Source organism: Misgurnus anguillicaudatus, chromosome 2 (assembly GCF_027580225.2).
Source record: "Misgurnus anguillicaudatus chromosome 2, ASM2758022v2, whole genome shotgun sequence".
Taxonomy (NCBI): domain Eukaryota; kingdom Metazoa; phylum Chordata; class Actinopteri; order Cypriniformes; family Cobitidae; genus Misgurnus; species Misgurnus anguillicaudatus.
The window spans coordinates 20537125-20758715 of record NC_073338.2 but is presented as its reverse complement, the minus strand read 5'-3'; the positions used below and the strand labels follow the sequence as shown (position 1 = coordinate 20758715).

At 37.3% G+C, this 221591-nt stretch overlaps 4 protein-coding genes across 4 annotated transcripts; 1 reads left to right on the top strand and 3 right to left on the bottom strand.

Annotated features, from left to right (window-relative positions):
* Positions 1–4918: 4918 nt before the first annotated feature.
* Positions 4919–31676, bottom strand: ccdc24 (coiled-coil domain containing 24). The gene is made up of 9 exons (XM_055201806.2): positions 31488–31676; positions 31165–31374; positions 27462–27631; positions 18176–18331; positions 17534–17638; positions 15963–16017; positions 8984–9035; positions 8390–8501; positions 4919–6093 (listed from the first exon to the last, which is right to left on the bottom strand). Exons 2-9 carry the CDS (start codon positions 31294–31296, stop codon positions 5526–5528), a joined length of 1350 nt encoding a protein of 449 aa, XP_055057781.2. The 5' UTR covers positions 31297–31374; positions 31488–31676; the 3' UTR covers positions 4919–5525.
* Positions 31677–31985: 309 nt separating this feature from the next.
* On the top strand, positions 31986–38131 carry LOC129442035 (von Willebrand factor C domain-containing protein 2-like). The gene is made up of 3 exons (XM_055201808.2): positions 31986–32498; positions 34382–34511; positions 37238–38131. The coding sequence occupies exons 1-3, from the start codon at positions 32169–32171 to the stop codon at positions 37417–37419; spliced, it is 642 nt and encodes a 213-aa protein (XP_055057783.2). The 5' UTR covers positions 31986–32168; the 3' UTR covers positions 37420–38131.
* A 5776-nt stretch (positions 38132–43907) lies between these two features.
* b4galt2 (UDP-Gal:betaGlcNAc beta 1,4- galactosyltransferase, polypeptide 2) lies at positions 43908–210758 on the bottom strand. The gene is made up of 7 exons (XM_055201800.2): positions 210305–210758; positions 179212–179623; positions 124439–124674; positions 84754–84941; positions 75545–75667; positions 53998–54102; positions 43908–45734 (listed from the first exon to the last, which is right to left on the bottom strand). The coding sequence occupies exons 2-7, from the start codon at positions 179540–179542 to the stop codon at positions 45566–45568; spliced, it is 1152 nt and encodes a 383-aa protein (XP_055057775.2). The 5' UTR covers positions 179543–179623; positions 210305–210758; the 3' UTR covers positions 43908–45565.
* A 2417-nt stretch (positions 210759–213175) lies between these two features.
* atp6v0b (ATPase H+ transporting V0 subunit b) lies at positions 213176–218634 on the bottom strand. Its single transcript, XM_073874262.1, has 8 exons — positions 218349–218634; positions 217641–217689; positions 217398–217475; positions 216668–216751; positions 216472–216541; positions 216272–216323; positions 215999–216189; positions 213176–214846 (listed from the first exon to the last, which is right to left on the bottom strand). The coding sequence occupies exons 1-8, from the start codon at positions 218416–218418 to the stop codon at positions 214820–214822; spliced, it is 621 nt and encodes a 206-aa protein (XP_073730363.1). The 5' UTR covers positions 218419–218634; the 3' UTR covers positions 213176–214819.
* Between the last annotated feature and the right edge of the window lie 2957 nt (positions 218635–221591).

Sequence of the window (221591 nt, the reverse complement as noted above, 5' to 3'; positions counted from 1 at the left end):
TACGGTTGTAGTGGCACAAATGCACAGAGTCGTGGGTACACTGTGAATACGTCTGAAATATTGCCTGACGCCACGAAACACGGAGTCTGGCAATGCGGCTGCTAATGTGCTATTGCGTCACTTTTATTACTTAAATCACTGTATATAGCTGGCTACGACTAAGTAGTTTATTGTAATTTCTGTCTTGGGTGTGGAAGGAGAAGAAACGAAAAATGTCTGAAGTCAGTATTCAGATGGCTGATACTTGGCACAATAGTCTACATCGGTGTTTTATGTACATTTTATTAATCTCTGCATGAAGATTTGATAAATATATATATATCAGATTTTATCCAAATATACAAAACACAAACTAAAAAAGCAGCAAAAATAGAGATGCAACAATTTAAAGAGGACATATCATGAACTTTTTCCATGTTTAAGTGCTATAATTGGGTCCCCAGTGCTCCTATTAACCAAGAAAATGTGAAAAAGATCAACCCAGTAAGTAACTTAGTTTTGGTAAACCATTCTCTACAAGCATGTGGAAAAAATAGCTCATTGAAATTTGGCTCCCCTTCTGATGTCAGAAGGGGATAATACAGCCCCTTAATCTGCACTATCCAACCCACAGCACTGCCATTTAGTGCAGAGATCCGCTCATTTGCATTTAAAAGGACACACTCAAAAACAGCACAGTTTTGCTCACACCTACAAAGTGCCAATTTTAACACTTTGTATATTTTAACAATGATCTATATGATATTTTGAGCTAAAACTTCACATGCGTACTCTGAGGACACCAAAGATTTATTTACATCTTAAAAAAGTCTTGTGAAATGTCCCCTTTAAAAGCTAACCCTGCTGCCTAACAGGAGGTATCAGACACTCAGGGGAGTACAGTATACTGTATGGTCTCAAGTATGGAGGACCACAAGAGTCATGCAAAATGTAATAAAGAACTTCAGTATTTGATGACTACCTGGACAGTGGAAATAGCAATTGATAGATTTTTTTAGGAATTCATTAATTAATCTATAACTAAATAGACACAGTTACAAAAAAAATCATTATGTAACATTTTATTAGGCAATAAAAAGTGAGATTATAAAAATAATGTAGAAATGAAATATTAATCCATTAATAGTTCAAATTAATATAACAATTTACAAAATCAACATAAAACACTCAATAAGTTCATCATTTGGAATTGCATTTACAAATTCTTAATTGAATAATGGAATTTCAATGAAAAGCTAAATAGAGAGGCTAAAACGAAAAGCAAATCGAATAGCGAAAAAAATAAGGAGAACCATCGGGAAAATGAAAACAGAAATGTTAAACGGAAATGCCCTTTTAAATGCCTGATTTAAACCTGTATTTGTAGTTCAATTTATAAATCCAGTTATTTAAATCGCTTTTTGAAATACATTTTGAAAATCCATTATTCAATTTGGAATTTGTAAATGCAATTTAAAATGATGAACTTATTGAGTGTTTTATGTTGTTTTTGTAAATTGTTATATTAATTTGAACTATTTATTAATGGATTAATATTTCATTTCTACATTATTTTTATGGTCTCACTTTTTGTTGCCTAATAAAATGTTGCATAATGTTTTTTTTTTTGTAACTTTGTCTATTTATTTATAGATTAATTAATGCATTTTTGGACAGTTCTATTGATTGCTGTTTTTATTGTCCAGGTAGTTATTAGGGGTCAAGCCCAGAATGGGCGAAGACCCCTATTGTATCTGTTAGTTTTCTTCATTTTCTTTTTCTTAACTATTATTCTTCTTCCTGTTCCATTGCGGTCTATGGCAGCCCATAGAACCATACGTAGGAAAGTTATGAAATTTGGCACACTGACAGAGGACAGTCCAAATAGTATACACAGCAATTTTGGAGTCTCTATCTCAAACCCACTAGCGCCACCAACAGTCCAAAATTGCACTTACCTTTTTGCTTATAACTTCTGATCCGTAAGTCCTAGAAACGAAATTCTTGTTTCCTCTGATTCCTTGGCTCCTATGACGTCATTTTCCATTATGAATTATTCGTAAAACCTACTTTTGCGAACTCGTCCTAGAGCTTTTGCCCGATTTCCACGAAAATTGGTATGCAGCATCTAGAGACACTCAAGGCAAAAAGTTATTAAAAGAATTTCGATAAACCAATCCGTTGTCGTATAGCGCGTCAACAAATTTTACATAGAGCGCAAAAAAAACAGATTTTAGGCTGTATCTTCTCCAAACTTAGGCCTATTGACACAAATCTTGGTACTTGAGATGCCAGTCAGGAACTGAGGGAGCATGCACAGTTTTGTTGCAGCGCCACCTAGTGGCCAGACGAATGTTTTATAGGCCTATAACTTTGGCTGTGATCATCATATTTACAAGGGACTTGTTTCCTTGGAGTTTTGAATAGTTGCCGAGTCCAACGATACCAAACATGCCAGGATTCGCCTTACGGTTAACCCTGTGCGGCAAAGTAGCGCTTAAAAAACACGCGCGAATATCTCCGCGACCGTAATTCTGATCGACTCAAAAACACCATAGGAAGAAACTAACCTTACCTTCTGAACAAAAAGTTCTATTGGCGTTAAAATTTTCATCAGAAATGGCCGAAAAATGCAAAAAACGAAAAATTACCTTTAAATTTTGTATTTTTTACACATAAATGGTTATAACTTCGCAACGAAAAGAGATTTTTTCACCAGATTTGATACGCTGATGTACGACCACAGTCTGAGGCTACACAAAAAAAAATTGCTTGCTTGCACCACTAGTTGGCGTTATAATTGAACAAAACCTGTGATATCAAGCCAGCCCTATGGTCATACAACTGTTTCTTCACTAAACTAAAGTGTATAGTCATAAAACTAGCTCAATGTAACGTAATCATGACCTGAAGTTGCATGCACAATTTTGTCACAGCGCCACCTAGTGGTTTTGAGATAGAAAATGGTAATTTTTGCCTAAAACTGCTGCAACAAACACATCTAAAACCACAAGTCATCATGGATTATTCATTTCATGGCTTGGATTATAATCACTGGTGGATGTCAATTTACTGTCTAGCAACCAATGAGAATACCTTATCAACTGTTTTTGCAAGAGCTATATCTCTTCATCAGAACAGCGTAGAGACATGGGGGTGGGCTCTTTCGACTCATTAACACCACTGTAACATTTTGTGAGCTGAGTATTACAACTGCAAGCACCACTCACATTTCCTTCAGTGTTCTAGTTGTCAATGCTCCTCAAGACGTGAGGGAGAGATTTCACTGAATAAGAACACAGCTTTTTTGCTGATTACTGTTATATTAATTTGGCTGAAATCAGGAGGTTTTGCTAGGTTTTTTAAACTGCTCATCCGGACTCAAGTTTACCTTCTTCTGTGCCCTTTTTGGCTTGACCCCGGTATCGCTGCTTGCAGCTATATTTAAATATTGAGGTTCTTTATTGCATTTTGCATGACTCTTGTGGTCCTCCATACTCAAGCTGTCACTGGGGCAGTACCATTAAAAAAGGTACCAAAATATGTACCATTTAGGAACCGTACCAATACCTTTAAGGTACTAATATGAACTCTCTGGGTGTACTTTTTGAAAGGGTTGTTCCCCAGTGACTGCTGGCGACCAATTTTTTGGACAGTGTAGGTACAGGTTCGAGTCCATGGCCATCAAAGCACAACCGTACTTGCACATCAAAAAGCTGGAGTTTTGCTGCCTGGTTTAGAGGTCAATAGACTCAATACTAACAGCACTTTGTATTTACTGGTTCACTTTAGCTGGCTACCTATACGGTAGCTAAAATGATTAATCGCTGTCAGAAATTTGAATGCACAAGATTGAAAGTTGCTCTGGGCCTCATTCGTCCTCTTTGTTTGTCTGATCTTGAACGTGGCATGAAGACCATGTGTGTGTCTAACAGTCCTGGAAGTTGATCTTTACTCGGTTCACAATCGAAATATTATGCATCGCACTGTTCCCAACTCCATTGTACAGTAATGTAAAAAGACAAAAACTCAATGTTTGTGTTTTATGTTTTTACCGGGTGGGTTGGATCAGGGGGGAGAGGGTTAAACTGCTGTAGCCGGGTTTATTTTTTAGTCCTTTTTACTTTATTTCGTATAGTCATGTAGCTAATGTTGTGTGTACAGAGTGCTCGTGTAGTGGACGTTGAACTGCTGATTCAAGTTTAGTTTGTTAGTGTCAATGTTGATGTCAAAGTTTTAATCTGTATGTAATATCCATGTTGCCATTTAACACAATCTACCTTTGTAAGAGTTTTTCTTATTATTATTTTTCTAGTACTAAACCTCTATTTTCACATCAGATGTACTTATTTTAAGATGTGTTCAATGACACTACATTTACTATACTTCCTCAAGTCAGCTGATCTTAAATTGCCAAACAAAAGCTTTGGACTAGAACTTGAAAAAACGCTTTTTACAAGCCAACAGTGTTATATATTCATCTCAGTATTATACAGAAGTGAATTTGTATTTTGCCGCAAACCCCTTTAAAAACAATGGACAATGAAATTAATTTTTGATTTTTTTGGAGAAAAAACAATAATAATACAACTGTGCCAATCTTTCTCAAATGCGCATCTTAAATTTTAAACACTGGTAATATGTAGAAACTTTTATTTAGGTATATTAACAAAGAATTAACATATGTAGTCAATGACAATAGATCAGATTTTGACTAGCTATGGGAAGGAAAGTTTGTAAGACCAAAAGACGACTTCTCTTGGCTCTCATTCTCTTTGTAGGTTTAATTTTACAATTTGTGATGACATGAACTCCTTAAATGAAATTAAAAGGGTTGTTCATTGTAAGTAAATAAGCAAAACACTGCAATTTGATAAAGCTAAAGCACACAAATAAATACCTCTATGTCCCAAATGAAAATATCCATTGAGCACAGATGTGGTTGCATAAAATCATTTATAAAATAACAGCATGACCCAGATAAAACTGTGAATGCTTTGTTGTTACCAAGTTTTCATGTACAGCACAAACTATCAAATGTGTGCATTAAAGTCGCCATGAAACAAAAGTAGCAATTGTCTTTTTTTCTGTATCACGATGAGGGGAGGTTAACATTTTTGATTAAAGATTATGAGGGCACATGAATAAAAATAATAATAATGAAGTGCACAGAGTATTTCATAAAAAAAATAATTTCAATTTCATGGCGACTTTAAGCAACATTTTTAACTTGCAAAAAAATGCAACCTTTTTGTCCCATGTCCTGTGTCCTAAACAAAGTGATGTCTTTACAATAGTGTATGTGTACTACTGTGCTCATGGCAATATAAAAGTGACGTTGTAGAAGTGTAACAAGCACAATGGAATGAGCTCAGTGCTTTTATCAAACATATCTAACCATGTCTTTTCAAATGTAGGGCCAAACTCCATTGAAATTGTCTTAGTCTTGTCAGTTGTATCTTAAACTGTTCCATTTGAAATGGTAAATAAAGTTTATTTTAAAAATCAGGTTTGGGTGTACGAGTTTGTTTTGTGAAATTTAGCATTTACGTCTCCGTGTCAGAAAGAGCTGTTGTCAATCTCATAGAGAACTGATCATGTTGAGGAACAAAAAGGTACCTGCGGCCTCTCTGTCCCCCTCTGGAAGTTCTCTGTACTGCGGGAGAAGTGGGCTGAAGGTGGTCAAGTTCGCCATCTTTACTCGCGTGCAGCTTTATGAGGGTGGATCCAGACGTCCCAACTGAGGCTGCTGGAATTAGTCTGAATGCTGAAGCCCTTGTTGAATTCCTCCTGTATCCATCATCACATTCCAAAGTGGAACTAAGGAAGGAGTTTAATTCAACATTTGAGCTCTTGTCATTTATTAGGGTTATATGGTTGTTCAGGGAAGAATTTATGGTCTCTGTGTTGTTAGGACCGGATGGGTGGTGATCTAGATGTGGGTCTAGGGTTCTGTGCGGTGAGAGTCTATCTCTCTCTTTAGGTGACACGGCTCTTCTGAGGTGGTCTGCATCTCTGGGTGGACAGGGCTTTAGTGTAAGGGGAACTGTTTTATGTTTTGATTGTTGTATCCTTTCCAAATCATTTGCGGATGATGCAAGTTTATGTGATTCCCTGTAAAAAAGAGGATTGTTTAATAATACGCTATTTTTTCCAAAAGAACTATCAACAGGTTTCCCACACCTTAGTTATCTTCAAATTCAAGAAACGTGCAAGGACTTTCCAGGTCCAATACCCTCAAATTCAAGACTAAATGTGGGGACACATTTTAAATGAGAGCAAGGTTACATCGTGTTACCTTTTAAGATACATTGTTACAGTTTCCTTTCAAGGGAACTCGCGCTGCGTCATTGTGGTGACACTTTGGGGACGCCTCCAGGGGTAAGTGCATCTAAATATCAAATTCAACCAATGGTGAGGCTTAACGACAAAGACAGGGTGACGTGGGAGCCAGGAAGTATATCGCTATCTGAAATATTGCCAAAGATGGCATTACATTACGGCTTCTCAGGGAACAACCTACAGTGGCCCTGAAGTGCAAACCACAACAACAAATTAAAAAACAACAATAAATTAAAAAAACACTACAACAAATTAAAAAACACCACAACAAATTAAAAAACACTACAGCAAATTAAAAAACACTACAACAAATGAAAAAACACTGCAACAAATTAAAAAACAACAACAAATTAGAAAAACACTACAACAAATTAAAAAACACCACAACAAATTAAAAAACACTACAGCAAATGAAAAACACTACAGCAAATAAAAAACACTACAGCAAATTAAAAAACACCACAACAAATGAAAAAACACCACAACAAATTAAAAAACACTACAGCAAATTAAAAAACACTACAACAAATGAAAAAACACCACAACAAATAAAAAAACACCACAACAAATAAAAAAACACTGCAACAAATTAAACAACAACAACAAATTAAAAAAACACTACAACAAATTAAAAAACACTACAGCAAATTAAAAAACACTACAACAAATGAAAAAACACTGCAACAAATTAAAAAACAACAACAAATTAGAAAAACACTACAACAAATTAAAAAAACACCACAACAAATTAAAAAACACTACAGCAAATTAAAAAACACTACAACAAATTAAAAAACACTGCAACAAATTAAAAAACAACAACAAATTAGAAAAACACTACAACAAATTAAAAAACACCACAACAAATTAAAAAAACACTACAGCAAATGAAAAACACTACAGCAAATAAAAAACACTACAGCAAATTAAAAAACACCACAACAAATGAAAAAACACCACAACAAATTAAAAAACACTACAGCAAATTAAAAAACACTACAACAAATGAAAAAACACCACAACAAATAAAAAAACACCACAACAAATAAAAAAACACTGCAACAAATTAAACAACAACAACAAATTAAAAAAAACACTACAACAAATTAAAAAACACCACAACTCTTCCGGTAGGTTAATGTAGTTGTGTTTTTAATTTGTTGTTGTGTTTTTTTATTTGTAGTTGTGTTTTTTATTTGTTGTAGTGTTTTTATTTTGTTGTAGTGTTTTTTAATTTGTTGTAGTGTTTTTTAACTTGCTTTTGTGTTTTTTATTTTGTTATGTTTTTTTATTTTGCTGCAGTGTTTTTTAATTTGTTGTAGTGTTTTTCAACTTGCTATTGTGTTTTTTTATTTTGTTATGGTTTTTTATTTTGTTGTAGTGTTTTTTAAATTGTAGTTGTGTTTTTAATTTGTTGTAGTGTTTTTTAACTTGCTGTTGTGTTTTTATTTTGTATTTGTTTTTATTTTGTTGTAGTGGTTTTTAATTTGCTGTAGTGGTTTTTAATTTGCTGTAGTGTTCTCCTAATTTGTTGTTGTTTTTCAACCTGTTGCGGTGTTTTTTAATTTGTTGCGGTGTTTTTTAATTTGTTGTTGTTGTTTAGTAATTTGTTGTTGTGGTTTGCACTTCAGGGCCACCGTACCACAACAGTTATATACGTAACCCGAGATGTTTTCATGTGTCAAACACAACTATGCAAAAAAGCATTTTGGTATGAATCAACTTTCACATAGATATAAGGATTTAAAACAAACAGTTTAACATGTGTGCTTTAAAAGTCTAGAATTTTTATGATATTATCCTACACTACACAGGGAATAATATGGATTTTTTTTCAGAAAACTTCTTGCATAAAATAGATTCAAGCACTTTCAATGACTGTATCTATGCATGTATATTTTCAAAAACGTCCCAGGGCCTTGAATTATTTCTCCCCAGATTCACAAACTTTTAAGGATTTCAAGGACCCCTGCATCAACGACATGTGAATTGTGAATTTTCCTAGAGCCAATATCCTCTGAAGATTTGTTATTTCAGAGATGTTCTGAGAAAAGACAGGCAATCTGACCTGTGGTGTATTTGTGGGTTTCTTATAGTCAGGTTGTTTGGGGTTTGGGAGCTGCTCATCAAAATCTGAACCTTCAGATCTCTTTGAATGATCCTCCGTTCCTCTTTGAGTTCTGAAAGCCAGCAGAGAAAACAAAGACTCACCACCAAACTTTTACAACACAAAGTGTTTCTGTTTTACATACTGTAAATAAAAAAATGTGCACATAATTTAAATAATATAGTGTCCATTGCACAGTCAATAATCTTGACAGTTAAATATAGAGAAATTAATAATTCAGTGCTAAACCACTAGATGGTGGTGATACACAATCCAAAAGCCTTTTAAATACAGTGACAAAAATATGGTTTTAATAATTGTACGTTATTGCTGTAATTTGGGAAAGGGTCCAGCCTTCCTGTGACCATTCCCAATACAAGTAAATTTGACGGACTTTGAAAAAACAAATAACAGTAAAATATAGACCTTAAAGACCTCACAATGCAAAGTCTTTATAGTGCGGTTTAAGCATCGTCTGCCAGTAGGTTTTTGTCTGAGACTTTAATTACATGCAATTGAAAGTCTTTTGTCAAGGTTAATAACAATGCAACATACCTGCTACAGTGGGATCAGGAGATACAGGTCTTCTTTCTGTCTCTATTTTCTCCTGTGAATACACATCTTATGTCATTGGTACAAAAGCAAGCAAAGGCCATTAAACTGATAACAGAGGAAGGTTTTGCAGGGCTAAAACCCTAAAACAAACACTTTTGACAACTGCTGATTAATCCTTGGCAACAGTTTAGAGGTATTTTTGACTTGCAGTCCATGCTTGGCTTATTAATGAGGTTCCTCCAAAACACATTTAAGAACATTTAAAGGGACAACACGAACCTGACCTGAATATTTAAAACTGAATTGTTTGCTGTTTCTGGCTGTCTGTTGTTAATTGTGTTTTGTCCTGGTTCTCGTATATTGCATGCAAGCTTTGAAGTTTAAAATTTCCAGATACAACTTGGAATTTTATTGCAAGCCATCGAGACCCCGAGGCAGAAATCCATACCATTATATTCTCTCTCTTTCTCTCTCACCATGAAGCTTTTGATTTCCCTGAGGATTTCTCTAAATATAATGCTGAATACATTTGCCAAAAAAAACAGCTTTTGGCACAATCTGTTCTTAGAATACAGCTCCAATAGTAATAGCAGTGGTTTTCCAACTTCCCATGAACACCATGAATCTATGGAATTTGTAAGTTATTTGCCATCGGAGGCCCGAATCTTAAAAAATATATATCATAGTGCATTTATTGTTGTTTACTCAACCCTTTAACTGTCCCCCCACAGGTGACATTTGGCACCCGTAATAATTTCTTAGTCTAAACCTACACTAATCTGGACAAAATACAGAGATTGAAGTATTAGAAATATTTCATCACCACTTTGCAAAATGAATGACATAGTTGAAGATCTAAAATGTCACTGGCCAACAGGTGGGCCCAAGGTGTTATTAAATATTTATCATTACATATCCTATAAAGCTGAAATAATCTTGACAAACTAATTATGGAAAGCTTTAAGAATGTAGTTTTCATATTTCAAGGGCATTTAATGTTAGACATTGTTTAGTGACAGTCATTTTGTTTAATGTCAATGACCCTGTAGGAATACATACACTCTAAAAAATTAGCTGTAATTATGCAGCTGGTTGCCAGTAACTTACTGTAGAAGATAAAGTCAAAAAATGTTTCATGTTCATTTAACTTTGAACAAAATGTTGCCAGTAAATAACACAAATGTAATCTACAGTAAGTTACTGGCAGCTAGTTGCCAGTAATATCCATTAATACTGTAATTCCTACAGACATTTTTTACAGTGTATAAATTATCATACATATGAAATATTATATATTTTTAATTTTACTATCTATACATCAATTTTATAAATCTATAGATCTATAGAAAATCTTGACAACCTATAAATCATTGGAAAGCTCCAAGAATGTCCTTTTCATATTTCAAAACCTTTTTGCATTAATAATAATCCAGTGACAGTAATTTATTAATTTGTGACAAGAGCATGCAGCAAACCATTGACACCTAGTGGCCTTTGTTGGTAAAACCACTAAACGTGTGACACAAACCTTATTTCTTTTGTGATTTTAACTCGAAATTTAGATCAGAACCAGTGGCGGCTCGTGACTCCTCATCCAAAGGGCACTAATTCAAAATAAGTGTTCGGAGTATCATGTCTGTGGTTCCCTTTTCCAAAATTTGTGTCCTGCGTGACGAGAGATCCTGTGTGCATCACGGGTTTTGTCAAAATAAGTGCTGCTGCATGCGTCAAAACCGTTTATGAGAAAAGAGACGCTCATGTTCACAAAAGACACTCCCTTAACAGTAAACTTTGATTACGCATGAGATTATGCGAGTATCTGGCAAAGGCGAGCGTCTCTTTTATCATAAACCCTTTGGACGCATCTGCGGCGGGCACTTGTTTTGACAAGACACGTGATGCACACGGGATCTCTCAAAGCGCAGAACACATATTTTGAAAAAAGGAACCACATACATGACTGGTAACATACATGTTGTGACAAACTTCACATCGAGCGCCCTCAAAAAAAGAAGTCACCAGCCGCCACTTATCAGAACTAGTAGAGACTTGTGGCTTTATTTTTTAGCGTTTTTCAGCGTAAACATTTTTAGGTTTCTTAAATATACAAAACTTACTTTATTAAATGTTTTTAATTAATTCTGATTAATTTAAACTGCTATACCTATGTTTTAATTTTATATTCACAACTCAAGACTTCAGTGAAAAACATTAAAGGGGCCATGGCATGAAAATATGACTTTTTCCTTGTTTAAGTGCTATGGGTCCCCAGTGCTTCTATCAACCTAGAAAATGTGAAAAAAATCAATCCAGTAACTTAATTTTGATAAACCATTCTCTACAAGCACATAAAAATAGGTCATTGAAATTTGGCTCTTCTTATGATGTCATAAGGAGCTCTTATTATAATAATACTGCCCCTTAATCTGCACTATCCAACCACAGCACTGCCATTTAGTGCAGAGAAAAGCACAATTGAGTTTTAATTGCAACAAACCACCATCATTGTGATCAGTGTTTGAATTTCATCAGCTCATTGCATTTTAAAGCACACACAAAACGGCCCATTTTTGCACACACCTACAAAGTGGCCATTTAAACATGCTATAATATATTATTTATATGGTGTTTTGAGCTAAAACTTCACATATGTGCTCTAGGGACACCAAAGATTTATTTGACATCTTAAAAAAGTCTTGTGACATGGCCCCTTTAAAGTATTTTCTTTTTGAGTGTCAGAGTTTTTAATTTGAAGGTGCATAACCTTTTAACTTCCACATTCAAAGGGGTGTGTGTGACAGTTAAAGGGTTAAATACAATATTGTGCAGCATGACTTTATAGTCATGCTAGGAGTATGAGGTCTTTATTTAGTATTATATCTCATGGGACTGAAAAGTTGGACTGGATCATGAAACCTTTATTTATTGCATCTGTATGTACACATCTTTAAAAACCAAGTCGCTGTGCAGATACAACGGAATGGAAAAAGTGACAGAATTTGCAAAACTAATAAACCACTATGACTAAAGCTCATTTCTCACGGTTTATGAAAGTATCATGTTCTCGATGTCAAAGTTGCACTAAATGATTCCACAGCACTGTTCCACTGAGACTTGAGCTCTTATAAAGCGACTCTTCTAGACCTCAAACCACATGCTTTCGCTGCAAAGCCATGGATCTCCATTAGCCCACATGTTATATTATGAACAGCAGGGGAGTACTATTATTAGACCAATCTGACTGAGATTCTGCTATATCACGTTAGACTTATGTTTACTGTCTAGCTCAGGGGTGTTGAATTACGTCACACACTCGTTTTTTTTATCAAATAAAAACAAACAGAGCTCTCGGAGGAAGGCTCCTTCAATGGTAGTATACAGGAGACTATTCATTTAAGCCCTGTGGTCTGTGGACAGTGGTAGTAACCCTAGTCAGCTGGAAAACACATACTGAAGCCACAGTTATGAGGTAGGTCACTGAGAGTAAAACAGTGAGGCCGTCTGACTTTCGTCATCTTAATCAAACACTCACTGCTGTTTCATCATAGTGGTGTAAGAAAATATTGATACACATATAAAGTCCCGAGTCATCTTACAGTAAATCTAACTTTAAAGGAATATTCAATTTTCTTAAAAGAAAAATCCAGATAATTTACTCACCACCGTGTCATCCAAAATGTTAATGTCTTTCTTTGTTCAGTCGAGAAGAAATTATGTTTTTTGAGGAAAACATTCCAGGATTTTTCTCATTTTAATGGACTTTAATAGAGCCCAACATTCAACACTCAACCCAACACCCAACAGTTCTTTTCAAAGGAGTTCCAAAGGACTACAAACGATCCCAAACGAAGCATAAGGGTCTTATCTAGCAAAACGATTGTCATTTTTGACAAGAAAAATAACAAATATGCTCTTTTAAACCACAACTTTTCTTCTAGGTCCGGTCCAGTGCGACCTAATGTAAATACGTAGTGACGTAGGAGGTCACGTGTTACATATATAAAACGCACATTTGCGGACCATTGTAAACAATAACACAAAGACATTAATTAGTATCAGTTGACATACAACAACGTCGGAACGGTCCTCTTTCAACACACTTGTAAACACTGGGGCGGAGTTTAGCGTTCGTCCTCTGTGACCTCTTGACGTCATGACGTATTGCGTGGGGTCAGCTGGCGCATCACGACCGGAGAAGTTGTGGTTTAAAAGTGTATGTTTGTTGTTTTTATTGTCAAAAATGACCATCGTTTTGCTAGATAAGACCCTTATGCCTCGTTTGGGATCGTTTATAGTCCTTTGAAACTCCGTTGAAAAAAACTGTTAAGTTTTGAGTTAAGTATTAAATGTTGGGCTCTATTAAAGTCAATTAAAATGAGAAAAATCCTGTAATGTTTTCCTCAAAAAACATAATTTCTTCTCGACTGAACAAAGACAGACATCAACATTTTGGATGACATGGTGGTGAGTAAATTATCTGGATTTTTCTTTTAAGAAAATGGAATATTCCTTTAAGAGTGACAAGTAGTACTTTCTAAGGTTTGCATATGTTGGTGTGGTCTTACAATTATATCCTATTCTATTTCCCAAAAATAAATATCCCAATATATTGCCCCGCATACAATATCGCACTGTGTATCATATCGGTAGAGTCTTGCCGAGACACGGCCTTATTTCCACAATATGGAGAACTAGATGAACAGATGGGCCTGTCAATGTGTTTACATGAAGGATTAAATTCTTGGCTAACATTCATTTTGTTACTCTAGTAAAAGATTAAATTAACTTCTTAACATCTACAATAAGCCTTCTAGACTGTATAAGTATATTATTCCCTCATCCTCATTTTGTTTTTAACTCATTTATTTAATGTTTCATTACATGATATGAAACAGGATAAACAGCACTGAATATGTACATGGATTTGAACAGGATGTCAATGGCATGTGTCCAGTTGTCTGGACAGAAAGTTTAGCATACAAATAAATGGCTTTGCCATCTGCTTGATACTGAAAGGCTTCACATCTGTAGCAAATCTCTATAATTTGGAAGAAAAGAGAAACGAAGCAAAAAGAAAAAGTTCCCCTGGCTGTCTGAGAGAAGATCAATCTTACATTGTATATTTGGCTGCATAGATGGAGAAACTTGAGTACTCCACCAACCAGCTCTATAGCTTACAGGCGAGTTTTATTATCTGAACGTGAGACACATATATGTAGGTCATAAGTTCATGAATCATGATTATCATGGAGACTTGGTTCTTGGGGAGAGTTATTTTCACATAGGTCAGCATACTACCTATCAACTAGCCAGAACACCCTACACAAAAACTTACAGCGCCCTAGCAATCACTTTCAATATTCTAACCCCAAAAAAGATGATGCTAAGAAATCTGAATGCCATCTGAAAGCCACTGTGTAGAGATTTATCAGACCACAACATAAAAATGACCATTACAGCAACTAACTAATAACTAGGGACACAATGATTAAATAAACGCCCATTGCGATTGTTTGACCTCATAGCCATGATTTCAGATCACCGCAATGATTGCACATCTCTTTAAAAAACACAAAGCGGAGCTGCAGAGCCTGTATAAACGAAACAGTATCAGATGACGCTCCTTAACTGACAGTATAACGCGGTACATTGCAAAGCAATTCAATACAGTGGAAAAAACAGCATTTAAATAAATGCTGCAAAACTTTCATAAGTAGTATGAACTGCCAGGTAAAACATACAAAACAAACAATTCCAAATTTAGGGAATTGAAGGATGTTATTCTTAAGGATCAGTAAGGAATTTATTTTTTTGCTGCCACTACAGACTACAGGTCCAGTAATAATATGACCTTAGTAGGATTGGCTACTATTTAAGGCCTGTTCTGGTGGAGTCAGATTGCATTTTTATTTTCAGTTATTTTTCAGACACTTTACTGTGTTTATTTCTTATGAAGAATTTTCAGTTTTTGAAAGACATTCATTAAATAATTACTTTTAAATATGTGTTATGTTTATTAATATTTACTGCCAAAAAACAGAATAATGCCCAAAAGCTTTTTTTTATAAGATGTCGACTTCAAAAAACGAGCGTTTAAAGACACAATAGTGGAAACAGGCAACTTTTCATAATACTACTATTAGTAGAACTGCGCCCACTAGAGGGAAACGTAATCGGCGATCCACTTTTTTCTCCTTAAAGGTTGGGTTTTACGGCTCGACAGCTTATACAAATCTATTTCTGGGTTTTTCAGGCTTGTTAGCTGTACACCTTGTCACACAGCAGCTTTAAGTCATTATTCTGTTTTTTGTTATAAGCCAGAAATGACAAGGAGGCGGCCTCTCGCAATACAAAAGTCAATGGAGACGGATGGATTGTTTTTCCCACGGTGGGTGTGGTTTTCAAATTAGCATAACTGCGCTCTGTCTCTTTGGCATGTCCCAGCACAGCAAGCATAGCATGTTAAAGGGACACTCCACTTTTTTAAAAAACATGCTCATTTTCCAGCTCCCCCAGAGTTCAACATTTGATTTTTACCGTTTTGGAATCCATTCAGCTGATCTCCGGGTCTGGCGCTACCACTTTTAGCATAGCTTAGCATAATTCATTGAATCTGATTAGACCATTAGCATCACGCTCAAAAATAACCAAATAGTTTCGATATTTTTCCTATTTAAAACTTGACTCTTCTGTAGTTAAATCGTGTACTAAGACCGACAGAAAATTAAAAGTTGTGATTTTCTAAGCAGATATGGCTAGGAGCTATAATCTCATTCTGCCGTAATAATCAAGGACTTTGCTGCCGTAACATGGCTGCAGTAGACACAATGATATTACACAGTGTCCGAAAATAGTGCCCTGCTATTGAAAGTTACTAAGGGGACTATTTTCAACTGCTGCGTAATATCATTGCGCCTCCTGCAGCCATGTTACGGTGATTATTATGCAGATGTTGCAGTCAAAACCCACAAGAACCTACCTGAAGGACCACCACATCTCTCTTCAAGGCTTCACATTCTTCAGTCAGGACTGACCTGTCAATCAAATAATAACAATCTTTTATAAAGGTTTCAACATACGGTGAGATGCAAACATTGTTCTCTAACATGAAATATGAAGACATTTAGCATTTTAGGTCACCTATCAAATAACTTGCTAATTTGCAGCACAGATTCACATGTTTACTTGTTAGTAATAAAGGTCAAATTTCACAGCTTTCATTGAAGCGAACAAGATTTCCTATTTAGAAAGTTCTAAAATCACACTGGGTAACTTGGATCATCAGTTTAGATCATCATTTATGGAGTCCATGCTGGCATGCTGAAGCTACAGGGGGATATGCAAAATACTAAAAATTGTGAACTCACTACTCATGTGGAATAAAATTGAAAATACAAATAAAAAAAACTGTAATCCCCTAAAAACTACTGCTTCATGAACACAAACTTCAGTGAGAAACTGAAAACCGAGCTACTTCTCAGTTACATAACCAGTTCCCCTCACTTTTCTATTAAAGCTAAGGAATCTTACAAATGTTGAGGTCTGCTATTCATTTGATCACAATGGGTCCTTTTGTTCTGATGGATGGAGGGATGGATCGGGCTGCACACTCGTTCCCCTCCCTCAATACCCTGCTTCCCCGCTGAGTAGGACTTACTGTCTGCATTCCTCTCAACTAGGTGGAGGCCTCCAGACACAAGGAAGGGAGGATATGGGGAAGGGAGGGTTGAGAGAGTTATTCGGATGGTGGGGGGCTGAAAGAGACGGACTAGAGAGGGAGATCTAATGGGGCGTTTACGCAACAACGTTTTTAACCATAAACTGTAAAGTTTTTATGTGGTTTCGAAAAAAGACACCTTATTGTCACCTTGCAAACTACGTAAGCGCAAATCTGTGATAACGGTGACGTCTTTTTGGCAGCTTGTCATGTTTACATGAAATTTTTCAAAAAACCTAAGAGAGAAAGTACTGTGGTGATAACATGGTAGTGCGACAACTAATTCATACTATTTTAAAACATATGGTACTAATGACATGAACATGAACATGAATGACATGAACTAAATGACATGAACATTTGAATGAGAGAACCTGAAATAAGTGATACAACCCAGGATGAATGTTTGAATAAAGTATGAGCGGTGATGGTAAGATAGCAACAGAAGATGACACAAATCTCAAAACGCATGTTTGCAGAAGAAGCATGTCTGGTCTGTATACAAATCCAGCATGAACACATGATGAGCAAACCATGGAGAATTTTTCCTGGAGGAATGTGCGCTCCACAATATTAACTTTAGCGCGGCACAACAGGATCAGGCTGCAAACGAACAATTTCGCTGGATATGAAGTCATTATGTTACGCACACTGCCTGGGGTGTAAACAAATGATTCTGATATTATCTGCTTGATAAAAAAAAGTAATTGCATTTGTTATGCGAATGGGATTAGGTCTGACATTTTACTGTGTTGTACATCATTTTGATAATATGCTTAAAGCAATCCTACAACAATTACACACATTCTGACACTCTTAATATGTGCTCTTACCTTAGATGGGATACAACTTCATCTATGTGGGTGATGTTTAACTTGTGTCTTAAAGTTTTGATCTCTTCCTCGCAGCTGGAGTAAGATGAGAGTCTGGATAAAGGCCTAGAAAAATAAATGTTTATTTCTCACTATCTGATATGGGCAGTGTTATCAATTCTAGACGTACACACATCAAAGTATGTGGGCAGTATATGGAACAAGTGGAGCCGTGAATGTATATATGTAGGATTTTTCCTGGAGAGAATGTTGCATAATACATATTTGTGACACTTCCTTTGTACATGAAATTGAAACATGTACAAATATTACATTTACATTTATGCATTTGGCGAATGCTTTTATTCAAAGCAACTAACGGTGCATTACAAGGTACATATTTTTTATCAACATGGGTTCAAACCCATGACCTTTTGCACTGCTAATGCAATGCACTACCACTGAGCTATATAGAGCAAACATCCTATACCGTTACTTGTGTCTAGAGAGCTTCATGATATAAAAGTTGTATGAAAGAATGAGAAGGAAGTGTGAAATGGAAAACATAGAATGGAGAGGAATGAGAGTGATGCTTTAAACAGGGAGGGAAAAGGCTGTCACTTCATTAATACCAAACTACAGTATATGTTTCGAGACACTGACCTGCTCCCAATCTCACTCAGGCTGGATGGGGGTCTAGAAGGTGATTTTGCAGTTTCCCAACAGCTTTTTGGACTCTCCTGTCTCTGTGTGCTACTACTGCCCAGTGCATAACTTACCACATTGGGATTGTACTGGGCCATGAACTTTTCTGCATCCCTGACACATAACACACATTAAATACAGTGAGAATAATAGACTCATGGCAACACATGCAAACATCTATAACTCCTAACCAGTTATGCATGCACCCCAGGGAGAATTAAGCAAGTTTCAGGGAGGAAAATGTAAGATTTTGATTTATGTACAGTATGAATTCACTATTAGGTCTTTCTAAAGAAGATTTCTTATAAATAACCAGAACTGACAGGCTTGAGCATTTTATTAAATAGATAAACTTGTGGAGTCTATACACTGTCAGAAAAAATGGTCATAAAATGGTCCCAAGCTGTCACTGGGGAATCGTCCTTAAAGCTCACATAACACATGCTGTTTCTGCATTTCTGATGTTAATCTGGAGTACCTATACAGTAGTGTTACATCCTTTATATCTCCGAAGAGTCTCTACTTTAATCCGATTTAAAAAAGAAAGATTAGCTTTACCAATTCCTTCCAATAACGTATGAAAAAATGAAGAAGGAGGAGTTTCTACTGAGGAGCGAGTTCGAGTCATGCAACACTATACAACACTGTTTAACTTATGTATCACTTCATGTTCATGTCATTTATATAATATGCACGTGCCTATTTCCAACATAGGACAGAAGTCTTACTTACCGCATGCAAATCATGACCCGGTTGGGACTTTTCAATGAAAAACAGCGCATCAAACACACACCCAAAACTCCGCTGCTACCCGGATAATAAACTATATCCATTGTTTCCATAATGCTGGCTTTCTTCTCCTTACATCAAAAAACACACTTCTTCTTTCGTGCCATTGTTGAGTTTTGAAATTAAACAAAGCTGTCTCGCGTGATGTGATGTTTGCAAGTTCTAGCGTCTCCCGCTGATTGACAGGTGGGCGGGCTTTTCCGTGGGAAGGGCCCATAAAAAAAGGTGATACCTATAAAAACCCCTGAAACGTCAGCTGGACCCGTAATCGAAAAAAACTTTCAGAAACTTGTACGAACCCTGGTAAAGTGCATTTGGCACAGAAATACTCTGTAACACGCCCAACTGCTTGTTTGAAACTTTGCCTACGTTTAGCATGAGAAAACAACTCTATAACTGTGTTAATAAGTCAGAATGCATGAAATACCATTGAACCACCTCTTTAATATTTCCTAATATGTACCCTTTAGGTACAGAAATGTATACATTTGGTACCAATACCTTTCAGGTACTAATATGAACCATTAAGGTACTAATATGCATTTTTTTATACCAATATGCACCTCTGAGGTACTTTTCAGGTGCAAAGGTGTACTTTTTGCCCCAGTGACAGTACGATTTTTTGAAAAAATTTCCCTGACAGTGTATGTTTTAGTTTAAAAGTGAATTATTATAACAGGTGACACTTTTTTTGATGATTCTGATGGAAATTCAATATAATACCAAAGCAGAACACTCTGGTTTGGTCGCAGTGAAATACAATTTGCACCTTCTGAGGTAGCTATGGAGGCACCTACTGTATAGTAAGACATGACTAATTTAGCAAAATGTTTTACCAAAAAAAAAAAAACTGGAGATAACAAGATTGAGCACTCCTAATACTATGAATATGTGACAATGCAACGCTCAAAATGTCTTCTCTGGCATCGGAAGTCTCGCCTTCTTAAAATAACCAATCATCAATCGTAAAAGACTGATGAACATCTGGGGGAGTGGCTCTATACAGTACACAGTCGCGTGAGGTGCTTGCCAACCTGTGCGCATGCGTAGTAGCGGAAACAACCTCGAAAAAGGTGTTTTTACGCAAATTGAGCTAATTAAAAAAGTTATTGTTGGTCAGAAATATGTTTAATTGTGATTTTAGCATATGTCTTGCATGACTGAAATAACTGCCCAAAGGCGTTGCAAACGTGGCTAGTAAGGTATTGTTTCAGAAAAGTGAAAACTTGTAACTTTGTATTAAGCACTTCTTGTATTATTGCCTACCTATGACAAATTACTATATTGTTTCCTAATCTCTGTAAATCGCTTTGAATAAAAGTGACCGCTAAATGCCTAAATGTAAATTTATGGTGCCTTTAACCTCCCCTTAAACAATACTAACATATGAAATACAAATAGGTACTCTATTAGAAAAACTTTGGTTGAATAGCCATCTAACAAAGATAAACCAAGCAGATGGTCCTTGCAAACCAAATGCCATTACTGTGATAGTAACTTATTTTTAAGACTTACATCTTCCCCCTTTCACAGGAGTCTCTCTTATTGACAGGATACAGCTGACATGTGCATTTTTTTGGGGTAAAAAAGCATGTTGAAAAGATCCAAAAGATACGATAACAACCTTGTCTGACTCAATGTGATGATTCAAACAGAGGTCTAAAATCTCTGTTGTGCCCGTATTTTTGACAAAAACAGAGGCTACATTTTAGGCACAGATCAGTACGCAGCTTAGCAGTGTTTGCAGAGACCCCACCCCTGCCAACAAAGATGGCACATCAAAAAGTAGAGAATGAAAAATCCAACAATGCATACGAGGCCCTTTCAAAACGCTCCTCCATCTGCACTGATAAATCACCTACGTATACACTGTGCATCGCACATAAGCTTCTCTTTCCAGCCTTCCTGCACCGATTGTGTTTTATCATTCTCCAGAGATTTAGGAACCTTCCTTTGGTTGGCTTTCAAAGCCATTTGCAGTTCACACAGATGAACTAAGGTTCCCTCTCAAAGGGCATTCAGTGGAGGCCTAGCATAAAGAAACAGGTGCAGCTTGACTGCATACAGCCACAACAAATCACGCAGACAAGAACTTAGACCACACAAGAGGGAGGGAAGGCATTTGACATGCTACTAACAAGATCCATTAAATCAATTCCTTTCAAAAGATCCTTTGCCCATGGTAAAGGACTCAAAACACCATTGAGTCTACGGTTTCCTGCTTGGCCAGCGTCAGGTGCCGCGAAAGCTCCAAAACTATACAATATTATAGGGAACTAATTCAGATTTACAGCACGGCACATTAATGACCATTATAAAAGAAACTATAGTCTAACAAACAAAAATAGATACAAACATCAATAGGACAACACATTATTCAAGTGTTCACTGCAATGACTGTGTGCCGTTTTTTTCTATCTGACAGAACCAATTAGTTTCAGCAATTTTATAATGGATGAAAGTGTTTCCTTTAAACTGTACCAAACACCTGCTTCCCAATAGTGTCCCATGACTTAAACGGGAGCTTTTTGTTTACCAAGATTTAAAGCTGCTATCCATAACTTTTGCCTCTCTATCGCCATCTCTGTCTGAAACATACAATTGCAGTAACAATATGATATTGCAGTTACAAACAAGTAATATATCTGCCTCATTTGTTTTGACTAAATGAAAATCTAAATGTTCAACAGAAATTACTTTGCTGAAGTCTTTCCAGTTTAGAGGAAAAAGTCATTCATCGCTTTAGATGTTGAAAAGTCCTGATGATATTAACTCTTCTTTTAGCACGAGCTATGTTACACTCCATTTGAGGCTCTCCCTTTGAGCTTTTATTGTTTCAACACCAAATGATTCCCCAGGTATAAGGGTGTAATAAATTGGCATTTACATGTTATTTCCAAATAATCTTCCCTTAAAACTTTACAGATTAAACGCCGCCATCCTGATGGCACATTTAAATTCTAAGCAACTATTGAACAAGCTACAAACTCTCAATTTCAGTATAGAACACACATAGCCGGGTCCTCCTATTTCTGTTTTACGGACGTGACATAATCACACAATAAATTTAAAAAGTTCCAGTCAGTGTTGGGAAAGTTACTTTAAAAAGTAATGCATTACAATATTAAGCTATTACCCAAAAAAGTAATTAATTGTGTTACTTAGTTACTTTTCATGTAAAAGTAATACTTAAGTTACTTTTAAGTTACTTTTGCATTATTTTTTTAATTGACTGAGGCTTGATCTCTTTCAGGCCTTGCAGGTGTTTTTTATGACTAAGAAGTTCTGCATTCAGAAATTGCATATTTCCATCACAAAAATGTCAAGCTCTGGCCTGGCATCTCCATTTCTGACCCAAACTGTTCCCACTCAGGCGCACACACATAGAGTGCGTAATATTACATGACTATGCTCAGTTTAAATGTTTTTTTTTTAAATAAATTAATTAAACTGAAAAGTAACTCATGTTACTTTTTTTTAAAAAGTAACTCAAATATTAATGTGTAGATTTAAAGAGTTTCATTGCAAAACGTGATAAATCCGTTTTTAACATTTTTGTCAAAACATGTTTATTATTATGTTATCATGTTATTATTTTGTTTTATGGTGCTACTTAGCTGTATTTTTTAAGTTATGACGGTTTAAATCAAAACAAAACAACTGCAATTGGAATGCACAACCAAAAAAACGAGATTTCTGAAAAATTAAAAAAACGGAGTTATCTCGTTTTGCAACGAAACTCTTCATTTATAAAGTAATGCGTTACTTTACTCGTTACTTCAAAAAAGTAATATTATTACATAATGCACATTACTTAGGTGCGACAGCGTAGGTTCCAAGTTGGTTTTCATTTATACTTTTGCGTCGTCATCCGCGTCGACTTGCAAACACATGCGCAGACCGCTAGTAGGCAGTATCCACGTGTGTAACCGTCAAAGAAGAAGAAGGTTGGCAAGTTAACGACTTTTGTTGCAGTTTGAGTTAAATCATTCTTCAACTTGGCTCATCTTTGTTTTCACAGTCGGAAATACCTATGACGCAGTTTTTTTCTACCTGACGGGAGGGGTTCTAGTGGACCAATCACAGCACTGTAACGCATTAAGCCCGATTTATAGTCGTGCGTAAACTCTACGCCGTAGCTACTCCGTAGGTTATCCGTAGCCTGTGCGTAGCTCTGCGTAGAACTGACACGCTGTTAAAAATTTTGCAAGGTGCACGTTAGGCTACGCAGAGCTACGCACAGGCTACGGATAACCTACGGAGTAGCTACGGCGTAGAGTTTACGCTCGACTATAAATCGGGCTTAATGCATTACCCCCAACACTGGTTCCAGTTATATTTTCTGTGAAATCCAACTTGACCAAGTAAATTATAAATCATTATTATAAGCTTACCATTGCGAAGCAAGGTAAGGTAAGGGGACAGTTCTGAGCCCTTATAGGCGAATATAATTTTACTACAATTTGATCTACAGTTTACCTGTTCACATAAGATTCATGTAAACTTTGTAAAATAATGCATACTTTGTGATGACACACTAAAAACACTAAACACTCACAAACCACGTATACAGACATTCTTTTCGGCATCTAAAAGGTTGCTGAGAGAAAACTGCCTCTCCTGCCTGACTGGTACCTGTAAATATCTTCTTTTAAGGATGGTCAAATGCCTTCCTTACTGCTATATTAGACAAGACTCCACAAAAAGCTTGTGCGGGTACAAAGAAGCCTTTTAAAAGTCAGGTCACCAGGCAACAAATTGAAATGTAAACATTAATTACTACAAATTTAAACGCAACATGACCTGTCAAACAAACCAGACACGGTCTTTACTGCTGACGTAGTTAGCTTACTATTATTCAAGCGGCTTCATTCTAACGCAACAGTCCTGCTTCTATGCCTTCTCCCAGCTTTTAAAGTAAATAATTTATCGGCAAGCATTCTTTAAAGCAGTGCTGCTTTTCAATAGCAAAACCCTGACCTATGAACTCAACCTCCAATCTGCTACAAAGAATAGTCGGGGTCTCCATTAAGGTCAGCACGTTCATTCATCAAATAAGGCAAAGACATTAAGCCATGGGATACTTAGATTTAAAAGTGATTTCTTCAAGCTGAAATATTTTACAATTATTACATGAACTTCATAATAATGTAGATGGCTTTTATTCAAGCAAATTTAACTCAACATTTATCAAGCATAACATTAAGCCATTAAAACTTATTTTAGGACGGCAAGTAAATAACTGCAATTGGGCATCTGAATTAAAAAAATAATAATATAGGGCTTTATCAATTTTTCTACTTGTAAAACAGTACATTTAAAATTCATGGATAACTACAATTATATTTTAATATTAATATATATTTTAAACATTACAAACACACAATAAATGATTTTGGTAATTACCAATACTGTTAGTTTAGGACAGCTGAGACCAATGTTGGGTAAGTTACTCAAAAAAAAAAAAGTAATTAATTACTATACAAATTACATCTTCAATCATGTAGTTAGACTACTCTCTCCAAAAAGTATTTAATTACTTATTACTAATTACTTTCTAAATCCTATTTAGTAAATGATACAAAGATAAATCGAATAAATCATATAAAATTACATAAATTATTCTGGTCACACTTTTAAACTTTTAAAGGTCCAGTATTAACTATTAACTACTTATTCCTTAATATACTCCTAAATACTGCACAGCAAAATCCCCAGAGTTAAATCAACTCTGCTGGTTGTACATATTGTCCCAATCTTACAGAGAGTTAAAAAGTAACTCTGAAGCAGAGTTAAAAGCTGCAATCTGTATCCTCTCTATCACCATCTCTGTTTGAAACCTAAAATTGCATTTTACATCTAACTTGTAGATTTTTTTTCTTAACTTAGGTTTAGATGTTGGCTGTTTCATTTAAAGTCACCATTATTGTGATCAGTGGTTGTTTTAGTAGGACTTGACTCTTAGTTGCTAATTTTTCCAACTGCTATAACTATATTTGTTTAAAACATGTTTTGTTATAGCAAAGAAAATACAACAGCACAATTCCATAGTGGTGTTTAATACATAAAGTCTAAACAACATCAGCATCTAGAAAATACAGCACCCTCATAGCAGTTAGTCATTCTGAATGATTTTGAATCACTGATACTTAAATTAGACCACTGTGTAATGTACACACACAAACATAAAGAATCAGAGTATAAATCACAATGATGGTGAAAATAAAATGAAAAGCTTCATGCTGCAATGCATGCTGGGTATCAACAAATTACAAATCTCATCCAAAACTCCCAGAATGCACTGTGGCAGGAATAAATAATGAACATTTTTACCATTTTCTTTGTCACCCTTGTTGAGATTCATACTCTGATTCTTGATGTTTGTGTGTCTACATTGTACTGCGGTTAATTTTTAAGTCCCTCAAAATCGTTCAGAATGATAAATTGCTATGAGAGTGCTGGATATATATACTACAGTCTCACATAATTAATGTAAAATGAAACTTATGATAAGTGCGTAAACACTACACCTGCACATAAGTTTTCTAGATGCTGACAATGTTTAAAATGTATGTACTAAACATTATTATAGAGTTGCAGTAGTTTTTTCTTTGCTATAACATAACATGTTTTAAACACACAAAACTACAGCAGTTGGAAAAAACTAACAACTAAGAGTCAAGTCCTACTAAAACAACCACTGAGTACAATAATGGTGAGTTTAAATGAAACAGCAAACATCTAAACCTAAGTTAAGAAAATAACTCTAGAAGTAAGATGTAAATGCAATTTTAGGTTTCAAACAGAGATGGTGATAGAGACATAAAATGACTGATTGCAGCTTTTAACTCTGCTTCAGAGTTGCTTTTAACTCTCTGTAAGATTGGGACAATATGTACAACCAGCAGAGTTGATTTAACTCTGGGGATTTTGCTGTGTGCTTACTCTATTAATACTTAGTAAAGTAATTGTTAAGTTTAAGTAATGGTAGGAATTGGGTAGGATTAAGGATGTAAAATAAGGTTTTGCAGAATTAGTACAAATAAGCAGCCAATATCTCAGTAATATTAATTCTAATAACCAACCAGTTAATAGTGAGAAATGGAAACTTCACTAGAGCGTTACCATTATTCTTATCAACCCACCAAAGTATTTAAAGTAAAAAATACATAAAACGCGCATTTTAACGTTTTTCAATATTTTACTATGTTTTTACCTGATGAATTAATACATACCTATCTTTTTTCAATGCGTGCACTTTTAATCTTTGAACAGCGCTTCTTGAATGTGTTACTCTAGCCCCATTCATTCCTATGGCTCCAAACAAAAGTTTTATTTTCTCTCATATTACAGTCTTTAAATAGGAAAAACATGAAAGTGTTTGGTGGCTTCTAAATTCATCCCTGTTTGGAGCCATAGAAAAGAATCGGGCTAGGCTAAATGCTAACACATTCACGAGGCGCTATACAAGGATTAAAAGTGCCCGCATTAAAAAAAGATAGGTATATATTAATTGGTCTAAGTTGAGGTCATAGACTGTAAAAAAGTTGGACGACACCTGTTTGCTCTCTTTTATTGGTGAAAAGTGAAGCCGCCAGTGTCCCGATACGGCGCTGACATCTTGGGTCTTGAGTCTGCGCATTAGCGATTTCGGGACCAGTCCTGTGCAGTAGTGAGCCGTGAACGCAAGGCCTCGCCCTCGCAGAATGCGCATATCACAGCTGTCAATCATGACATGACACCACCGTTTTTTAGCATTAACTAAAAACTAACTTAGTTTAAAACAAACACTTGAATTTCAGCGTGGTAAAAACTAGAGTAACCAGCTTGGGAACAAGATAATTGAAGTGTAATTAAATTGTTTAGTTGGTCTCAAGTACCATTGAATAACATGGGGAGGCGGGGTTTATGACCTATACTGGGACCAGTCACTGGGGGGCGATCGAGACTTTTTGGCTTCATTTTTCAGGGCTTTTGCGGCAAGCTTGGTTGATGTACAAACATAGTAAAATATTAAAAACAGTGGTGTTTTCCTTTAAATTTTGATGTTAAATTCACTATTGTATTATATATAATTGTTCTGCAGTCCATACACCGTATTTAGTCCAATTACATCAGTAGTAACCATAAATAAATTACTGGAAAAATAAGAGTAATCCCTCACTTTACTTTAAAAAGTAATTAAATTACAGTAACTAATTACTTAGTAACTAGTTACACCCAATACTGGCTGTGACACAAACCTTACATTGGGTGGTGGTCTAATAAATGTGTTAACCACTCTACTGTGTATCATGTTGATTTGGAGTTACAGTGGACTGTATTAAAATACCAGAAGCAACTGGGACTAAACTTAACCCTAAACTGGGCCTTAATTGTTTAAGTTGTGATGTGTGAGGTTACAATTGACACAATATTGTGTATCAGTAGAAGGTTGTACATTATTTTTCCTTACCTGCCATGCCTGGCCGCTCTCTCCCTCAGTGTAAGCAGCAGCAATTGAATCTCAGCTTTTAGCAACTCTTTAATAGCCGGGGGGTCAGCCAGAGGCAAAACTGGGGTTTCTGGCCTGCTGCCCTGCTCTGAGTCATGGATCTCCTGCCAAATCTTCTTCCACATCTGCACCTAGAACAGGTCAACAGAGGGAAACCACAGAGAAAGTTGCAGAAGGCTGATATTCAGCACAGGTTTGTGTGGAATGCACTTTTAAAATCCATGAAACAAGCATCTCTACATATAGAGGAGTGCTGCCAGTAGTTTAACATCCTATTACAAGTGTGTCAAATCTCTTTTATGTGCATGTAGGATACTGGTAATTTCATTGCTTTAATGCATTTGGCAGATGCATGCTAAACACTTGATTACTTGAGTATGAACATTTCCTTAGAATCAAACCCATGTTCTTGGCGTGACTACTGTAGTGTCATGCTTTACCAGTTCAGCTAAAGTAAATTTCAGGGTATAGGTTGAAAAAAAAATCAATGTGCTATTCTTGAAGTCCCTTGCGCATAACACCAGTCACAAAAATGAAAGCCTGTCACGGCACTGGCAGACAAAGTCTGCACCCTATTACCAATCTCCACACCTGGCCTGGGACTTTCAAGCTTACCATCGGACTCTGAAAATACACTTCAAAGCTTGTCAAAGGCAGTGCAAGACAGAGTAAAAACAGCTCCCTGAGAAAACCAATCTCGCTGCGTCTGCACGAAACCAGTTTCAAGTCTAAATAACTCTTCTAAAAATAGGCCAGCTGCCTTAGCCCTTCTCTCATTTCAACTGCAGCCTCTACAGAACCAGGTGTTTATGATGTGCACATACACCAGAGAGACTTGGCTTTGAGAACCCAGGGTTTGACATGTAGTTTAGCTAAATGCAGGTTTCTTAAACATTGATACTAAAACACTTTTTTGTTTTAGTTGACTTCTTTTTCTGAGGGGGAAATTTAAAGGCAATGGAGAGACAAGGCAAAAGAAAAGAGAAACAGGGTACAGAGTTTGCTTTGTAGCAAATGTAAAAAGTGTACAGATAAACAAAAGGACTGTTAAAGGTGCAATGTGTCAATTTTAGAAGGGTCTTTTGACAGCAATGCAGTATAATATAGATATCTATGACAAAATGCACCGTATTGTTTTTATTTGAATGAGACGTTTTTATCTACATACACCGCAGGGATCCTTACATGAAAGCCACCATTTTGCGCAATCATGTTTCTACAGTAGCCCTAAACGGAAAACTGCTCTACAGAGGGTGTTTGTCACTACGTTGTCTCAGGCTACGTTTACACGGAAACGATCTGAAAAGAAAACGCAAAAGTGGCGTTGCATTATCACTTTTTATTCCGCGTTTATACAAGCTTTTTGGGGGGTATTCCATGTAGTATGCACTCCAGGCAGCTAGGTGGCAATGTGAAGCACTGACACACAACAACACCAAGTCCACGCGCCTGCGTACAACCCTCTTCCTTGTTCTCTCAGAGCTCGTCCAAAGCCATCTGGTTTGCCTCCGATGAATATCAACAATTTGATATGGTAATCAATGCACCTTCTCTGATCAGTAGGCTAATACTAGCTGTGAATATTTCGTACAACTGCTGAAAAGACTATATATATTTATACATTTATCAGACCTGCTATGGCAACTTAAAGGTCCGACGTATGGAAAAGTCCGACATGTTTGTTGTTATTTTCCTGAACTGGTGCATTCCTGTGACGTAAACTTGTATGTGACGCGAGCCACCGTGAGCAGACTTTTGCGTTTTTACACTTTAGGCGGGAACACGACGGGACAGCGTTTTTAAGATTTCCACTCTGGAGGGTGATTTCACTTTTATGCGTTTTTAAAGCCGCTCTATGCATTTTCGGCGTTTTTGTCAAACAGCGACCTCTAGAGTCGCTGGAGAATACTTGCAACTGTCGTAATTTCCCACTCTAGTACATAATGACCAGGTAATGTTTAACAATTTCATACAAATATTAGGCTACTGCATAGTCTACTAAACTACAGATGATGGTAATAGGATAATAAGAAGTTTATTCCAAGTGTAGAGTGCATATAATAATAAAGTTTGCTGGCTTATAACGTTTTTACATGATTGCAGCTAAATCACAAGTAAACAGTCTATAGTCTATGTCTACTGTATCATTTCATTTGTGTTCTTGTAAACATTACAAAATGCCGTGAAAAAGTTAATTGTGTGCGTTGCATTATTTTATAACATTGGTCGTTATAATGTCACTATACATGATTATTGCTATTTATCATAATAGTTTGCAAATTGTGCATGTTTACACTATTTACAACCTCTAGGCGTATTTATGTCCTGATAATAATGTGAGATATTGACAACTGTTGTCATGATAATCGCATGACATACTACAAGCAAGCGCAACAACATACAACATAGACCGCAAACAAGTTTACAAATAAGAGATTGCCCATCAACAAGATCGCCAGATCAGCATCCAATCCAGTGCTGTCTTTTAGCTCACGCCAACGAGTAAAAACCTGACAGAGTGGGACTCTTGTCCGGTTCCTAATGCGGTCAGATTCTCTTCTCCTACTCTCTTCCGAACGCGCTATCTTAACTTTTAAATCGTTTAGCCTCACGTCTCAAATTCGCGCGTGCAGTTGTTGTTATAGGCTTGATCGACTTCATGCAGCGCTGCAAGAACCGACAGCCGGATGACGTCAAAGGGCCGTCTCGGATCATTCTCGTGGTACTTTGACGTCATCCGGCGGTCGGTTCTTGCAGCGCCACACGAAGTCGAACAAGCCTACCGTGTGTGACGTCGTTGCCGTAAAGCAAGTTGTGATTATCGCGAGATTTGTCAGGGGTGGTTCTCTCAAGCTTGCATTGCTGGTTTTGCTAGCGGCGTCCTCCCCGAGCTTCAACAGGAGGATGATTCGCCCTGCTTTGACTTTGTTTACCACCGAAATAACTTTGAAGCTGTTATATTAAGGTAAAATAACTGCATAGTGTGTCTTTAAGCGCCAAAAACGCTGTTGCCATGTAAACGAAAGGCACATCCGATAAAATATTTTTATGTTTTCATCCTCGAATGTGTAAACAGGGCCTTAGACAATGTTTGTCCTGTGACGGCTACCATAGCTTCTCTATGTGTTTCGAAAGGGAGGGGTGCAAAACGAAACCTCAATACTAAATGTCGCTATGATCTACACACTGCACCTTTAACTGTATATATATCATCATTTATTGAAAGAAAGAAGTGGATGCCTCACATTTTTATATGACTTTACCTAGATAGTTTCCTCCCACAAAATCAATATGCATATGGTTGTCTGTATGTAGTAAGAACATAAACAGTTGTGGAAAGTAAATCATCTTTGAAGGATTTAACAGATCTGTTTTTCAAAGGCTTTGCATAGGCTTGGTGACTGACATAACACTCTTGGGAGCAGCTGTAATTTAAAACTGGTTTAAAGTGACACTTGAAGACTTTTTAATGTGGTGCCTAAATGCAGAGCTACTTTAAACACAGACCCATCCATCACTATAAGGTTTAAAAAGATTCAATGCTGCAAACTGTTTAGTTGGAGTACTAGCTGCAATGATTTTATAAGATTTTATAAGTTTATAAATTTACTTTTAGTGATGTTGCTAGTCATGCTAGTCTGCTGGACAAATAAAGCTCATTTACCTCTGAACATAACTCGGTATACATATCAATCAGTGTATCTCCAATCGCTCCTCGGATCTCAGAAAGCTCAGAATAGGGAACATTTTCCTTCACTAAATTCCACACAGATTGTTGATGTTGGAAATCGTCCATGACGTCTCTGTTTCCAGAATGATTAAGCGCAAAAAATCATCACCGGTGTGCAGTGTGTAAATACTAGAGGAAATGTAGCTGGAAATAATAAACAAATACACATATACATCAAATTTAAACCCTGGCCTACACATTATTCCTTTACAAAAGCGTATATTGATACTGTAAAGATAACAAGTATGGAAAATTACCTGATTAGCAAACGTCAGCACTGCAACGTTATACATTTCTGGTGGTAGTATACGTAAACATTATGAAGATTTAAAATGCTATACATTTCTACATGCATACATAATAATTTTAGGAAAAAAGCACATTTCCCACAGATCGCACCTTAAGGCGCTTCCTGTAGCCTGGACGTAAACATCCCTGCTACTATGGAAACGAACTCGCGCAGTCAAATGATTGGCTGGAGGGCTCCTGATACAAAACATTATTAAGAACAGAGCCAAACAAATTATTTCATGCAGAAGTGGTGAAAGAAAATATTTAAAAGTAACATGACTACCTACTTATACTTTCAATAGGCTTTCTAAATTTTTAATGCTATGCACCACAACAATAGTATGAAGTCATTTTAAAGTCTCAACAAGCAAACAAAAGATGCAATGAAAGAGAAAGCCCCATAAAACTACAGCCTATCAATATTCTGGTATTCGGCTGTCACGTGTAAATTGAAACATAACCCAGGAGGCGTAAAACTTTCCCGTGCGCAACAGCGTCCAGAGCGCGCAGAGCTCGTGCCCATGCTGATAATGAAACGCATAAACTTCACCTCGTTAAGTTAACTCTGTTTTTTTGAAAGCAACACAATAATTAATGTTCGCTGTACATTTGGAAGTCTTGTTTTGGTTTTAAGAAGTTTGCTGGTGATGGCTGCAGAAAGTTTTCTCCACGCCTGCTTTACCCTGCTGATCTGTGGTCATTGTGCTTTGGCTTTCTCGGTCGCTGGACAACAGGACTCGACCTGTGAGGCGAACGGCAGCGTGTATTATGTAGGCGAATGGTACTTTTTAGACTCGGACCCTTGCACTCAATGTGAATGTACAGCAGAGGGGTCTGCCTGCGCGAGGACAGAGTGCACATCTCTACCGGCCGCCTGCATCCATGTCAGCCATTACCCGACAGACTGCTGCCCGAGGTGCGAGAAGATCGGCTGTGAGTACCGCGGGGAGGTCTACGAATTGGGCCAGCAGTTTCAGGTAATGTCCAACGCATGGACTTGGATAATGTGATGCATACGTATTAATAAAAAAATAAAACGTCTAATATATTCATCTGCTTTCATTTGACTAATCTGTTTATCTGCTTTTGACACTTTCATTCTGCATGCGTAAATTATATGAAACTGAAGTTTTTATCTTTGAAGGCTTTAAAACCTGACATTTTCACTTTCTGTGTAGTTTCACACCTGTGACAAATAAATGTTGGCGTGGAATGTATTAAAGGCCTACCAAAATATTTAAACTACTTGTAAGAGTAGTTACTAAGATATAGCCTATATCAATAAAAATTATGTTTATTCTTTAAATAATACATTGTTATTTTGTTTGACTGTAGTACTAGTGATAGACAAAGAGTGATAGTTTTTTTTTTCTAACTGCAAAAAACTAACTGCAGTAGTTTTAAACAAAATTCTTTTTGAACTTCATACGGTGCTGCGCAGACAGTTTGGTTGGGACATCAAGTACCGCGAGATCGAGCATTTAGCTTGTGCTTTTCAGGCGCTCTCGCGGTACCTTAAAGTCATATACGGATCTGTCTGCGCAGCAGCCATGATGTCAATCACATCTATTGCTTCAAAATTTGGTCCACAAAAATGTGAAATATTTAGCGCCATCACGTGGTTGAGGGTACAATTAACTCAGAAAAGATTCTTCAGTAGAGTTTAAGCTCATTGTGTGGAAATGTTTTCTTTGTTTTGGAGTAGTGCGGCTTTACAAAAGATTAAGTCGACCATTATACCAGTGACATGGTTGATATTATTTGCTGCAAACTTTAATTAGTAAATATTTCTAATGTGAGGTGAAGAGTAAAGTGAACCAGGTTACCACAGTAGCCATAGTTACCATGGTAACTGTGCTGTTTTTGATCTGGTAAATAGTTGAATATACATAAGGGCTTGCAAAACAATAAATTGAAACTAATCGTTTGCAGAATAAAAGTTTTTGTTTACATCATATTTGTGTGTACTGTGTATATTAATTATGTATATAAATACTCACAGATGCGAGTAAGAAATATTTACATGTGCATATACAATTATTCATATATTATTTATATTATATATAATTATAAATATATATATAAATAGATTTTTTCCCTTAATATTATACATGCATTTGTGTGTATTTATACATTATTATTATACACAGTACAAACACATGTAAACAAAAACATTTATTCTGCAAACAGTTTTGCAGCCCTAATAAACATTATTGTTTGAAAACGTACAACAAAAAGCTGTTTTTTTCTTATGAAACATATTTGTTTAATTTTAGCCAATTTTCTCTATGCACTTTAATGAACCGTCTTCATTGTGCAAGTTAAAAGGCCCTACAAAACAAGTAAGGTTGTTTTTAGGCAAAATACAGAACAAATTGGATGCTGACTAGAATAATAAAGGGTAATTAAATACTCTGTATGAGAAATTGAAGAAAAAAATATCTCGGGTGACACAGGCTTGGCAAAAAGTGCTTATGTGTGCTTCATTATCTCCCTGATTTGGTTATTATGGCTAATGGGGAATCCCTGAGGAGAAAATTGAAGCTTTCTGACAGACTCCGAGGAATACACATTGCCTGAGCTGACATCATTTTCTTCCAGTCCATTTAACCCAACTTGTACTAGTACTGAGCCACAGGTGGTAATGTTGCTAGTACTTAAACAGCAGGGTGGTGGTGAAATTTGATCGCGTTCATATTTTAGGGGGACCAACACTGTTGGATTGCCACAACACAGATGTATGCAGTATGCTTTTAAGTTTGCGTTCTGAATTTTAATGTTCACCTTTTCAAAAGAATAATGCAAGCTATTTACTTTTACATACCTATTGACAAAAACAACCCCTGTTTTGGATTTGCAGCCGTCAGAGTGTGAGCAGTGCACCTGTGACAGCGACGGTATCGCCCGTTGTTTGGTAGCAGACTGTGCCCCTCCTCCATGTGTTAACCCGGTTTATCAGAAAGGGAAATGCTGTCCAGAGTGCAAGGATGGTAAGATGTGTCTACATTTGTGCCGGCTACATTTGTGTAATGATCCTGTATATAAAATCTTCAGGTTTTTGTTAATGATGAAGAGTTTTACAGTATTCGCAGGGCCATGTGTTCATAGAGACACAGTAAGATAACACTCCTGTGAATGTAGCTTCTGCTGCTGTATTGTCCTCTATGTACACTGTAATGTATGAAGGCAATTATAGTGTTTACCAGGTTTAAAGATAAGGCAGGTATGTTGGCAGCTGAAACAACACCCATAAATCAAAGCATATACTTATCCCATGTGAAAAATGGCTAGTTCCTCAAATTATATTGCTTCTCAATTGATGGTACTGTATATTACTGTATAAGATTAAGGGTTTTCACTCTGTTTCCACTGAGAAAATACATCTTAAACTCTACACAGTCAAGTGTACACTTAAATGCTTTTTAATAATCAGTGTTGTTAAGGTTTTTCAAACCCTTAACTCTCGAGTATTAATGTTTGGCAATTAACTCATCCCATGGGCATAAATGAGACTTCAGATTGTGTGGCTTATTGAGCAGGGTTTACTCAGGAAAAAAAATATTTTAATGTACAAATAAATAAATTACATCAAGTTCATTTGTAGTACATTGTTATTTATTATTATTATTATTATTATTATTATTTTATTATTATGTTTTAAATAAAAGTGTGAAGTATACTTCTTCTTAAGTAGTATTTCATTGCACTTGAAAAAAATATGCTAAATACCAGTAATGCTTAAATAGACTTTTAGTGTATTGAAGTAATGATATCTCAAAATAGCAGTTAGATGCCCTTAATTTGATCTTAAAGGGTACAACCAACTACTACACATGATGTATTTCATGAACACTTGGATTGGCTATATAAATGTAAAAAATTAAAAACAGTATAAATGTTTTGACAAACTTTAAAAAATCTTTTAACTTAAAGGCCGCCAACTTATTTACATTACAACACATGACGTCAAATGGCTGCAGTCAAAATCCATTCAATTAACGCTACAGTGAGGTAAACATGATAAACAAGGCTTCAATCAGTAGACTGTAAAATGATGTGAAACACAAGATGAGAGCAATGAAGGCGATATGTGGTGGACACCTGCATGCCATTAGAAATACAAGAACATCAACGTCTTCTGTTCAGCCCTTTCAATATAAACCAGGGAGTGACATAAATGATGGACAATATAAAAAACATACATATAATAGATAATCAAAATTAAGAGGGTTAAGATGCTGGGAGTGGGGAATAAACATTATCACATGAAAAAATATAGTAAATACCATATTTTTACTATAGTAAACTGTAGTAATATTTCGCGACAACCATTACACGTCATCGACCCAGAACGCACTATGCGCAATACAATAGCGGCCTCCACAGATTAAAATGAGTATTACATGTTGAGATTTGAAGTAGGCCCTCCACTTTTTTTGAAAATATGCTTATTTTCTAGCTCCCCTACAGTTGAACATTTTGTTTTTGCCGTTTTGGAGTCCATTCAGCGGACCTCCGGGTCTGGTTGTACCATTTTTGGCGTGGCTTGGCATAGTCCATTGAGTCTGATTAGACCATTAGCATCGCACAAAAAATAATCGAAGAGTTTCAATATTTTTCCTTTTTAAGACTTGACTCTTCTGTAGTTACATCGTGTAAGACCGACAGAAAATTAAAAGTTGAGATTTTCTAAGCAGATATGGCTAGGTGCTATACTCTCATTCTGGCATAATAATCAAGAACTTTGCTGCTGTAACATGGCTGAAGCAGGCGTAGTGATATAACGCACTCCCCGAAAATAGTCCCTTTGGTTACTTTCAATGGCAGGGGACTATTCTTGGGCACTGCGCAATATCATTGCGCCTCCTGCAGCCATGTTACAGCAGTAAAGTCCTTGATTATTACACCAAAATGAGAGTATAGTTCCTAGACATATCTGCGTAAAAAATTGCAACTTTAATTTTCTGTCGGTCTTAGTACACAATATAACTACAGAAGAGTCAAGTTTTAAATAGGAAAAATATTGAAACTCTTTGGTTATTTTTTTAGCGTGATGCTAAATGGTCTAATCAGATTCAATGGATTATGCTAAGCTATGCTGAAAGTGGTACCGCCAGACCCAGAGATCCGCTGAATAGATTCCAAACAGTAAAAATCAAATGTTTAACTCTAGGGGAGCTGAAAAATTAGCATATTTTCAAAAAAGTGGAGTGTCCCTTAAATGTGTTTCTATAAGGGGTGTAATGATACATTGTGTGATTTTGTTTGCCATACTTCTCAATGAATTACTGTGAAATGCTGCTACGTCCAAAAGCCAGATGGCGCTCGTTTCTATAAATAGATTTTAGTAGTAGAAGGAGTATAAAATATAACGTATTAAAGTACACAATTAGTGTGTAAAAAATATCAAATTTCATAAGTATACTGTACTTAAAGTGTGTTATCGTGCACTTTTTACCTGGGTCGTACATAGGGTTCAGAATGGGCTTTTATACTTTGCCTAGGCCAGTAAGCAACACTAGACAAACACTCAAGAGTATCCGAGGAACATCAGTGCATTAGTCGAAATAACAGATCACTTTGCCCTATACTCACAAACTAATTCATCCAATAATCTGGCATAAGAAAAAAAGCATTTTATTAACAAATTTCACATATCACTTATCTCCTCTAACTATACAGTAGGCCTTATGAATAATTTAATTCTTCTCTTCAGGGCCCAACTGCTACACTGATGCCTCTCGGTCCAAGGTGATCCCAGGAGGTGAGGCGGTGTGGGTTGACTCTTGTACCAAATGTCGATGTCACGATGGGCAGGATGCGGGTTACTGGGAGGGCAACCGGCTGGCGACGTGTTCCCGTGTCCGAAACTGCCAGTCTAAAGAGGGGCTAAACTGAGGGAGGAGGTCAAATGGACAAAAGTTCGGGACATTCGTCATCCTTGTTTATCAAAGATTGCACAGGATATCATAATGAACAGAGACTAGCCTATAAGTTTAGGACGATTAACAACATTTATCTCATGTTAACTAACCAATTAACATTCCACTAATTATACAAGTAAGTATAATATTGTTTTGACTTACTAAGGGATATTCCCCAATGACACATATAGATAATATAGTTTAGGTTTGAGACACCTTTTTGGCATGGTTAAAAATAGCACAGTGAACATTATTTCTTGTTTGTATGCCTTTTAGTGGCTATTTCTAAAGCTGTGTTTGAACATGTTCACATTGTGTAATGTGTTTTGCATGCTTACTATGCTTTACTACTGCAGATCTTAGGATCATCTGCTAATCTTTCGTATTGTTGATGATTTGAAGTACCGCAAACATTCTTTTCTAAAAGCCTGGAAACCAAAGTATGTTGACACTGTATGATTTACATTACTGCCATGCAGGCATGGGAACAGCTAATGTAGCAATTCATAAACAAACCTATCGTGAATGGATGGTGTATAAATAAAGCAGGCCCATTTTAGCTTCATTACTGTTCTGACGGTTAATATTGACTGGTGCCGTAATGTTACTTTTTTTTTTTAAAGAAATGTATTTGTTGCAATGACACAGAATGTACTGTACACAATATAAATAAACTACAAACATCATTGCAGTGATCATTGCATTTTGTTTTATCATCCTATATATGGAGGGTGTTCTTGTTGCTGTTCGTTTATTGCAACATCTGTCAGAAAATAAACTTTCCTGGCTGACAACTTAGATATACAACTTTCCCTCGCAACTAAACTCAGATCCCCGAACAGTCATTTGGACTGAAATGTGTTATATTATTCAGGTGAAACCTGGAATGTCATGCCTTATAATCCACATTTATAAAAACAGCAGATTAACTACAGTCAACTTTTACTGCAAAGTATGATAAAGTGCCGCATACTAAAATGGTGAAAATTAAATACTGTAAGCTTTAAGCTACTAATTAGCGATGCATAACGATTAATCGTGATGTGTGTGTGTGTGTGTGTGTACTGTGTATAATAACTTTGTATAGATAAATGCACACACATGCATGTATATACACTCACCTGAAGGATTATTAGGAACACCTGTTCAATTTCTCATTAATGCAATTATCTAATCAACCAATCACATGCCAATTGCTTCAATGCATTTAGGGGTGTGGTCCTAGTCAAGACAATCTCCTGAACTCCAAAGTGAATGTCAGAATGGGAAAGAAAGGTGATTTAAGGAATTTTGAGCGTGGCATGGTTGTTGGTGCCAGACGAGCCGGTCTGAGTATTTCACAATCTGCTCAGTTACTGGGATTTTCACGCACAACCATTTCTAGGGTTTACAAAGATTGGTGTGAAAAGGGAAAAACATCCAGTATGTGGCAGTCCTGTGGGTGAAAATGCCTTGAGGTCTAGAGGTCAGAGGAGAATGGGCCGACTGATTCAAGCTGATAGAAGAGCAACTTTGACTGAAATAACCACTCGTTACAACCGAGTTATGCAGCAAAGCATTTGTGAAGCCACAATATGCACAACCTTGAGGCGGATGGGCTACAACAGCAGAAGGCCACTACACTCCACTACAAATAGGAAAAAGAGGCTATAATTTGCACGAGCTCACCAAAATTGGACAGTTGAAGACTGGGAAAATGTTGCCTGGTCTGATGAGTCTCGTTTTCTGTTGAGACATTCAGATGGTAAAATTAAGCATAAACAGAATGAGAACATGGATTCATCATGCCTTGTTACCACTGTGCAGGCTGGTGCTGGTGTAATGGTGTGGGGGGTGTTTTCTTGGCACACTTTAGGCCCCTTAGTGCCAATTGGGCATTATTTAAATGCCACGGCCTACCTGAGCATTGTTTTTGACCATGTTCATCCCTTTATGACCACTATGTAACCATCCTCTGATGGCTACTTCCAGCAGGATAATGCACCATGTCACAAAGCTCGAATCATTTCAAATTGGTTTCTTGAACATGACAATGACTTCACTGTACTAAAATAGCCCTCACAGTCACCAGATCTCAACGCAGTAGAGCATTTTTGGGATGTGGTGGAATGGAAGCTTTGTGCCCTGGATGTGCATCCCACAAATCTCCATCAACTGCAAGATGCTATCCTATCAATATGAGCCAACATTTCTAAAGAATGCTTTCAGCACCTTGTTAAATCAATGCCACATAGAATTAAAGCAGTTCTGAAGGCGAAAGGGGGTCAAACACAGTATTAGTATGCTGTTCCTAATAATCCTTTAGGTGAGTGTATTTACAAACTGTTTACATGTGTATATACATTTGTATATTTATGTATAATTTATATTATATATAAATATAAATACTTAATATATAAATATATTTTTTCCTTAAAATTATACATGCATGTGTGCATATTGATATACATAATTACTTTACACAGTTTACACACACATATATGATGTAAACAAAAACTTACTTATTCTGCTATAGATTAATCACGATTAATCATTATGCATCCTTACTGCTAATGCGTGTCACTGATAGTCATATATAAAGAGTTCAGATGCAAAAGCTACTAAAGTGGCCCATTAGAGACTTGAATGTACAGTCCACAATGTATTGGAATTACATACACAACATACACAAACTGCATTCATTCAACCCCACAATACAAATGAGATTCTTGTAGCATCAGATTTATTGGTTGTATACAAAAAGTATGTTTGATATGACATAATGCATTCTATATAAGATATAGCATTTTTGACATTCAATGTACAAAAAACCTCGATAGACACGGCAAGTCTTTAAAAATGTGCCCCAGGCTTGAAGACCTGAAGCTGTCAGTAGTGGTTCATTTCATTGTGTAGTGTGAAATATTTGACTACCTTTCCCCCTCTTTTAGATCAAGCACAGATGAGGTGCTTTCAGAGGAGTAACAGGACGATGGAAAAAAGGGAGGGGCAAAGACATTACATACGCAAGTTTGTTTGTTTGTGTGTGCGAGTTTTATTAAGGGTGGGAGGGTTTGCTGACCCAAGGATGAGATAAAAACAAATCAAAACACCTTTAAAATAAAGCAATTTTCATTGTGGATTCAGTGCGATTTTGCAAACCATAAAGCGAGATTTGCCGAAGCAAGCAGTAAATATTTATGTTTGTGCTTTACTAAACTGGTAATGAGAGTTGTCGTACAGCTTTCATAAATGGAACAAAGAAAGTAATAACAATGGCAGATGGAAGTAAGCATACCCTACATTTAAGAAAAAAATGTCTTGATTGTATGACCAAACTTTCAAAGCATAATTCACATCATCCAAATACATGATCTCACTAGAATCATTTCAATGGAGAGGTATAAACAAATCTGAATGGGCACACGCTATATCACATGCCGTGTGAGGCTTGACTAGTTGCATGCAACAATTTGTACCAAAATAGGCCACCGAAACAGAAATGAATGTGTTCATCTAGATCCACTCACACCATATAAATCATGGAGTGCATTTCCATTTTGCAAGCTGAGGTAAATGCAAATGATATGACATTTTTTCTCCTTCAAACTCAATATGCGCCTTGATACAAGAACTCTAAAAATAAATAATCTCATTTCACACCGACTGAAACCGAATCCTCATTTGCAAAGACATTCTGGGACGAGCTGAATGTCTTTTTAATTTGAGGATTGACTTGAAATCTCATTCGCGAGTTAAAGGCTCGACATGCGAGTCGCGGAGCTAGAAGAAAATAATATTTATGAATGTTATCAATAAATATTTCTGAAAAAACCTGACCATGTGCACAAAGAGGATTGTGCTCAAAGAATTCATCAGTGAAGAACAAGTCGAAATATGACTATACTGCATCTTTAAAGGCAAACAGAAAAAGGAAAATTAAATGGTCAAAATAATGATATTAGAAGTCAAGCATGCTATTTTGCGGCCTGATGGTGAATGTACAGTTGGCACCCTGTCTCATAATCTACTTTTTCAATCTCTGACATGACCTTAGTCAATATTTAAGATATTGAGGTTATTTTCCACATACATTATGCAAACAGTAAATCACCATAAAATGACTACTGTGTTTTTACAAACTGGGACACTGTGACTTATACCCAGGTCGCAGCACACATGAAAGAGAGGATGACGAAGCACTTAAAACCTTATGAAGAAAAGCAATGTCGGAGACGCAGCTTCTCCAGCTTGGGTCAGCAGTTAAGACAACACGACTAGTGTGCAAATACACGCACAGAAATACAACGGGTCGGTAAGGCTGAAAGTAAAAAGGAAAACATTAAGAAAATGTGTACTTAATAAGAAAAAAGGCTTTTTTGAAAGGACAGAGAGTGGCTGGGCTTTCATTAATGACTTCTGTGCTGGACTGAAAGAATCATTAATAGCACAAAACAACCATCCACACATATTTCCAGAATATGAGAGAAAGAACGGCTTTAACTCTGAACACATGCGTGCCTCTTATAAAACATCTGAAGGCATCGGCTCTGTGTTTTCAGGCATTAAACTAAAAAGAAAATATATAGGAAAGCAAGACAAATGACAAAATAGAAACTGTAGAGGAATAGTGTACCACCCAAAAAAATAAGTTCTGTCATTATTCTCACCCTTTTGTTTATCTTTCAGTGGAATACAATACAAATGAAGAGCTCACAGGCAAACTCCTCTAAATGTGTCTGACATGTTTTAATGAGCATTTTTTCTCAAGCTCTTATCTTTAGGTCCAGTAATTTCACTTTAATGGCAGTGAAACTGTTATTAGTCATTAACTGAAATGCCTTATTTTCATAAATTTCACTTTCATTAGTCATTTTATTGGTAATTAACACATGTGACTGTTCTTTTGCTGCAAATCTCTCCAAGCGCATGAAAGCTTTTTTGAAACAGTTGCAAAATCTAAAGATGCAACCGACGCTATGTCACAAGAATATTTTACGATTTGGCTAATTCGTATTATACGACCACATTCGTCGATTTTTGTTTGATTTGCCTTGACCCCTGTGACGTTGGGGTTAGGTGCGGGATTAGGGCTTGGGTTCATTATTGTTTTTTTCATAAGAATCGTACTTTTTGCACGATTAACTTTGTATGAATTCATACGAATTAGCCAATTCGTAAAATATGTACGAATTCTCGTGAGATCAGGCTGGATGCTAATAGAAACATTGCAAATAATAAATGTCAAAATGTAAAAATAAAAAAACTGAACCACACATTGTGTAACGTTCGGCGGCAACCAATCGGAAGGCGGAAACCTCCGCTTGAGAGGGTTCCAGAGAATGCATTCGAGCGTCAGAGTGTCCACTACACCTTTTCAATAGTGTCGTTAATAGGGCAGCCACAGCTTTTATTGATCTCAGTTTGATTTAAATCCCTCCTCATCTTTGTTCTCACTATCGCAAATGAAAATATCTATGACGCCGTTTTTTTACCTGACGGGAGGGGACCGATCACAGCACTTGCGGTCCGCATAGAACTGATGCGTTGTAAAAAATTTGGCAAGATGCATGTCAGCGTACGCAGAGGCTACGGATAACCTACGGCAAAGCTACAGGGTAGACCTTAAATTGGACTTTACCGTGCTTGTGTTCACTTCTCACTGGGATGGGTTTATAGGTATAATTCACCTAAAAATCCAAACAATGTCATTAATGACTCACCCTCATGTCGCTCCAAACTCACAATACCTTCGTTCATCCCCGAAAACACAGCCAAAGATGTTTTATATTTAGTCCGAAAGCCTGTTGACCCTTCATTGAAAATCTATGTACGGTATACTGTCCATGTCCAGAAAGGTAACAAAAACATCATCAAAGTAGTCCATGTGACATCAGTGGGTCAGTTAGAATGTGTTGAAGCATTGAAAATACATTTTGGTCCAAAAATTTAAAAAAATTAAGACTTTTTTCAGCATTCTCTTCTCTTCTGCGTCTCTTGTGAAGCGCATGGGCAAGACTAAAGTCACGTGACTCCAGTGAGGCGGATGACGTACGATGCAGCTTACATGTTATCTGGTGCACCCCAGCTGTTTTTTTTTGTGTGCACGGGCTTCGTTTACAGTCTGATAGAGATGCACGCTGTAAATAAAAAAAAAACAACGTTGCAAACATGTCTGAGGATAACACGTCATCCGCGTCACTGCAGTGCGCTTCACACCAGACGTGGAAGAGAAGAAATGCTGAATAAAGTTGTTATTTTTGGACCAAAATAAATGTTTTGATGCTTCACACATTTTAACTGACCCACTGATGTCACATGGACTACTTTGATGATGTTTTTATTACCTTTCTGGACATGGACAGTATACCGTGGGTGGATTTTCAATGGAGGGTCAACAGGCTCTCGGACTAAATATAAAACATCTCAAACTGTGTTCCGAAGATGAACGGAGGCCCCACAAGCCTGGGACGACATGAGAGTGAGTCACCAACGACATTACCCTCATTTTTGGGTGAACTATCCCTTTAATCCAGAGGTCACATTTGCATACTTGACAAGCTTGTCACTTTCACTTTTCAAGTTTGAATGTTGTTGTAATGGTTGTGCCGTAACCTCCCGCGCACTTAGAGGACTTTGCTGAAAAATTGACGTGGCATTTAGTGGATTCTGCCAACAAAGCAGTATTTCTAAATGGCATAAGCGAATTACAGTAGAAGCGAATTGATAACCACATAATACATGCCGAGAGCATTTGCCTAATATCTCATTTTTTATGTAGGTGGCGGTTAGCAGCTTTTGCATCTGAGCTCCTCAAATATTTCTCACTGTTTTGCATACATTGACGTTTTAAAGTAACCACTAAGGTCAAGCTTCAAGAACCAGAACAAAGGTTTAAAGCAGTCCAGTTAAAATATTTTGCTGTCCTCACACAAAGCTAGTATAACTTCAAGAGACTTGTAGACTACTTTAATGAAGCACCTTTGTCCTGTTTTGCGCTTGACTGCTGTGGTCACTATGAACTGAGTCTGATGTTTCTTTTGTATTTTACAAGCACAAGGGTTTAAGATGTCACGAGGGTGAGAAAATAATGACAGAATTTTCATTTACAAAAAATTGCAAAATATTCAAATCAAAAGCATCTCAACTGAGATCAGATAGTTCATCTTTTTAAATCACTCAGTAGAGTACTGTATGAACATCATTTAAATCTCACCTCTGTACTGTAGATTATTCTCTTATCTAAATACTAATTTGAACATTGAGAATTACAGTATGTGATCAACAACAGCATCCTTCAAGTTTTGGAATACAACCGATCTAAATATGAATGTTTGAGGCAAACATAAGTAAACAATAAAGAAATGATAGTCTGTAGTTCTTTGAGCAGGTGGCGATAGTTAAAGAGGTTCATCAGTACAGATGCTCCTCTATCTTCCAGCTAAAGTTCTTGCTATTTCTTCGCACGTTTCCATGGCAACCCGACGACTGCGCCGATCCATTCACACACAAGTTGACCGACGCAGTCATGTGCTTGTAGGGCTTTGTCCAGACCCGGGTTCTCATAAAAAACATCACCCTACATCTCAACTAGGGCTTCCTTCATGAAAATGCCTGTGTATGTTCTTGGCGCACAACATTCAGCTTACATCAAAGTCCCAAGAGAGAAACGCAACTGGAGACGATAAAAAATAAAAAGAAAATGAGATAATCCAACTTCAAGCACCGATTTGTCAACCTCACACGATCCAAGATAAAAAGAAAAGATTTGAACACTGCCGTATTTGCAGGTACAAAGACACATTCGCTTTTGAAATGTACTGTATGTTCTGACCGATTTACATAAAGTGACCAGGCTCTTCATTGTTGGTGAACCTTCACATATTACCAAATCCAGAACCGAACAATCTTTCCATTAAAGCCTTCCACAGCTTTGAGCTTGTATCCTTATGGTCTGAAATAAAACAGCCATCGGAGTACGATGATGATGTTTCTTTCTCCAGGCACCGTGCACCCAGATGACGAATCCGCATCAAGCTTCCAAGGCCCAATGTATTCCTGAGAACTAACCTGTTCAGCATACCAGTGCTGTATTCATAGGAAGTTGAGTTTGTGGGTTTGTTTGTGTGCTGCTGAACTGGTTAAAACCCGTTGGCTCTCTGTCCTTTCATTGGTCTTGGAGGGGGCTTGCCGATCTCCACAGATATGTTGGTATAAAGTGGGTATTTCTTCACGGACACCACCCTGTACATCAGCGAGCTGATCCCATCTTTCCTCATCGTGTTCTTGGTGTTCTGGATTTTAGTGAATCTGGAAGAAAGACAAACAGTACTGTCATTGTTTTACGATTCATTTAAGATAGGCCTCATGGATCTCACAGTGTTAGAAAAAACTGTCAAAATATGCACCCATGCTGTCGCAGGGCGTACCCCTTAAAAAGGTCATAATGGGTGATTTTCACGAAATTAGACTTATGAGGTATCATGAAACATTTTGATAAAAAAAGTAAATGCAAAGTAAGAGTATCAAAATAAGAAGCATACAGTTACAAACATCTCTTCATGTACTATTTTGCACATGATTTCAAATGACATCATACAAACCAATTTTGTTGTTTTTTTCCACATTTAAGGGGGAAATTTTCATTACTGCGATGTGTCCATGACTGAATTTGGGTTCTTTGAAATGAAAATATTTATAATTAAAAAATCTATAAAATAAAAAGCTTCATTGCATGTTATACTATAAACATTTGCAGTAAAGACACATGTGGTATTTGGTGATCATTGGTAAATGTAGAGACAATAATAAGCAATATAAATGTGTCTAAGAAAAATTTTGTCATCCTCCGCAACAATTTTCAATCATTGTTTAAGCCCTCAACAAACTAACATTTAAAAAAAATTGTTGGAAGGGACATAATCATAGTACCTAGACAACTTTTTAGTTCTTATTACCGAAACATGAGTTTGTAAATGCATATATTTAATGTAATGTCATATTGCGGTAATGATAATTTTTGATAATGATAATCTAAACAAATGTAAATAATTCTATAGGAAATATATTTTTTAAATCCTATAAAAATAATGGTTATAGTAAGTTCAGACCTTAATCTTATATATGCAAAAAAAAAATTGGCTTCAAGGGCTTTTAAAAAAAATCTGATGCTGGACACCTTCCAAGTCTGGATTTCGTGAGAATCACCCTAATGTGTACCATTACAGTAGGTACAGATATTTATACAGTTGGTACCAATATAGGGTACTAATATAAACTCTTTAGGGCGGTTTCCTAAAATGCATGTTTGGGCTGTCTTAACCTAAGCATTCATAAATAGGCTAAACAAATGTCTAAAAAAGACACAAATTGTACCTGCTGTGTTGATTGTATCTTAAAACGGCTTACATCATAAGAATTTCAGCTTTCCAAAGATGTGACATCTTTAGCTTTTTGTTTTTGAGTTGTTGTATTTGATAAAGTTTTCTGTCAAATAATGCAGTGTCCCTCCCACGGTACACTGGATACAAGGGGTTAACTATTTAAATGTCCCTTTAATATAATCCCTATGTCCCTATATACTCATGCCTAGTCCTGGATTAATCCGGAAATCTGCCCCTTTTTTAGGTGCAAAGCTTGGACAGCTGTGGTATATATTTTGATAATTTCCTCCGAAGAAAAAAATTAAGAGGTTCGGAGATTGAATTATCAGAGAACACAGATCACGCTGCATGCACTTGGGATAGAAGTGACGAAATGCATAAATATAAATACTTGCATGCGGTCATACCAATGTCAACCAGCAGGTGGTGAAATCACACCCATGTAGGACATTAATTCTATAAACACTGTATTTCGAAACACTCATGAGACGCAACAAAACACGTTATACTGTTAGACAAGTTAAATGAAATGAGCTGTATGCACGAGTATAACATGAGGGTTTACAGTACAGAGATGTGCGACCCCAGCCAGATGATTTTACAGCATGGCCATGACTGCAGAAGAACTTTACCATGAACAACACATCTCTGTAAAATTCTCCGAAAGTAGAAGAGTTTTAAACTTGTCCATTAAAGGCTAGCTTGATTTATGTGCTGCTATCAACTTCAATATCACTGGAGATCCCACAAAGGCTATTAAACAGACTGCAAATAATGATTTATGTTATTAACGGCTGAATGAAATTAGTGTGCGAGAGAGCTCACGCTGAACTCGACTTAATATTCATGCGGACAGCACTAACTAATCTGCAGAAGGGTGATGAATCGAATCCTGGTTTCTTCTGGAAAGTCTCATTATGGAGTATGAAGCTCTTGTACGGAGTGACCAAACAGAGGCTCTGGCATTGACAGAACTGCGGAGAGGGCAAACATTCATCAACTGTAACTCCTCATATTTTTTAAATAATGATACCAGAACCGCTTGTTTCGCATGTCCTGTATACAAGCCGTGTATCTCAAGAACAAATGAGCAAAACTTGTGTGACAGGTAAACACAAACATAAAACATAAGAAGGTGAAAGGCATTTGAAGATACCATAATCAAAATGACACAGAAAGTATCTGATACTTCCATGTTTCTTCTCCTTTTTATGCACTTTCAGAAAAAAGATACAAAAGTGGTACAGATATGTACCTTAGAGGTACCAGTATGCACCATTTAGATACACAAGTGTACTTCTTAAAAAGGTACCACCCCAGTGAGAACTTTTTTACCTATTTGAACCTGAGAGTGTAGTTGAGTTCTTGACCAACCTCAATCCAGTACATGAAAACCTATACTATTGATTAAAACTGATTTGTGTCACTTTTTCTTTATTAATATTTTAGAATAACAGCAAACGATGAAATAAACACAGATGTAACTATGGGGATTATGATGTGACTAAAGAAATGTGCATAAATCACATCTATGCAAAATGCTTGCATCTTTAGTGTAGTCACCCTTTAACAGCAATTTTATCAAGCAGTTTCCTGAGGTCTCCGAGATGCTTTTTAAACAATATTGAAGGAGTTCCCATCTATTTTGGGCTCTTACATTTTCTTCATTATTTTGGACAGTGACTTCTTTTTTCGAGGGTGCTCAATGCAAGTTCGTCACAATATGTATTTAGCCCGTCATGTGTGTGGTTCGTCATTTCAAAATATGTGTTTTGTGCGTCGAGAGATCCTGTGTGCTTCACGTGTCTTGTCAAAATAAGTGCCTGCTGCACACGCATCTAAAGGGTTTGTGATAGGAGAGATGCTCGCGGTTGCCAGATACTCACATAATCTCATGCGTAATAAGAGTTTAATGTTAAGGGAGTGTCTTGCATGTATTTTGTGAACGTGAGCTTCTCTTTTTTTATCATAAACGGTTTTGACGCGTGTGCAGCAGGCACTTATTTTGACAAAACACGTGATGCACATTCACATGATGCAACAAGCACATATTTTGAAAGCGCAAGCAACACACATGACACTCCGAACACATATTTTGAAAAGGCGCCCCTCGGATGAGCAGTCACGAGCCGCCACTGTTATTTTGTCCAAATCGCTAACTTTAATTTTTTTTTTAAATGAATGAAAATCGTGTTTTTTACACAATTATAAATACTATATATAACCCTATATTTTGATTAGCGGAGTACACTTCTAAAAACAAAAGTGCTTATAAGGTTCTTCACATACTATTTTTGGTTCCTCAAAGAACTATTTCTTATATTTCATTATGTAAAGAACCTTTAAATCACTGCAAACAACTTTTTATTCATCGAATGTTAAAGGTCCTTATGGAACCATTCTGCCAAAAAATTTTCTTCTATGGCATCATAAAGCATTAACACTGTTTATACATCTATACACGAGTCCCCTAGGTGTGAAACTCAAGCTTTTATTACATAAAATCAAGCTATCCTAGATTAATTCACTACAAGCCTCCAATTAAAGGCAATAAAATCTAGCAACGAAAGCATCATACTCTAAATGAGTTCCCATTATTCTTTATTTTGGGTAACACTTTATAATAAGATCCATGAATCACTATGAACTAATACCTAAATTAATTCTTACTTAAATATGAAGTAATGACTAATGTTGATGAGTTATCATTAAGTACAACATGACTCAGAAACTGAGAATGGTTTACAAAAACTAAGTTACTAGGTCGATCTTTTTCACATTTTCTAACTTAATAGAAGCACTGGGAACCCGATTATAGCACTTAAACATGAAAAAAGTCAGATTTTCATGATATGTCCCCTTTAATGATTATTTGCCTTAACTCATCATTAGTTCATATTTAAGTAAGAATTAATTTAGGTATAAGTTCATTATGATTTATGGACCCATATTATAAAGTGTAACATTATTTGGTTACTTAAAGGACAAGTTCGGAATTTTACACTTAAAGCCCTGTTTTCAGATTGTTTATGATGAAATAGAACGGTTTTGATTGAGCTTTTGGACGTATGATGCTGCCCCGAGAATTTTCGGGTGTTTGTTGTATGAGCCCCCACCTCTACAATCTGTATGTATAGGTGCACTGGAACAATCCTTCCTAAAATGCATTAAACTTTTGTTAACAAAGACGTGAAACTCACCGAGTGGTCAGGTGTGTTCACTGATATGCTCACACAAAAATCGCTGCAAAAGATGCTTTCCAACAGGTTTTATCGTAGTTTTTGTCCAACTCCATTGACTATTATAAGATATGCTGTGAGGCACAGTATTACTCCGCGCCGGGAACGTTGTTTGTATTCTTGCAATTGGCAAAGGCGGATTATCGCCACCAACTGGGCTGGAGTGTCTATTATTCAAGCTCTCAACAGAAGAATATACGGGTGTGAGGCGTTTGGAAAAATAGGTCCACAAGTTTACAACGAATGCTAAAACACCTTTTGGAGGGCATCTTTTGCGGCGATTTTTGTGTGAGCATATCAGTGAACACCCCTGACCACTCGGTGAGTTTCATGTCTCTGTAAACGAAAGTTTAATGCATTTTAGGAAGGATTGTTCCAGTGCACCTATACAACCATTCTAGAGGTGGGAGGTGATAGAACAAACACCCGAAAATTCTCGGGCCAGCATCATATGTCCAAATTTCAGTCAAAACTGTTCTATTTCATCATAAACAATCTGAAAACAGGGCTTTAAGTGTAAAATACCGAACTTGTCCTTTAATTATTAATCTATGAATCGCGTTTTTGTAGGTTTTACTAGCCCTGGCTGAGTAAGAAACTACTTTAAGGGTTGAGATCCATCAATCTCAGAGTGCACTTCTTGATATATTGACTGTCACTGAGTTGCAATGGCCGGTGCTACCACGAGTCTGTGGATTTTCATCATCATACATCATACAGATGGCTCACTCATTTAGCCCTGACACTTAAAAATACAACTAAAATGAAGCTTATCACTCGCCTGAGACGAAACCTCACTTGACGCCAAAGCAAAACTGTCATGGATCAGGAAAATAAGTGCATTTTTGGTAAATGTCCCACAAAAAACATCCCAGGGGTAAACATCATTGCTTAGAAGTTCCTCCTTCATAGCTCAATTGAGTTCTCAGTTGGTGTTTTTTAAAACTGTTGAACTTTGTCTTAGATGTTCATCCTATAAGATAAGTAAGTAGCACTATTCAAATAACATGGAAAGCGTAGTTCAGAATAATAAAAATGTGACCCTGCCTCTGAAAACCCAGCTTTAGTCATTTTTTAATCTTTTCTACATTAAAGGCGGGGTACATGATCTCTGAAAGCCAATGTTGACATTTGAAATCACCTAAACAAACACGCCCCTACCCCAATAGAATCTAGACCTTCTTTTGATAGACCCGCCCCACACATACACAACCCAGGCAATGATGTCGGTTAGTAGACACGCCCCTTATTGCTGATTGGCTAGAAGTGTGTATTGGTACTCGGCCCGACTCTCTGAAAGTGTTTTTCAAAAATCATGCACCCCGCCTTTAAATCATCCTAGGCAATGTAAAGAACATTCTGTGTTAATATAACCTTATATCAAATTGAAAGATTGAATTTAATGTGAAATCAATAATTGAAATCAAACTTTAAAGCTCATAATCTCATTAATCAGACTATGGGGTGGTTTCCCAGACAGGGCATATCCTAATCCCAGACTAAAATACAGGGTTTCCTGCAGCACTTTGCAGTTCGGGCGGCCCGCCTAAGCTGGGAAACGCTACCGCCTTAACTAGGTCGTCCAAAAAAAAACAAAAAAAAATTGCTGCACAAAACACCGTCAAGTGCATCTTGGAGAATAGCGCAGACGATTTATTTAAGCCTGTTATTGTATTAGTCTATAGTTCTTGCAAATTTAAAGTAAGTTAGCTGGTGATTTTGTTGTTTGAGCAACCTGCTAGCTAGGTTGCACGTGCCTGTTGATTAGATATAATTATTGAGCGCTCTTGCTCACGTTATTTATGTGCATTATTTACATGCTACAGTAGTTACACTCCTTTAAGATAATGTAATTAATAATCCGTTTTTACAATCTTCGCGCTATCTATCATCGTTCGCCAGACGTTCTACAAATCTGCTTCAGTTTGTGTTTATTAACCCTTTAGTTTCACTTCATCACGCAGCTATTTTCGTTAGAGTTATCTGTTAAAAACATTTAATTTATTAATAATCTAGTATGTGTTCATTTTCTGTAATAGTTTCTTCAAAATTAAGTTTTATTTGAGTGTTTTAAATAAAAATATTTTCATTTTCATCATGACGCGTACGCCCCTTTGATTGCCACGCCCCTGGTCACGCCCACCCACCCAACTCTGCCACCTTAACTAACAAATTTTCTGCGGGAAACCCTGAAATGTATGTTTGAGCTGCCTTAATTTAACATATCTGACATATCTTAACATATATCAGTCACATTGTTTTGCACCGAGATGTAATGTTTTTGTAAGGTTTGTTTGTAAAAACTACTTTTATGTCCTAAAGGCCTAGTCCTGGATTAATCTAAACCTTGTACAGGAAACCGCCCCCATACTTTAACCTGGATTTAACAAGAAAGGGTCACAAATATTAAAAAATGTTAATATTGAGCTCACAATGAAGTCTCTGATGTTTGCAAACTGATCAACAATACAAGCAAAAATCTACCACGCATGCAGAACTGCTCATTTTGTAAGGTTTTTGACAGAGGCGCCCTGGGTTAATTGAAAACCATGAAAAAATGTTCTAGGCTACGACAAAGTGCACATTTTCCAGTCTGATGCTCCTACCGACGTGAATCTCACCGATCGGCATCACATCATTTATTCCAGTTTGAGACAGAACACAAACAAACGACCTGTCTGTGACAACAGACCCGCTCTGCCGTGACATGTTTCAATTCATTAACTTCGGCACCGACACCTCATTCATTTCTAAACCCGAGCACCGTCCTCTCCAGCGAAGATGAGTTTTGCACGTGCGTGCGGCTCGCGGGGTGGGCTGCACACTCATTACTTCAATTGTCTGAGGCACTCGTTGGGAGAGAGAGAGAATAAAGTGGGAGAGAGACATGAGCGAATCAGAAAGACAGATCAAGGAAGAATTACATGGAGCGAAAGAGAATAAATGACTCGCTCTTATCTTTTGCACAGTGAATGAAACCCTTTACCAAAGAAAAAGACCAATCCAAACTTTTAATAGCATTCCTTTACTTCTGTCCCGCCATTTCGCTTAGAGCTCTCCCAAGATTGACAACCACCGTGAAAGAGTGAACCAACCTGCAATGGCAGGGATCGTTTTGCAATTAGTTGCTTCTCTGTAAAGGTTTTTTTTACCTGGGAACAATCTGGCTAGCCCAGCGCCAACGGCTGGGCTTATCGACTCATTGATTTAGCTTATTTTGCACCGTCTGAACTATTCATGCATGAAAGACATCCACCAGTTGGCATAAACACACAAATCCAAATAGTATGAAAGGACAAAACATTATTTCCAAATAATTCAAAGGACCAGAGTCAATTATACCACGGTTACCACAAACATTGCTCTGGTGCCTATTTTTAAAACATTTGACAAGTTAGGCGTGTGGTTTACACAAAAATAATCAACACCCACTGAACATTTCTCAGCCAATCAGAATAAAGCATTCAACAGACCTGTGGTATAATTTAAATAATTCAAAGGACTGAAGTCCTACAACAGACATTGCTCTGGTGGTTATTTTAAGACATTTGACAGGTTATGTGTAAAAAGACTATCGAAAAATAATGCATACCCATGAAAATTTCTCAACCAATCAGAATAAAGCATCCAACAGCCCTGTGGTACAGTATAAATAATATATACACTAGACCCCTGTGGTCAGATGCTGGCTAGCTATGATGCTTATTTCAACACTCAAACTAAATACACGAATGCAATCTGAGAAAGGTCTGTAAAATGTCAGAAATATCAAGCTATGCCCCAAATATTATCCTCAAACGGCACTGCTGGGCTTCAGATCAATAAGCCGAAATAATAGGATAAGTGGTACAATTTAAAACTTCCCAGCAGATTTCAGATTCTCAAGCGGAGGCAGGAAAGATTTTGGCTTCAGACTCCGCAGGGATGATGATGAAGAAGAGCGGGTCTTACCTCTGGGGGTTCGGTTCATTGTGTTTGTCTCTCTCGTGCTTGATCATTCTGTAGCGTCCGATTCTCACATCAGGCCGAGACACTTTCATCCCATTTAGTGTGATTCTGAGAGAACAAGAAAGGAACATTATGGTTAGCATGTATGAGATTTCATATCGATCGATTGATTGGGCTCATGCAGTCAAATCGGAGTCTGATGACACAGTAATGGCCATCGTTTCAGGAGCTTGGGACGTGGCTGACCTCAAACTACTTTAAACACATTTTCTTTTCTTTTAGGCTGTGTCCAAAACTTCAGTCAGTGGCTTAAAAAAACAATACTCTTGTGTTAAAGGGGCACTCCACTTTTTTTGAAAATATGCTCATTTTCCAGCTCCCCTAGAGTTAAATGTTTGATTTTTACAGTTTTGGAATCCATTCAGCTGATCTCCAGGTCTGGCAGTACCACTTTTAGCATAGCTTATCACAATCCATTGAATCTGATTAAACCATTAGCATCGCGCTAAAAATAACCAGAGTATTTAAAACTTGACTCCTATTTAAAACTTGACTCTTCTGTAGTTACATTGTGTACTAAGACCGACAGAAAATTGTGTTTTCAATGATATTATGCAGCGCCCAAAAATAGTTTCATTGGTTACTTTTAAAAGCAGGGGACTATTTTCGGCTACTGCGTAATATCATTGCGGCTCCTGCAGCCATGTTACGGCAGCAAAGTCCTTGATTATTACGCCAGAATGAGAGTGTAGTTCCTAGCCATATCTGCCTAGAAAATCACAACTTGAAATTTTCCATCGGTCTTAGTACACAATGTAACTACAGAAGAGTCAAGTTTTAAATAGGAAAAATATCAAAACTCTTTGGTTATTTTTAAGGCGCGATGCTAATGGTCTAATGATATCAGATTCAATGGATTATGCTAAGCTATGCTAAAAGTGGTAGCGCCAGACCCGGAGATCGGCTGAATGGATTCCAAAACTGTAAAAATCGAATGTTTGACTCTAGGGGAGCTGAAAAATGTGCATATTTTCAAAAGTGTCCCTTTAAGTTAGTTTATAAGGAAACATTAATTTATCGCATTAAAAAATCATTTATACAAATGCAATTTTTTAAACAGCCACATACTCTTAAAATAAAGGTGCTTTACGATGCCAAAGAAGAAAGTGGATAGTTTCATAAAGAACCTTTGACATCCGAAGAACCTTTCAGTTTCAAAAAAGCTACTCAGGGGTATTCAAACTTTATAATGCCAAGGACCACCAAACATTTTGTGTGGGACCCAGACCTAAAATATGAATCGCAATTTATATATTTTGATGTATAGTGTATATACAGTATTATTGGCTATGCTTTAGACTAATACTGAATGTATATAAATGAAGAAATACATTTTCAAATAAAATGTATTTGTACTGCAGAAACTTTGACAATAACTCTTGTTTCACAGCACCTTTACCAGGAATCCTGTATTTTAAACCCAATAAGTGAGATAAAGGGCACTGTAATAAAAATAACACACTGGAAAGATACAAAGCAAATATAAATGATTCTGAAATGTACGTAGCAAGAAATGAGAAATAAACATCTAAAAAAAAATCAAATTAAAAATATTTCTTAAACTTATTTTTTCTTTTGGCTTTTTCTAGGGACCCCCTGAAGGTCACCGGACCCCAATTTGAAAACTCCAGCTTTATTTTATTAAAAAATATGAAATAACCTTATCTTTTGCTACATTTTGTATATATTTGGTATTTTATTATTGCTAATAAGATTGTTTGGATGCATGTTAGTATCAACATCACTATCAGTGACACTCACTTATTAGCAAACAATGAACATCCAGTAGCTAAATTGAATCAAAAAGCCATTAACAAACAATAATGCCAAAAATGCCAAACGAGCAGAAAACAAGCCGCAATGAAAAAGCGAAGGGTAAAACTCAATAGCTGCGAATTCTTCTGGGAGCTTTTGTTGAAGAGAACAGCAAGGCTGGGCATCTCCACACAAACCCCTGACTGCAGAACAATCCCATTTGTTTAAATAGCTACAGCTTAGAGAAACTCACGATTGCTTGAACAATCTAACCATTCTAATATCCCTGCTTGGCTCCAGGTCCTGGCATCAGTACAAATCTAATGTTTGTCATGCGAGCATCTTGTCGCTGGAGCTTTGCGCCTCACGATGTCTTTCCGGAGGATGATGGCTTTCTTAAAGCGTTTGATTAGATGGAAATCCTTTTGGGGAGAATGAGGCCATGCATGCATGCAGCTGTGTGTACTGTACGTGTGGGGTCTTATGATTTATTTAATTCTGATCAACTTCAATCCCTCTAGCTGCATTATTTATGACAAAGGCCTTGCTCTTGTATTATTAGGTTGAAGGTAATCTCTGGGTTTTCTTGACCTAGATAAAGATACTGTGGGAGATTTCTGAGGGCGTTTGGATGAGATTATAATGAGAGAAAAAGAGGTGTAAACAATGAAAGAGGCAGTAAGAGAGAGGATTAATACCGTAAACGTCACAGACTTATCCACTAAATGTGTGACAAAGACCATAAAGAAACATTAAATATTTGGTCACTTGCAATCATTTTGTTTTAAGGGCAAATTACGAATCGATTGTAAACAAATTGTTTTTTTACACAAAAAGTTAATTAGCCTTTTCGTGATGTTACTTACAAGTTCAATTTTATTTTTATAGTAACGTTTACAATTTTGCATGTAGTAAAGCATCTTAACATAAATGCAGGGTAGTATAAGCTTAATCCAGACTAAAGGGCCGTTCAAAAAATATAGTTTTAAAAATCTTTGTATATTAAAAAGAATAGCTAGCCTGGGTTTCCCCATGCTGCCTTGCACGCAAATTTATTTGCGCTGCAAATCTAGCATGGAATCTATGGACCAATTTTTCCCCTGAAATAGGGAATCCAATCACAGAATGAGAAGGGGCAGCAAGATGATGACAACGTCTATGCGACACACCGAAGAAGTTTTGTTTATCCAACATGGCAGCAAACGTCAAGTTACTTTTCGGTGCAGCCTTAAGGGGGTCGCACAGAGGACGCGCAGCTCAGCGCCGCGTCCTTCTAAAAAACACATTGCTTGCTATGAGTATACGCACACCAGTGCGATAGGTGGCACCTGTCTGCGCCGCCCAGCTACGACTCAGGAAGTTGCTCAAATCCCTGTTGCGCCACAGAGCGCCACTCACATAGTTTAACATTAAAGGAACAGTATTTAGGTTTGTGGACAAAACTGGTATTGCAATCACAAAACTTGTGGCTAAAACTGGTACTGCAATCACACAACTGGTGGCCAAAACACAACATGACAACATAAACATCAGTTGAGGGCTGCAACTACGGAAGTAGCAATTGCCTTATTATCCCCATGGTGACGTATATCCGAATGAAACGGCTTTTGAGATTAAATAAGGCAGGGCTGGATTTGAATATGTACATCGAGATCTGATTGGATCGTTTGAAGTTGGGTCATGTTGCTAATTGCTGCGATCTTCTCCCGGGCCCCGCCCACCTGCCATACTTATGAAGTGAAGAGAGATCGTTTTGAGGAGGGGAGGAGATTTGCATTTTTGATTAAAGATTGATTATGAGCACACACGAATTTGTTAAAAATAATGAAGCTCACAGATAAGTCATTTGTTAATAATACCACAATATTAAACAAAATATATATAGTTTTTCATTTCAATTTCATTGCGACTTTAAATGACAATATCCTGGCCGGACAACTGTTGTCAGTGATATAAGCATTTGAAATGAAAATGATTTCTTAATGTCTAGTGACATATCAGCGCCATTTTATGATTCATGTATATATATATTTCTTACATACTGTTTCTTTAAATAACATCATATTTGTCCCAAATCATTAACGATTAACATTGGCTGCTAACGTATATTTAGCATTTTGAAGTAGACGCTATCTGACGAAGCTTGCGCTACTTAATGTGCACTACTTCCGGCTTACGATACCTCCGAGTTGTCCTAGACGCGACTCGGCGCGACGCTGAGCTGCGCGGCCGGTGTGCGACCCCCTTTAGATAGCGTTCTAAGTAGTTTTGAACGCAACTTTATTTAAAGCGTAACTAAACCCTAAACCAACTTTTTTTAGTTAATGATTTGTAAGAATGATGCTTTATTAGTGCTGTTCATTGATTTTAGTACGTTTTTTGACGTTTGGATATAAAGTGTTTCAATACTACAATATATGGTGTAAAAACGTCTGAGTGCTGCCCTCTTCAGGTTGAACGGTGGCTACTGCAGTTGAATTTTCCTATTGGATGTTGGGTCCAAAAAATAACTTGTGACGTAAGCAGGTTCAAGCTCACCACGCCCTTGTTACGATCTCACCACACACTTGGTACGAGCTTAGTTCGTCCCCTCTGTCTCTGTTGGGATCTGCCCATTTTTCTTGCATTTTTCAAATATTGCAGTGGCTGGAGTCAGGGTCTGACCAGGGGTTTAGTTACGCTTTAAAAAAAGAACAACTTTTGGCATTAAACAATTTCATATCCAAGAAGGATAGTAATTTATATGAATGTGTTTTTGCCGAACAAGCCGAAAAGACCCAAACTATCTTGCGTGTGTACATCGAGTCCTTTTTCAACCCCCCTCCATTTGGCAAGAGATCCATATTGTCCACAGTGTGAAATCACTAAAATGACATTTTTACAGGCATATAATTCTCATGTATATAGAATGAAATATATGGGATACATGATATTATTACAGTAAATTCAGACCGTATCACTTTTGTCATAAGATGTACCGTATAAGCAAAACTAACAAAAATAGTTTTCAGTAAATGATACTAAACACATGATATTCACCACAGTAGGCTAGTAAATAATACAATATTATTATTATTAGCTTGTTTAACTGTATGCATATTTTGTAAAATCTTATTCATACACTAGTACCAGCTGCTTTTCCTGTAGCTACTGTAACAGGACTGGAGGTTGATGCTTATCAAGATATTTTTAGCTCTTCTGCCCTAACTTGAGTTTTGGCCAGAAACAACCCAGCCTCTGATATATGAAACAATCATAAAAAGGAAGGACAACTGCGCCTGTTTTGGTACATTTCCATTTGTATGGCTCATCCTGTTCCGGGCACCTGCAGTATTTTGGCTAAACACCCACGAGTCTTATATAAGAGGATGGTTAATATATCATCTTTCCTGATGTGTTCATCATAACAAGTGTTAACACAAGTATTATGGTGTTTATTCCTTCAGCATTTTCAGTTCTTATCGGGTACGTTCGCAGCAGTGTTCCTTGAACTGTCAGACCTCTGGTGCTCGGCTCAGACAGCCGTGATTACTCCGCCAATGGCATGCATTCAGAGTGGTATGATTGGGGAAAAGCGAAACGCTGTGATGTGTAACGACCTTGACAATCCATGCAGAATATCTCAATGATTTGTGTTCGAATGGACCGCTTTGCTTTTGCACAGAAAAATGAGTTTTCTTATAGACGGGAACAAACACAAGCTACTCTAAATTAACCTCGACCTTGGAGACAAAAAACACCTCAAGGAATAAAGAAAAAGGAGAAACGAGTAAAAACACATGTATAACTAAAATAATAAATTATCACACCATAACAATAAATAACGTTGACTCTTTCTCACTCACACATAGAGAGCTTCACTATTTATTTTTCAAGAATTGTATTATTCTTTATTTTGTTAAACATATCCAGTTAGGCATTTTTTCCATAAGCCTCACATACATTTTTACCAAAAACTGAAAACGTATTCATCACGAAAACATATATTCAAGTTTATATTAAATAAGCCTCACGTTAATGACCCATATCGTAATGATATATTAACTTTCAGTGTCTCTATTAACCAACAAGTCAATGTATGATTAAGTAAAAATTGAGCTTTGAATGGTAAAGTAATAATTAATAGTGTTGACTGGAGATCGGTTTTAGTCCAGTGCACACTGTCCACGATTAGATTAAATGGGAATTTCTCTAGATCTCTCCTCCTCCCGGCAATTTATTTAATTGCATTAAACCCTTGGAATGGAGGGGAATTAAAATCATTACTACATGTTACTACTTCATGTCTTGCTGGCAGAATGAAAGAAGAGCAGGGAGAAAAGATTGAAGAGATCGAGAGAAAGATGAGATGGAGAGAAAGGAAAGGGAAAAGGGAGGAATGGTCATAAAACATGTCACGATGGCTGACCATGGAAACTTATTCTCTTACAACCCTCCATAAATACACTCCTTCTCTTTATCCGCATATTGTCTGTGTTCAGACCGGAATACAATGCTATATCCCATAATGCAATGCTTTAAACTGACCTTGCATTTCTAATGTAACAATGAAAAATGAACGCTATATTTCCTTGAAACATCCATGTTACAGTATGTAAGACATTTTTTTACCGAAAATAGGATTAAAATGCTAATAAGCCATGTTGATGGCCAAGATGGATGCCACTAACTCAACAACATGAACAACACTGCAGTTTTACAGTTTATTGTGGCATATGAAATACAGCTTTACATACTATTACTGTCATTTTTAAGTAGAAGATAGTATACATTATATACCCCACAGGCATGCTGTAAGCAGTATACTAATACAGTATAATAGCAGTACAATGTGACTAACCAGAATAATCAAGGTTTTTAGTATATTTTTTTATTGCTACGTGGCAAACAAGTTACCAGTAGGTTCAGTAGATTCTCAGAAAACAAATGAGACCCAGCATTCACGACACGCACGCTCTTGGGGCTGTGCAGTTGGGCAATTGGTTGAAAGGGGTGTGTTCAAAAAAACAGCAGTGTGGCATTCAATCACTGAGGTCATCAATTTTGTGAAGAAACAGGTGTGAATCAGGTGGCCCCTATTTAAGGATGAAGCCAACACTTGTTGAACATGCATTTGAAAGCTGAGGAAAATGGGTCGTTCAAGACATTGTTCAGAAGAACAGCGTACTTTGATTAAAAAGTTGATTGGAGAGGGGAAAATCTATAAAGAGGTGCAAAAAATGATAGGCTGTTCAGCTAAAATGATCCCCAATGCCTTAAAATGGAGAGCAAAACCAGAGAGACGTGGAAGAAAACGGAAGACAACCATCAAAATGGATAGAAGAATAACCAGAATGGCAAAGGCTCAGCCAATGATCACCTCCAGGATGATCAAAGACAGTCTGGAGTTACCTGTAAGTACTGTGACAGTTAGAAGACGTCTGTGTGAAGCTAATCTATTTTCAAGAATCCCCCGCAAAGTCCCTCTGTTAAAAAAAGGCATGTGCAGAAGAGGTTACAATTTGCCAAAGAACACATCAACTGGCCTAAAGAGAAATGGAGGAACATTTTGTGGACTGATGAGAGTAAAATTGTTCTTTTTGGGTCCAAGGGCCACAGGCAGTTTGTGAGACGACCCCCAAACTCTGAATTCAAGCCACAGTACACAGTGAAGACAGTGAAGCATGGAGGTGCAAGCATCATGATATGGGCATGTTTCTCCTACTATGGTGTTGGGCCTATTTATCGCATACCAGGGATCATGGATCAGTTTGCATATGTTAAAATACTTGAAGAGGTCATGTTGCCCTATGCTGAAGAGCATATGCCCTTGAAATGGTTGTTTCAACAAGACAATGACCCAAAACACACTAGTAAACGGGCAAAGTCTTGGTTCCAAACCAACAAAATTAATGTTATGGAGTGGCCAGCCCAATCTCCAGACCTTAATCCAATTGAGAACTTGTGGGGTGATATTAAAAATGCTGTTTCTGAAGCAAAACCAAGAAATGTGAATAAATTGTGGAATGTTGTTAAAGAATCATGGAGTGGAATAACAGCTGAGAGGTGCCACAAGTTGGTTGACTCCATGCCACACAGATGTCAAGCAGTTTTAAAAAACTGTGGTCATACAACTAAATATTAGTTTAGTGATTCACAGGATTGCTAAATCCCAGAAAAAAAAATGTTTGTACAAAATAGTTTTGAGTTTGTACAGTCAAAGGTAGACACTGCTATTTTTTTGAACACACCCCTTTCAACTAATTGCCCAATTGCGCAGCCTTGGGGGCGTGCATGTCATGAGTGCTGGGTCTTGTTTGTTTTCTGAGAATCTACTGAACCTACTGGTAACTTGTTTGCCACGTAGCAATAAAAAATATACTAAAAACCTTGATTATTCTGGTTAGTCACATTGTACTGCTATTATTTTGAACAATACTGTATGTCTCACAGTTCCCTGCTGAATTTGACTGTGTACAGTATGCATACTGCGAAAATTGTACAGTAGGAATATGCACTGTAAAAAAATTGTTGGAGCAACTTAAAAATGTAAGTTATCTGGTTGATTTAAAAAAAAAATTACAAACTGTGTCAACTAATATTTTACATTTTAACGCAACCATGTAACTTACTTAATTAACTCTAATAAGACCCTTGGGGTAAGTTTTACCCCCAAGCCACTTTTCTTTAGTTTAAAAACATGGTTCCCTTCATCTCAGTGGAATAAAATTTTGTGACTTTTCCAGATTATCTGTCAAGATTTATATAAAAAAACTGGGCTTGATTTGGCGTAAATTTTTTTACTTAAATAGTTCCTTTGGGGGGTAAAATGACCCCAATTGAAAATGAATGGTTAATGCAAAAATCCTTTTTTTTTCTTGTTTTTCTATTTGTCAAAAAAATCAATGCATCCAGAATTAATCAGAAAATTTTAAAACAGAAAAGTAGGCCGGGTACTAGAGCACAAATGCAATATAGAAAAGACATGCTCAATCACACACACACACACACACACACACACACACACACACACACACACACACACACACACACACACACACACACACACACACACACACAAACACACAGGCTCTCACACACACAAAGTCACAGTAATACTCACACACACGTTAAGACACAGACACACACATAAAGACACACATGCACGCGCACACACGTGCGCACACACACACAGAGACACACACACACTTACATTCAGTAAAATTTCTGTGGCATTTTGTAAAAACAGACATTTTAAGATGCATCAAAAAATACAAAAAAATCTACTATTTGAAATAATATTTATTTTAATGTCCTTTCTAAAGTTTATATAAACATAAATTCACAAAACATTTCACTAAAGTAGTGATGTGAGCAGCTGGCACATCCAGTGAAATGAATGGGTCTCTATGGGCCTCTGCTGGTCAAAATTATTTATTTCCTAAAATGTAATTCTTTTATGTTTTTTTCTAAACACCTGATGGCCGACTTTAACACATAACATCTAGATCAATATCTAAAACAATTTAAATCAAATTTAGAAAATAATTTATGTGAATTTTTCACAAAAATTTTATATTTTACAGGCAAGCAGGTGTAGTTGCGGAATTAAGTGGTAAACAGGTACAAAAGTACTTCATATCTCCCAAAACATAGCATTTATTTAAAGATGGGAAGTAAACAAAAATATTATTTGTATCATTAAAAATGTATATATTTTTTTTAATCACTCTTTTAATCTCTGGGGCTATTACAGGAAAATCGGGGCTCATGAGGGTTAAGTTGAACCAGCTTTTTTTACAGTTTGTGAGTATGGCCGCATTCCTCCTAAAACTGCACCAGGACAAGCTCAGCCCATGACAGTAAACATAGCAATTTTGTCTGGAAACAATGTCTGCTATGAAATAGCACCGATAGCTGTGGTCTCTTGATTTTGAAACAATCCATGCCTTTGTGGCTATGAACACAAACCAGACAAATAGGCACCTTTTATAAGCACCACAAGTCTTTCCATGAAGAGCAGTTTGTAACTATATCAACATAAAATCCGCAGTTGAACATGTCGGTCTAATGCTCTCCACTGTGTCCTTTTTCAGTTTTGTAAGAGAAATGTCCCTCCAGGGCATCAATTCTCTCAAACTACACAGATGTTGAAAATCAAAGAAAGATGGGACCAGAGGGGACAGCAAAATCTCCAAAGGCTCCTTTAACTTTGCTTTTTGTTTCAAGCCAGTCTGATGGAACATTTGCTGCGCGTGAGGCTAGGACACATTCATCTAATATCCTCACATACACTCACACACACCTCTGGGCTATTTCTATCCACAATGACTTCACTCTGTGAATGCACACAGAGATGACCTTACGTCCAGCTTGCAGCTCTACGGCAGTCAGTCGTGCTACATAATGTCTGCTCTTTCCAATAAGCAGGTTTTTACAGATGAATGAATCACACCTCAGATATTACACTTTGTTTCAGGTGAAAGACTGCTGTTTCCCTGGATAAAAATACTTTAACTATTGCTAGGAATTAACTAAGGGCTAGATCACGTCCAACGCCTATAAGCATGGAATTGATTCTCATCAACGGGCAACCTTCTAGGTCCCTATCGTGAAGCCAATACGAAAGTGACTTAGACTGCAATTCATCAACTGGCCACAGGCTCCAAAAGGGGGTCAATTCCCATAGACCCCCATGTTAAAATGCCCAACTTTACAGCAGAAATAAATGTTTACAGCCTGGTACAAAAAGTGTTTTTTGGCAGCTAATTAAAGCTAACTGTGAGGGCTGTAATTTTTTTAACTCATCCGTTTAAATTATATTAACCCTTAAAGTTCTGCATAATTAAGGGGGTGGCCACATGAGTGACGGGTGAACGGCCGCTGCTGTCACTACCGTTATGCTAAGTGGACGTGGTTTCTGCAACCAGGCACCTCAATTCCACCAACATCCCGCCTCTTTGCCTATTTTCATTATCTGCGAGTGATGCGTTGATGCCCTGCCAAGATGGCGACGGCAGACTCCAACAACTTTTGGCTTGAAAAAAATGCTCTTTACAAAGCTATGGATTACGTCACAGACACTACGTCCGTATTTTTACCGTCTATGGTCCTCATACTGAAAAACGTTATTAAAAGTTGTACTTATATCAATATTTGTATAACAAAGTCATAATTTGCTTGTATACAACTCCAAAATGTGTTGTAAAAAATGTTACATGGTTTAATGGAAAATCAATAAAAATTGTTAAACAAAAAAAACCTTACAAGGTATATTTTTTCTGGAAGTGGAAATAGAAAAAAAATCATCAATCTTCAACATTAAATACACAGTTATGCAAGTTTTTAATAACAAGAATGTGACGTAAAGCCAACAAAACGTATACAAATCTTTATAGCATATTAGCTTGAGTGGTTTCAGAATAGCTGCAGAATGACCCTGCTGGCTCTGTTGAACATTTTATACACAACAAAGGGCAAAAAGGCTAGTTTTCACCAATGGAGGCTGACCTTTGCAACTGTGTATCAGCATGGTCTCCTTGGGCACCAGATCTGCTCTATTCAGAGGAAACACTTGAAGGATTAGTCAATTTTCTTTAAAAAAATCCAGATAATTTACTCACCACCATGTTATCCAAAATGTTGTTGTCTTTCTTTGTTCAGTCGAGAAGAAATTATGTTTTTTGAGGAAAACATTCCAGGATTTTTCTCATTTTAATGGACTTTAACTCTTTCACCGCCATTGACGAGATATCTTGTCAATTAAGAGAAAACACTTCCCCGCCAATGACAAGATTTTCCGTCTTTCCGCAATACCGCTATTATCCAACTTTATCCTCCGCAACTTTTTAAACCCGGAAGTATTGCCCTATGGCAAGCAGCTGCATGTCCGTGTCTGTTTTAAAGATCGCTCTGAATGGGATCTCTATGAAAAGTCCATCACAAAAATGGAATTATCTCTGCTTTTTGCTCTTTGTGGTGTTTTTGCAGAAACCTACCCATATTCAAAAGCTGATTACAAAAGAACCACTGAAGGTAGGATGAAACGTTTTTTTTTTTTTTGAAAGCAGAGGGTCTGTTCTTTCATTTGGTATATTGTATGTTTATATATTTAAAAAAGAAAATTTTCAGGAAGGCATTAAACTTTGGTGAAAATCATGAAAAACTCTGGCGCTGGCTGGCAACTTTTTTTAAAAACGCTGGCGGTGAAAGAGTTAATTGACCCCAACACGTTTTAATGCAGTTTAAAATTGAAGTTTCAACGCCGCTACAAAGAATCTAAACGATCTCAAACATAAGGCATAAGGGTCTTATCTAGTGAAACAATTGTCATACGACTTCATGAGGCGTTGCAAGAAATGACAAGTCAAATCAGAGTAACGCGAAAGCGATTTGAAATCAACATCCTCCGCAAGATTTCTTGCGGCACTCTGATTTCATCTGCTTGTAAGTTCTTGCGGCGCTGCGTAAAGTTGAACACACTTAAAAAACTCGAAGCAGCTGAACTCGACAGAACTGCCCTGCGTATGCTTGCGCCTCGTTCATTAATTGTATATAGCAGGACGATTTATCTCTTACCTCTCAGTGTGAGAAATACAAGGTGTGGCGTGTGAACTGACTGAAATGAGCCCAGGTCATGACGGAGTCACAGGGCTTGACTCAAAACATTCGGGGCTGAAGCCCCGGCAAAATCGGCTTGCGACGCCCCTGCGCTTGCTTAACGTTACTGACCGCCATGTTCTTTGTTTTAATGTCCTTCCACTCATGCATGAATTCAATGACGCGGCAAGTTTAAGTTATTCACTATTAAATCGATCCTCTGAGTTACGGATCGATCTTTAGAAATTAATATGAAATTCCGATTCTGAATCGATTTTTTCAACACAGCCCTATAATGTACTAGCCTGGCTCCGCCCTCCTACGTGCTTCCGCTTAATTTTCATTTTGCTTCAGTACTACGTCTGGGACTGCTGTGTAGAGTTTCGTTTCCTTCTGCAAAAATCTGCAGGTCCAATCAGCGAACAGAGGGGGGTGGCTAAGAACGATGAAGTTGAGGTTGTGCGTCAGTTTGAGTTGTAGTTCAGTAATGGCAGCGGAGAAAGACGTGAGAAAATCTATTCGGTCCGTTGTTGCAAAACTGCCAAATATACAGAAGTTAAAGCCGGAGCAAGAACAATGTTTGCTAAGTTTTGTTGGTCTGATCATTCGGACTAGTTGTTTACCGGCCGGTTTCGGCGCATGATATACGTCACGACCACACGTTAGCGATCGCCTATGGCAGATCCAGAGTGACTCTGGGCAGATCCAATAGTTTTAAACTTCAACAGAGGACCCTCCTTAACGGAAGTAACGCTTTGCAATGGAGCGTGCCCAGACTCTCTGTACAAATGAAATGAATGTACGAGAGTCTGGTTGGACCAGGCTAATAATGTACTACTACAAGATCAACTACTGACCAAAACAGACACTAATACCAGCAACAAACACAAATTTAAACCCAAACTAAGGCATTGTCGCATTTGCACAAACATTTTTTAAGCCAAGCATGCAGAATACCGAGCTTGCAGAAAGTGATGTCCATTGGCACCGGGGTCCATGCTGTCAGAGCAGTAACCTTCAAAGGCATGAGAAGAGAAGAAGTTTTGCTGACAGAGGCCGGGAGTCCCTGGAGCTCAAGCAAACTGGTTTTAGTGAAGTGACAGTATGTTCTGGTAAACTTTCACCCTGCGGGCCTAAGTGGGCAACTTTCTGACTCTCTGTGTGTATCCACCAGACAGATGGGATTTTGAAGCAGAACACGCATGGCATTTACTTTTACATCTTGCATCTGAAAGACGGTTCTCAGCTGAGACTATTTTATGTCACTCTATCACCACCCTGTCTGTGAAAACAGCACACTTCAGGCTTGATCTAACATGTTCTGGGTTAATAATATACATTTATGTAATTATATTTCACCCAGTCTGTGAAAACCAATCTAAATTCATCCTACATAATGTAAAGAACATTCAGTGAAAATATAACCTTGATATATTGACTGAGTATGGCCATGCCAAATATTGAAATTAATATGAAATCAATAAGTAAAATCCAACTTTGATGCTCCTGACTTCACATACAGATCACATTTATTTATATGTGATGCTGGACCACAGTCATAAAGGTCAATATTTTTGAGATTGGAATTTGAAGGTGCAAAAAATCTAAATATCGAAAAAAATTGCCTTTAAAATTATCCAAATGAAGTCCTTAGCAACACATATTACTAATGATAAATACATGTTTGATGTATTTACGGTAGGAAATTTACAAAATATCTTCATGGAACATGATCTTTACTTAAAGGAGACATATCATAAAAATCTGACTTTTTACATGTTCAAAGGAATTCTTCACCGAATTTAAATATGATTATTAAATTGGGTCACCTATGTAGTAGAAATGTGAAGTTTTTTTTAGAAATTGGTGCCTTCTAGGCCGATAAAAGCCAGAAAATGTGTTTAAAATAATCAGTACGCCCCAGCTCGACTCTGCCCGGGCTCTGGCCATTCTTCATGACCGCTGTATTTCGGCTCGTACATGTAGCCACAAGCATCCGATTCGCACCAGATCTTTAAAATCCCATTCTGCCATATCGTCTTCAAAACTAAGATAGCTGACACTGTTTTTTGCCTGTTGTTATAAATGTTTACTGCTGAAAAGAGAGAGCCTTAGCGAAGATTCAAGATGGCTGACTCTCGTTTTGATTCATACTTTTCCGAATGGACTCGGTAGTCCAACCCCTATGGGCGGGTTGAAAACATGCGGAAATCCCTCCTACTACTGACTGTAGTCTTTGCCTCTGGCCAAAAAGTACTCCAATGACCCAAAAATCGTCATTTTGCGTCATCGGAGGACTTTTTTTCCAGAACCAAAATACAAATATCTCTCAGGGGGACATGAGAGAGGGAAACACGGTCATTCAGAAATACTGCCGGGTTTCTACTGATACAAAGCTGAATGCTAAATCGGTAAAGTATACCTTTAAGTGCTGTAATTGGGTCCCCAGTGCTTCTATCAACCTAGAAAATGTGAAAAAGATCAACCCAGTAACTTGGTTTTGGTAACTTATTCTCTGCAAGCATGTGAAGAAATAGGTCATTGAAATTTGGATCCCCTTGTGATGTCAGAAGGGGATCATACCGTTCCTTAATCTGCACTATCCAACCACAGCACTGCCATTTAGTGCAGAGATCAGCTCATTTGCATTTAAAAGGACACACCCAAAAACGGTACATTTCTGCTCACACCATTTTTGTCAATTTTAACATGTTATAATAAATTATCTATATGGTATTTTGAGCTAAAACTTCACATACAGTATGCACACTGGGGACCCCAACTATTCGTTTGACATCTTAAAAATGTCTTGTGAAATGTCCCCGTTAATATTGATAAACAATCAATAATATTGAACCATACAATGTATTGTTGGCTATTGCTATACCTATATGCGACTTTATGATTTGTGTCCCTGGTTTTGGGTCCAGGGACTCGTATAATAGTTACATTAATCTACATTGGCCCCAAAAAGTGTTTGCATACTTGCCACATCAAAAAAATATATATATTTTAATTTGTTAAAAACCAAAACACAAAACAAATTAGATTTTTTTTCTCATAACCAATTTCACTTTGTAGCTATTTTTGCTATGCATATTAGCAAAAAAAAAAAAAAAAACGGTTTTACCATCATTTTAATATGAACACAGCTCCACTAATGGTACGTTCACATGGGGCGTAAGCATTAACGCTTTCCATTCACTTTCAATGGGTGACATCATGGTTGCTGAACTGAATTTGTGGATCCGTCCGAGGCAGAAGTTGAAAATTTCTTAACTTTTCAAGCGGCAAAGTGTGCATCAGCCTTATGCAAATAACCTAGGGCAGAGTCAGCCAATTACGTTTATAGAAGACTGGAGCATGTGTTGTGGCCACTGTGATTGGCTGTTGGCCACGCTTCAGACAAGCATTCCGTCAAGCGTTAACGATTTTGCCCTGTGTGAAAGTACCGTTACAACCATGAAGTTCCCAAATATGTACAATATAAATACCTGTCATTAACCCTAACTTGCCTGTAAATACTAAATACTTAAATTGTACATTCATTGGAAGTACAGTAATGTTTCTCGTTAGTTACAGTATACCTACACTATAAGTATGTATCTGTTAATACCCAGTACTAATCTAGAGTTACATAATAGCTACCAAGTATGTACCACTGGCAAGTACAGTAATGATACCAGTTAATTACCATGTAGATACCTAAAAGTAAGTACCACACATTTGTCGGTAAGTACAATTTATTTACCATATATGTACAAGGTAAGTACACGTACTGTAAAATAAAGTGCTACCAAATGTTTTATCATAAATAACAAAAAAGTTTCTTTAAATGGCTGCCAGCACGTTAACTTTAAATAAATGCTACTTTATTTGAATTTTAATGCAACAGCATGCAAACATTTGAAATATGGATGAAGCCACTGTATAAATCACACAATACTGTCCATTAACATTTCAACAGCTTTTGTTGGGAAAGGTGCTCATTCATTCTTAACATGCAAAACAAGCATTGAGAAAATTCACAAAGATAAACAGAAAGTAAAAGTGCATGCAGGAACACATACAGTAATTAAAGCCCTCTGAAACAATCTCCCAGCTCTACTTACTTATAAGCTCCCAATAAAAATAGCTCTTCTCAGAAAATTGATCTCAGAGGAAATGTTTCTTTAAAGCATCAACGCTTTGTGAATATCCAGCTATGTAGCTTATTTTTATTTATATAACCTTTCTAATCATGTCAGAAAAAAGCAGAGGGTGAAAGCATGAAAAGATAACAGAGAGATGCGCTTTATCACGCCATCACTCTCGACTGACAGTGCACCCCAAACATCCGAAAAAGATTGACATGCGTAAACGTGTGCTGTCTCTGATTTGTATGCCCTCACTTGTGTTATCGTGTATGTGCCCTGATATATTGCAGGCTTTGCTCTCTCCCATCACCTGAGCAGGAAATAAAATGATAGCCGGGGAAAACGTGCCTATTTATTATCCTGAAAGACAGGCATCAGACAGTCGGGGTCTCGTCTCCGTGTGTGTTTCTGTCTGGACATGGTGTGCATTTTGAATTAGCATGTGCTCATCCTCATCCTAACCACTAACAGTCTACTATTACTCAACTAATAATCAAGATTTTGACATGTACTGTAAGTGCAGTGTTACTACAGTCAAAAGAATGTAAGGACCATTACAGAAAATTATATGTAGCCTATTTTTGATGCACAGAAACAGCAAGGACACTGTTCAAAGTCAAACTGAGTCAAAGTGACTGTTTCTAATAACGCATGCCTGTTAAGCCTGTCTACCACATTTCAAAACCTGTCAATCAAATTGCAAAATGGCATCATGCTGCTTTTAAACATTAAAACAGTCCATGTATCTATCTTTGCAACGCCCGCAGGCAGTTCTTTTAGTCATGCACAACTAAAGTCATATTTATCGTCATCGTTTACATTGGGGTTTTGCATATAATTAACATGCACTAATACGCACTTACACACCAAAGGAAATGTAAAATCGCGAATTGAACCATTGGTGCTCTTTAAGCTCAAATTGCACTTAAAACACTTGATTCAAGGTTGTTTTTAGCTGCTGCGCATACGAACAGGTTGCCAAGCGCCTCACACAACTCTGTCTAGAGCCCCTCCCCCAGATCATAGTCAGTCTTTATTGATTGATGATTGGTTCTTTCAAGTGAATATTGAGTGTTAATTTGTCCCCCAATGCTCAATCTTGTTATATCCTATATCTTTGCTTTAACTACTATGTACTTACAAGCATTTGATAATAAAGGATTTAATACATTGTATACCTATTGTACACCCATGTTGTTCAGAAAGGTTTTGGGTTAAGGTGCAATGTAACAACATAGTTGCATTATATACATTCTTATGTAAATGAAGAGTTTGGTTCCAAAACGCAATAAATCAATTTTGACTAAATTCGGTAAAAATGTGTTTTTATACCAAGAAAGTGACAAGATGAAAACCACTATTTTCTGTAACAAACTTTCACATAGCATCTTTAGGTTATAAAAACATAAACAATTCAAATCCATAATTTGATTTCCAAAGATTTATTATAAAAATTGATTATTTTTTCAAAATGCTACAAATCTATTAAATAATTTATCTTTGTCATGTTATGTAAGGGATAATGTAGAGGCAGCTGGTAGTTATTGGGAAATAAGCCCAGACAGTGTGATCAGGACCCGACGCGAAGCGGAAACTGGACATGAATATGAATTTGAAACATTTTATTGGCATATTTGTTTTAAATTAACATTTTTATCACAGATGCATAAAATGATCGTAACACCTTATTAAGATCCTCTGCTTCATACTTGTCTGTTTCCATTTTTTTTCTGTTTTAGCCAGTCTTTGAGAAGTTTTAATGCCCATTCTGTTTTTTTTTTTTTGGTGTTGGCTTCGTAGCTGTCATGCTCTATTTTGTCAAGTTCAGTCTCAGTAAGCTCTCTGTGTCTTGTCGTTGTTCGTTCTTCTATCCACTGTTTAAATGTTTTGTTTTTTCTGTACATGTTAAAATTAATGTCAAAATGTTCCATTCTTAATTATGGTTGTCCAGTGTTTGTCACAAGATGGTGCCAAACAGTAATCTTTATTGGTCTTTGTTGGCGCTGAGGGATTTTAAACATACAAGTAGTCCGGCTATGCGTTATTACTTTGGAGCGGTTATTATTTGAAAAGAACGAACCTGCAAATTTCTCAACTGACCAATCAGAATCAAGCATTCCAAAGAGCCGTGTAATAAATTCATTTAGTTGACTAGTGGTATACACTGATTAAAAATAATAATAATAATAATGACATTAATCAAAACACTTACTTCGTCATATTAAGAACACTGTCATTGCTGCTGTCATCCTTGGGACTTTTTTGACAGCGATCAGCTGTAAAATGTTTTGGTCCTGCTCGATTTTGGTTGACTAAAATAATGTAAAGTTTTTCATAAGATCCCTTGGGGTCAATGTGTTAGCATGACAGAAGCTTGATGCTGTCGTGTGAGAACAAGCAACAGCCAGCATTTTTCCTTCGCCGAGTGCCTCTCATGTAAATTATTTGATTTTGATGGTTTACGTTTCTTCCCCGCCACAGAAAACCACCACAGGTTTTTTAATGCCATCAAAAGCATTATTGAACTCAAAAGTATTAAAACTAGAATTCTGTGTGTTTTCAAGCCGGCGACATTATTGTTTACAATGCATGGAATGATACGCTGTGATTGGTTAAGCGGATTTATTGCATTCTGCAGAAAAGGAGGACTGGCGTTTGTCGCGGTTTGGAAAAAAGGGAGAAAAGATGACAGAATAACACGCCGGATATCAGATTTTGCATAAAATTAAGAATTTACTTTTTAATACTGATCAGATGCAATACTGATTTTGGTGGTAACTAATTTTTTTAAAATGGCAAAACACATATTATAAAATGGCAGTTCTGGTTCTATATTCTGATTGGTTGAAACGCATTCTAAGCCGTGATAAAATACCCCGGTAAACCCACGGTTCAGACCGCATTACAGAAGTATCACTGTGCCACTGTTGCTGCGTACTGATTTATGAAAATAAACACCAGTCTTTAATCATTAATTTGTCTACAATTGCACAATTAATGGTGATATCCAGATAAATGTCAATAAATATTGTTGAGTCATCAGATAAAACGCTCCCAAATTCATATTTCCGCTATCCACTGGGTGGCGATCTTACCCAACTTAAACACTGACGCATTCACTCAACACTAAAAACAACAGCGTGTAAGTTTTGATGGCTCTGAATCTGATCTCTTACAAAAGCTCTTCACAAAAATGGAATTATCTCCGCTTCTAGCTGAAAATTTGAGAGATGATAAGAGAACAAATGAAGGTGGGATGAAATGTTTTTTATTTGTTGTTTGGAAGCGGATAGTTTGTTCTTTCATTTGATATTTTATGTTTATTTAAAGAAGATAATTTTTCTGTAAGGCATTAAACTAAAACTGGGTGGCAACTTAAAAAAAAAACGCTGACGGGGAAGGAGTTAAGCATGCTTCCAGCATATTTGATCACTTCAACAGTTGCACAATATAAATGTTAATGTATAAGTTAAATTAGATGAATGTTGATTTATAAAATAAACACCACAGTCTTAAATCATATTTCCATTGTGTCTTTGCTGCATCTGTGTTGGTTGTGAACTGCGCTCTGTTGCAGCCACACTTGATTCTGAGGAACTACTTTGTTTGGCGGAAGAGTAATATTTGTACTAATATAATTACAACTTATTTGTGTTTTATTTTATGAAATAAAATCTAACGTCATGCATATGAAGTAACCGTTTTATAAAAGCAATAAGCCCCGCAAAGCAGTGGGGTTACAGTGCATTTTATAACAGCTAAGGGGGTTTTACTCCGCTTTGCGTCATTCCTAACAACGCCCCTTAGCTGTTATAAAATGCACTGGTAACCCACTGCTTCTTGGGGCTTATTACTTTAGTATAAAGTGCGATCTTGAATTATAATATAATGCATAATATTCACTTTTCTTATAAAATCTTATAAAAGAAAGAAGGGACAAAATATTCTGCAATTGAATATTTTTTTAAACAAAACAATCTGAAAAGTCTGAGATCTGAAAATTGCAATCTGTTACCAGGGGTCATGCTCACTAAATGTTGCATAACAGCAACTACGGCAAATAAATGTACACACCAAATGCATTTCATGTTTAAAGCTGAAGTGAAATATTAGTTCCACTAGCATCACCAAACATCATTACTGGTTGCTAACAGTTGAGACAATAAAATAAAAAAAATGACATATTTCCGCTTTAAAGGTGCTCTAAGCGAATTCACGCGTTTTAGGCCATAAAAATTTAGGCAATTTTTTGTTTCATACAGTAAACATCTCCTCACTATCTGCTAGCTGCCTGTCCTCTGAACACACTGTAAAAAAAAACGCGGCCTCTGTAGACACCCCAGGCTTCGCAAACTGCAACAAAAACAAAGTGATCAAACCTACCACCACGAAACATAACAAAGTGTTCCAGCCAATAAACGACAAGAAGTATTTAGGAGTGACTCGTTCAGAAAGCAGGTAAAGGAGGGGGAGGGGTTAGCAACGCTCCGATTTGTTTGAACGGCAACAAGAAGGGACATCACACAGATGCGCTTAGAGCACATTTAACAGTCCTATTTGCCAGTGCAACAATCACTTTGCAAGTTTCATTAAACATTTGACTGCTGAGAAAGTGTATTAATCTACTTTCTTAATTCCTAGGTTTCATTCTAATTTAAGAAAGAGAACACATTTAAATTAAACCTTTGAAGTCTTTTTACTTTTTAATATCCCCTCTATGCTGCCCACTTACTCCAAATTGCGCCGCTGTATTTTATTAACCACCCGAACAGCTGGTGTGTTAATTGGTGTTGGTGGGTAATATGTTCAATATGTTCCAACTCTTTTATTAAATCAGTCCATAGCATCGTGCACAGTAACAAATTACACCATATTTAAAAAAGAGCGATCGACCACATGACCTAACCACATAACAATACCTTTAATGTGACACAAAAAAACATTTTAAGTGATGAAAATGATTCTGACAGTCTGTTACAATAATCCCACGAGCCATTAGGGGATCATAAACATGTTCTTACCTGTTGTAAATATCATCATCTTCACCTCCCCAGCCCCAGTATTCATTTGGGAAGCCGTTGATTTTAAGGAATTGTTTTTTGCTAAGGCCGGACACCCCTCCAAAGTAGCCAGCATAGGGCAGCCTGCAACGGGACCAGACCTTTGTCATTCTCATTCAATTGATTGACACACCTCACCATCAAGTATCAAATTTGAGCATGAGAGCAAATGTGACCCTGTCTGAGAAATCCAGATTAAAGTCTTATGAATTTGATTTGATTAAATTTGATTTCATTCATTGATTTTACATTAATTTTAATTTGACGTATCCTTACTCAGTCATTATTAAAGATATCAAGGTTATATTTTTACTAAATTTTCTTTACGTTCCGTACGATAATCACAAAAATGACTTTAGCTGAGTTTTCCCAAGCAGGGTCACACACTATTATCAATATTTTCGGTTAAATTCCTAAATGTTTACCTCAGATGGTCAGCCATTCATTTCTGTCTGTCTTCAAATCATCTATTTTAAATGTAGGGTTAAAAGCAATGGATTTCCATTTGATTTTGTTAGTTTAAAAGCGAAGCGACCTCGCTGCAGAAACTCTCTGAACTAAGCCCTTCAGTCAGCCAACCGAAGCATTTGAATTTGACAAAATTGCATCTTGTATGAGCGAATCTCGAGAGCAATATAAGCCTCCCAGAGGGGATCCTACATTTTGAAATGATATCTGATCTTCTTTCATCTCTTTACTACTCTACTCATCGCCACCCCGCAGGCCCCTCAGTTGAGCTACACAACTCTGAGGACGCCCTGTAAAAGCTTAAGTGTGGCACAAACCAAAGAATCCAGCTTTGCTTCAAAGGGAAACTGAGCTCAGAGAGCAGGAGCGCACCATCAGATCCGAAATATCTGATGAATCATCTTCCACTGGATTAAAGCCTGATATAAATATACTTACTTCATTCAAGGCCGAAGGATGACTTTAAAGACTCTGATGGCTCACTGTACTAAGTCAGAATAAAATGGTCAAAAAATGGTCTCTAGCTGACACTGGAGCAGCACCTGCTAAAAAGGTTCTTATATGTACTGATATGTATACATTTGGCACCTTAAAGAGTCACACAGATCCAAAATCGAAACTGACCTGTATTGCAGTGTGTCATGGCTGTCCATCAATGTAAACAATGTGCAAAGTAGTTGAACCAAAAAGTGCACGATTAATAAAGTAATTGGCTTCTAAAGTAGGGAGTCGACTCTGAATCGCTGAAACGAGTCGTCATATGGATTGAATCTCCTGCCTGTCTTTATCCACGTAATACCAACACTTTGCATAATAATCTCCGCCTACAGTCTTGCCAGAGAGAAACGAAAACTGTTACCTGCCCACAGCTAGTTAGTGTGTAAACATCATATCACGCTGTGTTTTCAGTTTGTGTAGTTTTCACTACTAAATGATGAAGATATATGAAGAATCAGTGGTTAAAATTACTTTTTCAAGGAGGGATTTACTAAACGTTTGGCTATGAAGAATCAGTGGTTAAACGTACTTTTTAACAGAGGAATTTACTAGACGTTTTGTTTGGCCATGAAAGATAATTCAGTACCCACTTTATTTGGAACAACATGCGTCTCCTAACCACAACCTGTAAGTATGATTATAGCTACATACTTGCTTAAATGAGTGTAAAATGTTAATGTCTGTCGTGGTTTTTATTGCTTGGACTAATGATGAATGATGTGTGTTGATGTTGTTGCTTAAACTCTTAATATACTGTCAGAGAGTCACGTTAGCAAACGGCTAACGCATGCTGCATTTACGGTTTTGCTATGACCCGGTTAGCTTACATAAATGCTTAAATGAGTGTAAACTGTTAGTTTCTGTTGTCGTTTTTATTGCTTGGATTAATGATGAATGATGTCGTTGTTTAAACTCCTAATATACTGTCAGAGAGTCACGTTAGCAAGCGGCTAATGCATGCTGCACTTAACGGTTTTGCTATGACCCGGTTAGCTTACATAAATGCTTAAATGAGTGTAAAATGTTAGTTTCTGTCATCGTTTTTATTGCTTGGATTAATGATGAATGATGTCGTTGTTTAAACTCTTAATATACTGTCAGAGAGTCACGTTAGCAAACAGCAAACGCATGCTCACTTACGGTTTTGCTATGACCCGGTTAGCTTATATTAATGCTTAAATGAATGTAAAATGTTAGTTTCTATCGTCGTTTTTATTGCTTAGATTAATGATGAATGATGTCGTTGTTTAAACTCTTAATATACTGTCAGAGAGTCACGTTAGCAAGCGGCTAACGCATGCTGCACTTACGATTTTGCTATGACCCGGTTAGATTACATAAATGCTAAACTTAGTGTAAAATGTTAGTGTCTGTTGTCGTTTTTATTGCTTGGATTAATGATGAATGATGTGTAGTGATGTCCATAATGTCTTCTCAGTAAATCATGTTAGCACTAGGTCAGTACATGTTGGACTATTGTTGGTCTTTGCCACTGATCTGTGGTCTGTGCAGAGACTGTATCGGTTGACCAATCTGAGCAGAGTAGGCTACTGAAAGGTGGGGTTTAGGCAGACTGAGTCGTTGAACGGCTTCACACGAATCGTTTGGGGATCTCTGAGAAATGGGGTAATTTTGAATTTATATTTTGAGAAAATGTGTGTTTTTTGACCTTGCATGCATTTAAACCTGTTGTCCGGGACTTATAAATCAGTGATAGTATGCTTAAAATCTCCTCTATAATATGATGGTCCAAAAGTGTACTTTTTAAAAGGGTACCACCCCAGTGACAGCTAGGGACCAGGCTCATCATCTGTACCTCTGCCTCCATTACTGCATAACCTAAAATGCATTGCACCGAGACCATTTATACAGGTTTAAAACATGTCCATTGTATTCTATTTGAAGATACCCTCTGGGATGCTGCCTGGCAGGTGCATCATGGGTAATCGCTGGAGGTTCGCCTTGGGCACTGTGGTGTGTGTTGCCGACAAAAGCATCCACATCCGCCTACGCCAACAAATTTGCAACATAAGGGAGACATTGAAGCAAAAACCTCCACGCACGCAAATACGCGCTCGTGCAGACCGCATGTTCAAAGACAACAAGCTGAAATTAATGAGGCCATCTGCTACGGCAGCAGTCTTCACAGTAACAGTATGGCTTCACGGCACAGCCACGCTCTGAGCGCGAGCAATTCTCTAAAGGTGCTCCACTTATTAAATACTGATATGTTAAGGCCTCCTCGGACCGCGGAGTCAAACTCATAGCGTGACTCGCTCACGCAGAGAATGGGAATTATTACCCTTCCTCGCGACAGACGGCGGTCGACGCGCTACAGAAGGTCAGTAGCGTTTGTTTAGCTTAAGCAACGTACCGACTGTCTGGCGGTCCACAGAGAAATAATGAAATTCAATAACATTTCAGTACAGCACTAAGCAGGTCCTGTGATTTTGTTAGGCACAGGCCTGGGGTGTGCCGCCATCACACTGACAGAGAGCGATCTGACTTCAAATAAAATCACAGTAAAACCTTAAAAGGATTTTTAGTGTAAATATTTGTAGTAAATATCCTAGGAATGAAAATAGCTGGCAATTAATAATTAGGCCATATGCCCACCAAGGTATTTCAAGCGGCTGAAATGCCAGCTGTGGGCGCATGACAGCATTTTATCAGCTGAGACGCTTGGTTGCTATAATACTGTATAGCCATTGAAATATATGGTAAAATGATCATTTACTCACTCTCAGACCATCCAAGATGTAGGTGACAATGTTTCTTCAATAGAACAGTAAAGAAAAACTGTTCAGCTAAAATCACAGCAATTCATAAAATGAAGTCCTTGGGTATCAGTACTTTGAAAGTTCAAAAGCAGATACAACACAAAATTAATCCCAGCGGCACTTGATGACATATTGACATCTTATGAAGGAAAACTGTGCGTACAAGAAACTGGATGCTATGCTGGGTACACACCAAAAGATTTTTTACATCTTATAAGACTTTTAAAATGTGACAGACCACAAACATGAGGATAAAAAATCCTAGATTTAACCATTTTGCACTTATTGATAAAATTATCAGTCATGTGACCTTTTATGTCATTCCAGTTGCCTGCCACCAACTTGAGTACTTACCAAGTACCAGTAGGCTACTGACAAGCATTGGCTAGCTTGCTATGATTTACGGATTTCTTATCTTTACTGTCTATGATTTTTACGAATACGGGAAATGGCTACGAAAGACAACATTTCGCACCTTGACTGTCATGAAAAGAAAACTTTAAAAAATATCTTGGTTAGGGTTTGATGCCTACTCGATCCCTGATGCGTTTTTCCAGTCACGGTCCGCTGCTACCGAACTACCACTATTTTACAACATAAGAAGGCGCGACACAACATTAAACTTTACTCGAAGTATCACCTGGATCTCTACACATGAACGCGAGCATTGAGAACATTGTTTGTGTACACAGAGTTTACTTAAAAGAAAGGTTTTGTACAACTGATTTTAGCTGTTTTGGTGTCCGCTCGCCATCTTTGCCAGGCATAAAGAATCGATTTCCGAATGCGAATGAATGAATCTCATATGAGGCTCCTTTTCCAACTAGAAGGTTAATATTGTTTTTCACTTCCGACAAAACAATGAATTATCCGTGCATTTAAATGGAACTATGCTTTAGGAGCTACCCATCTTTACTCTCCTCCCTCCTTACGTCACATTCGGAGATCGATACATCTTGACTGGCAAGATGTCGGCGAGCGGACACCAAAACAGCCAAAGTTGTTGTTCAAAACCTTCTTTTTAGTAAACTTTGTATACACAAACAATGTTCTCAATGCTTGAGTTCATGTGTAGAGAAACAGGTGATAATTCGAGCAAAGTATCATGTTGCGTCGAGCCTTCTTAGTGTTGTAAAAATAGCGATTTTGATGCTCACAACATATTGAAGGCATATCTTCTAGTTCTTTTGCGACCACTTCAGGTACTTAAAATGGCGGAAGAAAAGTTTGAGATGTGAGTGACGTCAGCTGATATTCATGAATAGTGTGTGGTGTGTCATGATGTGTCAAAGACAGCACACCACACACAAACATATTTTCAACCACAGTCTTGACTTTGAACACAGGAAATCTCGCAAAATCTCACGAGACTTCAGAATAAGCATAGGGGACGATATGCAGGAAGAAATGTACATGCTTCCGTCTTCCATCATCTCGCTTTCTGATTGGATATATTTTCGTTTCACCTGATAATCTCAAGAGCGTGCGCACGTTTGTACTCGGGGTTCCCTCCACACATTAGGACTTCTGATTGTAAATATTAAACATGATCAGGTTCGGAAACTATTAACACACATCACACCAAGGGAAAATCTGATAAGATCATCCGTAGAACCATCAGGATAATCGGGACATAGCTAGGATTGTCGGAAGGAGGAAAATCGGCCCAATTATCTTTTGGTGTGTACCCAGCATAAATTGGTAATCCATAGGATCAGCAAATCGGTTTTTATTACTTATATTATCAATTCTTATGCAAACAGCTATAGACGGTTCTATTGGACTCACGTGCATTGTCGTGTTTAACTTCCAGTTTGTATTTATGTATTGGTCTGGCTAGTGGCTTAACTGATCTCTGAAACAAATACCTCGTCGAAAATAAAATGTTTTGTTTTGCTAAAGACGAGTGGAGACTGCGAGCAAGGATCACTGCTGTGCAGAAAGGTTTGGCAGGCAGGCAAGAATTTAATGATCTGAAGCTAATATTGTATACATTAATTTTACACATTAACATTAGCTCAGTGTAATTGATACGCGTTAGATATATAATATATATACGAAGGTAATTACTTTTACATAAAAAAGCTGCTCTAAAAGGACTCTGTTGTAACTGATTCTATGTGGAAGTCTACCGGAAAATGCATTTAGTCCACAAAAGCCACTTAGTTATGTCGTTGCTGCTGAAACCGTCTATATTATAAGGTAATGAGAAAATAATGCTCAATTGATAGAGCAAGGTCACGGTAAACACATAATAATTGAAATATATATTTTGAATGCACTGTAAGTTGCTTTAGATTAAAGCGTCCGCCAAAATCCATCAATATAAATGTAACCTAAAGTAAGAAGGGCGCATGAATGGGAATTCGCCCAAAGTTTCAGACCCAAGACAGTGGGCAGAAGCTATAGATTACTGGTAATTATGTTGTAAATAGTGTTCAGCTTCTTGCACAGATCAGTCGATTTGCTTTAAAAGACCTTAATATATTATCAGGAGCCATAGGGATTCATTTTGTGTTGCTTATATCTGCTTTACAGTATAAACCTTTAAAGACAGTACCTGAGCATTTTATGTTTCAGCTGAATGTCTTTACTGTTTTTAATGAAGAAACATGTCACATATGGCGCATGGCCATTGCATATTACTCTATGGTTTGTTTTGGGTCAGGTCAGCTTACTTTTGGGGGCTTTTCCACTGGGTGCAGTACGTAGTACCCGATACTTTTTTTAGTACCACCTCTGTCTGGGTTCCAAGCGACCCCAGGCTGCTACAAAAACGTGACACGAAAACACTGTAGATCACTGATTGGTCTGAGAGAATCGTCACTACCAGCGTCATAGCTATAATCTTAAAGATTAGCTTTACCTTCATGCTAGCTTGCGCTGTCGAGTAAACCTGTTGTCATCTGCGCTTTGCTGTAAGTTCCAAAACTCCCTTTTAGCGATAACATCCACAGGTTGAGAATCAGGAACACCATAACTTGCAGTTTGAGCAGTGTTGTTTTCGTCAACGATGACGATAACGAAATGATTTCGTTGACGCACCTATTTTTTACGACGGTAACGCGACGATGACTAGCTAAAAATGTCTCTAAGGTGACGAAAACATGACGAGGCGCTTTCGAATTTTCGTTGACGAGACGAGACGGAACGAAAATGATTATAAGTCTGACGTTCACAATGCATGTCATTTCTGCCTATTTTGCGTGAAATCTGTCTGTTTTTAGCTAAAAGTATCAGCAATGTTGCCCCTTCCTATCTTGTTATAATCCATCAGACAGAAAAACGGAATGCATATTGGGAGACGACGGTAAATGTGGCCACAAACTAGGTGGGAAGAATACCACCAACCTCAAGCGGCACCTGAAGGCTCATCACGCTAATATTTTTTAAAGCTAACTAACAAGTCATGCTGTTAACATATCATATACATTTAATCTTACTCGACATTCGGCTTCTGACACATTTCATGGTAAGCTTAAGGTTTTACATGTATCTACTTGTCAAACCTAAGCCCATTTCCAATACTTTTTGTGGTGTATTTAAATAAGGCAAGACACGCGTTTCTCAACTTTATAAGCGAGGTCTCAGTGTAACACACAAACTTAACATGAGGGTATATCAGGCTCAACTTTTTTCTTCATAGCTTTTTGTTATGACATGCGCAGAAGGCACACCGACTAAAACAACAACAAGCCCTCAGGGACAACCTTAATGCACATTTTAATTGTATTAAATACACCACACTTTTTAACCTAAATTCATTGGTTAAAAAATACTTTTTTTTACTAAAATTGACTTAAACTTGACTAAAACCTTTTTGCGTTTTCGTCGACTAAAACTTGACTAAAACCTTTTTGTGTTTCCGTCGACTAAAACTATAAATTTTATAAGTGACTAAAATGTAACTAAAACTAAAAGCATTTTCGTCCAAAAGACTAATGCTGCGTTTACACCAACCGCGACAGAGGCGTGAAGCGCGAGTGATTTCAATGTTAAGTCAATGTGAAGGCGCGTTGACGCGCATCAGGAGGTCCCGCGGCGCGGAAGAGGCGTTCGGCGCGGAAGGCGCGTTTCCGCCTCTTTCGCGCGTGAAGGGCGCGAATTGAGCGTTGTTCGCGGTACGCACGAATTTGCTTTTTATGCATTTTGCGGTTCACGCGAATTTGCGGCTGACGCCCGAGTTGAAAAATTTGAACTTTGACGGAATTACGCGCCGCGTTAACCAATCAGGAGCCTGCTTGCTGCTGTGGTGGCAGCCCCGCCCGGAGTCACTCATTCAACCAACGCACCGGAGCTATATGACACAAGTTTTTATTTCTATAGAGGAGACAGGAATAAAAAGAACCTCGCTTGGAAGAGTGTCAGTAAGGACTTTGGGCAACCTGGTACATTGTTATACACACTTCACTTTTGAATCACGTGACGTTTATCGACCCGCGTCGTTTATTTCCCCCCTATAAGGTTACCAAATACAAACTGGTAGTATGCAGTGCAAATACAACGACACGCCTATAAACTCCGAAATGTTACTTACCTCAATGGAAAAGCTAACCAAGCCAAAGTGAGGTGAGCTGACCTGACCCAAACTAAACCGTAGGGTACTATGCATATGGAAAAGCGCCATTACAGATGGACTGAGAATTTGAATATGTTTATTTTTGTTTAAACTAATGCCTTGAGTACTAACACATATGCCGACCACAGCTGCAGAAATATATGGCACTAAGAAATATACTTTTGATATATAGTACAGTGCCCTCCATAAGTACAGTATTGGAACAATAAAGGCAAAATTGCTCTGTTTGCTGGGGAGTCAAGACATGTCTTAACACTTAAAGGTGAGTACAGCATGTCACATTTTTTTAAATTTTTTATAATTAAATGTTAACATAATGTGACATTCTGTACTTTTGCCTCATATTTATTTTTAAAAAATTTGCAAACAGAGCAATTTTGTCTTTACTGTCCCAACACTTATGCATGGCACTATAATATAATGTAGCTGGATTTAAAGCTGCAGATGGCACAGAATAATCAGACATCTTCACAAGTAGAAAAAATCCAATGAATCATCTGAACAAACACCCCTCAAGCTTTAAGTCTATTCTTTACAAAGGAGCTGAAAAGTCAGACATGCCATCTATTGATATGTATGTAAATACCAACAAATGCAGTCCTGCATATTTGTAATAACCTCTGGCAAAACCACACTTCAACAAGGATATTAAATTCATATAAAAACATGAGCTGATTTTATTTTATTACATTTCAAGCCTCGGCTTTGAATGGGGTTTTTATTATTTGTGTATCATAAGGGAAACAGGATAATGAAAGTGAGATAAAATAATACATCCATTCATTAAATAATCCGTCATAAGATTGCTGCATGTTGCAATTGCTCATAAATATTTGATGTGTTACCTAAAGCCAAATTTGTCCATGGCAATAGCGAAATGGCGGGGCTGGTCGTAACAGTGGTAGAGGTTCCGGTCGTCCATGGGAATCAGGTCCACGTCACTGAAAATAAAGCAGTCGTATTCTGCGTCCTTCACGGCCTCTGTGTAACCAACATTAAGAAGCTTGGCCCGGTTAAAGGTGTCCTCCCCAAGCTGAAACACAACAGAGAAAAACTAACAAATCACTTGCTGGAATGACAAATAAGAATTGAGATAGAATAAAACAGAAATGAATGAAAAAAGTTGAGTGCATAAATACTGCTAAAAAACAGAATTGGGAAGTTGGAGATCCTTGACTATCTTCCAGTACCACCTTAAATCGACTAGCGAGTGGCAAATTATGTTTTAGGCTGTGACTTAACAAACCTAATGCACTTGGATTAGCATATTAAAGTACATATATATCCCATAATCCACTGTGTAAACCAACATCACAAAACATGCTTAGTTTGGTGCAATAAAACCCTGCATTTAAAGAGAATGGGATGCTATGTAGCGGCTCAACACTGTGTGGTGTTTAAACTAATAATCCGGTGTGACAATAATCCCATGTAATCCTGTAATACCTGAAATTTGTCCCAATAATCCAAAGGTGTGAACTACCGTCACAAATCCACTACCTGTTCAGCACAATTCCAGTGAATCTGCACTACAAAAGCATTACCAAAATGATTAAAATGATGCACATTACTGTACAGTAATCTTTGAAGTCTCGCATCAGCTGCAAAACCGCAGCGACAAACAGATGCACTACCGCATTGATCCCGAACAGAAGCATCTCTCAACCAAACCTTTAAGATTTAATAAGCAGTGAATTATTTTACAGTTTTTCAGGACACTGACAAAAAGTGAAGAAAACTAAATTAAGTGACTTCTCGCTTCAATCAATATTTATTCTAACTTTAATTCTCAGAGGCCCAGGAGAGAAGACGCTTCAATATAAGGGAGACAAAGAAAAACAGAAAAAGACTCGCTTTAGGAGTGGTAGATAAGACAATATCTTAAAAGAAGTCAAATTGCTTTTTTTTCTTCAGTGTGCTCATTAAACATTATTGGGCTCATTTTTACTTGCTTAATAGGATTTATTCACTGTGAGACAGCAGGCAGTTCAGAAACACGCCTGCAGATCTGGTAATCACACACATCAATAGAAATGGCAGGAACGCGCTCACGATGTAGCCTCTCTCATCCAAAAAAAAAACAGTCCACCAAAACAGTGAAAATGTGGACAGATTAGAAACAGATGGATTTGTGGAAAAGTATAATTGTTAAAAAAAAAAGAATACAGGCAGTGATTTGAAAGATTCAGTTGTGAGGTGCTTGCCTCGCTTTGCATGGTTATTTATGTAGCAGGTGTAAGATCCTCCCATCATTAGCCAACTTGCACCTGTTTGAAATCATTAACCCTTAACAGGGACAATGGCTCATCTGGGTAGAGTTAACGTGCGCACAAGTCATGTAAGAATTGGATATATCGCATTTATGAGAAGAACGTACATGAACACCATCAGAAAGTCGTAAACGCAAGTGGGAAACTCGATTATTTGAGCCTGGAGTTTATGAGTTGGAGGCGTCTTAGTGAGAAACATGGTGGAGCATAATATGCAGTCTGTACAATATATGATAACAACGATTGTAAAATAACATTAAATGTATTAGTTTACAGTGGCTTCATAAATTAATAACAAGCAAAACACATCTGATCCACATTCTTCTTTATATATTTTCGGTAAGTAAAGTTAACAAACCTTTAAGCTGTATTTTCATGTAATTCATTAAATGTGCCAAAGAATGCATTGAAATTATATATTAATTGTTATGTTATTTGATATGTACATAGAGGGTAATTTTATTAAGTGCAAAAATTATCCAGAAACCATTTTACACTCCTAGGATTTGTCCTTTGAATGGTCATGAATAATAATGTTGAACTCTGCTTTGATTGGCTCTGCTCTGAGGCTCGTGCCAGTAGCTCACATTAGTAAATATGTTGGGGGCGTATATCTCTACTGTGACATCACAGCTGGTGTTATGTTGAGATTGGCCAGTTTTCCAGCAATCTTTTGCATGCACAATGTTTTCATTAGAATGAGGAGACAAATGCATGTAGAGCATGGGTCTTCAACAGGGGGTCCGGGGCCCCTTGGGGGTCCATGGTGGTATTACTGGGGGTCCCCCAAATATTATTTGAGTTCAATAAAAAAAGTAAAATTAGACATTAATGAAAATGCATTAATAAACTAATAATACAAATTATAAAAAAAACTTGATTGAAATGAATGTTCCCATATATAATATAATACTTTACTAAAATAAATGTTCTAATATGTAGTTATTTAAAATGTAATTTTAAATGCAAATTTAAAAGTATGTTAACATGTGTCTATGTATACAAAAAATAATTTTATATATTTGTAATGTAACCATCATTATTAAAAAAATATATAAATCCAGTTTTTATTTGATACATGTATTAGGGGTCCTTGGTCCTCCTCTTCATCCAATAAGGGGTCCTTGGACTGAAAAAGGTTGAAGACCTTTGATGTAGAGAACTCTTATTATTTATCTATATCTATTAAAATACAGTTTTTTTATTCTATGGCACCTTTAAAAAAAGGTACAATGCCATAATGTGCCAATGAAACTGCTTTAAAAGCACCTGACATTGTAAACACGACTAAATGCCAGCATAAATACTTACAACCCAGGACGACTTGAATGCACAATTTTTTATGTTATTCACTACCGAAATAAATCTATGCATGGTGATGGAAGTCCATTATGTGTAATAACTGTATCGTATCTCACTGCATTGTATTGTACTATAAGGGGGCAGTTTCCCGGACAGGGAATAGACAAGTCCTAGACTATAATAAACGTAAAAGCTGTCCAAACTGAAAACAACTTGCACTGACATACTGTATCTTAAAATACATCAGTGCCCTTTGTTTTGCCTCAAGATGCACATAAGTAATGTTTTAGTGAGGCACGTTTGTTAAAAATCTTTCTTAATTAAACTATAGGCCTAGTCCTGATTTAAGATAATCCTTGTTAAAACCACCCAATAGTATAATTGTACCATATCACAAACCATTGCATAATATCGCATCACATCATATATTGATTGTGTCATATTATATACCATCTCATACTGTATCCCATATTGTACCACATCATATATCATATCAGCTATTATCTAATCACGCAATGCATCGTATATTATGCTAAATACTTTATGTTATATGTATCATATCATTTTAGACTTTAAGCATGATGTCTGCATACATTGTCATTGTAAACAAATGTGCCACAACTGATGCAATACAGATAATGGCTTTAAATGCATCTTGTCCAATCAAAAGTATATTTTAGAAACCTATATCAATGACATACTCTATAAAAAGGCCAACTTAGCCAAAAGCAAAATGCATCTTCTCTGAAAGTTATTCGTAATTGTGCCCAATGAGGCAGATGGAAATAATTCCCGTGCTCAGTAAATAAAACCGGCTTCCTCTATCCATCAGCACGACGGGTTTTTTTCTAACCCCAGACTTGCTGATGTCTGCAAGTCATCGGCCCTCGGCCAGAATCAACTTATAAGCTTATCGCTGCAATGTCGCTTGCTCAATCGTTGCCCTCTGAGAAGCAATTAGCCCTATTTTTTAATCTGATGATCGCACCGATAACTAATCACAACCCTGCGCTTGCTCCGAGTCATGATGCAGGATCCCTACAGCGACGCACTCCAGACCAAGCAGGGGAACCTGACCGGACCCCGTTGCCATGGAGACGGATTAGGACCAGGGCTCATCCTGAGAGATTGCATTGTGCACTTTCTTGTGCAGGTAAGCCTGCATTATCAACCCCCAGCAGGCTGACCATATGATCCGGCGTGCTATTGATGCCAGACCTGGGGGCTAGAGTAGAAAAGTGAACCAGATCGACCCGAGTCATAGTGCATTCAGGAGAGAGATAGAACGAGGGACAGAATGAAAAGGATAAAAAGGAAGCTTTGTTTTCACGAACATGAACAAACTAATAAAACATCCTGTAGAACAGAAACACAAGCATTGATCTGGTTGATGCTCTTATACAAAGCAGCTATAAGTGCAGGTACTTCAGTGGCCATTTTCCAGGGCAAGCAAGCTCTATGCGGGACTCAAACCAAAAACTGATTATAGGGGTGTCTATATGCACTCTTTAAAAAAGGATTTTACATGTGAAGAAAACACAGGCTGATGTACAATATCCGAAGCTGTTTAACTGCCTGCTCGTTGCTATTAAAATGTACAATTTCTAAAATAACAGCTCTCTAAAGAAAGGCTGTGTTAAGCATTACGCTCGGAGCAAATGCCTGACGTTTCACTGCTGAACAACCCCATCGGGATGGAGATCACTGCTAACGGACAGCTGGACGTTGTGCTGATACAGTAGCTTTGATTTAAAAGAGATTTCCCTCATTACTGTTCCTTACTGTCATCTGACAGCATCTGTACTATCAGCAAGGCTCAATTAAAAAGCTGCTTTTGACATGCATTTATGTTTTATAAGTTGCTGTACGCACAAGGATGAGGCAGGGATGGCGTCCAGCCAGGCAAAGTAATTTACAGTAACGACAGAGTGGCTATCAAAGCGCAGAGGAAAGGCAGCTTATAGACAGACCCCGACTATTCCTGAGAATTCAATTGAAGTTTGTCTCCATTGCATCAATAGGCTGGCATCACAAGGATTAGTATGGAAAGCAGGCAGATAAAATGAGATATAGACCTGTAGGCCCTATTGCTGTCAGATAGATTCATTAGCGTTGATCAGATCAATCTCTTCTTTTTTGGCTCGTTCTCTGTCTCTCTCTCTCTCTACCTTTTCTCCAACTTTGTTTTCTTTCAGTCTTACCCTTTCTTCCTTTTTTGTTTCTCTTCCTATCATTTGTATTTTTCTTCTTTTCCTCCATTCTTGCTTTTCTAATTTACTTCCTTTCTTTTCTAATTGTCTATTTTCCCTTTATCCTTTCTTTTCTGTTTTGCTTTCTTGTTTTCTACTTTCATATCTTCCCTCCATCCTTTATTTTCCAGTTTTCCCATCCTTCCCATTTTCTTTCCTTTGTTTTTCCTTATTTCCCTCCATCTGACTTTTCTGTTTATTTTCCTATCATTTCTATTTTTCCTTCTTGGCATACTTATTTGCTTTTCTATTTTCCTTTTGTTCTTTTCTATTTTCCTTTTCCCTTCATCCTTCCCTTTTTATTTTCCAATTTTCCCTCCAACCTTAATTTTCTAATTTTCCTTCTTTCCCTCCATACTTTCTTGATGCTTTCAGTTTGTTTTCTATTTTCCTTCTTTACAGTACCTCTATCAGTTCTTTTTTCTTTCCCTACTTTCTTTTATTTTATTTTATTCGCCTCCATCCACCTTTTTCTATTTTCATTCCTTTGTTTTATTTTCCTTCTTTCCCTCCATTCTTCCTTTTCTATTTTCCCTCCATCCTTTATTTTCCAGTTTTCCCATCCTTCCCATTTTCTTTCCTTTGTTTTCCTTATTTCCCTCCATCTGACTTTTCTGTTTATTTTCCTATCATTTCTATTTTTCCTACTTGGCATACTTAATTGCTTTTCTATTTTCCTTTTGTTCTTTTCTATTTTCCTTTTCCCTTCATCCTTCCCTTTTTATTTTCCAATTTTTCCTCCAACCTTCTTTCCCTCCATCCTTTCTTCATGGTTTCAGTTTGTTTTCTATTTTCCTTCTTTACAGTACTTCCATCTAATCTTTTTTCTTTCCTCCTTTTTTTTTATTTTATTTTCTTCGCCTCCATTCGTATTTTTCTATTTTCCTTCCCTTGTTTTATTTTCCTTCTTTCCCTCCATCCTTCCTTTTCTATTTCCCTCCATCCTTTATTTTCCAGTTTTCCCATCCTTTCTGTTTTCTTTTCTTTGTGTTCCTTCTTTCCCTCCATCTGACATTTCTGTTTCTCTTCCTATCATTTCTGTTTTTCATTCTTCCAATACATACTTGCTTTTCTATTTTCCTTTCTTTCTTTTCTATTTTCCTTCTTTCCCTCCATCATTTCTTCATGCTTTGTTTTCTATTTTCCTTCTTTACAATACCTCCATCAGTTCTTTTTTCTTTCCTCATTTTTTATTTTACATTATTTCCCTCCATCCTTCCTTTTCTATTTTTCTATTTTCCCTCCATCCTCCATTTTCTAGTTTTTCTTTTTACCCTCCATCCTTCCTTGATGATTTCGCTTTGTTTTCTATTTTCCTTCTTTACCTCCATCAGTTCTTTCTTTCTTCCTTTCTTTTACTTTTTTCCCCTCTATCCTTACTTCTATTTTTCCTTCTTGTTTTTAATTTTCCTCCATCCTTCATTTTCTAGTTTTCGTTCTTTCCTCCTTCTTGTTTGATTCCTATTTTTCTTTCTCCCTCCATCTGACCTTTTCTTTTTCTCTTCTTTTAATTTCTATTTTCCTTCTTTGCTTTTCTGTTTTCCTTCCTTGCTTTAATATTTTTTCTTCTTTTCCCCATCCTTAACTTTTCCCTTCATCCCTCATTTTTCATTTTCCCATTCATCCTTCCTTCATGCTTTTAATTTGTTTTCTATTTTCCTTCTTACCTTACCAGTCCTTTTCTTTCTTCCTTTCTTTTCCTTTGTCCTTCTTCCCTTCCATCCTTACTTTTATATTTTCTTTTCTTGTCGTCTATTTTTCTAATTCCCTCCATCCATCAATTTCAGTTTTCCATCTTTCCATCCATCCTTTCTTCATGCTTTCAATTTGTTTTCTATTTTCCTTTTTTCTTTCTTTCTTCCTTTCTTTTCACTTGTCCTTCTTCCCTTCCATCCTTACTTTTATATTTTCCTTTCGTGTTGTCTATTGTCTAATTCCCTTCATCCATCAATTTCAGTTTTCCATCTTTCCCTCCATCCGTCCTCTTCTGTTTCCCTTCCTTCCTTTCATCTTTTCCTTCATTCTTCCTTTTCTACTTTCCTTTCTTTTAATACTACATTATTTCCTCCCGTTTCATCCCTTGCTTCTTTTTCTACCTCCCGGGTAGATTCAGATAAATATTTGTTATAGATATGCACAATAGAGAGATAAAAGTGAAAACATCTACAGAGCTGTAAGAGGGTTATTGTTATTTTCCAATGAATTATCCCCATTCTATCAATGCACCACTTAAATATATATTATCACTGCCTGTCATCATCCTCAGAGAAAATGATTAAAGCAAGGTCTACTCGAATAAGCAATGCTCATGGCCACACTCATGTCTGGCTGGTTGACATTAAATCCATATGATATTCTAAGGCTCACAGGTAATTTGGAATTTCCTATTATAAACAAATCACTCGATCAATGCATGAAGCTGACTTCCCTCACCGAGTTTGGCAAGGTTAGGCATTTGCATAAACAGCATGAACCATGAATTCTGGATTGAGCCGATTGAACAGTGACGGTCGCAGTTGCCCAGAATTTGCCTGTGATCACATCCATCCAACATCTGCAAATCAAACGGCCATTTACTTTGTGCAAACTGAAATAGCTTGAATCAAAAATGACCTGGAGTGCATATAAACCAAACATGTTTATTATGAATTCATTCACTGCAACATTATTTAGCCAATTAACACAGAAGTCGATATGGACGAGTTTTGGAGATCTCAAACTTCAATTGGGTGCTATTGGTTGAGTCTTTTGGTCTTTCTTGCATTCATAATATAATACATGCAGTCAGTTAAAAAACTACATGGCTGCTGTAATTCACTGTCAAAATGAGTTCTTGAGTAATACTTGCAGGCACACAAGAACTTTCGTCTTTAAGAAACGGTCCTCTGTGTACCAAGCATAACGAGGACTTGCTAATTTCATTTTGATGTGCTGGTATCAGTCCAGTTGCTTAGGATACATGCCGTGTTTCTTTCCTTCTTTTATCGCTTATTTCGGGCAACACTTTCACCACAGGGAACTCATGCAAGAAATCGCAAAGCACAACAGGACACAATTAATCATCCTGTGCTAACAGAGGACACGCGTGTCCAGACTTATTTTCTATCCCCTCTGTGTTTTGGTGCCGTTGTGAACTGTAAAGCACATGATAAATTAGTAAGCATGACAATACTGCAAGGTGAGAACTGCCAAAAGTCTTGTTAAAGAATAAATCCACTGTGAATTCTTTAACACCCTGCCTTCATTTCTTCAAATCCTAAGTGGGAAAGTGTACAGCATACCGTTCTTGTTAGCAGGTCTTTGTAGGGAAGTGCACTTGGAAAAGGAAAATTCAGTTGGAAGCATACTCTTTATGAAAAACATTGAACATGTTTAGTCCGTAACAAGGTGTCACACTGATACTACAAAAGCAAGGCATGATGCAATGGCCATCTGACATTGTATACAACAACTGTGCAGAGAGCGCAAACAGAAACTCTGACTCGACTACACAAAATAAACTAAATACGCATCAGCAGCTCAACTTGCTGATAAGTGATTTTCATAGTTAAACCTTAAAAACACAGACAAATACCTATCTGGGGGATACATTTACACAGACTTGATTTTGTGAAGGAAGGCTCATGTTAAGTCGAGATGTGGGCGAGCATGAGTTGCATGCTAATATGACGTAATAATGTTGCTGGCCTTATTTTTGCTAATCTGCTATCGAGGCTTGTGGGAAAAAAACAGGGTCGTGCACATCAGCAGGTGATTAATATATTCTCAGCCGTCAACTGCTATTGAATTCCGATAAGTTTAAGCGTATGAAGAGCCTCCATAAATCAGGCTTGTGAAATAAATGTGTTACAGGTATAACAGTGGGAGATAGGGGGGTGTTATATCAGCGCTCAGACTTTTCTTTGACAAGCAAGCGTTCAGATGTTGGGGGAAGAGGAATTTCAAAGACGTGATTTAAGTGCACAATGTGAACCGTGAAAATGTCAAATGTATTAAATCAACTGGGCTACATTTACAGCTGAAGGCTGCCAATGGAAAAAGGTCCTTGTTGTGTGACTTCATTGCACCTTTTTCGCTTTCTGTACGGGTACAGTATGTCTCCTCAAAAAGTATTACCATTTGAAAGTCTGATATGAAAGGTGGATTGTGTAACTTTTAAAAGGAATTCTTGACAGAAATGCAATATAATATATAGGGATGTCCCGATCAGGTTTTTTTTGCCCTCGAGTCTGAGTCATTTGATGTTGAGTATCTACCGATACTGAGTCCCGATCTGATATTTCTATAATACATAAAAGAGCGAAAAAACTGTTCCTTTTTTTTTATTTGATTCAACTTTTAACATTCAACAACTCTGTGAACAAACAGAGCACTTCTGTAGCATCTTCGCTTCGCTGCATATGTTGCTGTTTCTGTGTCAAAAGGGTCTAACTCTGTGCCAGCGCATAACTATAGATATGTTAAAAATAATGAGAATATATATAGTATATACATATGTACAGGGGTTAAATTGGGATTTGTTTTGTGGGGGGGCTCTGTTGGGAGGGGGGTTCGAGGGGTAATGTTTAATCCTGATGACAGCAAAGCCACTGGTGTGTTTCAATGACATTTTGGACCTCTGATAGGATTTTATAAGTTTCAGTTTTAAAGCTGTGTCACAGGTTGACCCAACTTTAAAACCTGAACTTTAAATTATGCAAATCTGTGAGTCTGACACCCTATATGCATTTGTTGCACATGTCATTATGCACAATTGATCAAACTTTGAAGGAAGTTATAAGACTCTTTGACTAATTCTAGACATAAAATAGGCAACCCAAAAAGGCTCAATTAACAAGAAAAACAACATGATTCAGCAATATGTCTTAAAAATTAGCCATAGAGATTCCTTAAGCTGGTCAGCAGTTAGTAAAAAAAATCACTATAGTTAGGTTATAGTAAGGTATAGTTTTTAAACTATACAATAAGTTGTATACAGTACAGTTATCTAGTTTACATATTGTAATAAGATGAGTGACATGGCTATACATACTAGAGCCCGACCGATATGCGTTTTTTTGGCCGATGCCGATACAGATATTAGGGAGTAAAAAAAGACTGATAACGATATATCGGCCGATATCTTTATGTGTATATTATAGTTCAGTACACATATACTGCAGTATATTATACTACAGTACTGTACATAGAATACACAATATACTTTAACATAATATACTGTATATGAATAAATACAATGCAATGCAATGATCACTCACAAATGTGGTGATCACTCACAAATGTGGTGATCCAACACTTATATTGATGTGACAAAGATATGTACTATAGGCAAGAAGTTAACAATAAACTTTATTATCCAAAATGAGTCGGATATCAGTGCACTAAACAGTAAACTTGACTTATTATAAATAACTTTAAAACACAAAGAGAACAAAATACATAAAACTTGCATCATTTGCAGTTTTGACAAGAATAACGTTATAAAGAGAAACTTATGAAGTCATTGATTATTAGCTTTACAGTAAGTTGTGTACTTCACAAATTTGTTAGCCACTCACCGTTACGAAGACAATGCTTGACGGAGCACATACTAATGTACGCTATGTTTAATGTTGTGCACGTTTTTATAACACAAACCCAGGGTTCCGTGCAAACTTTAGACTTTTATAAAACTAAAGCGTCTTCGCTCCGCCTCTTTTATTTAGCAAGGGTGTAGAGTTGCGCGAGCTTATTGAATCAATTGCTCTGAAATTAGCCTGTTAACTAACAACACAAGCAGCAGTAATCTCATATAGTGTTATATAAGTGCACGGCTGCGCGTAGTTTAAACGTGTCATTTCTCCGTCTCGCGTCATTTCTCCCGCTTGCGTTTTAACTCGCAAGTCGACATAGAGACGGATTAAAAACACCAAATGTAAACGGGAATGCGTCTCTCTTGTCCATTTATAATCCAATCGACCAAAGCGCTTCTTAATACCAGGTGTAACAATGTTGTGAAGAAGACACTGCGTGACTGCTTCCATGCCACCTGAACTGAGAGACTGACTGAAGTGAAGGGGGTGGGGGATTGGATGGTGTCACTACAGTGAGTGACCTGGGTCACCATTAGCAACCAGTAGGGCGCACTCTGCTGGACAAACAAGTACTTACATCTTTCAAATGCATTTAATGTGTTCTGTAACAAACGTTCATATCGGCGCATATCTGCGGCTTATACGCCGATACAGATATATCTGCGACATGCTCATATCGGCCGATAAAATCGGCAAAACGATAAATCGGTCGGGCTCTAATACATACATTAATACTTTGTTTCTAGACTTCTATTAAGTTTTTTGGACGTGTGCACCATTCTTACCTCTCTCTCTATCTCTCATCTCTATGTGTAATGTCATAATCCTGCGCGAATGCGCGTTCTTGATGTTCTGAGTGAGACCCGGAGCTGTGTACCAATGTAGATTAACTGAGCACATAGTGACAAAAATGATTGACGCATTATTTAAAACCGTTTTTGTTGTGGGTACCCCGCAAAGCGAGACCTTTAGCCTATGTGCCGGGGCTTAGCCCCGGACGGCCCTTGCCCAATTTAAACCCATGTATCTGAGTCCTGATCGGAAGGGTACCGTCTGATTCCGATCGCGTCTGAAACCACGTAATCGGGCCCGATTTCCGATCACGTGATCGGATGGGGACATCCCTAATAATATACATAACTATATCATCAGTAGTGTATAAAGACCTTAGATAATGAACTGTATTGTTTTTATTACCTTAGAATGAGTCTGTTTTTATGCTACATACACAGCAAATGCAGGGCATCGCGTTACTCGGTCTAGATTACTCGCGGGATTTAACTTTGTGTCATGCAATTTTCTTTTCGCTCGAGTTGAATATTTTTAACTTGGGCGAAGATGCGTTTTAGGCGAATAATGCGTGTTTCTGCGGCAAACGCGCCACCCACATCACGTCATTCGCATCGCCACATGCGAGGACGCGTCTGATCGCGTCTTTGCATTGACTTTGTATGTAATCTACTCGTGCAAATTGTTGAACTCGCGTCTGGTGTAAACCCACAATTAGTGATGCACCGAAATGAAAATTCTTGGCCGAAACCGAAAACCGAAAAAAGGAAACCAAGGCCGAAAAACCGAAACCGAAACACCGAAATAAATTATTATGCCAATTATTAGTACAATTGCATGTATGGCTATCACTGTGTGCTAACTTTACTAGGGGTGTGTGACGGATAAAAAAAACTCACAGTTTGGATCACATTACAGTTTTTGAGGCACAGATCAGATTATTTTTTCGGATCAGCAAAAAGCAGGTGGGAAAAAATCTAATAAACAATAAAGAAATTGCAAACATTTATAAAAGAGAACAAAGTTGTACATTAATAAGTAAATTTAGCATTAGGTACAGAAATCAAATTAAATTAATCATAACACAATAAATTATAAATATTATTATTTTTTAGAGCTATTTGTCTCTTTGTCATGGGTTGTTTGATCAACATTAAGGACACAGACTTCAGTAGGTTAATCTGACTGTAATCTATACAGACATAAACAAATGTTTTTATTAGAAAAAGAATACTGTGGAGAGAATTTTGTTTAAATGTGCCCTGTCAATAACAGAGAGAATTTATGTTTGCTTGTTTTTTTTAAACGCGTCTCTATTCAAATTATTACTCTAGTGCAGCACTGATTTGGAGACATTTACAGTACATTAAGTAACATTAGGATAGGTGAAGAAAAGAAACCGATCCACCATTGCAAACACAGTTTAGAACAAACAAGAAGACAACAAAGAACAGGAATCAAACAATATGGTAACAAACATGCTCCACAGCTTTCTGTTTATGGATGAAATAAAATTAAAGAAGAAAAACGATAGTATGTGTGCAAATGCTGTCTATTTCCTTTGTATAATTGTTTGTAGTGGAGTGTCCTGTCTAAATATTTTCACGCGCATGCGATGTTGTACGCGGACTGTACGCGCACTGTCCGTGTGGTCTCAAATTTTGGGCTGCAGGACCCTCCTGATGACGAAAATGATGGCGCGCATACGCGGACGTCCCTAGTATACTTTCGGCTTTAAGGGCACTTAAACGCATGCATATACAGAGACTGATGGTGAATCCCAAACAGCGCAACAGTCGCTCCACATAAAAACGTTACGTTGTGTTTCATTGCTTTATTCGCCAAATGTACGTTAATGGATTACAGTAAAAGACACATAGCGCGACTCTCTCTAAAGTTTACACATCAAGACATTCTCAATCTTTGCAGACGCGTGCAAACAGCTGGACCCTGAGTGAAACCTGCTTGAGCACGAAGGGGAGGAGTGGGAGACGACTGATCACCGTGAGGCTGAGTGAAGCGCTAGCGCACAGATGAAAGGGGCGCGGTTGACATTCATTTTCGGTTTACATTTTCGGCTGGATTTTTTATTTCGGGACGAAACCGATAATGCCATTTTCGGCCGAAATTTTCGGCGACCGAAATTTCGGGCACCCCTACCCACAATAAGACAACAACATGTTTGTCCTGTGGTGCTATCGTAGCTTCTAATTGCGTTTCGAAACTGAGGTTGGAATTCGCAATCTCTCCCCTAGATGCTGCTAAAAGCCCATACAGTACCTTTTAATGTGTTCTCAGTTTGTCACACCATAGAAAAGGTGATATTAACCACCCAACCAAATTTAAATTATACAAAATTCAATAATTGAATGAATAAAATAAATTATTGGAAAAACGGGCAGGATTCAATGATGTGTGTCCGCTGTCTGCGCTGAAACCACGCCCACTCACAGGATAGCTCTTGTGTTTCTCTTAACTTTCAAATACCGCTACAACCTGAATAGATGTTCATGATTGTGTTAGTTATTTGCGCCCACTTAATAACTCCACAATTTAGTACTACATAGTTCACATAGTCTTTGTAATTTGTTTCAGCAATACATTTCTAACATTTATAATGCATTTAGAAACTAATCTCTGAAATGACATCACATGGACTTTAAAGGCGGAGTCCACGATGTTTGAAAAACGCTTTGGAAAAGGAGACGGGCCGACTACCAAAACACACTTATAGCCAATCAGCAATAAGGAGCGTGTCTACTAACCGACATCCTTGCCGGGTTGCGTATGTGTGGGGCGGGTCTATCAACAGAAGGTCCAGATTCTATTGGGGTAGCGGCGTGTTTGTTTAGGTGATTTCAAATATCAACATTGGCTTTCAAACATCGTGGACTCCGCCTTTAAATACAGGCAAAAACACTTTTTTTAAGTGTAAATTAAGTTAATGTTTGTAATAGAATTAATAGCAGTAGATGAATATGTGGATCATGGGTGGTGAAGGGATGCTGGAAGAACTGCCCCAGACGCGAGGCAAGTAATTTTAACTCTGATATAAAATACTGTATCAAAACTCCATAAATATAAACTATTACCAAGTTCAGGCCTGCAAGGAAAGTCTGAGAACTCCGGTATCCTTAAGTGCGAATGTCAAGACACAGAAAGTCCGCGCTCAGGACACTGTGTCCTAATCTCCATGTAGCGCCTTGAGCAATCCAGCGAACCGACTTCCTACACGAGTGAGGCAGTCGCTCAGTCTCTCCGTGGAGCTCAACTGTTTTTATAATCCCACTGACACCACCGAATCTCATTACGGACAAACAGCAGGTCAAGCTGAAACGCTCTTGGCTCAAGTTACCCGCTGACATTTGGAGAGAACATTTTCAGTGCTAACAATCCAAATCGAACATCAACAACTGATTGGTGGGGAGCCCTGCGTGCCAGCAGTAAGATTAGTCTCCGTTCTGAGTTACGGTAAACCACTCCACCAGCTCTGGATGAATGGGTTTTATCGCCTAAGTGTTAACATCGCACACAATCTGACCAGTCTCCTTTATAAGACCCACTGGTGAGTGCTGGCTTGTGTATGATCCTCTCTATAGTATGTGCCTCGCCGCCCGTCCCCAGAGACCCTCCAGATGCGTTACATTGTCTTTTATAATGTGTTTAACAGAAAGCTAGTACCTCATACACAATTGTACATCTAATAAGTGAAGTGTTTGTAGTCATAATCGTGAGCATGCTAAATGGGTTATGTTTGTATGTGTGAGAGAGAGGCATTTAAGTGTGATAAACTGCAGTATTTCCCAACATTTTTGTTTCAGGATCCGACACGGATCTGACACGGTAATGCTCGAGTACCACTTCATCTATACCAAGTCACAAATCGTAATCATTCATTATATGAAAGTGGCCATTATTACCATAAATTACTTTTAAACACAAAACAGTAGATGCTGTGCGTGAATAAAGATTGACTTGTGTAAATCCTCTTTTAATGTGACATGTTTGTCTTTCACAAACCAAAAGTTGTAATAGTTTAACAGTTTAACATCTCCTCTCCCTATCATCTTGTCTCTGCTCTTCTCTCTTTCACCCACTTGTATATAATATAATATAAAGGTATATATTTAGTCAGAATGTAGGATAAAATCCATGACCCTGTGTACTGCAAATGCATTGAACTACAGGAACACTTCAAATGAATCCCGAAGAACAGAGAGGATATGAATGAGATGTAGTCTGTTGAAATCTATTGAAGTTAGCACAGCTACAATGGCCACAGCGCTGTGCCGAATCAAAATTCTGGCGGAGTGCTCGAGCATGTTGCCCCATGAGGCTCAGCTGGAATACAACCAATTGCATTTCAAACCTCTTCACATTATCTCCCTAAACATCTGCCCCAATGCCTCCACTGTGTTCAAAACAAGGGGAACCATTTGATTAATGATTCAGAGTCACTCTCCTGAATCGTTAAACACATCTGCATCAGCAGCTTTGTTTCACAGTACGGATATCTGACCCGAATCTGCATGTAAATCACTTGATGCTCAACGAAAGACTGGGTGCTGATGCAAATGCATGTTAATATGCAAGAGTTTTAGCATTAATAAAAATGTCAATGTCATGAATATTTAAGACTCGCTGCTTACATCAGAGAAATTGGCAAGGTAATACTTATTGGCATTTAAGTAAACCGCTTCGAAATCATTAACATTTCTCATCCTTATGTGACAAGCACTAAGATGTGAACAGTATCTGGAGAAAGCTATCCGCGCTATCATTGTCATTCATGTTAATTGCAAATGCTTTTACTGATTTACTGAATTTTTTAAATTTATGGAATAACCCTAATTTTTAATCTCATGGGTCTTGCCATGCTCTCAATCTTTTACGTTGCTTTCGGGAAACTCGACTGAAATAGTCACAATACACCAAGAATTGATGATTGAAGGCACCACTGTAGTGGTCTTTTAATTTTTTCTGCGGCTGTACGAGTGCTCCTGCAACAACCAATCATTATTAGCTTGAATTTTACAGGTTTTCCCATAGCTGATTTTTAGAAGTGATCCACTTAAAACTAGATGATATTCTGCCAGAGACTGAAATCTTTCAATACGATGTAGGACCTTGGCTAATCTAACTGGGGTTAGGCCATAATTGAACTGCCTCCACACCTGACCTCAATTTCTCACTACATATAAGGTCAAGATTTAGCGGGACAACGTCTCTCTGCCTGGATTCTCAACCAAAATCTATACAATTTATAAAATGATGAAAGGACCTGGAGAGAAAAAAATCAATTATAATTTTGCATTTGCTACGTTAATCAGGGCATAGTCTGTTGCTAGTGGACTACATGGAGAAATGTAGTGGTAACAGGTACAAAAGTGGTAACTGAAAGGGTCACTTTAAAAAAAAATTCTGTCATCATTTACTCATCCTAATGTTGTTGTAAACCTGTATAAATTTGTTTTTTTTTCTGATGAAAACAAAAGAAGATAATTTGAGAAATGATGGTAAACACACAGCAGTAAGTGACCATTGACTTCCATAGTAGGAAAAAAATATTTTGGAAGTATTTTGATAAATGATGGTAAGCACACAGTTGATGGTACCCATTAAATTCCACCATATTTTTATTCCTACTATGGAAGTCTATGGTCACTATCTGCTGTGTGTTTACCATCATTTCTCAAAATATCTTCTTTTGTGTTCATCAGAAAAAAGAAATTCATACAGGTTTAGAACAACATGAGAATGAGAAAATGATGACAGAATTTTCATTTTAAAGTGAACTATCCCTTGAATGGTACTCCATGTGCTTTATGATTTATGACTATGAACACACATAATATTCAGGGGTTTATATAATTTATTTAATAATTGAAGATATAAATGTGACCCTGGACCACAAAACCCGTCGTAAGGGTAATTTGTTTAAAATTGAGATTTATACATCATCTAAAAGCTGAATAAATATGCTTTCCATAGATGCATGGTTTGTTAGGACAATATTTTGTTGAGATACAACGATTTAAAAATATTGAATCTGATGGTAAAAAAATAAAACCTTGAGAAAATCACATTTAAAGGTCTAAGTCCATAAGAAGTCTCTAGAAACGATGCATATTACAAAGACAAAAGGTTTGTTACAGCGCTCTCTACTGGCTAAGGGCTGTTCGCATTATAACGATAACTATAAAAAATATAGTTTTGAAAATTGTTTTTTTATTAAAGGAATATTCCATTTTCTTAAAAGAAAAATCCATATAATTTACTCACCACCATGTCATCCAAAATGTTGATGTCTTTCTTCAGTCGAGAAGAAATTATGTTTTTTGAGGAAAACATTGCAGGATTTTTCTCATTTTAATGGACTTTAATAGAGCCCAACATTTAATACATAACTCAACACTTAACAGTTTTTTTTCAACGGAGTTTCAAAGGTCTATAAACGATCCCAAACAAGGCATAAGGGTCTTATCTAGCAAAACGATTGTCATTTTTGACAAGAAAAGTAAAAAATATGCTCTTTTACACCACAACTTTTCTTCTAGGTCCGGTCCAGTGCGACCTAACGTAAATGCGTAGTGACGTAGAGAGGTCACGTGTTACATATATAAAACGCAAATTTGCGGAGCATTGTAAACAATAAACTGCCACAAAGACATTAATTAGTATCAGTTGACATACAACAACGTAGGAACGGTCCTCTTTCAACACGTCATGACGTATTGCGTGGGGTCACGCTGGCGCATCACGACCGGATTTAGACGAGAGGTTTTGGTTTAAAAGTGGATCTTTTTTATTTTTCTTGTCAAAAATGACAATCGTTTCGCTAGATAAGACCCTTGTGCCTCGTTTGGGATCGTTTGTGGTCATTTGGAACTCCGTTGAGGGGGACTGTTGAGTGTTGAGTTGGGTATTGAATGTTGGTCTCTATTAAAGTCCATTGGGATGAGGGGGATCCTGCAATGTTTTCCTCAAAAAACATAATTTCTTCTCGACTGAACAAAGAAAGACATCAACATTTTGGATGACATGGTGGTGAGTAAATTATCGGATTTTTCTTTTAAGAAAATGGAATATTCCTTTAAAGAGAATAGCGAAGTTCACACCACAATTATAACGATAAAGATACTGTGAATGATATTGTTGGGATAACTTTCTGAGCGATTTTTCCCAAATGATGAACAATAAACCATTCACAGCCAATCAAATCTATTTGAACTTCAAGTGCACGCAAACTTGAAGTGACAGTGGAGCTCATTGCTGAGGTCTACAACATAAAATTGCCTCAGGTATCCAGCTCTGATTTGTGAAATTCACTACGTAAGTTAATGCTTTTTTCCTCCCACAATGACTACGCCAAAATGTAAGATATTATTACACAAACTACTAGATTCACTGTTTAGGGTTACGAGAAACGCAGTGTCAGGGCTCAAAATTAACTTTTTTATTTGGTAGCACTGGTGCTCCCAATTTTAAAGAGTTAGGAGCACCAGCAAAAATTTAGGCGCATCCATCCAAAAATTTAAAAGCACCACAACTACAATGTAAATGTAAATAGATTTATTTTATAAAAAAAAAAAAAACACCACCACCGGGCTTTACACATCCTATGGCCAGCATTTAAAATTTGGTCTTCTATTTTATTTTTATTTTATTTATTTTTTTGCTGCATAGACTCCTAAATTAATACCCAAATGCTGTTGAAATAGTATAGCAGCAATAATAATTTAACAATTACAGGAAACATGATTAAGATTACAATGGAAAATCTAGCAAACATGTAAAACACTGATTAATTGTGACATTACAAAAGTGACCCTAATATAGAAGGCTAATATATATTGGTATTGATAACTGCATTACCAAGATGCTATTACTACTAAATAGGCAATGTTTTAAAAAATACAACAAAAACATACCATCACCATTGTCGTGTTCCACATTAACATGGACCACAAGGATGTTTGTCGGATGTCCATTCACCAGCGCATGCGCACATACATTATCAAACACACTTTGACAGACGTACAGGTCGGTGTCTCCATTAATAATGAACACATTTGTCACGACACGTCTGGTGTTTTTGCCACTTTCGCCATGTTTAAGCAAGGTACGTCTGGCGCTTAAAATGTTTTGATTCCGCCATTAACGCCGTTTTACAGGATTTACAGTAAACACAGTAAGTACATCGAGCCATTTTCATACCGGAGACAGTCGAAATCTTTAAGCCACTCTCTCCGAAAGGTTTAACGTCAAGTCTTATATTTTGGTGTTGGAGTCGCATTTGAATCCGGATCGTCGTCATTAATTACAGTAGTAACATTGGCTGTAATCGGCTCGTTCTCGTCATGCTCGCGGTTCGTCTTTTCATATTTCCGCGCTTCACGTATGTAGCACGGCAACAAGGAATGACTGACGCTCATATTAGCCAATCTGCGGTCTTCATTAAACGCAATAACTTAATGGTGAAATTTGATTGGTTATGTAACGTTGGAGAGAACACTGAACCTGGGACAGCACCAGCACGCAGCATCACAATCTAAAAGTCGCACCACAACAAAATGGGCAGTCGCACAAATGCTCCCAAATATATTTTAAGGTCGCACAGATTAAATTTCGGTCGCATATGCGACCAAAATGGTCGCAATTTCGAGCCCTGAGTGTGTTGAATAGCCTATCTGGTTACCCGCTGTTTAAATGCAACGCATATTTACCTATTCAGTTACATATTTATTACAAAATATCCAATATTATTTAAAGGTGCAGTGTGTAATTTATAAAACGATCTCTTGACAAGAATGCTAAATAATACACAAAACTATATTATCAGGGGTGTATAAAGTCCTTTTTATAATGTACCATTATGTTTTTATTACCTTAGAATGAGACGTTTTTACCTACATACACCGATAGTCCCCTTATGTGGAAGTCGCCATTTTGTGCCGTCATGTTTCTACAGAAGCCCCTAACGGACAAACTTTTTTACTAAATTGTCTCAGTCGATGACATGTTTTTCCGGTGGCGGCTACTGTAGCTTCTCTATGCTTTTCAAAAGCGAGGTCGCTATTTTGATGTGGACGCTAATATATTTATTGTTATAGTTAACGTTATAATGTGAACGGCCCTTTACCACTGTAATGAAGTTGGTGGCTGCATGTTGACTAAATGAGGTCTTACATAAAAACCAAACTTGAATGGGAAATACCCAGAGCAGGTAGCAACGAAAGCAAGTCTGTAGGTGAGTTTCTGGCCAATTTTGCTGCATCCACCCACAAAAATAAAGTTTTCATATATTTACAGTAGGAAATTTACAAAATATAGTCATGAAGCATGATCTTTACATAACACACTAACGATTTTTTAGCCTGACTACGTCAGCCTTCGTACTTCCGCTAAATTTCATTACGCTTCTGTACTTCTGTCTGAGATACCTCCCATTCAAACCGTTTTCTTCCGGCATCGAGACGGCCGACAAATCAACGAACAGAGGGCGGGCTGAGAGCCGTGACGTAGACGCTAAGCGCCGAATGTACGGTTGTAGTTTGTAGTGGACATGGAGGCACAGAAAGCTATTTGCTCTGTTGTGGAAAACCGGCACTTGCCAACTTAAACCCGAACAAGAAAAGTGTTTGTTAAACATTTTGAATGGAGATTATGTTGTTGCCCCACTCCCGACAGGTTTTGGGAAAAGTTTAATTTATCAACTATTACCGATCGTCAGCGAGAAACTGTGTGCAGCACTGCTTGACATGCACAACGATCGAGAAATCATGGAAGGGAATTTCATTGTTCACAGTTAATGGTGGAGGACGCGTGGGCAAGCATTCTTTGGTGACATTCCTGATTAACCAGAAAATAAGGTAGGAAGATTTAATTTACATATGGTTATGGCTGTCTGGTGAAAGAGTTTGAGAGGAGAGAGGGGCGTTCCTCCCGTTAGACGTGAGTGGAAAGACATAGTAAGGATAGTGTTTAACTAGCTCTGGCCCGATTTACTTTACATAATCTGCAAAAGTCATTTATAGACATGTTAACTCCGGTATTTCGCTCGATGGGTTTGTTTTCACATCATACGTGTGTTTTACAGCAGAGATTTGATGCGGCTGAGCCAGCGCATAACGCACATCATATCCAAACGTTATGTGATTGGCTTACGTTTAGACCAATGATTTTAAACTTCAGACAAGCCCCTCCCACGAGAAGGAAAACGATTGTCAATTATGCCCAGCCAGACTCTGTCTATGAAGCGAAGCAAAATAGCAGAGGATGGTATTACCAGGCTAATGATTTTTGGCATAAAAATACAATGAATAATTTAGAATTTTTATAAATTATTTTTTAAGTATTTTTGTATTTTTCTACAAATGAAGAGTTCCAAACGAGATAACGCAATCAAACTGCAGTAGGTTTGTTTTAATTTAAACCTTCATAACTAAAAAAATACAGCTATGTAGCACAATAAAAACATGATAACATAATAATAAACATGTTTTGACAAAAACAAATTTGACAAAAGAGTTTTTTCGTTTTGGAACCAAACTCTGTGCAACTTACGACTGTTTTTGTGGTCCAGGGTCACAAATATATAAATAGATATATTTGGGTGATATAAAGACAGTTATTCACTGAAGCATTACATTTACCTGTTGGTTTTGATTCAGATTAAGCACCGATGCAAAATTGCCCTGATCATTAAACAATCAGCCGAGGTCAAAAAGTGAAAAAAATGCTTTTATCTGCCATTACCGATCATTAGGCTAATGGATCAGTGCATGCTTAATTTAGATATTCATTTACTGTACCATGCAAAAACAGAAATACAGTAAAGCAGCTTTTGTTTATTAATAAAATAATATTAATAAAATAAAACATTAAAATTAAATTATAAAAAGCATAATAAAATATATTATAAATGAACTAAGCAGCGGATCAGGTTTACAAAAGCACATTTATTCTTATCTGTCAGCCTCTCTGAAAATTACATTAATGCTCATAAACTGCTGTCAAAACAGCCATTATTTAAATGAGCGCCAGACGGGCAGGGTGAGCAATTAAAGAATTAGACTTAAATTATTTCAATGGTCTTTAGTCTGTCACTGCTAATAGAATTGTGCATTGAAACGGCAGTGTGTTTTTGGATGAGAATTCTTGATTTGTGTTGCCTCTGCGTTTAACTTTATTTGCAAATCCCATTAGTCTTAAAAACGGTGCATTACACTGGCAATTTGATAAACAGATGGCATGACTCCCTACCTCACATCTACCACGGCACTCCGCCCTGAATAAGGGAAAACATCATTACTTTCACTTAGCAGCCTTTACTCGCGAAAAAGAACCAATTACCGAAAACAATGCTTTATCATATTTCTGTTCGTCCTTAAGAAGACTTGAGAGTAAAACAACAATATAATCTTTTGCTTACAATTCTGCAATGCGTTCTGTTTATATAAGCTGTTTTGTGCTACTAAATGTACAGTGAAAATATCTGGAATATATACTACTTTAAAAAGAAAACACCAGAAAGTTTTTACAATATTACAGTCAGCATTGTGCAAACCTATATCTATTATTAATGCACTCTTAAAGTTCAACAATCTTTGAGAAGATGTGCATAAACAAAGTTTCCCACCAGCCAAAGTCAGAAACTTTTTGATGGGTTCTGCCTTTAGCCTCCCATACAGCAATAAAGTGGTAAGAGATGTACAAGGTGCCAAATGTTCAAGGTGAACATGTAACAAAGTGTAAATAGCAGCCAGTAGTGGCAAGCATGATAGGAGAGTAAAGATCATAAATGATGGATTAAGCCTGACACATGAGGTCTGAAGGCAAAGAGCCCCACCTGTTTGAGACCAACACAATAAAATATCTTCGTTGTCTCTGTGCTTTTAGGTAGTACCCATGGGGTGTTTCGTTTGTAAAGGACAGCCTATTACATGGGTAGGGCGTTTCAGTGTAGCAGCTGAAACTCATACCATGACCTTGGCTAGGCACACAGGCAGGTGCTCGAACAGCTACAGCAGGAGTCAAGGTGCCAATGTGAAAGTGACATATTTGCAAATGCATAGAAATGTGACCTTTGCATTTAACCCATCCAGTGAATAGTGAACACACGCACTTCAAGTCGTGAACACACACACACATACACAGAGCAGTAGGCAGCTATTGGGGTTACGGTGCAAAAGTTTGCACAGTCGCAACCTGCCAGCCCCATGAGCCAATCCCCACTATGAATAAAGCCCTGGACTGTCTCTTAGTCTCAGACAGTATGCTCACAGATGACACACAGTCCATTCACTGACAGCCTGATGCAGTCTCCTTGGTCCACAAGTTTTATTACAGACAATTATCTGGCTCGCTCCTAAGCTGCAGTGCGAGAGTGCACACAAACCAACCCCTATTTTCGTGTTCAGTATAGACAGACACATTTTCAGTACAACTGTTTATATAGAGATAGTAAAATTTTGTGGTTCTATGATGGTTTTATTATCTAGTTACAATCAACTTAAAATAACCACCTGAGCAATGTTTGTGCGAACCATGGTATAAGTGGAATAATTGATGTGTTTGGCTCCATTTCGCCTTTAGAACTGCCTTAATTCTACCTGGCATTGATTCAACAAGGTGCTGAAAGCACTCTTTAGAAATGTTGGCCCATATTGATAGGATAGCATCTTGCAGTTGATGGAGATTTGTGGGATGCACATCCAGTGCACGAAGCTCCCGTTCCACCACATCCCAAAGATGCTTGAGATGTGGTGACTGTGGGGGCCATTTTAGTACAGTGAACTCATTGTCATGTTCAAGAAACCAATTTAAAATGATTCGAGCTTTGTGACATGGTGCATTATCCTGGTGGAAGTAGCTATCAGAGGATGGGTACATAGTGGTCATAAAGGGATGGACATGGTCAGAAACAATGCTCAGGTAGGCCGTGGCATTTAAACGATGCCCAATTGGCACTAAGGGGTCTTAAGTGTGCCAAGAAAACATCCCCCACACCATTACACCACCATCACCAGTCTGCACAGTGGTAACAGGCATGATGGATCCATGTTCTCATTCTGTTTACGTCAAATTCTGACTCTATCATCTGAATGTCTCAGCAGAAATCGAGACTCATCATACCAGGCAACATTTTTCCAGTTTTCAACTGTCCAATTTTGGTGAGCTTGTGCAAATTGTAGCCTATTTTTCGTATTTGTAGTGGAGATGAGTGGTACCCGGTGGGGTCTTCTGCTGTTGTAGCCCATCCGCCTCAAGGTTGTGTGTGTTGTGGCTTCACAAAAGCTTTGCTGCATACCTCAGTTGTAATGAGTGGTTATTTCAGTCAAAGTTGCTCTTCTATCAGCTTGAATCAGTCGGCCCATTCTCCTCTGACCTCTAGCATCAACAAGGCATTTTCGCCCACAGGACTGCCACATACTGGATGTTTTTCCCTTTTCATACTATTCTTTGTAAACCCTAGAAATGGTTGTGCGTGAAAATCCCAGAACTGAGCAGATCAATACTCAGACCGGCTCGTCTGGCATCAACAACCATGCCACGCAAGTATTGCCTTTAATCATAATTTTTACATGAATTGTGACCATTTCAGTCCAGTGTTTGTTCATGAAAGATGTGATTAAAAATCAAGGTTATTCCATCAAATATTCACTTTTGAACTATTAAAAATGTAAAAACATTAGCATTTTGTTGTTGAATAATGAATTTGAACTTGTTTTCTTTGCAGTATTCAAGATCTGAAAAAAGTTCAAGTTTTAAGTAAATAAATTTAATTGTTTTCTTTTTTGAAGGGATTTTACTGAAATGTTGTTGGTAGTTGACAAAATGTAACAAAAATGAAAATTTTACTAAAAACTACCTATAAATAGAAAATCTAGAAAAACTAAAAATAATCTCAATTTTATATATAAACTTTCTCCTGAGTTTTATTGTTTAAATAAAATGCTCAGATTGTTGCATTCACCAAGAATGAAGATATAAAAATCGCAGAGCCCTTGAAACTGAATGAAAAGCACTATTTCGCAACAAGCCCAGATGTCCTTGTTTCTTTCATTTTCAATGATAGACCAAATTTGCTTTCAGTTTAAAGAAAGTCTATCCTTGAGAGAAGCATACTATATATGAAATCAGAAGAATGAACATTTCAAACTATATCTCCAGAGAAACATGAGCTATATAGTACAGGCTAAAGCTGAAAGCCATGCATTATAGATGCTGAGCAGTGCCCACCACAAAAGTAGACGGGAAGATAACTAATATGGGTAACATTTGACAATCGTACACTGTTGAGATTACATGATTGATTGTGTTGGCCTGATACCCCAAACACAAACCCTGTTGCGGAGTGAGGATGCAACATTACATCATGAAAATCTTTTTCTTATATACCAAATTCCCCAGTAAGCTTTCAGTGAATCCAAACTTGAACAACCTTCAATAATTGTGTTTTTGTCTCTAGGTCCCAGATTGGGGTTGGAGGCGCTGTAATAGCTTAACGTGGTGGATGAATTCGCAAACTGTGAAACAACTAAAGAATATTACAAAAGCCATTAAGCAATGCCCAAAGCGGACACAAAGCTCCGACAACATCAGCATGCCCCGGCACGCAGCTGGTCCTAGTGATGCTTATCCCTCAGAGACGGACCCAGAACAACTACAGCCACTAAATTACATTAATATCACAAATTGGAGTCAGGGGTAACAGATAGCCATAGAAAATGAATAACCACTTTTGCCAAGTTTTAATGGAATTTGTCCGTGCCATGCAAATTAGTCTCTGGGTGTCCTATTTTTAAAACGCTTGATTTGAGAAAGTAATATAATAAAACTCGCGAACTGAGCAATACAATCATGTTCACACAATTCATTAAGATAAATACCAAAGTCTGGAGGTTTTTTTAATTAAAATTACAATGAAACAAGGAAACAAATGAGCAATTTCAATGAGTGCTACAAAACGGCGGTGTATAAAGGACGAACAAAAATCTGAGATTCAACATCAGAGAAATAAAAGCTGCTGTTGCATTAAAGGCAAATAAAAGATACTTGCTTGAACATTCAAAAGCATTTGGTTCTGTATCCTCATCATTGTATTTGCCAGACACACAGTAGCACACGAGCAGTGTTTATCATTTAAGCAACATCACACATCAAGAGTGCAGATGCGCTGAACATCACCTTGACTGTGATTCGATTGTAGACATATAACGCTGCAGGCCAATAAAACACCATGACTACGAGTCTGATATTGCTTGTATACTGTACAACTGTTCTGCTCATCCAATTTAATCTGAAGGTCAGAACTAAGTGTTGTATAGTAAAAGAATGAATGCTCAGGTTTTCAAAGAAAAAGCTAGTTAAAAAAGCTAAACAGACACCCACGCCATGCACCGTACTATGATGGAGCCGCCGCTAACATCCCATCATTCCCCCTCATGTACCATTAATCACACAATTAAACAGCTTATTAACAGCTTATTTTGGTGTCGAAAAGAGAACTCATTGTCATGTTCAAGAAACCAATTTGAAATGATTCAAGCTTTGTGACATGGTGCATTATCCTGCTGAAAGTAGCTATCAGAGGATGTGTACATGGTGGTCATAAAGGGATGGACATGGTCAGAAACAATGCTCAGGTAGGCCGTGGCATTTAAACGATGCCCAGATTGCCCACTTGGCACTAAGGGGCCTTAAGTTTGCCAAGACAACATCCCCCACACCATTACACCACCACCACCAGCCTGCATAGTTGTAACAAGGCATGATGGATCCATGTTCTCATTCTGTTTATGCCAAATTCTGACTCTACCATCTGAATATCTCAACAGAAATCGAGACTCATCAGACCAGACAACATTTTTCCAGTCTTTAACTGTCCAATTTTGGTGACCTCGTGCAAATTGTAGGCTCTTTTTCCTATTTGTAGTGGAGATGAGTGGTACCCGGTGGGGTCTGCTGTTGTAGCCCATCCGCCTCAAGGTTGTGCGTGTTGTGGCTTCACAAATGCTTTGTTGCATACCTCGGTTGTAACAAGAGGTTATTTCAGTCAAAAGTTGCTCTTCTATCAGCTTGAATCAGTCGGCTCATTCTCCTCTGACCTCAAGCATCAACTGGCATTTTCGCCCACAGGACTGCCGCATACTGGATGTTTTTCCCTTTTCACACCATTCTTAGTAAACCCTAGAAATGGTTGTGCATGAAAATCCCAGTAACTGAGCAGATTGTGAAATACTCAGACCGGCCGCCTGGCACCAACAACCATGCCACGCTCAAAATTGTTTAAATCACCTTTCTTTCCCATTCTGACATTCAGTTTGGAGCTCAGGAGATTGTCTTGACCAGGACCACACCCCTAAATGCATTGAAGCAACTGCCATGTGATTGGTTGCATTAATGAGAAATTGAACAGGTGTTCCTAATAATCCTTTACGTGAGTGTATATCAGTGCCATTGTTTTGACTCAAGATACACACCGGTATTGTTTTTTATAAGGTTTGTTTGTAAAAACCACATAAATGTCCTAATATAACTAAGGCCTAATCCTCGATTAAATCTAAACCCTATCCGGGAAACCGCCCCTAAGTGCCATATACCACGTAGCATGTTTTCAGATATGACACATTTATGGGAAAATTATTACCCTTAGTTTCACAGAAAAGGATTAATGCTAGTCCTAGACTAAAACACATTTTGAAACTATGCCAGTGCCATTGATTTGTCTTGAAATGCACACCAGTAATGTCCCTTTCTGTCTTTAGCTAAGCGATGTCTGTAAACCCAGGCCTTAAATTGCATTTAGACTAGCAGCGACTAGCAGTAGCAGGGCGACACAATCTCATTGATTTTAATGGAAGCTTGGCGACTTCCGGTGCAAATTATGAGCAACTTTCGGGAGCGAGTACCAATGAGAATGAAGCAGTGGAATTTACGTCATTCATCTCTCGCCAATAACTGGAGCGGACGTTAATCACTTTTTTTTTATGACAACAAAGTCGCTTATAATGTGAATGTACCTTTAGTCTTGTAAAACATGAATGTCTCATTTATCTACTACACCACTATGTCCACTGTAGAGAAAGTAAAAAAAATGTAAAGGCATACACAGCATGCTGTTAAAGATTGCATTTTCTAAAATTAAAACAAAATAAACCAACTGGGCCATAAATCCTCATACAGTAGGCTAGTTGAATAAACACCCATATACCCAGATCAGATTCTCTTTCAACTCAGCACAAAATACAAGCGTTTGGTTGCTTATTTACAGTGTTAAAGAGCCAAACAGCCACTGTCCAAGAGTAATGTGATCTCAACTTAACTGGCTCTGAGCTTGGCAATAATGAAAATGCCTGGTTACAGGCCAGTCTCATTTTAGCAGGGTAGAAACCGATTGGATCTGGTTTCTGCAGAAATCAGTAAAACTTTTAAAGTCAGCAGATTCAATCTGACATTTGACAGTAGCCAGTCCTGTTACTGAAGCCACTTTATAGTCAAATATAGTCATATAACTCATTTTCTTATTACAAAGCTCCTTCTCTACTGTGTTTGAAAAATCTACACTCATTTAGCAAAAAACCCAAAGATGAAAGGCAGAACTTTGCTTCACAGTAAAAGCTGCAGCTGACTTCTCATATCTGATAATCCCAGACCTGATGTAGGGGTGAGCGGGGCACAAACTAACGCGGGGTTAATTGTAACACGGCTACTTTACATATTTATACAAGGCCAAGCAATCTGTGCTATTGGTCTTTTTATCTTGCTGTCAGAAGATGATCTGTGATTTTGTGAAAGGTTTTTATGCATTTACGTTAAGATATTAAACAAAGAGTGTTTTGAAGGCATGGAAGTAAATTTCTTCATCTTATGTTTTTTCGATTTCCGAGTTGGGTGTGTAAGTCACCAAATCCAACCTTATATTATTTTCTACCATTTTAAAACATGTTAGCAACTGATAGCTGGGATTGAAAACATTTTTACATGGCGGGGTTAGTTGTAACACGTACACTATGAACAGAATTTTATTGAATTATTTGTGTAACTAAATTTTCAAGCAGGTGTTACAACAAAACCTCTCTTTTTTACAATTAACCCAAATTATGGGTAAGTTATAACGTTTGCACTCCTGTCACTTTCAGTTTAATTGTACGAATAACGGTATAGGTCCCAAAAACAAACTTTAAGTGTTCATTTGTAGTAGAGATGTGTGTGTTGATTGTGTAAAAAAAGTATCTAAATTAAATATTTTTTTAAATCGTTAGTTTGTGCCCCGCTCTCCCCTACTGTACCTCAGTCATTGTTAAATTGTCTCTGCTGCTCACCATAAAATAACAAGCCCAAATGATCTGAATCGTATTACACTGGTTGCACTTTTTAATTCTGAAATTCATATGAAAATGTACAGTATAGCTGGGTGATTCTCACGAAACCATTGAAACACCACGGCACTAATGATTTTAGCTTTAAAATGTGTAATATAGTAACATTAAAAAGCATCAGAATTAACAGAATACTGTGTTCTACCTTGCACAATGTGTGATTTCAACATAAGAATTTATAATTGTAAATTGTATCTCATTTTCTGCTGAAATTCTCATTACCGCAATATGTCCGGCTGTGTTTGAACATGCGTTATGTTGTAATTTAATAAAATTAACACAAAAATATTAAGAAAAAAAATAAATGGATGTTTTGCTAGACTACTTTAGATGACAGAAAAATATTTACTGAATATTTATGTATAATAATAATGAAGAAAAATTAGGAAAATTATGTGTCTATGCCTGATGTTCTCATCCTCCGCAACACTTTTTGAGAACAGTTTAAGCACACATATAGAATTTTAATAAAGTTTGATTTTGAGTGACCAAGCACATGGACCAGTTACTTCAAGATGGCTACCAGGTAAGATCATTTTTTTACAGTTAATTTGAAATATTGTCTTGTCAGAATGCTTACAAGACATTTTGATTATCATTACCGCAACAGATGCTTATTAAATGTTAATTTAATTAATAGAAGCATAATACTTTGATTTTAAATTCATGTGCAGAATCTCCAAATTATGTTCTTTCAGGTTTGTCATGTCATTTTGAAAATATGTCAGTGTTGATGTTTTCTGACTGTTGCGGTAATGAGATTTTTTAGGACTAATTTTTTAAATTATGTTACAAAAAGTGTTAAATGATAAGTAAAAGTTTTTAAATTAATGTTCCCATTTACTACAGACTTTGTTTTTCAAGTCTGGTGGGAAAAAAGTAAATTTAAGCAATTATTACATTTTCATGCTTGACATTTTTAAAACCAAGTTTTCGTGAGAATCACCCAGCCAGAAGCATAGTGAAAAGAAATAAACAAGAATGTTTACAAATTTGTGCATGCCTATCCAGCTAAGCTATCTACATAGTCTAGAAATTACAAAACCAAAAACTTTAGCTGAATTTTTAGCTTAAGTTTAGCTGAATAATTTTAATTGACAGTACAGACAAAATCCTTACCTAATTCTTATCTTCCTTTGCATAAATTTTTCAAACATGGTAGATAAGGTTTGTAATCAGAAGATATACAGTTCAGCAAACCGTTGGTGCACAGTGTTATCTTAGTATCTGGCGGAAATAAGAGAACAGGATTTTAAAATTTAGGATGACATAAAGGTGCATGTGAGTCATGACCCTAGACTGTAAAAAATATGTACGTATTGTCTGTGACATCACCCATAGGTTTCTGAAGATCATTTTTGAAGCCAACAGTAGGCAGTGCCTGTCGTCGCCATCTTGGCCGCACTTCACAGCGCATCACTCGCAGATAACCGAAAATGGGTAAAAAGGCGAGACGTGGGTGATGATGAGGTGGCTGGTTGCTGAAACCACACCCACCTAGCTCAACTCTAGTGACAGCAGTGACTGTTCAACCGCCACTTGAGTGGCCACGCCCTTAATTATGTGCAACTGTAAAGCTTAATATAATTTTAAAGATGAGAATTCTGGTAAATGTAAGGATAGGTATACTTTATTATCCTCGAAAGGAAATTCGTTGCTGCATAGACATATGTGACCCTGGACCACAAAACCAGTTATAAATCGCACGGGTATATTTTTAGCAATAGCCAACAATACATTGTACATTATGGGTCAACCTTATCTATTATTGCCAAAAAATCATTCGGAAATGAAGATCATGTTCCATGAAGATATTTGTAAAATTCCTACCATAAATATTAGGGATGCACCGAATCCAGGATTCGGATTCAGCCGAATACTGGGCTTTTTGACGGGAAGAATCTTATATTTTTTTCCACCGAACCGAACCCTAGGCTTGCGCTCCACTGGTCGACGTCACGCGGCCGTTGATTAAACACATCAGGTGCTGACGTGGAGATAGGTGGTTTTTTTTTTCGGGTGAGCCTTAGGGCCATTTCACATTTCGTGGACGCACCTGGAAAAACTAGCGCATCGCACCGCATCCTTTCATTGTGCTTTGCAGTCGGGGTATCAAAATGCATCCCCGCCCTGCCCGTCGGGCTATCTTGACTTATAGGGAGGAAAAAATATATTTAAATGCTTATGTATTCTCTCACAGATTTGAATGGGTAATTGTGGTGCATGAAATTCAGGCATTGGGTATTTAAATTGCGTTTGAGCGCGCGCTCGAGTTTTACTTTCGCGATCGCGCAAAAAGACGCAGTACAGAAAGCAATCCGTAATGATTTGTCATGGATTTTTGTGCAAATCCTCCAACTTCGTCCTGTCAGCAGCAAGCTTTAAAGTGATATAGATTGTACGGGCAGTGAAGAGAGTGACTCTGTGCAGAATCGCTCTTAAAGCGACAGTAGCCCCTGTTTTTCTGATCGAAAAAATGATCCAATCTCTAATTGGATGATCCAAACTCTGAGTTTTGTGACCCACTGAACCACTTTTAAATGGTGAGTATATCTGGTGTGGGGATGAGCAGGAACAGTTGGTTTACATGGAAATCAATTTTTGTTGTTTGTTAAAAAAACAACAGCATCAAAACAATAACAAGAATAGCAGATTAAACATTGTGGTTAGAGACCCTATTGGCTTTGTATTGGCAAAATTTCGGCCTACCAAAAACTGAAGAGTGCCTGCCCGAAGGGCTAGCAGGGATTTTGAAATTTTGCGAGCCCTGCAATGGAATAAGGATGCGAGTAGGATTCGGTATTCGGTTTCGGATTCGGTATTCGGTTTCGGATTCGGTATTCGGCCGAACCCAAAAAATCTGGATTCGGTGCATCCCTAATAAATATATCATACATGTATTTATCATTAGTATTATGTGTTGCTAAGGAGTTTATTTTGACAACTTTAAATTAGATTTTCTTAATATTTAGATTTTTTTGCACGCTCAGATTTTCAAACAGACGTATCTCGGGTAAACATTGTCCTATTAGAATGTCATATATTAATGGAAAATGTTTATTTAGCTTTCGGATGATGTATCTAATAAAAGATTTACTCTTAGGACTGGTTTTGTGGTCCAGGGTCACATATAGAGTAAAAGAGTAAAAAACAGTTATTAAGCATTTTTCCCTATACAGGTACAAGAAAGTTTTGTATCGGTTAAATTTACACAATGAGACTTTATCTTTTAACAGAGGGAAGCAGTTTGTAATGTGAATTACATTCAAGGGTTAGACAATGTTTCAATCCCACACCGAATAAAAGATGACCACACTAGCTGACACGGCAGCCAATGGGAGATAAATACCAATCACAAACAAGCACATGTGCTCCACATCTCCTCGTACATTCACCAAACCAGTTTCTAGTTTATTCGAAAATGTACGATTCTCTCTAATAAATAATAAAATACAATGCTGCACCACCAACACCCTGACACCAGAACCACACACAACGCAAAACAATGACACCATAACAGAACCCCGCACAACACTAACACACAACAGGAGAAAAGCCTGCTGTTCACAAAGAGTAACATGCAATAACAAGTTTGGTTGTTTTCCTGTTGGCTCAACAGAGGCTTGAACATCCAATCTGGAAGAGTTTTACAACAGCACACAAATAATAAAAAGGGTTGCTTTTCCGACTCGTTTTTATTTATCCACACGTGAGCAAGACAGGTGGAAAAAAAGAAGAGCTTATCAAGAAAGGAAATGACATGCTGATAGGTGATGTAATGATGACATAGCATCTAAAGGTCAGCAGTGACAGCTGTGCATTGTGTATCAGAGCAAATCCTGCACCCTTAACTGTCCTCAATGTACTCCATCTCACCTTTTCACCTAAACTGGATGACTGAGGTATATGAACCTGATCTCACATATCACCCATGAAGCACATTCTTAAATCAGACTAAACTGATGATGGCAATTTAGCAATTTTAGGTTTGGTATTGGATTCTTAGTATCAACTCTAAATCAATGTGTGGGCGACAATAAAACAAACTATTTCATATTATATTATTCAATATAATTGTTCTCTAAAAAAGAAAAAAACGAAATGTGTTAAAATTGTTAAAAAATATGAGTGAGTGTTAGCTTCATTTTGGATGACAAAAAAACTGTTATATGCAACACACTGTCTGTGAAAACCAGACAAAAGCCTCAAAACCAAATCCATACAGTTATTGATTTCAATCTTTGACATGACCTTACAGACAATATCAATGTTATATTTTCACTGAATGTTTACTACATTATGTAGGATGATTGTTGTTTTTATTGTTAACTTTCTTTGAAAATGTTTACTGGATGGATTTGTGGATACAGATAATGGGTGCACGTGACCCACATCCACATTTAGCTCTTGTGCGTGGATTATGGTTTAAACAAATGCTTTGTAGAAATCTAATGCGTTTGTATGGCAACCCCTTACTGCACAAATTATGCCAATCTTCTCGGATTTCATAATAAACGTTAAAAAGCCAGTCAAAACGGCACCCTCATATCCGACGCAATACGACTATTATTAACTTTAGTTGCTCACTGGAAGTCTTACACAAAGAAGCTCAAAGATGGCGGCACCCACATTTACATCAAAAATAAGGTGGATAATTCAAACCTAATCCTGGATGAGTGTTCGCTCGAGGTTTGGCATGTAAATCGAAATCTATCTCAAGAGCTCCTCATCTATATTTCATTGTTTGACCTTACTACCATAATGAATGATTATTAATTGCATTGGAAAGTTAACACAAGGTAAAATAGAGTTGAGAGTTCAGTGAAAGTAAGTGGTTCATGGTCATGTATAAAAAAATAACAAAATGAGATATATTTGAATGCACTTCACACACGGAGGAACCGGAGCCCAATGTGTCATATTAGCAAGAAAAAATAATATATGCTTTACACAGTTTCATATATTAACTTGTCTCTGTGCATCTGGGAAATCGTCCAGTGAACACGATGTGCATGAGGGGAGGCGAGGAAATATTGGACTCTGTCCCTGGCAGCCACAGTCCTCTTCCTACCCCGCACAACGCTATCATAAGCAGACATAATAACAATCTGTTTAAGAAGCAAAAGGAAGCGGCTGGAGGCTCCCAATGTGCTTTGAAATAGAGTTGGAAAATGTCTGAAGGTTGAGAAAGAAACAGGCGGACAAGAGCACTTATTACATTCGGGAGACGGTTTTGAGATTGAATAACACATTGTGCTCCGTACGTGAGAGAAAACAAGAAAACTACAGATAAAAAGTGAAAGTGTTCACAAACCTGGCAAGCTCAGTTCAGATCTGGGAGACTTGTTTTATGGCATTACAGGGGTCCTGGATGCCCTACTGCAGAGTCCTGTTTTTTTTTTTTGTTTTGGGGGGGGGGGGGGGTTACTAGAATAAGTTTTCGTGCTGGTGTGGCTTCATGCAATAAACCATAAACCATGTACAGTAAAAGAAGATTTAAAAGAGTCAATGTCAATTCTAATTTCATGTCAACATGTTTTGGTTTATTTGTTAATAGTATTAGCTACAAATTTGATGTAGTGTTTTTAGCTTCATTTCTTCAGCTGTCCACACTTTAACACTATTAAATCCTTTAACAGATCTTCCTTCATGATCAAAGGAAAAATGTTGCCCATGCAGCATTCAGGGTCAGCAGGGCTCCATTATAGTCATTAAAAAAACAATGTGCTTTGTAAGGGGCCTAAGTGTGCCAAGAAACACAAGAAAACTGCACAGTGGTAACAAGGCATGATGGATTTATGTTCTCATTCTGTTTACGCCAAATTCTGACTCTACCATCTGAATGTCTCAACAGAAATTGAGACTCATCAGACCAGGCAACATTTTTCCATGGTTGTGCGTGAAAATCCCAGTAACTGAGCAGATTGTGAAATACTCAGACCGGCCCGTCTGGCACCAACAGTCATGCCATGCTCAAAATTGCCTAAATCACCTTTCTTTCTCATTCTGACATTCAGTTTGGAGTTCAGGAGATTGTCTTGACCAGGACCACACCCCTAAATGCATTGAAGCACCTGCCCATGATTGGTTGATTAGATAATTGCATTAATGAGAAATTGAACAGGTGTTCCTAATAATTATTTGGGTGAGTGTATATAATAGGGTGCTAAGGAGAAAAACTGCGTAATGTTGTGGTATCCTGGAAAACGTTTGTGACGTTTGCAACCAAACCCTCCAAATTGGCGGATACATATATAGGGCATCCAAATGAGGCATCTATTTGTAAATATCTATGGGTTCAAGATTGTACCATCTAATGACCAGCTCAGACCTGCTATCATGTGCAAAATCATATCAGTTTAACCTGACCCCTCAAGCAAAGAAAACCTAATTTTACAGAGGAAATAGGCATTTTCTGTGTCAAACTTGCCAGATGAAAAATATCTGGAGATGGCACACACTTCTTTCAAAACTACAGTTTAAACACTCGAGACACAACAGCATTTATCCAGCAGCCGCAAGATCTAAGGAATTAGCACGTCTTCCCCCAGCCCTGACTAAAACATCCTTACTTAAAATGATTTAACACTCTAGTGAACATGATACATGAAGTGATCCCAACTGTCGTCCTGCAGAAAGTTCAAGAGACATAGAGAGAGTGACACTAAGAAAGAGAGATAAAGTCCTCACTGACCTGCCTTTTATTTTTTCATTACCTGCCAGATTGAATTGTGTTAACATTATGCAGCGTGTTTTCCTTTTACTTGTCGGTGATACTGATAAAGAATGACATGATGTGTATAATCCTTTTAAAAGTAACACGGCTGACTTTCATTGCTGAACTCTGTGTCTGGTTTGTCCATTAACTGGATCGGATCCATCCTAATTCAACTATTTCAGTATTTAATAAAAAGAGTTTCATTGAAGGGAAACTCCACTTTTTTTTTGAAAATATGCTCATTTTTCAGCTCCCTTAGAGTTAAATATTTGATTTTTACCATTTTGGAATTCATTCAACCGATCTCCAGGTCTGGCACTACCACTTTTAGCATAGCTTAGCACAATCCATTGAATCTGATTAGACCATTAGCATTGGGCTGAAAAATAACCAAAGAGTTTCTATGTTTTTCCTATTTAAAACTTGTCTCTTCTGTAGCTACATCGTGCACCAAGACCAACAGAAAATTTAAAGTTGCCATTTTCTAGGCAGATATGGCTAGGAACTATACTCTCATCCTGGCGTAATAATCAAGAACTTTGCTGCTGTAACATGGCTGCAGCAGGTGCAATGATATTACGCCTATAGTCCTAGCCATACCCCCCCAAAATCGCAACTTTTTTCCGTCTGTCCTAGCACACAATGCAACCACAGAAGAGTCAAGCTCCAAATAGGAAAAATATCGAAACTCTTTGGTTATTTTTTAGCATGATGCTAAATGATCTAATCAGATTCAATGGATTGTGCTAAGCTATGTTAAAAGTGGTAGCATCAGACCCGGAGATCAGCTGAATGAATTCCAAAACGGTAAAAATCAAATGTTTATCTCTAGGTGAGCTGGAAATTAGCATATTTAAAAAAAAAAGTGGAGTGTCCCTTTAAGTTTCGAAAATTTAAGCTGTTGCACATTTCTGTCAACGTTCACATTTTATTAACTCCAGTAGTTTTTGCAGAAATATTACAAAGACAAACAAAGATATGTAATAGAGTTTTTGGTAACAAAAAAGAGCTTTATTACTATTTCTACATCAGACTAGCTTTGTGTAGTATGCTTATTATTGACTCTTAAAGGGAAAGTTCACCCAAAAATGAAAAATCTGTCATCATTTACTCACTCTCATGTTGTTACAAACGTGTATATATTTCTTTGTTCTGATGAACACAAAGGAAGATATTTTGAGGAATGTTTGCAACCATTGTTTATTTCTTAATGCCATTCCAGCATCTATGGCTATATTCACGGCAAAATTTGGTTAATGGACACACAAGTTGGAGAACGGCAATCTGGCATCTCCAATTCACCCAACCTGCATGTCTTTGGAATGTGGGAGAAAACCAGAGTTCCCGAACTTAACCAACGCTGACATTAGGGGAACATGCAAATTCCACACATAAAGACATGCCGACCCAGCTGGTGCTCAAAACGGGAACTTTCTTGCTGTGAGGCAAGCAACAATGCTATGTCCCGATCACGTGATCGGAAATCGGGCCCGATCACGTTGTTTCAGACTCGATCGGAATCGGACATTACCTCCTGATCAGGACTCGGATACATGTGTTTAAATTAGGTCAGGCACATAGGCTGAAAGTCTCGCTCTGCTCCGCGCTGGTGTGTGTGTGAACTGACGAGAAGCGAATAATGGCGTGTTTTCATTCATAGGCTTCACGCTCGTGCGTGCAGGACGACAAAAACAGATTGCACCACCAGGTTTTTACCCCTCATTTAAACGACGCGTCGATCGTTTTTGTCACCATGTGCTCAATTAATCTCATTATTTTTGAACACATCTATAGTTATGCACTGGCACAAAGTTAGACCCTTTTGACTCCACACAGAAACAGCAACGCGTGCGGCATGACATCACTTTGTTGCAGAGATGCTACAGAAGTGCTCTGTTTGTTCATAGAGTTGTTAAATGTTAAAATAAGGTGGATTAAATAAAAAATTAAGGAACATCCTGGATCTGTTTTTTCGCTCTTCTTTATTCTTTTTTTATGTATTATAAAAGTGTCGGATCGGGACTCGTTATCGTTAGATACTCAAAATCAACTCGGACTTGGACTCGAGGGAAAAAAAACCCTAAACGGGACTTCCCTAAATGCTACTGTACCAACTGAGCCACTTGTGCCACCCCTAAAAAACAAAAGTAAACTTTTAAGAAAGAAAGAATACAAAGAAATAAAATGTGTTCAGTGGCTTTAAATCTATAAATCTATCTATGCACATATTTACAGTATGCTGCATTAAGTGATGTGAAATGCCACCTTCATTTAAAGTTCAGCCCCTGCTCCATCAATAACAGGCTCTTGCCCTGGTTTGTTACTCCACAGAAAAATGCTCACTACTCGGCGACTTGCATTACCGTACTCTGTAAACATTAAAAAACCAATAAGTGCAAACTATTAATTTAACACATTAACTCAAACAACAGGCCTGGGCAGACTAACATGTGCCAGCAGGCAAATGATTTCTCACAGCCTTGAACGTCCCTCCAGGTTTACACCATACAAACAGAAACAGTCTGATGAAAGACACTGAAATAGCGGAGCAGCAATGCTTCCAGCTGTTTTTAGACCTGGGTCAATTACTGTACTTCATCTAAAGATGGGTTTTATTTCATCCCCACCATCACCGGTTATCTTTACTTTATAGTGCTTAGTTTTCAAACAATATTAGATTTGCATCATCAGCATCCCACGTTTACCTACACTATGAGAAGAACAGTTGTCACTGGGGTCATAGGCCCCGGGGCTCAAGCACCCACCGAAATGGCCGAGCACCCATGGAAATATGCCAGATATGCTCAATTAATTTTAATCAAAATTAGGGAGCTCCTTTGCCAAGCAACCTAAGAGTTGCATGAAGTTGTACTGAGCACCCACCGATAGAAAAATAAATTGCAGCCCATGACTGGGGTGGTACTCTTTCAAAAAGTACATTTTTACCTAAAGGGTGCATATAGTACCCAGTAGCTAAATGGTACATAATATTAGGGCCTTTTTAAATGGTACCGTCCTATGGACAGCTTCTCTACCTTTTCTTCTAACAGTGTAAATGTAGCTGTTAAAGTTAACAACCAACTAAAAAATCCAGAAAAAAACAAAACTTGCTAAAACCAGCACGACATAGTTTTACAGTCTAAAACCACCAAAACAGACTATTTAACGCAGCTGAGAGTCCGACTAACTAATTTTAAGCTTATTTTTCTACATACTAGTGCTTCTATCAGAAGACTCACTAACCTGGTTAATGATGAAGATGCCGTAGTCGATCTTTTGTCGGCGCAGGATTGGATGCACGTAGTGAAGCCAGTACTTCAGGTGGTTGTCTCTGTGTCTGAATGGGATGATGATGGCCACTTTCTGTTTGGGCCGGCAGTCTGAAGGTGTGTATTTGCCCCCTTCTGTCACATTAGGGTTTTCTCTCTGTACCCGCTCCAGGGTTATCGGGGTGCTGAATTCGATGAGAAGACGCCCCACTAAACAAAACAGAGGGTCAGCGAGTCCTTATGAGAGCATTTATGAGCACTTACTCTAAGAAGAGCGTATATGAGTGTTTTTGTGTTGATCAAAGTAATAATATGATCACCATCAGAAGAAGGGTTACAAAATTTCATCCAGTCGCTTTTGCTTTTTCACTGACCCAGAGAACTTAAGCTAAAACAGCCAATCAATAAGTGAAAGTGAGGCTTGAATATATGTTCACACACACAAACTTTGTATTATGGGCCGTACACACCAAACGCGATGCCTCGCGTTCATTGTGTACACAGCATTACACTACGACTTATTAGCATAACTTTATATGTTCCTGTAGATCAATTACAGCACAAAGATTGTGTGTTCAATCCCAGGGAACACAAATATTGACAAAATGATATGTCTTGACATTGAGCATTGTAAGTCACTTTGGATAAAAGCATCTGCCAAATTCATAAATGTCAATACTTTTGTCATGGAGGCCTCTACAATACCCATTTGCTGAGGCATCCACACAACTACTGAATATGCATGGAGGGCAATTTTTAGGTAATGAAAATTTTAGGTTTCTTTTCTGATCATTAAAATACCATTCTGGTTAGATTCCAACATATAGGTAATCAGTTATGATAATCAAATCAAATTTCTGGCATTAATGATAAAAAATTACTCATCCCTTATTTAAAGGTCACATGATACGGTAATTTTTCAAGATATAATATTACTCTCAGATGTCCCCAAAATGTGTCTATGAAGTTTCAGGTCCAAATCCCCTATAGATGATTTATTATACCATGTCGAAAAGGCCCATTTTGGGGTGTGTAAGAGAAAGTGCTGCTTTTGTGTTTGTCATTAAAAGTAATGGACCAGAAACCTATAAGATGGCACTATTGCATAATCCTAAGGAAGCATAATATATTTAAGTGTATAAATAACATTGTACAAGAAATATTCTGTCAACTAGTAGTGAAACAAAAGAGCGGAATAAGAACTAGAGCACAATAAGTGGAAACTCTATAGTCGCAAAACGTAGAACAACATTTGGTCAGACATCACTTTTAGTAAGAGGCATAAAATGGTGGAACGCTTTTCCATTAGAAACATTGAAAGGACTTAAGGATTTTAATACACATTTAAAGCAATGGCTGAAACTGAAACAACTTTGTGAACACTGACAATACAGGATACAACGCAATGTATATGTATGTTAAATTTGTCTAGATTCTGTTTTATAGTAATAACTACATTTATTTAAGCCCACATCTTATTTTATGTATGGGATATGGGTGATTCTCACGAAACCATTGAAACACCACGGCACTAATGATTTTAGCTTTAAAATGTGTAATATAGTAACATTAAAAAGCATCAGAATTAACACAATACTGTGTTCTACCTTGCACAATGTGTGATTTCAACATAAGAATTTATAATTGTACATTTTATCTCATTTTCTGCTGAAATTCTCATTACCGCAATGTGTCCGGCTGTGTTTGAACATGCGTTATGTTGTAATTTAATCAAATTAACACAAAAATATTAAGAAAAGAAATAAATGGATGTTTTGCTAAACTACTTTAGATGACAGAAAAAATATTTACTGAATATTCATGTATAATAATAATGAAGAAAAATTAGGAAAATGATGTGTCCATGCCTGATGTTCTCATCCTCCGCAACACTTTTTGAGAACAGTTTAAGCACACATACAGAATTTTAATAAAGTTTGATTTTGAGTGACCAAGCACATGGACCAGTTACTTCAAGATGGCTACCAGGTAAGATCATTTTTTTACAGTTAATTTGAAATATTGTCTTGTCAGAATGCTTACACGACATTTTGATTATCAGTACCGCAACAGATGCTTATTAAATGTTAATTTAATTAATAGAAGCATAATACTTTGATTTTAAATGCATGTGCAGAATCTCCAAATTATGTTCTTTCAGGTTTGTCATGTAATTTTGAAAATATATCAGTGTTGATGTTTTCTGACTGTTGCGGTAATGAGATCTTTTAGGACTAATTTTTAAAATTATGTTACAAAAAGTGTTAAATGATAAGTAAAAGTTTTTAAATTACTGTTCCCATTTACTCCAGACTTTGTTTTCAATGTCTGGTGAGAAAAAAAGTAAATTTAAGCAATTTTTACATTTTCATGCTTGACATTTTTAAAACCAAGTTTTCGTGAGAATCACCCATGTATTTATTGTATGTATTTTAATAGCTATACTTTTTTGCTTCAATACTCTGTAATCTCTGGTTTAAACTTACAAGCCTAACCAGGGACAGGGGTTGCAAATTAGTCTTGGCTATAAACCTGTATGCATGGCATCTCCTTTGTATTTTTTATAATGCGAAGTTTTATGCATTTTTCCCTGTCAAATAAACATTAAATAAATAAATGTCTCTTTAAATGCAAATGGGCTGCTGCTTCCCTCTCAATTTACTGTCATCTATATTGACAACAATATTTTTTAAATAATATGTTTCTCTGTCATTCCAAATAAACTGATACATGTTAAAACAATCATCTGCATTGTATCACGTGCTCTCTGATCTTTGCCAAGCCTTCTATCAGCTACAATTGCAGTCATTTCAAGCACAAAATGGTTTAAGTCATTCTTTTTTCCGTGTTAAATAATGGCGCAAATACCTGTAATATAACACACGCAATGCTGGTACTTTAAGCAAAATTGGTTATAAATTTATATACACAAGGTTTTATTACACTACAATAATCTTAACACATACTGCATAATGTCCTGTACGTCTCACTGTTGACACATGGAGGACACAGCTAACAGAAATCATGCTGACCCTGACAGCAGCAACATCTTATTCACCATTACATTACTTTTCAGTTGAAGAACAGCTTCATGTTAATATCTCACGGCCGCAAGCGCACTTCATTTTATGAAGCGGAGGACAGGTTGGCTAAAAATACATTTATAGCTGATCGCTAGGAGGGCCTTGTCTTCATGTCACCCACATCATTACAATAAGCATCAGGCGGTCAGCAGGGCAAGAGCGAAAAGGTCTGTTTGTAGATGTGAGTGAAACATCCTCCTCTAGCATGAGATAGAGGACTTTCAGATTTCATTGTCATATGTTTATAATACAATTACCCTGCAGTATGCTTTCCATTTCCATTATGCAACTCTTGCTCTGGTGGTTTCCATAAGTAAGCAGTAATTGGCCAATTGTCATGGACGTGGAGATATAGAACGGAGGAAAAATGGCTGTTGTGTTCACTTTTCATGAGACGTAGCAGCAACCAAGCAAATTATAAGCCCCTTTCTTCTTCTTTCAATAAATCCAGTGTGTGGCATCACTGTGTGCCATCGCCCTATCTTGCCAAACGTCCCTTTGAAGTGATCTCCACAAAGACTCATTGGATCCAGCTACTTCCAATTAGCTCTGTTATATATGAGTAAAGCAAGTAGTCAGGTGGCAGCATGGAGGAAACAGAGCGATGAAAACCTTTCTCTGCGTGGACGCTCTGAACACCTGCCGTAGTGGCTGGATGCTCAGATGCTCCAGTACACTGCGTTCCCCCTGCACACATTGCAGATGACTAAGGCCATTGATAAGAGCCTCCTCCGGTCGCTTCACTGCCTAGTCATAACATCTCTCATGAATATACAGCTTGACTGCAGAGCTCATGCTTTGTCAGGTGTGTCGTACCCAGTAACTGACCATGAACCGATTACGGTATAGTCGAGGGGCAACCTTCCGATCTCTCTGATGAAGCCAATATGGATGTGATTTAAACTGCAATTCATCGACTGGAGGCAGGCTCCAAAAGGTCAATTCCCATAGACCTCTATGTTAAAATGGCCAACTTTACAGTAGAAAATAATATGTTTACAGCCTGGTACTAAAAGTGTTGTTGGTCTGTATAGCTGATTTTGCCCTTCATGACTGTGAGGGGGGTGAATTTTTTGTAACTCATCCGTTTAAATTATATTAAGCCTTAAAGTTCTGCATAATTAAGGCCGTGGCCACTTGAGTGACGGTTGAACAGCAACTGCCGTCGCTACAGTCGAGCTAGGCGGGCGTGGTCTCAGCAACCAGTCACCTCAGCTTCACCCACGTCCCGCCTCTTTACCCATTTTCGGATATCCGTGAGTGATGCGCAGTGACGCGCGGCCAAGATATTTGTGACGGCAGGCAACGCCTACTTTAAGCTTCAAAAATGATCTTCACAAACCAATGGGTGACGTCACGGACACTACATCCATCTTTTTTACAGTCTATGGGTATAATGCATGTTAAAGTTGGGGAGATAGGTGAATGCATACTGCATGCTTGGGAACTTGGTTGTAAACCTATTTTTTATGATCATTGTTTGATGATGCTAGTCGACACATTGGTAGATTTGCATGGTATAGTTGTAGTGCCCTGGGGTCCCATTTATAAAACTGTGCGTAGGATCCTTACTAAAAGTCTATGTACACACAAAAGCCAAAAATGGCATTCAGCAAAAAATATTAAGAATTATAAAACAAAGCCATGTTCCGTTTATAAATCAAAGATCACCCGCAAGTGTGCATACATAAATCATCCTCAGATCCCACCCTGCAAGCACATTCTCCCATTAAGTTTGTTTGTTTATAAATCACAACCTTTGTGTGAAAACTGGCGTACACACGTTTCCAGCTCCGTTTTGTGCGTACAAACGCTTTATAAATGAGACCCCTGGCCTGTTGTACCAAAAATGGCAATACCAATATGAATAAAATAATGTATTTACTTTAAAAAATGTTACTTATTAATGCCTTATTATTATTATTATTATTATATATGTCATTTTAAAGGTTATTGTTTACTTAGGTCTTTTTTTATTAACAAAAAAAATATTATATTACTTCATTGTCAATTAACAAACTAATTGTTAGTGACAGTCAGATTAGTTAAAACATTTGAAAATTATGTGATTTCAGTTTAATAAAGGACAATTTTTGAACCCAGTCTCAAAGTCAATTTCATATATATCTGGAATGGCATAGTGAGTAAATATAAGATACTCATATATTTCGAAACTTTCATATTAAGATTCTCTTGAGACAGCTCAGCTTAGCATAAATAAGGTCTCTTAAAGGGGACATTTAAAGGCGTAGTGCACAATGTTTGAAAGCCAATGTTGATATTTGAAATCACCTAAACAAACACGCCCCTACCCCAATAGAATCAGGACCTTCTTTTAAAAGACCCGCCCCACACATACACAACCCGGCAAGGATGTCGGTTAGTAGACACGCTCCTTACTGCTGATTGGCTATAAGTGTGTTTTGATAGTCGGCCTGTCTCCTTTTCCAAAGCGTTTTTCAAACATTGTGCACTCCGCCTTTAATGAAAATCTGACATTTCCATGTTTAAGTGCTATACTTTGGTCCCCCCAGTGCTTCTATCAACCTAGAAAATGTGAAAAAGTACAACCCAGTAACTTAGTTTTGGTAAACCATTCTCTGCAAGCACGTGAAAAAATAGAAAAATCATTGAAATTTGGTTCTCCTTGTGATGTCCGAAGGGGATAATACCACCCCTTAATCTGCACTATCCAACAACGGCACTGCCATTTAGTGCTGAGATCAACTCATTTGCATTTAACAGGACACACCCAATAAGCTCACGCCTACAAAGTGGCAATTTTAACATACTATAATAAATCTATATTATATATGATATATGATATTTTGAGCTAAAACTTCACATACAGTACATACTCTGGAGACACCAAAGATTTATTTGACATCTTAAAAAAGTCCCCTTTAAAACATCAGTATATTCTAAAGTATATCAGATTTACCAGCCCCTAAATGTCACATGAAAATTATACATGTACCTGTAGCTCAGTCATTGTTTTTCATCGAAACAGCTGGTTGTAAGTTACAAGAAGCCACTCAAAAAAAGTTAAGTACAGCTACACAAGACCATGTCATTATATAATATCAGCCAGGCCACCGTAAGGATTAAGCTTAGCGAGTGTGTTATGACCTCTACACTATATTGTAGGTGCTGCCACTCAAAGCACAAAGGGTTTATTACCTTGATCTCTCGGCCACACATGCTCGCTCACTGTAATTCACTCATAATCCCACATTCTCCCGATCACTACCACACACTCTCAGGCCAACAGCCAACAAAGTTACGCAACATCACAGTTATGCAAATAATAATGCAGGCAGTTGAAACAAAAGAGAGAAATAGAGAGAAACACACTGTACTGTAGAAAAGTGTGAGAGACAAAGAGTAAGCACAAGAGCACAATACTCCACCACATAAGTGTCACTCATTGGGTGACACTTTGAGCGAAGGGCATGCTTGTCCTGTTCATGGAGGAGATTTGTAGTATCTGTAAATCTACTTAAGCTTAATCCAGTTATTTCTCTCTACCTTGACACCTGGTGTAATGCTTAAATCCAGACGGTGAGAAGCATCCACCCGATTCTGACTTTAAGAGCTTTAGATGGATGCTCAACTCTGATCTCAGATGATCCAATGTGTTGTGCAGTTAAAATAAACAATTCAAACCTTTATTAAATAAAAGTGTGTTTTTAGCAGAAAAAAAGTTTCTTGTGACTTCTTAAAGGAATAGTCTATCCTTTTTCCATATTAAACTATGTTATTACCTTAACTAAGAAGAGTTGATACATACCTCTATCATCATGGGTGCACTTTATCGCTGTGGCCCGCGGCGACACTTTGATAGCATTTAGCTTAGTTCCATTCATTCAATGGTACCAAACAGAGATAAAGTTAGAAGTCACCAAACACATCAATGATTTTCCTATTTAAAACAAGTAGTTATACGAGCAAGTATGGTGGCACAAAATAAAACGTAGCGCTTTTCTAAGCGGATTTAAAAGGGTAACTATATTGTATGGCGGAATAGCACTTTTGGGAGTACTTCGACTCGGTGCAGTAATACTCTCCCTCTCATTATGAGAGAGAGTAGGGGAGCGTTTTTTTTAGGTGAGTCGTCTTAAATAGGAAAATCATTGATGTGTTGGTCACTTCTAACTTTATCTCTGTTTGGTACCATTGAATGAATGGGGCTAAGCTAAATGCTATCAAAGTGTCGCCGCGCGCCACAGCGATGAAGTACACCCACTAAGATGATAGAGGTATGTATCAACTCTTCTTAGTTAAGGTAATAACATTGTTTAATATGGAAAAAGGATAGACTATTCCTTTAAGTATAATGGGGCGGTTTCCCGGACAGGGATTAGACTAGTCCTAGACTTAAACACTTTTAAGAGCTCTCCAAACTGAAAACAGCTTGCACTTACATATCTTAAAATACATCAGTGCCCTTTGTTTTACCTCAAAATACACACAGGTAATGTTTTTAGTAAGGCATGTTTGTTAAAACTAGTTATATTTCCTAAATAAACTAAGGCCTAGTCCTGGATTAAGCTAATCCTGGTCCGGGAAACTGCCCCTATAAGTTATGTTTTGTATTAATATTATTCGGTTTATGTTGCATATATTTCTAAGGTGGATTAATTTGATATACTGTTAGTTTAATCTATATCAACATGTCATATTTTCTAAAATAAATTAATATTTTCCTGGTTTCATATTTACTTAAGGCTACGTTTACATGCAAAAGTGCCGTTGTGTTATCAATTTTTATTCTGCGTTTATATGAGCGTTTTGAGTGGGAAAGCTGCGTGCATAAGGTGACGTAAAAGTGTGTGATATCCGATGTAGTATGCACTCCAGGTGGTTGGGTGGCAATGTGACTGACACACAACAACACCAATGCTGCGTCCAAAACCGCCTACTTCCATACTTTATAGTAAATGAAAAGCAGCAGGCGAGGCGAGTAGTATGTCCGAATACGAATGCGAAAAGTACCCGGATGACTTACTACTTTCAGTTAAATTTCGAAGCGTGCATATGATGAACACTTCACTATGCAATGATGGCCCAGGAGCGGAGTTATGCCACAAAGAAGCAGCGATGCAGACGTTTTCGGGGTATTCGCGGGCGTTTTCACGTCATGTGTGTATGGCGTGATGACGACATATGTCACGTGATGTATCAACATGGCGAATGTAGTATGTCCGAATCGCATTCATACTCCTAGGATTCATACTATACAGTACCTACTGTTTTAACAGTCAGTAAGTACTTCATCTCATTCAGTACCTACTGAACAGTATGCGGTTTCGGACGCAGCTCAAGTCCGCACGCCTGCGTACAACCTTCTTTCTTGTTCTCCCAGGTCTTGTCCAAAGCCGTCTGGTTTACTTCCGATGAATTGGTGCATCAACAATTTGGTGGAGGTAATTAATGCGCCTTCTACTAGCTGTGAATATTTCGAACAACTGCTGGAAAGACTCTTGTATATTTATCAGAGCTGCTATGGCAACTTGAATATCCGACATATGGAAATAATCTGACATGTTTGGCCCTGTCCCAAATGCCACACTCCGGACTTGTGGACCTTCTCAGAGTCCACACTTTGATGATATCATGTAGTGCAGACTTTAGACACCCTTGACACGAGTCCACAACGGGCGTATTTTGGGACAAACTTAAGCTCCACGCCGGAAATAGGAAGAGAAGTTGCCCATCAGTGTGAACTCCTCCCATCCGTCGTCTGATTTTTAGCAAGGACTTCTGGGTTGGTAAAGTTTGCGAAGCCTGCTGCAGTGCGAGCTCCGCCAAAGACCGCATCAAGGGTGCAAAGGGGGCATGATGAGCACACTTTGGAGTGTAAAAATGACAGATGGGACACCCGACAGACTCGTAGACTTTGCGAGCACGCGCAATTTAAGGCCACGAGAGCGAAAGTCCACATGAAGTGCGTCATTTGGGACATGGCCTTAGTTGTTATTTTCCTGAAATGGCGCATGCCTGTGACTTAAATGTGTACACAACGAGAGCCAACGTTAGCTGACTTTTGCGTTTTTACCCGTTATCCTTAAGCCCCAAAATCAAATGTTATCATGTAAACAGGCCCTTAATAAGTCGGAAACCTCTCCGCTGTGTCCTGCTGACAGGCGCGGTGGGAGCGTGCAGCATGTGAAGCAAATTCCCAAAATCCTCCGAAGCCTAGACCGTCTCATTTCAGTTCTCTTCGTGGACTTCGGAGGCTGCCACCTTCAAAGATCGAGTGCTTACCTTTTAAGTTTGCATCCTTAGAAGGTCGCAGCCCTTGAATTGGGTCGCAGCCCTTGAATTGGGACACAACTTCTGTCTGACGCTTGCACTATTAAATGTGCACGTCCAGTGTGAGTTGTCCTATGTGTGACGCAGCACGACATGTGACCTCCTTTATAATCAAATTGTGAGATTTTACCTTTGACAAGACCTTACTCTATCAATATTATTAAAGATATCATGGTTACATTTTTACACAATGCTCTTTACGTGATATAAGATGATTTTATGTAGAGAAAACAGTAAATCATAAAAAATATATTATTTACAGACTGGGTCACATATTTCTATTGATGACAATTAAGTCATGCCAACCTTACTAATGTTTCGATAAAAGTACAATATTCTACATGCATTATAATGTATTAACTAAAAAAAGAACGTATTGTAAATTAAATGATCAAAAGGCATTCTCAGTTCAATTTTAAAAGGGGCACACGCCTGGTAAATAATGGTGCATATATACAGTAGCCATTCAGACTTCATATCAAGAACCATATCGTGCTATTTCCATAATATCATCGCTGTACTATCAGTGCGGCAGTGCTTTCTCATAATGGCCATTTACTCAAGAGTAAGTAAATGTGTGATTAGTCATATAGTGAATGTTTTTAAGACACCCTGGGCCATTGCCATGTTGTATCGCAATGTCTCTAGCCACTGTGATGGAGTGCTGGCCGTATCATGAACCACACAGCAGGGCCACGTGGCTGTGAGCGACCGTTGAAGCAGAAGAGAGAGAGAAAAATATGAACAGATGGAGAAGAACATCACACTGCACATTGAGAGCCATAGAGCTGAAGCGGTAGAGGAGTGACAGTGAGGAGGGAAAGTGGGAGAACGGAACTGGAACTGAATAGTCGACAAGAGAAACAAAAAGGAGAGGACATTTACAGAAACAGATTTGGGAAACATGACCCAGAAGGGTGTGATTTGAAAAGGAGCGGCGAACTGTAATACGCCTCTGCTGAATCTGAAATTGCATAATAGAAAAATCTAAGACAGCACTGGGGTTAAAGAAATTCACAGTAAATTCGAAATGATTTTGTTAGCACAGCATTGGTGATATTGCAATGACTTAAATGTATATTTTATTTTACTGGCTTGAGTTTGAGAGCGAGTACAGTATTTGCAATCGGCACTGTAAGGGATCATGTAGTAGAACAAAATGGTTAGGGATGGTAAGCTTAATACATTTTCATTAGCTTACTGTCTGATGCAATGAAATAATGAACTGACATAACAATTTAACAATTCTGCATAAATGGCTGATTCTTTAACTTGTTCCCCGCCAGCGTTTTTAAAAAAAGTTGCCAGCCATCGCCAGATTTTCATGATTTTCACAAGTTTAATGCTTTCCAAAAAATGTTCTTCTTTAAATATATAAACAAACAATATATCAAATGAAAGAACAGACCCTCTGCTTTTAAACAAAAAAAAAAGTTTTTTTATCCTACCTTCATCAGTTCTCTTGTAATCACCTCTCAAACATGGGTAGGTTTCTTCAAAAACACCCAATTTTGAGCAAAAAGCTGAGATAATTCCATTTTTGTGAATGACTTTTGATAGAGATCAGATGCAGAGCGATCTTTAAAACATACACGGAGTTCTTTCTCTTTCACTTGAGGCGCTACTTCGGAAGTGCCACCTGGTGGATAATAGCGGTATTGCGGAAATACAGAAAATCTCGTCATTGGCGGGGAAGCGTTTTGTCTTAATTGACGAGATATCTCGAGATATCTTGTCAATGGCGGCGAAAGAGTTAAAATTAGGTGACGTTTCATTCTGTTAAAATATAACCTTGATATCTTTAATATTGACCGAGTAAGGTCATGTCAAAGATTAAAATTTATGTGAAATTAATAGGTGAGATTACATTTTGATGCTCATAATCTATTAGATTGTGAGACTTTAGTTCTTGTTTTAGTCTTTTTTTAAAGGTGTAGCTTTTAGAATGATTTCTTGACAGAAATGCAATATAATATACCGCAGGGAAAATAAGTATTTGACACATCAGCATTTTTATCAGTAAGGGGATTTCTAAGTGGGCTATTGACACAAACTTTCCACCAGATGTAGCCATCAAGCCAAATATTTAATTCATACAAACAAATCAGAACATTTAAGTATACAAGTTGAGTCATAATAAATAAAGTAAAATGACACAGGGAATAAGTATTGAACATACTTTATTTAATACTTTGTGGAAAAGCCTTTGTTGGTGATTACAGCTTCTAGACGCCTCTTGTATGGAGACCAGCCGTCTGCATTGCTCAGGAGTGATTCTGGCCCACTCTTCCACACAAATGGTCTTTAAATCTTGACGGTTCCTTGGGCCTCTTTTATGATCTTTGATCTTCAGTTTTCTCCATAGATTTTCTATGGGATTTAGGTCAGGTGATTGACTTAGTACTTCATTGTTACCTTGACCTTGTGTTTGGAATCATTGTCTTGCTGAAATGTCCACCCTCTTTTCATTTTCAGCTTTCTGGTAGATGGCAGCAGATTTTTATCCAGAATGTCCCGGTACATTTCTCCATTCATCCTGCCTTCAATAATATGAAGTCTGCCAGTACCCCTTGCTGAAAAGCAGCCCCAAACCATGATGCTTCCATGCCCAAACTTAACAGTTGGTATGGTGTTCTTGGGGTGGTGGACAGTGCCATTTCTTCTCCAAACATGGTGTGTAGAATGACTGCCAAAATTAGAGATCGACCGATACTCATTTTTTTAAACCGATGCCAATAAGAAATATTTGGATGCTTATGTGCCCGATAACCGATATGCTGAACCGATTTTTATTTACTGTTATACTTCTGTTTTTGACATAATAATTACTACAACACTACTGAACTGAACAAACCCTTATAATAATAATCATCATCACAATCACTCCCTCTTTGCATACAAAGTAATAAATAGAGGGGTCTGAAAGTGTGAAGAATAATATTAATTTAATGAATAATGTAGAAACTATATTCCCAATACATGGACCATTCCAAACACCCCTATCATTTCGTCAGAAATGGACTGATCCAAAGGTCGCGCTGCGGTTGGCAGCGGGAGAGAGAGAAAAGTATAGCGGAGTTGGCTGCTTGTTATACATAGTTTATAGAGTAAAACAGGTGGATTAAGTGCCTTTTTTGGAATAATATGGTTGTTTTGACCAGCAACATGTAGCCTTCAGCAGTAAAACAAGTAGTTAGCTAAGAGGTTTTACAAATAATATCACTGACTGGAATACTACATTCAGTAAAGTAACAAACAAAACGGCTTATATATCACTGGATTTCTTAACTGGTAATGTTATTTGATGTCAGAATAATTAATATTCTGTTGTTATAGCTTATGAAATGGCTGTTGACAGCGCTGTTATCTATGCATTTACTCACGCATTAACTGTATCAAACTGTGACCGCTTGCGGAGGTAATAAATAATTAATTAATATCCACAGACATTTATATAGATATTTTAGCAAAATAATGTTTATCTGGTAAATGTTAATATAACTTTGGGTAAATCTTGTTAAAAGCTTCAGCCTTCAACCCCGGTAAATGAACAGCACGTGATTTTGTGAGTTCGTCTCTATTCTTGGACAAACTGCATACATTGCTTTTAATATATCAACTTATTTAACATAACATACATTAATGCACAAACAAGATGTGTTATAAATGCCTCATATGCAAAGTAAGTATACTCAAAGTCCTTTTAATGAAGTCGCGTCACTCCGCCGTCATATTTGCTGTGCACGCTGCTGCTGCTGTGAGCTCCTCTCCTCAGATGCGTCCAGCGCCAATTCTCTCGTTTATCGGTCAATCCGATATCACAAACCCGATATCCGATCATCGGAAAATGCTCAAATATCGGGGAAAATATCGGAAAACAGATATATCGGTCGATCTCTAGCCAAAATGTTCAATTTTGCTTTCATCTGACCATACTGTAGTCTCCCAATAATGGACAGGCATCTCCAAATGCTCTTTCGCAAACTTTAACCGAGCCTCAACATGCTTTTTGTTCAGCAATGGAGTCTTGCGTGGAGAGCGTGCATGGCTGCCATGGTGGTTCAGTGCATTGCTCATAGTTTTCTTTGAAACAACAGTTTGAAAACAACAGGACAGTTTTAGTAAAACAACAGCTGATGCAAGGTCTTCCTGAAGTTCTACCCGAGTGGTTCTTGGCTCTTTGAGAACTCTCCTGATTATTATTTGGACTCCTCGGACAGGGATCTTACGTGGAGCACCTGATCGTGGCCGGTTTATGGTGAAGTGATGCCCTTTCTATTTCCAGATAATGGCCCCCACAGTGCTCACAGGAACATTCAGCATTCTGGAAATGTGCCTATAATCATTCCCATCAAAATGCTTTTGAATGATAAGATTACGAAGATCTTGAGCGAGTCTTTGCTTTTACCCATCATGAAGTCTTTCGTGTGCCTTCTGCATAATGAGAAGCCTTTATAGGCCATCAATTAGGACTAAAGCAGCTGATATCCATTTATAGATAGGGGGCAGGGTTTCTCTCTCAATACTGACAGATTTCAGGTGATCTCCTGGCTTTCTATGCCATTTTGCACCTTGTTCTCTTCATGTGTTCAATACTTATTCCCTGCGTCATTTCAGTTTATTTATTATGACTCAAGTTGTATACTTAAATGTTCTGATTTCTTTGTATGAATTCAATATTTGGCTTGATGGCTACATCTGGTGGAAATTTTGTGTCTATAGCCCACTTAGAAATCCCCTTACTGATAAAAACGCTGATTTGTCAAATATTTATTTTCCCTGCTGTACATAACTATATTATCAGTGGTGTATAAAGAGCTTACATAATAAACTGTATTGTTTTTATTACCTTAGAATGAGACTTTTTTATCTCCATAAACCGCGGGTCTCCTTACATTGAAGTAACCGTCATGTTTGTACAGTATCCCTAAATGGACAAACTGTTATACAGAGCATGTTTTAACCCTACATTGTCTCAGACAACGACAAGTTTGTCCAGTGGCGACTGCCATATGGGTTTTGAAATTGGGGGTGTGCTGTTGGTTGCAATTTGCAATCTCACCACTAAATGCTGCTAAAATGTATCCCCCCACCTTTAAATGCATTTAATGCTTTTGGTCCTTTTATATAATAGCACAACTGTTTGGTAATGTCAATTTTACTCTGTCCTTTGCAGATCGCTGCCTTTGCCCTCCAGCCCCTAGACAACAATGACAAGTATACCTGTAGCATACCAGCTGCTTCCCGTACTTCATCCATGCAGTTAATCAACTGCCATTGAGTAAAGCAGTGCTCACAGCGACATTCAGTTATGTATATATAAGATGTAAAATTAAACCTGAATAGGTGCTGTCTTACAGTCAATAGCCTCTTTCACACAGTAATTCTGGAAAATTACCATGAATTTACCAGAATGAATTTACCAGTAAATACAAAAATGTGCTGTTCACACACGCAGTGGCGTTCCGTTATTTTACCAGTGAGACATCATTCACACATCAGTATCAAAATACCGGTAAATTCGTTGAGAAAGCGGAAGTACCTGTAGCACGCGGCGAGCTCAGTGTTGTATTTGTAAACAATCCACGTCGTTCATATCCACGGTCCGTATTTTGCTGTTTTCACGTTTGTGGTCGCGAAGTTGCTCATGACCAAACAACATTGAATGAGATGACGTCAAACCGAAAATGCGTTTTTAACAACACTACTGTTTGCACGTTAGGCTTCACAGAGGGCGTGCTAAGGACGTCTGCAATTCGGCAGTAAGCTGTTTTAAACAACTTTGGTGAAGAAATGTGGACGTAAACTTCAGGTGTGCTCTACTTTCAAGCAGCATGTGTTTGGAAACGTCCGTAAACAGTGCGGGGGTAAACGCGTCATCTGTATTAAAACGCTATGATTGGCCCGAAGCTGTCAGCACGGTCTGACGTCGTCCTTTCTAAATGCCGGTAATCCTATAATTTTCGTTCACACATAGTGCTTACCGGTAAATTACTGGTAATCTTACAACCTGTCTTACTGGTAAATTGGGAGCACTGATTTACCGGAAAGGTTCTGTTCACACATGATCTGTTAACTGCAATTTACCAGTAAATTACCAGTAAAGACTGTATGTGTAAAAGGGACTACTGTGCGCCCATGCAAGAAAATAAAGAGCAGAAATGTTACAAGTCAAATTTGTGCACGTATGTCTCATGCAAGAGAATCACATCCAGGCTTCAAAATCATTGCAGTATTTGGAAACATTTTGGATTACATGTGTTGTGATTACATAAATGTGAACTATCCGCTTGGCAAAAGGACAACCTTGTTCCTGGGGACTCACTGTCATGCAGGCCATACGGCACCTGCAATACAGTCTGGAGTCACTGCCGGTGTCATCTTTATCAGAGCACCGGAAAAAATCAACTCATGCTTTTATAACACCGTTCAATTGAGAGTCTCAAGATTCAATTACAGTCTATTTGAACTTCTTTCTTATAAATTTCACACAGACAGATCCAAAAGGGCATCTAAATGCATCTATCACCCTGGGACTTAATAATTCATAGGCTCTGTCATCAGTAGCAGATCGACACAATCCATTCCAGGCTAGTGTTACATTCTGCTCAATAGCACGTTGTTTAGTGCCGCACGACTTCAAAGGTGAGGACAGAGGTGAGCCGATAGCCTTTCACAGAGGGTACGGTTTCATCCTCCGGTCTGCTACTGGCATGATAAACTGATCCTCGGACACACTGTTCTAACTTTTATAAAGCATTTTGGTGATCGCTGATAGATTCTAGAGTTCTTTGATGGAGCAGCTCTGGTGTCAGTCAGCCAGAAGTAAAGCAGACACTAGGGGACACTAAGAATGATGAGTAGTTTCATACTACACAGAGACACAGTGTTAAGTGCTTAAAAATGACAGCATTGAAATGATCACTTTGCCAACTAACAGTTAGTGGCAATATGAAAAGCTGTAAACAGATAGGCTAGATTACGTCTAACCCCCCAGTCACATTAGCTACAAGCGACAGAGACAGAGCGACAGGCTACCATTCATTTTCAATGGAAGTGGCCGTTTGCCAGCGACAAGCGACGAGCTCGCCACTGTGCGAGCAAGGCGGGGCCAAAATAGACAAGCAGGCTATTTTATGCAAATGCTGAGCGATGCGACAAAGCGACTGCCAATCAGAGTGAAGGAGCAGCGTGACGTAGGTCTGTGGTCGAGTCTGAGAAAATAATTCAAGATGGCGGAAAATGCGTATTTATGTATATATCTGATAAGTTTGGCATTTTATCTCATATATTTTGTTACTTTTATCGAGAAATAAATACTTTTAAATCCAAAAACACCGTTCTTGTAACTTAACAATACCTCTAAAGTGACTTTTGATACCACTTTGAGAAACTACCAAAGGAACGCCCATCAAGCGAGTGCGCGTCGCTCGGTGTCGTTCACTTTTGTAGCTAATGTGACTGTAGGGTAAGGCTACGTTTACACGGAAACTATCTAAAAAAAGAAAACGAGAATTGCGTTGTGTTATCACTTTTTATTCTGAGTTTATAAGAGCGTTTTGAAGGTGAATTCCGCGTGCACATAGTGAAGCAAAAGTGTGTGATATTCGATGTAGTATGCACTCCAGGCGGCAAGGTGTAAATGTGAAGCACTAACACACAACAACACCAAGTCCACACATACGCCTGCATACAACCTTCTTCCTTGTTCTCCCAGATCTCGTCCAAAGCAGTCTGGTTTGCCTCCGACGAATTGGCGCATCAACAATTTGATAGAGGTAATTAATGTGCCTTCTCTGATCAATAATACTTACAGTGAATATTTCGTACAACTGCTGGAAGATTTATCAGAGCTGCTATGGCAACCTGAAGGTCCGACGTATAGAAATAATCCAACATGTTTGTTGTTATTTTCCTGAACTGGCGCGTGCCTGTGACGCGACGAGAGCCACCGTGAGCAAACTTTGTACCCTTTAGACGGAAATGTGACGGTAGATCATTTTTCAGATTTCCACTCTGGAGGGTGGTTTCACTTTTTTGCGTTTTTAAGCCACAAAAACGCTGTCGCCGTGTAAACAAAAGGCACATCCGCTAAAATATTTTTACGTTTTCACCCTTGAGCGTTCTCGTGTAAACAGGCCCTAATGCTGCGTTCACACCAGCCGTGGTAGATGCGTCAAGTGCGAGTGATTTCAATGTTAAGTCAATGTGAAGACGCGCAAATGGCACGAATGGCAGCAAACGTGCGAGTTGAAAAATTTTTACTTTGGTGGAAAAACCCGCTGCGTTAACCATGCAGGAGCTTACTCTAGTAGTGACGTGACTAAAGGAAGTGAGCGGAGTCACAGAAGCCCCTCCCATGACGCAAATTTCTGTGTGAAAGTCTCGATGACTAGAATTTCACACGCCAATGAAGCGAGTAAACTCGAAATGTTCAAGCGGCAGACTAGACACGGTAGACGCAAATTTGACACCTCAAACGCGGTTGGTGTGAACCCACGGTATGAGATCAAATTATGATGTTGATTTTTATCAGAACTAACAGCGTTCTGAAACATGCAATATTACTAATGGTCTGTTTCAAAACTTAGGGGCCAGTCACACCAAAAGCGTTTATGGCAGTTGCAGGCGCCTTTTTTGAATGATATTCTATGGGCAGGGCGCGTTTGCGCGCTGTTTATGAGAGCCGAGCGCCTTGCAGTTTTTGCCGCCTGCCGCGCACATGTTTTTGAAGGACCGCTGAGAGCGGAGAAGCGCCTGACGTCATTTGCGTCTTTCCATTGTCCAATCGAATGAGGGGAGAGGCGGGCCTTACGTTGTGGTGAGGGAAGTTTACAGTTGCTTTGAAGAACCGGACTCCACTCGCTCACTCTCTCCTGCGTGTTTGTGCACCTCAAACAAGGTCAGAGCAAGCGCCCTCTTTTTAAAGTTTTTAAAGACTCGGTGGTTGCTTAGCAATATGAAAAGCCGGGTCGCACTGCTCTTTTTTTTTAAAAAGGCAGTGCGTCGCGCCTTGCGTTTGCAAGCGTTTAAAGCGCTTCTGGTGTGACTGGCCCCTTAGAGAGCTGCCTATGAAGGCAGAATTTTATGGAATCATGTATTAGCCATGTGCGTGGTTAAGATTAGATAAGATATAAGATTCCACTCTATTGTCAATGTGCAGAGTACAAGTACAAAGCCAATGAAATGCAGTAAGCATCTAACCAGAAGTGCAAAAATATAGTGTTTTAAATACATAAAGTACAAAATAAGTGAAACTAGGATTTACAAAATGTACAATGGAGTTATATTATATTGCCTTTTACAAAAGCCTACCTTCTGAACAAAGTCTATGGCAGCATCACATGTATCCTTCACAAAATCCCCAAATTTGCTACCTTGTTTAAACAATGGCTGGACCAAATCTGATTTTATCTGAGTATTTAAGGTCACACACTGTCCAGGACGGCAAATGCTATTTGAAAAATGTAACTTTAATAAACGGAACCAGACTGGCCGACCCGTACATGCTCACTCAATAGACCCCTTCAAGGTTTGTAAACATTGAATGACGATCGGGTGCCCGCGCAGCATGGGGTCAAACTGTTCATACCATTTAGGCTTTATAATTTAATCTAACACGCTAAAAAATGATGACTTACCTCAAATGAAGTGAGCACTACAAACACAAGCCTCTTTGATATTTGCATTGTCCCAGTCTGCACGTTAATTGCTTGCAGACGCAGATGTTGTATTTTTGGTTATTGAGATTCTGCATGAATCGCGAAAACTTAACGGAAGACCTGGTGCGATTTTCAAAGCCCACAACGTAAGTAGGCATTTTTGACGATACCAAATAATACCCAACTCAATCTGCTGTAATGACTTTTCTGACCCCGACATGCGCAGTGGAAACTGCCTGTGATGTGAACCGTGAAGGGGTCTATAGATCGACGATTTGTCAACCAATCCTCCTCTTAAAGAGCACCTATCTTCCGGTTCACGATTTTACATTTCCTTTGTTGTGTAAGTGTGTATTAGTACATGTTAATGATATGCAAAAGGTACATACCCCAAAGTAAACGATGACGCGAGTTATTGCCTCCCACGTAAATCTCTTTTAAGGACTACAACAAACACACGGATTGTAGGCAACAGTTTACTTCCTGGGATTGGTGATGTAGACAAGACCGACATTATCACATCCCGCTTCGAACTCACAGCCTGTAAGTTAACTCCTGTTAGCATTGCATTGTGAGCGAATCTTTCAAACATGGTAAGGAGCGTCACATTTCCACTGACGTCAGAAGTATTTAGGCCAATCACAACATACAGATTAGCTGGCCAATCCGGGACACAGTGCTTTTCAAATCGAGTTTTGTACAAAATCAGTGCGTTTCAGAAAGAAAGTGAAATGTGGAGCTACAAAAATGCACGGTATGTGGAATATATTGAACTATAAACCATGTGAACACATTGTATTATACCATATACACAAAATAACATGTTTTTTAGCAATGAAATAGGTGCCCTTTAAGTGATCTGAGATCTACACCTATATCATAAAGAAATTAAATGCATATATCTGCTAAATGAGCACGTACATAATATTAGGTGTGCTACAAACGTGAGTATTTGTCCGGTCTGCCATTGGTTTTGTGCCTGACAGTGGCAGCAGGTACGCAAAAAAATTACAAATTGCAGCCTGTACTAACACAAGATGATATTTGCTCATTTTTAATGCTGGCAGGACCATGCAACTGTCTGTCTGTATGTAGGAGGAAGGCAGTAAGCAAGGCAGCCCACAAGGTTTTGAGTTTAGGATAATATGAGGAATGGGTCTCTGAGAGTGTAATTTGTTTCCTCCTTCATCCATTCACTCATTCAGGTGTGCTTTAAACGCATCTTTAATGTTTCCATTACCTATTCATTGCAGCCTGCCGCAGACATACCTCACAGAATTAACCACAAAGCTTCACAGCGCATCGTTGTCAATCATCTGAGCACATCTCACTTACCAACAGTGCTATTTCTGTAGTGTAATGTTGCTACATTTTCTGTCCTAAGACTCTCCCCACACAGAGCACATCTTTTGTACAGCGTACAGGAAAACAACATGTGTCCTGTCAGCCACATTAGACACAGAGATCAATAAATGGCAATCATCAAGTACGAGAGACTCGCTGGCATCTGAAATAATGGAAAGATGGCGGAGGCTGTAAATGATGACTCATTCCCATTTCCTGTTGGCCTGGCTAATGATCACGAGAAGAGGAAGAAACAGCATCCCATAATCAAAATTAGAAGATGAGAGGATGTTGTGGCACAAGCACTTCACTCACTGACCACAGATCCAATCACTGAGAGACGTACTGTATGAATAACATGCTTAAACGGGTATATGCAGTAAAACATTGCAGACGTTTCCCTAACTTTCATACAGTGTTTGAAATAAACTGTATAACAGATGAAACAGAGACATACACTTCATCTTGCATTTCTCTGCACTTCAATAGAAACAGTAACGTTACCCATCAAATACATCTTTCCTATTGCACAATAGACTGCAGTCAGTATTTGCTGAAAAAGCATACATTGCAAACAAATGTTCCTGTACATCAATTGCCAGAGCATCTATTAATATCAGCACTGCAGTTGTTGGTTTGATTCCCAAGGCATACACACATACAGATACAACAGCTACCAAATAAATCGTTTGTAATCGGATTGGCTTAATCAAACTGAAAAGTCTTTATGTGAACACCTTAATCGATCTGACTGAGGTCGATCTGAAAAAAAAAAAACGTTTGATCAGATTGAAAGGGGTGGTGTAGACCTAAAGTGATCTGATCAACAGGAGAATGCATGCATTTTAGTATTTTCTTAAACATAGCCGAAAATACCATATGGGGTGTGCAATTGTGCTTAAGTTTATATCTTACGTTTATGTATCGCATGATGCACATCTAAAAAAACATGCAATAGCAAGGTGTTGGCAAAATGCATTATTAGGGTGATTCTCACGAAAACTTGGTTTTAAAAATGTTAAGCATGAAAATGTAAAAATTGCTTAAATTTACTTTTTTTCCCACCAGACATTGAAAAACAAAGTCTGGAGTAAATGGGAACATTAATTTAAAAAACTTTGACTTATCATTTAACACTTTTTGTAACATAATTTAAAAAATTAGTCCTAAAAAATCTCATTACCGCAACAGTCAGAAAACATCAACACTGACATATTTTCAAAATGACATGACAAACCTGAAAGAACATAATTTGGAGATTCTGCACATGCATTTAAAATCAAAGTATTATGCTTCTATTAATTAAATTAACATTTAATAAGCATCTGTTGCGGTAATGATAATCAAAATGTTGTGTAAGCATTCTGACAAGACAATATTTCAAATTTACTGTAAAAAAGTATCTTACCTGGTAGCCATCTTGAAGTAACTGGTCTATGTGCTTGGTCACTCAAAATCAAACTTTATTAAAATTCTGTATGTGTGCTTAAACTGTTCTTAAAAAGTGTTGCGGAGGATGAGAACATCAGGCATGGACACATCATTTTCCTAATTTTTCTTCATTATTATTATACATGAATATTCAGTAAATATTTTTTCTGTCATCTAAAGTAGTCTAGCAAAACATCCATTATTTTTTTTTCTTAATATTTTTGTGTTAATTTGATTAAATTACAACATAATGCATGTTCAAACACAGCCGGACACATTGTGGGAATGAGAATTTCAGCAGAAAATGAGATAAAATTTACAATTATAAATTCTTATGTTATAATCACACATTGTGCAAGGTAGAACACAGTATTGTGTTAATTCTGATGCTTTTTAATGTTACTATATTACACATTTTAAAGCTAAAATCATTAGTGCCGTGGTGTTTCAATGGTTTCGTGAGAATCACCCATTAAAGTCTGCAGAGCTCTTTCATAACATTAATTAAAGCATTTTTTAGCTGTAAAGGAAAACACCACCGTTTTTCAATATTTTACTATGTTTTTACCTCAATTTAGACAAATGAATACAGACCTATCTTTTATCAATGCATGCACTTAATCTTTGTACAGCGCGTTGTGAATGTGTTAGCATTTAGCCTAGCCCCATTCATTCCTTAGGATCCAAACAGGGATGAATTTAGCCGCCATACAATATAGTTATCATTGTTACTTTTATTTTGTGCCACCATATTTACTTGTGTCTACTCATGTAACAGTCTTTAAATAGGGAAAACATGGAAGTGTTTGGTGGTTTCTCAATTCATCCATGTTTGGATCCTAAGGAATGAATGGGGCTAGGTTAAATGCTAACACATTCACGACACGCTGTACACTGTACAAAGATTAAGTGCATGCATTAAATAAAGTATGTATGCACTAATTTGTCTAAGTTAAGGTTAGAATATGGTAAAATATTGAAAAACGGTGGTGTTATGCTTTAACAACTGGCAGTGTTGTCAACTACGCGACTTTCCCTTCAGAGTTTAGAATTGGTCTACTTTGAACTGTTTCTGCAGGTTGTTTTTCTGCGGGTTATGATTGGAGGTATTTTATTTATCAGTTGTTGGTATTTGGGATGTGCATATTCATTGCAATGGTTTGGGGCTAGTTCTAAATAGCCAATGGGCTTGTTTTATAACGTGGATTTGGCTTTGAACCCTGGCTTGCGCTTGCACATATGCTTTTTAAGATTATATAGAATGTACATAATATTTTTATTCAGTCCTTCCAGAAAAATATGGAGGTTTTTTTGGGATTGTTGCAGACAAAAATCCTTGATCTTGCGGCACGTTTTCTTAAAAAATGCGATGGAATATGAGGCATATTTATGCAATTTTATGCAATGAAATTGCGGGAACTTGCAAAAACTAAGAGACTTTGGCTGATTATGCACTGAATGATGTGATTGCATAATCGCCTTTTTCTGGAGGGACTGTTAATTGGACTCCAACATTAACTCTTTCACCGCCAGCATTTTTTTAAAAAGTTGCCAGCCAGCGCCAGCGTTTTTCATGATTTTCACAAAAGTTTAATGTCTTTCAGAAAATGTTCTTTTTCAAATATATAAACATACAAATGAAATATACCAAATGAAAGAACAGACCCTCTGCTTTCAAACAAAAAAAAAACATTTCATCCTATCTTTAGCAGTTCTTTTGTAATCAGCTTTTGAATATGGGTAGGTTTCTGCAAAAACACCACATTTTGAGCAAAAAGCAGATATAATTCAATTTTTGTGACGGACTTTTCATAGAGATCCTATTCAGAGCGATCTTTAAAACAGACACGGACATGCAGCAGCTTGCCATAGGGCAATACTTCCGGGTTTAAAAAGTTGCCTATCCACCTAGTGGATAATAGCGGTATTGCGGAAAGGCGGAAAAACTCGTCATTGGCGGGGAAGCGTTTTCTCCTGATTGACGAGATATCTCGTCAATGGCGGGGAAAGAGTTAAGTAAACTGTACTTTCGCAATTTGCAGTTGGATTTCGACAAAACTGGTGCAGGTAAACATAGCCAATGAATTCCTTGAATGCACTTGTTAGTTGCTTGACAGAGTAAAAATCCTCAGTGTGATTTTAATACGCGTTTAACTTAAAACCGGGTTATTATAAATTTAATATGCAAGTACTCCTTTTCTTATGCAAGGTTAGCTGTAAATTACAGTTTTTATACACCTGTGATTTAATGTAATTCATAACAACAATCATGATTTGAGCTACAGTAGTAATCCATAAAGCTGTGACACAATTTGAACCCTGACTACCTTTAAACAAAAGGCTGGACCAATGCTGGGTGTCAGGTGTGTTCTGGAGCGCACTGGAAATGGCCTCCTTCACCAGTGCTGAGTTTTCCCATTCCTGTCCCGGTGAAGCCAGTTAACCAGATTCCATGTTCCTCACTGCCTGCATTACAGATTTGACTTTCAAGCGGACTAAAGCTCTGGAAATAAAAGGGCCAGCTGAGAGCGACACAGAAAGGGAAGACAGAAAGGGTTCTTTTGTTTACAGCTCCCAGCTGCCATTGCCCGCAGTCAAACCCACTCTTTCATCTAAAACCACAGAAGCTGGGCCAACCAGAGGGAAAGGCCATCTCACACCACTACTTCCATAGGTAATGAGCAAAAGCCGGAAGCATCAACTGGTGGCATTAAAAAAAGGAATATCAACAGCAAAGCTCTCAGAAACGTAATGTGTAAAAATGATCAAGATCAGCGATCACTTTAAAAGCCTTTTATATGACTTTAGTTTGGACAGTTTAAGAATATGAAACTATTGATCCTCTCTCCTCGACTTGGTATTTCAGGGCAGAAGCGCACTGCTGTAAAATTGTTCAAAAGTCTCCACATGCCACGTCTGTGATATCTCTACATGCTGAAATCCCTTTCATTTTATATTCCAAAGACAAAGCCAAAGAAAAACAAAGGAAAGTTATAAAGAAAACCAAAGTTTACAAGTTATCTACTGCAAACAGCCAATGTGTCTGTGAAAACAAAACACCTCTGTAATCATTTCTTAAACAGTTATTGCCTTCAAATGAAGCAGAGAAATTCACAGCTTATTTCATTCCTGAATGTCCGGAATTAACTATAGGAAAACCAACAATTTGGCAAATGATCCTTGAAGGTTGAAGCTAGGAAGAACCTAAAGTACGTTCACCAGATACTTAACTATATTAGTCAAATAAATGGGTAATAAAAACACAGGAATCAATAACTGATTAAAACATTCAGTTAAAGAACAAAACAGACGCTTTTATCTGCGTAATAGCACAAAACTAGGGGTGTAACGATACTCTAAACCAAGCTGAAGAGCCACACTACACCACCCTCGGTACGTTTCGCAATCATGTTTCGCTTTGTGCCACTTCATGTTTAGGGGAATGAAAATGTCTCCGCAATAACAGATTGGTGTGCGATCATCATTCGCGAATGTCTCTAACGTTTATAACAACAACAAACACATTAAAATATCTCTTTTACATTTCACTAATTACTTCAAGCAAAACTCTTGAGATGAGATTTATTTATTTATCCTTTCGGAAAATTATTCTGCACCATACCACACCACACAAGACAATTGACAAAATACAAAACAAAATATACAACAGAATATTCAGTCTTTTAGTGATTTGCATCAATTTACAAATGTCAAAAATCGTTGTTGAGCACTAATTATCCAATTCACAATTTTACATTTCCTTTGATGTGTAAGTGTTTATAACGCAAGTTATCGTTTTCAACGTAAATCTATTTTCTTGGACTACAACAAACACACGGATTGTAGGCAACAGTTAACTTTATGGGCCTGTTGACATGGACACGACGGTCATTATCATAATTCCTCCCGCTTCAGACTCACAGCCTGTAAGTAGTCTATGTTTTCATATTTAAAGAATTTACTGCTAACTAAAACATGACTCAAACACAAGTTTTGTGCAGTGTAGAGTAGCGCTCATTGTTTGTTGTTTCTACAATCACAAATGCACATGTTTTTAATGTTTTTGTCCTGCTCAAGCCGCGCTGGCAAAGTTGATCGATCAGCTTAGTCATCTGCATTTTCTGGATCAGATTTGACTTATATTGATAAGGTAGTAAAGATGATATTAACTCCTGCCAGCATTGCATTGTGAGCTAATCTTACAAATACGGTGAGGAGCGTCACATTTCCGGCTGACGTCAGAGGTATTCAGGTCAATTACAACGTACTGGTAAGCTGGCCAATCAGAGAGACAGCGCTTTTCAGGTCAGTGAGCTTTGTACAAAATCAGAGCGTTTAGGAAGGCAGAGATATCTGGAGCAACAAAAATGTAAGGTATGTGAAAAATAATGTGTTTTTTAACCATAAATCATGCGAACACATTGTATTGCATCACATACACAAAAATAACGTTCTTTTTAGCAATGAAATAGGTGCACTTTAAAAGTTAGTTTACAAAATAATAACTTGATGTTATTGGCCAATCAGGGAGACTTAATTCACTTAAATCCCTTAGTTCGCACAAAATGTTTTTACGCTAGCTTAAGGTGGTTTTTGATTTATGCAAAAAAAGTAAATGCGAAAAATGGGAGATGGCAACACATTTGCCGAATTAATTCTGACATAGCGAAAATTAAACCCTACATGCAGTCCTGTTGGTTACTAGGTTACCATGCACTCTCATTCGATCAAATTCGCATTTCTTTGTTTTTCTTTTTTGGCGAATTTCGAAAAGATTTGCTTCACCTTTGGATGGCGAGTTTCCTGACAAGTTTTTACAGTAATCTATAATTCCGCTTCTATCCACTGGATGGCGCTCTTACCTAATTTATAAAAAACTGAAGCATCAACTATTTCAACAACATTGTAAACTCTGTGTATGTTTTGATCATCATTCTGAATATGATCTCTAACAAAAGTCCTTTTCAAAAATGCAATTATTTCAGCTTTTTGCTCAAAATGTGGTATTTTTGAAGAAACCTACCCATGTTTGAGAGGTTATGAAAAGAGAACAAATGAATAAAACTTTTTTTTGTTTTGTTTCGTTTTGTTTGTTAGTTTGGTGGTTTGTTTGTCTGTTTTTTTTTCATTTGATATATTGTATGTTTATATATTTATTTAAGAAAATTTTCCTGGAAGGCATTTTGTGAAACTTTTGTGAAAACCACAAAAAATGCTGGCGGGCAAATTTGTAAAAAAATGCTAGTGGGGGAATGAGTTAATAAACTTTTTCAAGTCCTTTTATTTGTTCATGCTGTGCCCTTTACCCCTAGATGGGAAATATTTTTAAAGCAGCCCCAAGTTTTGACATTTTTCACCAATATTCACAGTTTATAAAAAAGTTGTTTTTTAAAAAACACAAATGAAAGCACTCTGATAGAATTAAATTGATCAGTAATAAATTTATACTGTTGTTTATGCAGACAATTGCAATTTGGCATACTTCAATCTGGCGGTCCAGGCACCCGAGTCAGCTTAATAACATGCCAAGTGCATCTGGATAAATGCCCGGTTATAATGCTCTTATTCGATCATTACTTGATAAATTACAATTGCTTTAAATTGGATTATGGTGGTTCTTGAACAACAAGCAAATTTACTAATACGCAAGAAACACTAGCATGAAGTTATTTACAAAACAGCTTTCAAGCTCTCAAACCAAACCAGTTCAACAAACCCTTTAGATTTTGAATATAGATCTAAATGAGCTATTAGTTAAGTGTACTAATCACTACAAAGTGCTATTTTGTGAGTTCAATGGTTGCAGCTGATTATTTGGAGTTAATAACCTCCTAACAAAGACTATAAGATGAAACTGCAATTGTATTTGAGAGCATTTGTATTGCACATTTTTATCTGCCTGGCCGTCTCACAAAATGCAGCCCTAACTGACTGCTGAACATAAGATGGAAATATATGTGGTCTTCAGCACTAAGATGGTCAAAATGTTGCATTTTGCCTTCGGAGAACAACATGTTTTCCGAAAATATGCCATGCCCCTGAGCCAAGTGCTTGGGTGTGTAATTAATAATTAGTGAGATTTCTGCTTGGCAAGTCTTTTCTAAACCGCTATAATCTCACGTCCCAGTAGGTGCTGTGATCGCTACTTCCAGCTTTGTCGCTGAGCATTGCCTTGCGTGTCCTTTCTATAGAAAATAAGGCTTGTCTTTGTTTAGGAATTTAGCAATTTGTTGCAAGACTTAAATTTCACAGACAGTTTCACCACAGAGAGAAATGTTCAAAAACCTTATCTATCACAATATCCGTGAGCGTGCCAGCCAGTGGTCGAAAGCAGAAAGCTATTATATATTCAGTCGTCCCATTTCCTTGACCAAGCCATAAATACAATTCAACAGTTTTGATATCCCACAATAAGTGCAATGATACCACACAAAACTGGCTTTCATGTCTACGCCATGAATTCGGAGTGGGGTTTCAGTGTAATTGGGCCAAACGGCTTGAGGGTTTGTTACTGGCCCTTATCGTTCTGTGGCCCACCAAAGCCTGGGGTTTAACCGGGCTGCACATATCCGTCTCCACTGCCAGCTGGAGAGATATCTGAGCAGAAGGCCTACAGCAGAAAATGACTTTGATTGAAAGCTTCAAACCGCACTTTTGTAACTGACCAGCAGCTCTGGCTTAAGTCCAGAAACACATCTGACAAAAAGCTGAGCGATACAAGAGAGAATATGAAAAATGTAAGATACTTGCTGATTCAAACTAACCAAGAACCCACTGGAAGAACAATCAAAACACATTGCTAGTAAGTAAACAGTCAAACAATGGGCACAGATGAGAAGTTCATCATCTAATGCATTATTGCTCTCCTAGAGTATGTAACCGTATGTTAGGAAATGCACATTTGAGCTGGTAAATTTACAATGTACGATCTTAAAAATAAAGGTGCTTCACATTGGCATATAAAAATTATTTTTGGTTAAATGGTTCCATGTAGATCCTTTAACACCCCAAGAACCTTTCGGTTTCAAAATGTTTTTTTTTTTGTAGTGAAACTACGATCAAGGGTCGCCAACCTTTTTTGACACGGCGGACCAGTTTCAGCTGAGTTGTTGTTCGAACAAAGTGCTGAAAATCCTCCTTTTGCAAAACTTTTTAAATGGAAATAAAGATCAAAGAACCATCCATTAGGAAAATAAATAAAGGCTTTATTTTAGTAGACATGTAAAACCATATGAAGAGTTTGGTTCCAAAACGCAATAAATCCATTTTGACAAATTTCGGTAAAAACGTGTTTTCTATACCAAGAAAGTGACAAGATGAAAACCACTTTTTTCTGTTACAAACTTTCAGATAGCATCTTTAGGTTATAAAAACATAAAAAATTTAAATCCATAACTTGATTTTCAAAGATTTATTATAAAAACGAATTATTATTTCCACAAAATGCTATAAATCCATTACAAGTTTTTATTCAAAATGCTATAAATCTATTGAATCAATATATAAATGTGCATTCATCTTTGCCACGTTATATTCATTTAGTTGACTAGTGGTATACACTGATTAAAAAAATAAACATTAATGGCATTAATCAAAACACTTACTTTGTCATATTAAGAACACTGTCATTGCTGCGGTTATACTTGCAACGTTGTCGCTTAACATTTTTCAAAGCGATCAGCTGTAAAATGTTTTGGTCCTGCTCGATTTTCGTTGGCTTCACGTAAAATAATGGAAAGTTTTTCATAAGATCCCTTGGGGTCAATGTGTTAGAATCACATAAACTTCACAGATGCTGTCGGGAGAACAAGCAACCGTATCCCGAGTGCCTACCGCGTAAGTTATTGGATGTTGATGACTTACAATCTTTCCCGTCACAGAAAACAACCACAGGTTTATCAATGCCATTAAAGTATTATTTTGCTTTTGTTTGTTGATCACGAAGTACAAAGTAGATGAGGAAAACTAGGATTCCGTGTACTCAACGCGCCGCCATTGTTTGTTTACATTGCGTGGAATGGTGCGCTGTAATTGGTGAAGCGGATTTATTGCGTTATGTAAAAAAGCAGGAGTGGCGTATATCGCGTTTTGGGAAAAAAGGGAGAAAAGATGACAGAATAACACTGCGGATATTGAATTTTGCATAAAATTAAGAATTTACTTTTAAATACTGACCTGATATAATACAGATTTTGGCAGTAACTCATTTTTTTTCAAAAATGGCGTTTATCGCGTTTTGGAACCAAACTCTTCATATTTTGGCGCATTGTTTTACTTCATTGTTTCACAAGGTTGCCTGCCCATTTAGTCTTAATAAATAATAGTAAACGAACTTGACTTGCTGTTCTCGAAGGCAGCTCGAACCTTAGGTCGGGCTTGAGGTCAAGATCAAGTAACAGAAGAGAAGAAAATAGGCTAAATGAGCAGTGAAGGAGAAGATGAAGAGGAGAGATGCCAGAAGAATTGCACTTGGGCGCTGAGGCACGGAGAGTCCCGTTAACCATATGCTTTTAATGATGATTGACACAGGACTAAATGTTTTCCTTTCAAACATACATTAAAAGTGTACCCGTTAAAATATTATTACTGCAGTAAAGAGTTTATTTTGATCATGATGCCATGATCGCTGGATAATTTTGTAATTACTTTTCATTTGTCATTTGCGACGTCACAGTTCTTCACACTTCTTCACTTATTGACATGATTTGCGAGGTACATTTGCAAATTATTTTTGAAGTCATACCTCTGCAATTATTTGATCGATTATGTTTTAGAAGTATGCTCAAACTCTAATGACAGCAACGTGATCGCTGATGCACTGTTAGAGAGAAAGAGAGAGAAAGAGAGAGAGGCCCGGTACAAAAGTGGAAATGATCAATGTTATTTGAAGTCGGCTCTTAAAGGACAAAACGTAGGTATTACGTAGCTATTATACAAATTTTTTTTCAGGACGTTCTTGCGACTTGGTGGCAACTTGTCCACTACCCGGTGGTTGGGGACCTCTGCTTTAGATTATAAAAAGGTATAAAAGAAATGGTTCTACTAAGGCATTGCTGTGAAGACCCTTTTAAGCGACAGTGTGTACATTTAACTGCTTACCGGTTCATAAGTCAGTTTTATTTGTATAACACTAACTGCACATCGGCATAATGTTGCAGCTTTGCTGCAGCTTTACAAAACATCAGCCTTTAAATGCCCACAGTGAAGGCAACTGTAAGAAAGATATTACTTATTTATAAAGCTTTAAAGCAACACTATGTAGTTTTTTTTTTCCTTTAAATAATGTCTCTAAAATTATTTCAGTGATAGAACAACTTTTAACTGGACAAATTGTACTGTTGCTGCAACTTGAGCAGCCTCCTAGCTGCTACAAGCACGCTCTGAAAGTGGCGGTGGAGGGTAGGAAACACAGCCCTGTCCCTCCCCCTGCCTGCAGAAGAGTGTCTGATACCAGGCACTGTTGCGCTTTTCAACCACATGGGGGAGCTGTAAGTCATGTTTACATGGAAACTACATAGTGTTGCTTTAATGCAACAAGATATGAAATAAATGTAAGGTTTCTAAGTGCTTTACACTGACAGACACATAAATCCTTTAAAGGTGAAGTATAACATTTCGTGCTATTGATGAATATCGGTCATGTGAACTTTTTACGTCATGCCGCCATCTTGAGTACCTACCGAGTACCAGTAGGCTACTGACAAGCATTGACTAGCTTGCTACGATTTACGAATTTCTTATCTTTTACTAACTATGATTCTTACGGATACAGTAAAGGGCTACGAAAGACAACATTTCACACCTCGACTGTCATGAAAAGAAACGCTACTTTAAAAAAGAAGCTACTTTAAAAAAGTCGCATTCGGAGATCGATACCTCTTGACTGGCAAGATGGCAGCGAGCAGACACCAAAACAACCAAAGTCAGTTGTTCAAAACCTTCTTTTTAGTAAACTTTGTGTACACAAACAATGTTCTTAATGCTCGTGTTCATGTGGAAAGACACAGGTGATACTTTGAGTGAAAAACCACTATAATGTATGACACTTGCATTACATGCGAATGGCCCCTCAGGGAACTACACTAACCTTTTCCACTGGTGGCACTTGCGCTACCAACTTTTTCAGTTACTGGCGCAAAATATGATTTGGTCGCACATATTTTTTTCAAGTTATATTAAGGCGCTCTGGATAATAATGAACAATAATGAAACTGTATTGCATACAGATATGCTTTTTATTTTACTTGCCATCTTTTAAACCACATGCCGCCTTGTTTTCTTAAACGTTGCAGTGTTTCCCAAAGATCTGAAATTTACTTGTGGTGGTAGCCAGTAAAAAGGGCAATTATTACCCACTGACAAATAATGGTCTACTATACATGATGTGACGAAGAACTAATAATGTGTGACACAACACAATACTTTGATTTATTGAAAATTAATATTAATTTCACATTACATTTCATCAATCTAACCACCCCAAACTTTCTTTGCCATTAACAAAGCTGACACTGTTTGTCAAAGCACCACGAAAACACTTACTGTTTTTGCACTGATATATGAAGCAATTAGACCCATTTTATCAAAGTCAATACAATACTATGTATAGTATATTAATAGACAGTGCAGGTCTATAGATTATAAATGTGACTGATGTTAATGGTTATAATTTCTATTAGATAGAGCAGAAGCAGTAAAAGTGCCTATCTTTCTATTTCTCTCTTGCCGATTTAAAAAGCTTAATCCCCTCATTATTTCAAATGTAAAAGTCTACTTGCTGTCCCGGTGACAGACTTTACATTGCTTTGCTCATTCAGTGCAATTGGCTTGACATTAGCACTGCTTTTTGCTACAATCTCTGTCTAAACTCAATATGGATATGGTTTTAGAAAAGATATGGTTTATTAATAATAAGATTATTAAAAACATGTGAGAAAGAAAATGCAGCGCGTGGTCGTAACAAGAACCATCGCCATAGAAACCGGAGGCACGCTGAAAATGCACTCGAGCTTTAGCGCGGTAGCGCTCATGGCCGTTTTCCGATCGACTCGGGTTATAAACACAACATTAATCAGACTTGGTACCCAAAGTAATTAAACTAGGACCTAACCGGACCCGACAGACCATTTAAAATATAAACCCGGAACCATACGGGTCCCGCGTCCTCGGTGAAGAAAGACCTCTGCTCAAGTTCAGAAACATGGAAGACACTGCGCTTGCGTCGCGTCGCACCCAATTCATTGAGAAACAGCTGAGCACGCAAACGCACACTGATGGGGAGAGACACGACGTGCTTTCACGCAAAATGAAGCCAACGTATTGATGGCTCAGAGCACGTAATAAAATGTATTCTTAAAATCCACATTTCTTTTTTAATAAATGCTCATAGTAAATCATAGCATATTGTCTAAAACATTAGGTAGCACATTTGCGACCCATTAAAAATTAGGGTCGCAACGGCAGTTCAAAAGGTCGCATATGCGACCATTTTGGTCGCAGTGTAGCTCCCTGCCCCTACGCTAATAGAACTCTGTTTTTGTCTCCCTGTCTCGTCCTCGACCCCGAGGACAATGAGACAAACAGACCCAGTTCCTGTTGCTGTGAAGGTCATCGCACCACTGATCTACTGGCTGTCCTTCAACGTGATGACCAGCCGATGCCCGACCAACGACCACCGGCTAAACCAGTTTAATCTGCTTACCCACCTCCTATCCCTACCGTATCTCTCTCTCTCTCTCTCTCTCTCTCTCTCCTCTCTCTCTCTCTCTCTCTCTCTCTCTCTCTCTCTCTCTCTCTCTCTCTCTCTCGCTCTCTCTCTCTCTCTCTCTCTCTCTCTCTCTCTCTCTCTCTCTCTCTCTCTATATATATCTATCTATCTATATATATATATATCTATCTATCTATCTATATATCTAAATATATATATATATATATATATATTAATTCCTCCCAAGGGTTTTTGTCCTTCTAGGAGTTTTTCCCATTGGGTTTTTTCTTAGAGGTTTTTTTCGTCCCAGGGAGAGTCAGCCAACTTTGGCTTAACTTAGCACTTTACTGTATACATTACATTATTAATATGCTCGCTTGTACGGTTTAACCTTAGCCGCTATCTCTACTTCTTATATTATCTATTGATTTTCTGTGTTCTCCTCTACATCTTCTCATGTAAAGCTGCTTTGCAACAATTAACAATTGTGAAAAGCGCTATATAAATAAAATTGAATTGAATTGAAAAAAACAAGTTTGAGATGTGAGTGACGTCAGCTGATATTCATGAATTGGCATCACCAAATGAAATTGCAAAACTAATTAATTAATAAAAAAAGGCTCCCCTTATCTTCTACTGGTCATTCTAACCAAAGCCCCTTTAGGGAAGTCAAGGCACAAGGCGGCCATGTTTGCAATGCATCCGGGCAGTTATTTCAGTCATGCAAGACTAAAGTAAAACTACTTGAATATAGAAAGACATTTAGATATTTCTAAAATCATGTGCTAAAATAAACATTTACGCATTTGGGAGACGCAGCTTATAGGCCAATTTACATTGGGTCAGTGTGAATGAGACTTTAAAATGTCAAAGTTTGTTGGAGTTGGTTGTTGTTGGACCAGTGTAAATTGGCCTTAAAGGGACACTGCACTTTTTAAAAAATATGCTCATTTTTCAGCTCCCCTGGGGTTAAGCATTTGATTCTCGCCGTTTTGGAATCCATTCAGCTGGTCTCCGAGTCTGGCGCTAGCAAGTTTAGCATAGCATAGCACGATCCCTTGAATCTGATTAGACCATTAGCATCGCGCTAAAAAAATAACCAAAGAGTTAGGATATTTTTCCTATTTAAAACTTGACTCTTCTGTAGTTATATCGTGTACTAAGACCGACAGAAAATTAACCGTTGCAATTTTCTAGGCAGCGTAATAATTATTCTGGCTTAATAATCACAGACTTTGCTGATGTAACATGGCTGCAGCAGGCGTAGTGATATTACGCACTGCCCGAAAATAGTCCCCTGCTATTGAAAGTAAATAAGTAACAGCACAAGATAGCACTAAGGTAAAGCTAATCTTTTACAATACAGTGATGACGCTGGTAGTGACAATTCTCTCAGACCAATCAGTGATCTACAGTGTTTTCGCGTCATGTTTTGGTATCAGCTCGGCTAGCTTGGAACGCCAACAGAGATGGTACTAAAAAAAGTATCGGGTACTATGTACTGCACCCAGTGGAAAAGCCCCCAAAAGCAAGCTGACCCGACCCAAACCAAACCGCGCCATAACAGAGAGACCCTTGAAAAACTCACATCATCAGACTTCTCTAAAACTAGACCTTAAAGAAAGTGCAACTAGCACATCAACGCCGGGATTCAAGCCTCTCATTTAGTGGGAGAAAACAAAACCTTTGAGGTTGTTCTCCAGAGGCCACGGCTGCATGATCAATACACTACAACTGCTGGAGCCATTACTGCTGGGATATTTACAGTGCTGACCTACTTCCTCAAGATACAAGCACTTTATTGGATATATGCTCTGCCATTTCACCAGGCAAGTGGACCAAAACACCTTAAAGTGAATGTGCGCTAAAATCACAGGCAGATAAATTGAGCACAATGGTTTTTGCGGCCTTGTTGTTATGAAGTTATAAAGGCATATCGACGATAAAATAACTTATACCAAGTTGGTTTTAAAGCTCCCATAACACACGCTGTTTCCGCTCATCTCATTTTAATCTTGAGCACCTATAGAGTAGTATTACATCCTTCATATCTCTGAAGAGCCTTTAGTTTTATCAGATTTAGCTCTAGCAATTGTTTCCAGAAAAGCACGCAATCCCAGAGGCGTCTAGCGGGAGGAGCGAGTCACGAGCAAGCAACACAGACAAAACATTATCCCACTATTTCTGAATAACTTATGATTTAGTACATGTTCGTGTTGTGTAGATTATATGCAATAAGGTGGCGATTACCAAAAAAAAACACAGACATTTAATGTAATTTTACTTACTTTGTCCGACTCATGACCTTTTGGGACCGCCACACTTCAACGAAATCCACCGTTAAACAAACACACACAAAAAACTCTGCTGCTATCCCGGATAAACAAACTATATCCATTGTGTCCATAAGGCTGGCTTACTTGGAAAGCTGAACAAGGCTTCTTTTCCTGAAATCAGAAAACTTGATATAAAACAAAGCTATCGCATCCAGTGATGCCTGTGGCTTCTATTTGAAAGAATAATGCTAATGACCGTCCTGGTTCAATCTCACTCTAATTGACATGTGGGAGTGCTTTTACGGGGGAAATGCCCATAAAAGGAATATGGGGTCAATGATATGTAACAGGTACTAGTACTGCGCATGTCGGGGTTTTTTTCAACCCGTGGGTCTCGCTTTTATGAAATATTTGTCCCGCCCTAACCCATAGCGCTGTATTTATTTTTACAACCCGCCCCACACCCGCAACCATTAAAATAGACACACCAGGCATTTGTAATGTACATGAAAGGAGGCTTTTTTTGTTTTTAGTGACCTGTCGTATCCCACCCCGCAATAAAGTGACAGCAAACTTGAACTACCGCATTTTCTGTATGTGTCTTTGTTTAAAAACATTTAACATTTATCTGTAGTTCATGTCTTCCTGTTGCCTTTGTTAGGTTGTCGAGCCATTTAAAACTTTTTGATTTTAAAGCCCAAGTTTTTCTCAGTTTTATTACACTGCAGCTAACGTCTTCGTGATTTATGGGCGGATAGTTTACTTCTGGACGCAGTTGGGTATTGTCTTTAAATCTAATTAATAGAAGTCATTCGTCTGTTGCTGACATTAATGACCCCTGACAGAAAACGCAGAGCACTTCCACTAACAACCGCTGTGGATAACTTCAGATTTCCACTCGCTTCTCTCCGTCTTGGGATTTAGCTGATGAATGGACAATAACAGTGACGCGAAACCTGCCGGGAGTAAACGAGGACCGCCAACAAGGACAAACTGTTCTGTGCGATAAACTGTTGAGAGTGAACAAAACCAACAATTGAGTTTCAAATAGCTGAACTGTTATTTTCCCTTTTGTTTGCAGTATGTCTCCCCTGTGTTGGACTGCAACAATCAATATTTATTGAACAACTGAACAAAGTGCTATACAAAACTCGCTGTTTTCCATCAGTTTTTTGAATATGAAATTTGTTTACAATTTTGACATCACTCCCTCCATTTCCTTTAAAATTACAGAAATTCAATGTAAAACATATTATGTACGGATCAATTATTCAAACAACTATTTCCCTAATGTTATAAACTTTTCATTTTGCAACCCACTTAAACCGGTACTGTTGAATCTCAGGACTCAAACAATATTTTTAAATCGAAAAATGATGAAAACGCTTTATTTCACTTTTAGAAGAGAGTAGTTTTCATTTTCTTTATCCTTTTATTAAAGGTACAGTTCACCCAAAAATGACAATTCTGTCATCATTTTCTCATCCTCATGTTGTCGTAAACCAGTATGACTTTCTTTTTTCTGATGAACACAAAATAAGACATTTTGATAAATGATGTTAAGCACACAGCTGATTGTAACCATTGACTTCCATAGAAGGAAAAACAAATACGATAAAAATTCAATGGGTTAACTGTGTGCTTACCATCATTTATCAAATCACCATCATTTACTATGGAAGTCATTGATGACAGAATTTTTTTAGATTAACTATCCCTTTAATTTATTTGCAATACCAAAATACCTTATGGTACATCATATCATACAGTATCTTTGTTATTGCCGTTTATTAATTGGACTAAATTGTGTCTTTTTCTTCATTCAACACAACAGCTATAACTTTGCGTGTACTGTGTAAAGTTTAAAGTATTAATATTTCCTTAAAAAAAAAAAAAAACATTGAATTACCTCAGAAGATATTTGACAACTGTATGGATAAGCTTTTAATGCATGGATGAAATATGGGTTAATTTTTATTTTTGTGTTGAACTTCCTGTGCTGTGTTTATATCCTGCTAAAATGTTATAGTTTGGGAAGTCTGGAAATCTAAATTGACAAATCGCTAAGCCCCACCCCTCGAACGCAGATGAGCCAATGGCAGTTGAATATCAGTTGCACTGGGACCGGAACTCGGACAACTCCGGGTTTCAGAGCTAGGCATGGGTAGGTATAAGATTCTGCCGGTATGATAACCTTTAGCAAAAATACCACGATTTCGGGGTGTTGCGGTATTGCCATTGCAACACTAAAATGTGTTATTTTCAAATGGCAGGTAAAAATAAATCCTTTAAATTATAATATGCTTTCAAAAAATATATAATATTTTCGTAATGTATATTAAATGTAAACATCAAACCAATCACATGACTTAATGATTTAATGAACGCAGCTCACACCTTGGAGACGGTATCTCAGAACATTTGAGTGGTTTTGAAATCTTGACTGTTCAAACCTCGGTATACCTTGAAACCGGTATCCGGCCCATGCCTATTCAGTGCCATTGAAAAGCATTGTAAAATCATAAGCTTACATCGATTTGATTGTGTTTATGCTGCCAAAGTGGTGAAACAATGTGCCTGGGGTACTTATAACACTAATCCCAGGTATCTTAGGAGGATGGGCAGTTGCATTTACAGTATTTTATGTATTTTTCTAAACCCAAACAAGACAAAGCAAAATGCCACATAATGTCCAGATCAACGAGGATATATACGTTCTAATGTAAGTCAAAAAAACTATGTTTTTTTAGTGTTAACGTCACCTAAACTTATTTGCAATCATTATGTACTAAAACAGCCTTGCCTCTAATAAGTTAGATTAAATAAAGTTCAGTGCCTCTCCATATTAAATTGTTTAAATGTAAAGTAAATTAATTTAATCTTACCCTGCGGTACATTAACAGTGTTAATCCTGATGTCATCTGCGATCATGATGACCGTAACATGAGGCTTCAACTGCTTGCACTGTGATATGGAAACCCTCACTTCCAAATTAATTTTTTTTCCACATCATATTTATATTAATATTTAAGTCTACTCCTCGATGAGAGGTGGTCTTTCTGTGTCCAAAATATATTAAAAACATCCTGTGACAAGGTTTCCAAACTGACAGCTCCCATTGTAAAACCGCTAGCAACCTTTTGTTTGTCCGAGTTCTATGTGGCCAATAAGGTGGGCGGGGCTTAGCGATAGGCCAATTATGATGCAATGCATGCCATGTTTTGGTAGATATATTAAAGTATTCGGTGGACAATTTCATGTTTTTCTTTCTATTCTTTTTTTCACTTTCCAACACAAACAGAAAGCAGTTTTAAAGACATGCAATAAAATATATTAAAAAAAAAAAACTTTTTATGCGTGTAAAGATTTACTTTAAGAAAATAATGGAAAATGTAGTTCACACAAGCCTGTACCTCCACAGATCAACACCATGACATAAAAGAAAACAGTGAAAAGCAGCCACTTCAACCAGGGGACTGTACTCTAGCAAGTGCCCCACTCTCTCTCTCTTTCTCTCTCTCCTTCTCTGTTCTTGAAAACAGTCTGAATGAAGCACAGAAAACTTGAAAAAGACCTTGAGATTTGTCAAGAGGTTAACGCTTACATTCCTCTTTTTAAAAATCAATTAGTAAGGAATGCAGTTGTTCTCTGGAAAACTTTCTCACCACCTCATTACATTGGCCTTCATTCCTAAAGGTGAAATAAAAAGGCATTTAAAGGCGGAGTCCATGATGTTTGAAAGCCAATGTTGATATTTGAAATAACCTAAACAAACACGACCTTACCCCAATAGAATCTGGAACTTCTTTTGATAGAACCGCCCCACACATACTCAACCTGGCATTTGATTTGATTTGATTGGCTATAAGTGTGTTTTGGTAGTCGGCCCGTCTCCTTTCCAAACCGTTTTTCAAACATCGTGGACTCCGCCTTTAATAATGTTGCAGTAATAAGTAATATTGTGTACGCAGCTCTTTCCATGAGTCCTTATTGTCCTCCTCAGTCCTGAGAGAGGAAACTTTACAAAATAATGATCGCTTAAGAAATGTTATTTAAAAATATTATATAGTTATGTCAAGAATATAGTAGGGTTGGGTGATATTGACCAAAATTCATATTTCTATTATTAGTGGAATAAATGTTTACATGCAAGTCAAATATCACAATACTATTTATTATAACAGCTTAAAATTCAAAACAGGGGTTTCCTATGCAAGCAAATCAGGAAACCAACGCCTGACCTCATTGTACATTTCTGGCAGAGCTTCTGTTACAAAGAAGGGTTACAACAGACCATACTGATATAGACAGTATTGTCTCATTATGTATCCCGTTGGGGAAAAAAATGCAGATATATTACCAGAATTCAATATACTGGCCAGCACTAGAATACAGGTCTGTATCATGTAAATATTTCATTCAAAATGGTTGCATACCCTAGATATAACATACTACAATGCTACCCTACATTAGATATAACATACTGCAATGGCTAATGTATTATATTTCAAGAAAGAATGAGGGCCAAAATATGAAATATGAAATTTAAATTTGTCTGGTCTATTAATACTATTAGTGCTATAAATTAATACATTGAAGAATCTAATGCCTAGTTCTGTTTTAATTCTGTCATACAAAAAGGGAGCTAAGCAGATTTGTTATTTATATAAAGTACAGCATCGATTGTTTGGGAATTAGCTGTGATATGTCATGACAAAAGCAGGTTATTTTCTGAGACAGTGGTCCAGTTCTTATCAATCGGTCCTTCTGAACAGTGCATTCAGTGTGATTAGTTTAATGTGACTGTAGGGGAAATGACTCATATGTGACACTCTCACACTGTAAATCTCTCTCTCTCTGTGTGTGTGTGCGCCTGTGTTTAACAACACTGACAGTGCAGCAGACATTAGCCATATCATGCAGCAATTCCTCCCCACCAATCTGAAGAAGCATAAAAATCAGATATGGACATCACATTTTTGTTTCATAATTTAAGCATACTGAAGATGTTTCAAGAAAACCTCATTTGTTACTTCACAAGGTCACTGATTTGTATCAGGGCTCAGCGAGCATATTTTTTGCAGGTGTGATAATTTTACAGAATGGTTGCGAGATTGCATGGTCAGGGTAAATAAGACTGTACAAAATAAGACAATAATGAAACTGTTATTCAATGAACACTGTATTCAATGTGTTTGAATTGAAGCCAAAAATGTCTGACCATGGGCGCTGCCATGTTACGTAAATACTAGTGCTGGGCAAAGATTAATCGCGATTAATCGCATACAAAATAAAAGTGATTTTTGGCATAATATATGTGCGTGTATGGTGTCTAATTATTCTGTATATTTAACCACACACACATTCATATAAAGAGTTTGGTTCCAAAACGCGATAAACGCCATTTTTGAAAAAAATGAGTTACTGCCAAAATCAGTATTATATCAGGTCAGTAGTTAAAAGTAAATTCTTAATTTTACACAAAATCCAATACCCGCCGTGATATTCTGTCATCTTTTCTCCCTTTTTTCCCAACATGCGACAAACGCCACTCCTCCTTTTTTACAGAACGCAATAAATCCATTCCTGATATTACAACCCACCAGTCACGCAATGTAAACAAACAATGGCGGCGCGCTGAGTACACGGAGTCCTAGTTTTCCTTATCTACTTTGTACTTCGTGATCAACAAACAAAACAAAATAATACTTTAATTGCATTGATAAACCTGTGATGGTTTTCTGTGACGGGAAAGAAACGTAAGCCATCAACATATAATAATTTCCGCGAGAGGCACTCGGGTGCTTGTTCTCCCGACAGCATCAAGCCTATCATGCTAAAACATTGACCCCAGAGAATCTTATGAAAACTTTACATTATTTTACTCAAAGTCAACGAAAATCGAGCAGGACCAAAACATTTTACAGCTGATCGCAGTGAAAATGTAAAGAGACGACGTCAAGTATAACCGCAGCAATGTGTTCTTAATATAACAAAGTAAGTGTTTTGGTTAATGCCATTAATGTTTATTTTTTAATCATTGTATTCCACTAGTCAACTAAATAAATATAAAATGGTAAAGATGAATGCACATTTATACATTGATTTAATAGATTTATAGCATTTTGAAATAAAAAACATGGATTTATTGCATTTTGTGGAAAAAATAATTCGTTTTTATAATAAATCTTTGAAAATCAAGTTATGGATTTGAATTTTTTATGTTTTTATAACCTAAAGATGCTATGTGAAAGTTTGTAACAGAAAATAGTGGTTTTCATCTTGTCACTTTCTTGGTATAGAAAACACGTTTTTACCGAAATTTGTCAAAATGGATTTATTGCGTTTTGGAACCACACTCTTCATATATTCATTTCAGAATTGTTTTACTTATATATAATTGTTTAAAATTTATTTTTAATATAGAATATATAAAAATATAAATAAATATATATAAACATGTAAATGTTTCTTAAATACATACATGAATGTGTGTGTATTTATTTATACATAATAATTACACACAGCACATACTCATATATTATGCCAAAAATCACTTTTATTTTGTATGCGATTAATCGCGATTAATTTTTGCCCAGCACTAGTAAATACGTCAGTTTGGATTCAGCGCATGCGCAGAAGGAATCGTCTGTGGAGCCAGAGGCACTATCAAACTTCCGCCAAAACGCTCACACGCCCAATTCAACCACACAACTCATAACGACACGCCCCATTCTATAGCATTAAATTACTAGTTTAATGAAACTTATCATAAAAATGAACAATTGAACATATATCAGCGTGATAACAACTACCTTAAAGGACCAAAACCATCTTTCGGAAAATTTTATTAGATGTGTAAATATTTTTTTTATTTAGAACCGAGTCCCGTTCGTTTGCATGGAGAGGGAGAGGTTTATGACTACTGCAGCCAGCCATCAGGGGGCGATCAACGAGCCAGCGGCTTCACCTTTCAAGATGTATGAGGCACACTCGGTTCAAACATTAAATGAAACTATAAAGCTCCACTTTAAGAGTGCAAAGAATATAAGCTGCATATGACATGAAACACAGCCCCTCTCGACACAAACAAGATGCTGCATGCAGAGTTAATGTTTGCATAACTATTAAACTGATAATAGCCTATTGTAAAACTAAAATAATCTTGACAAACTATATATCATTGGAAAGCTCTAAGAATTTAATTTTTATTTTTCCAAACCTTTTTGCACTTATAATATTAATATAAATTTGTGAGAAGATATTGTGTATGGAACAAACTAATGCCCGTTGTTGGTAAATCTAATAAAGTGATTTTAATTTGAAATTTGTATCAAAACTAGTTGAAACTGGCTTTATTTTCATTTTTGTTTGGTTTATAACGTTAATTTTTAGGGCTGTCAAAAGATTAAACGCGGTTAATCTCATACAAAATAAAAGTTATGTGTGTGCACTGTGTGCAAATATATATATAAATATGTGTGTGTGTGTGTGTGTGTGTGTGTGTGTGTGTGTGTGTATGTATATAAATATACACACACGTTAATGTTTGTATTTAAGAAACATTTACATGTATGTAAGTATGTATGTATATATGTATATATATATATATATATATATATATATATATATATATATATATATATATATATATATATATATATATATATATTAATTAAATTGTGTGTGTGTTTATATATACATAATATATACACACAGTACACACACATATATATTATGCAAACACAAACTTTTATTTTGTTGATTAACCGCGATTCATCTTTGACAGCCCTATACATTTTTTTTAATAACCATTTTTTATACTATATTAAGAACTCCAGACACTTTAGTGAAAAACTTTAAAATAACACCAAGATTATGCTTCTAGACCAAAGAATGCCAGAGTTATACTGATTTGAAAATGAACATCACCTTTTTTAAAAAAGTGCCTATTGCACTCAAGCAAGGAAGCTATTACTTAAAGTAAGATGCCGTTCAATAAGTTTGTATCAGAAAAACAACCTTTTTCTCTTACCAGCATATGCAAACGACACCACGCGAGCTCAATTTATTAGGTTTCTTGCGGATACAATCAAAAGCAAGACATGCACGAACCTGATTCGACCCACTTTATATCTTTTATGATTGATGGAGACTCAACAAAGAGTCTCTTTTACGTTTACGATTTCATGCCAAATGCATAAACGTATCACAAATCCTTTAAGCCACATATGGACCTGTACATAAAACATTTTATCTTTAAGGTTCTTCTGCCAAGGGACAAATGCCCATGAGACTTGTCACCATATTCTCGGAGCTTAAACATTTTAAAACGAGACCTGGAGTCTGTCCAACTGGCATGAATGTAAATCGGCAACAGGCTGGAGTGAGACCACACACTACATTGATCTCACCTGCGGCCGTCCACCGGTTAAACCAGAGGGAATGAGAGCTTACTCATCCGAACAGTGCAGTAACAGCCATCGGTTTAAGCTTATTGTATTAACAGGCCTAGGCTTAATCCAATTTGTGCGCCTCAAAGCCTTTGATCTCTTTTAGGACGTACCCGTGATGTACAGTAGCTGGCGTTTTTTAAATAATCCAAGGAAAACATAATGGATGAATACATAATGCTAATAAATAAGTAAATACCTCTGAATAAATCAACAAAGCCTGACACGACTGAACTGTATGTATAATAAACAAGCTGGGGAAAAAGTAAAAAATAAAGTAAAAAACTTGTTGTGTACATTTCACATGAGCAGTTTTATTGAGACCGCAGAGTGAAACAAAACAGCTGCATTTACATCTGCATGTTTAATTTAGCCACAGATTCATTCTGAGCTGAAGTAATTTCCATCACAGCAACTGCTGTAAAAAAAATACATTTTTGTAATTCCCTTCCAGATGACAATAATAGTCCCCCGTTTTGTCATTTATCATTTAGAAAAGCTCCCTGCTTGTCTAGTTTAGGCACAAATTTATTAAATGGCATCCTGAGTGCTATAGAGGGGATGCATGCAATTTTTGCCATAGCGCCTGCCTCTTTAGCTTGCATTTGGCATTCATCGATTCCATGTCTACAACTGTCTTCAAGACGCTAACCTGATGTGACAATCCTAATCCTGCTGCCCCATTAACTGCAGAAAAAAATATATTTTAAAGATCCACCGAGTATCATGCAGGGCCAGCGGTTAATCAAAACAATACTGTGTCCGAGACACATGGCACAGCATAGGAAACAGCCTTATTTGAAGATATTTTAAGCTGCGGTCCCCCCGTCTGGAGCACTTGGCCCTCTTCTTAATGTTTTGATAAGATGCCGCATCCTATTAGAGAATGACTTTAGTAATTAAATTGATCCTCCGAAGCAGATTTATCTCTGCTGTACCCCACTTTACACTCGCTGGAACATTTCCGGTTTATTCACACAAATCCAATTTGGCTTTTAGATCCAATCGTTAGGAATGACTGCCCACACTGTCACGCTGCAAGTGATGCATTTTATGCATTTTTATATGTAGGTATGATTTATACTGTATGCACATCCTAAAGGAGGAACAAAGAGTTGAAATCTGATCGGCCTGTTCAGACGGAGATGCATTAAAAAGAGATTTTATGGATGTTTGAGAATTCTAGATTATAATCAAATCTGTAATGGTTAAAATGATGAAAAAGTTATTAAAGCTTGTCTGATTGAATTTCCTCTACTTTTTTCACTGATGCAAATTAATTGAAAAACTGCAAAAATATTAAAAGCCATAAGTTTTTTTTCCGCACATGCTCACATTGTTTCTCAACGGTACGTCACAATACAGCAGGGACAAAAAAGAATGGGTTTTAAATGATTTATGAAGCGGTTAATTCCAGTCCTTGATTCTGATTGGTCAATAGCTGTGTTATATTTATGATGAAACAAAGCTAAGACTGCTGCACCAAGGTACAACTTTTTGATCTCTCTCGTGATGCCAACACTTAAAGGATTAGTAAATTTTCTAAAAAAAAATCCAGATAATTTACTCACCACCATGTCATCCAAAATGTTGATGTATTTCTTTGTTCAGTCGAGAAGAAATTATGTTTTTTGAGGAAAACATTCAAGGATTTTTCTCATTTTAATGGAGTTTGATAGAGCCCAACACTTAACAGTTTTAATGCAGTTTAAAATTTGCAGTTTCAAAGGACTCTAAATGATCTCAAACGAGGCATAAGGGTCTTATCTAGTGAAATGATTGTCATTTTTGACAAGAAAAAACATGCACTTTTATACCACAACTTCTCGTCTATCTCCGGTCCTGTGACGCACCAGCACGACCTCACGCAATACGTCATTACGTCAAGAGGTCACATTTGACGTTTCGAAACTATGCCCCAGTGTTTACAAGTGTGGAGAAAGAGGACCGTTCCGACGTTGTTGTATGTCAAATGATACTTATTGATGTCTTTGTGTTAGTTTATTGTCTTGAAATGGTCCGCAAATTTGCGTTTCATGTAACACGTGACCTTTCCACATAACTACGCAATTACGTGAGGTCGCGCTGGCTCGTCACACAGCTGGAGGAAAAAAAGAAGTTGTGGTTTAAAAGTGCATATTTTTTATTTTTCTTGTCAAAAATGACAATCGTTTCGCCAGATAATACTCTTATGCCTCGTTTGGGATCATTTAGAGTCCTTTGAAACTTCATTGAAACTGCAATTTTAAACTGCATTAAAACTGTTAGTGTTGGTGTCCATTAAAGTCCATTAAAATGAGAAAAAATCTGAAATGTTTTCCTCAAAAAACATAATTTCTTCTCGACTGAACAAAGAAAGACATCAACATTTTGGATGACATGGTGGTGAGTAAATTATCTGGATTTTTTTTTAAGAAAATGGACTAATCCTTTAAGTGCCAATGAATTGCAGCTGCTGTCACTAGAGTCGAACTAGGTGGGCGTGGTTTCAGCAGCCAGGCACCTCATGTTCAGATTCTTTGCTCATTTCCGGTTATCTGCAAGTGACACACTTCCAAGATGGCGAGGCCGGCTCCGCCCACTTTGGGCTTCAAAAATGCTCTTCAGAAACCTATGGGTGACATCACGGACACTACGTCCATGTTTTATACAGTCTATGCGTTGCACATAATAAATCTGTGGTTAACTTTTTTTGGGAAGCCATGTGAAAAATACTGCCACCTTGCAACAAAAATGCTACCTTGCATAGCTGGTTTAAACACATGGTCTGTGCAAACCACATAATGTGCAAAACTAAGCAATGTTCAGTGGTTAGGGATGCTCCATTATTCATTGATATGTGTAGGTAATTCTCTTATAAGACAAAAAACATTAAGCGCCCTTCTTCATGAACTAAATATTCTGCGAGCATGCTGGCGGAAACAGGGTGAAGTTCCAGGGGAGGTGAAGGGAGGAGCCAAGATCCGACTTGGTGATGCCAAAGAGCTATTTATACCTTCTGCTCATGCAATGAGCCCTAAGGTCCCAACCCCAAGTCAAGGAAAAACACCAAAAAGCCATTCCATTATTACTAGGTCACGGGAAATACCATGTACTGCATGAAAACTGAAGAATGTTCATAAATAATTCATGCGAGTGGTCTCAAGAAGCGTCTTTAGACGAGTGAAGAAGATGAATAAAGGTGCATTGTGTCTTTGCCAATTGGAATCTGGAAACAGCACTGAACTGAGATTATTGCAATGTTGCTTCTCAGATGAAGTTATAATATATTCAAATTCCTATAACATTACACAACTGCAGCAGTGTTAGAGAAAAACATGCTGATGTTTAACCTTTGGTGTCGACACAGAGCCAGCCCGGTGGAAAGGGGGAATGTATTTTGGCTACTTAACCCTTAAATGGTCCTCGTTTCCTGTTTACACTACTGGCCTTGGGGTCTATATGACCCCAAAATTGAAAGCATAATTGTAGGAAAAATATAAATTTTTCAATAATACAAATTATATATCTTTTTTTTACTTCTCATTTATACAATAAAGCTGTGTTTTGAGAGATTTGAAGTACTTTTGAACCAATTTACGACAAAAATCCTCAAATTAGCTTGCATGTGAAATATAGATTTTTATTTAAAAAATACCTAAAAGATTATCTAAATTTAATTTAAATTGTTTCTGGACAAGTACCAGGCCTTCATTTCTGTCTGGAAATTTTCTGATTTATGCAGGATTTATTGATTTTTTTTTTTTGATAAAAAAATTTTTTTTTGCCTTGCCTATTCATTTTCAATTCGGGTCATATTGACCCCAAAGACCAGTTGAATAAACATTTTAACATACTTTCAAAACAACCAAATCAAGCCCAGTTTTTTGTGTATGTATAGATGTATATGCAAAATTTTATATTTTTATACTTTTTTTAACTAATGAAATGTCGATTGGGGTCATATAGACCCCAAGGACCAATTGAGGGTTAATAGACTACAAGCTATTAACAAATTGGCAGCACTGAGATCAACACAACCAACATTTAACTGACTCAACAACATACAGTAAATTGACACCGCTGCATTACATCTCTCTCTATATACGGCTGTCTTACTAGTTGTTCTTTCAGATCCAACATAAAAGAGGTCTGTAATATCTTAGGACAGATATCCGTTAACATTCCCATTTAATAGTTGCATGTTCCTAGAGACTACTCTGAAGCTGTGTCATAAAAGGCAACGACTGGAAAATAAATGCACAGTTTTAAGACTCTTCTAAAATATTTGTGAACTGGTACATCATCTACAATACCACAAATAAAATATAAGGAATAAATAAAGTATAATGTATGTTGTCAAAATACACAGTTATAGTAAGAAAATATGCTAAAATATTCCATAACATAATATTTGTTTAAAAGCAAATCAATAATGTTAATAGCAATGCTGAATGAATTAGTACAGTACATCACACACATTTGTGACCCTGCAGGGGTGAGAGGGGTGGCACTGGCACCATCAAGTTGTACAGCTGGTGGAGCTGGGCCTCACTTTGGTGGCCCCAAAAACAAAAAAAGAAACTAAAACTAAGTCCAAATATGTTTAATGAATTAACAAATTCATTACAAATACAGATAATTTCCTTCTTTATATACATAAATCATTATGTTTTTAACTTTACCATACCCTTAACATATATTTGCCTTACTGTAAACCATGAAACTTACAATCAACCTTTTCTTACTTTGTTGTAAAAACTTTAGGCTACTTTAACACAGACTTCTTAACAAACAAATCACATTTGTGTCCTGTAATCACTACAAAATGTCTCCATGCCCTCATATCATTTTACCAGGACTTTGTTTTTGTGGTGTAAACGTGCATGTGGTCAAATATGTTGGAACAGCCACACAAGACTGCCTTCTCTCCGCCTATTTATCTAATCTGAGGTACTAAGCACAATGTTTTACATCTTTTCTGACTTCTAGCTCAAACACACAGTGTACAGTGCTATCTTTAGGATTTTATTGGACCACCACCTTACAGTATTCAGGACAGAAGTGGACAAAAGAGACGGATATAAATACCAGGTGTTAATTGTTGGCCACGCTTCAGACTTCCGTCAAGCGTTAACACTTTCTCCTCGTGTGAATGTACTGTCAGAGGGTGCGCTGATATGCACCTGAGATATGATAGAAAGGCGAAGGCGGTGTAAATGCAGCTGCCTTTTGAATTTATTTTGAAATGAGCACATACTTTTATTTTGACATGCCGAAAACAGGAAGGAGCGGCTGTTAGCTTCGGTGAGCTCTAGAAGAAAGCGCAAAGACCAAGCGCACATGTAGCAGTGATACCTGTTTAGTTTCATTTTTTATTCTTTATAATCCATGATTCGTGGTGTTTACTACAACTGTGTATAAGCTGAAGAATACATTTTTTGACTGAAGATTGCTTCTGGAAAAGTACTCTGCCGTTGGTTGATAAGCAGGCTAAAGTGGTCAGTATTACTCTGTATTCTTTGTTATTTATGTAACGATTGCAATATTTAATGTTGTCTATTTTGGTTACTTGAACTTTTAGTTCTACGGTGTTAATAAACAACTGGAGTGTCTCGCAGGGGCTTATGATAAAAGAGACGCTTGTGTTTGACAGATCCTCGCTTAATCTCACATGCAATCAGAGTTAAGTGTTAAGTTAGTGTCTTACGAGGATTTTGTAAACGTAAGCGTCTCTTTTATCATAAACTCTGTCTACGCATGTGCAGCAGGCACGTAGTTTGACACGAAGCATGATGCACATAGGTTCACATAATGAGCAACACACGACACTCCGAAAACATATTTTTAATTCCCGCCCCTTGCTAAAATCATCCTATATAATTTAAAGATAATTATGTGAATATATGACCATGATAACTTTAATATTGACTGAGTAAGGTCGTGTCAAACATTATAATCAATGTGATATTTAGATTATAAGACTTTAGCCTGCATTTCACATATCACATATGCTTTGACGTCTATGAAAAAGCTTTGGATCCTGAATGATTGAGCAATGGGAGTACAAAAGACAAAAAATAGTTGGAAAACATACAGTAGATTTATTGTATGTGGGTGATTATAACACAGAAAGCCTCCTGCCGTTTATGTGGTGGCTGACATTGTAACACAGCATCCCAGCAGGATAGAGGAATCATTGCATTGAGTCATAAGCCATAGGATGCACCTGCCAGCTGAGATCTGCAATCAACCACAGACCCTGACTTTCCCTGCGGCTCTGCACGGCAATAAGATCCATGTCTGTGTACACCTGGGACCAGCATGCAAACACATCTCAAAATGTCTGCTTTGTGCATGCTCAATTCAATTAAAGTCTCTCAACTAACATCAACAGGTCAACTCTGCAAATCAAATGATGGAAAGTGCGCGTCACATTCAATCGATGTTCATTTGCAAAATGTCTTTAATAATGCCTCATCGGTATTACAAGTCTCAATCGAGATGATTTTTCAAAATGTTTGCAGTTTCCTAATCGCCAGAGATGAAAGCGCTGACTGAGGAGGCAGTCGTCTTGCCTTGACAGTCAACATCAAATACACATTACAGTGGCATATTGACTAAGCAGCTCTGTCGACTAGAAACCGAAGTGCGGTTTTCACATGAAGAGGTTGGGGACGCTCTCAGAAACCGCCGGCTTCCAAGATCAAAAGCTAGAAATACAGGATTTCTTTGAAACTGGTGGTCGACACAAGTCTTTTGTAGTTACACATGCAGAAAGAAAACGTATAGAAGCTACGGAAAAATGGGAATACAGAAGAGTGTTTTTGTTTGAAGCCTCTCGAAGTTCAAGCAAACAACCAATTACAATCAGCGTTACATAGATGAGGCAAAGCCTCTTTTTCTAAACAATGAGATTAAATAGAGAGCAAATGAAGACTTGCATAGTTCTGTTTCTAATATTTACAAAACGACCAAGCCATCTAAATGAAACAGCTTTGCCAAGATTGAAGAGCCACACAGATCCAAAATCGAAAATGACCTGTATTGCAGTGTGTCATGTAGCTGTCCATCAATGTAAACAATGTGCAAAGTAGTTGAACCAAAAAGTGCACGATTGATAAAGTTATAGGCTTCTAAAGTAGGGAGTCAACTCTGAATCACAGAAACGAGTCGTCATATGGATTGAATCTCCTGCCTGTCTTTATTTACTTAATACGAAAACTATGACCTGCCCACAGACACTTTAGCTAGTTAGTGTGTAAACATCATATCACGATGTGTTTTCAGTTTGTGTTGTTTTCACTATCAAAAGGTGAAGATATATGAAGAATCTGTGGTTAAAATTAATTTTTCAAGGAGGGATTTACTAAATGTTTGGCTATGAAGAATCAGTGGTTAAAATTACTTTTTCAAGGTAGTGTTGGGCGATATGCCCCATTTTGAGATCGTCCTATCGTCAGCCTGTGAGATCGGCGATACACGATAGTATCGGGGGGTGTGGCAGTAGTTTACTCATTTATTTATTTTTTTTGTTAATTTTTTACTCATTATAACAAGTCACTGAATTGGTGGACAAAAATGAACAAGAGCACCACCGTCATGACCGCAACCTTCTTAAAACTGATGCCATTAATGCGAGCGCGTCATTAAAACCCTAACCATGATTACTTAATAACTGTAAAAACGTGCATCTGCGCATGCACAGACACGTGCGCGCACATACAAACAATTCAATGCATTTGTTAGGTGCTGTTGCAGAAGACTACACGTGTCAAGCAGTGGTGCTCTTAGAGGTGCCTTTTTAAACGCATCGGTCCAGCTGAACGGGATCATATTTAAAACATAATCATATATTAAACACGAGGGACGTGTTGCTACAACTCATTGAAATGCATATCATAAACAGGATTAATACCTGATCTGACTTCGGACAGAGCGCAGCATTCTGCACGTACGCGAAAGTGAGAGAGAGGCGCTAATAAGCAGCGGGTCATATTTTAAACAAAAAGTAAAGTTTGCCTCAGCTCGCATGAAACGCATTAAACTGAACAAATACATAAGGATTACTACTTTAGTTTATGTTTAGACTTCGGACAGACGCGAGAGCGCGTGTACGTGAGACAGAGAGAAGCGCAGCTGCTCATGACGCGGCGCGCTGGATTTAGTGCTAGAAGGAGCCCAAGACGTGCGCATTAAGTGCAGGTACGTGCAAGAAGAAATTCTCTCTTTACAAGCTCCGCGTAAGGCAAAGCCCACAAACCCTCATGCGAGGAAAAGCATGCAATGTGGATATTAATGTAAAACTATGATGATAATAATAACCAATCGCCAACTATCGTCATGACTATCGCCATGAAAGCCTCCCATTGGCGATATGTCTAAAGATCATCGATACACAATACTATCGTCTATCGGCACAACCCTATAAGGAGGGATTTACTAAATGTTTGGCTGTGAAGAATCAGTGGTTAAAATTACTTTTTCACGGAGGGATTTACTAAACGTTTGGCAATGAAAGGTGGTTCAGTACCCACTTTATTTGGAACAACATGCGTCTCCTAACCACAATCTGTAAGTATGATTATTGCTACATACTTGCTTAAATTAGTGTAAGAATTTTATTGTCTGTCGTCGTTTTTATAACTTGGACTGATGATGAATGATGTGTATTGATGTCGGTGTTTAAACTCTTAATATACTGCGGGGTTGCTGCGTGCGAGTGTGCATAGTAAGCTTTTGAATTATGCATGGTACCAATGTCATACGCAGGTCTGCGCAGCTTATATCAACGTCAAACACACACCCAGTCTTAACTACCACAGGTGCGTGTTACGCTAACCAGGCATCTGAATGCAACCATAACCACAAAAAATACAAATAAAAAATAAATAAACCCACACGCTCATCGTTTTCCTGATCGATTGCCGATGCCACATTCGAGTACTCAAGCCACCCATTACTCGTGCCCATCCCTAACTGCTATCAACATTGAAGATAAAAACTACTCAGCAAAACTTTATCAAGCTACCTCGCTGGAAGTCTGAGATTTCAGTATGAAGTGTAATATCTCATATCATACAATTGTTTTAGTGCCTGAATATTTGTTAAGGTTATCCACAAGAGCTTTATAGTTTATACTCCTACAGCATTTCACCGATTGTCACATAAAAGTTTCAGAAACATATATAAGACAAAATACTTGAACAAATGTAACATAACTGAGAGCTCAGTGTGCTTATAAAAGAGCAATTTTCATCTGTGTGATATTAAGAAGAGCCCTAAAGACATCTATAAAAAATCCTCTCAGTGTTTTACACTCCGAGCTCAAAAACTTTTGACTTGGTTTCTGTCATTACTCAAAAGGGGGTTCGGATAACACGAGATAAAAACAGAGGGAGAAAGAAAGCGAGCAGACAGCACACAGGTCATATGACACAACTCAGCTAGCTCAATTCCCTCCAGACCTCCGCTTTAGACTCATTAGAAGGATATGGGTGGCCATGGCCTGCTGCTCGCAGACATATCCTATAACACTGCTGCACATTCATTAGGAAGGTTTGCCCTATCACGAGCAGGAAATGGGGTGCATAGATATTGCAATTAACAAGATCCTCCCTCATGCCGATGGGCTATGTTACTCCGTAAAACTGAGCTTTGACCGGCATCATTTGCATCACATCACCAGACAAAGCAGCTCCCTCCTTATATCTCATTCTGTGAACAAGGATAGATTGAGATTGTAATGAGATTGGCACAGTCCTATTAGTCACTCGAAAGAGGTCATTCTCCTTACACACGTCACGCACCGCATCACACCGCGTAAAGGGCCGATAACACAGCGGCCCGGCGGATGAAATATAAGTGTGCCGTAGAGCACGCTGACGTTAAATCTATTTTAACTCTCCGGTCAGCTCTGAAAACAGAGCGAGACATTGGCTTTTACGGTAATTGGAGTCTGCAGAGAATCCATTATGGCTCTAAAATGAGGAACGGTGGCTGCGGGCCCCACCCACACGGCCCATCGTAACAAAGCACTCAATGTCTGCTTCCTGTTTTGCGGCCATTCAGGGCACTAATTGAGAGTTTGGACGCTTGGGTGCCCGCCATGCTTTACCGTCTCTTACGTATCCTATTCTCTTGCATAACTGAGCATTGATCAGCGTACTGTAAGTTATGCAAGAGAAAAGCATTCTTACTTTTTTGATGTGTCATTAAGAAAGCCTGATTTTCCTTCAGCTGTCATGACTTGGCCATGACTTATAACTGACCTAAGCATCCATATGACACGATTGCGATCTCAACTGCTATTTGACTCTCTTTACTTTGCCATTTCAATAGATTTTGTGTGTGCTTTTCTTCATAAAAGCATGAAAATATAACCTTGAGATCTTTAATATTGACTGAGTAAGTGAAATCAAACTCTGTTCCTAACCTTATAATTAGATTACAAGACTGGATTTCACAGACATGGTCACATGATTTTCAAGTACGTACCTAAACCATGTGGTATCTCTGGACATGGTGGTAATGGCTTAGGGGTGGGCGGTGGCTGCTTTGCCTCTGGTTTGGCACTGGGCAGAAGATGGTCTGCTGTAGCCACGTAGTTCGCAAAGGTGGTGTTGGACCTGGAGAAATTATAATAGTAGTGGTGGGGTCCTCTTGAGCCGTTAGCTCCGCGGCCGTTGTTGAAGCGGCTGAAGATGTCAAAATGCTGGCTGTAGACATCAAAGTAGAGGATCATCATTATGAGGAAGTGGACCAGACAGAGCAACAGCACAGCCTTGCAGATCCGCTCCAGGGTTCGGCCCAACATCAGCCGGCTCATGGTCAAAGCCACGCGGCACGCTCCGCTACACGCATCCGGTCAACGGCGCCTCTCCTCTGGACTGCACTTTACCGATATCACCTACAAATCAAAATCAAACAAGATTAAATCCAATCTTATTTATATAGCGCTTTTTACAATTGTTTAATTGTTTCAAAGCAGCTTTACATTAATAAATGCAGGAAAAACACAGAAAAATCATAAACAACAGAATACAGCAGTTAAGATTAACAATACTAGTGAGCATAGTAAATATTGTACCTATGTAAGAGGGTGCTAAGTTAAAACAATGTCAGCAGACTCCCCAGGGGTTGAAAAAAACCTCCTAGGAGAAAAACCCTGTGGGAGAAAAGTCCTAGGAGGGGAAAAAACCTTGGGAGAGAGCCAGACAGCTGATTCTATAGAGGATATATTATATAATAGGTAAGATTTTAAACAATTTTATGGGGATTCAAACATAATACATATGTATACATACACAGATAAGTAGGTTAGATGGGGGCGTATTATATCATATTATAGATGATGAGTATTAAATATGTTAGATGAGTATTATATCATACTGCTGTCACCTTATGATTTTGCTGTTACTGTAGCTGCAACCAATAAAAAAATGTAGAATTAGTTTCAGATTGAAACGTCGTAAAGCTAAAGTGGATTATTATGTTTAGATGTTCTCTATTGCCACAGACAATTACTGTTTAAGCAAACCATAATTATGTTAATACCATGCCAGAGTAGCTTTCCCGTTCTGTGCTAATGAATTCTGTGTGCCTGAATGCCACAACAGCATATAAAACTGCGTTTAGTTTCAGGACCCAAATTTTACACCGTCACCACAACACCCAACACCCACCCTAAAATAGCTTATTTTACAAAAGCAAACACCTGGGTCAAACACTAAAACCTAGTGATGGGGACATGACCGCCTATGCCGAGTCCGAGTCAAGACCGAGTGTTTGAATGGTCAAGACCGAGTCGAGACCAAGTCGAGATCAAGTTCGTTGGTTTTCAAATAGAGTCGAGTCCGAATCAAGACCGAGTCTTTGAGGAAGCAAGTCCGAGTCGAGACCAAGTCGACACCAAGACCATAAAAACATGTCAGTTTTCATATACATGATTCAATATCACCCCAGTTAATAATCAACAGTTAGGCCTACAGACTTTGCTAGATTGTGAATTGTTTAGAGAAGCAGACTTAAAGGCGGAGTCCACGATGTTTGAAAAACGCTTTGGAAAAGGAGACGGGCCGACTACTAAAACACACTTATAGCCAATCAGCAGTAAGGAGAGTGTCTACTAACCGACATCCTTGCCTGTTTGCGTATGAGTGGGGCGGGTCTATCAACAGAAGGTTCAGATTCTATTGGGGTAGGGGCGTGTTTGTTTAGGTGATTTCAAATATCAACATTGGCTTTCATATATCGTGGACTCTGCCTTTAATTTCTAATATGGACTATGCTTTTACTATCATTAAAAAAGTCCCTACCACATGCATCATCTTCTGCCTATTTTTCTAGAGATAAATAAACGGCTCTGATGGCAGTATCTTTGCATTGCACCATGGGATGTCATTTTCAAATAGTGACCGTCAACATTGGATTTTATTATTATTGTTATATGAACATAAAAATGTGTTGGTCTCGAGGACTCGGTGTGAAATTACGAGTCCTTCTCCTCCCACTGTGGTCCGAGACCGAGTCAAGACCGAGTCTTGGAAGGAACAAGTCCGAGACGAGTCAGAAAAAGCAGAAATCGCTTTCGAGACCGGTCTCGGACTCTCGAGTACTACATCACTACTAAAACCCCATTCACACAGCATCTTGGTCCCAGAAAATTTCCGCTAGGTCAATGTTCTGTGATCGCTCCGGTAAAAAGCACGTAGTAACATTCACGGAAAGCATTCTGTGTGAACAAGATGCGGAAGCAATGCCGTAAATGGCGTACCGTTGCAACCAGAAGTTCAGCTTTGACACAGGGATTTAAATGCAGATCAACTTTCAAGACGTGAAATATTTGCAAATTGGACTGAAGCAAAGTTCAGGGAGCCCGCCACTATCTGCGCTGAAGCTGAGATCATTCACCAGCATAACAAAACAGCGCATTACACGTATTATTTGTCATAAACTAAAATGCACACAAGTGTTTTTTTTTCCAAGAGAAATCACAGATAATTAGCAAACTACAGACGCTGTGGAAAAAATATGTCATGTGTCTTTACGGGATTTTAACGGTATGTGTGTGAATGCACCAAGCGTGCCGCACAAGCCCTGAAAAGTAAAGCCAAAATGTCTCCCCCCAGTGACTGGTCCCAGTATAGGTCATGAATCCTGCCTCCCCCATGTTATTCAATGGGACTCGAAACCAACTAAACAATTTAATTACACTTCAATTATCTTTTTCCGAAGCTGGTTTCTGTCATTTACTGTAGTTTTATCACGCTGATGTAAATACAAATGTTTGTTTTTAATATATTGTTTTTAGTTAGTTATTTAATGCTATAAAACGGTGGTGTCACGTCATGATTGACAGCTGTGATATGCGCATTCTGTGAGAGCAAGGGTGGGGCCTTGCTTTTGTGGCTTTACTTCGTGCTCACTACTGCGCAGGACTGGTTCCGAAATCGCTACTGCACATACTCAAGACCCAAGATGTCAACGCCGTATCGGGACACTGGTGGCTTCACTTTTCACCAGTAGAAGAGAGCGAACGGGCGACGTCCATCTTTTTTTACAGTCTATGGAATGCACACACAGATTCCGAAAAATCTTTGTCAGTGTGAATAAACCAAAAATAAATTTGCGCAATTTCCGTGTATTTTCCGTAATCTCTGCGTAAAGAGGGCTTGAATGTTTTCATATTACAGATTTGCAGCTTCTCTAGCTTTAATTGGGATTAAACAAAGAAAACACCAAATTGGTTGTCCAGATCTTGCTGTGAGTAATTACAATGTCGATGGGTTTTTCCAATCAAGCAGAAGTGTCAGAGGCCAACGGCACACAAGTTTACGCAGCAACGCGCCGCAGCCTGCAGACCTGCAGCTAGTTTCTCATTCTCTCTTACTGCGATCGCTGGACGTAAACTTGATGGGAAAGCCTCTTGATTTTTCACATGGACAGCTGGTGAATCTCCCCCGTGCCAGTTAAGATGGGTGGTGAGATCTGCTCAACAGCTCTCCATCGCCCAGACTGCCTGTGTGTGCGAGGAGACCGTGTGTATGTGTGTCACCTGCAGAGACTGGACTTATAGCTACTCAAGCACACCTGCTTCCTCTATCCGCTACCCCACCTAACATGTGTGACTCCTCTGCAATAACCATCAACAACACTAGGGAGGAAAAAAACAAGGTTTGACACAATTCACACAGCCCGGCCCTGTTCTCATCTCCTTAAGGGAATTGCTCAACACTCACCAACCCCAATAATGAATCACCTCAGCCGTCAAAGACATACTGTGAGAACAGACAGCCGAAAATACATAGCTACTGAAAGGGAGGAGAAAGGTAATATATGAAATAAGAATAGAAAACCGAGGGAGGCAACCAAGAAGCAAGACGTCAAAAGATGATGAAAACAGGACAGACAAGGTTTTGAATTCATATATCTTCATAATATGTATAAATTCAATGAAGAACTTACTTCTTAGACTAATGAAATACTTTTTGAATGTACATTTTTCTGGTTTAAATGGTATGGGTAAATCCACAGTAAATTAATTTATTGAATTTATCTTTACATTTATGCATATAGCAATCACTTTTATACATAATACAACCATAAAAAATTTTAATGGTCACATAACACATGCTGTTTCTGCTAATCTCATGGTAATCTTGAGTACCTATAGAGTAGCATTGCATCCTTGCAAGAGTCTTTCATTTTATCCGATTTATAAAAGACAGATCATGCACAGCTACTTTCCAAAAAATCAGGAAAAAAACATTATGTCACTATCTTCGCATAAATTATGATTCACTACATGTTCGTGTCGTTTACATTATATGTACTTATGCACCGATTGCCTACAAAACACAGATATTTGATGCAGTTTTACGTACCGCCTGTGCCACATGACCCGGATGGGACAGCCCATTTCTACAAAATCCAGCATAAAAAAAAAACACACATGCACAACCCCTCTTCTATCCTGAATAAACAAACTACATCTATTGTTCCCATAATGCTGGGTTCTTTAGGAAGCTAAACAAGCTTAAATTTCTCTCACACTTCTTTGGTGACGTTGAATTCGTGTTAGCTCTTGGTTGATGGGTGCGTGTGCTATTCCAGGTGAAGTGCCCATATAAGGACTTCCAGCGCACTTCCTGCACTGCTTGCTCAATAGATTCAATAGTCGAAAACTTTTCAAAACCCTGACAGAAATACTTTGTCATACGTCCAAATTATATAGAATCAAACTCTTTTAATGTTTTAATAAGTCTGAATAAATAAAATACCATTATAAACACGCCACAGGTGTTTGTACAGAAACTGTCTTGTGAGACAGAGGTATAGTGATAAACGCGATGTGCAAACGTCTATTTGTGGTGGTCAATTTTGAGGCGGACTGACAAATAAATGAATATATGGGAAACACTGCATTCCAATGATGCTGGCTCACACTTTTTGTATGATGTCACAGCAAGAGGCAGCGCAAATATAACAACACGCCTATAATCCCTTCCACTCCGAATTGGTACTTAACTCAATGGAAAAGCTAACAGAGCCAAAGTAAGGTGAGTTGACACGACCTGACCAGTGGGGTACTAATATGCAATGGAAAAGTGCCAAAAGTAGTTCTAGCAGCACTGTACTGTAGGTAGAGCTGCCCTTTACACATTTCCTCAACTCCTGCGGTCTTGTGGGATAGCAAAATGGTTAGTGGTTGCCCACTCCAAAATCTCATCCAATGCAATATGTCATCCGGGTAAGGTTCTCATACGGAAACTTCAGACATCCTACTTAGTGCTGCATACTATGTACAGAAGAATGCATATCTGAACACAGCAACGAAAAGCTCAATAGTTTAACATAAGACATCCAATCAGTTCTGTCTGCTAATACAACCTAATGACATTGAGACTCATGGTGCCCTCAAATTACACCATTTCATCTAATTATTCAGGTTAAATGTGTAAAAGATATATCTTTGTATTGTCTCTGAGACAAATCGGTTTATTGTTTTCTTAACTGCTGTAAGTCACTTTGGATAAAAGCGTCTGCTGAAACGTAAATGCTAAAAAGTCAACAGAGAGTGCTGTGTTCATCTGTCCCTGGAGCTGTAGAGTGGGTGGATGCATGAGCACAGTAATGGCCCTTAATTTAGGACATCGATATAACACTAACCCAATAAGACTGAGGTCACACAGAGTTATTACTTCATTGATATATATTATAAATACTCGCAAAATCACATTTGCAAAATTCTTACCATTGCCTTGGCTGTCATCAGTCTCTGATGTGAACTAGAATGAGTAAGCATACTCGCTGACTTGCAAGTTTGTCTAAAAGAATATTCTGAATGTTCAAGTACCAAAACCAAGGCTACTGAAATATTCATCACAGCTTCGAGGGCCATGTAAAAGAAGCCCCCTCGGCAAAATTTTTTGAGCAAGAAGTCTTTCTGCAAAATTTTTATTACCACACATACACCACCATATCTTAAGCTTTGTTTCGTTCTCCTCAGAAATGGCAAAGCCTTAATCAGAGCACATTCATATTTCATTTATCTCGCTAGCTAATTGAAAATGTCGTTGGAAAGGGCATAATACTGTACAATGACATTACGATTATTAATGAATAAAGTATAGCAACTGACTGCTCTTTTCAAATGCTTTTTAAGCCATGTTTTAATAAAACAGTCCCAGATGTTTCTGAACACATGATACAAAATTGAGCTCATTCGTTTCACACACATCCACTTAACTGTAGTATTATTTATAGTCTCAAAGAGAAACTTGCTCTGCATGCTTCGCTTCTCAAAGCCACTGTTGAAAATGTCAATATTAACTAGGTTACATTTTCAAACCCTCCAGAAGTTGGCAATTTAGTCTCAATAAACATAGTGAATAATACATCTAATGAAATATTGCCCCATATTAGTAATTTTAATAAAATAATCAAACTAAATCTACAAGATAATATAATCATAGAAAAAAATAAAAACTGGTACTTGCTTAACCCTATTCAAAAATAAAAGTTAATAAATATTTTACATCACACCTCAGTCAAAGATGAACAATACAACACAACAATACAACGTTTCACATTCACACGAGAGAATCTTGCAAAATAAATTGGCAATGAAACAAGTACAGCATCCATATGCTCAATTTTTAATAACCGACAGACTAAAATGTGGCACTTTTTAAGTGTGCATACATTATTCAACATCAAACATAAGAAAACAGTTTGCTTGCAGTTTATAGTACATGCCTGAAGAAAAGCTTTTTTACACTGTAATGCATTTCTAATGTTTTTTAGCAAGTTTAAAGGTGCAGTGTGTATTTTTTTAGAAAGACAGAAATGCAATATAATATACATAACTAAAATGATCAGTGGTGTATAAAATCATACAAAATTAACTTTATTGTTTTTTTAACATTAGAATGAGTCGTTTTTATTATGGGTGTAAATCAGAAAGCTCGATTTCACCGCCAGCGTTTTTTAAAAAAGTTGCCAGCCAGCGCCAGCGTTTTTCATGATTTTCACCAAAGTTTAATGCCTTCCAGAAAATGTTCTTCTTTAAATATATAAACATACAATATACCAAATGAAAGAACAGACCCTCTGCTTTTAAACAAAAAAAAAACGTTTCCTACCTTCAGTGGTTCTTTTGTAATCAGCTTTTGAATATGGGTATGTTTCTGCAAAAACACCACATTTTGAGCAAAAAGCAGAGATAATTCCATTTTTGTGACGGACTTTTCATAGAGATCCCATTCAGAGCGATCTTTAAAACAGACACGGACATGCAGCCGCTTGCCATAGGGCAATACTTCTGGGTTTAAAAAGTTGCGGAAGGTATTGCAAAAAGACGGAAAATCTCGTCATTGGCGGGGAAGCGTTTTCTCTTAATTGATGAGATATCTCGTCAATGGCGGTGAAAGAGTTAAAAACAGCGCGTCTGTGTGTATCCGTGTGTGCGTGAAGTTTTTCCATTCAGAGATGAGCCTGTTTAAAGGACCTCCATTCACTAATACTAAAATGACCAGTAGGTGGCGGAATGATACAAATGGGGAAGTGGTTACTGTTACGTTATCAGTACAATATCGCACGCCTCTTAGCCAATCAGATTCGAGAACCAGAAACAACTGTTGTATAATTTACTTTATTACTTCCACTTAAGAAGAGTTGTGCACTTTTTATTTTAATATATATTTTACATAAATACTATTTTGTACTTAAAAAAGCTATAATTTTGTTATTTTACTAACCCAACTAATTACTCTTTCCTATAGGTTGCACATAAGTGGAAAAAGTAGCTTTATTAGTTTTAAGCACTTTTTTAAAATATCTTTTTACATAAATATTTTTTTCTATTTAAAAGCTATAATTTTGTTATTTTACTAACCCAATGACTCCTCCGCGCTTTCCAATAGGTTGCACATAGATTGGATATGTGCTTTGTTGGAAATGCGTAGATGGACGTTACGTCAAGGAATGAGGATGTGCAGAATAAAGGTACCTCATATTGATATTTTATCGTATCATATTGTTCGAAATTTAATTGATGTATTGTTACACCCCTAGTTTTCTATCTACATACACTGCGGGTTTCCTTACATGAAGGAACGGACAAACGGCTCTATTGATCGTGTCTTGTCACTATGTTGTCTCAGACGATGACGTGGTTGTCTTGTGGCGGCTACCGTAGCTTCACTATGTGTTTCGTAAGGGAGAAGTGAGCTGTGGACTGAGCCGCTGGTTGCAATTCACAATCTTACCTCTAGATCTGTCACAATCTTCTACTAAAAATCTAAACATCGCACCTGAAGCTACTCTGTGGGGACATTGTGACTATAAGCACAAGGGCAACCACTGACTGTTGTACACAAATTATGGACTTACAGTAATGAGAAACAATTGTATATGAACACAAAAACACATTACACTGAATAGTTAGTTAAAGCCTTGATTCGCGATTTATGTATGTCTATTTTTTATGGCTATATACAGTATTCATCGTGAGAACTGGTTAATGTACACACACATTGGGGTAACTGCAATTTCATCTCCAATTTACCCAACCTGCAAGTTTTTGGACTGTGAGAGGAAAACATGCAACTCCACAAAAAAGACCTCCATTAAAGCTACTAAAAACACTTTAAACCAAACAATTGAGTGGGAATTGCACTGTACCCAGTTTTAAGTTATAAAGCATCAGCTAAATTGGAAAATGAACCTGGTGAAGCACTGCGAGGGAGACTCCATAAAGAAACATCTGGTGAAGCGAGAGAGCTATCTTGTGCTTCAGAAATCACATCTGCATCAGGAAATGACAGATTAAGTCATCACCCACTGCCTGAAGCTCTTTCTAACAATATATTCATCACTTTGTCGCTCTCTCTCTCCCTCTCTCTCTCTTTTGCCCACACATACACACGACACTTTAACTCCCGTCTATTATCCTGATATTATAATTTACAGGATGGACATTCAGGGAGATTTAAGTGGGCGGCTTTTTCAGTTTTTTATTTACATTGATGCATTTGGCAAATGCTTTTATCCAAAGAGACTTACAGGGCATTAAAGATATACATTTTATCAATATATGTGTGTTTTCTGGGATCAAACCAATGATGACTTTCATATTGCTAACACAAGGCTTCAACAAGTTAGCTACAGGAACACTACTTTGCAATTGACTGTATGACAAATGACTGAAGTTTACAAAAGATATATTGGTATATCTATTCACAGATTTTTGTGAGATCAGGTTGTCCTGATACTGGTAATGACTTAATGCCCCACAGTAAAGCTGTTTTTCTTTTTTTACGCTTTCTGATTTACTTTTTACACTAGGGCAAACCAAAGTAGTTGTGCATGTTGTTATTTTCTATTTCGGTTTTCCTCCAAGATTAAAAAGCCCTAGAGCCTCCCTCCAGCTCTCATTGAAAATATAGATGAAAAATCAGTAGATGAAAATATAATTCATGTGAGGACTGACGTGCGTCTCTGGGCACTTCTAATTCTCATGATAGAAAAACTCACACTTTCTTATCAAGACTAATTTTCAAACAGCATGCTAAGACTTGACACGGATTTCAACCCATGCAGCTCCTAAGAGAAATTAATTAGGCCTAGAGACAGCGGTCAGGTCCTGACTTTGATGTTTAAAAGCGAGAGCATCCTTAATAGGGTGTCAGCATGAAGTGAGCCACTCGAAAGACAAGCAACTTCATCATAAACGTATGACGGACTGCAGCTGTCAGTAGCGCTATGATCAGTACAAATGAACAGTTCAGTGAAAACAAACTTCTGTATTTTCTAAGTTATGGACTTCTATAAAACTATGTAACTACTGTCATGTTTAAATTAACATGATAACATCACAAACAGGTTTTGAAACCATATTGGTAGCTTGCATCTATAAAACTCAACTCAGAAACTCAGAAAAACTATAAAACTCTGTTTTTTACACAGTAAAGCACTGAATAAGCTATTTCATATAACAGATATTTACATAGAGTCTACTCCACATCACAAAATAATATCTAATTTTACAACCATAAATCCAGTTTATAGTCTAAAATAACTCTTAATTTACACATATTTAATTCCCAATGCTGGACGTATTTTTTAAAGTTGTTTACAAGTCCCTTGTTTGTCCTGGGCTATATAACTGTCAATTACACCCAAAATGCTGGATAATTTTCAACCTAGTGTTGGGTCAATGGCCCAAGGAGCTCAGATGCAAAGGCCGCTAAATGCCACCTCTGTCAAAAATTTGATATTGACCAAAATGCTATCGGCACGTATAATATATTCATCAAATACAACCGCTTCAAATTTGTTAAAAAAAATTGAGGTTTTGCCCAAAAAGCGTATACATGCACTTAGATTTTGGATGCTCTGATCAGGATTTTTGCAGCACAATATAACAGTATTCCTAAAAAAGAGGATTCTAATTAAATTCATACAAATACCAGGGGTCTCATTTATAAAGCGTGCAAAAAACAACGCCAGTTCCCACGCAAAGGTTGTGATAAAAAACAAACTTGATGGGAGAATAAGGGTACAGGTTGGGATCTGAGGATGATTCGTTTACGCACACTTGCAGGTGATCTGTGATTTATAAAGGGACTGTTGCTTTGTTTTATAAGTCTTAAAGGGGACATTTCACAACACCTTTTTAAGATGTCAAATAAATCTTTGGTGTCCCCAGAGTATGTATGTGAAGTTTTAGCTCAAAATACCCCAGATAATTTATTATAGCATGTTAAAATTGCCACTTTAGGTCTGTGCCATTTTACATTTAAATGCAAATGAGCTAATCTCTGCACTAAATGGCAGTGCCAAGAGTGGGTTGGATAGTGCAGATTAAGGGTCAGTATTATTGTCACGATTAATCCGTGTCATGTCTTGTCTCTGTTCCGATTGTTGTCACCTGGACTGTCATTACTTCAATGTCTGTTCCTGTGTTGGATGCTCCTGTTTTACCCGCCGTTGTATGTTACTCGTCTTTTGCTTCCTGTTTTATATTAAATGTTATTTATTTCATGTGAACCCTGCGTGTTCGTCCGGTTACCAGTCATGACAATTATCCCCTTCTCACATCACAAGGGGAGCCAAATTTCAATGACCTATTTTTTCACATGCTTACAGAGAATGGTTTACCAAAACTAAGTTACTGGATTGAAATTTAACCTCTCGATGCACACTAGCTCGGGGGCGGAAAGACGTCAGTTTTTTTAACGCTGCTAACAATATATATATAGCCTACTGTCTACAAACAATAATATTAACATTACTATTAGGGCCGGGACTTTAACGCGTAAATTAAGATTAATTAATTACACAAAAATAAAATTTTTAACGCATTTTAATCGCACTTATTTTTGCACCGCAGAACATTTCTCATTGGATGAGTTTCGGCGGACTGATTATATTGGAGCACCAACTAGCGTTCATGACTTCAGACCACAACAAACCACAGTGAACATGAAAGAAGAGGCTGATGAGATCGCTTTGGTTGGCCCCGTGGATGGGATTTTTTTTTATATAAAAAACGAATAGAACGGATGTAAGCGTCGATAAGAGCATGGTTGTGTGTAAGCTATGCAACAAGGAATTCACATATCACTGCAGCACATCGAGCCTCAAGTATTATCTAAATGCAAAACATACAGCAGCTAGCGTGGACATTAGCCCGACTCCGGGTACAACGACTTGGTTGAACAAAAATAAACAATATTTTGTAGCTTAAGCTTATGTATTCAGTCATTATTCATGGTACACTCTTACAACGAATGTGTTAAAAACAACACATTAGTGTTGATTCTGGGACAACACACTAACTGCGTTATGTGTTAAAATTACACATAATGTGTTAAAAGCTTACCGCACAATGATGTGTAAAAAATTAACACATCCTTTCTAAGAGTGTATACTAAAAATCCATGTAAAAAAATTACTTCTTAATGTTCTCAGGTCAAATATTTATATGTGATTAAAATGCGATTAATTTAGATTAATTAATTACAAAGCCTCTAATTAATTAGATTAATTTTTTTAATCGAGTCCCGGCCCTAATTACTATACATCGTTTAAAAGGTCTACGGGTTTAGCATCAGTGTATGGTCTCTGTTTTGAGATACAGATGCTGATGCTCTAGCGCAGGGGTGTCAAACTCAATTTCATCCCGGGCCACATCAGCATTACGGTTGCTCTCAAAGTGCCGGTTGTATTTGAACGACTGTATGAATGTATCAACTCTTATTACTGTACATTGCATTATTTTCTCTGCATTTGCTTACTATTGCAGGGCTCGAAATTGCGACCATTTTGGTCGCATATGCGACCGAAATTTAATCTGTGCGACCTTAAAATATATTTGGGAGCATTTGCGCGACTGCCCATTTTGTTGTGACGCGAGTTGATTGTGATCCTGCGTGCTGGCGCTGTCCCAGGTTCAGTGTTCTCTCCAACGATACATAACCAATCAAATTTCACCATTAAGTTCTTGCGTTTAATGAAGACCGCAGATTGGCTAATATGAGCGTCAGTCATTCCTTGTTGCCGTGGAGCGCGGAAATGTGAAAAGACGAACGCGTCGCGAGCGTGACGAGAGCGAGCCGATTACAGCCAAGGTTATTACTGTATTTTTTGACGACGATCCGGATTCAAATGTAACCCCACCACCGGAAAATACGAGTTGACGTTAAACCTTTCAGATAGAGTGGCTTAAAGATTTCGAGTATCTCCGCTATGAAAATGTAACTTACTGTGTTTACTGTAAATCCTGTAAAACGGAGTTAATGGCGGAATCAAAACATTTTAAGCGCCAGACATACCTTGCTTAAACATGGCGAAAGTGCCAAAAACACAAGACGTGTCATGACAAATGTGTTTATTATTGATGGAGACACCGACCTGTCTGTCAAAGTGTGTTTGATGGTGTATTTGCGGCTGTGCGCATGCGCTGGTGAATGGACATTCGCCAAACATCCTTGTGGTCCATGTTGCTGTGGAATACGACAATGCTGACGGTATGTTTTTGTTGTATTTTTTAAAACATTGCCTATTTAGTAGTAAAAGCATCCTGGTAATGCAGTTATCAATACCAATATATATTAGCCTTCTATATTAGGGTCACTTTTGTAATGTCACAATTAATCAGTGTTTTACGTGTTTGCTAGATTTTCTATGTAATCTTAATCATGTTACCTGTAATTGTTAAATTATTATTGCTGCAATACTATTTCAACAGCATTTGGGTATTAATTTAGGAATTTATGCAGCAAAAAAATAAAAAAATAAAATAGAAGACCAACTTTTAAATGCTGGCCATAGGACGTGTAAAGCCCGGTGGTGGTGTTTTATTTTTAATAAAATAAATCTATTAACATTTACATTGTAGTTGTGGTGCTTTTAAATTTTTTGATGGATGCGCCTACATTTTTGCTGGTGCTCCTAACTCTTTAAAGTTGGGAGCACCAGTGCTACCAAATAAAAAAGTTAATTTTGAGCCCTGTATTGGTTTTGTTAATAACTCAATTAATAACGTAGAAGCCCAGGCAAATAATGACAAAGTGTATAGAGTAATACATTCTACAGATTATTTTTAAAATAATTGTGGTGACAAAAACACATGTTGTATATGAGCACACTCAAAATGTTCTGTTATCCTTCATAGTGCAGGTAAGAAAATGAGAGGCATTTTAAGATACTAAGAGTTTTACAAACTCCACCATAATATGCATTTATTATGACACAGATATACTCTCGCTTGTCATTTCTTGTCCTCTTTGCAAAAAAGCTGTGATTTTTTTACCTGGCTTTAAGTGTCTGATTGACTGACGTCTCATGAGTTCAGTGTTGTAGGCTACAGATCAATAGTTTCAATCATTTATTAAAAGTAATCGGTTCAGATGAGTCATTAGTTCGCGAATTTAGCGGAAATAGACGCGTTGTAAACTAATCCCATGTGGACATCGCGAAACATTTCTGTAAACGAGACGGAAAACATTTTCTCGCTGGATGCGCGTGAGCGTGCGCGAGAGAGGGAGAGAAAGCACGAGCAGATACTGTCCGTTTCCATATGCGGAGGTCGCATATGCAGCGTCATCAAGCCGGGTTTATTTATTTTAACTGACGATTAAATTCGCAAATCATACGCATATTACAACTGTTTGCTATAAACTAAGAATAATATTCAACTTTATAATTGTTAATATCCTGAAACAAGACAGTCTTGATGACGTATGCAGCCTGGAAATGCGACCTCTGGAGGCTGCAGCCTTCGCATTAAGACACGGCCACTCAAGTAGTGCGCGTGTGCGGGCCGCTCGTTCTCTCTCCTGCAATCATCAACATTATCACTATAATTACATTACAAAAAGACTTTGGCAGGACAAAAATTAGTTTTGGTGGCTGCTAAAAAAAATTATGTAGGAAATAACCTGCAAAAAATAAAACTTATAATAACAATAAAATAATTTGTAGACTCTGCCGGGCCACATAATTAACATAATCTGTAAACTCTCGCGGGCCAGATTAAATGAGGGGGCGGGCCGGATTTGGCCCGCGGGCCTTGAGTTTGACACCCCTGCTCTAGCGTCATAAATATTGTATTTTGTTACAGAGGTACAGATGACAACATGCAAATTATAAATGGGACTCCTTACCTTTGTGTTGATATAACTATCGCGAATCGAATCCAGTCTGTTTCAGATGTGTGAATAACCCATAAAACTCTCTAATAAAATACATCCAATAACCATTTTTGTCCACAAATGCGTATAATCCGTGAAATATAGATATATTGTCCATTGTTTACATCAGATTTCACATGCACGTCTTGTAATAGATTATAATATACAATCTGAGGGCTATTTACATACGTAACACTTGTATATAAGATTACACTCGCGTTCAAAACCAGCGGTCAAACTTGTTTGTAAAAGTAGGCGGGAGTATAATACATAATATCCAAACAGCGCTGTCAAATATTGTGATGTCATCTTACTCGCTCGTTCCTCTAATGACTTCCATGGAAAACATTGATAGACAGACCGTGTAGCCAAGTAGATAAGGAATCCAATGATCTTTGTGTGACGTTTTATTTCCTGGTGTGGAAACGGCATTTTATACGCTTACATAAGAATAAACAATAATAAGAACGAACGTGTATGCATGTAAACAAAAGACTTTTATTTTGGGCTGACTGGCACTTAGAAAAGGCACTAGTCTTACAAAAACTCTTGCAAGAACCTAATTTTTGGGCCTATTGACTTCAAATGTGAAATAATATAACTTCTTTAGACTTGTGGCTTGGGCATCATTGCATTTCTACGTTTCACACACATATTTATCATTAAGATTTTTAGATATGTGCCCTTTAATATTTTTGCTTTTGGGCACACATAAACTTTCAGTAAGGATCCTATGAACAGCTTTATAAATGAGACCCCAAGTTATTTTTAACCCATAGTTGGGTCAAAAAGGGACAAACCCAGCCAATGAAATTAACCTATGCTGTTTAGCCCAAAATGCTGGATTGTTTCAAATATGGACATATTCTACTCTAATTTAACCCAACGCTTGTGTCCCAACCATGGGTTAAAACAGCCAGTGTTTAGTCTTCACAGCGATGCCATAAAATGACTTTTTGGTTCCTCAAAGAACCATTTAGTTAAACCATTTCTTTAATACATTTTTATAATCTGAAAAACTTTTTTCACCTTTAAGAAGCTTCTGTGAAACCGAAAGTTCCTTCAGATGTGTTTTAAAAACCCATTTAGACCGAAAAGGTATTTTTAAGGCATCATAAAGCACCTATATTTGTATTTTTAGAGTGTAGAGTTGATGGCTTTTCATGCATCCAAGACCTGTTTTGTGCAGTATTACAGTATACCAATTTCAATAAAGCGAAACATTTCTATTGAGAATTCTGAAATAAAAAACAAACCACATTCCTGTCACTGGTGCATTAAAAGTATTATTGCTTTAGGTAGGTTTGTACGTTTGGAACTGGGAAATATGCTTGTTCATTTAAATTAGGTCACACATCTAACAGCAGATAATATAGTGTGACAATATATTATGAGTATTATGTAAGACAGTACATTACATGTCACACCACAATAAACCAGCCACACTTTAAGCTTATTATACTTAGACCCCATGACAATAGTTGATAAACAGGACATATTGAAGCACATATAAAAGACAAACAAAGTAGAAATCGCATCCATTTAATAACAATTGCAACTGCATAGATGAGGGTCAGTATCATGATATGTCATGTCAGCGCAACATAAAAAAGCTTTATAATGGTCCAGGCGGCAGGCGACGAGAGCAGAGCTAAGAGTCTTTGGCCTCTGGCTGTCATTTCATTACTCTGAATACCAGCCTCCCTACGGACATAACATCAGTCACCTTACACTGGCTTAAACCTGCTCTCTACAGCTCAACATACAATGATACTAATGTAAAAATCATGTTATTTTCTTAAGGGATAGTGCAAGCAAAAACAAAAGATCTGTTGTCGTTTCCATCAAAACCGTGAGACAATTTTTTTTTCAATAATGCAAATTCTGAGGCAATGTTGTTGAGACATGCATTTGTGAGAGTTTTGGTTCTTTTTCTCAAGAGAAATATCTGAGACGCTGGAGACTTAAAGGAACAGTATGTAGGATTGTGGCCAAAACTGGTACTGCAATCACCCAACTGGTGGCCAATACACAACATGACAACATAAACATCAGTTGAGGGCTGCAACTCCACTTTTTAAATGACAATATCCTGTCCCGACCACTGTTGTCAGTGATATAAGTATTTGAAATGAAAATGATTTCTTAATGTCTAGTTACATATCAGGGCCATTTTATGATTCATTGATATAGATTTCTTACATACTTTTCCTTTAAGCAAAAGTTTCCATTCGTCTCAATTTAATCTCATTGATGTCTAAGTGTGTGTGTGATTTTTCTTTTTTTTGTGTGTGTGAATGCAGCTCGTTTTCTCACACAATGAAAGAAAATGTCTTCTCCCTGCTATTAATGTTACACCATAGAGTCAAAAGATGACTAGTAGATTGAAATTTTATTGTAGGTGAACTGTCCTTTTAAAGACTCATAGGAGAGATAAGTGGAGTCAGAGGATCGACTCTTCATTTGAGTGCCAGCTTCTATGACAATGTAGATGACAATTTTAAGTGGAAAAAATAAGACTATACACCATGATGAATCAGATGAGGACACTGAAATTCAGTAAAGGAATACATGAAGAGTTTAGATGCAAAAGCCGCTAAACGCTAGGGGTGTGCAAAAAAAATCGATTCACATTTGAATCGCGATTCAAGCTTTGCCGATTCAGAATCGATTCATAGAATTCCAAAAATCGATTCATTTTTTTTTTGTTACTATTGTCCTGAAATGAGTTTATCTCAGTATTCCCATAAATGGCGCTGCGTCGTATTCACACTGACGCCCGCACACTCTTGTCACAGTCTTTCCCACACATTGCTGCTGCAGCGCTGCCCAGTTATATTAACAAGTGCCCAAGTATATCTGGCATCAAATTTTGTCTTTTTTGTTTTTACGTGATGATGACACGCTTTAATAATGACATTTTGTGTGCGACATGATGAGTTCGGTATGCGTTCACGTGCTCTTTGTTTCTCAATGAATTGGGATGCGACGCGAACAAGCTCGTGTCACATTGTATCCTTCATGTTTCTTAACTTGAGCAGAGTTTTAACATTAGAGAACTTGACGGAGCACCTGCGGCCCGTATGGTTCCGGGTTTGTATTTGAAATGGTCAGTCGGGTCCGGGCCAGTCATAGTTAAATTACTTCCGGTCCAAAGTCTGATTAATATTATGTATAAAACCAGAGTCGATCGGAGAATGACCGTGAGCGCTACCGCGCTAAAGCTCGCGTGCAGTTTCAGCATGCCGACGGTTTCTATGGCGATAAAACTGGCGCTTTTCTATTATTATTAATAAACCATATATTTTCTAAAATCTATTGCACTGAACGAGCAAAGCTCAAGCTAACTCAATATTTACAAAACGCAAAGCTGTAATGTAAAGTCCCCTGTCAGTGGGACAGCAAGTAGACTTTTGAATCTAAAATAATGAGTGGATTAAAGAGAGACACTTTTCCTGCTTCTGCTCTATCTAATAGAAATAATAACCATTATAACACCAGTCACATTTATAATCTATAGACCTGCACTGTCTATCATTAATATAGTATATTATTGTATTTAATAGAGTTTGATAAAAGGGGTCATCTAATTGCTTCATATCAGTTTTTATTTTTCCATAAAGACAAAAAGTAATATCAAACTACATTTAATTTGTTGTGTTTCTTTTTTTATTGTATATCTTCTACAATCAGTCACATAGGAAAAAGTTGACTACGTTTACATACTGTGAATCGTTTTTTTAAATCGAAAATCGTTTTTGAATGGAAAATCGATTTTGAATCGAATCTCGAGCCTAAAAATCGGAATCGAATCGTGAAATTTTTCTGAATCGTGCACCCCTACTAAACGCCACCTCTGTCAAAAATGAGATGATGATTGTAATTGAAGGCTCTTGACACTTACTATGTGGCCATTAAATCGTTTGTATCAAATCTACTTAGGCCATTTAGAAATAGGGGTTTTCAGGCAGAATCTGTTAAGAGTCTGATAAAATAAGCTAATTAACAAAAAATCATGCCAGACACAGGTTTTGCATCTGAACTCTTTATATGGATCTGAAACAAGAGCCTGAGAAGTCAAGCAATTGGCACGTTTCCATTATACAACTATAAGTCGCTTGGGAATAACACAGTATATACTAGCTGATATATGCCTTGTTCTCCATCCTTTCGAAATGTTGTCAACATTTCAATGTCAAGGTGAAGTGTGCAATTTTTTTATGTCAACAACTTTCGATATTCAATGTTTAGGTTGCTTTCTTCAACAGTGTAAACACTGTGGAGTTATCAAATAGCACTCCACATTGTTAACCCTCGTTTTGTTGGAACCCAAATAAATAAGTACACTTAACCTAAACCACTGCTCCATTACACAAGTGTTTAAGTTTAATGCACAAATTGCATGCTTTCTCTCATTCAACAATTTTTTTTTTTTTTGAGTTGAATCAATTTATTTTAGCTTATTTAAGTCTCTGGATTTTAAAATTTTACCCATCATGCATTGTGGCATGCATAAATTAACTGCTACTGTTATATGAGTGTTGCTTTGCTGTTTGTTGTCTTCTTTATAATACTGCAGTTGTTTTTGTCATCATTGTTGCTTATTATTTTTATGGTGAAGTTAAGAGCTTATCTTTTCACCTCATGAGATTTGATTCCTGTCACCATTATTAAAGGTCCCGTTCTTTCTGTGTTTTTGGAGCTTTGATTGTGTTTACAGTGCGCAATACAACATGCGTTCATGTTTCACGTGTAGTTTGTTTAGTGTGTTGTGATTCGATAGCAGCTTAGCTTGCCGTAAGCTTAGATGGCGACTGATGTATTCCTGTGGGCGGAGTTTAGTCAAAAAACTGTTGTAATGACGTCATTAAAGCAGGAAGTAGAGGGCTGTAGTCCAAACCAGCCGTTCGCTGTAGGCTTTTAAAGAGGAATTCTGTTAAAGAAAATATATTGCCTGGCAGTGAACTTTGAGCTTTATCGTTTTACAGGTATTAGTTATGCTCTAACAGCAACATTTCACACTAACTAGGGTTTAAAAAATTGGAATCAAGTACGTGACCTTTAAGACTTGTGTGTTGAGGTCTCTGAAGTTGAAACCTTTGCTTTACTTGATTTTACCTTTGCTTTGCAAGGTGTCCTCTTTTTTGGGTTGAATCTGATTCACACAGATACATTGGGGTTTCACGATTCTCCAAATCCTCTATTCGGTTAAATTTTCGATTCTAAGGTCACAGTTCTGCCATGTTAGTCGTGCTGCCAGTGGAAAAATATGGTACACGCACATACCTGATAAAACGAAGCTTCCTGTCAGATGAACATTCCTGTCGGTACTTTGCACCTTAAAAACACGCTTTTATTACCGTCAGACGAGATTGTGAGACTATACCCCAATAAGTCATGTTTAAATGCTGTTTTCATAACTCTTAAGCAACTGAAATAAGTTGTTGTGAAACAGATCTCAGTTCAGAAAAACATCCGGTCCTGTCACAGATGCCGCTCTGCTGTCCATGCGTGCGCGCTCTGTTCTGATTGAGTTCAGCTGAAGGCGCTTGCTGTTTTTTGTTTCCCATGTAAAGAGCAACTCGTGTGGTGTCTCCTGCATCTGTCCTGCTGTCTTTTAAAGGCAGGATAGGCAGGAATTCTCTAAAAAAAAACTTTTTTACAAATTTGTTTATACTATCTTTATATTCCAATACATACGTGAAATGTAAGTACTCTGAAAAAGAGAGTATAAAAATCGAGTGTCTGTAGACCTCTCAGCACTGTTTTAAACACAGCTCATTTTTCCAATTCACCCCACCGCTCCCTTCTGGGTTTCTTCTAAAGCCACGCCCCCAAAACACATGAACGTGCGACGTTGACCGGCTCTGCTGGGAGAAGCATTTAGCAGACGAGCGGAGATGCATGTAGTAACATCATGTCACAATCACATGTAATAATACACCTAACTTTATCACTATAAATATAAACAAATAGGATGCCTTCTAGTACTCACTATTAAGCCAGTGGTTTGCATGGAAGAGTTTCCGTGATGAAAGCATTGTTGACTCTGATGAGGCCTACACTCCGCAGACAATACCGCTACTGCATCGTCGACTCGAGGAAAAGCCACGTGATATTTACTCTCGTTTGATTTCTTTGTTTATTCCTTTTTTGCCTCGTTTTCCTTCGCTGACTGGATATGCAGGTACTGTGAGTTCTGAATGCACTTTCTCTGCCGTACTTTTGCTCTTTCTAGAGTGCCTTGTGCACGTTCAAATCAATCGGGTGTGCGCATGTGTGGGCAGATCCCGTAGCAACGGGTGGTGCCATGGTCGCGAGAGAGAGTGATAGTCGCGCAAGCCAATCATTTGTTTAAAACGGTAATGAGAGGTCTACAGACACTCAAGTTTTATACTCTCTTTTTCAGAGTACTTACATTTTAATTATGTATTTGTATATAAAGACAGTTTAAACTAATTTGTAAAAAAGTTTTTTAGATAATTCCTGCCTATCCTGCCTTTAACTGACTGTAGCTAGCGAAGTTAGAGGAGGTTGACTCACAGCACTCAACATGTGTTTTTTTTCCGCTAGACAAGACGACCGGACGTGACATCATCGTGGGCGTGGGCGTGGCAGCATCGACTTTTCCATTTTTTTATTCGAAGTTTGAGGTTGTGACTTAATTTCGATTTTGATTTAAAATTAAAATCACCACACACTTGAAACAAACCCAAGTCTGACAACTAAAAAGACAAAAATTAGCTTAATGACATGCTTTATGCAGAGTAATAGGACGGTAAATGTTGTCAAACATATTGTCACACATTCCTTAACTTAAGAACTTTTTACATTCAAAAGGGCACATTTTATTGAGATTTTTAAAGATTTAAAACAAGTCTTCGGTGTCACCAGACTACATAACAGGGTTTCCCGCAGCATATTTCAGTTAAGGCGGCCCGCCTAAGCTTGGAAACCCTACCGCCTTAACTAGCTCGTCCAAAAAAATAACAAACTCGCTGCACAAAAGGCCGTCACGTGCATCTCGGAAAATAGCGTGTCCGCGCGCCACACGGCCGAAATGAGAACACCGCATGCGGGGACGCGCGCCACACGGCCGAAATGAGAAAGACGTTGTTCGGACCGTCACTGTAGGATAACTAGCCAGTTGATAAAACAATGTTGATAAAACAGTTGATCAAACAGAGCAGACGCGCTTTACACCCCGAGCGTGCACGCGCACCACACGGCCGAAATGAGATAAGACGTGGTCCATCATGTCTGGAGGATAGCCAGTTGATAAAACACACGTCCGTGAGAACTGTAAGTAGACTTATGCTTTGGGGTTATTTAAGCCTGTTATTGTATTAGTCTATAGTTCTTCTAATTTTAAAGTAAGTTAGATGGTGATTTTGTTGTTTGAGCAACCTGCTAACTAGGTTTCACGTGCCTGTTGATTCGATATAATTTTTGAGCGCTCGGGCTCACCTTATGTGCATTATTTGCATGCTACAGTAGGTACACTCCTTTAAGATAATGTAATTAATAGTGGGAAATAATCAGTTTTTACAATCTATCATAGTTCGGCAGACGTTCTACAACATCTGCTTCAGTTTGTGTTTATTAATCCTGTAGTTTCACTTCATCACGCAGCTATTCCCATTAGAGGTATCTGTTAAAAACATTTAAATGTATTTATAATCTAGTATGTGTTCATTTTTTGTCATAATTTCTTCAAAATTAAGTTTTATTTGAATGTTTTAAAAATAAAGATTTTATTTATTTATTTTATTAAAATATTTCAATTTTCATCATGACGCATACGCCCCGCCCCTTTGATTGCCACGCCCGTGGCCCCGCCCACCCATTTAACCCTACCACCTTAACTAACAAATTTTCTGCGGGAAACCCTGACATGAAGTTTTAGCTCAAAATACCTCACAGATAATTTATTATAACATGTTAAAATTGCCACTTTATAGGTTTGAGCAAAAATTTGACTTTTTTTGGTGTGTCCCTTTAAGTGCAAATGAGCGGATGAAATGCAAACACTGATCACCATAATGGTGGTTTGTTGAAATTGAAACTCAGTTGTGCTGTCAATTATTTTCTTTCTCTCTCTCTCTCTCTCTCTCTCTTTCTCTCTCTCTCTCTCTCTCTCTGCACTAAATAAGAGTGCTGTGGTTGGAGAGTGCAGATTAAGGGGTGGCATTATTATAATAAGATGCCCTTTCTACGTTAGGGAGCAAAATCTGAATTAACTATTTTTTCACATGTTTGCAGAGAATGGTTTACCAAAACAGTTACTGGGTTGTTCTTTGTCACATTTTTCTAGGTTGATAGAAGCACTGGGGACCCAATTATACCACTTAAACATGGGAAAAAGCCAGATTTTTATGATATGTCCCCTTTAAAAGTCAAGCTTCTTTTCGGTTTACAGGAATCCCCTTGGGTGAGACGATAAGGTGACATCAGTTTCCCATTATACTGAATAGCACTCAGCTCGCTTGAAGCCTATATTTTCAAACAAACTCACTGCTGTGGTATAAACATCACTTACAGCATCCTGCGGTGTATTTTACCTTCACAACACCTTTGTTATTTGACACAGGGCCACGAAACAGGGCCATTTTGATGTGTCTTGTTTGTTATCATTTAAAGATTAGATTTACACTTTAAAAATGTCAAAAAAGGTCAAATGATACCACAAAATTCAATGCACACTAGCTCAAAATACTAGGTCGGAGAAGGTTGAAATAAAAGAAAGAAGCAGAGGAGAAAAAAAAGAGAAATTTGCTGAGAAACAGTTATTTAGCTGGTCAAGCTGGAAGCTTGACAAAGCTGATTGGCTGGTTTTGGCTGGTTTAAGATGGAAGTTGCTGGTTTAGGCTGGTCCTCCCAATCTGGTCAAGACGGTGGGTCAGATGCTTTTAGCTGGAGGGGCCACTCACTGGTCTTCTTGCCTGACCAGCTAAGACCAGCTAAAACTAAGCGGAGAGACCAGCTTAGGTTGGTTTTAGCTTTTTTTAGGAGGGAAGTTCTGCTTTTAAAGGGATAGTTCACTTTAAATTGAAAATTTTGTCATAATTTACACATCCTCATGTTGTTCTAAACCTGTATGAATTTATTTTTTCTGATGAACACAAAAGAAGATATTTCTAAAAACGATGGTAAACACACAGCAGCAAGCGACCACAGACCTCCATAGTAGGAATAAAAAAATATGATGGAATTTAATGGGTACCGTCAAATGTGTGCTTACCATCATTTATCAAAATATTTTCATAGTCATTTATCACAATACTTCCAAAATATTTTTTTTTCTACTATGGAATTCTATGGTCACTTACTGCTGTGTGTTTACCATCATTTATTAAAATATCTTCTTTTGTGTTCATCAGAATTTTTTTATTATACAGGTTTAGAACAACATGAGGATAAGTAAATGACAAAAGTGAACTATCCCTTTAAACCAGGATATGATACAAAAAAACATCAGGTGTTGGTAAGATGTTTAATATAATTGCCCTGAATGGTGGTCAAGATCTATCAAAAAAGGAAATGTGAATGCCTCCAATGGGTTAATACAGGTTTATGTCTTCTAAGTGAAATTATATGTTTGTAAGGAAAAAAAATGTTTTAATATTTTGACTTTATTCAGTGAGTTCAAATCTGGCATCAAATCTCATTGTTTCTTACGTCAACTAGACAACTGGTTAAAAGGCAAACAATAACCACTGATATTCAACAACATGCCACCATTTTTACAATAATGTATGCTAAAAACAGTCAAGATATTATAAAACTCCGACTGCTCGGTTAAGGATGTCGAGCGAGAGAGTGAGTAAATCATCATTTTCATTTTCCAGGATGCTATTATTCTTTTAAAGGGCCGCTAACGTAGGTGTTTCAGCTATATTAAAAAAGTCTCTATCCCCAGAATGTGTCTGTAAAGTTTCTCGAAATACACCACACATCTTTCATTATACGATGTTGAACATGGCCATGTGTGGCTGCAATGAAAACGCTGTTTTTGTGTGTTTCTTTAAATGCAAAAAAGTGTCTATTCCCCTTCCTGTATGCAAAGTATGGAGTAGAGCGCTTACACATGTGCTTTAGACTACATCAAAACATCTGTCTCTGGCAGAAGGTTGAACTACGCGCACATAAGGCGGAGTCTGTGAGCTGTCATGGTTGGGGTGTAATCAATGTGACATCACATTGATAAGGGATCCCCAACAGCCTGTATTGTCTGACTGTTGCAGTTTAAAGGCGATTACACAAAGAAGAATAGATGGATTTGTGTAATTACAAGATGTTTCTGCACACACATCGACAACTCATTTTCTGATAGAAACACATTTAAAAGTGCATTTTCTATGTTGGGGGGGCTACTTTTTATTTTTACTACTTATGTGCTACTTTTCAGTACTGTATCTCTCAAACTATCTAATTCGAAGCAAAAACTTAAAGCCATATGGCTAATTACAGACAGTACCATCTCAATACACAGTCCATATCTCAGCGCACAAACAAGTTGACGGAAGGCATTAATGGCCGCGCTCCGGTGCTGTTACAGCTTTCGCCTGCCTCAAGTCCAGCTGCTCACTTTCCAAGCCAAGAGACAAATTAAACTACTGCAGCTGAAGCCTTCATTTGGATGGGCCTGTGTTAGGTGACATCTGGATAGACTTAGACATGATTATCTCCATTCACCTAAATACCTTTGCAACTCCCAAAGAAATCAACTGCAGCCCACAACCACACTATGAAGGCAAAGGTGTGACCACAGTTTCATCAGAATGTCTCCTATGCATACAAATGTCATTTTCAGGCTACTAATTTACGAAAAGGCAAGAGACAAAAGCGGGAGTACAAAACAAAGAAGGTACCTCGTGGTACCTTTGTGTCATGGGTCTTACTGTTCCCATGACAACAAATCCCATCACCCAATGGTTTCGCTCTATAAACATGCCCCATCTTATATGACCGGCGAGCGATTCAGTGTCTAAATCTAGTTTCTATGAGCAAAACATTTCTACTATGCTAGCCATCTGTTTAGGTGTAATACATGTTTCATTTCTGATAGTCTGATAGTCCACAGCAGACTTGAGAGGTTATTTATCTCAGGTGGATTAGCCAAATAGAGCAACTCCTGTTGAAAACAAAAAGCAAGTTCACTTATACCCTGTCCCAGGACCTCTTAGATATTTTGTGGTACAGAAAGAAGGCTTTGGTTGATCAATGAGAGATTGAATATATACGTTAAGAGAAAGTCATTTGAAGGACTATAGAAAACAAGTAGACCATAGAAAATAGAACCGATTGACTGATTCAGAATAATTGGAAAAAAATGGTCCATTAGTCTTATATTAACTTCTTTAAATTACATTTTAACTTTATTAAATATAATATTAACTATTATTAGAGAGGCACCAAAACAAGATTTCTGTGCCAATACCGATATATAATTACTTAATATGACATCAATCGATATTAATAGATTACTGATAGTTTTGCTTGCCATTTGATTGCCAGTATATAATGTGCCCTGATCATTGGCTGTGTTTATGGGCCAATGCCCGATAGTGAGACAAAATGCTGGTATCGATTCTAGGCCGATATATCGGTGCATCATTTAAGAACAGAACCACTCTTACTGAAAATGCAGTTTGTTATTTTTTGGCAACTTGAACCTTCAGAACAGAAAAATATTTTTTGATTCTGAAAGTTTGATTTTAAAAGTTTGTTTTTAAAATATCATTCAACTTTGTATTACCATATTGTCCCGAATATAAGGCTATGTTTACATTAATTTGTTTACCTTTTAAAACGCGCCACATTTACGCCTTATATTTACACTACACCACCGTTTTCAACCCTCATAAACGAATTCGTTCGCAAACGCTGCAGACCCTGTTTTAGTTTGAGAACTCAGACGTTGCTCTGAGTGTAAATGAACGTAGACGGAGTCTTATGTAAACTAACAGCTGATGTTAACGTGACAGCGCATCATTTTAAAAGTAAAAATTATTTTTATTTAGGTAAATGGAGGTCTGCAACAGAGGTTTTTCCAAAAATAGTAGGCTAAACATCTATCAACCAGCTATTATAAACACTATGTAAACAAATGTATCCTTATAGATAATGTCTGTTTTATATTTATGTTTAAGTATAGTTGGGTTTGAATATTGTTGTAATGTAGTTTATGTTTTGTTTAAAATTAGTTAGATTATTACGAAAGATACACTGTAATTATAAACGCCAAATAGGGTGTTGTAAAGGCCAATATGAAGGGAGAATAGTAATGAGTCAGACATTATTTTTGAGTTTAATTTAAGTTTTGTTTGCTACTTTAAAATGAATTTCGTTTCATATAATTTGTCTCTTAATTTGAATCGATGTTTTGTTGATAAGTTTTGTTAATATAAATTAATAAAAACAATAAAATTAACGTCATATGCTCGTTTAGCCGATTGCGCTTTTTGCTATTTCTGTGTTGCTAGCGGAGGACGTGCACGGACCTTGCACACTTTTATAAATTAACATCATATTTATTTGTATTAATTAATTGCACACTGAACAGCGACGGGTAAAGAAAGATAAGTTATTTGGTGTTTACCTCTTATTATGTTTGATTGAAGTTTGCATTTGCTGAATTTTTTTTGCTTCAAGTTCGCTACTGTTTAGTACTGTTCACTTGAATGCTTCCTTTTAAATCATAAAGACCTTTCTGTTTGGTTAATAACATCAACATTAACCTATTAATCATATTAATATGTTGTAGGGGGGAGCTGAAGACTCTACCAAAAACATTTTTATAGGTTCAAAAATAATGTCTGTTGTAGTTGGCGGCAAAGGATCATCCAGGTATAAACTTTTGGCAATATCGCACACCCCTAAGCTGCATAAATGCGCAAAGGTAAGCTATTATTAGAGTATTAAGTTATTTTACACTTTTATGCGCATGCCCAGTTATGTGATTGGTCATGTTTCATGCATTTATGGTCGTGTATAGTGTGGATGAAGATTCCTTTTAAAATGTATAAACGAGGATTGTTTTCATTTTAAAATGCCGTTTTAAAACGCAAATGCTTTAATGTAAACAGGGCTTAAGAAGACCTTTTTTATGGAAATACCTCTCAATAAACGATGTTGTCTTATATTCGAGCTCTGGATGATCACGATGTTGTCTTATATTCGAGCTCTAGACGATCACCATCAAAAAATTCAATTATACAAATATGTGTCAGGTGGCGCCAAATTCACTTAAACAAGTTTACCTGGACTGAAGCAACCTGATAAACTACAGTTGTTAAACTTTACAGTAATACAGACTTCTGCTGTTAATAAAAATATAAATAGGTATGTGTTTTTTTACAATGAGATGGTATGTGTATTGTTTTTATTATTATTATTACTATTGTTATTACATCATCATTATTATTATTACCGTTATTATTATTGAGATAACTGTTGCCGTCATCACAAAATATTATCATCATCATCTTTTAATATAATATTATAGTTGTTGTTATCACTATTAATATTAAGTTATTATTACGGACATAACTATTGTTATCCCCATCATGCGTAGTATTACTTATCATTGTAATTATTAGGCTACTGTTATTATTATTATTATTATTATTATTATTATTATTATTATTGCTGTCATTACAAGATATTCCTGTAATCATAACCATCTTTAGTTTAATTTTAAAACTTTTTTTAGTTTAAACATCTTTTAATGATTATTGTTCTTATTATTATTATGCATACTATTTTTATTTAAATACCTATATTAGTATTAGTTATCATTTGTGCTTATTATCATTGCTTTATAATTATATCATTATCATAACTGCTGCTTTTTGTGTTCTGTTTATTCATATGTTGTATGTTTTGTACTTTTAATAAATAAATAAATAATATATATGTATATATATATATATATATATATATATATATATATATATATATATATATATATATACATATATATATATATACATATATATATATATATATATATATATATACATATATATATATATATATATATATATACATATATATATATATATATATATATATATATATATATATATATATATATATAAAACAGTGAGACGGACAGCCTAGGCTAATTTTTATTAAATCCAGATGGGCTGCGGGTTATATGTTACTGTTTGCCATATGAAAAGTATTAAAGAATGTGGGGAACCAAACTGTTCCCATTTAAAGTGTAAAAAAATGAATTTCATCTTGTTTGGTCTTATATTCGTGAGTTGTGACAGTATGGTACATAACACATCAAGCAAATGCAAACATTTTGACTGGCAAATTGCAGAAATGCCATATATGAACTGAACTGACATCTAACAGAGATTGTAAATTAGTTTCTTTCAAAATAGTTTTACAACGAATTCTGATCCGTGAAATTACCAAGAATTACCACAATCACTGACTGTATAAATAATACATACAGTAGACAGCTGGATATTAATTGGACCCCATGAACAGCAGTTGGCCTGAAGTGTATAATATTGTGCTCTTATCCATAATCTACTTACCATGAGGTTAATAGGAAAATGTTTCATACAAGCCATATGGTATGTTGATGATATCATATCTATAGTAGCCTTAATTTATATCTCAGAAAAGGCTACTGTTATTATTATTATTATTATTATTATTATTATTATTATTATTGCTGTCATTACAAGATATTCCTGTAATCATAACCATCTTTAGTTTAATTTTAAAACTTTTTTTAGTTTAAACATCTTTTAATGATTATTGTTCTTATTATTATTATGCATACTATTTTTATTTAAATACCTATATTAGTATTAGTTATCATTTGTGCTTATTATCATTGCTTTATAATTATATCATTATCATAACTGCTGCTTTTTGTGTTCTGTTTATTCATATGTTGTATGTTTTGTACTTTTAATAAATAAATAAATAATATATATGTATATATATATATATATATATATATATATATATATATATATATATATATATATATATATATATATATACATATATATATATATATATATATATATATACATATATATATATATATATATATATATATACATATATATATATATATATATATATATATATATATATATATATAAAACAGTGAGACGGACAGCCTAGGCTAATTTTTATTAAATCCAGATGGGCTGCGGGTTATATGTTACTGTTTGCCATATGAAAAGTATTAAAGAATGTGGGGAACCAAACTGTTCCCATTTAAAGTGTAAAAAAATGAATTTCATCTTGTTTGGTCTTATATTCGTGAGTTGTGACAGTATGGTACATAACACATCAAGCAAATGCAAACATTTTGACTGGCAAATTGCAGAAATGCCATATATGAACTGAACTGACATCTAACAGAGATTGTAAATTAGTTTCTTTCAAAATAGTTTTACAACGAATTCTGATCCGTGAAATTACCAAGAATTACCACAATCACTGACTGTATAAATAATACATACAGTAGACAGCTGGATATTAATTGGACCCCATGAACAGCAGTTGGCCTGAAGTGTATAATATTGTGCTCTTATCCATAATCTACTTACCATGAGGTTAATAGGAAAATGTTTCATACAAGCCATATGGTATGTTGATGATATCATATCTATAGTAGCCTTAATTTATATCTCAGAAAAGGCTTAGTGAACAGAGTCTATATACTGTATATACATAATGCATACCAAAGTTTTCTCAATGCATCATTATGAAAAGTAGAACACTTTCATAAATCAAATAAACCAGAATTATAAAACATTTGAACTATAACTATTCATGGTTTAACTGAAGAAAGCACAACACATTGTAGCACATTACTACATTAAGTCTTATGTTAATCCTGTTTTTAAATTCCTTACACTATTGAAAGATTTGTTGCTTATTGTTAATCTGCATATTGAACTAATTACAATATACATTAAGAAGCCATTATAAATGCATACAAAATATATTTAAAATGCACAACTGGTGTGATATGCAGTAAAGCGATGCTCAAAGAAACTCATGTCCTGCCAAGCTGCCTATCAGTAACACTGAGCAATACTGTACGCTGCCCATGGATGCTGTGGGTACCATTACACAGCATCACCTCTGCTCTTGAGCTTGAACATGCAGGGATGAGCTCAAATGTACCATTAGATGGTAATGCAAAGACTATTTCTAGATATTGTAATACAAGAGTTTAAATTGTATACCCAACATCTTTATTGCATGTGGATCTCTACGCCTTGATGATCAAGATGGCAGTCAATATTATCATGTGATATAAAGAGAAACACAGAGCGTCGTTTGCAAATATGCATTTTTAATTAACATTTGCAAACCAGACCCTGAAACGCGCAATTTCTTACCTTGATCCTTTGCAAGCCAAGACCCTCCTCTATAAGGGATGCATCTTTGTTGTATTCAGGCTGACTGTCTATTTAGAACGAACTGTCAGTTCAGCCATAAATGTGTTAACTTCGTAAAAACAAACACTTTGTTCAAAACGCGCATAATATCCACATGAAAAGATGAAGTCGGTGGCCAGATCCCGTTATTTCTTTCTGCCCATAGCAGCGACCGATTCGTGCTTCGGAGACAAATGCACAGTGATGAAATGATGATGCCATACTGCAGGAATATCACAAATACCCATGTTGTTTAAAGTCCTACACAAAAGCGTGCAGTCCAGTGGTCAGACTCAATATTTTGCCGTGTATATTCATCTGTCTGCTCTGTGTTTTGGCGTGAAGAGAAGGATGAGGGAATAAAAGCAGAGAGAGGCAGGTTTTCTTTAGTACGGAGACTCGGAGGGCTCAAACGGCAGTTCGCTTATGTGCCGCGAGAGGGCGCAAATGATAAACACAATCTCCGCGATTGCTGTGATGATGCCATGCGTGCTGTTTTGTTTTGATGTGTTTTTTTTTCTCATTGCCTGGTTAAAATACACAAATGTCTTATTTATCAGTAACACATCTGGTGTATTTATCTGCATAAGATTATAATGATAATTTGGTCAACAACATACATTGTTGTAAGACATGGTTGAAAAGCAATTCTTACTCCCGCACGTATCTGTTTGTCAGATGCACTTCTTAGAGGGTTTTGCATCTGAACTTTCAAAAAAGGCTACCTCCCAATTCGCCTACTTATATTATACCCTCAAAAAGTGTGGTATTTGTTATGGGAATGTAACTAAAGAGTATGCATCCTGGAACATACACTTACCTAAAGGATTATTAGGAACACCATACTAATATTGTGTTTGACCCCCTTTCGCCTTCAGAACTGCCTTAATTCTACGTGGCATTGATTCAACAAAGTGCTGAAAGCATTCTTTAGAAATGTTGGCCTATATTGATAGGATAGCATCTTGCAGTTGATGGAGATTTGTGGGATGCACATCCAGTGCACGAAGCTCCCATTCCACCACATCTCAAAGATGCTCTATTGGGTTGAGATCTGGTGACTGTGGGGGCCATTTAGTACAGTGAACTCATTGTCATGTTCAAGAAACCAATTTGAAATGATTCAAGCTTTGTGACATGGTGCATTATCCTGCTGGAAGTAGTCATCAGAGGATGGGTACATGGTGGTCATAAAGGGATGTACATGGTCAGAAACAATGCTCAGGTAGGCCGTGGCATTCAAACGATGGCCAATTGGCACTAAGGGGCCTAAAGTGTGCCAAGAAAACATCCCAGCACAGTGGTAACAAGGCATGATGGATTCTCGTTCTGTTTTACACCAAATATCATCTGAATGTCTCAACAAAAATCGAGACTCATCAGACCAGGCAACATTTTTCCAGTCTTCAACTGTCCAATTTTGGTGAGCTTGTGCAAATTGTAGCTTCTTTTTCTTATTTGTAGTGAAGATGAGTGGTACCCGGTGGGGTCTTCTGCTGTTGTAGCCCATCCGCATCAAGTTTGTGCGTGTTGTGGCTTCACAAATGCTTTGCTGCATACCTCGGTTGTAACGCCAATAGAACCCAACACATACCAGTAGAGACCCACCATTTAAGTTTCCATTACAACCAATAAAAGTCTCATTAAATCCAATAGAATTTCTGTGATGGTTTCTATTTTTTTGTTTTGTTTTTTAGCAGGGACACCAATTTTCATACTGTCCGTACTAAATAATATTTAAAATTAAGATTTATTTCCCAACCCTTTTAATGCACTTAGATTTAAGTACTTCCCCATAGCAAAAAAAACTACCAACAGTACATACTACTTTTAGGGCATAGTGTATAAGGGATGCATTATGCTGGCGATTAAATTTGTTGTCCTGTGGCGCCATCTGGTGGAGGCTTCAAGCATCAACTGATACCTAAAAAAGGTGTTCCTCATTCATTTCCATGCTCAATTCCTACGGTTTTGTACACTAATATTTTGGATGCAAATATTTTTAAATGAATGAAAAAATGCATAACACATTTTTTAATGCACTCAGTCAAAGCTATGTGCATGATGTGCCATTTTCAACTATTGTCACCTTCATTCAGGTCTACCTGTATTAAATGGGCAACACATCTTTTCCCAGTTTTCAAGTGACATGTCCTTATCAATAAACCTTAACATGTTCAAGTACACATGCAGTTGTAGGACTATGTAGGTATCCCAGGTGAAAAAGTAGTACACTTCCATAGTGTACTTAAAGTGCTTTATTTTCGCACACTAATTTTGTACTTAATATACTAAAAATACATCTTTAGAACTTCTTAAGATGCTCTTGAGATCATCTAAATGTACTTCACTGTGCAATTTTGAGACACCATTAATATGAACTAAAATGTTCTAAAAATGTATTTAAAAAATGTATTTAGGTGCCACTTGTAGTAAACGTAAACCCATCTTTGTATGAAAGTTGAGTTCAGGTTTAATACAAGTGTTAACTGAATACATTTTTAATACAGAGATAGTATGTTAAAAGTGCATTTAGTTGATGGTGTCTCAAAATAGCACAGTGAAGTACACTTAGATGATCTCAAGAACACCTTAAGTACTACTACAGATGAATTTTTAGTATATTAAGTACAAAATTAGTGTGCGAAAATAAAGCTCTTCGAGTACACTATGGAATTGTACTACTTTTTCACCTGGGATTTTACAATTGAATCAGACTACACCAAGTATGTAGTCCAGGGCATAAAATAAATTAGTCATCTTTAAACAAACCCAGTGTTTACCTTCCTAAACGACATAGAATTTTGTTGCCTAAAATGATTTGCATTGAACTGGCTTTAAACATTTCTTTTATTTCTTCAAGGACAATAATGAAGAGGATTCAACGGTTCACATCAAAACAATGGAATCACATTAACATCAAAAACAGGTTTGAGATCATCTTAACCATAGGACTCCTGAACCACTACACTACAAATACACACACCTAATCCAGGCAGGTCCTGTCTGTAAGAGCACAGATCTGATCCTTTATAAATCAGTGCGTACCACCAAAAGTTGACATTAAAATCCAGATACAATTTGGAATGTTTCAAAATAAACATATGAACAAAACATGAAGAAATCCAGCACACCACCGTCCCAGTGTAAAACTATAAACCAGACTGGTCACCATTTTGGGAGCTATTCACAAGATCATAGTGCTATAAAGGTGGGGTGTATGATTTGATAATAAAGAATGAAACTATGGACATTAAAGCTAAGTTCTTGATTCTGAAAGCGTTCACTTAAGGGTTAGTGAGTTCATGCTTAGTTTATACTTCATCTGAGCCAATCCCATTTTAATTTGAAGTGAAAATACACTGCTGTGAGGGATAACCATACAGTCTGTTATACAGTCATGTGCCTTGCTGGATGTCCATTCCCTACAGCATCATCCACAACAAATTAAATATGGCATCAACTTAAGGTCTACAGCCAATAAAATTCCAATCTCAATAGCTGTTAGCTGTGCAATGCTGTTCTGTTATGAAAAGCAATCACGTTTTATGAACTACCTGACCAGCAAAAATAATGTTGCATATCTTTCACACAGCTTAGATTGAGTTAAGAAATCCTATATAGTGATCTGGAGCTGAAGACAACTTTTTGCTTTCACAAAATAAAAAAATAAAATAAAAATCACAAGACATGTATCTAAGCAAATACAGAATGGTTTACACACCCATGCATCACAAAAACAAACAAACAAACAACTGCTTTTATTATGTACACACATAAGATTACTATATCTTCTTATTTTAAACAAACTGAAGTAAAGAGCGCCTTGCAAATTTGAAATTTTACACTATTTGTATTGGATAACTGTTTTCTTAGACACAGAATTCAGTAGTGAAAAAACACAAGAGATTGAAAACAAGTGGATAGATACATCAGGTGCTGTTCATGCTTTTTCAAGCACTTCTTGCATACAGGAATCAAGAGAATACTAAACGACTTACAGCCATTCAATGCAAATGACCACACGATTGCAATTTTCACTTTGTCTGTACTGTACTGAACAATCACGACGTACAATATCGAATTTGTGATTACAAACATAATACCCTATATTTCGAAACAGACCCCAATCTTGGGTCTATCGATAGTTTGCTCCACTATTGTGGTTATATTATTTGGACTATACTTTTATAACAAATAAAATATATTTTTATTAAAAGATCAAAAATGATTGATATAACTGTCATCATGGATGAATGGGACATTATTTCACTTGCAGAATTATCTTTCCAAACTACGTGTGACTGTTCCATGCACTCTTTTTAAGACAAATCGGTGCACATACAATATTTGAATCTTCAGAAAATGATGGTTAAAAACAGACACAAAGAAAAATACATTTAAATAATTTACTATGTATTTACACCCTCCGTTTGCACCGAAACAGCATCTTTGATCCGTAGGTCTTGTTGTCATTTAATCTCCCATTTTTACTTTCGACGTCTGCAAAACAAAAAGAAAAAAGGTTAAACGAACAAATAAAAAAACACAAAAAGGTAGCAAATTTAATAAAGCGTCATTTTGTAATTGCGTATGAAATAATTTTTTTATTTAACAGGAGTTACTCTTTAAAACATGCTCAACATTCTTCATCCGCACTGCAAAAAATGACTTAGTATTTTTGTCTTGTTTTCAGTAAAAATATCTACAAACTCCTAAATAAAGATCTATTTTCCTGTTGAGCAAAATGACCTAGGAAAACAAGTCCACCCTTCAGACAAAAAAATATAAAAAATAAGCAAATTTGTGCTTAAAACAAGCCAAAAAAAAAAACTAATCTGCCAATGGAATAAGATTTTTTTTTTGCTTGTTTTAAGCACAAATTTGCTTAATTTTTATATTTTTTGTCTGAAAACTAGTTAATTTTGCTCATCAAGAAAATACATCTTAACTTAAGACCTTTTAGATAAATTACTGAAAACAAGACAAAAATACTAAGTAAGAAAGTCATTTTTTTGCCGTGTGAACTCAACCAGGCACATTAGATCAATTTACAGCATGCGGAAATTTACAGCAAGTGGAAAATTATGATAAAATATTTATTTACCAAAAGGTACTTATGCTAGATAGAAATTTAGCAAAAATTCAAAAGGGTTCTGCTATAAAATAATGACTAGATATGCTTCATGACAGCACTGGGCCTACTGAGTAAACTAAAATGCCTGTAAGATAAACGCGTGTGATGACAGCAATAGCACTGTACGCGGTTAGTAATAAAAACATAGCTGTTGAAATAAATAGTTGCTTAGTATAAATATATTAAGCCAACTACTTTTGTCTGTAGGTGGTTTTATCCACAGTGTGAGTTACGTTTTCAATATATATGGGTGATTATATAACTGCAGGTACATTTGGTGTCCAAGATCATTTTTCTGCTTCACATCTTGTGATCTATGACAATGCGTACCAAGTATTAAAATATTTAAAAAATAAAACAATTTGAAAAAAGCAGGAAAAAATAATTTAGACAAGAAATGTACTTGCAATTATATAATCACCCATATGTTCTCTGTTAGATGTGTAAGGCCACATATGCATACATGTCAATTTACGGCAAGAGTAGAAACATCTCGGTTAATACAGAAAAATACTTGCCTGCAAAATGGCTACTATAACTCCAAACAGACCAATGGCACTGCCGAAAATTTCGACGATGAGGATCTTGACAAAGAGGCTGGCGTTCTGAGCATCAGCAAGGGCGGCTCCACTGCCCACGATGCCAACACAGATGCCACAGAAGAGGTTTGAGAAGCCAACAGTGAGGCCGGCACCAAACATGGAGTAACCTGCAAGTGCAACCTCAGACTGTTATCCAATTTCACTTCGTTGCTTGGCAGAAACAAATAAAAACTGTACAAAAATAAGTACCTGCTTGGTAGTTTCTTGCACCAATCGTCTCTGGAGTTGTACCAATGAAGTTCTGAATGTTGTGAGAAAGATACAAATAATTGTTATAAATATAGTGGTACAAAACTATCATAAGCATAAATACTGACATCGTGTTTCTAAAAACAAAAAATCATTATATAAGCTATAACTGTGGAAAAAAGCCTGTTTTTTTAACCTACCTCTGCCATATTGCTAATGACAATTGCCATGATGATCCCGTAAATGGCAACAGCCTCACAAAAGATAATACTAGAGGAAAAGTACATTTACAATTGTCAACCACAAGCATGAAATGACATAAAATGATGAATTGAAGTGCAAAAAGAGTCATCACCTAGCATTTAAAGAGTATCAAGTTCAAAACACTGCACGTACCTGACAAGATTTTTGGTCTTGATTCTTGGGGCTTTGACTCCTCCGCCAAGAATGCTGGATCCAGTGATGTAAATCCCCCATGCAAATCATATTGCAGTGATAACTTCACTTTCCACCCATAACATTGGTAGACTGTTCAGACTGAACAATGCATTTCAATTACATGTAAACATTTAATAAAAACAAATGATTGAAATGAGACCGAAATTAATGTTTGTCCGAAAATAAAAACGAAATGAGTGTTCCTCTGTTTATTTGCAATTGCAATGTCATTTTTACGAGTTTAATTATCAATGAAAACTAACTGATAAAATGTATACTACAAAAGTAGCACAGCAAGCAAAAATGCTATTTTTAGGGACTTATTTAGTACTGCAGAAGAGTCAAAAAACTTTATTGTCATTTCAACCATACACTGCAGTGCAGTATATTGTGAAATGAGACGTTCTCCATGATGTTACCAACAGGCACTGAACTGCATAACAACACTAAAAAAGTATTTTTTTAGCCCAGCCACATAAAGTGCATGTGTGCAACCTAGTGCAAACAGTGCAAGACAAAAGACATCAACAATGCAATGCAATACACTACAAGACATATGCATAAAAATATCTCTAACCAGTACATGGAAATTTATACAATGAAATGTCAAAATTTCCCATGTTCTCTCTGAGCGGTCATCTTTTGTAAGACAAAAAAAAGAGGAAATGGAAAGTAAGCTCACCATGCAGCTCCAACAACCGATAGAGAAATGGCCAGGCCAATTCCAAGACTAGCCCACATAAAGGGAGAAGTCTCTGTTAAAAACCTGTCAAATAAAACATTCAATATTTTATAGCAATTCATAGCAAATTATGCATCTGAATTTAGTTGTATCATAAATGAATGAAGCAAGTATTTATAAGAAATAAAAATAAGCATATTTAGTAAAAACACATTTGAATGTGACCCTCAGGAGAGTCCGAACGCATACCATGCAACATCAAATCGAAATCCAAGATCAAAAATTGTATAGCAAGTACCTGCAAAGACAAATCATTGGATAAGTTTACATTTATTTATAAAATGTCAAATATGTTGATAAAATGCAACACTTTTGTTAAACAAAGCATAATAAAATCAAACCAAAGTTTGTATGGTGATTGGATGAGATGTGTTAAAGCTCACAGTCATGTGAGAAACGTGTTCCTCATTTGGTCACGGGTTTTTAACTCTACCTACAAACTAACCATAAAGTCCACATAGGGTACCACATAGGGATTAAACACTAACTTAATTGTTGTTGCTCTCCTGTGACAAAATGTGTCGAGAAAATCAAATAATAAACAACAGAGACATTTAAACTCCATATGTTGATGTATTCCCATCACAGCAGGTGACAGCTTTTAAATGGTTTGTTTTAAATTAAACACCCTTAATAAACTACTCCCCACATGACCAATGCTTCTTACAAAAATAAAACAACATCCTTATTTATAAGCGTCTTGAAGTAATGTTTGAATGATTTCTTGACGCTGCCGTGCTAATCCATGACAGCTAATGCTAGCTAAAAGCACTATGCGGCTAAATGTGAATGAGAAAACGAAAATTAACGAAGAATACCAACATACCCATCATGTAAAGACAAATATGCATGCGTGTAATTTATGTGGATATAGCAGTGTCTCTCACTAGCACTTACCGACGATCAGGATGGTCGTCCAGAAGGCCAGAGTGACCCCGGTATATAAAATCGCGTGCCCGTTCATCATCAAGTCCAGCAACAACGCCAGTTTTACTATCTAATGCTTCTCACACAAACAAACTTAAAGCTGCCGTGTGATATATTGTTAGAATGTTGTATTCTGCAAATAAACTAATTCCCGTAAACCCTTCGAAACGGCGACGGCTTGAGATCCTGCATCCATCAGAGGAGAAGCAGTCGTCAGCTGATCATGTGACGCGCTCGGGCACGTGACACACAGACGTCACTCTTCCGTTAGTGACCGCGCAAGCTGATCTCCGGTCAGCTGGTTGACTTTCGTTTAGGTAGTAGTTACTGGTGGTAATAAAACTAATTGTTAGATAATGAAACAATCATTAATAGTAATAAATGTTGTTCATGTAATTCAATTTGAAGAGGATTGCAAATGCTTTGCTAATGCTTCTCACATAAATAAAGCTGTTTATTATGCTGTTATGTAATTTGGATAAAAAAAAAACGTCTGGCCAAATGCATGAATGTAAACGTGTTATTATTTCATCGGGCTATAAAAGAAAATATAGCAAATTGTAATTGATATTTTCTTTCGTTTTGTGTAGTTCATCTGTAAAACAGACGATGGCAGTAAATCCTTAAATGAGAAAATTCACGATTAAAATAGCTTTATTGGGGTGGTACAAAAAAGATAGCCTTTACCAAAGCTCAGAAACTTTGAATTTATACATACTTGTATATGTGAACGGTAAAATAGATCTACTAATTCAAAAAATTGGGGAATTGTCATTTAATTTTAATGTCCTGTACAATTTCTGACCTATTCCTCAATTTACTTGTTTTTATTTCTGGGGGAAAACTTTTTTTTTTTGCTTTTAAGGTTAAATAAAAAAAATAAAAATTAGCCAACCGTAATTTCTCACCCTCAAGCCATCCTAGGTGTGTATGTATCTAAGAAAATGTCCTGGCTCTTCCAAGCTTCATAATGATAAAAATCCTTTGCAGTGCAGTGTATGAAAGTTTGTCCTTTTAGTGTATCTTTAAAGGTAAAGAAGTATGGGTTAGTAAATTGGGAAAACAATTCCCTAATGTGTGTTACAACGTAGACATGTTGTAAACAAATGCTGTTTGGTTTTCACATATTTTTTGTGTGCAGTGTTGACACAGTCTGGCTTCTTTTGTATTCAGGTCTGTCTGCGTGTGCCTGTCTAAATATTAAGGGTCGCGAACGTGGTCAGGCATTTTTTTAGTGTCGGGTCACTGTGCTCAGGTCTGGCAATTTATATTTTCGGTGTAGAGATAGAGACAGATAACAGATGCTTGTTAAAATTCACTTTGTTGCTTCTGTTTCTCTTCATGTTATTTTTGTTTGGGGGTTTAGCTGAATATGTTTTGGAGTCATAAATTCAGACATCCATAAGGGGGAAACCATCAATCAAACCTGACATAAATAAAATATCAATACCAAATCTGCCAGAAAAGACTTTAAGTGGCATTTTTCAAAATATTTACCACTACAGGATGTGTACAGCCTCCATAATCTATGAATTAAGTAGTTTCAAGCTACAAAAAAATCTAAAAGATTTTGTAAAGTCACGTGTAAGGTTTTCTCAACAGTGTCATGTTGGATGTGCTCATTACAGACACCATGGGAGTCTTATTTTTTAGCATTCGCACCAATTTATTCTCTTCACCTGCCTGTACCCAGGAAATTCGTCATCTAAAGCAGAATCTATGGATGTATTTTCACTGGCTCTTTTCCCTTATGGTGAAGTTTGGCATGATGATTTATTTGAAAGTGCACGCACACACAGTAATAACAGATTAATTATATACTATTGTAACTAATGGTAATTTCACTGTTTAAAAACGCTTCACAACAAAAGAAGGAATCATAGGTCAGTGACTCCAATTTGATTGTGTATTCATTTTTAATGCAAATTAAACAGAACTACACTTGTTTTCTAATGTACTGTATAGCTGGACAATCAATTCCCATACTAGATACATGTCAGTACTAAAATATTTAGCTTTAAAGATGCCAAAGAATGCATTGAAATAATATGTCAAATTGTTCTCTGATATCTACATAGAAGGTATGTGTCCAATTACAACCCTAAGATTTGACCTTTATATGAAATGGTCTATTATTACCTTATTTGTAAGGGTCATGAATAATAATATGGGCTCTGCTCTGATTGGCTCTGATGCTCTCAGAGAAATTCTTTTGAATAGCCGTGTGTGTGTTAAGAGACCTTATTTTTTAGCATGTATCAGACGAAGATACGGAATTTGAGGAATTCAAATCAATAGGCTTTATGCCCAGCTGCACTACTTTCTGAACTTCAGCCAGCTCCTTGTTTCCTGTCTGCCATTATTGGACAAACTGATTAATCCAGGTGTGCCTGACCTCAGTAGTCACAACAATAATCAGACACACATGGATTAATCAGTTTGTCCAATAATGGCAGACAGGAAACAAGGAGCTGGCTGAAGTTCAGGAAGTAGTGCAGCTGGGCATAAAGCCTATTGTTTGGAGATTGTTAAAGGAAAAGTTTTTCAATATTTTACTATGTTCTTATCTCAATTTAGACGAATTAATACATACCTATATTTTTCAATGCGTGCACTTAATCTTTGAACAGCATGTTGTGAATGTGTTAGCATTAAGCCTTACCCCTATTCATTCCTTAGGATCCAAACAGGAATTAATTTAGAAGCCACCAAACACTTCCATGTTTTCCCTATTTAAAGACTCTTACATGAGTAGTTACATGAGTAATATGGTGGCACAAAACAAAACGTGGCGATTTTTAAGCGGATAAGAATGAGAACTATATTGCAGGGGAGGCCGGTGACTTTTTCCGAGGGCCCTTGATGCGAAGTTCATCACATCATGTATGTAGCCCGTCATGTGTGTGGTTCCTTTTTTCAAAATATGTGTTCTGTGCGTCGAAAGATCCTGTGTGCATCACGTGTCTTGTCAAAATGGTTTATGATAAAAGAGACGCTCGCGGTTGCCAGATATTCACATAATCTCATGAGTAGTTTATGTTAAGGGAGTGTCTTGCGTGTATTTTGTGAACGTGAGAGTCTCTTTTATCATAAATGGTTTTGACGTGTGTGCGGCAGGCACTTATTTTGACAAAGCACGTGATGCACATGGTTCACATGAAGTAACAAACACATATTTTGAAAATGCAAGCAACACACATGACACTCTGAACA

Bases quoted from the DNA above. Each gene is read 5' to 3' on its own strand.
- ccdc24 (XM_055201806.2), bottom strand. From the start codon at position 31,296: ATGGACGATTTCCAACATCAACAATCTGTGTGGAATTTAGTGAAGGAA. The intron at 9,036-15,962 runs GTAGGTTCTTGT...GTGTATTCACAG, and splicing joins GAGATGTGGTGGTCCTTCAG to GAGAAAATAGAGACAGAAAG. The intron at 8,502-8,983 runs GTATGTTGCATT...GCTGGCTTTCAG, and splicing joins TCCTGATCCCACTGTAGCAG to AACTCAAAGAGGAACGGAGG.
- atp6v0b (XM_073874262.1), bottom strand. From the start codon at position 218,418: ATGATGAACGGGCACGCGATTTTATATACCGGGGTCACTCTGGCCTTC. The intron at 217,690-218,348 runs GTAAGTGCTAGT...TTGTCTTTGCAG, and splicing joins GACGACCATCCTGATCGTCG to GTACTTGCTATACAATTTTT. The intron at 216,324-216,471 runs GTAGGTTAAAAA...CACAACATTCAG, and splicing joins TCATTAGCAATATGGCAGAG to AACTTCATTGGTACAACTCC.
- b4galt2 (XM_055201800.2), bottom strand. From the start codon at position 179,542: ATGAGCCGGCTGATGTTGGGCCGAACCCTGGAGCGGATCTGCAAGGCT. The intron at 75,668-84,753 runs GTAACACATCAA...GTCCCGTTGCAG, and splicing joins ATGGACAAATTTGGCTTTAG to GCTGCCCTATGCTGGCTACT. The intron at 54,103-75,544 runs GTAAGAACATGT...TTGTTCTCTCAG, and splicing joins GATGATGATATTTACAACAG to AATCACACTAAATGGGATGA.
- LOC129442035 (XM_055201808.2), top strand. From the start codon at position 32,169: ATGGCTGCAGAAAGTTTTCTCCACGCCTGCTTTACCCTGCTGATCTGT. The intron at 32,499-34,381 runs GTAATGTCCAAC...TTGGATTTGCAG, and splicing joins AATTGGGCCAGCAGTTTCAG to CCGTCAGAGTGTGAGCAGTG. The intron at 34,512-37,237 runs GTAAGATGTGTC...TCTTCTCTTCAG, and splicing joins CTGTCCAGAGTGCAAGGATG to GGCCCAACTGCTACACTGAT.